The 250830-nt window shown below is 41.1% G+C and overlaps 8 protein-coding genes across 18 annotated transcripts; 5 read left to right on the forward strand and 3 right to left on the reverse strand.

Annotated features, from left to right (window-relative positions):
- Positions 1 to 19006: 19006 nt before the first annotated feature.
- commd7 (COMM domain containing 7) lies at positions 19007 to 25727 on the reverse strand. Of its 2 annotated transcripts, XM_006639623.3 has the most exons (9): positions 25532 to 25723; positions 23567 to 23620; positions 23123 to 23225; positions 22347 to 22403; positions 22215 to 22252; positions 21682 to 21772; positions 20994 to 21043; positions 19976 to 20024; positions 19007 to 19457 (listed from the first exon to the last, which is right to left on the reverse strand). In XM_006639623.3, the coding sequence occupies exons 1-9, from the start codon at positions 25613 to 25615 to the stop codon at positions 19381 to 19383; spliced, it is 603 nt and encodes a 200-aa protein (XP_006639686.1). In that variant the 5' UTR covers positions 25616 to 25723; the 3' UTR covers positions 19007 to 19380. The 2 variants fall into 2 exon arrangements, with proteins under 2 accessions (XP_006639686.1, XP_015220492.1); XM_015365006.2 differs by lacking the exon at positions 23567 to 23620 and having other exon boundaries at positions 25532 to 25727.
- A 2445-nt stretch (positions 25728 to 28172) lies between these two features.
- On the forward strand, positions 28173 to 74237 carry dnmt3bb.1 (DNA (cytosine-5-)-methyltransferase 3 beta, duplicate b.1). Of its 4 annotated transcripts, XM_069179486.1 has the most exons (23): positions 29643 to 29669; positions 30183 to 30311; positions 36279 to 36362; positions 48523 to 48676; positions 49566 to 49660; positions 51315 to 51464; positions 53293 to 53460; positions 54404 to 54562; positions 54737 to 54844; positions 56162 to 56303; positions 58240 to 58356; positions 58591 to 58635; positions 59230 to 59309; positions 61568 to 61680; positions 62283 to 62466; positions 62571 to 62655; positions 63806 to 63951; positions 65610 to 65700; positions 66311 to 66459; positions 67041 to 67126; positions 67625 to 67694; positions 69737 to 69855; positions 71270 to 74237. In XM_069179486.1, exons 1-23 carry the CDS (start codon positions 29667 to 29669, stop codon positions 71409 to 71411), a joined length of 2619 nt encoding a protein of 872 aa, XP_069035587.1. In that variant the 5' UTR covers positions 29643 to 29666; the 3' UTR covers positions 71412 to 74237. The 4 variants fall into 4 exon arrangements, with proteins under 4 accessions (XP_015220486.1, XP_015220488.1, XP_015220487.1 ...); XM_015365000.2 differs by lacking the exons at positions 29643 to 29669; positions 30183 to 30311 and adding an exon at positions 28173 to 28210; XM_015365002.2 differs by lacking the exons at positions 29643 to 29669; positions 30183 to 30311 and adding an exon at positions 29358 to 29593.
- Positions 74238 to 80017: 5780 nt separating this feature from the next.
- Positions 80018 to 108199, forward strand: LOC102682940 (uncharacterized). Its single transcript, XM_069179401.1, has 26 exons — positions 80018 to 80434; positions 84678 to 84808; positions 85078 to 85223; positions 85523 to 85727; positions 86275 to 88037; positions 88913 to 89084; positions 90913 to 90969; positions 93452 to 93522; positions 94568 to 94717; positions 96202 to 96264; positions 96936 to 97085; positions 98313 to 98420; positions 99192 to 99333; positions 99860 to 99976; positions 100076 to 100120; positions 100349 to 100428; positions 100511 to 100623; positions 101068 to 101251; positions 101949 to 102033; positions 102331 to 102476; positions 102955 to 103045; positions 103580 to 103728; positions 103941 to 104026; positions 104383 to 104452; positions 104828 to 104946; positions 105495 to 108199. The coding sequence occupies exons 2-26, from the start codon at positions 84688 to 84690 to the stop codon at positions 105634 to 105636; spliced, it is 4575 nt and encodes a 1524-aa protein (XP_069035502.1). The 5' UTR covers positions 80018 to 80434; positions 84678 to 84687; the 3' UTR covers positions 105637 to 108199.
- A 1817-nt stretch (positions 108200 to 110016) lies between these two features.
- mapre1b (microtubule-associated protein, RP/EB family, member 1b) lies at positions 110017 to 120358 on the forward strand. Of its 2 annotated transcripts, XM_006639622.3 has the most exons (7): positions 110048 to 110246; positions 113368 to 113498; positions 113857 to 114002; positions 114519 to 114726; positions 116086 to 116201; positions 117356 to 117508; positions 117979 to 120358. In XM_006639622.3, the coding sequence occupies exons 2-7, from the start codon at positions 113378 to 113380 to the stop codon at positions 118027 to 118029; spliced, it is 795 nt and encodes a 264-aa protein (XP_006639685.1). In that variant the 5' UTR covers positions 110048 to 110246; positions 113368 to 113377; the 3' UTR covers positions 118030 to 120358. The 2 variants fall into 2 exon arrangements, with proteins under 2 accessions (XP_069035535.1, XP_006639685.1); XM_069179434.1 differs by lacking the exons at positions 116086 to 116201; positions 117356 to 117508; positions 117979 to 120358 and adding an exon at positions 115191 to 115591 and having other exon boundaries at positions 110017 to 110246.
- A 1313-nt stretch (positions 120359 to 121671) lies between these two features.
- On the forward strand, positions 121672 to 143682 carry LOC102682736 (cilia- and flagella-associated protein 337). Of its 2 annotated transcripts, none has more exons than XM_069179522.1 (27): positions 121672 to 122333; positions 122493 to 122535; positions 123388 to 123541; positions 123841 to 123959; positions 125255 to 125358; positions 128150 to 128339; positions 128609 to 128714; positions 129062 to 129146; positions 130442 to 130563; positions 132408 to 132481; positions 132874 to 133004; positions 133138 to 133205; positions 133677 to 133825; positions 134326 to 134463; positions 134843 to 134950; positions 135559 to 135786; positions 136255 to 136325; positions 136795 to 136999; positions 137750 to 137944; positions 138487 to 138657; positions 140215 to 140430; positions 140797 to 140964; positions 141069 to 141237; positions 141707 to 141839; positions 142451 to 142643; positions 142828 to 142923; positions 143337 to 143682. In XM_069179522.1, the coding sequence occupies exons 1-27, from the start codon at positions 122230 to 122232 to the stop codon at positions 143586 to 143588; spliced, it is 3792 nt and encodes a 1263-aa protein (XP_069035623.1). In that variant the 5' UTR covers positions 121672 to 122229; the 3' UTR covers positions 143589 to 143682. The 2 variants fall into 2 exon arrangements, with proteins under 2 accessions (XP_069035623.1, XP_069035622.1); XM_069179521.1 differs by having other exon boundaries at positions 121673 to 122333; positions 123385 to 123541.
- A 3135-nt stretch (positions 143683 to 146817) lies between these two features.
- LOC138223311 (dolichyl-diphosphooligosaccharide--protein glycosyltransferase subunit 4-like) lies at positions 146818 to 149099 on the reverse strand. The gene is made up of 3 exons (XM_069179497.1): positions 149006 to 149099; positions 148287 to 148414; positions 146818 to 146926 (listed from the first exon to the last, which is right to left on the reverse strand). Exons 1-2 carry the CDS (start codon positions 149095 to 149097, stop codon positions 148288 to 148290), a joined length of 219 nt encoding a protein of 72 aa, XP_069035598.1. The 5' UTR covers positions 149098 to 149099; the 3' UTR covers positions 146818 to 146926; position 148287.
- Positions 149100 to 152545: 3446 nt separating this feature from the next.
- acss2 (acyl-CoA synthetase short chain family member 2) lies at positions 152546 to 175402 on the forward strand. Of its 4 annotated transcripts, none has more exons than XM_015365180.2 (19): positions 152547 to 153457; positions 155080 to 155275; positions 161765 to 161856; positions 162953 to 163056; positions 163359 to 163431; positions 164114 to 164189; positions 164652 to 164769; positions 165639 to 165683; positions 167024 to 167161; positions 167699 to 167869; positions 168267 to 168400; positions 168747 to 168879; positions 169084 to 169140; positions 169481 to 169561; positions 170324 to 170432; positions 170761 to 170829; positions 171234 to 171410; positions 171736 to 171810; positions 172449 to 175402. In XM_015365180.2, the coding sequence occupies exons 1-19, from the start codon at positions 153331 to 153333 to the stop codon at positions 172574 to 172576; spliced, it is 2103 nt and encodes a 700-aa protein (XP_015220666.2). In that variant the 5' UTR covers positions 152547 to 153330; the 3' UTR covers positions 172577 to 175402. The 4 variants fall into 4 exon arrangements, with proteins under 4 accessions (XP_015220667.2, XP_015220666.2, XP_015220664.2 ...); XM_015365178.2 differs by having other exon boundaries at positions 152548 to 153457; positions 165636 to 165683; XM_015365181.2 differs by lacking the exon at positions 169481 to 169561 and having other exon boundaries at positions 152546 to 153457; positions 165636 to 165683.
- A 29194-nt stretch (positions 175403 to 204596) lies between these two features.
- mtcl2 (microtubule crosslinking factor 2) lies at positions 204597 to 245729 on the reverse strand. 2 transcript variants are annotated; one of them, XM_069179299.1, is made up of 14 exons: positions 244415 to 245729; positions 241716 to 241940; positions 236929 to 237087; positions 222109 to 222171; positions 219896 to 221161; positions 218271 to 218429; positions 216684 to 216821; positions 215960 to 216190; positions 215455 to 215592; positions 215118 to 215285; positions 212995 to 213246; positions 211496 to 211566; positions 209789 to 211211; positions 204597 to 209526 (listed from the first exon to the last, which is right to left on the reverse strand). In XM_069179299.1, the coding sequence occupies exons 1-14, from the start codon at positions 245330 to 245332 to the stop codon at positions 209380 to 209382; spliced, it is 5358 nt and encodes a 1785-aa protein (XP_069035400.1). In that variant the 5' UTR covers positions 245333 to 245729; the 3' UTR covers positions 204597 to 209379. The 2 variants fall into 2 exon arrangements, with proteins under 2 accessions (XP_069035400.1, XP_069035399.1); XM_069179298.1 differs by having other exon boundaries at positions 218271 to 218432.
- Positions 245730 to 250830: the final 5101 nt, after the last annotated feature.

Below are 250830 nucleotides of genomic sequence, written 5' to 3' on the forward strand. Positions count from 1 at the left end.
GTGGCCCTGGACGGATATTTTTGTCCAAGAGAAGGCAGTCTGAAATACAAATCAAATGTTATGTCACACGTTGTCCCTGGCTTTAATGGCACGTAGCATTACACCTGTGTTGGCAACATATAGTGCAATAATAAGGGTTTCCAGATATCAATCAGAGTCACTAGAGCTGTTGTTTTTCTAGAAGTCACAAAAATACACATGTTTTCAGTTGCTACCAAATTATTCACAGGTTCCTCTTCAGTTGCTCCAGTAAAAATTGCTATTTGCATAAGTAAACATGAGTGTTTCCTATAGATTGCAGAGTTTTTCTTGAAAATATAAACTCCATCGACCAAAATAATAAAGATTAAATTAAGCACAGCCTGTGACTTGGGGAGATGCTGTCAATCCACTCCTTCATTTTCAGAAAGCCGCTTGTTCCTGGCAAGTCCATATCCCGGAAGCACAGGACACAAGATACTCAGGACACCACTTCTTATTAGACTGTTTTATAGGACAAACAGAAGAGATTAACACATTTGTGTGTTTAATGGCGAGGTGGTGAAAACATCATTACCTTTGGAAGGGTAATGACAGAGATCTGAGCATTAAAATAGTCCCTGTTCATCAAATGTTAGAGCCACACCTACTAAAATCACCCAAAGTAACCTCTGAGTGTGCATCATACCACTTAACACTTTCAGCAAAAGTAAACAAAACATCCGCAAGGAGAAATCATTTTTATGGTCATCGAAACCAGAGTTAATATGTCAAGTGGAAAAAAAAGAATTTGAATTTTGGACTTAGGTGGTAGCATTTTCCATACATACAGTAACCTAAAACATCTCAGCATGTCTTTTAAATGATGAAAGAGCTTTTAAGACTGCGGATGGTTGCCAAAGAGGTGCTTTAACTTAATTCATCAGTTGTGCTAATTCTTCTTCTGCTAGTGTTACTCCTGCTACTACTGTTAAAGCATCTGGAGCTGTTATTTAAGCTGAAGTTACTACTGCTGGTACTGTTACTACAATTGCTGTTGATACTACAGCTGCTAAAACTGATACTACGAAGTGTAGTACAACATCTGATCTTACAGCTACAGCTGCTTTTTACTACTAATACTGTTACAAGGACTGTCAGGAATAAAGTAACAAAAAAGAACAGAATGAAATAGATACCTATGACTACCAAAATAGATCTGCTTTCCGCTGATATTCTGTCAGTAAAACTCCTTGTGTTCTTTGTTCAGCTATCTGTTACCTTTTTAGAAAAATTGTCTCCTACATATGAGTTCAAGGTATTATCCAAAAGGAAAAGCGAGCCTTCTACAGAGAAAGAAGCAAGTTTGTATCTAGACCCAGTTTACTGTAGGAAAATGTATGAATGTAGAATATACTCTGTATATTCAAAGGTGCATTGATTAATAGCACATGTTTATGACTTTATTGTTGAGAAGAAGAAACTTTTATATAGCACCTATACTTTTTATAAAGTGCAGTCTGTAACATCTTGTAGAGATCCAGGGCAGTGCGAGCATCACTTCTCCCTTTTTATCTTCCCACTGCCTCGGATCAGATGCCTCGGACACACATGTCCTGTTGGTCTGTGACATCAGAACCTGCATCTCCAGACCCAAGATGGCTGACCCAGGAAAACCTCAGCTCTTTCGGTCAGCTGACACTGATGACAGACCCAGGACTTCAGGATCCTAACCCCTAGCCTTGCAGAAAATGTTCATGATCTGTTAGAGTTAATGCACCACAAGCTCATTGCTGGATGGGGGGGGGGGCAACCACAGGGCCTGGGACCCCAAGAGGTTTCCTTCCTCCCACTTGGGGTTTTTACTTCCCTCTTCTCTGTGCCCACATGGCCCACTGCTGCTATACTGTCACCTGCGGCACAGATCTCTACAGGGCTCTTGGACAAGCTTCTTGCAAAGGGCACTATGGCAAACAAAAGAGTGATGTGATTCAGCCCCTCTCTGCACAAGCACTGGGATCTCAGACACAGTAGGTTATGCATTGAGTTAATGAGGTTTTTGAGATTTCTTCCAAATTCCTTCTGTAAAATAAATTAGGGGTTATGTGCTGCCAAACCTAAAAGATCAGGGTGTATGCAGTGTGGAGGACAAAGCAGAACATGGGGGAGAACAAATACTGGCTGTGAAACATGGATGCAATTCACTGCTCTCATGATTATTGAAAAAAATATTTTTCTTGATCAAAGACCACTAGCTGGAATTTAAGTGACTTATGACATCGTTAGCTGATGATTAAGTGGTGCGGGGTGCAAAAAACATAACATAATTTTGATGATTCTTCAGTTTCACTAGATTATTAAAAATTTTAAACCTGATTTTAATATACCAGTTTCTTACAAAGTCTGTCTGACGCACTTCAGAACTAATAAAACATTAACTGAAGTTTTAGGAACTTCAGTGAGAATCCAGGTTTGTTTAAAGTAGCAGTGTATGGGGACCCTATCTTAGTGTTAATAGAAATACCCTACAGAGACACTCTCCTACAGTGCACAATTTGATCAGTGACATCTTTCAGCTTGCTCCTGCAATCTTGAGAATTTACACAATTCCTTACTTATCTTCCCTGGATTAGTAAATAAGTCTAGGTTGCTCCATGAAATTGGTGTGGACAGGACAAAGGAATGCAAGACAAAGAGAAGAAGTGGCGTTTGGCTTTTCAGAGCAGCAGCCCACAATTGGTTGAGATCTGCTTGGGCAGGGCTGGGATTTGTCAGGCAGGGCTCTCCGTGCTCTCAGAACAACAGTGGCTAGCAGGGAGCCTGCACGCTTGCAATGACATCCATGAGAGACAAGTCACCTTTCCAGTCATCACTGTCCCTCCTGCCTGACACTGTGTGACGCCTGCAGCAGGTCAGATAAGCACCCTGTTCAGGAAGTGGGAGTGTCCATGTGTGTCGTCCACTCTCCGATGGGACCAGCTGCCTTTGCTGGAGAGCAGAATCATCAAACAACTGGAAATTTCAAAGTGGGTGGGCATACCAATTGATGTCACTGTTATTTAAAAATGTTTTTTATCAAATCAGCATGTTTATTTATATGTCCATCCATCCATTTTCTAACCACTTTATCCAATACAGGAACAACGGGGGGAATCAGAGCCTATCCCAATGAGCACAGACACAGACCCACACCAGGCCAATTATCCCAGAATCCAACTGACTGCGGGAGGAAATGGGAGCACCTGGGAGAAATCCACAGAAACACAGGGAGATCATACAAACTCCCCTCCATCCTTATTTACTTATTTATTTGAACTGGGAAAAAGGGCTTTTAAATTCTAATTACTCAAGAGATATTTCCACAGAGGAGCCTCCTTTTCTATTGCAGGGAAGAGGTTATGTAGGGGCTAAAGTCCCAGTAATTGGTAGAGACAGAAAATAATTGCCATAAGTGGGTATGTAAAATCTTGAAAAAAGATGGTAATTAGGGGAATTAATGTCAAACAGGGGTGACAACCTTGTCAAGAATGTTGAAAAGGGAGCTACCACTGACCTCCCCATTGAGTGCTACAGAAAACTCCATCCCTATCAGTCCTTATCCCTAAATCCTGAACTCTCTTTTTATTTGTCTCACTATTAGTGAAGCAAATGACGATACTGGTGAAAAAGAAAGAAGCGCAAGGAAGATAAGTTTTGTGCAACGCCTGGTGATTTGGAGTTGCAGTCTGTGCAAGGGAACATTTTAAATCAGGAGGTGACAATCACAAGCTGGGCTACTGTCACTTTCAAATCACACCTTGCCCATGCTGTCAGCTTTGTTCTTCAGTGACGGTTTGATTGTTGTTCAAACTGTGCTTCATAGTGGGAAATTACTCATGTATTCGGACCCAGCCCTGTTTCCTATTTAAAAAAAACAACAATCAGACACTGTGATTTTCCTGCAGCAAACTGCATTCAGCATTCCCATCAAATTAATTTGCAAATGAGTGGACAGTTTGTCCAGCTGGCCAAGAGACTATCTACCTTCAGCAACAGAATTCACTTTAGAAACCAAATCATAAGTTCTGAATCATCTGCCAACCAGAATTCATGCAAGTTATGAGGCTGCAGTTGTCGGTCCTTTCACTGTTTCTAAAACATTACATGCAGTTAATTCCTGCGATATCAATTTTGTATTTCAAGACTATGCAATATTGATGTGCAAAAAGTTGTATTTTCACAGGGGGAAGCATCATAAAAATATGATGAATTATGAGTTGAAAGCTAGGGGTTTTCACAGAACAGATTGTAACATATAGCATAGAAATGATCTATAATATATTTAAACCTGATGCACTGGGCAGATGGAGGTCAGAGCTATCCCTGACAGAGCCGGAACATAGGATGGACAATACAGAGAGGCAAACAGACATAGCAGCATGTCTCCAGGAGGTGGAAGGAAACCAGAGTAAACCCATACAAATAAGGGGAGGACATTCAATATCGCACAGAAAGCCACCCCTACCCAGAATCAAACCCAGGATCTCACAGCTAGGAGGCAGTAGCACTCAAGCACCACAGCATGAATGTGATTCATGTACATGATGTTATTAATGACACATACTGTATGAACTTCCACTGGCTGTTTGGAGGAAAATAAGAACTGCTTTGCATTTTCTGCAAAAAAAGTATGCCCACCCTGTGATTTTCACTTTCTTACTCACTGACCTTATTACTCAGACTCTTTCCTGCCTGAAATATCACAGCCCCTGCTGAGCTGCTGACGGCTGCAAAAATTGTTTGATGTTGAAATGGCGAGGAGGACATGGACTTGAGGACGGCTGGGGTGGCTGGCAAGATGAGAGACAGTTCAGGAGGGTCACATCTGTGTGGGATTCTTGGAATTCATAAGTTCTCTGCTGCATAACTTAATCAACACCTGTCATGAAAGCAGAGAGGGGACTTGGACAGTTTCTGCATTTGTATTTCTTTGTATGAACAGCTATCAGGAATAAACATATTAAACGCGTACTTATTACTTTGTAAGCTGTCCACTGAACCAGGCTGTGGTATTTGGCATTTACTTTTTTTTTGCACTTGGTGGTGATTAATCAAGTCATTCTGCCGTGCTGTTTAATTGTTTGCTAGTAAAGAGAATGCTGTCATGTATTTCAGAACCCTGGGAATCCATCCACACACACAACACAGTCATCAAATACTGCGGTCTCAGACCTTCGTTTGCTATAGTGTCCTTTGAACAGTTAGTCCCAGAGCTCTGTGCAGATCTGTGTTGCAGGTGACAAGACAGCAACAGAGGGCCAGGTGAGTAGAGCAGAGGAAATGAAAAACCGCCAGTGGGAGAAAAGGAACCTCGTGCAGAGAGGGGCTGAGAGGGACTGAACGACAGTCTTTTGTTTGCTTTAATGCCCTGTGCAGAGCTCTGTAGAGATCTGTGTTGCAGGTGACAGTATAGCAGCAGTGGGCCATGTGGGCACAGAAGAGACAAAAACAAAGAAAACAAAAACCTCCAGTGGGAGGAAGGAAACCTCTGGGGGTCCCGGGCCCTGTGGTTGTACCCCCCATCCAGGCAATGAGTGTCAGGAACCCAGGCTGTGGGAAAATAAAAAGACGGTAAGGTGTGTTACATGGCACAACACTATGGTTTGAAGTAATAAAGTTATGTAACACACTCTGAACATCAGCAGCCCTGTTAGATTACAAAATAAGAAAAAAAGAGACTAAAGAGATGGGTCTTGAGCATTAATTTAAAGACTGGGGCTGTAGGGGCATCTGTTATGTGTTTTTGCACAATGCGAAACAGGAGATGAGACAAAACCTCAATCAATCAGCAAATGAGCACAATGAGAGACTACCCATCCATAGCACAAGAAACAGACTCGTCAATCATGTCCCCTAGCAAACAAATAAATCTCCTCAGCAGCAAATTGACAATTTCAACACCATTTTAAAAGAGTTGATTAATGTTTTGACGGACGAAAACCTTTGTGGAGAAATGATATTCACACCAAAGATATTGCAGCAGATCTCATGGTTTTAAGGGGCATTTTGGTTTCGTGGTTGTTTCTCGTTCTTTGGACCACAAGTGTTGTAACAGGCTTTTTTACGCGAAAAACCTCGGGATGATCCACATAACGACTTTCAAGTATCTGTTTTTTTTTTGTTTTACAGCAGAAATGAAGAGCGCAACGGAGAGGGGCTATCAAAAATAGCACCACGTTATGGGAAGTGAAACTGAGTTACAAAATCCGTCCGAAAAGGCTTTCTTCTACTCAGCCGAGAAAACAACAACTCATTCAAGTGAAAAGTTGTCCGTCATCTGCGGTTAACCCTTGAATTCCTTATTCGGAGAAAACCTGTCATTCTACTGTTGAAATAGCAACCGCTGGTGTTCATGTTAGCCACACAAAGTAGCCAAAGCAATTTGTCCATTGAGTATATGATAGTAATTATTTTTTTTGCCAGCATCTGCCTTAGGCCCTGTTGAAAAATGTTTATTTTTGGCATTTCATCTGAAGTAAACATTACCAAAATATCAAACAGGCATTCCTGGGTTTTAGGTTAACAAAAATCATCTCTTGTGACTACTTTCAGCTTAAATGGCTGGAAAAGCGATTTTATTTTGTGCTTGACTATGAAACAGTCAAAATAATCTGAAGGTTACTCCTCCACAGAAGAATATGAAAAGATGAGAAGCTTAGTTTTGGACAATACCAAACACAAAATAAGCCACTTCTTCTTAAGATGTGCATTAACATTGATTCAACACAATTTTTCCTCTCTGAAATCACAAGAGGCCTCTGCTTGGAGTCCAGATGTAACCAATGAAACTGGTCTTTAAGCTGGAAGTTACATTAAACACAAAAACATAAGGTTGGAACAATTGGAATAGTATCTAGTTCTAGCATATAAAACTTAAGGAGATCTCTGCTACTTACAGTATATACAAAGAGTGTGCCCCTTGAAAACACCCATGTTGCAATATCATTTCCTCTACAATATCACAAGCTACTGGACAGTCACTCACCATGCACAGAAAAACAACTACTGAGAGGACTGAGGCATCATTCCCACAGATAACAAGAGAAGAAGGCAAATATCATTTCACCACCACGTGGCTGTTTAACAACAACAACCTTAACCAAAGGCAACAAAAGCAAAAATCAAACACTGAAAAACGCTCCCCGTTTTCGGTTTTCACAAGCCATAGCCTTTCAGCAGCTAATGCTGTTAGCACATCCAGTAATTGACAGTTATTTGGCCGAAGAAAGGAAAAAAAAAAAGACACTGCTTTAGCCCGCACTGGAGAAGTGCTCCAGTCTTGCTATAATTCTGTTCCCTCGCTAATGTACTACAGCAGGCCCATGCTGGGATGGCAGGTCTATCTGTTGCTATGGCGGCAGTCAGCTGGAAGGGGTTTTGTTGGCGACTAATTATTGGAGGCATCCATCCTGTCTTTCGCAGCTGGGATTGTTCTGGGACACACGATTGCGCTTGGAGGCTGGCATACACACACGCACACACACAAAACTGTATTATATTTAAAGGTCTGACCAAAACAAATTCTACTGAAATTAATGCACCTTACTGTGCATCTCTAAATTCCTATAACTACTGTAGAATAAATGCTAGAGTTCAACAGCGAGCAGTCAGTCATTTGCTAAGTGGTATACAATGGGTTTGGAGACATTCTTTCCTTGTACCGTAAATTGTGGTACGTGGGATAGTGGTACAACAGCGTTTCATACTATCAGTTTTGTTTTTGACTTGCTATCATGTTTAATTTTGTTTTAATAAATTAACTTTTGCTGTGCAGACACACCATTAATCACTGCATCGTATTATCTTAATCCCCTATCACTTTAACAGTAAGAAAACACCTAGACTGTAAGGTGTTTGTTTGGCAGCACGAAAGACCTAAATGAGCACTTGACAGCAGGACCAGAGAATGCACCACGATATACACTAGATTAAGGAAGCAGATCTTACCATCTACAATTAATTTCTTTATGTTTATTGCTTGTTTCATATGCTATTAAAGCTGTGAGATTCTCTTTAGTTGCTTCTCTAGTGACTGACCAAGGCAGAAAAACAATTTTCAGAATAAAGACTCAGGAAGACTCTTTGAGCAAGATGACAGGAAACAAAGTAGGAAAGAGTAAGTGTTGTACTGACAAGAGATCCCATCGTAAGATACAGAACAGGCACTGAATTTGGGCTGTAACTGCAGAAATTGTAACCGCTAGATTTTGCATGATACAGCAGACATGTCCCGAAATCTGAGTGATACAGTACAGGAGTAGCAGGTATATTCCCCAAGAGGAGTGCAGTGTTTTCTGGATTTTCTACCAACAGGGGCCTTATCTACTTCACTGATTACATTTACAGAAGGATTTTGTTTTTACTTCTGTAAAATGGTGGACAACATACCCATAGCATATCCACAACATAAAACATTCAGGGGCAGTCAAAACAAATAATATAATACATAGACAATAAGATTAATAACATCACATGGATATTAATAATGTCTTTCTGTGGTCCATGCATTCTGGGATGATGATCTGATGTCATGTGATGAAGCAAAACCAAGAAACAATATTTCTTCACAGTGCTCAAGGTACATGTCGTAATTTGTAGTTTTGCACCAAACTCAATATATTTCTTTCCTATTGCCAGACAAAAGCTCACCTGCAGACAGCTCCTGATCATTAATTAGTAACAGCTTGTGTTGTTTGCCTGATGGTTTCGTCTCTGTAACCGAGTCTCAAGGTATTTGAGCACTGCAGTAATAAAAAAAGTCACAGAACACTGAGCAATCCATAATATAATATCTAATTATTAGTATGTCTGAAGGCTATACAAGAAACATAATGGGCATTTAATGACGATCAATCCATCTTACACACAGTTTTGAAAACATTCCTTAAGGTGCTAGAATGAAATTTGGGAAGACATTTTTCTCTCGGGGAGTCTGTGTTCATGGAGATATTTTTAGATCAAATCCAATAAAATACACTCATTAATGTCTTAAAATATTATCCTCCTGACATTATACTATGCAGGACGAAAAAGGGTGTGTAATGATTTTTTAAAATTCTACACAGGGTCCATATATCATGTCTAGAGAGAATCATGAAGTGGAGATTAAAGAAACAGTGAAAACTGTTACGTTACTGATACTTTTTTCTACGTGTTCCAGTGCGTTGATTTCTGCCATCAAGGTTAAACGCAGTGGAAGCTGGCAAAGTCGAAACCACCTCCAGGCCACCTGCTCATTGTTTATATAACAGATATATCAAGCCCACAGCTGTATCACCTTAATTTCTTATTTCAGAAAATCTCTGACACCGGACAAGGTTGGGAATGGTCAACAAACAGACCTCCAGGGGACTTCAGGCATGGTGCTGTTTACGTACAGTAGCACAGTCAACCTTAGCAGACAGCAGCCCACCTTCTGATCGCATCCTATTATTGTATTGAAGGCCACAGTGTTGTTGAAAACAGGGAAAACACATCAATCCCAGATGGAATCAACACTGGACAACACTTCCATCTCAACTCGACCACGCGTTCCTCTCAAGATGCATATCCCCCACCTTTCATTGCTGTTTCCACAAGATTTGTTTTAAAAAGATCTTAAAGCTGATTGACTAATTAATTGATTTTTAAACAACCGATTGCATTTGATGATCATGACTTACTAAGGCTTTCCTTGAGTCGATCCAGACAGGAAATGTACTAATCGCCAAAAGAATTGCTCTCAAGGAAAAGGCATTTTAGTTTATGCTTTTAAACTGCTTTTAAAAGGACCTGCTTCTGAAACCACAGAAGGAGGTTATCGTTTCCACTCTGCACAGAAGATGAAGGCTCTCGGTCTTTGTATAACTTGCAGCAGTGGGCAGCTGTTGACCTTGAGAGCCATGGTGCCTTCTAGTTTTCATCCTCAGTGACCTGGAAAGGACGGCACTGAACTAAATATTTCCTTGACTGGTCCGATTCCGCTTTCTTTACGGTCTGAAGCAGCTGCCAATGGAAAAGAACCTACATGGTTGTCCTTGTCTTTTCAGAACAACCTTGCTTTCACGGAGAAGAGGTGTTACCTTCAGAGTCCCTTTGCCCAGAGTAGGGATTTGGTGTGTACTTGAAAGGAAAAATTGCAAAGCTATGTCTGGGCTTGATACTGAGTAAGGGCAAACAGGGAGCTGGGTGAATATTTGGCCTGGAACTTATTCACTCACATTTGCGTGAATTTCTTTTCCCATCACACACTAATGAAACAGCCCCCTGTGCTGTGGCAGCAGTGCATCTGCAGGCCCTTCTGAGGGGATCCTATAGGCTGAGCGAGCGTGTTGACTCAAAAGCCCTTTGACCTGGCTTGACCTCTCCCCCTGCCAGCTCCAACCAGCACATGCTGAAGAGCGAGGCAAAGCTCTTTCACTCTGCTGCCGAATACGGGGCACTGGTCCCCTCTCTCCGACAGTCCCCAGACACTCTCTTTTAATTAACCTTTTCCTCTCAACCTTTTAATTAACCTTTTCCTCCATGCATTTTAAAAAGAGAATGCCTTTGTCACTCCCATGTGTTCTTCGGGGTCTTTATTGTTCTTTATTGTCTTCAGCCTCCGTATGTCACAAAACTGTCAGCCGTTGCTCTTGCTCCAAACCCAAATCCCAGGAATCTTTCTTGAGCCCCTACGTGCCTGTGATGCACTGGGATCTCGTCCAGGATGTGGTCCAGTTTTGCATCTTATGTTTCCTGAAGAGGATCCAGATTGCAACAGTCCTTATAGATTTTTTTATTTTATTTTTGCAAAGTGTAAGGTTTTATAATTACTTTTCTTATCCTTCTCATGCATTGTGCAATGTCTTTTATTTTCCTGTTTTCTTCCACAAATAAGATTGTCCTGCTCGTATCAAAAGCTCTTTCCACTCCGTGAAACTGTGGCCCAGCTATTGATCACGATAGAGCAAACAGGCTCACCTTATCTACTCTGCCACTGCGATTCCCTTCATAAACCTCCCTTAGCTCACCAGTGTGTGTGCTTTAAACAAGGAGTGGACACTCCTAAAAGAAGAGAGAGGTGCATCAGGTGACTGACAGTGGCTCTGTATTTGTGGGAAAAGATGACAATAGATATGGTCAGTCCTCTATAAGAGAGCAAAAAAAAACACCAAAAAGAAAGATTAACAGAATGTGTTTGTTGAAGGTTTCTTGTTTACTCAGTAAAAGGTCTTGGTTATTCTTTTTTTGTGTCTTGGTTGCCCCACAGTCACAGACTGTTGTCCCGCGTGGAGAAGTGGTCTGAGGACCAGTTCATACCTGTGTTCAAACCGACCACGCTGTCTCCCTCAGGCTTTGTGTGATCTATTCTGATTCAAGTGGAGTTACATGACCCTCGAATTCACCTTCACCAGCCTGCTAATATTAAAACAGGAGACCAGCTAGCCTGCACCATTAATATGGTTTTGCTAAAGCCACTCCAGTGTGTTGAGTGCCTTTCAAAACCAGAGCGTCATTCTCCTGGTCAAAGTGCCCTAAGGATACAGCCTTGCACTTGTTATTACAATGCATAAAATTGCATTAATTAGGACCAGTGCTGAAGGGAAGAGCACACAGGTTGCAACAGCACTTTCCAGCACTTTGTAATGCAGGGCAGCAGCAGAATTCTCCCAACCTACTGCATTAATTAATTTTTAACTGAGTGTAATAAAAGGTAAATTATCTCCGGAGACCTTTTATGCAACTGTTATTGTAAAGGCATCAGCCCCCAAGTAAGTTAGCAACACAGATTGAATCATTTTCATTTTGCATGTTTTTTAAAAAGCAGTCTTTTTTTGCTATATTTGCTGCAGGCCCGGCGTGTCTGCCTCGTGCACGGTCTTGAAAAGCGAAACCCCCTTTTTTAAAGTCATTTTAATTGAATTTGTTCTGAAATAGTAATAGTGGTTGGTGTTTTGGCATTTCCAGACAATCAGTAGTGTTAAAATATACACAGAAATACTGTATACAGTGTGGAAGTGAAAAGATATCATACAGTATGTATGTATAATTGCAGAAGCAATTTTTGTACAGAAGGCATGTATAAAAGAATAACTGAGGAGCCTTGTATCCAGCTGTACATTCACAAGGGCTGCAGATTAACACAGTCTATCCATATTTTTATTTTAAATGCTATGTCTTGTGTAGTTTAACTTATTCTTCTGAATAAGGTCATTTTTATTCTCTTTTTTACACCCCAGCACTCCATAACTCATCAGCTGAGTCCAGAGCCTTGTCCACTTCTCTACACCATCTCCCCCAAGCCTTGTGTATATGTTTAAGAAGGAGATGTAATAATTCCACACACTTACATAGTGTCTTTCTGGACTCTCCACTCAAAGCACTTTACAGGTAATGGGGACTCCCCCCCACCACCACCAATGTGCAGCCCCACCTGGATGATGCAACAGCGAAGCAGAGTGCTCCTGTACTCTCACCACACACCAGCTATCAATGGGGAGGAGAGCAGACTGATGAAGCCAATTCACAGATGGGGATTATCAGGAAGCCGTGATTGGTAAAGGCCAGAGGGAAAAAGGGGCAGGACATTGGGGTAATACCCCTACTCTTTTCAAGAAATGGCCTGGGATTTTTAATGACCATGAAGAGTGAGAACCTTGGTTTTAAGTGCCTTTTTTACAGTACAGTGTCCCCGTCACTATACTGGGGCGTTAGGACCCACACAGACCACAGGGAACACCCACTACTGGTCCCACTAACACCTCTTCCAGCAGTAACCTCAGCTTTCCCATGAGGTCTCCCATCCAGGTACTGGGCAGTCATGCGTTGAAGGGCGTTTTAAATCAACGAGTGCTAACAAGTCAAAATCCTGGTCCACCAGTGGTGATTCTGGTATTGTCTAATTATTTCTTTGACATTAAATTCATATTTGACGATGTAAAGGGATACAGTCTAAATCAGCGAGGGAGAGGGAGAAGGGCAAGGTCTCTGGGTCTACTTCCTCTTTAGGATGTATTCCACTTTCACCCGTGTTCCTAGATTTGTGAAGAAGTTGACCAATCAATTTCTGCTTTAACGCACAGTATTTTGTCTTAAAACACAAATAAATAACAGAAAGTAAGCACCAGAGTATGCCTTATAAAAAAACAACTGGAGAATAATTCGCTATTCGGTACTATTTTCTGAACTTGCAAACTTGAACATTTTTAAGGGAACCATGTTTATAATACTTTAAGTCCTGAGAGCGGCCTCATATGGTTTGCTGCTGAAAAACCTGTGGGAAGATTATAAGACGTCACCTCTTGCCTTGTGTACAGTAACGTCATTCGCCCTCAACCCAATGCTCTCCGCACGCTGACCTGTTACCATGAAATTAGATCTCAGGTCAATATCAGTTTATGATGGGAGAGCCTCTTTTTTGTCAACTACTGCCCTCTGCTGGACATCATGAAGAACTGCACACCTGAACTATGTGATTCCAAAGGGTTTTTTATATTCCAAATCTACTTATTTTTCCTCATTAAAATAGAGGGAGATGTCACAATTTGTTAAGAACTCGTGTACAGTAAGGATTAGCACCTTGAAGCTGTGGAGCGCTTTGCAAAGTGTTTTCTTAAAATGTAATTTATATAATACATTATATTAATATATTATCGTATCTCTGTAGCTCATTAATTGTATGTTCCATAGTTCACCATATACAATAAGCTGAAAACTTCAAATTAAAGAAAAAGCACTCCCTTGGTATTTGTAAGGCTGTTAAGGATGGTTTATCGATTGTTTTCCGATAGTCAAAGCCAATTATATAATCACTGAAAAGTGTTATATCCTAGCAACAAGATATAACCTGTTACAAGATACAGGGAGGTTAAGTTTCCCATCTTTTCCATCTCTACACAGTTTAGGAGACCAAGCAATCCAGCCAAATATTCACAAGTAGTGCCTGCAGTTTAAGATTTGTTGGACTTGACCCCAGGAACAGTAACTCCGAGGCAACAGGATAGTTACCAAGGATACATGATCAGCCCACACAACCATGGCAACCAGTAACTAAGTAACATGGTTTAAAATAGAGAACAGATGAAGACTGCCTACCAGACAATCAGTTTTGCTGTCTAAATATTAAAGACCAGTTCCCTGGAAAAAAATCCAACAACATTTGCCTTTCAACCAGTGTGCAGAAGGGGGCGCTCTTTTAAGGGCTAATGGGTACAATGGTGCTCACAATAAAGATCTAAAAAAATCTCTCGTGAAATTATCAAATTTAAACACCATCTTCAGCTAATCTAACCTGTTTATCCTAACTAATAATGTTTTTAAATAAAATTGTAATAAAAATTATTGCAAAAGTATCAACATAAATTGGGATTTGAACAGTCAGATTGTCAGATTTGACAGTGAACAAGTATGTTATTTGTTCCAGCATAATTCATTTGTTTTACTCATAAACTCATTTTTATTTGCTGGATGTCCAAGAAATGAAGTTCTTCCTTCAAGAATTTTTGGTAATCAAGGCTGTCTGTTTTAGTAAAACTGTAAGTTGTAAGGAAAGTTTTAAGTGATGGAAACCGAACAGTGAGTTCTAGATAATTTCAAAATGATAGGACCCACTAATTTCAAAATGATAGGACCTTGTCAGACCTGATATTAACCATTCCAAAAACTACTGCTGAATGCTTTGCCTTCACTGAATTGTGCAGGCCTTTAGAAATTAGCAGTTCTACAACAGAAGAAATTTAGCTGCCAGTTGAGATTGGGATAAAATTAACGAGAACATGTTGGCATAACACAGAATATAAACCTAAACCCTCCACAGCTATGATCCTCCAGAGCCCCAGTCCAGTTACTTTCATGTTCTAGATCACCCATATCTAAGTGAGAACAGTTCATGTTCTAAGCAATTGTGCGATTTAGTCAGTTAAGAGAGTTTCTTTCCTTGAAGGATTGGTTGTGCAATTTTGGTCACACATTATCTCCAAATGTCCTAATTTAGCAAATCATCTGCTTAACTGATTGCAATTCGATTGATCCAAGCCCTTAGAAATTGTTCATGTAACATCTCTAAAAAAGACCTGCTGGACTGGGGCTGTGCAGGGGCAGGGCTGTGGATCCTGCATTCACACGGAGACAGTCTCAGCTCCCAGTAACGAGGCTCAGGAAGCTGGGGAAGAGCACACATTGATCGCAACCAGATCACAGTAAAACGGCTGAAAATAACAATCCAATTTACACCATGACTGTGGCTTGCAGGTGCATTCTGTGATCTGTGTGTCCTTTCAGCAGCTTACAATTGGAGGCCCTTCTGATCTAACAGGTCTGTAGCCCACGAGGGGTAGCCTCAGCTTTCGAAGACTGCAGTGTTTCACCGGCATCAGGGTGGCCCTCAGGATGTAGAACACCTTCCAGATGAAGAATAATAAAGAGGCTTTCTCATGCAGTGCAGGACTGTCTTATACTATGTAATTGGAAATATGGGCCTACTTCTCACTCTTTCCTTGAATAAGCTGAATAAGTATGTGAATGTACTATATACATAATGAGCACTTCTTTCTTCATCCATTCACCCATTTTCTCATCCTTTATTCAATTCAGGGTCCCTGGGGAGTCGTAGTTAGTCCTGGCAAGCAAGGGGCTCAAGGCAGGGCAATCCCTGGAGAAGTCACCAGTCCATCTCAGTTCTTCTTCATTAAGCAATAAAATATGTGCGATCAAAAGGATGATGGGCTTTGGCTCCAGCTGCAGAGCTGTGCCGCAATTCTGCCGCATGACACAGACAAACCCAACAGCTTCCTTTCTCAGAGTCTAGGGAAAGGAAGACTTTTACCCTGGAAGAGTAGGGAAAAGTATTGTGTTTAAGAGGCAGGCCGTCTTAAAGCCTTAGGTGTGAACTGGATGTCAAAGATGACCAGGTCTTCTTGCTCTGCCTCCGGAGAGGTGGGGACTGTTCTGGTGCAAAGCAGCACTTATTTGAGCTCTTGGCCTTGAGGGGCCGAAAGTAAAAATGCAAGGGTGAGTTAAAAAAAAAAACTGAAGGCTTTGTGTAGCAAGGTGTATGCCCTAATGATCTGCATGCAATTGCAAGCAATTAAGTGGATTGAGCGGTGGATGAACCACAAGTCTAGAAATCAAGACTCAGAATCAAGAAGGGAGATAGTGGGACCTGCTATGACCTCCTACACGAAAAAACCAAAAAACACAGCTGCCCGTAGCAGAGTATTAAGATTACAAGAGGAAGATACCAATAAGGCCTGATAACCACCAGCCAGTCTGAAAGCGGAAGAATGCCAGCTGTGCAATCTGTCTTAAGGCCATAAAGTTGCGCAGGGCAGGATAGCCCTGGTGCGCTTTGCATTTCGGAGACAGAAGCTTCAGCTCTGCTCTTGACCACAAGGGCCTACAGTTTGTGTGGTGCAGGCCTTGGTCAGAAGGCTGTTCCCCCAGCTGGGCGGGCGTCTGCCTGTCCTGTCCAGATTACACCACAGCCCTTGCAGCCTAAATAGTTTGAAATATGGCAGGAAGTACCCGGCCCCTTGCCTGCACTGCTGGTCACAGGATGGCGAGTAGGCTTTTCTCAGAACTGGGCAGGAAAGCATTCATAATCCTGGCAGGGAGACAAGCCATGCAGAGAGGGAGGCTCTAACCACATAGCTGAGAGCTGGGGTAGAAAAGCCTTCAAGGTGGGTTATCGCAGGCACCATATGTCCCCAGGGAGGGCTGTTTGAGGCTGTGTAGGGGTCTGTGGGGAAAAAGTGCATGCCCCTAACTGAATGGGAGTCCCGGGTGTTAATCTTCCAGTGTCACTCATGCGGCCAACACATAATGTCTCCAGGGGGAAAAAAAACTGCGCACTCAGGAAATGTGGGAAAGAGTCACTTCCTGTACTGAGTTTGGTAAAACACTTTGCTGAAAAAAAATGGAAATAAGCAATTTTACACTGCCTTCTCTACCTTGGCAATGCTTTGTGAGTGAAAATGTGCTAATATGCCATTTAAGACCTCATTCAGGGTCCGACAGATTGTTGAGATTACTGTTGCCTGATTATACCATGCTGGAAAAATGCTGTGGTTACTAGAATGATCTCCCTATAAAAAAATAATGCGACATACTCACAAATACATTAAATGTGCTTTGCTCACAAAAATGTAGATTGTATGGAGACATACTTCTCAAATGCAATTGCAGATTACAGACACAGATATTAGACTTTCTGGGTTAGAATCAAACTGTAGGAGGGAGGTTTTCAACAAACCTTTACTAATCTGTGCATTTAAAAAAATCTATATATATTATTGCACCACAAATAGGAATGTAAGATTAGTTACATCCTAAAAACCAAACCGGTTTCCTAGATTAGAGGGAAATTAATAAATTCCTAAACTCTTTGCAGATACAAATACAGTGCTACAAAAACTTGTGCTGCACTACTACAGACTTCAGGGAATTGTTAAGGTTTCTGTGCTTTTAGCGTGGTATTCCCAATAACCTGTTCCTGTAAAGCACTGTACAAGCAGCCATTGCCCATTATCTAAAGGTGTGGGTGAAAACAGTGAAATGAGCTCCAACATCATGAAAAAGATGGTCTTATTTCACTATTTCAAACATTGTGTTGGGACCACTTCTCAAACTGGTCAGTCACAAAGAAAAAAATAATTTCACAGCTCTACAGTTAATAAACCAATGAACTGCACTGTTGATGATCAGCTTTGATGCTGATAATATTTCTACACACAACAAAACCCTTTCTCTCTTCTACTTCCTCAAATGACCTGCAGGCTCCAGCTTGCCTGTTGTAATGGTAAATTGCATCCCAAATGCCAAGAATAACTTGGACACATTGACTGCGGGTTATTCCTGCCAAATAAAGTGGCTAAAACTCAGGAATCTTCCTGGACTTTACTTTACTTCCTGGGCAGCCTTTTCTCATTCCAAGCACCAGATGTTACATGTTTCGATGTAACAACCAGCAGGTTTTCCTCTTTTTGGCGTGGTATTCTTTCTATACAAACAGCAACCGGACCCTGTGTGGTTCTCAAGCTTTATCAAACCAATGCACTTAACCTTAGTTTAAGGGAAACTAAAGACACAGGTACAATGGCTTCTTGAGGTCTGAGCCCCAGTTTAGGACACTTGAGGGACCACATGCCTGCCTGGCTGCTGACAGCTGTAACTTAAGATCCAAAATGGATCCCCACACAGAAAACCTGTGCAACACAAGGAAAAGGACAATGCTTTCACAAGAGTCTCCCATTTCTTTAAATCACCTGAGGCGACGTCGCAGCTCAATTAAATTAAGCACACTAACCAAACAGCTGCCACAAGAAATCAAGTATACACCACAGACTTTGTCTTGTGTCTTTTAAATGTCACACCTGGCACATACTGTATATTAAATCTCCCCATTGAGTTCCTGCAGTAAAAAAGAAGCCACACAGGTCTGTCTTTAAGCACCGGCACAGCACTGAATGTACAATAAGGGCTCCAGCAAGCTGTCGATAAAGAGTACAGCCGGGCTTTCCAGCGCAAGGTACACTATCCCCCTCATATCCCATCAGCCAGCTGAGAAAGCAGCACGCCTGGGCCCCCTGCAATGGCAGGCCAGGCAAGTGTAAACACGCGCCACACCTGCAGACAAGAGCGGAGAAAAGGACAATGAAGCCCAGCCGGGAGACTTTTCCTTCGTGGAAACGGCAGCTCTTCTCTTTGTATGCGTTGCCAAATGAGGGCGGGAGGAGGAGGAGAAGGGGGGGTTGGCGGACCTGATCAGACTTGCTTCCTCGACCCGAGCAGGCAGATTCAGCATTGTCTGTCTCAGACTGCGCCACCGAGCCTGACAAGGGCCAGGGGTCATGTCTTTATTGAGGGGAGGGCCAGCCGCTTCCTCCTGCTTAAAAGAAAAACCGTCTTACTGCACAAAACGCCGGAGCGAGAAAAAGGAGCAACACACAAAAAAAAAACGCTGAAAATTCATACCCCCTGCTCCCTGCAGCTTGATAACGAACAAAGAAGGGATACAGATAAAAAAAGGCAACAGTACAAAAACACAAAGCAATGCAAACAAAGGAGCCAATTTTATTATACTTTCATGTATACATGCCTCAGGTGGTAATAACTACACAGCTATGAAGTATTATGTTACACTGCTTTGTTTTTTTTAAGAAGTCATGTCCTTGAATAAAAACTGTAACCATGTATGTGCCTTACCACATGCTTGATACTTCAACACATTTTGTTGAACAGAAGTCAATCAGTTTTTGCTTTGCAAAATGAAATGGAGTACAAGGGTGTTTCAGGTGGAATCCCGGCTGGCACCTGTGGACAGCGCGGAGGCAGCACAGGAAATGACCTCCGCGGTCCCATGCCGGGCTCTTGCTGTCCAGCAGCCCTCTCTCACACACACCTGCAGGATGGGTCCGCGCCGGGGACCTAGCTGAAACAGTCCAGGCTGGCTTTGGCACGCTCCATCTCGTGAAGAAAGCTGTAAAACTGGGGCAGTGTCAACTCTGCAGGAAAAAAAAAAAACACAAATGTGCCAAATCTGTGAGAAGACACAGATTCTGATTTGAGGAGGGCAGCTGGTGTTACAAAGGCGCTTAACGTTTTGGTTTTTTTCCTAAAAGCTCAAGTTTGAATTTTGGCAGTCTATGCATTTTCTACTCTCCATAAACACAATATTCTCATTTTCCATCTCCAGAAATAACAAACTGAATGGAATAAAAGGGTAGCACAGTGGCTAGCATGGCTGCCTCAAGGCACTGAGGTCTTGGGTTCGATTCCCGGGGTGCTATCTGTGTGGAGTTTGTATGCTCACCCCACCACTGCATGGGTTTCCTCTGGGTACTCCGGTTTCCTCCCACAGTCCAAAACCATGCTGGCAGGTAAACTGGTCCTGGTGTGAGAGTGTGTCTGTGTGTGCCCTGTGATGAACTGGTGTCCCATCCAGAGTGTACCCTGCCCTGGGCCCTTTGCTTGGTGGAATAATGTTGTGATGGATGGAATAAGGTTTTGGCATAGTACTCACCCATATAAACATTTTCTAGTGAATTTCCCTTTCTTATGACCAACTTCAGCTGCGAGAAGACAAAGACATAATAGTAACATTATCTCCAAACAATACTATTCCACATTAATCAGTCCAGCACAGGCATTGGCACTGTGGGAAAACACAGAGGAGGCTGAGATCCCACGGGATTATGATGAATTCTCAGCTACAGTGCTGCAGAGTGCACACTGTACAAATCAAGACAAATGCTTTATACTCATATTAGTGAGCCTGAGCAGCCCCTAACTTATTTTGTACATCCCCTGTCCCTGTACAACAACATACACATCTCCAACAGAAAGGAATAAAGCACCCCAAGTAAAACACAAAAGCTAGCCCTTATGCCCTGCAATGCCAATGCAATCCCTTTATTTAATTCACTGGCAGCACTACAATGACTTCCTGCTACCCTAGCAGTGTGATATTTTCACACCTCAATATCCATATGATAACCAGACCACTGAAAAATCACAACTTTCATTTAAACATGGAGCAAAACTTTCAGGGCCACTGTGGCAGACAGTCACAAAGAAGGACCCCAAGCAGTCAGCAATGGGTCAGGGGCTTCATCAGCTCATTGAGAATGCTTCGTTCTGACTGGATGAAATGCAGTCTTTGAGAAGAAATACCCAGATTACTGAAGGGGTTTTGGAAATGAATGAATGAAAGCTCACAAGGATCTTTCAATTGGAAGGTTAAGAGTGTGAAAGGCAAAAAGCAAGCAAGTTCCTGACTAGAGGAAGAACCTGTCAAAAGATCTCTTCAAGAGAGGTCTTATGCAACCTTGGGCTAAAAAAAACTCCCTGTCAGTCCTGAGCATTTCCGAGCTCCACTGAGGTAGCTCCACACCTGAGGCAGCTTGAACACGGGATGCTTAGTACTGGATTAAATTTTCATGCCGCAGAAACAACATTGGCAAGGAACAGCTGAGGCTTCCTTCCACAGTTAAATATCGCCAGTTTATGAAAAGGAGGAATTAAATTAGCAGTAACCTTACTTGTAAAAAGATGCTTCCAACCTTTAGCAGCTCACTGGTTCCAGCCGTTACTGAAAAATAAAATAAGAATTCACGTTGTAATCCCAATTGACTACACTTTTCATCAGAGAAGCTGGACAAGCTGGCAAACAAGAGGACTGCCCTGAGAGATAAATGTGAGGAGTTTCTGCAGCATCTGAAGGCTTAATAAAGTTTACGATACTTCTTGTGACAACACCTGGCAAAATAATCAATTACTCAAACATATTGTTAGATCTGCCCAGCAACGTATTTTCACAAATCATACTCACATTACACCTTGGGGTCTAAAATGTTATGCAGTAAAGACAAGCTCTTTGTTTGAGGACAGCTGTACAGCATACAAAGATCTTGACTTATGAATTAAGGTATGTGTATTAGTTCTTAAAGACAACCTTTCTAGCACAAGAAATGCCTGAGGGGCCTACAATACCATTAAAGGTATATTATCTGGAAAACTAAAACTCTGAGTCATCAGTACAAACACAGAATGGGTATAACAACAAAACATAGTACAATTTATTTATACACATTGTATATAATTTACATGATGTAGTGGGCCTCCCATTACTGCATTGCCATTTCTGTAGTGTACAGCCTTGTGGTAGGACAATACTTTAAAGTTAAGGTGCAAAAAAGAGACTTCATCTCTCAGTCCAGTCCATTTTACCTCCGAATTTCCACTCCATGTCCACGAGCTGATTGACCATCAAGGTCTGTCCAACTGCTAGCCTGGAGATCAACGGGAAGTGAGCCTTCCACTGCAAATGACAAGGAAACATCAGATAAGATTGCAGCAATCACTGTAGAAGGTCTCGGCTGCTCCGTATTGATGCACTTTCACCCTTAATGAACTGTCTAAAGGAGCCAGAGTTTTGCCAAAGTGAGGCAAGGTACTTCACTCTTCATGATCACTATTTTTTACAGCAGCTGTACTAACTATGTACCACTTTCACAAAGCTGACCTGAAATTTTAGTTCCTCTTTGCTTTATGTGCAAATGTGTCTGGAGCAGAGTGAAGGGTGCTGTTTCCTAGACTGCACGTTCATCTGCAGCAGTACAAGAAGGAGTGTTTTGGAGCACAAGTAATTAAAAACATAAATGTAATAATAAACAAAATCATAAGCTGTACTTCATATCCACACAGAACCGAATACAGCCAGATCATCATTCGCTTGTATGTGGTAACGGAGAAGAAAGTACCTGGTTTGAAAAATGATGAGCCTTGTCTTCACTCAGACCTATAAACACAATGCAAACACAGGTATCAGTGTGACTAATTGTGGCAATGAGCCATTTGGGTTTTGACAATTTTATGGATTAAACCCAGCATACCAAGAGTGATCAGATCTGCTTTCACTTGATCTGCATTCAGGTTGTTCTTCAGAGCACCTAACATTAAAAACAAAATACAAATGTCAAGTGTAATAAAAGCAGTGTTCTCCTTCATGGGATATTCAGAGATTAGAGCTGCAATATTCAAATCTCAATAGACTTCCAGAAGACACTTTTCCGGAGTCCGGGCAAAATTGACACGTTGTTCCCCTGCAAGCAGCAGACTGCTCCAAAAAGCTTCTGATTGTTGGGAATAACCACTACAAGCTTCGCATTTCACAAAAAATCTCAATGAATTAAAAACGGATAGTGGGTGGTAATTCATTTCCACTGGTGGAGGCTAATTATCTTTAAGTACATGCTTCTTTAAATGGCTTCATCACTCTGTTCACCTCCATGCTGATAGCTGATGTGTGGTGAGCATACTGGCGCTGGCCAGTCCAGTCAGGGGCAGATTCACATTGGTGGAGGAGGTTCCCCATTGCCTGTATAGCGCTTTTCTGGATACTCCGCTGAAAGCATTATAGAAATGTAAGTAATATATGATGATGATGATGAATATTAGTATTATTCTAATTGATTTCAAACCATTTGCAACATAAATCTCACAACTATAGTTTAATTTTCAGCACCTTCTTGAGCTTTGAAAGTGATTGGTTTGTCATTGAGCGTGCGCATCTTTTTAAAAGACTTTGCTGTGTTCGGTAAGGGGGTGACCACAGCAACGCTGCCACCAAAGAGCAGCACAAAAGCAAACTGCTGATAAGCCTGCTTACCATTGGGTACCAACAGGACACTTTTCACCAGGTTTCGGAGAGGCCCGGGACTCATCCCATTCTCTGTTGCAAAGTCATTTAGCTGCGTCATGAATCTGTCCGTCTGAAGGAAGGAAGAAAGGAAGAAAACAAACACAAGCTGTCTGGACAAGCAGAGCCACAAGCTGCAGAAGATGAATCCTTACAGCAAAGACAGCCTAGCAATCCACATTATGTGCTTTACATCCTGACAAGAAAATACTTGCCTTCCTTTGGCCTGGGCTTTTAGTAAACCCCCTCCTGCCGCTATCAATAAAATCTGTTTGCTTTCAAGACACAATAGTTAGTAACCTTTTGAAACTGCTGTCAGAATTAAAGATGGTTAAAAAACAATAGAAAGAGGAGAGTTGCAGCAACATTCAGTTCAAGTGAAGCAAAAAAGGCATTATTAAAAGACAGTTTTACCTCTTTGGGTTCTATCAAGAAGCGGAAGAGAATGTCTGCCAAACTCACAAATTGCTGGAACATGACAAAGGACAAATAAAGGAAAATTACTCAGCATTCAGCCCAAGAGTGAACAGTGTGAAAACAGAGAGTTCAGGACATATTCCACTTCCCTTGCATGCATCTGTTACACTAGTTTGAAATCTGGCGTGAACATAGATGGGAAACTGATTTTTTGTCAGCCTTGTGGGTCAGCTAACGCTTGAATACTGGATGGACTTGAAACGGGAATGCAATCGCTTTATCCCGGAAGATGTACCTGATTTCAGATTTCCCTCATTAGATTTAATCTTTTTTTAAAATAGTTTGCAGTACCAACTGCACCCGCAGTGCTGAATCTGGAACAAACAAGCTCAGGCTGAGACTCATCACACCTCTGTCTAGTCCAAATGTGCATTTGTATTTCCTGAACGCTACCTGCTGGCAGGTTTCTCCCTGTCCTCCCCACTTCAGGTTAAAGCTGGGTTGACATGTACCCCATTCGCTCAGATTTGCTCAACACGTTAGTTGAAGAATGAACAGATGTCACACTGCTGCTCTACAGGCCTGCATTAAAGGTGCAACTTTCTATTGCATTCACAGCTGAATAAACCTCACGAGCATGACTTTGATGAAAGTCAAAATAACGGAGTAGTGAAACACGCTTTAGCAACAACAGGCTTCAGCTTATAAAAGACTCTGACAATGGTAGAACCCTTTAGTTTTTTCCAAACATAAAAAGTGTTTTGCACCTGGTGCTTGGTTAATTATTCACCTTGCACATGCAGACCAAAAATAATGGATCACCAATCAAGGATTATATCCATAAAACCTGTAATGTAAGAGTAGAGTCTTCACTGTGGTCTGGTAGTTTTCTATTTTTTTAGATTATTCAATTTTTTAAAATGTGTCTGAGTTACATGGAACAGTAATTTGATGACTGCATTCTGGTTACATTTATGACTGTTGAGTAATTTATGGGTCACTAACCCATTGTACGCACCTGTAGGCAAAGCTGTGTAGTTTGGACTGCAGAGTGACAAAAGCTTTGCTGTGTAATATTCCCAATATACTGATCCCTTGCACCATTTAAAACAAGATATCAGACCTTTTCCCCAAAAATTACTATATATTTTATGTGCATTGCTAAATATTTTTTTAAAATATTTATATATTTTTTAAAATATTTATGCTGTTTTTTCTCCTGATTGTTTGGGGACTTTTAAATAATTGGTTCTGCTATTTAAAACAAACTAAACTGCATGCAAGCTTGACTATGCTGATTAACTTCCATAGATACTTAAGCAGATTTGTAGGAATTCATGAAGCAGAGTTTAACAATCAGATATAGACATAGAGATGACTTTTCCCTGTCTTGAGGTTTTGAGGTTTTTCGCAAGTTGATCTCTTTGCTGTGTTCAAGTTAAGCTAACTCCAGTAAAAATCAAGATGAGAATAACGAATTTATTACAGTCTATTGCAAAGGGTGGCTACTGGGGTTCATCAGTTCACAAAGTTCTTGCATAAAGTTACATTTGTAATGTGAGTGAAGCAGTTATATAACAGTACACTCTAGTCGATTTCCGGGCAGAATATGTAGTTGGCTGAAAATCAGTGGAATGCCTTCGATACAGCTGTTGAAATATGACAGTACATCCGTAACTGAGGCTTCAGTGAGTGCTGTCGTGCTGTCATGTGACATCTTTATTTTGAGACGAGACGGGTTTCCGTTCCACGCTGTAAAAACGTTGCATTACTTCACAGATTATTAATCCAGGACAAAAATCGAAATACAAAACGTACACGTTTGATGATCAATCTAAAAAACCCTAACTAAAGTGTCTTTTACATATTAAATTCTTGCAAAAGTCGGATTATGTATAGTATGTGTAAGTACTGCCATCTCTGTTTGCAAGAGCATTTAATATTTCTTCTGATAGACCTTACCTGCTCACTCAGTTTGTTTAGATTTTGGAAGTCCGCACTAACCGAGTCTGGTAAAACGTCTTTAGTAAACTGTAGCTGCAACATTTTGTCCCTTTCCAGCTGTAGCCGTTACTGGTCTGCTGTCACTTCCTACAACAAGCTGATCAGCTGATCAACAACAAACGTGCACCCTTCACTTTCCTGGGAGCACTTTCGCCATTTTTATTTCCCAATAGTACTAGTAGACGACCTACTCTGCTTTCTCTTGTAAGGCATGGTGATTCTGAAAATGAAAATGTACACACTATTAAAAAACAGAAACGAGCCTAATGCACATCAATTAAACATGCTCTTTTTCTATTATACAGTTTCTATATAAAATTGGATCATATTTATTGCCCCAATATGCTTGCGTGGTGATTTACATTAATTACTAGATGTTTTTTTTTTATTTAAAACAACAATATATCACAAAGATTATGCAAAATATGTCAACATCTGTATATGTCTTTGTCACCATATGTTTCCATATAAAATTTGAATGAATGCACAGATTTAGGAAATTTGCACACTGTAAATGTCAGTTTTCCTAAACGGATCTGTTGATTTTAGAAACAGTTTTTGTCTTAAAGCTGGGACAGTGATGCATTCTAGGTAGCACTAACGATAATTAATTATTTATTGCTGTAATAGAATACTACAGTATAAAGTTTACGATCTGTTCCAGATAAGGTCAGTCACAGGAGAGCTGCTCACGAATAGGTAAAACAAGTAGAAAAGGTAAAAGGTTTTCGGTCTCTTCGCGTTATTTTAATACAAAGAAAATGTTAGAAAATATCTAACAAAATCTTCCCGCGTTTTTCTACACGTGGATAAACGATATCTAAGTTTTGTAGGTATGTGATATTTTTTATTCTGAAAGAAACGTAAAGTAAGCAATAATCTAATTGTTCAATTGTAAATTAAATTGCTTTTTATCTCGGTAGAAAGTCAAATGTATCTTGTATGTTAAATGCACGCGTTTACAGGCGTTTATATTAGGAGGGAATGTATTTTTAAATGTATTATTATTATTATTATTATTATTATTATTATTATTATTATTATTATTATTATTATTATTATTATTATTATTATTATTTGGGTTAAATTTGTTTGTGTTAAAAAGACCAAAACATGGTCTGGAATTACCTTCATATCCGTACTTATTGTAAGGGACAGTGGGAGTTCTATCCACCCTATATATGATATGTTTTTAGCACTTGAAATGCACTCACAAAAATCATTTACTTAACAGTACGACCAAGAAGGTCTTTATAACACTTAGAGCATTTCAAAGAATTTCTAGACCTGAAAATGGACTACATGGACTTCTGTACAAAAACAGGTCAATCATACATTTTCTGAATTGTAGACCCGTGGAAATATGTTAATCGTTTTCTTTGTCCATTGCAAGTGCTGTGTTATTGCTGTCCGTCTTGCAATAGCACTTGTAAGTAATTATAAAAAATCATCAGAGAAATCACATGTATTGCTGATTTGCAGCGGTTCCTTATTTTACTTTAGACTGATTGAATCTGACATGCAGTTGGAACGTTTAAATGATAACATTGGCGCATGAAGATTACACGTAGATAACATTTCAGGTATCCATATTTGTATTTATTTACTGTATATTAGCAAAATTCCCCGTCTGTGCAGTTCTAAATCACATGCAATAAGGTGCACAATTCTTATGGGAGATGATTTACCAGGGTAATGACTGTGCTTTAACGTTTGGGTTTATTCTTATAGTAAAACGTTTCACCACAAAACAAATAATGGCATGGATCACAGAAAGATAAGTATTGTATTCTAATTATACTGCCTGTGCCAAGAAAATAAATCTCTTTGAGCAAATGACCTTATGCCTTGACATGGACAAAGCTCCAAATAGTGTACTTTATCAAAATGCACCTGCATCACACCTGGATTAAACACACAAAACCAGGTGTTTCAGTTTGTTTTGTCAACTTTTCTCATGAGAGACCCAGACCATTGAAGTCTGTTGAAACGTGTAATGTTTTTCACTGTGCGTGTTTTATGTACATTTCGAAAGACACAACATAACAAATCAGTATTTCAGATGTTTTTCATTAACAAATTCCTGCTTGTGTGTTGTGGTGAGTTACACATTTTCAATGGAAGAATCTTCCTTACTTCAGTAAACTAAATTATTATTTATTGTTTTTATTTCAATATGGTTACAAGGAAGTCATTATTAGTTATTAGTCATAGTGATGTTGTGTGATTAGCCTAATTGAAAGATGCTTTTATTATTTTACAAGCAAATAGAACTTTATGGTTTGTTGTGGACTTTCTACACACAACCCACAACCAGAAATGAATGAAGATTATTTTCTTCCACTTCATAAATCAATAGCAAACACAGTCTCATTTACAACAACAAACTCATATCAGTTTATTGGAACATTTGCTGAAGCCATTTGAGTGAATTAGAATAACAGCAAAGTCTGGGAACAACAGCAGTTTCTAACCCAGGAATTACAGCCACAACACTCTGAGCCTTGAGTCTACCACTTAACACTACTCAGTACCTTGGGGAGAGAATGCATGAAATATGAAATATTTAAAGAAAAGTGTGCTTTAATTTTGCAGGAATCCCAGTGTCCCACAGTCAGTACCACGCTAATGAAACAGGTAGGAAACAGTGAGTCTTTCTGCTGTATTTCTGAGAGAACGTCTACAACTTGCACATTTGTCAGTACATAACATTTTTAGTTTCAGAAGAGCAATTTTAATAAGCAGTGGGTCTGAGTAAGGAGATACAGTATAGATTCCCCATATGTAGTCTCTCAGCACATTTGTGTTTGCTTTTTACAAACCCTGAAGCTGAAGTTATGCCTAATGCTTTATAAATTAATTTAATTAAGGGAATTGACTATGATACCCCTTTTCCACAGCTTTGGGATGCATCTCTAATAATACTGAAGAAATGAGAAATGAGAAGTTACTTCACCACTTGAACTAAGGGAGAACTTTGCAAAGGGCAGTCTGGCGTTCAGCCAAGAGACTAGGATTAACAATACTACTTTTTGGCAAGTGATTCATGAAAACTTTTAGCAGCTCGTGCCTTAATTTGCCAACACCGAGCACTGGAATTCCTGTGTTTGGTATCCTGTTTTGAGAAAGTATGCATTGGCAGGTATATGAATTTAAAAAAAATATATAGTGTTAAATGCATTGCTTTTCTGTATCTGCAAAACGGTTTATATGGGAGCCTGATACGTGCAAAGTAGATGTCTGCTCAAGAAATTCATACATAACTAGCTTTGCTTAAATGAAATGCCGTGCTTTGTTTTTCGTTGCATCTGCAAAATGTTATACTCCGTAGTGTGCAGAAAAATCATTTCATTTTCACGCAAGGGGAACGCTGTTGTATCGTTTAAAATAGCAATTTTGTATGATTAATCTAGTTAAGTTGGTCAATGAAGATGCACTCCTGGACACTTTTTGAAGTCAAACGAGTTAATTTTACTTTCTACGCTGTTCGGGGCATCTCGCTTTGTGTGACTTGTTCATCGGGTCCCTTGCTCTCACATTTACACATTACACATTTTAACTGTTGCCTGTTCAATATAAAAATACGCGCAAGGATCGTACATTTTAAGATAAACAGCTCTTAGCAATATTAAAGTCTACAGCCAGGAGAAAATGACTAGCGATCAGTGCGTGGAGTCGTGAGGCAGCTCCGACATCGTGAGAAGCACAACTCACACGACACGACAGAGCAACAAAGGGGTTAACCCGTAAGGTAAATGTAGTTTTAATTTAGGCAGGGTGTGATTCGAGACCCGCGAATCGTCACGCCTGAATACTTTGTAACCTAAAAAAAAGCACGGGGGGTGAAATACAGAAGAAAGTTGTAACACTTTAACTTTAGCAACCCCAGGGACTAGAAAGCACAAAGTGTAACATGGATCAAATTTGACACTGACACCTGGGCAACTGCAGAGCTCCAACAAGAGACAGAGAGATCATTCGCCCACTTCACAGCCCTCTGCAAGGCAGCGCCAGCAACAGGTAAATTCCAATCTCAGCATTCCCTTTCGCTCAATGCGGGATCACTCTCAGCTCCGCGCTTCTGACATGCTGCATGGTAACGTAAACGCGATTTCTAAATCCGTGACTTAATTATTCTTTTGCGTGCATTTCCGAAAAAATAAACCCAGCAACACGCGTGCTTTTTTTTTTTTGGTGTGTGTGGAAATTTACACAATAGTATTATGTGGCGCTTAGAAACTTTTTTTAAAGCTCATTCTGGTTCCAGTCTAAACTTGCAAGGTCTTATGTAAGTGTTAAGGCAGGATATGGTTTTAATAACCTTGCTGTAAAGAGTAGAGGCGAGCTCAGGCGAAGAAAACGCGCAATGTCCGTTTTGGTGTTTACTTTGGATTCATGAATGGATTTAACGCCACTGTACAGAGTGTCCTACCGGCACCCAGATGTTTCGATGTTTTTAGTGTTCAGCGAGGAAGCTGGGAAGAAGTGTTTTATGTAGAACTTCTAAGTCAAACGGATAAAATGATCCTTCAGAAACAGGAAAAGTTATGAAAATAATTTTAGTGCGCGCTACATAATTTCAGTGCATTCATACATTATTTTTGGGTAGGGGGGGTATGCGGTCTTCAGTGATCCTACTCGCTCCGTCGACACGACACGTGCGCTGGATTGTTTGAGATCTGAGTTTTTGGTGTGCTGTACTCTTACAAGAGCTGTTACAGTTCTTACCTCGCAGCCAGTAAGTCACAAATTCTCATCTTCCTATGTGTGTGTGTTTCGGGGAGGGGGTGTTTGTGCATACATTCACGTTTATTTGTTTTATTTTACAGTACCCTGATGTTTTTAAACGAAATGTAACTCTCAAAATTAGGTGTGCACAATCTTACTATCAGTCGTGCCGCTGGTATTGGTTACCCTATCTGAAGAATTGAAAAACTGAGAATGCGTGAAATTATTGATTTTTGCTTATCGCGTGGCTCCATAGCGACTCTTGAACCCAAGTGAGATTAGCCGGCTGGAGCAGAAGAGAACAGAAATTAACTTGCCGTGGCATTTCATCTCTGAGGTCAGTTAATCTGATGTATGTATCTAGATATTTTCACCAAAAACGAAAGTCAGATTTTAATCTCTTGAAGTAAGAACATTGATTCTGGGACGATCTTATCAACTTGATCCATGCAGAACGCCCTTCATTAAGATTTAGTTAAAGGTACAGTTTTTGAACATTTTTTTTTAGCTCTGTGCAGTAGCATTAAGAGTCAGTTTTGTGTGACCCAGTAGGCATAGCAAGAGCAGAGCGTGCTTCTGTTTTTCGATATTTCGAGGTACAGTGTCCGCATGTTATCTTTTCCAGACATAGTGTTTTAGACTGCATTCGGTTTGCAAGATGAACATTATGCAAGTAATTTTGGAATTAAGTTGTGATGATAGGAGCAAAGCTTCTACAACAAGCAAGAAAATAATTAATTTTTTTATGTGCCGTCTGCCGCAGTTCTAGGTACAAGCGGGAATTTCTTTCTTAGCCTTTTCGTGTTTGAAGAGGATTAACTAATATGCATTCTAACTGCTATTTCACCTTAAGACGTCCTCCTCTCTGCTAGAAGAGAGGTGTAGAACCGGCTTACTGTGCATTAATATTTTTCTATTTGACTGAAGAGCAGTACTCTGTCTGGGGGATATCGTGGCAGGATTTCAAGATCTTGTTTTTTTTTCAGGTACGACATACAATTGCATGGAGATTGGTGAGGGGATTGTTACCCTTCGACATAGGAGGGGTACCTCTAACGACTTGGGTGGGGTGGGGGGGTACCCTTTAAATCACACCCCCTTGACAAGAGCTCAGCATAGACTTCCCTTTAGAAAGGAAACCGCATTTGAACAACTAAATTACAGGAAATGGGTTAAAAACGTAATATTCTTTCCCCAGCAGCACATCCTGTTAAGGTAATGACATCACAGGGCTGATGTTAAAGCTTACTGACACCATGTGACTTAATTGAACAGCTGATAAGGAATCAATCTTGAAATTAATGTGGTCGTAGTGGATATTAGTCATAGTCAATGAAAAAAAATCTTCAATGAACATCACAAAACAAGTAAAAATTAAAGTATTATGATTAACCTTTAGGAAAATGCTAGAAATGCACTCCCTCTTAGACAACATGACTTTGGTTGCACGGTTATTCCAATGGTCATGCTCAGAGAACGAGCTATGATTATGAATACATTTACGTTTCTTGATTTCCTTTTGAGCAGCATGTTTGCTGTTTTTGGTAACCCCTGTACCAATGTGATGAAGAGGCCAAGTGTATTTCACCGAAACTATCGGCCTAGTTAGCTTTATTGCAAAAGGCCCTGTTGCAGTTTCAGATTAGTCTGTTCTAGCCCCAATCCTTGGCTGTCTTCCTATCTCTGGGAGGTACTTTGATTGCAACACAAGTTCAACAGGTAAAATAAGAGTGCTTATTAATTCTAGAAACAGCTGGTGCAGTTTGTCATTACAGGCTACCATATTTATGACTCATTTCTAAGTCAGAAGATCTTTTAGTTGCGGTTTTCTTTCTAATTGAAAGCTGTGATATTCATTCAGGATTTTTCAAAAAGCTATATTAAAACTAAAGCACGTCTGAGGGGAGAAAAAACCACTCCAAGAGAATGAGAACTGTAGAACGCTGTCCCTATCACTGCAAAGATGACAGGAGGGCCTAGATAGAGTGCATTTAGATTTCTAAGTGCATTTAGCTTCCTTTTAGCTTCCACAATTAGTTTACTTATACCAGCTGCCTAAGACAATTAGGGACTGGCATTATTCAGTACATCTCAGTTTGCTTGAGGTTTAAAATTGAAGATAGTCACTGACCTGGTTTTAATATAAGTTCAAGAGAGAACAAGTACCCGGAATTCATGGTAGAACATAGCAAGCAGCTCAGTGCCGATGTTGAAAGGTTCTTTGGTATGTTATTATGGACGTATGTTTAATATGGTGGTCACAGACCTGAAGACATGCAGGTGATTTCTTATGGAGTTTACTTTGAGTTTAGCCTTAATCTCCGTAATTCTTCACTTCAAGGCTTTGATGTGGGTTCTCATTGTGCAGCTTTCTTCCACATAATAAAGCAAAGCTCTCTGCGCCTTGTCTTTTTTTAATCACAGACAAAAAAAAAAAAGAGGGAGTCAGGAGAAAGACTCCTGCTTTACTGGCTGGCCTATTCAGATGACAGCGGCTCTTGTATGGCGGAGTTTGTGTGCTCTGTTTAAAAGTGCTTGCAGGATGCACCTGGCAGACAGAAGCCCCACATTCACTTTCCGTCTTTCGCTTTCATTTCGGGAGCAAGTTCGCAGGGGCTAGAAAAGGGGGAAATACTTGCTGGGGTTAGTAAGAAGCTGTTTGCTCTGCCGGTGGAGCTACCATGTTAGGGATCTGAATAGTGAGAGTTTTCCCCCTAAAATGTTTTATCCCCCTCCCCCCATACACTCACATTAGGTGGCCTTTGTTTTGCCATGTCAGCTCCTCTGGAGCCACTGTGTTGAACAGCTGTGTTGCGTTCGCACCAGTGTGTTGGCATGGCCTCTGGTGTCCACAGCAGGGGATCTTTCAGACTCTCGCGCACCCCTCCCGCCGGCCGCTGTGTACTGTGTACTGTTTACCCCCGTGTAATTGAGCCAGGCTAAGCTGTTGATTGTTGGGTTATTGTTTGGTCCAGGGGTTGCCGTGCCTGTGCCTCAGGCCCTTTACCTTTGCCCTTTCCTTTGACTTCCCTGTCCTGCAGTAGTCTCCCTCTCTCACAGAGGAATGTGACCTCGCTGATCATTTTCCTAGCTTGGGGAAAGAAGAGGTGTTCGGACACCTTCACTCTTCACGCAGATCGAGCACCCCAGTCTGTAATACGTATGAGTCTCTTACTGGTTCAGTCCCAGTTTTATGTGATTACCCAACCCCCCCCCCAAAGAAAAATTTCTTCAAAATGTGCATTTTCAAGAATGAAACTACATTGCAAAGCATTGGCTTATCCAGCAATGTAAATTCACATGCCTGGAAAATAAATATGTTGCTTGAAAAAATATAAAAATTATCTTTAAAAATTAATATCTTAACGTGATCTGATTTGAGAGGGTTCAGAATTAACACAGGCAGGCTTATAGGGAAGGCTCTTGGCTGATGTTGAATGTAGGCCATTTGAAATAACTAGCGAGGTGAAAGTTATTGTAGTTCTTCAAGATAATGTTTACATTTTTTTGGAGATAGCAGAAATGAGAAACTGTACACAACTCCCTGCCTGATCAAAACGGTTTAAGATTAAAAAGTTAAAAGATTGAATTGAGAATGCATTTGTTGGATCTCCTTTTAAAAAAAAATGCACATGACCTTAGGATGTGCAGATCCTACAAAAATAGCTATACATTTATATTCTATTGTGATAAGGGAAGCCCTAAATCTCCTTGACATACTGTGAGAGCCCTGAGAAATGATGTTCAGCTTCCTAGTTACCAGGGGTGATATCTTACAGTAAATGAAAACAAGCAAAAACATGTGAGGAACATTTTTGACAGAGTCAATGTGGACAAAAAAGGTTCTGTTTTTATAGAGAACTACCGAGAAATACTCAGACACACTCAGGTAAAAACTAGCACGCATGGCTTAATGAAGTGAATGCTAAACTGATATTAAGGAAAATGTTCTTGAAGGACTGGAGCAAAGAGGAAAGCAGGAAAGAAAAATTGAGAAGCTGAAGAAGTTCAGGAAATGAGAACTGAGCTATTTGGTATACAATATGAACAGCTGTCAGGTGCTGTAAAAGTTTTTACAAAGGTTTCACAAAGTTTGAACTTTGTTTCTGCCAACTTTAAGAAAATTGTAGGAGGGATCTTAGTCCATCTGGCTAAAGAAGGAATGCTAAAATTCTAGCAGCTCAGTAGAATGAAGACTACATTGTGGGCTTTCAAGGACTGAAAAGTCTACCTTCATCTTTCTCACGAAGAATTGTAAAAATATGTTGTGACAGATATTCAAAAATCATTTGAAGTGGACCACAGTGCAAGACCAGAACTTTATTTATGGGAAAACATTATCTTGCTGCATATAATGATTTTTTCTTAATGGCTGAAGTTCAGTAGCTTTGCCAACCCTGCAGAAGCATGCTTTGTGGCTGTAAGAAAGCTTAATCTTGGGCCACAATGGAGTAACTTGACTGCTGGCCTTCAGAAGCTTTTGAATTTGATTTTGGGCCGCATAGAGCAGCTTTGCCCACAGCGTCTTAGCTTAGTAAGAACATACAGATTCTTTGAAGATTGCATTGACAGAAGTGAAAGACTCCTTGTCTGTAGAGGCACATTGTTCGGTGGATCTCGCCCAACAAGGTGTGTCTTTTGTGAACTGATAGGGTGGTATATTCCCCTGAGGGGAAACCCCTGTTAAACACATTTGCCATTCAGAATATTCAGAGGGCCACTAATTATTGATCTTCTTGGAACATTGTTGAGGGCCTCCTTCTGGACAACTAGTATACTGCAGCGGTACACCAAATGTGTAGTCTACAAGGGGTTGTCCTTATAGAAAATTAGAAAAAAGATTCATTTCTAAAACCTAACAAAGAGACCAGGAGTGTCACATGATTGTATGATGTGATATGATTTACCTTTGTATACTTCCTGTAGGTAGTCACACATTTAAAGACATAGAAGACCTTACTTGATATGCTTCCAAGAGAAAATGCAGTTAATGTTGGTTTTATGATTTGTGTGTGACTGTAAATTATGTATTTGTTGAAGCAAATTCTTCTCATTATATTGGTGAGGTATGCTATTATCTCAGTGTAAAATGTCACCTCTGGCAATGCCCAGGTGATGAATGTGAGTAATAGCACTGGGATTTTTGTTCTGTGCTGTTCTGTGAGAATGAGCTGAGGCAGGGGCTGGTACCTTTTACGAATTAATACATCTCAGCAGTAATGTGGATTGTACAGTGGGCATTTTCATTTCTATGTGTATGGAAGCAGAATTTTAACAAGGGCGTTAACCTTTTTTAACTAAGCCTATGTCTGTTTAAAGTTAGTAAAGTGCTGCTTTCAGAAATTAAAGTGATTTCCGTGGTAGAACCTACTGTCCCTCCTCTCAGCAGCAATGTTTTGGTTTCGAGTAAACTCCTTGGAAATGTATAGTGGTATCGATTCCCTGGCCCTGGATTGAAGGATTGAAAATCCTCAAAGTCAGCCCGATGGGCCTCAAAATCAGCAGTCTAACACGAACCAAAAGGGTACATGGAAACTAAGGGAAAATAGCTTTAAAACTAAAGCGAGGAGGCACTTCTTCACATGAAAGGTGGTGGGGTTGTAGATCAGGCTACCCAGGCATGTTGCTGAGGCAGATGACCTGGCGTGAAGAAATAACTGAAGTGGATCTTCAGATGAATCAGCTTCTAACAACCAAAACCTGCTGCAAGGGCAGAATGGTCTCCACTCGCTTGCCGATTTTCTTATGTTCTCATGATTGTGGCCATACTGTAGCAACTTCAGGAGGTACGGCTTCAAGTCATTTGTAAAATCGAAGAAGAATTCTTCCTGGCTTTAATAAACGCTGTTCAGATTTTTAGCTTCCGGGTTATAATGTGTTTTTTGTCTTTAAATTGTAGGGTGCCTTAAAAAAAACGACCTCAGCAACAATATAACAAAAGTGCTGCAATGACTTTCAACTTTCTTGTTGGTTACAGGCTAGAGAAAAAATACTGGGACCAGAGATGCCATCTAATAAGTACTCCTCAACCATCATGGCAAGCGACAAGATGACCGCAACAGTAAGTCATCAGGTTTCCAAGTGTCTGGTATTTACTTCTGCAGTTCCAAGCTCTGGATTGTTTTGATGAAATTTAGTGACGGCTTCCGTTCTTTGTGGCAGACTCATTATTATAGATTTGGTTTGGCAATTTTTTCAATGACGTGCAACTCAGTGCTAGGTGGCTTCTGTTTTGGCCATTCTGCTTTAAAATAAATCAGAAGAGCTGTCAGGTTATGTAAAATATGCCACAGGAGTAATAAAATGTGATCTTTGTGGCTTCCACACGACAGAAGAAGAGTTCCATCAGTTTGCAGTACCTGCTATGTGAAAATACTGCAGGACTGAAAACAAGATTTTACAGCTCGATAAAAGTGTCTCCCCTTTCCTCCTCCTCTCTTCACTTGGTACTTCCTGTCCCTCTTACAGTACTTTTTTCTTCTCCTTTCCCTTCCCCCTGCCTGGAGACTTCACCGGCACACTCTTGCTGACTGACACTTGTAGCATGCGGAGTCGAGACCCCTCTTGTCTGATCACTTCGCCTGTGGCATTTCTGTAACTTAGCAGTTTCACCTCCAGTAGGGGCAATCGCAAAGTGTTCGTTTCCGTCTGTCTCGGAACTTGGAAGGGCAGCTGCTGAACTTGGCAGAAAGCAACAGCAATGGCTCTTAAGGTGCACTTGCAGAAATGGAATGTATTCTGGATAAATGTGAACCTGACCCGCCGCATATAATTTAACCCTTGATTTCAAGCCAAATTGTTCTGGGATTAGAACTGCGTGGGATTTTCCTGGTCAGGGTGTGCAAAAGATTCCCTGCTCATTGTGCACAACGTTTGTTATTTACTGTATCTTTGTCTTCTATTATCACTAGATGTTTAAGTAGGGGATCTGAAGATTTGAAAATGACTGTGCGTGGATATTTGAACAGATGAGCAAAAAGCACATTGCGGTGTGTGATGTAAGCCAGCACCCCTCCTCCCCCCCCCACACACACACACACTTTATTTCAAACATACAATAGTCATAAGGAATGTATAGGCTCAAGATCTGCAGTTCTTAAGAACTCCTTTGTTTGTGTGCTGAGTACTTAAGCGCACAAAGCTCCATACATTGACTGCCTCCTGCACTCTGAAATACTGTAAAGGAATCTAGGCCACACAGAAAAAGCCCAAATTCGAATGACAGCAAACACTTTTGGTAAAAAATGCAACCTGTATTAGACACTAGATTTTTTAAAAAGACTTGTGTGAGGAAATGTCAACAATTCAGCTACAGTCCAGATTTCCATGCTGGAATTCTAAAACTTGCAAATGTGAACATGTAGTGTGTGTCAATATACACAGGGGGCTTTCAAAGGGATGGTATAGGAAAGCAAAGGAGGGAGAAATACTCTTTCTAAGTGCAGCCTGATCATTAGCAGCTACTGTACCTGAGGCAGAATTACAGGTCCCATGTTCAGGTTTACAGAAAAAAAAACATTAAATAAACAAGCCAGGGCATGAGAACGAAACACACTAGTTTCATCCTTGTCAATTAATAACATCAACAGCGGATTTTCTTTCTGTCAGCCACGTGAAGTGCTGGACTTAATTCACTGATTCACAGAAGTATTTTAACAGTTCTCGCTACTGTGTGTGAGAAACCACAAAACGTTCTTCAGTGTGACATTTTACAGTTCCTTTGCATTATGTGTACCTACCACTGCAGTCTGTAGGATTCCCTGAGAATGTACAGTTTTGAAATAATGCATTTGATATAATAAATTATATTGGATAGTACTGAAGAAAAACAATGGTGCTAACCTCAGCACTATCTAAGGATGAACCAGCTGAAGGGTGTGTTCCATAAATCCTGTTAGCAAAGTAATTTGTTTACACCCTCAATATCTTTTTTCTTAGTACTTTTGCTGTTGTGTTTGGAATGTCAGGCTGTGCTGATCAGGAATGCATGGTAATGGTAGCAGAGACTCAGTGTTTGTTTCATCAAGAGGTGTACAATTATACTCCTAGGAATTCCTTCGCTTCTCACACTGAAATCTGAGTGAAACAGGACAAGCTTGAAAGACAGTTGCAGAAATCCGGTTGAATCCCCAAATGTGTGAGGCTTGACGAGTTTGGCTTTGTCGCAGATTGCGTAACTTGGGACCGTTCTGATTGTGACCCTTTTTGGAATGTAGCACGAACTGCACTGGGAGGTGTTTTTAAGAGGAACAGTTTGAGCTCTTGCACACCTTAGCACCGTGTTGTACTGGAACGGTGGCGAAGGCTGATCACTTTGCATTGTGAAAATTGTGGGTTTCCTGAAAACCATGCATGGCGCTGGTCTGTACAGAAAAGTATTAGACTTCAAACTTTGCTCACAAAACAAGAAGATAAAATGAATCTGTAATCCACAGATATAGTGATGCAGTCATCCTGTTGAAAGGAATGTATTACTCAGTATAGAGCTTCATTGCTGCTTTGATTGATCTGGAGTGATGAAGATCTTGGGTACATTTTGGGAACAAAAGTGGCTGAAAAGAGTACATTACAGTATGTTCACATAATTTTGACTGTAACATAGTAACATTGCACTGCTTTTAACAAAAGAAGGAAACTGTGCAGGCAAAATTAAGCAGGTTAACTTTTATTGTTAAAAGGATTTTTATTTTTTTGTTCAGTTCAAATTAGATTAGCACTTAAAATGACATACTCTTTGTTTAAACATTGTGTTCGCAAAAACATACCAGGTTCTCAGTGATGTTCCTGGGTTCCCACCTCTAATCAGCATTCTTACAGAAACCACTGAAGTTTCTCCTTTCACTGGTATGCATTTATACAGCATCTTCATTAGAATGATGAAGGTCAGCCATGTTTATCCTTTGTACTGTGGACCCAGTTCTGTGATCTTTCTCATCACAAATTCTTGTGATGAACTAAACACTCTTCAGAACAAACTTAATTTTTTTTCATGTTTGCAATAATTGCAAACTGTTTGTACTGTAGACACAGTCCCATAGGGTAAATGTGGATATGAGCAAATGTTGTCTGAGTGATGCACTGTTGGAGTGCGAGCAGTTCCTATGAAGTTTTAAAGATTCTTTGAAGGTGATGGATAAAGCTTAAGTATGGAAAAACCCCTCAAATACAATGTTGTAGTTTGTGTTGGCCACATACCAGGTGACACCCTGTCTTATTCTTCTGTTAAATATGTCGTTTCACTTGGGTTTGGTCCAATAGTTTTGTCATCTTAGCAAGAATGGATACACAGCTTTCAGAGTCAGCTGTCCTCTCTGGGAAATCAGCACTGCTCCTTTAAAGTCAGTGACACAGAATTGCAATGCCATATTGTGGACATAATTTTATTCACAAGTGGTTCAGAGCTTGCTGTCTGATATCTCAAAACGGGAAGTATAATACAATACAGTCTTTTTGGCATTATTTATTTCTTTATTTCTGTCAAATGAGAGCAGATTCTGTTCTCTTGTTTACAGCGGTGACCTGGTGACCCTTTTACACAGTTGGGTATTTGCTGGAGTAATATGTGTGTCTTGAGGGTATAACAACAGCATCTCACCTGGGACTTGAACCCATCGAAGGCCCAGAGACCTAATTGCTGCCTAGTCTTTACAACACCCTGCAAATTTTGCAGTAGATTAACATACATGCAACTTTCCAAATCATGTATAGTTATCTGGATTTTTTGGCAGGTGTTATTTTCTACCTTTTGTTGTGTCTTTGAGAGCTTGCGATACCTGATCATTATCCACTGGCCTTGTAAAAGGTCTTAAGCTCTCCTGAAAGGAACTACCAAGCATCTTCTTAACTTCTTGAAACAGGATCAAAGACCAGATCTGTAGCCTCTTTTCTAGGCTGTAATCGCTGCTGCAGAAGGTACTGAATAGGCTTAGCCACACGGATGACGTGTGCTTTGGGATCTGACTGCCCTTATTTTCTGCTTCACAAAGACTGCAGCAAGGTCCAGTGGGCCTCTTTGAAAATAAAGCAACACAAAGAGCCCCGAATGAATGACCTCCAACTCCCCCCCAAAAAAACCCAGAATCCCTGCCGGGCTTGAATTGTGAAGTATAGGACATGGGCCCTAAGAAAAAGCATAAAATGGCGGGTTACTTCTGTGTTCTCCTTCGTGCGAGTCAGAAAGAGCCACGGTTCTGCTGGTATCCACCTCATAAAAGAACAATCCAACGGTGTTTTCAGTAAGAGGTTATTAAACACTTTAACGTTTAACGATTGACGTTTTGGGCACTGCTGGAGCTGTCACGATTAAAAGATGAATGGGCAGAAACACATTCATATCCCTGAAAGCAAAAAGACTTGACACCCCTAACTAGGTAGCGGTAAGAATCGTTTTCTTTTTGGAACAGGGAAAGACTTGAGATCGTGTCTGTGGCTGTGTCGCACAACCAGGACTCTTCTAACATTGGCCAAAAATAATCCTGAAATCCAGTGCAACTGTGTAGAATCATGCACATGTGTAATCTCATCGTTATAGGTTGGTTAAGTCCTCTATAAGAAAGTCTATGACACCATCCAACAATTTGTGATATCAAGCAGTCAGCTTCTGCATGTCTTCAGTTTCAGCTTGAGAATTGCAGTCTAATGACCTTTCCCCTGAGGGGCTTTGTGGGGCTGATGTATCCTGATATATCACTGAAACTGGCTTTCGGATCCTGCTGTGAAAGACTCAGGGCTGGGAGCCGGCTGGAATTCCCCTTGATGTGCAGGGTCTCCCTGTTCTCGTCTCTGCTGCCCTGTATTGTAATGCGCTCGGAGCCACAGCAGGGATTGGCGAGCCCCGGCACCACGACCGCCTCAGCTCTCTAATGAGCTGACCTGAGCACCAAGTCACTAGGGGCAGCTGCTGTGCAGCAGAAATGCCCCGTTTCAAGTCCACCCATTAGTCATAATGGATAGATGTCATTCTGAGTCATGAATTCATGCAAATATTCCAGAAATCTGTTCATTCTAGGAAGAGGCAAGACAAGACGCTCTCCTAGCTCTGAGAGTTCATACCAGATAAAGGTGCTCTATAGAAATCGGTGTTAAAAGAGCCAACTAGAGCCTGAGTTCAGTGGGAAAGCTTTCCCTGGAACAGCGTTTTACATTTCTGGGACTTAAAGAGTGTTGTTAATGGTACCAGTACTTATGGGGTATTTGTAATGGTACTACTGATATTTGTACCATGTAATTCAATTAAAAATCCAGTTTTTATAGAAAGGAGATAATTTCTTTAAATTAAGAACAAAGGACATATGTCAAATTGGGCTATGCACTGATACATTCGGTCAGAGCTCGTGGGGAACTGTTGTCTGCCTTCACTCTCCCAGCCAGGCAGCGGTGAGGGAAAATGGGAGTAGCTACATCTGCTGGGGTCACGTTCGGGCTCATATGAGCAAATACAAATGGCCTTGGCCGTAATTCAAGCGTGCATATCATGTGCAATCGCATTGGCCGAGTGCCTATACACTGCATTTTGGCTTAATACATGGTGGGGAGACGGAATGAGGTAGAGGCATCGGGAGTTCCATAATCTGCAGTGCACACAGCTTCTGCCTGTATCTCTGGGACTGAGGAACAATGGGGTAGTGCCCGTTTGGCACATCAAATTTGTTGTGTACGTGTCAGAATTCCTTTGTGGAATGAAGCAAATTGTTCTTTCTTCTTGATCACTGCTAGGAGAGAGGAGATTGACAGGTTGCTGCATATGGATTCTCTAAATGAATATCTGAGCGTAGGGAAATTGTCATAAATTCATGGTTTTCATCTAAGAATGTGATGGATTTTGAATCGGAGCCAGTAACCTTGGCTCCTTTGTCGAGGTTTGTTGAGTGTGCTGCTCTGAGCGCAGGGGATTTTTCTTGAGGAACTTAACGGAAGCTCAGTCTCAGACCACTGGTAACCTATTACCAAAATACAACAAGCTGTCCTTTCTTAGTACTTGATTTTGGATGTCTCCCATTTTTTAAAGGCATCATTCAGCTGACACCCATTGCTTATTTGTGTTGAGAGCTGGTTTTACCTCCTACTGAACAGAAGGGGTAGCTCAGTTAATGAAATAACCCGACTGCACAGGAAATTTACCATGTAATGAGGAACAACTGTCCATGTGCTGGACACAATTACAGCCCCAAATTATACATGTATTATACAGGGAATAAATCACAGCTGAGTCTAATTTGTATCATCTTGTTTTAGTAAATTTCCCTTTTGTATGTTGCACAGCTTTTCCTCGGCAATTTTGATAACCTCTTTTTTATTTTACAAGTTTTCTGCTGGTATGCTTCCAAATCTAGAACAGGGAACCATAATTCAGGTAACTCTAGCTGCGTTCCTTGGGACCTCTCTGACTTAGATGAAAGGAATGCATTATCTCATCTCCAAAGTGATCATACCGTGATGAAGTGCCGGAGGAAAGGCGTAGCCCTTTTAATACCAGGTCTGTTGCAAGGGTAACTGGTAGGAAATAAAGCAAGAGACTCCATCTTACTCTCCTAATCCTTGCACTGTTATAACTCAACAGATGTGTGCAATGTCTTGGGAGATCCCAGACACAGCTTGCTTATGATATGAAGGAGGATCATGATCTCCCGACAAACCAAAGACAGCAACCGCCAGGAAATACAGAGTGTCTTGTATTTTTGCAGCTTAGTACCCAGGATTCAAAAGTAGGTTCATGCTTAATTCTGGATCTGCATTAAAAATAAAAACAGAAGCTAGTTCTTCTTTAATCCAGCAGCATGAAAACAATACTACCGCCTTGTATTTAGATCTCGGAATCTTGGGAAGGCTAGGCCTGATTGGAACTGGGATGAAGTGTAAGGAAAACCAGGCTGCTGCTGTTGGACAAATCAGCTTCCCCATCACAGACAGTCAAGAGTCTGTCTGCAGTCCATGAGAGGAGCACACAGAGATGCTTGGTGTATGTTTCTCAAAGCGATTAAGCTAGAACTGTGCTTTCATATTTTCCTGTTATCTATCATGCTTACATGTGCTTAGCAGATTGATAGCATTCCGTGATCACGCTCATATTCCTCTTCCCAGTTTGCCAGAGAGAACGTCTTTTAACACAATTGGTTACTTAGTCTCGTGGCTTGCGTTCCTATATAAACCCATATAGAGTAACATACTGTAGTATGCTTTGTGCCCAGCATTCTTCCATTCCGGTTCCAACCACTCCTGGATCTCCATCCTATAAAGTACTGCAGCATCAGCAGAAAGATGCATGTACAACCTTTGCAAAAACCCCATCAACAGTGCTGTAAGTGGTTCTGGTTGACCAGTAGGTGGCACTCTTTTCTTCTGGATCAGATTTCCTGAACCACTGCCGCAGTGTGGTGACTGGGGAAACTGGGCTTTGGGCAAGTACTTGTACCATATTTCGGATGAGATGTTCAAATAACTAACTGGCCTCCCGAAAATCGCCTCCTCGATTCAGCTGGTTAAGCAGTTTCTCACTTCACGACCTGATCTGCGGTGGAGCTGCAGGTGCAGAGTGGGTGCCTGGATACCACCGAGCACGGGCTGCATGGAGTGGGTCCCCTGTTATTAGTCAAGCACTTTGGCATCCTTTGGGTTGAAAAGGGCTGGACAACTTATACTTTCCAACTGAGCAGACTGCACTAGCGATTGGAGCTAAATGTAGACATCGGGTAGTAAAATCATTTCTTCTAGATCACACATCAGGATCACAACTGCTGCATCTGCAGTTGCTGGTTGTATCACAAAAATACCAAAATAATTCTTAACTGTTTTTTGGAAGGCATGATACCATATGTGATTAACTGGACTTATCCTCTTCTGGAAAATACACCCACTGGTTATTCTGTGAATTTGTGGTTTTATCTATGTTCTGATCTCTGGGAGACTTTCTTTTTTTTATTATTCTTTGAAAAACCATTGCATTTCCCGGCATTGTAGAGCTGGAGAGACGCTCAAAGGGCTGTCAGTGGGGCCCTCCTAATCCCTCTAATGAGAAAGACCTTTAACTACTCACTCACGCCTGGTGTACCAGGAGCCCTGGGGTGTCCTCTCACTCAGGGATAAATGTAGCCTCCCACAGACTGCCCGACTGCTGCACAGGCTCACAGTGCACTGCCACATGACTAGGAAGAGGGACCCAAATACAGATTTGTGTATATAGTATCCAAATGTAGCAGCGATGTGTTTGGATTTCCGGAAGATCTAGAAAGTTTTATCTGTGCGCAGTTAAATCTATTTCTTTGTGCTGTCCTCTTGTAAAAGTGTGCTGTGGTGCATTGGTGTGGTCGTTTCGGTTTTACCATGATTTCACTGTTCTTTGGCATGGCTGTCACCAGTTTGTATCATCCCTTAACATACATTTCTATTCTTTACCACAATTTCACTGTACATTGCTACAATTTAATGTACTTTTAGCTTGGTAAAATGCAGAATATCTTCACAAAGGTAGGGAAAGTAATTGGTTTAGTGTTGATTTTGTGATTCTCTTAATGTTTACCAGGATCTAGTATGGACAGGGGCTGCATGTATTAGATTTCCTTTCATATAACTAAAAGGAAATATAACTATATATATTAAATATAACTACATAAGGAAATATAACCATATAACTAAAGGAAAAGTGTTTTCTTTCTGCTCCTTTCAGCACGGAATAAATCTTTTACTTTATCCTTTCATAACTGCAAGGTTTTGTTTGAATCCACCTCTGGCTTTAAGGAGAATGGGTTTAGTTGCCTCAACCTGGATCCCATTGAGCACCATTTCACATTGAACGAGAAGATCTTAACTGGGCAAGATTAATTCAGGGGATTACTGTGCTTAGTAGTAATCGCAAGCACTGTACCAAGCTGTAACCTGTGCAGTTTCGTAGAAAACTTCAAGAAGCTTAGGCAGCTAAGAAATGTTCAGTTTTCTGCAGTGTTGCAGTTCTTTTCGTCGTGGCTGTGAGGAAGGTGGGGGTTTGTTGCTGTAATCTCATGGAAGGTATTATATAAAAAAAATCATTCAGCCGGAGATGAAGAAGGATTTCCAGGGTTGGTGAGAAGGTTTCCTCTGCGTGAAACGTGGAGCTCTGGTTTCTTATTCCAGGCTGCTGTGGCCCTTGCTCAGGAAGCCAGAGATGTCTGTTTTTGTGTCAGAACCTTCCTGGTGTCACCATGGTTCAATAGGAAGGGTCCAGGCGAGTCGGACCCCTGTCCAGGTTCCTCTGAGGAGACCCTCGCACATCCAGTGTCGCTATGCTGCATCGGTACTGTAGTTCAGAACTGACAGTCACAGCCAGCTTGTGATTGCAATCATTTTGAAAGCCCCAGGGGCAGGAAACGGAGCATTTCAACACATGCTTTAAATGAGCTGTGGAGAACGTCTCAGAACCTGCCGGTATGTGGGAAATAACTTTTGTACAGGAGAGGTCGCGCAGCCTGTCGTTTGAATTGAAAGTGATGGTACAGATGGAATCACAATTCCCCCCCGAGTTCCTGTGAGGGTTCTCAAGGTGTTACGGTCTCTGCCTTCCTTCCAGAAACATGCTGGCACTGTGTGTCCTGTGAGGGACTGGTGTCCTGTGCAGGGTGTGGCTCCACCATGCATCCTGGGTAGCTGGTTGTCGTGATCCCTTCTAGGAATCAGCAGGTCTCGGATAACGGACGTGTGCATGGATGATCGTTATTGTCACTCTTTCTTCTTCCAGTTGTCGTCAGTGTTTGTTAAGAAATTGGAGAGAATGGACCTGCCAACACAGGTGGGGGGGGTGACCCCTGGCCTTCCTGAGACAGACACAACCCCCCCCGCCTCTCAGCCTGGAAAATAATGAGCTAAGGTCAGGGACACAATGGCCTTGTGTTCTGGAGCCTGCTCCTGGGCCTTTCAGCAGAGCTGTGCTTTCGTGTCACGCATGAGTTCCTCTGAGGTTTCGATCTGGTGCAACTGGTTATTTAATCCAGTTAAATTTGTTCTAAAAAAAGTAAAATAGTTTTAAACCAGGTGAAGTCCTTATTTAAAAAATGCTAATACGGCTATTTGTTCATATTTCTTAATCCGTGTTGGATTTTCTAAATAAATATCAATCGATATCAAAACGCCAATTTAAATATCAATATCTGAGATCGTGGTTGGGTTTGCGCCTCTTTTGAATCTTCAGAATTCTCCTCAAAAGCATTTGTTTCAAATTAGACGGGCCACGTCACAGGAATGGGAGACGAGGGAGCTAACAGCTTACAGCTAGTGACTGAGCGCTGGAGTCCGCTGCCTCTACACACTGAAGTACAATCCCGCTCGTGAGGACCATCGAAAACCCTGCTTTATACAGTTTCCTTTTCAATCCAAGCATGCATTCCTTGCCATCTGTTATTTATATACGTTGGAAATCTGAGACCCTTCTATAAAAGGAGCAGTGAACCATAGAATTCACATCAAGCCGTGTACCTCTAACAGGCCCTCAGTCAAAGGACTTTGGAGGGGGTTTTATCGCTCATATCTGCACTTTGGCTGGGAGAGCTACAAGGGTGTACGAGTCACAATTTTTCAAACAAAATCAACTCGGGTCTGAAACGCTGTCATCATCACAACAACAAAACACCTTCGTTTTCAAGGAAGGTTAAAACACCGGGGCTCTTTGTGAAGTCTGGTCTACATCTCATGAATCAGCTACCTTTCCAAGCCAGTCGCATCCCGAGAGAGCTGTCTGGAGACAGCGGAGTGCGGGAGCTGTTGTCACACTGGGATGCCCTAGGACTGTCTGCAGAAAGCTGTCCCCCTCTCCAGAACTGGAGGAAGACTCAGTGGGCAGTCAGGGGTGGAAGGTGGGGGTTTAGGATAGCAGAGAGGCAGGGCCAGGGAGCGGGAGGGAAAATAACCAGCCGAACACGATCCGTCAGAGAATGCAAGCAAGCGAGAGTGAGTGTGTGCGAGACAGGATAGGCTAGTTTGGATAAGAAATATAAGAAAGTGCCCATTTATCTCCTGGCTTTTCATTTTTATTTCTGTTTTTCTGCTTGTACCAAAACCAAGGACCAAGTGTTATTATAACAATACAGAAATTATAACATACAATCAAAGAAGAAACTATACTTTGTGCAACACAATTGCATATTTTGGCAAGTAAACATACACTCAAATTCTGCATCCAGTAGATGCAAAGCCAGACTGAATTTTCTAAACATTAGAGGGGTTTGTTGATACCTGGATATGTAGTTAAGACTCTTTCTGGACCTGGCCTTCTGTGGCAGAGAAAAAGTAAAAAGGTTCAGCATTATCTGTCTCCTACTGCATCATGATTATCTGATCATCTTGGCTTTCAATGTTTTCAAGTGAAAGATGTTTGGCAATGATGCACTTGTTACTGGTTCTGCATTTTCTATACCGGTTCTGCATTTTCTAAACTGGTCATTTTATTTATTGTTTCATTTTTTTCCAAAACGAGGAGGATGTCAGAAATAAATGCTGCAGTTTGATTTTTAATGGAAAGTTCCGTGTTGTTAGAGTTGTTCACTGAAGCATACTTAAAGAAGGTACATCACAATGAATGGTGGAGATAAAAGGTACAAGGGTTTGTTCATTTTGGCAGCAATTTGTAGAAGACTGATAAAGGCACACATGGAGGCTTTAAAACAGTGTTGGGGTGTAGTTGTTTTTTCTTGTATGCTGTAGCTGGACTATCAATTATAAAAGGTACCTGGTGATTCTCTAGACCAGCAGTTTCCCTTTCAGTTTCCAGATGTTCTGCTTTTAGATGTATTTTTTTCTGCTTCATTATATTTGAAAATCCAACAGAATAACAAATAATCTGCACTCAGGAAACACTGGCAACGTAGACACCTTACATGATATGAAATTGCTGTTCATGCATTGCAGTGTGTGTGCAGATAATGAGGAATTTAACAAGATGGCTGGTTCTTTTTTGCTAGCTTCAAAGACGGGTTTTCAGACTGGAGCGATGACAGCTGTAGCCTTAAATTAGATTCCATGCCGCATTGTTCCCTTCTGCGGAAACCCTGTTGTAGCTCTGTGGAGCACCAGGGGTCTGTGGACTTCAATGTGAGCACCGCTGGTCTAGACCTCAAAAAAGCCTCTTGTGAGAAAGGAGACAAAGAGCCTCCTAATTCATTTCCCAAGGTGGGACAACAGATGGAGCACAGTGAACATCGGTGAAGCTATAGAGGTAAGATGAGTTTCAATACTGCCTGATATTCTGATGCTCTTTCCAGGCTGCGGTGAACAGTGATGTAGCCATGGATGGACTCTCTGAGAAAGACAGTGGCCTGGAACTCACTAATGGCCATCTTGGAAGCAGCCCACTAACAGCCTCAGAGCCCCCTTCTCCTCTGAGCCCCAAGCAGAATGGGGGTTCCATTTCTCCGGGTAAGTTATGTTTAAAGTTACTTTAATTAGATGTCAACTGTCGCTTGAATTTGAGGAGGTAGACATGGATTAGAGAGGCGTGCCAAAGGTGCATACTTTATTGATTTGAACTCCGCCAGCAAGATGCTCTTTAATCAAGAGTTTTAATCAATTTCCATTATAGCTAGGAAGCTGATGTAGCCAGATTTTTGGTGGGGTTCTGTGATAGAAGGCTGTTATCAGCTGTTTGTAAGGCATCTCTGGAAAGTCAGTGTGTGTAATATCTGCATAGTGTTGTGAGTATGGACTAAAAAGTAAAGTAAATAAAAATACTGACAAACCTACACACTTACAGGTGAAGGTGATTTCACTGATACATGATGCCAGCCATGCTTTGATTAATCTCTTATCTTTAGAAGTTTCAAGATAAAAACAGTCAACATGAAAACTAATGAAAAGGTTGGCCTCAGATTTTCAACGTCAATTATATAGCACATTTATTATGTGTTTTTGAAAACTATCAAGTCAAGGATGCTCACCAATCATGAGTTGTGAACATCTGAAATAGGTGAGAGTTGGAATATGGAAACAGGAACATCCATAGATAAGAGTTGTTTGAGGATTGCGGACCACAGTAATACTGTAAACCTGCTATTATGTCAACACGAAATCCAATTTTTTTAATGCAGATGTTGTAAAGGGATAGTTCCAAACAGGATAAAAGAAATACGTTTTTCTGAGTGAAACAGTAAACCCCAAATAATCTTTAATTATAATAAAGAAGTGGTCATCTCTTGCTCTTGAATTGAAATTGCGCATTGTTCATTGTGATGAATTAGGTGCAGGCTGCTCAGGAGTGTGTGTCATTGGCCGCCTTGTTTAACTGGTCTGTGTCATCTGTCCATGACAGAGATCAACATGGACAAGCCATCCAGCTGCAAGAAGAGGCTGAGGAAGAATTCTGAGCTGGAAGACGAAAGTGCATGGGATTCTTCTTACAGTGAGGTACAGCCCTTAACTTACAGTAGAATTGCAGACCTAGTTTTTGTGTTCTTCTTAAAAAGATTCTGAAATCACATTTTTGTTACCCTCAATGAAGTGGGCTTCATTGGCTCACATAGATTCTGCAGCTTTGTAGCTCCTTTTAAGAGAGTTAGCGGAGGATGAGAAGGGTGCGTTGCTTATTGATGACACAGACAGCTCTGGAGTGCCCCGTCAGTCCCTGGTGTCTTGTTACATGACAAACTGAGGTGCCCTGCGTGACCCAAGTCCACAGCTAGTATTCGCCCAGCTTTGTGCCACTGCTTGAGAAGTCCCAGGCTCCCCTCACCAGGCAACATTTTTAAATCTGATTTCTTTTTTTTTTTACAAAATGAATGGTCCAAGTATTATCTGAGAAGGATTACCTGATGTGGGTTGATGGCATGAATTATTGCTCATGTACAAGGAGGAAGTTGCGTCAGCATGCGTAGGCTGCCAAGGAACAAGTGTATTCCATGCTAAAAAGAAAAGAAACACAACGTCTTCTTCACACCCCAAGAAGGCTCCACATCCTAAACGTTGTGTTCCTATTGCACATGCTGTTCTGTTTGTTAATTATTGTACAAGTGACTCTCTTTCAAGCTGAACTGCAGTGCAGATGTTGAAATACAAGGCTGACTGAATAGGCAGATATTCTCATTCTTCCCAACACGGAGTGGGAGATGTTTGACAGCCACAGCATTGCACTACTCTTCTTCATCGAGTTGCCAGGAAGAACTTGAAATTGTCCAGCTGGTGCCAGGCAGTCATAACACACAGCAGGAATTTCATACGCTTGCAGTTGGAATAGTTCTCCGTCTGGTATTCTTCTATATGAAAGATTACATGCCTCGGCATTTACCTGTAGTACTGGTTCTTCTTCCGTGTCAGTCGCTTGGCAGCAGTCCCAAAGTGTTGAACACATCCCTGTTGAAAGTGAAGAACAGTGTGCTGGCTGTAGCCACAACCACCATGTTTTTTCTTTTGTTGTTTAATTTCCAGTTACTGTCCAAAATACTGTCCAGTTTTCCCTGTGCTTTATTATTCTTCCTTCAGTGTTGACAGAACACAAGCTTTGCTAATGTCACTTTTGCTGCTGGGTGTTTTGTCCACCAGCTCGTGTCCTCTGTCCTGATTGATCGGTTGTGAGGCGACAGGAGCTTTGGTCAGTTTCATTACTGACAGCCAGGCCCTCTGATGCACTTCTGGTGCAGCTGTTGTAGGAGAATGTGTTCTGGATATCTATAAAGGAGTAAAAAAAAACTTGGAACAGTTATTCGCATGGTGATATTCGCATTGCTTTGCCTTTGGTAAGGTTCCAAATGATAGCAGATTCAAGACAAAATGGTTATGTTGTAGTTAGCCACTTAGAGACACTGGCCTAAACTGAGTCATTAAAAAAGGCAAATGTTCTGTATTGTTTGGTTTTCTGCTGGCTCAATCATATTGTAAAAAGGCTTCTGACGATGTGTCAGGGCTGGATATCCTGTTGAAAAGTTTAGTACTTTTTTGGAGTGCCATTTTGTGATTCATTTGAGTAGGACATTTCTATTTTTGTAAGCTTGTTTCTCGGCATCCAGCCCCATGTGTTTCTCGCTGTTGGAATTCAAATAAATGGAAGGATTTGATTCATTGATAGGAAAAATCCCGGGGAGTGGCAGGCTGGGAGACCAGTCTGAGACAGAGACCGCCTCCTCGGACGATATTCCAGGCTGGACTCAGCCCCCATGGCAAGCCCAGGAGCAGAGACAGCAGCCTGAAGCCAAAGCAGGATGAGAGCAGCTCTCTGGTAGGTCGTGAAACCCCTCACTCTCAGGCAGGTCATTTCCTAAATCCTTCACTCCTGCTGAGCTCAGAAATAATTCACTAAACCATTAAACTAAGCAATTCTTTGCGCACTTAGAAGGTTTTTAAATGGCGATTCACCTATTTGAAGTTAATCTGATGTGTTTAGTAGGAGGCTTCAAATATACGGCCGTGAAGGAAGCGTATGATTAATTCAGTGAAGTGTACCATTAGGTAAAAGACAGCTCCTCTGGAAGGCAAGCCAACAGAAAAGGGGTCACGAGAGACCAAGATGTCAGAGCTATGCTAAGCCCTCTGTAGACAGCAGACAGATGTTAGTTGTGCAGAGGACCTTTGAGTTTTGTCAGCTGCATCTCCATCTAAACTGTTAACTGCCCAGTTCCACCAGTTTGGGGTTTTTGTTACCTAGTTTAACAGCATTGTCTTGTTCTAAGGATGTCATTATGTGATGTGATTTAAATAGAGCTGTAAAGTGTGGGCAGCAGCCATCCAGAAGCAGAACTGAGCACTCTTGGTTATTTGCTTATCTTTCAGTACATGTTTCATGGGGAGAGCTTAACAAAACTTTTGAGTTTTGAGGAGACCAAAGTAAACAGATTTCCAAGGCTGTAATGTTGTGGTATATGCAAAATATCTGTGTTTGTATTGTCTGCAAGTGTGACTTGTTTTACATAGATCACTCGTTTGTATTCAGAGTTTTACATTTTTAAACTTTAACATTAACATTTTTAACTTCTGCCAACTGTGTCTGATTGGTTAAAGGGTGACTTTGCTGGCTATCAAGATACTCTGTTTTGTACTCTTGAAAAATATGCAATTCAAATAAGGTCAGACAGACCAGATGTAAATCAGATGTGATCACAGCACATCTTGGTGTTACCAAGGCCAGATGAGCCAAACGGAGGCAGCTTGCTCCTGAGCTCTGGCACAGCCATGTGGCTGCATCCAGGCAGGCAGCTGTTTCCAGCTGTTCTCTCAAGTTTTACTTCCTGCATTTTGCTTCTTGGCTGCAGGGTCTGTCGCACATGTATTCGGGATTCAGTGTGAAAGGTGTGGGACCAGATGCTTCGTAATTGAGTCAGCACATATTTTTTTGGTTGTGTTTTTGCTATAATGCCCTATAATATCTTTTGACTGTGCACTTTAACTATAACCCACTTTGAACAATTGTATTTCTTTTTTCTTTAAAAAAACATAGGAATTGGCAATTGTTTTTATCACATTGTCATTCATTCAGTCATGAGAAGACCCTTTGGGGGCACCCCTGTTCTCTGTAAGAGCTAAACCTGCTAAACTAGAGCTAAACCTGCCTTTTGGGTGAGTTCCTTCTACCGTGGAACCCCTGTACAAAATAATCTTTAATTAACAAGAGTGAAGAGATACATCCAAAATAACACATAGTTATACTATCACATAGTTTTGATTTCCATGGGAATTTAACAATTTAACAAGGCCTGCTTGTCGATATATACTTGCAAACCTGCCAATATCAGCTGTTACAAATATAGCCTCGGTAAATGTATTTTTCTTTAGAGATATAGTTCAATATCTGGTACACTTTTGCTTGTGTGCAGTGCTTCTGTGATTTTAAGCGACGTCTTGTAAATGAAAAGCACTTGACTGAGAAAGTGCTGCTCACTCCACAGCAAACTTGTTTACCTTTCATTATTATTCGCACCTTTTGAATGGGGTTAACTCTGAGATGCACAGACCTTCTGCAAGGCCACCGCAGTCTGTGACTCCATTTCCTTTGGCCAGCTGTCGCGAAGCCGCATGCTGGGACTCTTCCATAAGCCCCTCGCCTCTTGCAGAACCAGAACGGCGGCAGTCCCAGCGGCCTACAAGCCCACCTGCCTGAGGCGCCCTCTCTGGAGCTGATGGAGCAGGACTCAAAGGACTCGGCCCAGAGCAGCTCCACCTCCACGTCCCAGGAGACAGCCAGCAGCTCCACGGAGTCCGGCTGCCAGCCGGAGTACAAGGTGACCCCCTGCCTCCTCCCCAGGGCTTCGGCCCTGGTGCTGGAAAGACACTGCTGGTCTTGATTCCTGCTCTCGCCGACTTTACTGCGCCGGTCAAAATGAACGTGTTCCAGATCTAAAGTCAATGATCACATCGAGACTTCTTTAAGTCAAGGTGTCTATTGTCTGGGGCAGAGATCTCTGAGTTCATTTCTCGTATCCTTTCTATGCCATTCAAGGTTTCTGTTTTGCTTATAGTGCGCACACTCGAAAGTGTTTTAATGTTAACAGGGGAATTTAATTCACGCTGCTTCACAATAGCTTAACCTTTGTCTTCACAAGGGTCAGTACACCCTTTCACACGCAGTTTTCATTTTGCACTACACAAACAACACTACACAACACTACATGCACTACACAACAACAGAATTTTTCCAGAACAACCTGATATCTGTATGTGTAATGGTCAATGAAGTTATTTACTTGTTATAAAATAAAACAATGTGTATCATATCTAGCCAGCATCCTTATCCTTCCAGTATTTCATATTAATAATGTACTTCAAAGTCATTTGAATGTTCTTACCTTGTTATAACCAAACACCATGTTACAACCCTTTCTGAATTACATTTCAGTATTACTCCATATAATATAAACCAAGCACTAAAATAATAACAATATAAAAATACTAAATCACTCATCACTGTTAGTATTTTTATTGGATCTATTAGAACATGCACGCAGTCAAAATTATTTATTTTTTTCATTTGTGATATGTTTGCTCTTATTGAATTGAAATTCAGATTAGTATCTTAAAAGTGTCTGGAATGTCTTTCACGATGTTACTGATTTCAGTAGCAGTATCAGTCCCTTGCACACGCACTGTTGAAGTGGCCGGAACGACTGATGAATGAATGAATGAGCAGTTTTGTTCACCCGCTGCCTTTGTCGTCCCCTCCTCTAGGATAATAAAGGCTTCGGGATTGGCGAGCTGGTGTGGGGGAAGATCAAGGGCTTCTCCTGGTGGCCAGGCATTGTTGTCACCTGGCGTGCGACAGGCAAGCGACAGGCGTCACCTGGCATGCGCTGGCTGCAGTGGTTTGGGGATGGCAAGTTCTCTGAGGTGAGTCACGCCAAGCCGGCACAGTGCTGCGTTCGCAAGCCCCTGCGCGTTACCCACCATGAGTCAGTTGTCCACACTTAGCCAGCGCACTTGTCCGACACACCCATTTGTGATGAATTGATGGATGAAAGTTGTGCTCCGCTGTCTGTCACAGTGTGCTTTCCTCTCGTCCAGGTCTCTGCAGACAAACTGGACTCCTTCATGGCTTTCCCCAAGTATTTCAACCAAGCTTCCTACAACAAGCTAGCCTCTTACAGGAGAGCCATCTTTCAGGCTCTTGAGGTAAGCTGACCCTTCGATGCCAGATGAAATCTAGAAGCTTTTTGTTTTCCTGTGTCTGGGTTTGCAGCAGTAAGATTTTTCAAAGAGCAGCTCTGGAAGTTCTGGGATTCACTGCGTTGTAGGCTGGAGTGTGTTAAACTCAGTAATGTGGAGACCATCTGCAAGCAGCTGGTCTCATTAACAAGGGGAACACTGCTTCCTTATCACATCAGGAGTCACTGGGTTTCCTTACAGCAGGCTGCAGGGCTGGAATTTCACCATCAAAAAAGAATTTTGTGCACTTAAAAGCAGAAATAAAAAAAAAGACACGCTCTTATCAGCTTCAGGCCTGTCTTATGTAATTGCACGAAAAGCAAAGATTTTCTGGTTTTGGTTGCAATGCGTGTTTTGGAATATTTTGAAAGGGGGCAGTTTAGTAATTCGATTTACAGCTGTAGCAAATCCCACTGTGCAAACTGCTGCTGCTCAGCAGCTGTCTGCTGCTCCCGCCACATTTCGAGGTGGCATGCTGATCAGCACAGCACACAGGCACAGGCAGCTCCAGTCCTTTAACCATTAACATCCTTCCAGGATGTAGCAAATGCTTTGGTTCTTCAGCTACATTCTCTGTTAATGCACATAGTCCCAAGTTCAGTTCAGGAATGCAGTGTCATCTAGTGGTTAGATAAGAGGATTTAAAGCTTCATTGATTAGCATAGTTTGCCTCTTTTTTTATCTGATCTCGAACCATGTTTATTGTGTAGAGCAAATAGCCAAGACATCAGCCCATGTCAGACAGAAATTACAGTGATAATGTAATCCTTGGTGGATAATGGTCCCTTCTTTATAGAGATTGGGGAACAAGCCGTGATTTTATGGACTGTGTGTGGTAATAGGATGGAATTATATTGCTGGAATATAGCCTAGCATTACTTTAAACACAAAACAGGAGTTTATTGCTTTGCACCATTTAATTATATTGAGGTTTTGTGTTTATCCATCATAAGGACAGTAAATCAAATACATTTGTATAATTGGTCTGCGTTAATTAATATTTTATGTTTTTATTCTTGTATTGTTTATGTATTATGTATTTCATAGTTTTACCCCAGGGTATTTTTTAAATACATGCAATGTTTCTGCATCTTTTTGTTATATCATTTAAAGTTCCTTTCTTAAAATTATCATATGCCATCACAAAGAACTGAACGATCATCGATCAATAGCCTTGGTCAGTCTGTGTGTTATCATGTCCTGGTTGGGGACATGATAGATTCCATATGACAGCCAGGGACTCTGAAAGTGACCGTGCACGTGTGTGTGTTTGTGTCTGTGTAGATGGCCAGCACCCGTTCAGGAAAGACCTTCCCTCTGTGTGAAAATGACAGCCCTGAGGACCAGGTGAAGCCTATGTTGGACTGGGCCAATGGAGGCTTCCAACCCAAGGGCTTGGAGGGGCTCAAGCCCTCCGAGAACACAGGTGAGACCTGCTCTCCGCCCCTGTCCACATGGAACAGTTTGATTTAGCTGTGGGCTGCAAGTGGAAAATGAAAACCTTTCACTTTTACTCCTTTAGCTTCAGATGCGCCTGAAGTTAAATCAGTGTGTAGAGTTCAGTTAGGCATAGCTCCTTGACATTAAAAAAGCAGGCAGTAGACCTGTGGTTTGACTCTGGCCATAACATGTTCAGCTGGCTGAAAGAATTTGTGATATTCTTAGACAGCTGGACATTTAGATGATGATTTCTGTCATTTGTGATTGATATTCCTATATCATGTTGTACCCCTTTTACATTGTCTCTTTAAATATATGTTGTGTTCTTGTTCTTGTTTTGACATCTATTGCAACACAAGAGGATGGTTAAGATTTTCCTTGTATTAAAAAAGCCCTTTGAAAAATAAGGAACAAGTAATAGGTTTATTCCATGCTGAAAAAAAGAAAGAGAACACAACGTTTCGGCCGTGGAGCCTTCTTCAGGTGTGAGAGAGACAGGGCAGTAGGCAAAGGTAAAGTAGCGGGAGAACAAAGGTTGGGAGGGAGGAGGAGTGAGAGGCGGGAGCAGGGGACAGAAAGAGAGGCCAATCAAGAGGTGTGAAGTCAGAATGGGTGCAGAGAGGTGTGAAATGAAACTTCCAATGAATGGAAAAATTTAAAAGAACAGTAGTCTGTCATTAAGGGAAGGGAGAATGTGTGATCCTAGCTGCAGAATAATTTTAGTTTCGGTGGTCTTTCTGATGTATGAGTTCGGAAAACCGTCTTTGAGAACACAGACGGAGAGGTTAGAGTGGTCATGGCAGTCAGAGGTGAAATGAGAAACAATGGGCTTGGAGAGATCTTTAATCTTCACAGCCCTGACATGTTCTCTGAAGTGGTCTCTGAGTTTCCTTCCTGTTTCTCCAATGTACATTGATGTAGATGGCCAGCACATTGATGATTGATACATCAGAAGGACCACCGAAACTAAAATTATTTTACAGCTAGGATCACACATTCTCCCTTCCCTTAAAGACAGACTACTGTTCTTTTAAATTTTTCCATTCATTGGAAGTTTCATTTCACACCTCTCTGCACCCATTCTGACTTCACACCTCTTGATTGGCCTCTCTTTCTGTCCCCTGCTCCCGCCTCTCACTCCTCCTCCCTCCCAACCTTTGTTCTCCCGCTACTTTACCTTTGCCTACTGCCCTGTCTCTCTCACACCTGAAGAAGGCTCCACGGCCGAAATGTTGTGCTCTCTTTCTTCTTTTTTTCACCATGGAATAAACCTATTACTTGTTCCTTTGCAGCCTACGCATGCTGACGCAGCTACCCACCTGAACTACTTTGAAAAATAATACTTTATACACTGAAGCCGACATTGAATTTATTTTACTAACTCATACTTTGATGGCCATTCAAATAAACTTGCTTCAGAACTGCATGGATTTGTGCTGTGACTTCTCACATCCCTGCACGAGCTTATTAACTTAACTCAAGCAATCCTCCAAATGAGGGTGATCAGCACAGGACCTGGAACTGAGGAAGTTGTTGCTAGCTTCTGACCTGCAGTGGACTAGAAGAGCAACAGGCTGAGCAGCTCTGTTCTAGAGCATAAGAAAATGGTTACAAAGGAGAAGAGGCCAGCTGGTTTGGTAGTAAGTAGCTGACTGATCTCAGGATCTCATCCAGCTGTGTCCTGAAGGAAGCCAGTTTTAAATGCATTTCCACATAGTTCCCACCTGTGTCCTCTGGTTTGTGTGTCACTGTGCATTCTGATGAACCCCACTGGGCCTTTGAAGGTTTTGAATACTTGTGTCAGGCATCTAAAACATGTGGTGCACAGCAGTGCAAAGAGGAACAGAATTACAATGGAGCTGGTTTCTGGCTTGGATTGGGAGGTGCTTTATGCTTAACGATGGTTTCTGTGTCTGTGTCAGTGACCGGCTCTTTGAATCACCATGTCCTGGAGGTCAGTCTGCCCGAATACTTCCCCCCGGCCAAGAAACAGAAGCCCTGCAAACCCAAGCTGGGAAGTGAAGAAGACTACAGCAGAGGTGAACACCCAGTTAGGGCTTTCTCTTCAACATGTGCAAGAGGGACTGGCACTGTGGCCTGTTTATGGAAAACCTGTGTAACCTGGTAGCAAAGGCATATCAGGGAATAAACATTTTGGGTTTTATCAGTGTGAACCTCCAGTTTCTATTGAATGTAGAGGACAGCTGCAAAAAGACACAGCCAGTTTGAAGTTTTCTGATACCCCATGTTTTCTCTTTTGTTTTGCTTTTCAGAACAAATGGTCCATGAAGTTTTGAAGAATAACAGAAGTATAGAAGGTAGAGCTGAAACTTTCTGTAAATTTCCTAATAAAACTATTTCTCCTTTCTTGTGTCACTGTGGCGCTGCCCTTACCTCACCTGTGAAAGGCTGCAGTGATACTCTTCTCGAGGTGACTGTAAGCATTAGAAACACCCCCGATATTGTGAACCTTCTTCTTCAAAAAGTTTGTTGCTTTTGCCTAGTGGCAAGCCCAAGCTCTGCAGTGGGATGAATTGTTGATTGATCATGAGCCTGTGGCGGTAGAGATGAGACCCTCCCACCTACTTTCATGCCTTGGCAAGACAGGGGACGTGACATCAGCGTCAGACCAACCCTCTGTGTGTTGGGGTCAACAAGTCTCATCCTGGCTCCCGTCAGGATGGGTCTGGTGAAAAGATGTGTGAGTAAATGTGTCTTGTAACAGCCCTCCCAGTGAACCCATTGTTAAGATAACCCCTCCTGTCCTTGGCGATGAAGATAACTGTCATCACCCTCATCCCTGCAAGGCTTAGTGTACTGTGGAACTGAACTAATCCTTCTGAACAACAACAACAACCTCCGAGATGTGTGCAGTGACTCTTAACTGCTGGCTATTCATCTTTTTTTCACAGAATTTTGTCTCTCTTGTGGGAAAACACGAGCAGCGACTTTTCATCCACTTTTTGAAGGAGGTCTTTGCCAAACCTGCAAGGTGGGTGACACTCAGCAGGGATATTGTGTTTGGGGAAGTTTCTGAAGTTTGCAGTAGGGTTAGGAAATGTTCTCACCAATCTGAGTGCTTGACAGTAAACTTTTGTTGAAGACAATAGAATGATAGAATTAATGTCACTGATTGTTGTTTTAGCCTTCAATAGTGATTAGTATCAGAGCCTCAAAAATGACAGATAAACAGTCTGCACTCAGGTTTACATGAGTAATGTTATAATGTAATAATGTTTACATTATTGCAGTTTTATTAACATGATGTTTCAGTACCTCCTGTGAAAATATAAGTCAAGATACTGTACATTAGTAAGTGAATTATTTGTCATTGTATTGAATACTCAAAAGAGTTTGATGCAGTTGTTCAGAATTGGAACACGTTTTATTTAAATGTTACATATTTGATATAAAGGAACAAGTAATAGGTTTATTCCATACTGAAAAAAGAAGAAAGGAAACACAACGTTTCGGCCATGGAGCCTTCTTGAAGGCACCTGAAGAAGGCTTCATGGCCAAAACGTTGTTTCCTTTCTTCTTTTTTCAGCATGGAATAAACCTATTACTTGTTCCTTTGCAGCCTACTCATGCTGACGCAGCTACATGCCTGAACTACTATTTGATATACATTTCATACGACATATAAGTGTTTATTTGAACTAACATCCATCCACTTTCAGTGACAATCAAGTACAGGGGCACAGGCAGCTGGAAATAACCCAGTAGACAGTGGGTAAAAGTCACAATTTACTCTGCATTGCCAGGCATTCATTTAGAATATTCAGATTATTTTGTTCTGGATGAGTGTTTACTATAAAAACAAGGTCTCAGGTTTCTCAAATGCGATGTTCAGATGTACACCTATTGTTTAACTGTCTTAAGTGAAAACTTTAAAGGGCTGGATGCCCGAGTGTTGAATGTAGAATGATTTTAATTTTAATCATACCAAACCAGCTGTCTTTATTACAGAAACCATTTTATTCCAACCAGTGTGTCTGAATATATTCTGTTCTAATTTCAATAGATTTTTTATAATGAAATACAGTGTTTTACTGCCTTGGTTTTCCTTAAAGAAATATCATCATCTGACTATTTTCTGACTACTTGGAAGTACATTTAGATTTAGAATACAGTTTAATATGCTGCACTTACAATCAAGTCATGAACCCAGCGTGTAATATGAAGAGCTCTGAGTTTGGAATTCATATCCATTACTCTTTCTACAGGCAGTGTGTAATTTTTCCTTCTGAAGAAACTAATAGCTACAGATATTGGGTAATATCGGAATAGTTCAGAAAACAATTTGTTATTTTGATCACTCTACACGAGTCTCAACATGAGCTCCTGAAATTGACTGATACGTCTTCATTGAGTCGGCATGATAACTCCCCTGCTCAATAACAAATATATTGAGTTATTTCCTATAACTGGAAGCTCACGTTACCTGCCAGTACGTGTCATATCCAGTCATATTTACTGCAATGATTTATAGCCTATGCTGAAGAATATAACATCCTATAATTCAATACCTACACAGTATAATATAATGGGAGCATGACATATCACTTGTGTTCATTTCAAAACATTTTAGTTTAATTAGGATTTCTGGTCACTGAAATTGGTGCTAAACAGGGGTTACAAAGCAGGCACAGAAAAGAAACATATAATTGTAATATAATCTATTATACTCAAATCTGTTCTGGCCAGGGTAAGCGATTATGTTTTTTTCCTGTCACATGAATTCCTTGTGCACCCCAGCCTGAGTGTTACAGGCTGAAGCCACAATCCACTGGGACAAGATACTGTAAAAACAGAGATTGGGGAATGGCCTTATATTTTTCTCAAATATACGTTTTCCTTGAAGCGCAGGGTGCAATAACAGCTCATTTCTCCACATTATTCAATGAGCGAGAAGCTCTTTGCTTTGTTAGATTAATTAAAAACATTTCCACAGTATCTAATTCAATGTGTAATGTTCACTACTTGTAATAATCAAATAATATGATAGTATATAGATGTGATTGATCGCAACCCAATGATACACTGGTCTAAATAGATAGTAACTACAAAATAAGACAGTTTCAATAATAGCATGCAATTGATAGTACGCAGACAGTATGATGGTATTGATATCAAAATGATTGAAAGCAAACCAATTGATATGACAGGAGCAGTAGTAGATGTGATTGATTGCAACCAAACACAGCATCATCCTCACTAAGACCCCAGCCATGCCCCCTGTCTCCACAGGATGTGTATTTAGAAATCTCCTACATGTACGATGACGATGGCTACCAGTCGTACTGCACTGTGTGTTGTGGAGGCCGGGAAGTCCTGCTGTGTGGCAATGCCAACTGCTGTAGGTGGGTAATACCCTGTGTTCACCTCCTTCTGGACTCTCCTGGAAGTGCACGTTCTAAGAGCCCCTATGTCAGCTGTAGGCCCAGTCCAGGAGTTTTCTAGGCCACAGTTCAAAGGACAATTTCTAAAGACTTTGGGAACAAATGGCTGAAATAGGTCATTTAGAGATCGTATGGGACCATAATCCCAGTACCCTTCAGCCCACAAAGATCAGCGATTTCTGAATTAAACAGATGAGTTGCTTAATTGATCAGTAACTCGCGGGTCTCCCCCATGGTTAAAAGAGGCGACCCCTGCTCTAGAGGCACCGCTGTCGCTGTGGGAAACGTCTGTTTCCTGTGGGGCATGTGTGCTGCTCAGCCCTTGCCTGTCTCCCAGGCATCCCCCATAGCCCACTCCGTCATCAGATCGCTTGCTCGTGCGGCCGTGAGATCCGTCACAATTGGCTGCAGATGTTGAAACCTCCAGATGTAAACGATAAACCCCCGAGGAGCCGTTGAAGCTGAAATTCCTTGTTGGTGCCTACGTTTTCTGGCTGCATTCTTGTTAAGAAAAAGAGAGTCGTGCCCGTCTGACTCCTCCCCACTCCCATCCCTCCCCCCAGGTGTTTCTGTGTCGACTGTCTGGACATCCTGGTGGGTGCCGGGGCAGCGGAGAGCGCCAAGGTGCTGGACCCCTGGCGCTGCTACATGTGCCAGCCGCCCCAGCAGTACGGCGTGCTGAAGCGCAGGGGGGACTGGAGCGTCAAGCTGCAGGAGTTCTTCGTCAACGACAACGGCCAGGAGTTTGTGAGTGGTGACGGGGGTTTCGGGGCCACGGCGGGCTGCACTCGCCTCTCGTCTCTCGCCACAGTGGGGTGACCAGCTCATCGTGGCACAAACCTCTTTTGCAGGAGAGCCCCAGAACATACCCTGCTGTTCCTGCGGAGCAGAGAAGGCCTATCCGAGTGCTCTCTCTGTTTGACGGCATTGCCACTGGTGAGCAATTTGCGGGTTTGGAGAGGAACTTCTGTGTACAATTTAGCGTCCTTTAATACTTTACTTTAGTACATTAGTACTTTTTGTACTTTCCTTGTGCTTAGTCCAAGCTCAGGGGAAAGGTCAAGTGATTACTCCAAGGGCTGGCCAGCAGAAACTTACTACCAGGGTCTTTTCTCCTAGAATACTCTTCCTTTTCAAGAAGAGGCATTTGTTTCAAACTGAGAGATGTTAAGCCAGTTGAATATCGTATATAGCAACTCCAGAAAACAATGGCACAAGGAATGTAATCTGCAGAATTCTCCCCAATTTCAGCCTTGATGCTGAAAAGCCCTCCCTTCTTCATATTCTGCTTCTGGTATTGCAGGATTTGGTTAATTTAAAATTCATTGAGAAGGATAATATGGAATAATATACGTTTTTTTATTTAAATATATGTATTATTGCTAATATATCTGTATATTACGAATGAGGTAGTAACCGTTTCGTGTGATCTTAGTGATATTGTAGTAACCATGGTTGTAAAGTAATTCAAACTGCAACGTCTATTTATGAAATAGTCATTCCAAATAGATAACGCAAATATTGGCCGTCTCCTTTATTATTTATTCAGGTCCACAAAGGTTTCTGCTTAATAAGCACAGAGTCTGCAAATGTTGTTTCTTTAGCATAATAATGGAACATTAAAAATATAATACGTGATGACATTCCATATCATCCTTTAGATGTAACCATAACAAAAGCTGCCAAAGGCAACACGAGAATTTGGCAAACAGTCGTCAGTGACAATGCTTCTTAATCTATGAAAATGTTGAGATAATGACAACGCATTTATGAAAGCCCTGTTATTAACTGTGAGTGAATGCAAGCTTAATGAAGTGCAGAATGTGATCTGGTTAACAGGTAGGCTCCACCATAATGTATTTATTAATTTTAGATTCTTTTTGTGTAAAATTGTATTTTTAGAGACCTACAGTACCTAAAATAAAATTGCTGTTTTCCATTTAACCTCTTGCTACATGGCAGCTTGTCCTGTCTGCATGTAAGTGAACTGAAAACCTGAATCACATTATTGGCACGTTTGTGTGTTTTATCTTGAGATGTCACTCTTTGGTCTAAAACTATATATGCCTTTGTGCATGTTTTGCAGGGTATTTAGTTTTAAAGGATCTGGGATTCAAGGTTGACCAATATATTGCATCCGAGGTGTGTGAAGACTCTATTTCCGTAGGAGTCGTCCGGCATGAAGGAAAAATTCAATATGTGCACGATGTGAGGAACATCACAAGAAAGAATGTACGTAAAATATTTTTTTTTTAGTTAACTCGCCTGAGACGTAAAACACACCCGACCTGCTTTCATTGCCTTGCTCTCAGAACGCTTGCAAGAGAAGCGGTTTTTATCCCAACTTTTCCTTTGCCAGATGGAACTGACCAGGCTCCAAAGTTTTCTGAATGGAATAAGTGTCCCAGGGGGCTCAAGCAGTCAGAGTGCTCACTTTGAGCACGGGCTGAACACTATGGCTCAGATGTCTCAGGTTCGAGCTCGGGCTACGTCACTAAATGAGGTTGACTGAGTTTCACTGAAGAGGCAGTGCCAGTTTCCAGAATGCTTTTGGGGTTAATTAGTTAGCCTAGTCTCTCTTTTGAAAATCAGCAGCTCCCTGGGACTTGTCAGAGCTTATAGTGACATCATTGAGAGGTACGCTGTACGTCCAGTCATTATTAAGTGTCCTGTCTGGCTCTATGGAGCTTGTACCATGTCAAAGGTGAATGGCCATGCAGTTGGGTATGCTGGAGGAGTATCTCAATGTCTTTTTTTCTTTAAGAATTGTTATAATTGGATACAAGAATCAAACATATCTAAGATAGATAAGATAAGATCACTTTATTGGCCATATACAATTTCTTGCATTAGGAATTTGTCTTTTCGCATACCCCAGCTTGCTCTCCATGAGACACATAGACAGGCAGTGAGAGAAGCTTGGGGTTAGAGCGCAGGGCCTTGGTCAAGAGCCCAAGGGAGTAGGATTCCTCTGCCAGCCACAGGATTTGAACCAGCAGCTTTCCAGCCACAGGCAGAGATCCTTAGCCACAGAGCTCCGCCATATATCTTGTCCAAAGGCTGCAGGCTAAGTAGATTCAACTGTAAATTAAGTACTAAACACTGAGTCGATATCATGACGTCGTGCTCACAGGTTGGGTCTCACGCTTTGCAGAAGAAACGATCAGAAAGCATGACCAGTTTTTCAGGTATCTTTTACAGTGGGCAAAGATAAACATCAATGGGAAAGTACTGAAAAGAACCGGGAAGAATTAAAAAACATGAACTGCACTGTACTGGCTGCAGGTCATGGGAAAGATACAGGTAGTTGCCTCTACATTCCACATTACCTGTGAGGGTTCAGCTGGAGGTGATCTAGATCGCTATGGAGGCACACTGTTCACAATTAACAAGTATGAAAAATATTTTCTTAAGCTTGATCAGTGAAAAAAGCCTAGAGCAGTGCACTCTGATCAGTGAAGAAGCTATATTACATCAATACCTCCAGCCACAACTTGTTTTGCAATGCTGAAATTATGTTTCTGCATGTTTGGATGCAAATGTTTACATTTGAGGATAATTGTTCAGTCTATACCTGCTGGATACACTAATTCTTTTTGCTCCTCAAGACACAAGATTTCACATTGGTCCATTTCGGTTTGCTTTTGGACTTTTTTTAATGTGCCTTGAGGTCAACCCCTCACTAAAGGCACTATATTAATCCTTAACTGTAGTGTATATGATTTAAATCCTGCTTTTTCTTCTTGTTAAATGAACAGGTCCATTGAACTGATTCCCGTTTACTTTAGGTCTGTATTGATGCAGCTGTACTTGTTACTTTATTTAGAGTTACAACTGCTGTATGTAGAATACACCCTGCCCTGATTCATTTTATTTGTTTAATATTGCAGATTGAAGAATGGGGTCCCTTTGATCTGGTTATTGGTGGAAGTCCCTGCAACGACCTATCAATCGTGAACCCGGCCAGGAAGGGCCTGTATGGTAAGAAAGTTAGATGCAAATAAAAGCTTCTTAAATGTTTCACAATCTAAATGTTTACTTACATAATAACTGAATAACCTGCTCACAGAGTAGTTTGCATGTTTTGCATGCGTACCCACAGGGTATGTTTTTGCACTTAAGGCAGGATGTGTGTATCTCCCAGACGCCTTCCCCCTGTATTTCTCCTACAGCATTAATGTGTGGACAGGGCACACCCACTAATAGCCCATCCCCGGTAACTGTGCTGTAGAGTCAAATGGTAAGAAGCAAAGACGTGCTGATGCATAAGAATGCAGCGATGATTAGAAAGGGGAGGGGACAGTACACCCCAATTTGTTAGGTGACGTAATTATCCATCAGGCCGTCTTACAGGGTCCCTCCCACCCACCCAGCTCCCACAGCAGGGTGGGTGCAGGTGTGCTTCCTGGCACCCACAGTGCCCTGCACTGGATCTCCTGCTTCTGCCTTGAGTGCTCCTGCGCTTGATATCTGCTTGGGTTCCATGTGTGTTGAAGAAGTCGCCCCATCCCCAGCCCCCACAAACACACATATACACACACATACACTACTGACCTGTTCTCTTCCTGTTTTTTGGGGGGCGGCTCTCCAGAGGGCACGGGGCGGCTGTTCTTTGAGTTTTACCGCCTGCTGAGCTTTGCAAAGCCCAAGGAAGGGGAGGACCGGCCGTTCTTCTGGATGTTCGAGAACGTGGTGGCCATGGGAGTGAACGACAAGAGGGACATTTCTCGCTTCCTGGAGGTAGGAGTCATTCTCGGAAAAGCAAAGTAAAACTCGCCTTGTAATTAAAATACCCTTGCTCACCTGATATGGCTTTTGCACCAGCCTCAAAAGCAGTATTGCTTCAGTTCTGTCACACCAGTCATGACTCAAGGCGTAGATAATGAGACACATATGGTCCATTTGGTATATATTATTGATTATATCTTATGCCAACATAACAAACAATTTGGGAAAACCCCAGCAATGGAAAGTTTTGTATCAATTAGCTTAATACAGTCATTATGCAGAGGAGTTTTAAATCAACAAGCTTAATACAGTACTGTGTAGAAAGTTACAGGAACAATACAATTCATAAGATAAGATCACTTTATTGGCCATATACAATTTCTTTGAATTAGGAATTTGTCTTTTGGCATACCCCAACCTGCTCTCCATGAGACACACAGACAGGGAAAGAAGCTTGGGGTCAGAGCGCAGGGGCCCAATGGCTGGCTGTGGGATTTGAACCGGCAACCTTCCAGCCACAGGCGCAGATCCTGAGCCACAGAGCCACTGCTCCGCACACTGATAACTATTTGTGTTTGTGTTATGTGCTGCAGTGCAACCCAGTCATGATTGATGCCATAGAGGTATCAGCTGCACACAGAGCCAGATATTTCTGGGGCAATCTTCCTGGAATGAACAGGTAGGTGTGTTTTTGGTGTGCTTAGCTGTCTAATAAGTGCCGCCTGTTGCCAGACCCCCTGAGAGCACGGCTTGTTTTGACACTCTGAAGGTGATATAGGAGTTGCACAAACATGTCGGAGCCTTCAGCATATTCTAATGGGAGTTCCAGGTTGTCTGTTTTCTAGTAATTTATCAATGGTCTATAAACTATTAACACTACCTGTTGGGTGAGCATTCAAAGCATTTTTCACAGTCACTTATTTATATTTAGTAATAAATATGTCAAAAGCATTTTCTCCAGAAATGCCATAAGGACATATATGCAACCTACAACCTTTATTTAACTTTACATGAGTTTAAAGGGTCTACACAGTATAAGTAATATCTTGAGGTGTTTCTTCGTCTACGAACAGTTCGATTAAATCGCAGATTTCAGAATTGGGGTTAATGAACTTGTGTTGTAGTGATTTTTATCTTGAAAGTGGAAAAAAGCTTTAGCATTGTTTTTTATCCTTAGGCCTCTGTGCGCTTCAGGCATGGATAAGCTGGAACTTCAGGACTGCCTGGAGCATGGGCGACTGGCGAAGGTAACGATTTTCGTTCTTAGACATTTCAAAGGCAGGTCTTTATTATAACAGGCGCATAGCTGTTACTATGCAAATATATAAAAATACGCAAGTTAAAATGCTCATCCTAATTTGTTCCCGGACATCTGGTATCACCTCACGAGGATGATCTGTCGGAGTTGCATGTTCTGACACGACATAAGCAGATTAGCCATGTGGGTGATTGTTTCCATTCTGAAACGACAGCCCTGGGTGTTTTGAGTACTGTATGGCCCTGCAGTCAGGAGGTCATTAACGTCCAGGACTGCTACAGAAGCACACCTGCTATTATCAACAGCGAAACCGATATTAATGATTAGCTTGAATGTACAGCTATTCCTGTTTTGTTCTCAGATAATTTGCCTCACGCACGAATAGAATAACATGCTTTACGTTTGTTTTTCTTAATTATGCCTCTGGACCTGATAAAAATGTACAGGCAAATTGCCAACTGTATAGAGGATACGTGTTTGAATGGGCAGATTTCCCAGAAATTTGTCCCCAATGCAGTTTTTTTTGCAAGCTATCATAAACCACTCTGTAGTTCTGGCAGTAGTTCAGAGAAACTGAGGGAAAGAAAGATCGGAAATGATAGTTTTTAACCAAACTACCACTGTGCTTTATTATGTATTATACAAGGAAATAGTTAACAGCCAAAGGGAATCCCCTACATATCACTAGATATATTTAACTTGGAAACACTGTGTTGTGTAAATATTTTATGATTAATATTTATAGTGTTTATTTTTGTCATTTTGCAAATTTCACATTCAGTTGTCTTTTAACTATTCATTCAAAATGTGTTATCCAAAACAAATTTTCCTAATTGACATGCCTTGCTGACGCATTTTTTTTTACGAAAGTAGATTGCTTAAAAAACAGTTAAATTAATTCACACCAAAACAATTGGATTCATTTAAATAATTTGTGTAATTGAAATTATTTTAAAACAGTTACTGTACAAATATCCTAAGGGAATTGTTTTAAAACCAGCACATATAACCCAGAACAGTGATTCCCCACCAGTGGTGCGCACTTATCGTCCAGGGTGTTGTGATGTTAATAGGGATACCCACATTTGAGCCACAGACAACTCCTCTACCACTGAGGTGCACGTGCATGATTGGAATATAGAGTCAGCCTCCAACTATTATTATGGTACTGATTTAAATATTTGTGTCTTCTGTTAACTGCATTGAAAATTCTGTAAGTCTTTGGTAATGCCAATGAAGTTATTTGAATTTGTAAAAAAATTAGTAACATTTGTGACTATTTTTAACTTTGAAATGGAAAATAAATCCTTATAGTTATTTAGGAAAAAACACCTGTTTTGATTAAACAAGTTTATCATGGTAAGAAATAGTAATTCCCATAATTATAGTGGCGGTTCACACATTTGTTCTCAGCACTGTATACAGTAACACGCATAATGCAAACTGGATGAGGAATGCGATTTTGCTTCAGCAGTTTATTGAAAAACTATGTGGTTTCCCCCTTGTTGAGCCAAAGACAAAGAAGCTGAAGAAAAATGTTACTCTGCATGTGACTGTTTTGCTTGGAAGTTATTAAACTAAATTAAAAATGGATCTTTACCAAATGGCACTGTCACTGAGTTGATGATATGGCTGTGGATATCGTCTCTTATGTCACTGAGATACTTAAGGTAGCAAACAAAAATCACCCGTCATCCTGAAAAATTGTATCAATAAGTATCAATTTTTTTACTTTGAAAATTCTGCATTCTGATTCTGAAACAGTTTACAATTTAGTTAAATCCATTCAGTGTTAATCCTGGTTGTATTCTTTTCTGATTGACAATACCATGGAGCTGTCTTATACAGCCTCACATAGATATTTAGCATGATTATGTGATTTTTCTTTCACTGGAGGTGATAAAACCGTCATTGCGACACTGTGAGTGTTGACGACAAGACTTGTGCAAATGTGAGAAAGATAAAAATGAACGTTTTTTTATCAAGTGCCATAGCTGTTTGTCCTTGAAGGTGTTTGTTGTTTTTCTGCAGTTTGGGAAGGTACGCACCATCACCACACGGTCTAACTCCATTAAGCAAGGGAAAGACCAGCACTTTCCTGTGATAATGAACGGCAAGGAGGACATTCTGTGGTGCACAGAGCTGGAGAGGTAAGTGCTTTCACTGTAGGCATTAGTCATCAAGACACAATCAGGGACAGATTTTGTGAGTCTCCTTACTGTGGTAAACTACTGTGTAGCTAAAACCTAAGTTACATGGTGTAGGCATGGACACATTTTAATAACTGAATTTTGAAAATCATTTCAATTTATATTGGAAAAATACAATTTATATTATAGTGTATTTTTACAAGCTTGGTAACTGTTAGTGATAAAATTCTGTTTTGTGTAGTTATTATGTGAAAACTAGACTTTTAATCAAAAAGGGGAATTTTGTATTTAATTCCCAGTATTTTCTGTTATGTGCTTACAACTTCAAATTGTCTAACTTATTTGGAGTGCCGTAACTAGTGGAGTACTGCAGGGATCTGTACTAGGACTACTGTTCTTTTGAATGTATATCAATGTTCTTGATTCTGGTATACAGTATTAGTAAACTAGTCAAGATAGCAGATAATACAAAATTAGGAGGATTGGGAAAGGCTGAGATAAACTTCAAGACTTGGCAAACACCCAACATTTAATGGAGATAAGTGCAGGGTGTTGCATGCAGGTAGCAAAAACAAAAACTAAATACAAAGTGGGAAACACTGAGATACAAGATGCAACATAAAAAAGACTTAGGTGTTTATGTTCACTCATCATTTACGTTTTCTAGACATTGTGAGGAAGTGATTAATTATCCCCCATGGTGTTCTGAATCCAAGCAGTTTTGCAGGATGTTTTATAATAAGTACAGCTCTGGTCACCGTCTATCATTACCAGAAGTGGGTGTTTAGAAGTGATCACTTCATATGCATTAGACACATGGCACAATGGCTGTTTCTGATAAGGTTAACCCTGCCTTTCAGCTACTCCTGAAATGTCACATTCCCAGGCCAGGTCAGGAATGATCTCGGGTCGGGATCTGCACCAGATAGTAAAGCCCTGGTTGATGCTCAACATATGGTGCACATTTGGTGATGGAGAGAACTAAAATGTTTCTTTAAAAATAAGCTTGCATTCTGAAATAATCCTTTTTACAGCTGATAAATCTCTCCAACTCTAGAGCCATTTGTCTAAACACAATACTATAGAGACCTCTAAAGTAGGTACTTGATGGGAGACTAACCGCTCTCTTTTATAGTTATGTCTGATAAACAGGGCCTAATCTATCAGAATTCTTAGGAATTCTTGACTAGTTTGTGTGCTGCCAAGTCAATCTCAGTAATATTCAGCTGACAGCATAGCCTGTCTATGAGCAGGCAAGGTCTGGACCATGAGGCTGGACTTTATAGCGAGCGCCCTTTCTGGCGGAGACACTTTCAGATCGCCTGATTTTGCATGTTTATTCAGTCTGTGGTTTGAACAAAGATAGCCTTTCCAGTCTGAATTCCTAAAGTTGGCGTTGTTCTGTTTTTTTCAGGATTTTCGGGTTCCCAGTGCACTACACTGACGTGTCCAACATGGGTCGGGTCGCCAGACAGAAGCTGCTGGGTCGGTCTTGGAGTGTCCCTGTAATTCGACACCTCTTTGCCCCACTCAAGGACTACTTTGCCTGTGAATAGCTATGAGAGAATTTGTGCGTGTCCCATTCACAGAAATCCACAAAGCTCAGATACCATAGAACCTCTGTATGAGGCTGCAGCTTTCACCACAGGTAAATCGTTACCACTGAGCTCCATCCGGGTGTTAAAGTTAATGGAGAAGTTTTTAGGCTGGATGTATGATATATTACCAGTAGCAGTACTGTAGATCTAACACATCTTGGTCTTAGCACTTTGAATGCTTAAAAAGCTTTAACTTTCAGTTCATTTTTTTCACACAAGATATTGAGAAGGATGAAAAGGCTTTTCAATGCTTTTTTATCAGATATTTTATATTTTGTCCACTCCAAGAAAGTCATTTTAATTTTTATCCACCAACTAAACATTAGGTGAAGAATGTTGTTTTTTTCCTCTCTTTTATGTGAAGCCAGAATATTTTTTATGTGACAAAAATATTACATTAACAGAGTTTTGCATTAAGGCTAAATTTGTGTGAATTGGGTTACAATGAAGCATTTTAAATATATATTAACAGATTACTTTTTAATTTAAAATAATATAATATCTGCAAACAGAAATCACTACCAACTTGGCACATGTGGACTAATTGAGTAGAACATCAGCTGCCTGGTGCTTAGAACTGTTACAAAATTGTTGACTTAAATTCCGATCTTCAATTTAAAAATAAGAAAGTGCAAAAGTTAATGTGTTAAATTCATCTTAAGGAGAAAAAAAGATTTCGCCATTACATTGTTTTTCATTGATCATTTTTAACCTAAAGGTCTATATTTGAGGGGATTACAAATGCATGTGCCCCAGTTGTGAAGAGCACTCATTTTTGTGAGATGTAGCATGGCTAATAGAGAACAAAAAATCACTAACTTTAGGAAGACTGCACCATGTCTGTGATTCAATAATCATGTCATGGTATTTCTTCCCAAAGTCTTTCTTTAATTGTTCTTTGAGAAAATATTTGCATTTAACACTATTGTTTAAAGAATACTGGACCTAAAGAGAAATTGTAAGCATGGGTGTCTGACAAGAAGGACTTGTATACAGTATGTGCAAAGTGTTAACAGCACATTAAAAGTAATCCTGATATTTTCAGGCACCCTTTTTGTTAACATCATCTAAAATATATACAGATGTAAAAAAAAATGTTTTTGCATAGCTCATTGTTAAGGCAATTGTCATAGAATCTGAAAATTCTAAAATGACATCACCTGCCTTTTTGTAAATACAGTGCCTTCCAACATTGATGCACAGAACACCTAATACAGTCATGAAGATAGCTAGCTGGTCCGGGCACAGAATTCTGGTAGGCTGGATGCTTGGAAGCAGTGGAAATTGCGTACTAAGTTTTATTGACTATTCTCCTCAGTAAAACTCCTGTGGAATAGCCACAAAAGGTGGCAACTAACCTGAACATGTACAGTATACCAGTCAAGCCTAGATAAGTGATAGCTGTTATGACAAATAACAAATATAACCAAAAAAGAGCATTATTACCTCCATTTTTCACAGTAAACAGGGAAAGAAACTTTCACTTGTAGCATCTTTAATAAAAACGTAAGAATTCTGCTTTTCGACAAAGCGAAAAACAATTTTTTTCTTCATTCTAATATTACCTTGTTGCCTGTTTTTAAGTTAAGATCTTTCAGTCAGGGGGATATTTTAAAAGAGACGTACTGTATTTTAATTAAAAAAATGTTTACAAATTAAAATTTCCCTCTTAACTAAGAAAAAGATTTTGGGGATACAGTATACAGTCATCTTGAATTACATTGCTCTCTAATGCTTAGAGGCAGGTTATTATTTTTTTAAATTGAAGTAAAGCATATAAAAATTTACCATTTATTTTTTATACTTTACCTGTATTTTCTAACCAACTGTGTCTGTACTGTATATCTATCAATATAAAAGTACTGTATATGTTTTTAGAAAAGAAAAATAAGAGTTGTCCAGTTGTAACTTCTTTAAATGTAAAATATTTGGTTTAAAGATGAGCTATTTTTGAAAATATATATTTACAGTTTCTGGAGTGAACACATAGCAAAAATAAAAAAAAACATTTGGCTGTCAAAAGAAAACAATGTCTTTGAAAGATAAATCAAAAATTTAATGGATGAATCCTTAGTTTTGTGTTTTTCAACAAAATCATATGCAAATTTTGGAAACTGGAATGAATGCTGTACCTAATGGCTTTGTAGAGCAGGCTCTCAATTTAAGTCTGAACTGGATGTCCTCTTAATTTTCTTTCTTCTAAAGGCAATTAGTAGCTTTTCTAATAGGTTTTTGGGTGATTCATTCCTGTTGGTGCTACTTTCTTATATACCCATAATTTTTAGTTCCTCTTTTAAACGTTTTATACATAAACCTGTATTTTATATTGTAGACAACTCAGTTGAATTTATAGTGCTGTTCTTTCTTATGTTAATAGTACATTTTACTATAGCGTAGACTAAACCAGTATTTCTGTTTTTTTATATACAGTATATATAATACTATTTTGTGTATTTTAACCATTTGAAAATCGCAGCTGAATGTATACTACTTTTGTTTAGTTTCAGAAAAAGGATACTTTTCTCCCACTGTCCTGTTTTTGCATTTTAAATACTGGATTTGATATTAACCAGTCTAGTTTTATTCTAAGAATAAAAAAAATACTGAAACACAGGTAAAACCCGTAAGCACATGTGCTCGGGGTTGTTTTATTATTTTTGACTTTTATAAAAGGTTTTTACAAGTTTTCACTTGACGTGGGGTAATTGACACTATGCTCAGGTGCTATGTTTTGTCCGTCATTCCATGCTGCAACAATAAAGCTGATTTTGACTTGATTCATAACTTCTTGTCTCTTGTTTTTATTGGGTTGGTCATGAAGTTTATTGTGCACATTCAAATTTACCTTGGTTTTGCGTTTCCACGTTGCTGTTGACCCAAGATTTTCTTCCCTCTGGACCAGACTTGCTGCTCAGCCTTGAACACTTCTAGTCCAATCCATTGCAAAGTTCCTCTCCAGCCACTTTTGTATTGACAATCAAAAGGATTGATAACCACTTACAGCACTGCTTGGAGCACAAGTGAGTCTCTAGACTTTCTCAAAATAAAAAGGGTAATACAAACGGGGAAACTACACAAAGAGTTGTGGGAGTCTGTAACCACCTACCAAGAAATGTTGGTTGAGATTCTCAGAGCAGCTTTATCAGCTTCTCTCAATTGAAACCTTTCTTCTATCAGCCTGGACTGCTCTGCTGTGTTTTGCTACTATCTGCCCTCTCTGCCTCGCCAAATATCTGAAACTGACTTCTCTCTGCCCATCCATCCTGCGTGCATCCAGTTTAAGGTCCTTGTCTTTACCTACAGCCCTCTGCTGTCTTCAGCCTCAGCCTGTGTCTCTTGCTCAGACCACAGCTGCTCGTTTTGTCTCCTCACTGCACTGCCTTCCCCAGCCATTGCTCGTCTGTGTGACCAGCTATGCACCCTCTTCAGCGCCACCTACCTGTTGAGACTCTTCTTTTTAGATGCTACTGAAATGGTGGCCAGCCTAGCCAACTCCATTGGACAATTGCGCCCTGACCAGCTGTTCAGTTCTACAACTGATAATGAAATAGGATACATATAACAACCAATGTTGCTGGTTACACCAAAGCACAGTGTACTGCGGAATAGTGGGGAAGTGTTCTCCACTTATACCTGGAAGGTTGTTGCTTCAGATGCCAAGAAAGACACTGTTGCACCCTTGAGCGAGGTACTTCACCTGTACTGTTCCAACAAAATAGCCAGTGGAATAAATGAGTACAAATATATGTTGCATTGCATACAAATGGCTGACAAATTAGTCATTAAAAATAATTGCTGGAATAGATTGGAGGGGTTGCATACAGTCCTATCTCGCCTGCTTTGCTTCCATGGTTTCACAGTTGACGTGCAGTTTTAAAAAAATATTTTCCGATTTCATTGTTCACTCTGTGGGTGCCTCAGTAAACAGGGAGATAAAAACAAGATAGGTTAATTAAAAATTAGCTTTCATTTTCCAAATGGTTGGTGTACGGACAGCTGGTTTTAAGGCTCCTTTGTTTTATAGCAATGTAACGTTTTGAAACGTTCTGAATTCTTTAATAAACTGTCATTATCCGTGTGTTTGTATTTACAGGGGTCTTATGCGCAAACATGAAGCGATGATCTTTGTGCCTTGTGTCTTTGTGTTTCCGGCAAGCCCCTGGTGTAGAATACAGCGTGAGGGCACGCCTGCCCTCTGAAGACACAGGTGTGGATGCCTGTGTTAGATCCTCAGGTGAAGTCGAGTCTACTGCAGACTGCAATGTACTGACCCGGACGTTTGCTTGTCCTGCTCCATGAAGTTGCCCACCCGCCATTCGAACACCACAAACGACGAAACGAAGATATAGCGCCTTGTTTTTTTTTTTCGGGTAATCACGTGACTATATACAAGGAAGTTTACAGGTTCCACCAAAGTCGGTACTTGAACTCCTGATTGTGATGAAAACAATGCTGGCAATTTGTTTTCCGAGTCGGTCTGATCGTACAAAACAGCAAAGTCACGACCACCAGCTCTTTCAGTTGTGATCTTTTGATCAGTTGACCCCAGACTTTGCAGCCTTTACACGAAATTACAATGTTAACAGAGAAATTACTATGTTAGTTTACTGGGTTAGGTGTTTTCTGTTAATTTTTAACAATGTTCTCGAAAATGTATTGCCTGTGTATCCCTTTGATTGGTGAAGAGACACCAGTTTCCAAATTACCGCTGGTACAACACGAGAGCCCACATTCACATTTTTAGGTATTAGTTTCAAGATCGATATAATTTAACAATAAAAAAACAAAATTGAAAACACGAGCATAATAATATAATGATCATAGACTTTACATTTCTATTCACTTTTGAAGTACGAAGCAGAAGGTATTTCCCCTACCTTAAATGTACGATTAAAATTGTTCAAATACCATGTATTCATTACAGAAAGTAGCGGAGACAGTTATAATGCAAATAAAAAAATGTATTTATTTTATTTATAAGAGTATAGGACATTGTGAATCAATAAAGCCATTAAAAAAATAAGCCGATGTAGTTATTTTGCAAATAAGAAAACCATTTTAAAAATAGATTCTCATTGATAGTAAACAAGCCGATCCACCTGGCGCTGCTGGCTTGAACAGCTCTCAGCCCCGTGATTGGCTAAACCCTCGAACAGGTCGGGCCGCGATTGGGTGAAGAGTGAGAATCGACACTCTGATTGGGCAAAGCGCCACAGCGGAAGTTCCAGAACATGTAGATACACAGATGATGGATGTTCTTCTTGGTCTAAATACTGTAGCCCCGGTTAACCGTGTGTGCTGTATGAGCATGCTGGATATACAGTAACACATCCATTGGTTTCAAATTACTAATCAAAGAGAAGTCGCACTGAGGTCAAAACTGAATAGCAGACAAAGAATGTCACGGCATCCACATCGCTTTCAGGACTCCGATAGCATGTCACGATAGGAGTGCGCGCATCACGATCCCATTGCGACTGGCGCATCACTCATTGCGCCACTGTCGCGACATTAAGTCCATATATCGCGATATGACATAATCCGCAAAAAAATTGCCCGCCCCATGTCGCGACATGGAGTACCATATATCGCGATATGAAAAAAACCTCACACCCATGTCGCGACATTAAGTCCATATATCGCGATATGACAAAAACTGTCACACCCATGTCGCGACATGGGGTCCATATATCGCGATATGACAAAAACCTGTCACACCCATGTCGCGACATGAAGCCCATATATCGCGATATGACATACCCCCGACAAAATGCCCCGTCCCCATGTCGCGACATGGAGTCCATATGTTGCGATAGGACATACCCTGACAGAATATGCTGACCCCATGTCGTGACATAAAGCCCATATATCGCAACATGTCCTATCTGGGTAAATCATGTCCTGATATAAGACCTTTGTTGCGACAGCGGTGCCAAGGTGGCATGGAAGCAAGGCGCCAGTTGTGATATACAATGCCGCGATGTACATGCAATGTGCATTGGATCCCTATCATGACATGCTGCGGAGGTCTTGTCGCGATGGTATCCCACAGTTACGTGTTTGGCAGGGAAAGGAAAGGAAAAAGTGCCTTCGAAAATAAAAACCATAGATCTGACAATCACGGTGATTTTACATACATTACAACCACAGGTTTATGTCATAGATGGTTAACTTGTTGGCATGCATCATGTCTTAGTATTAATTCACATCTAAGGAGGGTTATATGTTTATGGATATTGATTGTCTTTAAAATGTAAAGGGTACGAGCTAAACTGTAACAGAGCGCTTGAACTCGGCAGACGGGGTCACTGGAGGTCAAAGTTACCGTCATGGTCACGTGATCACCGGAAAAACAAGGCGTTAAATCTCGGAAACGAAAGTAACACAAACGCTGCACTAACGAATAAGGGGGGTTTAATCGTTTGTGCTATCTGTGGGGGGGACTTCACGGAGCTTTTACCTTAACCTTTAAGTATTCAGCGGACTTGAGCAGAACATACCAGAAGAACGTGCACGCACGTGTGGGTTTCAGAGGTTGGAGCAAATGCATCGCCCCAAGGGTAATATCGAGTGAGGCGCCATGAGAATAAAAACCGCGAAGGTATTAACATATTAAGTTCTGAAGATCTTGTTTGATCCTTCATGATGCGATTAAACTTGTATGAAACCCACGAAATTAGTATTCTATTTTCGATGCCAAAAGACACCTAATTTGGAAATTCGTGACTTCCCACAAGACTTAACACTGGATTGTTATAGTCGCAATACAATGCTAACCAATTCATCGTACCTTTAATTGCAAGAATGGTCTGCTAATAAAAGTGTCAAATACAACGCCTCCCCTGTATGACATGAGCTGGAGTATATGTCCCGATTAACATTTTATTCGCAAAGAAATGTGGATAGAAATGCTTCACAACACAACACAGAAGACAGGCTGTTTCTTTAACAATGAGCTGGAGAACCGTTCCCGCTTTCTGATGTCTACCCCAGCCGTGCGCTCGCTACACAGTGACTCTTTCGAGATTTTCAAAGCCTGGTTTGCCCTTTTAGGTCTTCTCTTTTGAAATTATTCTGGAAGCTGTTTTAAAGATCAAACACGATTTTAAGCGCCAGTGTAGTTCATACATCCCTTCTGTTTTAGCGTGATATTACCTGACGACCATGTTACAGTAGGCTATATGACGTTCATGGGTCTTAATAATTAAGGTAAAATAACCGTCTTACATGAAGCATTTCTTTAAAAAGTAAATGCATTGTAAAATCACATCTTAAATAAGTGCTCTTTTTCCATCAAGCTAATTTGTTGAAGAAATACGGTCACTGGTGAAACATTAAAAGACACCTATGTATATTAGTATATCCTGTGAAAAAGGATATACAATCAAAAATGTTGATCTTTAGGCCTATAATTATTGCTACATGTGAAGTTTTGTTTTATCCATCAATTGACACGTACGGTAGGAAGCATCTGGTGTGAATTCAGATGTAAAATTCAGACAGCCTATTCTATTGTGATAAATGCTTAGTGCGGCAGTGGTGATAAGTCGTGCCGAAATTCAAAATATGTAGAATACCCTATCGGGCAATTAAGTAAATGTACATTAAAGGGAGACCCTATACCATTCTTGAGCTGCACGGTCCTGATTTGCATGCAGTCTACATCCGGGTAGCGGCGGCGCTAGTGGAACGAGCCGCCACGTGGCTGACCTCCACGCGTGCGCCTCCTCAAGCCTTGTGCGCGAGACCAGCCCCGCCATGTTCAGAACCCAACTGCCCGCCTGTGTGAAACTGTTCTCTTTTTTATTTTTTTTAAATCTTTTTGATTTCTAAAAATCGTTTTGTTCGAATTATTAGAAAGTCTGAAAGACGGGCGCCTTCGCAAGTTCAAATGTAACACACACAATGCGCGTTCAATCGTTCGTGAACCGAATGAATAAGGTACCGGGCTCACACTGTGACTACACAAAAACTGGACGAAACAAAGTTACACATGTAATGGCGTAAGATGTGCTTCAACACCTGTTTAAGTAAATTATTAGCTAATGTGACATGATACGTAAACGTACTTTCTGTTAATTTTGTTGCAGTGTCCTGGGAACGCTTTTCCAATGTGCGGTTACTATCCAAACACCACTATGGGGTTTCCCAATCATTTCGAGTCCCAGGGCGTTGGTCTGTATTTTGTATTCCTGACAAAATTACTGACGTAACCGTCATGACAGTAGAGAAGAAAATACACTGTGGGACGTAACCGTTGAGCGTATACATACGGCTACCTGGAAAAAGGATGAGAAAACGGAGGTCAAAATTAAGGAAGCACGCAATGCACGAAAATGAAGCATGCGTAGGCTGCAAAGGAACAAGTAATACGTTTATTCCATGCTGAAAAAAAAGAAGAAAGAGAACACAACATTTCGGCCGTGGAGCTTGACCTGAAGAAGGCTCCACGGCCGAAACGTTGTGTTCTCTTTCTTCTTCTTTTTCCAGCATGGAATAAACCTATTACTTGTTCCAATGAAGCGTTTATACGAGCTCATTTCAACTCCTGTTATGGAGATCGTTCGTTGTCTTCGCGGGTAACCGTCGAAGCGGATCGGCGCCACCCCGTTAAGCAACAACGTTGCAGGCCAAGATGAGCAACGAGTGCTCGTTCGTGAAGGGAAGAAAAATGCATTTTTTTTGTTGTCCCGAGAAGGGTTTTTTTCACGCCACGAATCTCTCAACGTCGGCTGCGGTTGCGTCTCGTCTCGTCTCGTCTCTAGGGGGCAGCGTCGACACCTTCAGGGTATCCGTGCGGAAAACGTGGCTTGGCTGAACAACACTGCCCGCCCAGATGCCGTGCAATGTGCGAGCCCCCCATTCTGCCCCCGGTGAAGCACAAAGATCTCGCAACGTAGCGTGACGTCACTCGGGGGGGGTACTATAGCAAACGAGGAATATTTCCTGACAGGGCTGTCGGCGGAGAGCGTAGTGGAGAGGTATGTACGTGACACAAGCTTCATATTTTAAATATAATATAGGTGTGAGCAATGGAAATACCGGGGCGGCTCACCTTCAGATCGCGTTTAAACCAGCGCCTCTCCACCGTGAGATGGCTTTGTGCAAAACAAAGGCACTGAAACAAAGAGCGCCGGTATTGTTCAAGAAAGGCGACAGAAAATGCTGCTGAATGCAAGTTTTTTTTGGGGGGGGAGGGGGTTATATATTTGCTAAATGGTTGCGACACATGGGCTTTTAATTGTGCAAAATACACAGCACCACGGATTAAAAGCAGGGCGCTGCGATGGGGCTAGTAACGTGTGATGTGGCATCTTCAGAATGACTTTCAAATAATAATCGCGAATATAAAAGTTATCTTTTTTTTTTTTTAGTTCTGATCCGCCCGTCGCTGTACGAGTACGGAGTGTTTTACACTTTTTTATGAACGCGGACAGTGAAAACATGCTCCTCAGATGGATGGGTTCATTAAAAAAACCGTTTCTCACCAGACCATAGGCGATCTTATCACCCTTCCCCCCACCCTCAAAGAGTCCAGATGATTTTGCTTTCCCTTATCCTGTATCGATCAATCGTCAGTGCATTTTCTTATTTTTAAAGCAACTTAATGGAAGCGGTGTAATATCACGTGTGTGTGTTTCTAGTCCTGCAGCGTACACTCTCGGGCTGCTCTGTAATCAGATTTCTGCTCTGTGTTACTCGGCTTTCGCGGGTATGGCTGCTAAGGTCTTATCTTCAAATGTAGTTTGGCGGCAAAAATCGAGCATGCGCTTATTTTTTTTTTCCTCCTACAACAAAAAAGAAAAAAAAAACACCGGAGAGGGTGGGCGCTTCTGGTGTTTGACTTGATGAGGGTGACTCGAAAATCGGAGACCCGTCATTAAAAGAAACTGCTTGCGTCTGCGTGTACAGTTGGCTTCAGCGGTTATAACCGGTTGTTGTTGTTGTTGTTGTTGTTTTGTTGTTCAGTGATCTGACAGCCGAGGGACAGAAAAAATTAGGGCAAGGGGTAAGAAACACCACGTTTCTCTTCGGGTGCTGCGGAATGGTTGCTGACAATAGATTCCTTCCGGCTACTTTGAAAAGCAGCCCAAAAGATGCTGGGTCAAACGAGTTCAATTTCGTTTTCATTTTCTTTGAAAGGGTTTATATTATTAGGTGCACAGCAAGTCCGTAAATCTGGTTCCCAGTGTAGTGTGTCATTCTTCATGCTGGTCGTTTGAAGAACAATAGATCACGTCTATCGTCCACATACAGCATCTCCTGGATTTGCCCAGATTAATGCCCGAAGTCTGCAGGCCGGCTCGTTGTCAGGGCAACCGGGACGCTGTTTGGACCGGGCGTCAAATAACGCCTCCCCGCTGGTCGTTTAAAAATGAACATTTCTGAGGGGATAATTATGTTGGAAACCCCCACGTGTTCCTTTTTTTTTGTTTTAATCCTGAGAGAAAGAGAACTACTGAATAGGCGAAGCTATAGAGCATGCTAGGTACAGTTACCTTGGTCTGGCTGTCAATGACGGGGGTGTTTGAGGATAATGTGCTTGCCAGATTGTAACATTTGGGGAATAATAAGTGAAACTAGCAATACATTTGTAATCAAACAGGTTAAACTAGCCGGCGTTTTAAGCCAGGCTGTCCAAAACGGTGAATCGGTCTTGAGCGTTAACGCAAAGGCGCAGGTCCTCCAGGCCGGTAGAGGGAGCTGGAGTGATGCGTTGAAAAAGCGCAGCGCCCTCCCATTGGTCTCCATACTACCGAGTGGGCCAATCACGGCGCACGGAATTCTTCTAAGTACCGTCGTGCGCCGAATGACGTACAGCGTCTCTGAAGACTCTCCCGTCCAGCACAGCGACCCCTGCGGCCTTCCAGGCGTGTGGGGAGCCTGTGCGTGAATGACGCGCCTCTCCTCCAATCAGGGCACGACCGTGTGCTGCGCGGCAACGAATTAAAAGACGAGTGGCTCGAAGGTGGGCGGGACTGTTTATACTGCCTCTTTCTTCTGGGTGGTTCTACCTGCGAGAGGAGTCGTGGAAAAAGTTTTAAAAATTATTAACCTTATTTAGATTATTATATTGCGGATATGTTAAGGAAAACACTGAACGGCAGCGCAGTAACTAAGGAACACCCCTTTTCTTTCAGGAACAATACGTCCTGTTTTTATTTTATTAGGACAAATTGTTACAATACGTTATGTAATATGTCTGCGAACATTAAAATACATATTCAGAGCACATTTTGAAACATTATTTTCAAATTGTTCTTTTCTGGGGTGTCACGTCTTGTAGTATTTTTGCCGCATTTTCTTTGAATTCGGGCCAGACCCATTTTTGGAGATTGTGTAGCGAGTGTTTTTTTGTTTTTCTAAACTTCAATGTACTGTTAAAACTCCAAACATTTGGACTATTCAGATTTTGCAGTTCTTTAATATTGTAAGGTCAGTGAATGATGGAACACGTAATTTCACGCATTTTTTTTCTTTTTTTTGTGGCGGTTTATTGAAGGTTATCCGAGCGTTTACATTGGACAAGTCACTGTAGATTCAATTAGTCTCTAGTTTCTTTGGAAGCTACTTGAGTTACCAACCAACTCCGTGGACTATGGAAGTAACTTGTTGTTCAAGTAGCGATAGGATGTACATGAATGAAAAACTGTTTTGCATATTTTCAAAATGTACCTGAATTGTTGGTTGCTTTTTCTATACAAATACTTTATTTTTCTTAGATGGTGGAAGGATGGAAGGATGAATAAGCCATCCAAGCAAATTCGGCCTACCTTTGGCTATGCATCAATAAGATGTGAAAACCGTATGTATTAGGCACTGTGAAATACCTTGTGATTTATTTTGTTGTTTTCTCATTTAGGTTAATAATTTTGTATGATTTCCTTCTGCTGTTTCTTGCAGTTTTGTAATTAAACCATGGTTTAGACAAATGTGATTTAAACTATTTTTTACCACCTTTTAGAAATCTACAGCAGTGTGACTTTCATTTGTTAGCATCTCCTTAAAGACACTGAATGGTGCCGTTGTTTCTGAACAGGAAACATATTTTTTTTTAGAAGGAGGTGTTAAAAGGCTTGAGATACATTTAGAGCAGCCTCACCCAACATGTGGCCCTCCCCATCCTCTTCACTGCACTGTTTTGATACAGCCAGCTCCTTAATTGCTATATTGATCCTGCTACTAACCAATTACACTATTAAGGAGATGGAGCAAATTATGCAATGAGGGGGATTGAAGGGGGTGCATGCTAAGCTCGGTGAATTAGAGGTCTGAATTCTCATTTGCAGAGTAAATTAACATAGTGTATTGCTCAAAGGATCTTAAAGTGCTGCACATATAGCAGGGCCCCTTTATCTGTCACTGAAAAAAAAACACTGACCTGGGTGATGCAAGTGCAGTTCTGCAAAACCAGCCCCACTACACAAATGAGGTGCAGAAGTGAGGAGTTGCTTCATCAGTTGGAGGGGATAGCTGAATTTCATGGAGCTGAAATTAGCTGTGATGTTTAGTTCAGTTACACGTACCTATGAATGATACCATGACATCTTTACTGACCACATCTAGTCAGGATTTCTGTTTATTTTTATCATCTGAAGGACAGGGTCATTGCATTGTAAATGATGGTCTGGGAAGAAAAGCATCACCTACTGGTCCAGAAACGCCACTTCCAGCAGCTGCCTGGTTTTCTTCAGAGCTCACCCATCCCACTCCTGACCAGATCTAGCCTGTCTAGCTTTTGAGATCTGACAAGATCAGGCTACATGGGGTTAAATCTGCGTTGTGCCTATTATACAAAGCTTGTTTCCATAAAATATATTCTGTAAAATCTTGCATTAAAATGAGCTAAAAGTAGAGAATATACTTTTACCACAAAAAAGTGCCTGCCACGCTCGTCAGCTTTTTAGATGTGGCATGTGAATATGCAGGTTACTTGGGGATGATATCGTAGACTATGTGGTTTCTTTCATGATGCCGTGTCGGGGTAATTCCACAGATCCAGTCCCTGGTCCATCAGAATTAACAATTTGTGCAACATAGGGTTCAGAATATCCCAATTCCACTTTTGTCACCATGTACCAAAAGCCCCCTGGATTCCAGGTTGTAAATAGAATTGAAAGTCCTACAGGTAGCAAGCAGAGCTGTCACTTGGGTGATAAACTGTGTCTGTGGTGGCTGGAGTTTGTCACTTAAAATGCCGCTTTGTGCATGTGTGTTTTAAAGGCTGGGGAAGATGGCAGTGAATGTTCGTCTCACATCTGATGCCGGAGACAAATATGATCGCGTTGAGCTCTTGGCATGGCTCAACGATTCCCTCCAGACAAAATTCACAAAGGTCGAACAGATCTGCTCAGGTAAAGGCGCCACATCATTTCTGATTTTTACATTTGTCCATTTAGTTTCTTATTCACTTTTCAGGGCTGAGGCCAATATTTGATCAAAGTTAACAAACATGCTACCTATTTGTTATCTGTGGAACAAGTCTAATAATATTTTAAGCTAGCGCATGTGCAAATTCCATGAAGCAGTGGTGGTAGAAATGCTTTTAAAATGTATACAGAAAGAAGATTCTTGATTACTATAATCAAATATTATCATATTTTCATATTTTTATGATCTGCAGGTGCTGCCTACTGCCAGCTCATGGACTGGCTTTTTCCAGGCTCTATGGATTTAAACAAAATCAAGTTTCAGGCCCAGGAGGAATTGGAGTTCATCCACAATTACAATCTTCTACAAAAAAGCTTCAGGAAAACTGGTGTGACCAAAGTATGTTGTGTTTTGAGATAGCAAACGATTCTGTGTTTTCTCCGTAATAATTTTAAGGTTTGAAAATGAATATTACATGATATAGGGTGTATAAACATAACAGGATAATCATGGGATATTCTGTTTATCAATAAATTCTGGAGGCTTTGCTCAGTTTTTCTACAAATTCCAACAACATACATATATTTTAGAGTATAATTATTCCTTACACTCTTAATAAGCACCAGTCATTGAAATTTCAAACTAAAGTGTGTAACATGACTGTAATTGTTTTTCTTTTACCCTTATTTTTACCACAGGTAATTCCTGTGGATGAGCTAGTGAAGGGAGCCTTTCAAATCAATTTCCAGTTTTTGAAGTGGTTCAAGAAATTCTTTGATGCCAATTTCTATGGACAAATTTACAACGCGTTAACAGCCCGAGAAGGTCAGATTGTACTGCCAGTGACGGAGAAGCCTGTATCTCCACCAAACACAAAGTCCCCCAACAGTTTCACCCATGCAGGTAAGGGGCTACATTCATCTTGTCCTGCAAAGAGGCAGGACAATTGAATTCTAACGTCTTCACTCTAGTAGTTAATATTAGGTATTGGCACCTTTTATGGAACAAATGTAAGTTGTCCTGATCTCATAAGAACATAAGAAAAGGTAAAACAAGGAAAGACTGTTTGGTTGTTGGTAGCCTATAAGGCTCATTCAGCTGTTCTTCAAAAGATCTCAAGTAAGTAACTCGGTAGTCTGTTGCAGTCATCCTCCACATACAAATAAAGACCTCATGTTTTCATGAGTAAAAAAATCCTTACAATTACTGTCTGTCAGAAGGTCCTAGTTTCTCTTTTAATGCCAGAGTCATCGCAACATGGGCAAACATGAAGAACCCAAGAAGGGACCGGACACGCAGTTGTTACAAGCTGTGTATTTTCAAGATGTGCCTTACATTTTTAGATGGAAAACTTTTCTTTAAGCACCTGGTATTTTATTCTTTTTAAATTCAGATGAACACTGTTGTTGAGGAATTTTGTTACTAATGTTTTTTTTTTTTAATTTGCTAGGTGGAAAAGAAAAAGTTGATTGTGACTTCGATGAGGAGTTACATGATCCAAAAACTAAACGGATAACTTTCCTTACACACTGGCAAGAGACCTTTAGCTGGGTTCGTCAGAGTAAGCTCGGAGATATTTATGCCTATTGTGAAGTCTGTGACCTCAATATCACAATTCACCATAGAGGGCAGGTGGATTTGAAACGGCACCAGAATTCAAAAAGACATTGCGAAAACCTGAAAAAAAGGAAATGCTTGACAAATAAGACGAAAGATAACGAGGACGTGTGCGGAGGGGACTCCACTACCTGTGGCGTCGCAACCCTGAAGTTCATTAAGAAGTACTGCACCAGTCTGAAAAGCTTCACCAAAGTACGTGATGGATCCAGGGTTTCCAATTGTAGAGCAAGATATATCCTGGGACTGAAACATCCAAAAGACATCGCCTCCATTTGTAGCCAGACCCCGTACTGTATTTATCTGCACCGTAACGTAGACGTGGGAGATGGTGAACAGGCGGATGTGGTGCTCGTGGGGTTCTTCGACGAGAAGGCCGGTCAAAACAAGATCAGACTCCTTGACGTCGTGCGGCCCAAAACGGAGACGGTTGCCTCCGTGTCCTCTTGCCTCGTGGAAACGCTGCAGAAATCTGGGCTCCCGGTTCTCAACCTCTCTGGTTTCCACACGGATTGTCCCCCAGAAGAGGGGGCTGCGGTCCTCTCCAGGCTAAAGGAGATGAACCCTAACGTTATTTGCGTTGGGAGCCTCTCCCACCTGGCCAGCCTCGCCTGCAGGGCTGGAGTGGCAGCTTCCTCGAAAGACGTCAGTCAGTTAATTTCCAACATTCACAGCCATTATTCCTCCTGCTCAACAGCCAATGATAACCTGAAGGAACTGTTTGCGAACATCGAGCCTTACCAAGCAGATTTGCCCACATCAACGCAGTGCCTTGCGTTCACTAATATCTTAAAGAAAATAAGTGACATTTGGCCTGACCTCATTTCATATTTTCAGTCCTGTGACCATAAGAGTGAGAAAGTAAAGCTAATCTGTGGACAGCTAGGAGACCACCAGCTGAGGGCGATGTTCCTCTTTCTGAGCCATGCCCTCGAACCCCTGTGTGCTTTCCAGAGCAAACTGGAAAAACAAAATGGTGACCTGGCCCAGCTCCTGAAGGAAGCCAGCGGCCTCCTGAGATCATACGCTGCCAGTCTTCTTCTTCCAGAGGCCGTGGTTAAATTGTTGAAGGGCCATGACTCCAAAGTCTTGGAAAATGAAAAAAACTATCTTCCAGGAACGGAGCTGAACGTCGGCGCAGAGGTGGAGGAGTACTTGACAAAAAACCAGCAGGGCCTGGGGACTGTCTGGGGCGATTTCTTCAAGGATGTCTCTTTGTTCTACGCCTCCGTGACCGCACAGATTATGCGGAATCTCCCCCTGAATGACACGCTACTCAGAAACATTTCCATTCTTTTAAATCCCTCCTGCAAACTGAAGATCACAGGCAAAGTGGTAGCAGATCTTGCCACACACCTGGGCCTCTGTAAAAGACCTGAAGAAACCACTCAGCTGATTGATGAATTTCTGGAGTATCAGCTCTTGGAAAATGATGAAGCCCAGGTGCTGCCTCCATCCCCCCTGCAGCACTGGAGTGCTGTCTTAAAGACAGCCTTATCTGGAACTAATGAGCAGATGTCCATTTTCCGAAAACTAATCTTGACCTTGCTGTCATTACCATACCCCAGCATGGAAGCAACAAAGGCTTTCAGTCAGGTATGAAACAAGTTCGTGGGGTTTCATTATGCAGCTTGGTCTGGTCTTATTATTAACCCGAATTGGCCTTTCATTTAATTTACACACTTGGATTTGCTCTGTGTGCAACAATCATATAACTGAATTCTAACAAATGCAATGCTAGGTTAAAGGATAATACTGATTTTTGAGCAACACTGTAAAAGTTTGCCAACTCTGTGCTGCAAGCCAGTGCAATCAATAAGCAAAGGGCTATCATTTGTCTTAATGAAATGTATAAAGTATAACTTTAGGTCAGGTAAGATTAAAAGCTAATGGTTTTAACACCGAAACAAATGACCGTCAATCTTCTTTCACATAGTCTTATAGTCTTTATTACTGAAAAGACTAAAATAACCTTGTAAACATTCCTTTTCCTGTTAGACATCTTAATTCTGAACCTCAGTTTAAAGCTCGGGTTTAATCATGCAGCTCTTCTGTCAAGCATCTGGACTGTAACATCACAGTAGTCGCAGGTTTCTGAAACCTTCATACCGTGTAAATCAAAGTGGAGCTGGCCGTGCATCTGAGGCTTCTTTTGCAAGAAATTAAGTCTTTCGCAAGATATTGATAATTTTAAACAGATGTCTGATATTTTTCTTCTTTCTTACCTTTTCATGGAAATAATAACATTTTACGTTCCCACAAGGGTAAGCACATAAAACATGTAATTCAGTGGTTTGGCATCCATGCAGGAAGCGTGCCCTTAGAGATGTTTTTGGATTTAGGCATTCTCTGTTCTCCTCCTTGATCTCCATTATACTCTGAAACTTTTCATTTTATTCGCACCTGTTTGTACAATTATTTTGCATTCTGATTCTTATTTCAACTGTGAACCTTCCCCCCTCCCCACTTAGGCGTTTGAGAACGGGGATGTCTCTCTCCTTGATGAGACGGTGACCGAGAATGAGCTGGATGACACCAGGGACTCAGACTTGACCGCAGGGAATGAGGATGTCATCTTAGTGGAAGATGGCCATCTGTCTCCAGAGACCACAAAGCATCCTAAGCACTGCAACAGCTCTGCAGGCAAGCCTTAATTTCAGTTTTCTCAGATTTTTTTCCCTAAGGTCCCATCGGCAATATATAAGTGATCTTGGAAACCATCCCCAAAAAGGTTATAATTTAGTCCAGCCTAGTAAACCCAGACTAGTTGGTTGGGAATAATACATAAACAAATAATTGAAATGTTTCAGTTACATTATCTAGCTGCACAGTGAGTAGTGGGACTTAATTTGTTACTATCCCATCATGCACTTTTTCAAATATGCAAACATGGAGGCTGTCCCCACATAAAATGCCAGGCTTGTCTGCATGAATATCATGACCTGGGAATCCAACACTTTCTCGTTTAAATGCAAGGGTTTCTGGATTGTTTTTTAAAATGGGAATTTAATATGAATACAATCAAAGTGAAGTTAAACCTAATAGAACAAAGTAAAAAAAGTAATTAAAAAATTCTCAGATGTTTAGATGCCGTAGCTCTGTGTATGAGTACTTGCAAAGTCCAGGCTCCACACATAAGTGAGCATTTTGGGATGTCACAGTGTACACAAAAAATACAGGTTTGCATGCATCCGGTTTTCCTGATGTAGACTTGAATACCACTGTGAATGCTCTGTAGTGTGGATGCAAACTGTATTTAGTACTTTTAAGATGGATTAAATGTGTAGATGGAGCCAAGGACATGAGATGACATCTGTCACTTACTGTGGTGAGAAACTGGAGTTGAGGGTTTGCGGAGTTCACAAAGTATTTTTGGTTAAGTGCTGCCTTTACAGCATTTCAGAAGTGACCCCATTAAATTAAACTTTTCTTGGCAGTAGATAAGGAAATGTTAACTTTAAACAGTACCGGAAAAAGATGTTTAGCTTCATTTTACTGCCCCCCCACCCACAAAGTCCAGGTTTTAATGAATTAAAATCATGACTTTTGATCGGAGCCCGAAATTAAAATCCTAACCTGGAATTATTTTCTTCAAACCGCATACATTTTGGTGCTTCTGAGTGGCTCAGCCAAGTAAGCGCCTTTGGGCTGAACTCGAACACTGGCGGGTGGAGCCTGGGTCATGTCACTAGCCGACTGTGACTGGGATTCTCCAAGCAGTGGAGCTCTTTGCCACTGAGGGGAGGTTGGGTTTCATCTCGCAGAGCTCTTCAGGCCTCCTAGCAGTGCCGCAGGGCAGCGACATGCCTCTTCTCCTGCATTGGACTGCGTTGCCTGGGATGTGATCAAAGACAAGTGGCTCAAAGGAGGAAGTTACAGGAATCTGCCTATACATTCCTCATTTCTCCCCGTGCACAGTTACAGGGTTTGTAGTTGAGGCGAAACACCAAATCTGGCGTTGCCAGATCGGGTGACTATGTCACGGGGAAAAAAGAACTTAATGAACTCAAGCAATTTTCTCAGCCCAAAGACGGTAAACAAGACTGTTGATGTAAATTGTTCCTCCCTGTGCACAGTGCACAAAAAGTGTCTGTGTTTTGATTTTAATCTTGCCACGTTTTTATGCATGCAGGAGGACACAGCTGACATCTGCTGAAATGCTGTACAAGGCATAGAAGGTGGTTGGTTTTTCTCTGTGTTGAGTGACTGGTCAGGCAGGGTGAGAACTGATGCTCAGTTCTTGAATCAATTGGCCACTTTCCTTTGCCAACTCCCCTGCCACCGTAGGCTCACTGCATCCAAGGTTATGTTGCACCTAGTGGCTGAATAAGGAAGATGCCTCCTCCAAGATGAAAAAGATGCAAAGTGTGCAGTCAAACAGAACAGAAAGAGACCTAATGGCCACTTGCTAAGTTTGAAGTTAAAAGCATATTAGCCATTGTCTTTTTTCAATTCTGTTTGTGTTTTGCAGATGTGATTGATCTTACCCAGATGAAACCCTGTGCTGTGCTGTTGAAAAAGATCAACTGTAAGGGAGGAATCAGAAATCCCAACATTCATTCTCTAAATTCTTAGTTTACTGCAGTGGCTTGTCTAGAAAGAAAGGTGGAAAGGGCACGTCCCAGATAATCTTCGGATATATTCAAATATATTCGAAAACCTACATAAGGTTTAGTGTAGTATATTTAGTGGTGGAAATGGGCCAGAATGACCCAGAATGCTGTGGTAGGCGTGACAGTTTAAATGGGATTGCATTACATTCATAGAAAAGTTCTACAATCTCTCCTTGGCTCCACCACTGCCTTGGCCAGAATGGCCCCTGTAATCAGCCAGCCAATGGGAGATGGAGATGGTGCAGTCACCTGAACCATAGTAGAGGTTTGTTGTGCACAGTGAGCTGAATTTACCATCAGGGAGGACTAATTATTTTTCAACTGTTAACTGTTATGCATTGAGATGGATGACATCATCTGTTAAAGAAATAATAATACTAACCAGACCTAAGATCAAGACTAAGGCACTGAGGTGAAGCTGCAGGATCCGATTGTGATGGTGATAAACTGATGTTTGTGTGTCCATGCACGACTGCTATAGCGCTCTGCGGTGAACATTCTGGGTTTTCCCATTCAACACTTGCTTCCTTTTTCTGTAAAGAACACAAATGAAAGAGGTCTTTTGCGCATTTCGTGGCTGTAATAACTGTGTTTGCTGCTTTGACTGAGCTCCAAGTGCTGTTTACTGATTTGCGTCCGCACATTATGTTCTCGGAGGCAGGGTTCTTGTAATTGATGACTTTTAAGTACTTCTGTGGTTTCTGCTTAGCGCTTTGTAGAGCGATCTTCCGAAATAAAGGGGCAGTGCGTCCTGGTCAAATGTAGGACTTATCAAAATAATGAGTCCTTTTTATACTCTGGTAATGCTCCATCACACTACACAGTGTTTTGTTTTTACTAGAATTTTAACTTGGGTAGCAAGAAGCGACGATGTTCTCATTTTTATTGGAGAATCTTGGAACTCTGAAACAATCTATGTAGCATTAAGTAAGTTGGCGTGTGCGTCAGAATGAAAGCTGAGTTTTAGTATAGCCCATTCATCCAGACCTGTAATGGTAATTTTAATTTAAACAGCATATACCGCTCTTTGTTGGTGATGGGTATATGAAATAGTCAGTAACTACTGAGTTCTACCTGGTTACGGTCTCAATATTCATACAACTTTAAGTCCAGCAAACCTCTAATATCAAGAAGACATGCAAGCATTTTAGTCCAGTACTCCTAAACATGTTAAGTAGGCCGTAGTACCCCAAATTTAGCTTATAGAGTTTTATTAATATGTATTTATTACAGGAAAAGGAAGCATGTGAAGCATACGTACTGGGGATGCTTTCTCTAAATAAAATTGTGCTGTAGTTACTCTGGTAATTTCTTTTTCATTTCCACCACTGGATATATGTAGGTGGTTTATTTCCTAGTTATCTGTCAGTGGGATGTGCATTATTTCCTGGTTTTGCTTGCTTAAAAGGTGTACAACAACTGTATAGGCAGTGACGCGTTTGAATTTTGCAAAGAATGTTAGTGTTAGTGCATTTTATGTTTTGCACACTGTCTAATTTATGTAATGTTATGTAATTTGTTTTCTGACTGCGTGATCTACAGTTAACTTATAAAGAAGACCTCAATGATCTCTTCCTTTTTATTATTTTCTTCAATATTCGGTATAGATGAATCCATTAAATATTCAATTCTGCTGATTGCTTTTCATTCCACATTCTTTGAACAAAAAGCTGTCTCTCCTTTAATGAAAAAATCCAATATTCCAGAGGCAGTTTGGATTAAAAAATGATTTTGTGTCTTATGTGTCTGAATGATATTAATGGCATCTGCATTAATGTTTGTGAGAAACATTCACATTAATTTAAAATGTTTTTTTTAATTCTTAGATTTAAAATGTTTTTTATATGAACAGACACTAATCATAGACTTGAGACCTTGTGTCTGCTTTTGTGCAAATTCTGCATTCTCTGCTTTCTCTGTAGGTTACCTTCCCTGAATTTCTTTGCACATATTAATAGACCTAAATAGTTTTAAATTTTGGAATCTGGTGGTAATTTCTCTATGACCCTGAAATAGAAGAAGCAGATACAAAATGGATGGGTGGGAGAATGGATGGTTATGTTCACACTCGCTAATTTAGAATCACTTGTTGTGAATCACTTAGGGATGACATTCACTGTGATTCAGGGGCAAATCACACTTTGATCTGCAAGTGTGCTGTTGTCAAAGCCATTTTATTACAGAAGCAAAGGGTTAAATAGAAACACTTTTTAAAGCGCAGTTCATACATAAACCACATGCTTACTTCAAACGCATTTGACATTGATCGGCCCCGTTCAGCATGTGTTCGGTGGTCCATTTACCTAAATGTTTTGTGGAAAAATGGCTTTGAGAATGTGGCTTGTACACTTACACCTAGCTCTGGTGTTCAGCTGATTGGGTTTTGTTCCATTCCAGGTACAAGTGTGGACAACAAGAATGAAGTTTTTATTGAAGATGACATTGTTTGGTCTAGTTCATGTCAAGAGGTAATACCCCATTTGTTAATGTTTTGGTCATGCCTTTCTGTTTTTTTTTTCAAGAAAAAGTGGCAGCAAGAGGTTTATAATCGAAGGCGAGCCAGTGTCTAGCATTGCATCTAAGTCTGCCTATGATGATGCATGAGATCACAACTGAGCAGTCAGTATAATCAGGCAGTTTATTAATGTGAACTTATCTGGCGGTATACAGGACAACTTACAAAGTTTATATCAACCCCGTTTCTTTCTGTAACAATACTGGTATCCATAAATACATCCAGCTTTTCAGGAGTAATTTGCATGAAGTTCCTTATCTAAGGGTGCGGTAGCAGGGATTCTTTTCAGGGATTTGACTGCATTAACTTCAAGTCCGGGGATCAGAACCCTAACCACTGCTCTACACTTTTAATTCGAAGGGCGGAAGTTTTTTTCATTTTTAAATGAAAGAAATGTGAGTTTTATTGTTTATCTTCTTATTAAAAGATGTTGCAAAGAAGACAATTCTGTAATTCCATGAATAGATTTTATGGCCAGTAGTGCCTTACTTGAGCTATAAAATCTATTCCAATTGAGAAGGTGTTTGTTCCTCTGAAACATTTTTTTTGCCCAAAATTAAAACCCATAATGTCGAGGTCAGGGCATAGAAAATACCAGTGTTGTTTCATTCTGAATGCATTCTTGGGTTCAAGTATTTAATGGGAAACGTTTCATCTGTCAATGTGTCTGACATAGATTACAGGTACATTAGGTACCTTGTAGTTTATAAATGTCCCTCACAAGGGGTAATATACTGGATAAAACAGCTGTTTGTTATATCCACAGTGTTAATGACATGGGCTTTTATTCAAATATTTCAAGCTTTAAATATTAATTTAAAAACTAACATCTCTTGCTTTCTTCTGATGGCCTTGTAAGAGTTAACTGAACACCTGACACTTGCCTTCTTGAGTCTTCACAGTTGGGCTGTCTTCCCTCTGCTTCGATTGTCAGTGCAAACAGGCATCAGCTGTGCTGCTTTAAGCAGTGTCTTCAGATTGAGTTTCTGTTTCCGTAGGAGACGACTAGGGGAATTTGTGGCTGGGAGTCCAGTCTGAGGCAGAAACCGCCAGTTCGCAAAATATTTCAGGTGGGAGCGAACTCCTTGGAGAATGTGAAGAAAGAGGACAACAGTGGGAGCACACAAACGAATTCAGGGGCGCCTGGGGTACGTACCTTTAATCTATGAAGTAGGATGCCTGGTATCCTGCAGCAGGCTCATTGAAACTCTCTGAGGCACTTTTCCACTAGTGCACCCTTCTTCAGTATTAGCGGACAAGCATGGTGTGTTCCCAGAGCAGCGGCAGGGTTGTGAAATGTGAGAGCTTGTGTGAGAGAAATTGGTGGAATGTGTGAAAATAATTCCCTGCTAAGGCTACAGTTTTGGCAATGGAATTTTTCGCTCAGTCAAGTCAAGGGCAGGAGCTAAATAATAAAATGTACAGAGCCTTTTAAATTGCACGTTACACCTTGTAATAGAGACAGTCCGTGTCTGTTTAAGTATAAAATAGTCCACTGCTTTGAAACTGCTGTATGTTACCTAGTCGTCGTGTTCACTTGCACATCTGTCCTCTTACAAACTGAAAGACTTTCACTGCTAATAGGTTCCTCAGGTGTTTTCACTTCACAAACACACCATTGTAGGTATGTAAATTACAAGTTTGCTCTTTTGATTTTTTTAGAAATGAGCAACTGAACCCTCCTAACACGCTGCAATGTAATGGTGGCTAGTTAGTGTGGATACTAATTAGCTCTGACCTCTTGTATCAAAATGCTGTACATCATTGCACTGTTAACGACTTCTCATTCCACCTTTTCTGAATTAAAGTACACGTTTATTGCAGAAAAATTTAGACTGCAACATTTCCACATAAATAATCCCTTATAAATGATCACAATAGCACTTTGACCTGTGTCAAACTTTTTCCCAGCATGACAGGAGCATTGATTTCTGAAACCTCTAAATGACTTCTTTAGCTTGTGCACTTCAAATGCTGCCAATAACAGGTGGTATAATATTTAACAATTACAGGGTGTCCAAAAGCTAAGCTAAGCATTTTTTTATTTGTCAAATTTTTGGATACCCAACATGTAATAGGTGTAATAATATATCACCTCTTCCTGTCCTTTAGGAAACATCTTTTAATATAATTTTTAATACAAATTCAGGGAAGAAGAAACATGTATTTGATCAAGTCCAATTTTTGAAGGCAGATGTCTTATAGCAACGTTCCCTGATGTATGGCTGAGAGCCTGTGCATTCAATGATCAGATGCCTCTGGAGGGGCTAAAACATACAAAGAAATGAAAATGAAAAGGCTTGATTTGTGGGGGGAAAAATAGTATTGTTCCAAATTTTCTATGGCACAGTCTCTTAATTATATCAATCATGTTCAAGAAGCTAAAAATGGTCTCTTAGGGGAAACACGACTACAGAGTAGTAACAAAACTAGAATGTTATATCTTTGCATTATGAAGTTTTATGTCTTTAACTTCTCTGTGATATTGAAGTAGTTTTGGTTCCCTCTGAATAATCTTTCTGTTTTCCTGCTTTGCAGCTGTATTCTTTGACAATAGAAACACAGTTTCTTATCAAATGCGAGTTAAGTGGTAAAATGGAATTAAAAACAAGCGTTATGTCTTTTGCTTAAGGTTAAAAGGGGGAATCATACTTCAACGCCTAACAAGCCACCCAAGAAATCTTATCCATACCAGGTACTGCCTTTTTATTCAATTAAAGCTATATTTTCCCATTGGGGAGAGTTGTTTACAGCACACATTGTTGTTGTTTACAATATAACACATTGACAGACAAACTCTTACCACCAAAGAAGTTAATGAAGCAGTGTTTCAGTAAGATAGGGGGAGAAGATAGTTACAAGACATTGTTTGAAACAGATATTGCAGCAGGGATGAAGGATTTCCTGTGTCTATTAGTGTTACACCTGGGGACACAGAGGTGTCTCCCAGACGGGAGAAGTGTAAACTCACAGTGGAGGGGGTGGGAGACGCAGTCCACAATATAAATTGTATTCTTTGCCACCCTCTGTTTGTAGAGGATATTTAGTGATTTGATTTACCCCAATTAAATTGCTGCCTAATTTGACGAGTTTTTCAGTTTTTCCATCCTATTACAATCAACGGTACTGATGTTACCAAACCAGTGAGTGAGGCAGTATGTTAACAAGCTTTCAATAAATGACTTGTAGAAAAGTGTTACGATGGTTCTATCTTACTTTTGTTCTGCCCTGGAACAGACCACACATGATCTGTAGTTGTACCGTATCTGGTTTAACAAACAAAACTTCGGGAGCAGCAGAAAGCAGTCTGGTGATATGGATAAGTCTACGAGAGTCGGTAATGAAGCAGTTTCCATCCTTTGACAGGATGGGAAGGGCTTCTCGGTTGGAGAGCTGGTGTGGGGGAAGGTAAAGGGCTTCTCCTGGTGGCCTGGCCTGGTCGTGGGCTGGAAGAGCAAGCAGATCCCCACCGCCATGCGAAAAGTGGAGTGGTTTGGAGATGGCATGTTCTCTGAGGTGAGGGATGGGGAAGTGTTACATGGAGCTCCAGATGAGCCCTGGGACAAATCCGTTCTCTTGTGTGCAGCAAGACGTACATTGCAGACTCCTGCATCACATGGACTGTAATCTCTGTATGCATAGAAAATAAATCCTTTGTAAAAGCTTTTAACAGCTTTATTATTTATAAACAAACATCATATTTTTACCTTTACAGTGTTGTAGACCTCTTCTCTGCAATACTGAAGCAGTTCTGATTCCCTCTGGATAATCCTGTAGATTTCCTGCTTTGTAATGCCGGCGTCACACTACACGACTTTTCCTAGGATTTTCCGTCGAAGCCTTCATTTGCATAATCGTAAGAAAATCACAGCGAGTTGTAGAGAGTCGCAGTGACACCCCCAGCGCCTCAGTCATAGCGCTCTTAACAGCCCCTACAACTCTCGGCAACTCCCTGCCATAAAATCAAACTGGTCTGGTTTTCTCGTAGCGAGTCGCTAGTCTGCGACAGGCAACAGCCAATGAGCGCTCAACCGGAAGTACCGTGACCAAACAAGTATGGTCTACTCCAAGTTTTCCGGCGTCTACTCCTCTTTTTTTTTTCTCGTTACAAAGGAGAGCACAGGCTACAGCGAAGGCGACAACTACCTGCTTGTTCTCCATGTTGTTCGTTTACTTTTCCTGCGGTGCTCCTTTTTTTCCGGTGTGCTCCACATTCATTGGCTGCCAAAACGAGGTGACCTCTCGGTACTTTCGCGGCCCAATACGAGATTTGGAACTGTGATGAAAAGTTGTGAGGGAATCGGTCAATTAGTCACCCCCTGCGATCCCTAGTCGTATGATTTCACACCCTCCTGGACAGAAAAGGCAGTGAGATTCAGCAACTGCAGTTGTTAAATTTGACATGCTCTCCAACTAGAAGTCGTGTCGAGTCATGTAGTGTGACGCTGGCTTAGCTGCAGTATCATTCCTTGACATTAGAAGTGCAGTTTCTTATCAGGTGTGAATGAAGTAGTGAATTGAAAGTAAAAATGATTGTTATTATGTCTTATTTATTGTTTTATTAGTTTCGTCTTCTTTTAAGCTTAAATAGGAGAACTGTATTTCAACACCTAATAAAACACCCATGAAATCTTATCCATACCAGGATAGGATATTTTACTTTAGAGGAGTTTAAAGCCCTTTTAATCCGTATCTTCCTGTAATTGTCAGTCCTTCCTGAGATCCTGATGTTTTGCTTTTCAGATTTACACAGAGAGGCTACTTCCATTTTCTGCCTTCTCTAAGTGCTTCTGTAACAGCTCATTTGCCACTCTTCCAGCATACAAGGATGCCATTTTCCAGTCACTTGAGGTAAAATAAATAATAATAATAATAATAATAATAATAATAATAATAATTGCTTACACTTACACAGCACTTTTCTGGACACTCCACTCAAAGCAATTTAGAGGTAATGGGGATCCCCTCCACCACCACTAATGTGTAGGTCCGCCTGGATGATGCGACGGCAGTCATAGTGTGCCAAACACTCACCACACATCAGCTATAAGTGGAGAGGAGAACAGACTAATGAAGCCAATTCATAGATGGGGATTATTAGGAGGCCATGATTGGTAAGGGCCAATAGGAATTTTGGCCAGGACACCAGGGTTATACCCCTCCTCTTTTCGAGAAACGCCCTGGGATTTTTAATGACCACAGAGAGTCAGGACCTCAGTTTTACGTCTTATCAGAAGGTTTTTACAGTATAGTGTCCCCATCACTATGCTGGGGCACAAGGACCCACATGGACTGCAGGGTGAGCGCCCCCTGCTGGCTCCATTACTACCTCTTCCAGCAGCAACCTTAGTTTTTCCCAGGAGGTCTCCCATCCAGTTACTGACCAGGCTCACACCTGCCTAGCTTCAGTGGGTTGCCAGTAGTGAGTTGCAAGGTGATATGGCTGGTGGTTGAAGCCTTTGCTACGCATTTGCAGTGCATCTAAACTGCTTTGCATTGTACAGTGCTATAGCCATGTTCGTTGTGAATATATGTGTATTTCCTACACTGCTAGGGAAATGCCTGTTACCAGCGTGGTGTGCTCTTCTGTTCTCTAATGCAAATGTAATGTGACTCTTGTAGATGGTGAGTGAGAGGAGTAAGAAGACATTTGCTGGTTGCAAGACCGAGTCTAAGGACGAGAAACTGAAGCCTATGCTGGAATGGGCCTTTGGAGGGTTTAAACCAAAAGGACCTGATGGATTCAAGCCTCCAGTAACTGATAGTAAGAATGCAACCTTCTGGAAAAACCTTAATTGTGGGGAGCTAAGCTGTGGGCCGAGTCCCATGACATGAGATGGTGGTTTTATTTAAATTATTTTGTGTTTTTTTTTCACAAATTTCACTTTCACGTGTCTTACGTTATGGATATCCTTTCAAAGTTTTGCATTCTTGAGACCACAAGAAAAGTTAGGAATGAGAGAAGGTCATTTCAGCTGCTCGTGCTGTTGATCAGGGGATCGTGCAGCTGTTTCTCGGCCCTTCATCGAGACTCTCGCACACCTTTGCATAGAGACATGTCCCCTGTTCCCAGTTTTACGTAACATTGCCACATTTCCGTTCATTTTTTGTCTTCTTTGCATTAACAATATTCAGTCTCAGCATAACATTTGAATAATTTCATAGTATTTAACAAGCTTTGAGAGCTATAAATGTTTGATATGATAGATATACAGTTGAAGAGCCTGAGAAGACATTCCTAGATATGTTTCGCTTATTTATTTTTATAAACTTCTTCTTTCTTTGCTCAGATCTTGCAGCAAAAGCGGCACTCTTGGACACGCCAGTTCCAGAGTACCAGCCTCCAACCAAAAAACAGAAATATGTTTATAAGAATAAAGGTGGAAACGAGCAGGAGTACTCTAGAGGTAAAGCCAGTCTGCAAGCTCAGCTGTCCCTTTCAGTACATTCAATTTCAAGCTTTGTAAGTCTGTAGCAAAACTGATTTTAATTTTAATTCTTTACAGTGCAAATGGTCCGTGAAGTCCTGCAGAAAGGGAAAAACATTGAGGGTAAGCATGTTTCAAAATGTCTGATTTAAATGCAAGAATATGGAGCTCTCTTGTCATTCAAATAAATAGTCGGGGTCTTTGAGGTGAAACTTCTCCTTTGTGATGAAAGGATGACAAAAACTTACTGCGTGCTGGATGTATCGTTTGGCAGACGGTCTATATAAAGTCTACCATTGTTGAGTGGAACACGTTTAAAGTATCCACTGTTTCCGATTTTGTTTTCCATAGATTTCTGCCTGTCTTGTGGGACACCACAAACTGAGATATTTCACCCCCTGTTTGAAGGAAGCCTGTGCCTGAAGTGCAAGGTAGCTAGCGTATTCGAGTTCTTTTTAAAATACATTTTAGGCTCTTTTAACAAGAGCTGATCCCGTAATCTTTCTTTTGTAGGATAACTTCACTGAGACCTTGTACAGATACGACGAGGATGGCTACCAGTCCTATTGCACAGTGTGCTGTGCCGGTCTGGAAGTTATTCTCTGTGGGAACGCTAGCTGCTGCCGGTGAGTAAGAGAGGGGCAATATAATTCCCAGCAGAAAACTCCCAGGATTTTTAGTGTTGAACTAGGCTAACCTAGGTTTTGCTTTTTTTTCTCCTGATCCTAAACTCCAGTAAGGTAGATGAAAGGTACGGATGACTTTTAGATGGGATTTGTAATAGCGGTATTATTTCTGGGATTAGAAAACTTGTTTTTATTGCAGTGTATTGGGTCTCGTTATCATTTAAAAACACGTTCCTTGTGTTGAATATCATATAAAAACCGGGCCTCATTGTTGCGCAGGGTGCTGTGCTGGTTTGTAAGTTATTCTCTGAGGCTGCCGCTGCGTAAGAGAGGGGAATTAGCAGAACACTCACTGGATCTTTAGTGGGGGGCCTAGGGTTGTCATTGTCAGATGGAATTTGCTCTCTTTATTTTCTGATGACTGATGCTGTTGCCCTGGCCCAGGTGCTTCTGCCTTGACTGCCTGGATATCTTGGTGGGCCCGGGGACCTTCGACAAGCTGAAGGAGGTGGATCCTTGGAGCTGCTACATGTGCCTGCCGTCTCAGCGCTACGGCGTCCTGAAAAGGAGGGAGGACTGGAGTATCCGGGTGCAGGAGTTCTTTGTCAACAACAGCGCTATGGAATTTGTAAGAGACAGACCTGCATCTGATAGAGTGACGTACTCCGTGCCCACGATGCCTTGGCTTCAATAAGTACTTTTTTACTGCATGTTCAAATATTGGTTACGGTTCACTGCATGCATGCTGTGTATCTGGGCATGAAAACCTTTCCACTCATCTGATGGGTGTTTTTTAGATGTTACCTTCATATTACAGTAAACACTTGGTTTACCGGACTTCAGATTTAACGGACGAACTCTGCTACAGTGTAATTTTGTCTGTAAAATAGTAGAAATTAAGTCTTTCCTTGCAATAATGGGGAAATGCACAAATACTAAAACAAGGTCAAAATAAATACGACAGTATTAAAATTCAAGTCAAAAGTTGTTCAGGTGGGTAACTGTGTCAGCATGCGTAGGCTGCAAAGGAACAAGAAATAGTATTTGGCCGTGGAGCCTTTTATCAGGTGTGAGAAAGACAGGGCAGTAAGCGAAGGTAATGTAGCAGGAGAACAAAAGCTGGGAGAGAGGAGGGGCAGGAGGCGGGAGCGGGGGACAGACAGAGTGGCCAGTCAGGATAGGTGAAGAGATGAGTAGAGAGAATTTAGAAGAAAATTAGTCTCTATTAGTCCGTTAAGACAAGAGATTACTGTATTAAAGCATAATCTTTTCTAAAAATCTGTGCTGCAGACCTTATTTTCAAAGCGAATCTTTTTGCCTTACAGGAGCCTCACAGAGTTTACCCTTCAATCCCTGCGAATCAGCGCCGGCCCATCAGGGTCCTGTCGCTGTTCGATGGCATTGCAACAGGTGCGGCTGTTACAGGTTTTATTTGTTAATGGTCTTCCAGATTGTGCACTTAGCTTTTATTAGCCTTTTGTGTGTGAACTGCATGAACTGCAGCACTGCAGGAGAGTTCATTTGACCTTACAGTTTTAGTTCTTTCACTTTGCTTGCAAACAGGACAAAATTTTAGTTAAAAGCATTGGTAATTAAGACCTTAAAAGGAACTTTTGCATTTTTAATGCTTGATTTCAGGCAACAGTTTTTGTTCAACTCCCACAATGATAAGCATAATAAGAGCATATGCTTTCTTTTTCTCCACAGGTTATTTAGTTTTGAAGGATCTTGGCTTTAAAGTTGAACGGTATATTGCCTCTGAAATTTGTGAAGACTCCATTGCAGTTGGAATGATAAAACATGAAGGGAGAATCGAACATGTGCACGACGTGAGAACCATCACAAAGAAACATGTGCGTGAAGCCCCTCAATTCCTGATTTCCGTCTCTTGCCTGACCTAGCAGCATAGCTCACCTCCCACCTCGGTGACACCTTGTAACTTTGATGAGTTGGTGACAGCTTTTGTGTTGTTAATGTTCACCTACAGAGTTAGTTTGGTCGAATCGGACCACTGCATCAGAAGAACTGTATCCTGCAGCAGCTCTGCAGAGATCTGACACGCATGCCTGGATAATGGCAGCAATGTCAGAAATTGGTACAGTGACTCACTATGACACTAATTTATACCACTTGATTGCTGTCAAGCCTAGAGGGTCATTTTGTACACAGCTGAGCAAGTCATTGCTTCACAGTGCGCCATTTTCTTCCTACGGTTGTCTGAATAGGTCATTTGGCTTTATAAACATCTTGTGTTTTCCAGTTTAATTTGGAATTATTCGCCTTTTTTGTACGTCACGTAAATGAAGTTACATGCAGTTTTTTTCATTCTAGATTGCCGAATGGGGTCCCTTTGATCTCTTGATTGGAGGAAGTCCATGCAACGACCTTTCCATTGTGAACCCAGCTCGAAAAGGTCTTTTTGGTATGACCCTGTAATATACCTATCCACGTCTGTAGATTTAAATGAATATACAACATAATTTATGGCTGTGTGTCTACCTCCCTGTTTAATTGCATTTACTCTGCCTGTTTGGGGACAGTATAGAGCAGTGGGTAAGCTTTTGGACTCCTGAGTGGTGGATTGTGCATTGAAGTTCCTACTGTAGACACAAATGTTGCAGCTCTGGGAAAGGTACTTTACCCCAGCAGTGTAAGCACCAGCATTGCTGGGGGTAATTGCTGCGATGGCTTTGACTTCACCTTTACTTCCTTTAAATATATAGAATGTTTCAATTTCTCAATTTCAAGACCATACAAAGCAATAACAGAGGGCACTGTGACACATGTAGGAAATGCTAAAACAAGTATACAACCAACTCATCCCAATTGGCTTCAATACACTTCCAAGGATTTAATGCCTGTATTGTCATTCTATGAAGCTTCTCATTCATTTACATGCTGTAAGGTTTAGTTAGTGTCAGCAGAGGACAATATCAGGTGCATCTTTTCTTTACAGAGGGCACTGGAAGACTTTTCTTTGAATATTACCGTCTCCTCAACATACTGAAACCGAAAGAAGGAGACAACAGGCCGTTCTTCTGGCTGTTTGAAAACGTGGTGGCCATGGGGGTCCGCGATAAGACGGACATTTGTCGGTTTTTGGAGGTAAGGGTTTCGACAACTTGAGAGTAACTTTAGGAAGAGAACCACTTTGCTTGGCCAATTTTCAGTTGCTACTTTAAATTCAGTCATCAAATATTTCTAATAAAGCCCTTTGAGGAAGAAATACAATGTTGTAATGTACAGTATGTGAGGAAAGCCTATTAGCAGAAGAATATAGCATACTGGTTCTCTGATACATTATCTGTGAATTCCAGTGCAACCCAGTGCTGATAGATGCTGTCAAAGTGAGTCCTGCGCACAGAGCAAGGTATTTCTGGGGCAACCTCCCTGGAATGAACAGGTATGGCTATTTTTTTTAATATACCCTAAATGGTAAAAGTCTTTGTGCAGTTGCTGTGTGACTCTGTCTTATGTGGTGTTCAAGACAATCTCATGAGTATTTTGATAGGGTAAAACCCTTTGAGTAGAGAAAACTTCTAATTTTCTTGCGTTTCAAGTCCTGGCCTTTTTGTTTCTTACAGTAAATTGATTTGTCTGTCTTGTAGGTGTTGATGTTTAGTTTAATATACAGTTGTCTTTTATTCTCTGTTTTACTAGGTGGACAGTGTCTCAGTTCAAAACGTCTTAAGCAAACCTTTAACCACGGAACTTGAAAGTTCTGTCAGTATGATATACATGTGATTTGGCTCTCCACAGGCCTCTTGCTTCTTCCCAGAGTGATAAACTGGACCTTCAGGACTGCCTGGAACATGGAAGGCAAGCAAAGGTCAGAACTCAGTTGGGTTCATGGCTTGAGAAATAAGCAAACATCTAGGGAAGTTTGCTTATGTGTGCTTTTGTTGAGACAGCAGCTAGGATTAATCAATAGTAGTTTGAGGAGTTTCCAACTTAAGAAAGATGGCCACCCCACTTGTCTCCTGGTGAATAATATCAGAGTGCTCTAACAAAAGCAGCAGCCCTTTTGAAGAGAAAAGCATTACACTTCCTTTAGGGAATAACATCCTGGAATTCAAAGTATTTCATACTCTCTTCAGTTTTTTTATTGAAATGTCTGCTTCATTAGAAGTAGTTCATGATATGAAATTGAAAGACTTTTTAATTTAATAGTTAATCTCCTTGTCCTTATCTCATTTCTCTTCAGTTCTCTAAAGTGCGTACCATTACAACACGACCAAACTCAATTAAACAGGGCAAGTCGGAGATTCTTCCAGTGGTAATGAATGGAAAAGAAGACAATTTGTGGTGCACAGAACTGGAGAGGTAATGTTTGCCGTGGTTTTTATTTTATTACTTTGCAGTGGGTTTAAAACATTCAATCTGGCGTTATTATAGTATACCAGCATTTCATTTATATAGAACATGGTTTCAAGACTTTTTTTCATGATTAGCGCCCCTCATTTTGAAACATAGAGTAAATGAAGACTCATGATCATTAAAGACACATCTTAAAATGATCAACTGAGGGTGAGCAGACACGCTGTATGCTGTGTTGGCACAGATCTACGAATGATGGCAAAACCGATCACTGTTAAGCGGTGTAAATTTCAATGCTCTGCAAGACTTGAATGAAAAATCTTGATGATGTGATTCTGGGGACCCCTAAGAAACCCTGGAGCTAAAACTGCTGCTTTAAGCCTGTAAATGATTGCTGTATGCACACCTCTGAAGAGAACTGAAGAACCTAGTTACGCCCCATCTTGTACACGTGCTGGTGTGCGAGTGAATCGCTGACCTGGTTGTATTTGTCGGAGATCTTCAGGTAGTGTGTGCCGTTTTTGCACCATTGTGTTTCTCTTCTCTTCCTCCAGGATTTTCGGTTTTCCCAGACACTACACGGATGTGAATAACATGGGGCGTGGGTCCCGCCAGAAGGTCCTCGGGAGGTCGTGGAGTGTTCCCGTAATCCGGCATCTGTTCGCGCCCCTGAAAGACTACTTTGCCTGTGAATAGCTGGGAACAATGCGAGCAGGGACACCTCAAGGACCTTTGGAAGCTGCCCTTCCCTTCCCTGGGTTGGGTAGCTAGGCAACAGCAGCAGAAACAACACTGCAAAGCACAGAGATTGAGCGAGGCGGGGGAGAGCGGTCGCTTTATTAGGTACACTTGCTCGTGAACGCAAATAGCCAAACAGCGAACCAGGTGGCTACAACGCGTCGGACCTTCTACAGCAGCAGAAGACCACGCCGGGTCCCACCGGGTCAGCTAAGAACAGGAAGCTGAGGCTACAGTGGACACGTGATCACCAAAACTGGACGATTGAAGATTGGAAAAATAAAGTGGCCACTGAGTGTATACCCCCACCTTCAGCACACATGCATAACTGCCCCGTACAGTCTAGAAAACAAATCCCCAGCTTCTCACTGATGTCACAGGCAGGCTTACGTTCCATGCTCTTTCTTTTAATTTTCTCCGGATCCCTTTGTTTGAGGTAAAACCAAGGAACCTTCTGTCCAACTGGGGTGTGATTTCCGACGTTATCCAGTTTTATTTATTTAAGCCACACCTGGAATTGCTTTTAAACGTTTTTACTTGTCGGAGTTTATCGGTCACTTACAGCACTGCCACTTTGTTAACTATTTTAAAACAGGACAATTTTATTTAACAGGAACCTAATATTCAGTTTTCTGCCTACCTCAAACCTCTGTGTGAAATCTGCTGTGTGGCGACATTCTCTGTGTACGCTACCGCCCCCTCCAGGGTGTATCCTGCTGTGCACCCGATGCGATATGATGATGGGAGAGTGTGGAACATTTTGGCGTTTCTCATTGGTGATGATGTGAAAGTCTATATTTGATTGATATCCTTGGTTTACTTGGTTTGCGTCACTCTGGGGGCCAAGTATTGATTCACCATAGAACGCTCCCAGATTTAAACAATTGACCAATCTAGGTGTGTGGAAAGCAAATTTGTTTTAAAATTAATAGTATTTAATTCAATTTTGTAACCAGTTCTTATTTGGTCAAATTCGATGGTGAAGCCAAAGTATATGAAGTCTGGAAAAAATTAGGGTGTTAATAATAATTTATAGTGAACTAATAAGCTATTTTGTATTTTTGTTTTTTACCGTCAGAATCGACATTTCATTTGGTTTATTATGATGCTGATATAACATAAGACTTTTGGACAAAATTGCCAGGTGTATCTTGATTATATCCTCATACAGGAACACAAAAACTGTTATTTTTCTTTTATGTCTTCTTGTAGTGATGGTTGATTTTCTGTTGTTTATTCACAGTTGTGGATGATTGGAAATTTCATAGGACAGATAAATCTGTTGCTGGATGAATACATTATAGATTGTAATCTAAGCAAGCACAGCAGAGAAATATGCACATAAGATCATGATTCTGTATCTGAATCTCTGTAAGGCTGACCTTCACATCATGTGGAAGTGGCTTAAATAAATAATCAGGTAGCTTACTGAAAAGGGACACTGTTACAACTATAAGTGCCTGTCATTTTTAAGCAAAAGAAAATCTAATGCACAAGGAAACAATATGTAGCATTTTTGAGTACTGTGAATTACTGCTGTGTGATTCAGAATATCATGATCCAAGCAGCAATTTTAATCTAATGACTTTCCACACCTATGGAACACCTCAGGTGTATTGTTCACTTTCTCAGCCAATCTTGTCCTTTCAGCGCACGCGTAGTTTAAAAAGAAACGGTCATGGCAAAAATCAGTTTTGCCCAGTTCTGTGTACTCCTGCATGTATAAAACGAAGGTAATTTGATTTTCTGTTTTTTTTGTTGTTGTTGTTGGCTGCTACCTTTTGTTATAGCAAGACTGAAACATCATTATGTTCTTATTCATCAGTGCTGTTGTTTATAGATAGCTAGTTTATGGGGAAATTGTACATTAAGAATGTTTGCTTTTATGTGTATTTTATGCTTTGATTTAACCTTTTTTGTAATGGCCATAATTATCTGTTCAGGGTACTACTCACCCTCTTCTCATGACCTGTGCATTGTAGTGTTCTATTTTAAACTGGTTTTATTTTGTAATATTTCAAATCTTTTGTTTGCATTCTTACCTTGGATGTGGCATATCCCAACCACATAACGCATCTGAGGTGAGCTGGATGTGACGGATATTTTTGGTGCTATTTGACATTTTTCCAATCAAAACAAATCAGGTTCTGTTCTTAAAAGCAAAACTTGAACAATTATGCCTATGTGCCATATAGTGGAGGCCTTTTTAGACCTTTTGGTTACTGTTGTCTATGTACTGTTTATTGTCTACGTACAATAATACCTCACAAGAATATGTAAGGTGCTAGGATATTTTAAACTCTTATTGGTGCTATTTTTAAACCTTTAGTATAAGGAATTTTACTGCGTTATGTGTACTGTTTTTTTCCTTGTGTTTTGGTAATTGGGTTACATGTACTGTAATAGTATTCATAATGAAAGTACCACCTGTCCTCAAGTTTTTAATAGAAAGGTTGGACTTGTTTCTCTCAGCTTCATTGTTAATATATGTGTAACTATAGGAAATAAATTAAATTGATTATCCTGTTCTCAGTATGTTCATTATAAACTTACATTGAAACGTTTCTTTTTTGTACGTCTATGAGAATTAAGCATTTTCTATTTCTTATTTAAAAGGATCACATAAAATAAGAGGATTGCAGATATTTTAAGTAGTTTTCTTTTTTTTTTCAGATTGAGCAAAGATGTTTAACATTCAAAACCCATCCCATTGCTCATTTATTTCCCTTTAAAAACCCAAGAAATGATACTGAGGGGAAAAAAACGCTGCACTTCTCTCGAATAAAACACAGATGGAGCTCTGGTATCATAAAGGATGTATTATTTTTCGTTGACTTGAAAGAGCTGGATACTGCTTACTGTAGCTGCCATTAATTCCACCAGGATGGAGTAGGAACAGAAGTTAAGGCTCTGACTGGAGGGTCACAGGGTTGAGATTGCTATTGTAACTGTGTCTCACACATTGTGCTCATATGGCTCCAGACAAATTTCCTGCTGCACAAACTGGGACTCTTAAATCATCATGCCAAGGGGAATTCTTTCCCAGTCGACCTACGTGGTCAAATAAAGCCAAGAACAAATTGATAATGTGCCTCCACTGTGAGCCCCAAGTCCAATGTAAATATCTCTAGATACACAAGGCCGCTGCCTTACTTGACTACATGAACACTGTTTTATTTTGCTGGGTTCTCGATTCAAGTACGTGATCGAGACTTTGCAAAGTCGCCGAGAGTGCTGTATAGTACTGTCGCTGTCAAGGGGGGCGATCACCTACAATCGTGCGCCCTTGGAAAGCAAATCCGACCTTTTTTTTTTTTTTTGGCCGCGGTCTTGTCAGATCAAGCCTATAGGTAATCGTGAATTCCCCACGATCTCCCTTCATAATGAGAAATTAACTTTTCTCAGGTAAAGTACAGCTGCCAGGAATCAACGCCTATAATGGTTTTACGAAGTATGCGGTTTGGTCATCCAGAACTACGGGTTATTTTATTTGGGGAGATTTGTGGACGGGAAGAACATGCCTCTCTCTCTCCAGAAACTCGGGCTGCTGGCAATGATGAGTTTTTTTGGTCAAGCGAACACGGGTTTCGTGCTTTCAGCACTCTAGTTGGGTCAACCATACGGACAGCCCTGGCCAAATGAAAGGACTAAGTTTTTCTGCTTCCAAAGGGTCTCCAAACTTTCAAACACAGGTGGGCCCGCAGTATGCTCCGAGCAAAACAGAAGCCCTTCAGCCTAGTATTAATCGGGTGTGGAGCAGTTGTTAAGGCTCTGTACTTGTAAGTGGAAGGTTGTGAAGTAAAAAAATCAGTATTTGAAGGACAGGACTTTATGGGCGTTTGTCATTTTTTATATCCTGCTACAGAGGATATCACTCAAGCACGATGTTGTGTACCCTTCCCTGGAGCTTGGCAGCACCGAGAGGTATTTCGTTTTTTCCCTACTTATCCTGATGTATCCTTCTATAGCACTTATATATACATAGCATTTGGCAGACGCAGTCTAGCTTTTGTTTACGGGTGGGTTAGTCGCTAAATATTTTAAAAGTATATTTCTTGCGTCTTTGTTTGTTTTGTTGTTGTTTTTTTTTTGCACTCAGAATTGATTTAGAAGTTTCCTCGTTGAATGACCGCGAAAACGTTACATATTTCGTGACTAAACGTCTGCGTCGTGTGCAGTGTCCTTCAGCACCCCTTTATCGTCGGCCTGGCGCTGCTCTTCACCGACCTGCGCCGCTCCAGAAGAGGGAGTTCAGTTTTTTGACTCCCGCCGGCAGGGGGCGCCCTTTCTCCGGCGGGGGAAGGGTTAAGCGCGGCGCCTCGCCCAGGCCGGCTGGGAAGAGGCTCGAGCTCCTGCACGCCGGCGTTCGACCGTTACGTCGTGACGTCTTCCGCAGATTGAACAAACCGAGGGGCACCGAGCGAAAGGAACCGCCGGTAGACGAGCTGGGGGGAAAATAAAAAAAAGAGGGAGAGAGAGAGAGACAGACAGACAGTTTGATTCCCCGAATAAATTATTGTATTGCTTCAGTCTGACCAGTGACCGCCAAATTAGTCGAGTCTTACGAGGTAAGTTGCGAGCTTTCCGGCGAAGTTGTGCTTTTTTTTTCCGAAGGAGAATGAGAATAGGCGACTGGAGGGGATTGAATGGCGGAGATGGTAGGAAGCGTAGGATCTGCGGTGGGAGAGAGGGGGGATTTCGCAAAATAAGAAACGGCGATTCAGTTTTAAGGGGTTCTGAGCTGTCGGGCTTAGAAGGGGCGTAGTTCCCGCCTGGGTTCCCGGGGTCATTTTGTGGAAATGTTTCGGTGCGAGGGAGAAAATAGGCCGGCGAGAGACACCCCTCCTCTCCTTTCTTCAGCCGAAATCCTGCGCAGTGACTCAGGCCAGAACAGGGGAAATGAGCTCTGGCTCCGCAGCTGAGGGAGTGGGATCGCTGTAAATGACAAAGACAAAGGGGGAGATGGCCATTTGTACCGGTGTCACTGTCCTTAATCGGCAGTTTATTTTTTTCCAGCTATTCTCTGAATCCTCCGATCAGCCCCATTCGCGCAAAAGGCCTTACGGGATGGTAATAAACCACCGTCCAGTGTCAGAGCCGCCGTTATTGAAAGTTCGTGATCGAGGGGATTGGCCCATACGCTGGCTGCGACGATGAAACGTCCCTTTTTTTTCCCCCAAATTAAAAAAGAAAGGAACTCGCTTTGAAAACGCGGCTCTGTACGCGGGATGGGCGGTGAGGAAGAGTCGTATCTGGGTTTTCTTCCCCCCCGGAGAGTGACGTTTTCTGAAACGCAGACTAGGTTGAAGATGGCGATCTGAAAGTGCAGAACAGAAACCCTATCGAGAGCCGCAGCTCTCTCCTGCTGCGCCACATAGACGAGTGTGGTATTAAAACCGTCTCTCTGGCGCCCGTATTGTGCTGTGCAATGTGGCTTTGCCTATTCATCGCCCCTTGCTGAAGGTGGACTGGCACAATCCTGTCATCTGTTACACCTGAGGAAAAGCCGGCTAACCTTCTCAGCACAGTACTTAACGGATTACGATCCAAACACCTACATCAACCCGAAAGCATGCATTGAACACTCTTATGGGTCGTCATTTGTTTTATTATTCCTTGTGATTGAAGACTGGTCTTGCTAAAAAAAATTTTAAAAATGAAATCCGTTTGCAAGATTGATTTAGCAGATCCAGCACTGCAGTTAGCAGGCAGTCCGGGCTCCTCCTCAGTGCTTGTTGTCCGAAGCTCAGCCCCATGTTGCCTATTGGCAGTCGAGATCGAAGGGGTTTCGCCCTCTCCACCTGGTCCCGGCCTGCACAGCAGACAGCAGTGCTTCATCTAGGCTGGGAGTGACAGTACGAGGAAATGTTGCCTCCCTTTTCAATGTAGGTTGTGCTTATTTGGTGCGTTACCGTGCACACAAACTTTAATGGAAACGACTTCTTCAGCTTGAGTTTTATCCAGTTTAGTTAGCATTGCCTTTTTTTTTAAGTGTACTTCGTTTATTAAATTTTGTGTTTTGGATCAAGTGTCTCTGGTTTTTGTACACAAGCCTTCTGAATGGCATTGGTGTGCTTGTGAACGTTGCTTACGAAAAAATACTCCCAACACATTTTCTGGACTAAGCTATAGAAGACGTATTTTTTTCCACCTGAAAAAAGACTCAACGCATTGAAGAATTCCTTGCCAGCTCTTCTGTACATTAGAGAAAAAAACACAAGTACAGCTTCCTGTAGAACATTTTAGTGTGCAGTACTTTCCCATTGCTTTTTGTCTTTGCCAGTGTGTGTAGTGTTACCAGTAACAGTCACATGAAGGTTGTGTTCAGTAAATATTCTGAAGTTATTGCCAGCTTAATGACACGACTCTGTCATGTGCTGAGGAGTACATTGTATCAGACCAGTCTTGGTAGAAGCAAGCAGTGTTTGTGGATTGATGCACAGAGTGCATGAAGCAGTCAAATGTTCGAGAAATGTCAGAGGATTTTGTTCTGATCTTTATTTCTCCATGAAGCTTTTTTAAGCACAGGAAACTCAACCATGTGAATAAAGACATGGATGCTTCACATTGTTGCTGTGTTCCAATTGCACTAATGCACCGAGGCGCAACAGCTGTTTTTTCGGCATGTGATCATTGAAGCCAAAAACATTGTCTGGAGTGAAGACGTTTAAACAGCTGTGCCAAGCATTCTCCCTGTCATATAATGGATTGAAGTCTGCTTTTCATTGTGCGCCACAGTCCACTCAAAATAATAGCACTAGGATCAAGTGGGAAAAGTCACTGCAGACACCAGTTGACACTTGTGACCCAAGTATAGAAGAAGCATGGAAGAAAAAGTGGAAAATGCAGATGTCAGCTTTATCTGCTGAGAAGGGGAAGAGCAGAATGTTCTGATTTGTTTGTCAATAGTTAGTATGGGTGACATATTGTAAAAGTGGTTTGTAAAAAAAAAAAGGAAACTTCCGCAAATTAAGAATGAATCGGGAATTCCAAACTTGTTTCTGAGACAATTGGTTAATCCCAACTCAAATGTAAATCAAGCAGGTTGCTCAATGCTGTGTTTCAAATGTGGGGGCTACATGAATTAGTCCCATTTTGCATCTTACGGTATGTGCTGTAAATGGTGTCATGGTTAGCACTGCTGCCTTGCAGCTCTCGGGTCTTGGGTTTGATTCTTGCCTAGGGTGCCTTGGTGGAGTTTGCATGGTCCCCCTTAATTCATGCTGGGTTTGAAGTGCTCTGGTGTCCTCCCACCTGCCAGGTTAGAGGTTAATTGCAGTCTCTGAATTGTCCCTGAACCAGAACAACCAGAACATTCTGCTCTTCCCCTTCTCAGCAGATAAAGCTGACATCTGCATTTTCCACTTTTTCTTCCATGCTTCTTGTGACACAGCTGCACAGCCTTGTGGCCCGTGCTTCTGAAAGAGTCTGAGGGTTTCCTCAACACCATTTTCTACTAATTGATAGATGTGTTCAAGTTAGTATCTTTTGGATGGAAAAATGATTCCTTTTCCATTGAGAGAAAATGGAGTTAATAAGGTCTGGAACTAAATGTGTCCAAATGATAAGTGGCTGCGCTGTTGTTTATGACTTTTATTAGATATCTTAGTATGTCACGTGTAGGCTGTGCTGTTACAAGCACAAACTGGATAGAACAATGTAGCCTAATATTTATTTCTTCTCTTTCAGCTTACAGAAGATGGCTGTGAACGTCTATTCAACTTCAGTAACCAGTGACAATTTAAGTCGACATGACATGCTGGCATGGATAAATGAATCTTTAAAAATAAACCTTACAAAGATTGAACTGCTGTGTTCAGGTAACATAGTGGAAATGAAAATATTTGCATAACTGTAATTTTCCTGTTTGAAGTCCATAAATGAGTTTTGTTATTTAATGTAAAAGAAGAATTAACTGAAAAAGAATTATAAAATGCCTTTTCCCTGTATCCCATGATCATGAAGTTTACAGGAGTTATTTAAAGTTCCATCCATTTAGACGTAGTTCCTATACTTGGAGAAACCCAGTAATTTAAGGCACAATTGAGATTGTTTTTTAATTTGTACTCCATTTAATGAAGGTTTACTGTGTAGAATGATGCATATCAGAAGATCAGTTAATGGAAAGGACTTCCAGTACACATTTTCTTACTGATCTCTTTTTCCTCCTGTTCTCAGGTGGTGCGTACTGCCAATTCATGGACATGCTGTTCCCTGGTTGTGTGCCTTTGAAGAAAGTGAAATTCCAAGCCAAACTAGAACATGAATTCATTCACAATTTTAAGCTGTTACAAGCAAGCTTCAAGAAAATGGGGGTTGACAAAGTTAGTAACCTTTTTTCGTGTTTTTACTATTTGCATCTACTTAAAATTAAACTGTTATTAGCTGATCATTAGTAAATCAGACATGAAATCCCCAGATATAAAGTTCAGCTGTTAATCCAAAGCTGTTCATACTGATGTGGCATTTTTAGTTTGTACCTTGGGCATGTTTAGAGGTGATCTTAGGGTGTGAAGATAAGGTTTTTTTAAGTATTTTGGGACTCTACTAATAGATATGTCAGTACTTTGGGGGCAGTTAATTGTAGGTGGTGTGACAGATGGACAGCTCCTTCTTTACTGTTTGATCATTGTAAATTGCTTGAAGCAGGACATTTCTAGGCTCCATGTTCTTTCACATAGTCTAGAAGAGTGGAACGATCCCAGGGCTGCTAGGTAGAGGTGAGCTTTGTCATTGATTAGAATCAGGCTATTCAGTCGGAGAAGAGCAGAGGCAATCGAATCTTTATCATTCACAATTGTCTTTAATAAAATACCAATATTAATATGTTCTCTTTTCAGATTATTCCTGTTGACAAGTTAATAAAAGGAAAGTTTCAGGACAATTTTGAATTTGTTCAGTGGTTTAAGAAATTCTTTGATGCCAACTACGACGGGAAAGACTATGACCCAGTAGCTGCACGCCAAGGACAGGAGACCATGCCTTTGCCCAACCCCTCCACTCCTGCTCTCAACAAGCCCAAGAAAATCCCCAGCACTGGGAGTGCAGGTAAGACCATGGACACCTTCAGCTTCTCCGCTGCTGTGCTCAGGGCTGTTCTTGACTCACGCTTGCATCTCCCCCTGCTTAGGGCTTCCTCGTTAGACCTAGCTGAAGTGTGTCTTGTTAATTTGTACCAGTTCCGTCTTTCCACATGATACAGTTTAGTTGGCTATTTTTATCCTTTATGCTTCATCTTGGCTTTGATGTTCAGCTGGAAACATTCCATCCGTTTTACGAAACATGCTTTAAAATTTAAAATCTGAAAAGAAAATGTTTTTATGTGCATGTGGAGTGGAGTTCACTTTCAGATCTTAAGTTAAAAATGATAACGTGTTATGTAGCCAAGTCCACTGATTTGTATACCCACATAGGGATGTTTTTGCAGATTTTACAGTTTCCCTTGCATTGTTTCTAAATCTTTATCCCAAAATAACATGAATTCCTGATGTGTCATTCCTTGCTAATTACAGATGACAGCCTCAGTCAGGTATCTAAAGGGAGACCAGCAGCAAGAATTGGTATACTAATTTGTTGGTCAGACCTGGTTCTGTGGCTTTGCACACACTTTCTTACACTGTGGGTTAAAGTTTCAGAAACTAAGTTCTCATTAATATACAACAATTATTTGTTAAAGTTCTTAATATTGGAAAAAATCTTAATATGCACGTTTTGGCCATTAGATTTAATTTTAGAATGTCAAAATCAAGTTTTGTGCAGTTTCCTGTTCTTTTTTTTCCTGTTGTTTTTGGTTGGATGCAATTTAATCATTTTCCGAGTTTCTGCAGGGAATAATACGTTTTGTTTAGTGTTCCTCAGTGAAAAACCTGCTAAACCATTTAATCATCAATTTGAATAATATCCAAACTTTGATGATATAATCAAGTATAATTTAATTTACCATATCGTTAGAAGAAGGATGCTGTGTGTGCGTTTTATTTGATGCAACAACCCCAAAAACTAATGAGAACCTTTTTTCTGGATATTTGTTTAATGCAGTGAGATTTTTTTTTTTTCCTTTCCATGTCCACTGTGTGCTCTTCCATAGTTTTGTATCTACCGAATAGATGTATGGAAAATTTAAGTACTGTTTCAACAATGGGGCAGTGGGCACAATCCAGGGAAGATTTGAATTTGAAATTCAAACAGCCACTCCAGTTCATTTTAGGCTGCCACCTTAAGCTATTTAGCATGCATCTCAGTGACTGTTTTTACGGGTTTGTTCATGGTTATATAAAAAGACCACTTGGCTCAATTTTGCCCTGCAATTACCTACAGAGTTTTATACCTTCCTGATCTCTCACTGCAGTGCAGTGATGTTGCCGGTTGTGCACTTCTTGATTTTTGCTGTTCTGGTGTCACTTGCAGCCCCTCAGAGACCAGCTGCAGTAGCAAAGCCAGCTCCTAAAGTTGCTTCAGTGGGAGCGCGGAGACCTGCCGGCGCAGGAAACGGCGATGAGGAGAAGGCTGAGCTCGTTCAGGAGGTTTGTGTAACTTCCAAGATTGTGGATGTTTATTCCTACAAGTCTAATTTTAAAGTCCCCCTTCTTTCCCCCCAACCAAGAACACGTTCTTGACTGTTAACGAGAGTTTAAGGGTATTTCGGTTAATAAAGAAAAGGAAAGGAAAATTGCATGGCAAGTCTGTGCATGGGGTTCTTTTATCAGGTTGTTTCTAATCTGCTCCTAAAGCATTACACCGTTTTAAAACTGAGTAAAACCAAGTTTTTTTTTTGTTTAAAATGGGAGATGTTGTTCAGGTTCTCAACTGGTTAAGTAAAATCCGCATTTGTGTTCACTGCATTGGTTATTCTGCTTACACAGAATCATTTGCCCTACATCTGTCTTTTTAATATTTAGTACTAGTATCACTGAAAATAAAATAAAACCCTGTTGAGGTTAGATTCAGGTATATGCCAGTGAAGCAGGTATTCAGTTTACATAGGGTTTATGGAAAAATGTGTTGGACTCAGCAATTGCCAAAAAGACATTTTCAAACTAGAGGCTACAATTAATACCATTGCATGTGGTATTTTGCCTACAAATAAATTGGTTAAACCAATTTCAACATTTGGAATAAGCATTGTAGGCCTCAGCCTCTGGGGCTGGTCTTTGGTCCAGAACTTGACTAATTTGTCAAGGAGTTGTGCATGTTGCTAGGTGCTCTGCGATTTGTTGGCTCGTCAAATTAATCTTCCCACAGTGATGCTGTGTTTTGTAAAAGGCACTAAACATGGTATGTACTTAATATGAATAAAGTTGTAGCAATTTAAAAACTCTTTAAATTTAGTCATTTTGTAGGTTTTGTTGTTGTTGTGTATTTTATGTGCTTGGCTTTGTGCTAGCTTTGGTTTGGATCAACTGCTTCACATTCAGTAGGGAGTAGTCTGTGTATTATATAAAGGACTTCTAATTTTTGTGTTCTATTACTTCCATGTAGGAAATGTATGCATAACCTGGATCTTTCTGTATATATTATTATTTGACTTCATGATATCATTTGGAGTCCTTATTAAGCATGATCCTTTGAAATGGGGTTTCCCCTGGCAGAAAATGTTTGTAACCATAACCACTGGTTTAAAGATACAGAAGTGCCTTGTGAGTTAATAACAATGTAATTGTTTTTTTCTTACCTCCAGGTTAACTTATTAAAACTCACAATTGAAGACATGGAGAAAGAGAGGGATTTTTACTTCGGCAAACTGAGGAATATTGAACTGATCTGTCAAGAGAAGGAGGGGGAAAATGACCCAACATTGCAAAGGATTGTTGACATCCTTTATGCCACAGACGTAAGTATTGTGCAAAGGGTTGTGGTAAAGTATGACTTAATAATGAAGCTTAATGATAGTGGCATCAGTCTACTTGTTCTCTGAAAAAGACAAGAGAGGACCTGCCTGTGGAATGTACTGTTCTTTAATGTTTTAAAAAAGTACATTCCTCACCTCTCCAATCTTTAATGTGTTTGTAGTATTGGTTGGTTGTTATGCTTGTTCCTTTATTTAATACCAGGATTGTGCAGGTACTGGCATGATTATACTGATATAAGAAAACCGATATACTGGCATAAAAACATATTCTGCTGCTACAGCTGTGAACATGCATTGCAGCTTTTCCTAAAAAGAGCTCTTTCTGACAGTTACAGAGTTTGAACTTTTTTTGACCAATTATCATAATGTTTACACAACTGTTTATTTATACTGTACTACTAATACAGCATTACTTTTCATAGCAGTCATTTGAAATTGTGTTGCTTTCTCAGGAGGGCTTTGTTATCCCAGATGCGGAATCTCAGGAACAAGAGGAATACTAACATTCCAGGCTGGATGAAACTTCTACAGTACCTGTACTCCCCTACACATCATGTTATGCATTTAGTTGAGAATGAACTATATATGAAAATTTGTCGGCAAAAACTAATTGAAGTACCTCTTTTGACCCTTGACGTGTATAAATGCAGAATTCCAAAAGCAGAACTGTTCGTTTCAGAGTGGAGAAAAAAGCAACGCAGATCCGTCTTCAGACTTGGCTTCCCGTTGTTTTGCTTTTAGGGAAGTTCAGAGGTGTCCAGCGCCTTCCGTGTTTGTCTTCTGTTTTGTTTTTCTGTAAGCTCTGTCACCTTTTCACTGTTGTGGTTTTGTAAAAGTCACTAAAGTTTTCTGATTTTTTTGGATTATTAAATGTTGCTGAAATTTAAGAAGTTTTTTAATTATTCTATTACATATCGGAACAGAATATCACGTTCAGGGGTTTAATGGAAACGAAAGACTGGGCACCAGACACAATTTGAATATGTATCAATATCTGGTGTTCTGTCTTGAAAGGAAAAGTGCGTTTTATTGCAGTTCTGTGATGTGTTTTTCAACACTTGAGTTCTCAGTACTGAGACATGAGGACTACAGTGTATTTGTCTCGGTGTGGTAAATGAGTTGGTCTTTATGAATTGGAAGTCAACAGGGAGTCGTTGGTTGTATACCAGTGACTGAGTGCCATTTGTTTAATTTTTTTATATTCTATACAATACCTACTCTAGCATTGTGGATTAGATATTTTGGCAATTCTGAAAACTGTTACATTATTGCACACACAATGAAATTGACACTGTTTCTATTAATGTTTTTATTTAAATAAGAGTTTAAATAGTTTGTATCCAATGTCTTTTATTAAAGCTCTCACAGGGTCCCTTATCCAGGTTCACTTAAATTCTGCTATTCTGTGTGAGGGAAAAAACGTTAAACTTTAATTGTGAACTGGTTTATTTTCTATTTTTAATACGTTTTTATTCCTGATAAAGGTTCTCAAGATTTTTTTTATAAAATGAATGTTTTTCCTGCAGCACATTTCAGGTATAATGAAGTTCTGCCTCTTTAAATTTTACAACCTTTTAAAGAAATCTGCAGGAAGTCTGGTGTAAGTGATTGGCTTTTTAGATTGTGAAGACGCCTAACAGGAAGTAATGCAAAGTTTCCGCATAAGGTTATGATGGAGAAAAATGTTTCAAATTCTCACACATAAAATTGGCGAGAAAGAAATCCAGTACATTTATGTTTTTGGGTATGTTCTTCTGGGTTGCACCACAAAATCACAGCTTCATTTTAGTTCACCAAGTGTGTGGTTTTATAGTGGCAACAACATCAGTTTCGGAGGCTGTGACCTTCCAGGTAATCTCTAGATTACTTTGATCAATACCTTGGCAGCAGACTGCATGAAATGAGGCCCGTTTGTGTGAAACGGTTAAAAAATGTGCAACGAATCTGTAAGCTTTTACTATGATTGCAGTACATTCTGACATCATCTGCTTTCAGAATAATGGGGTTTCCTAAGAGATCTTGCCTGTTATTCATTCCTGAATTGTCAATTCTTAAAAGTCTGTTTCACAACTTTTTGAAGACTGCACTGTGCAGTTTAATTTCTGATTAAATTTAATATTAATCTGGGGGAGATAATGTGAGGGATTTGTTTCCCCTTTTCTAACACTTTGAATCCATGGATGAATTGTCTAGCTGAAATACCAGTTACTGCTCATCTTCATAAACAAGCGAAGGGATGTGTATGTATTGTTGGTCTACTTATTTTTTGCACTGAGTCAAGAAGCTCACCACTATGATGAAAATCAAGGACTTTTTTTTTAGAAATGGCACCTTCTGAAGACCATGGGGTAAATGATCTTTTCAGCAAGATAATGGTGAAGGAATGTTTTTGTCTTGTTAAGTCCAGAATATAGTAAATGCATTGTCAGAATTATGTAAATATAAATCTGTCACTGGAGTACGTCTCCATTTCTGAATATTTTTCTGTGCCAATGTCTTCGGACTTCTGTTTCAAGTTGGTTATGGTTTCATCGCATCAGTTTTAGACAGTTTTTATTTGGAAGCATGTGTGAAGGTGGAATAAGGAAAGACTGTAAGTAGAACTTTAGAAGTTGCCAAAAACATACAGTAACCAGCCATTGTTGGGATGGGAGTGAATGCAATGGTGCTATTTCTAATTCCTCTTGTGGCCTTTATGGTTTGTTGTCCTAAGATTCTTGTACACTGTGGACCATGTACCACTATTGGTCTGTCTCTGCAGGGCGTTCTTCTTTTACCAATTTGCTGAAGTCGGTTTCTTACGAACAATAAAACTATTTCCACACTGTTGAATTGTCTTTGTAATGTTTTATCAGGGGTATTTGCATGGTTTATATTTTGTATTTGTTTTTTTGCATGGATCTGTCAAAACAGGTGTTCTAAATCCGTTAACTCATGTCCTTGAATCGATTGCTTTTCTTGTTAGTGAAGAAATGCTGTCTGCTTGCATCTTTTTATGAAGCCAGTAATTTTCATGTTCTTTAGATCATAGGTCATCTCCAGTCCTGGAGTTGATCCAATCACTTTGGTTTTATAGGTGTCTCCCCTTAGTGGAGAATCACATTATTCTTGAGCAGTAATATTAGTCCACAATTCAGTTAAGTATAGGGGATGCAGTTAGAAGGTATGGCCCCTATCCTACACATTTTAATTATAAAAATTAAAGATAGATGACAGATTTGTTTTACCCAGTTCTGTTGAATTAAAATGTTTTGGCTTGAGCTGAATCTCAGTAGGCAGCCCCTATCTTGAGATTTTCCCTTTTTCCATCGATTCCATTTTAAGGTTTTTTGGAAATTGGTAAGCAATTCCTTGTTTTAAAAGTGGAGTATTGCAGTCATGTTAAAGCATGTGCCTTTTTAGAACTGTACCTCCCTCATTCTGTCTGCTTTTTTATCTACATAAGCTTCCACCTTCTAGATATGCAGCTTTGGAGCTTATATCCTTTTTAGTGGTGTGCAACAAGCTATAGAGCTGACAGGTCTCTACCGACTGTCATACTAGTGTTTTGTGTAGCAAACCTCTTTCCAAGTTCCGTGTCGTATAGTGTTTGCTTCCTCTTTGTGGCACGAGCCGGAAGTTTACTGTTGTCAGTTTAGTCAGTCCTTTATCTCGGGTTACCCAGGATAGTCAAGCCTGTTCAAGCAGGCTTTTGCTGTGGATGAAATGAGATTTTGCTGAAATGGAGATTCCTGTTAGGTGCTTGTGGATAAGTATATGATTGTTCTTTTCTCACCATGTAATAGAATACGGACGACTCGCATACGTGTTCATTCTCATTTAACCCAGTGCCGGCCCGAGGAGGACAGGCTCCCTCTTTCGAGCCTTGGTTCCTCTCAAGGTTTCTTCCTACTTTAGTCTACTAGGGAGTTTTTCCTTGCCACTGTTGCCTTAGGCTTGATCACTGGAGGTTCAGGCCCTGGAACCTGTAAAGCTGCTTTGTGACCATTGTAAAAAGTGCTATGCAAATAAACCTGGGTTGAATAAGTACATCCAAAATGATAGCATTAACTGCTTTTCTAGAAATGCTCAAACGTGTTAATGGGTGTTGCATGCACCCCCTTGTTGTGTAGAAGAAAGTTTTCATATGAAAATTCAAATAGTTCTTCCCAAAGATGAGAATTCAAGGTAAGGAGGAACTCTGTAAGACAGTGATCTCAAAAGGCAGCATGTGTTTGGACTTATGCAACAGCTGCATATTGACTCAAGATAAGTATTAACTTTCTCAGTGTTATTCTGATGGCTAATAATCCCAACATGACATTGTAAGCACTCAGGCTAAACCTTTGCTTGAACAAAGACATTTGTTACATACTGTGGCAAGCTCAGTCCTTCATATAGAGTGTCACAAAATACTGTGCAGTGCAAAGACATCTTAAATTATTTTTCCCGTGCGATATGCATAAAGCAACATTCATATAAGAAAAGATGTCATACAATATCCACTTAAAAGAAAAAATGTGGTTAAAAATGCAGGTTCCAGTGTTTTGAATTACCCCTTGCCATAAAACAAACATTAAATCCTTTAGTCTAGTCTGTGAGATCATCAGGGAGGATGAATTATGATTAGATGACATCATAATAAAGGAACATTCTATGAAATTACCAGCCCTCTTTCAAGTGGAAAATGTAAGTGCCGAGAGCTCTGAAAGGACACTATAAAAATGAAAAAGAAAGAAACGCAAGAAATCCTGATAAAGGGTAGCACATCTGTGAATGCCAGTAACGCAAATGTGAAGGTAGCTAAGCAGTCCTCTTCAGTAGCATGGTAAGTTTCTTTTGTCATAAGTTATTGTGTTGCCAGTTGTGAGTCTTCATACATGTTAAAAAATATATTTAATTTGTACTGTACAGTATACTGTATGTTTACAATACTCTATATTATACAGTGTATAGAAATGATAAAAAATCATTTTTATATTTGTAGGGCGAACTCGGAGACTGATAAAAACAAGCAGACTGCAACACAGGTATAGTACAGATGGCAAATGCACTGTTTTGCTAAAAAAAAACGTTTTTGTTTAATATAAGCTGGATATGGTTCAAAGTTTCATTTGCTACTTCTAGGTAGCTTCTCAAACGTTTTAGGACAAATGTAATGCAGTCTTGTATATATATTCACTCTAAATAGCTACACTTTTTCTGTTTTGATGTTGTAACTCACTAACTATAACTATGAATAGTAACTGATGAATAGTAAATCAGATATTGATTGTAGTGAACACTTGCAGTTTCTCTTGACGCGGAGAGGGAACAGATCTTCTGAACTAACTTATTTAAAGCATGGAACATTGGAACACTGAATCCAGAATCCTTCCCTCTATCTATGTATTTATAATGTCTTTATCCAGAACAGGGAGTATCCAATCTCAGCAAGCAACAGGCATAAGGCACCCTGGATGGGATGCCAGTCTGTTGTAGAGCAGATACACAGACACCCACCATCAATTTTCCCCAAAAGCCAGTTAACCTACCAGTGTGTCTTTTGACTGTGGAAGGAAACCCACATTTACGTGGGGAGAACATACAAGCTCCACACAGATAGCAGCCCAGTAATTGAACCCAGAGCCCCAGCACTTCAAAGCAGTAATTCTAGCCACAGTGACACTGCACCACCCTACTACAGAATCCTTGTTGGCCCAAACTGTGTTCCTCCAGTATAGAAACACTGATGTGCAACCTGTTAACCATCTCTAATCCGTTCCGCTCTGGAGACAATGACCCTGAGCAAATTCCCTGTTCCTTTCCAGCTGCTTTACGTTCAAAGCCCATTGCTCATTTGCTGTTGACTTGCACCCTGTGCTTCACATTTCCCACAGCAGCCAGCTGGCGCCCCAGCGGAGAAGCCAGCGAAGGAGGGCGAGATGTCGGCAGAGGAGAGGCAGACGCAGGGCCGCGTGGAGGACCAGATCAACAACGAGCACCTCCAGCGCATTGAACGCATGTTCCGCGAGGCTGATACAGACGGGGGCGGAGGCCAGTAACCGAATCGTGGAGATTCTTAAAGGCCTTCTAACATATGGATATGTACTGAAGACCTGGTTAAAAAAAAAAGACGTTTCAAAGCATTCACGAGTTAATAGGGTTAGTCAGCGCAGTTGTACCAATGCTGAATTATAAAAGGTAAATAATAGAACCCCACCCTCCCCAAAGAACATGAGTATCAAGCAAAGGGAAAAGGGAAATGAGGTACAATTCTGTCTTGATCTGTTACGATAATAAAGCATTATAGCTTGCCTTCCTCCTAAAATGTCCTTTTTGATTTAACTTTGCAGGCTTGGACATGGAGGAGTTTCGAGATGCCATGAAGAAGATTATGGGCGAGGTGGATGATGAGGACCTGGACATCATCTTCATGAAAGTGGACACTAACTGTGATGGCAATGTGGACTGGGTGAGCGGGTCACAGAGCTGCCTTTCGAAACATGCCTGAACGGAAATTCATATTTTAGCTATCTCTAGAAAGCAGCCAAAGATCAGCAAGCAAAGCATTGTGGTTCACTGGGAGACCATAAAATCCTGATGAACCGTTCAAGAAAAGCAATTCGATTTGCCTTGAAAAAGATTTTATCGCTCAGCTGCAGACCTTTAAATTTTGGATTGTTAGTTGACCAGGGACTGGATGCCAGCAATTTTTTTATGATCTTTAAAATGCTGTTGATAGTGTCACATAATAGGAGCCACCTGAGCCCTCTGTTAAGTGCAGACTGATCCTTAATAGGCAGGCTGCTTGAAAGTTTGAATAGTTCGAATAGTTTTTAGGATAGAACTGTTTTTGCTCCTTTATATTGAAATTCAAACCTCTCTGTCCATCTCCACTGTGACCCCAAAGATGTTCATGCAGCTTAGTTGAGTATTATTCCTTCACTTTGGGCTTTGAAATAAATTATATCGTATAACATTCAGGCTCTGTGAATCTTACAGCAGTTCATGCACAGACTGTCTCAGCGACAGAGAAGGCTCGTAACTACAGCTGGCACAGAAAGGCCCTTGTACATAATTGATATAAATAACTTCTTCCCAGAAAGGACTTGACCAGAGGGAATACTCATGTTTTGCCGGAGTCAATGGGATGTTGATAAACAGTATGGATGAAGGTCTTTGATAGCGGCAGGCATGGGGCTTAACATTACTTCCTCACATCTCCGGCCTGCACTTTCAGCCTGTGCTCCCTGTCCGTGTGGTGTTTGCATGTTCTTCCTGTGGTTGTGTCTGGATGCCCCATTTTCCTCCTGCCTCCCAAAGACAGGCAAGCTATCTATGACAGGACGCTTGAAATTGTCCCTTCCCAAAGCTTGAACCACAAAATGTGAACCTCTCATCAGAACCCAGACTAGAAAAAAAAAGACAGATTAGAGCTATGATGCAGAAATTGTACCATCCCTTCATTTAAATTAGGTGCTTTGAACAATATAGCCTCACATGAACCTGAAAGAAATATGGGATCAGTTGTAAAGGAGGTGGTGGGTTTTTAACTTGATTTTATGCCTTTTTTCCAGCTTTCCAGGGTGTGAATGTGTGTGGTGCTGTGGATGGGTGTTTTCTAAAGCAGAGTGACTTTTTATAAATTAGTAGGATGGCTCAAGGTTCTCTCCCACCTCCCAGTAGCCCTGCCATCCCCACATCAAGTACAGATTTCACACTGAAGCAGTTTTTCTCACGTCCCTGCTCTTGCACCTGTGTTTCCAGGATGAGTACCTGAACTACATGCTGCTGGAGTACCGGGAGAAGGATTCCCTTCAGCAGCAGACCAGACCCCTGTACTTCCCCAAGCCACTGAAGATCGTCCCTGTGTAAGGCAGCCCTCTCGGCAGTGACAGTGTTATCTCTTCCTGTAAATGTATCCTAAACACCAGGCGAAACTACACTCTCCCTCCCTGGGACGTGTGCTGAAGCAGGAGCAGGGGTTGAAACCAGAAGTGGGGTGCTGGAATGCCAGCTCTCTGGGTGTGTTTCCAGTCTAAAAAAGTGGGAAGCTGTTGATGGAAAAGCGGAAAAGCATTCTGTTTTGCCCAAAAATGCAATCTGTCATTCATTTATGACCCAGTTCTTTCACAGATAGGTCACTGAATTATATTTCCCAAGAAAGACCTCTCAAATGTTTTTTAAAACTCTCTTTGGCTTCTAGATTAATTGGTTTCAAGAGCTGCTGAGTAGCGGTTCTGCTTTAAATCTGCCAAAACAGCAATCCTCTTTGTCTCCTGCACTTTCAGGATTTTAGCTATTGGCTGCTTCGCCCTTATTATTAAATTGTTTAATTATTATAATAATAATGTTATAATAATGTAAAAATTATTCATATTTTGACTGAGACTTTCAAAATACAATTTTTACTGAAAGTTTTGGTTCAGTTCAATACAGTTACGTCTTCAGCTCCAGGATCCCTGCACAGGGTTTGAATGCATGAGTCCAGTGCTAACATCTGCCCCTGTTCCTTATTATTCCGCCTCTGTTTCTGTGGTAATGAAGGGTTAACAGGAACAAAATATGGATGCTGACGTTATTCTGAATTACTTAACCTTGTTAGTACAGACGAAGTAGCGATGGACTGGTTTCATTACCAGAACATCCTCAGAGTGGTTTAGCTCATCCTTCTGATTCTGTTATTCATTAGCAACTAACAAAGTAAATTGATCAATTTGTGCTGGTCTTTGATTCTCAGTCTCTGGCTCTAAGAGAGCTTTGCAGGCTGTGACAGGCCAGTGGATGTTGTAACAGTACAGTATGTGTTACAGTAGGTACAGCTGATGGTGCCACCACCCAGTCAGTTCAGCTCATAACACAGCTTCAGTTTAACATATTTAAATGTTTTATAGTTGTTTCAGATTCTTAAGTTCATTTTACTTTGTATGGTCTGAGCCCTGAGGCTGTGGTAAGTAATCTGGCTTTTGATGTTGGCGTGCATAGCATTTATTTCGTCTTCCTGAATGGGCTAAGTCTGTTTTGACAGCAGTGTAATAGGTGTGTTCCTACACTCTGGCAAAGACTGACTTTTTTTGTTATGGAGTTAAAAGGGTTTCCATGTATCTCTTAAATAATTAAATAGTAAATCTGGTTCTACAGCACAGCCTTTCTGTTCCATCTGTGATAGTGCTGGCAGCTGAGTCCCAAGAAAAGATGTTAACACACTGTAACCCCCAGTTATCTTGCTGAGGAGACACTTATGTTCTGGATAATCTCTTGTGGAATTAAAAGTTATGTACATAGGATTTAATAGATTTATATCCTGCTTTTTAAAAAAATATTATAGAAAGAACAGCCCGGCCCAATTTCATTTTGTAGTCTGGTCAGTTTTGTAATACGAACTGTGTTCTTAGCTATTTCCAGCCTATTGCAGAAGTTCACAGTCCCATATTTATGATACTGGCTGTTATCAAAGCAGAGAAAATGCTATTGTTGTGTAGAACAATTTCATCTACAACATAATCAGCAGTAGAAGCCTGACCTTTGCAATACATTTCCTATGCAAATCCATAATTGGACTAAATGAATCAGGCTGTGGGGGACTTCAGACGTCCGAACAGAAATGCTGCCATTATTTTGCTATTTTTAGCAAATCTTCTAAATGGTGATCAAATCAAGACCATTCAGCAATGCTTTTAATGGGAATATGATTTCACTCCAGTGGGAGGCTCTGTGCTCTCATTGGCTGAGATTTTCCCTTGGGTTGGGGGGGAGGACTGTCTTCTCTCCAGTAGGGATAAGGGTGATTGTGTGTGCATGAGCACAGATAGTGTGGCCTGAATGTCTAATAAACCTCTTTCAATGATGAGTCACTTCTCTGGAAATGCAGCACCCTCCCCCTCCCTCCTCACCCCAGTTTGCAGTGGAGTCGCGATTAATGACTCAGTAAGGAGCATGGCTCATGTAGCTATGCATGCATTATTCAGACAAATTCCAGTGTATCGGCTCAATAAATGAATGAATGTGTTCCACTACAAGCATGATCCAGTACAGAGCTGTATGCCAACTATAACATAATTCCTGTTCGTCCACTACAAGCATCTGTATTTCCGTGTGTGTGTTTGGGTAACTTTGACATTATATGGCTTCTGTCTTTTTCCATCCAGACATTTAGCTCCTCATACCAATGGAAGCCCTGTTAATGTGTTTACCAGTTAAAGGAGCATCTGTACATGTGTTATTCAGGCAGAGGTCCAAGTAAACTAAGCTGAGGCTTAAGAGGCACATGTCCCTAAACAAACAGATTGCGAGATGAAGCCAGAGATGTGTGTCTGCAGCACCACAGGGGTCACATTCTGACTGAACATGTGCTATTATCTCTCTGAATCACTATATGATATAGTATTAAAGTCAGCATTAGTATGGACATATGGGTTGACTCATTACACTCTTGTGCCATAGATTGGTTCCATGTTTTCCATACGTTACCATTTGGATAATGATTGGAGCACTAGAGTCATGGTCAAACTGCCAGTTAAAGAGCTAACGAGAGCTATACTGTTTCCTGGTGAGTTCAAATGACTGGGGTTTGCTGGGAGAGTCATTACTGCTACCTCCTCCCTGTGTGTGAGTGTGTTTGCCTGGCTTGGCCCTGCCTGACACTGGCTCTTGTGTCTTTAGGGCTCATTGTGAGGTGATAGTGCGGCTACAGTTCTATCCTTTCCAGACACCCCAGGCAGACAAGAAGGATTCTGGCGAGCAGAGTGGGCTCCCCAAGGCACGGACCCAGCTGGGCCGCTACCTCTCCATCAGCCGGGATGGAATCCTGTACTACTGGAGCGAGAGATTCAAGCTACTCCGGACTGTCAATGTGAGGCCGCGGGCAGACCCTCACGGGCCCATTGTGTTCCCACACACCACTACTTAAAAACACAACCGGATGATCCTCTAGGGATCCAGAGCTTGAAACCTAAGCTTGGAAATATGTTTTCGGTGTATTTGTAATCCTAATTGAATTTAAGAGCAGAGCCTGTGTGTTGCTGATGTGATTATGTGTGGGGAAGGAGGCTGAAGTGGGGCAGGAAGTGTCTACCCTTGTGAGCGCTGGCCTTGGGCGCTGAAGTGTCTGCTGCGTTTCAGCTGGACACTCTGAGGCGCAGCCATGCCCATCCCATCTGGGTGACCGACATGATCTGCCTGAGCAACTTGAACCTGCTGGCCATCTCCTCCACCGGCCGAGACGTGGGTGTGTATGTCAGTGACCACAGCACTGCACTCCTTCTCTGTGTAATGCATTGTGTGGTGATGTTTTGAACACTTTGTAGGTGCAAGGACAGAGCAGTGAGTTAGAATATCTGTCAGCTGGCAGATCTGTTTCATAAGGTCACCAGACTATATTCGATTTTATTTTTGAGAAACAGCTCAAGATGGTTACAAAACTAATGAATGACTGAGCAAGAACGCTTTGTGATTGAGTGTGGCACGTGTTAAACATTCTTAAGTGTAACCTTGTAAGAGATCATGCACTGGTTAATTTGAAATGTGATGAAAGACAAATGAAGAATGCACTTTATTTATTTTTTTTAACATCAGAATTCTACGACATCAGTGCCAGCAAATGTGACATTGTCTTTTCCCTCACTGGGCTGGACAGCTACATTCTAGTTATGGACTACTGGTAGGTACCAATCTGCATGAGTAAAACAGGGTGTTCTGTTATCTGTGCTACTCATTTCTTACCTGACGTTAAGCATGTCAGATCAAGGATGACTTCATTCTCTCTGTATTCACTGTCTACAGTAGCTCTCATAATGGATTATCCTGGTTGCAGCCAAATACCAAACTATACTCATATATTCCAGAAATTACTCCACGTGATTTTATTTCAGTATTCAAATTTCTGAATTAAGGAAATCATAATGGTTCCAACTGAGAGGAGGCCATTCTGCTTTTATGGTAGGCCATAGCAAATAGATCCAAGGAACTCACTGCACTGATTCCTGAAAGAGCCCAGGGTGTTGACTTCAACAACATACAGTAGCTGGATAGTGTTTCCATACTCCCACAATCCTAAAGGATATAGATCAGCCTCCTGTTATCGATTTTAAATGCATTTCCAGAGCTCCCACGTTCTCTAGTTTGTCTTTCTCTGCTGAGTAGGGTGATATTCATGAACGTATTGGAAATGGTATATAAGATAGGGCTGGGCTGTATTATTTGCTGATGAGCTGCAGTGCAGAATCGTCTGGGCAGACCAGGGTCTGGTGGGCTTGAGCAATCCAGGACAGCTTTGGTTTGCCTTGCATCAGTGCCCGTGAGCTTGCACTACTGATAATGAGAGGTGCATCACTCCTCCTGAAGATTTCAGGAAGGTAGAGCAGCCAGAGGTTTAAATTGGATAATGTGGTATACATTAATGACTCGTGTGAGAAACAATAAAGGAGCTGTGTAAGAAGACAGTCAGAACAAATGTTCTTGACTATCAAAAACATAAGTGAGAGAACCAAGGTCAGAGAAGCTGAAAATCATAGGCAGTATGCCACATCCCCTTATCTACCCTGAGAAACATAACTTCACTTGTATATAAGCTGCTAAAAACATGCATTCTGTAGCTATCTATTCTGTAGCTGCAATGTAAAAGTTTTAGGTTTACAATTCTTCTGGGTCGATCGAAACTTGGGGAGTGAAAGGCAGTTGAACTGTCTTTGAAGCAGCTGCAGGAAATAAACATAGTGTGCAGTTCTGTACTTCTCTTGTCCTGAGCTTTGTCCTTTTTATCACTACAGCTCCATCAGTGTTGAGTCCTCTCTTGGACAAGCGTAAAATGGCAAGTGGCTTGTCTGGGGGGTGTTCTGGAGGAAAACGCACACTGTCCCCAACCTTTTCATCACTGTTCGAGGCTTATAGTAGAGTTGATGAATGATTCAGGATAACAGAAAGGGTGTAAAAGTTTATATTATTTGTTGTTTTTAGGTCTGATGGGAAAAAAGGTGTGTTTTCCATGGGTGATGCAGGAGGCAGTATTTCAGTCTTCATATCTTCAGACGTTATCCGGTATGGACTCTTCAGCACTCTGAACAGCACCTCTAAAACAGGTACAGTCTGTCACGGATGTCCAAAGGGACTAACCGTGGGGAGCAGGAGAGCGGAAAAAGACCCATATGCATAGTGGCGAGACGGGAAAAAGGCCCGGGCTCATTAGTGCAAAGAGTTCAGGAATGCCGTATAGAAACCTATGCCCTCAGGGAGCGGACGTGGGGCGCCCTGGTGCTAGGCGGGTCTCAGGACATCCGAACGTCAATGCTGAGCGAGGACAGAGTGCAAGACCCGGAAATATATAGCCCAAGGGAAAGAGAGGGACAGGAAGGACAGCAGACTGGAAACTAGGGACAGGACAGAGAAGGAGCGCCCTCTGGCTGCAGAGGGCGTGACAAGTCTCTGCCCAGGACAGCTGACCATTCCAAGAAAAATCTAATAATATCGACTGATTTCCCTAGCAGTTTGCATCAATCCTGTGTGATAGTGAGGTGTCTAGGAAAGATATTCGTTGGGTGGGTTTGTTTAATCAATTTAAAGTTAATAAGTAGTTTTTTATCTAATCTATCAAAATTGCACACATACATTTTTGGGGTTTTGTTTAAAATTATTTTGTGGTGGTGTACGTTCTGAATAAGATCCATGGAAGTGGAAATTGCTTGAGGAGTTCCTGGCAAAATAATGTCAGGAACCACATTAGTAAACAAGGCCTATGTTTCTATTCATGTTTTTTCATATTGTACCTCTCTACATTACATGTTTTCTATGTACAGTTTATAAGTAATATTCCACATCATTGGTTTTATTTTCATGTATAGTAAAAGGGCAATATACAGTAGCTCTTCCCTGTGTTTTCTATGCATTTGTGTGAAGAAAAATATTGTTTGGAGGTATAAAAATGTCCTTTGTTTCCCTCCGCTCCAGGGTAGAAATCTTCTCAGAGCAGGGAGTGACTTCAGGTCCTCTGGCTGGAACTATTTATGGCTCCTCTCACACTGAAGTGACTCGATTATGAAAAAGGCTTTCTAGTCTAAGTCACATCAATAGTAATAGAAATCCCATGGTGACTGTGAATGACGAACACCAAACTAAATGTCAGAACTGAAACCCTAAAAACAAATTTCTTTAACCATTTGAGGTTAAGCCTAAGTGTGCCTTCCATCGTCTATACTATTCGTCTGAATTTCTTTTTCCCAGCTGATGTTTTGATCACTACAGAGTTGATTTTGTAGAAATAGCACATATTCTAAGTAATTATTATTGATGAAAGTCTAAAAAAAATAATGAATTCTCTGACATAACGTTTCATTGATATATTGAGCACGTAGGTTGTTGCTTATTATTCAGTGCTCCATACAGGCAACAGAAAAACCACAGACACACATATACTGTATATAATTTAAAGATATCAAATTTAGCTTGTTTGGTTCTGAGTAGATAATTGTTCTGAGGATGTCACCCAGCTGTATCTTGAAAAAAGCCAAGGTATGAGCTTCCAAAAAATGGCTGGGCAGCTTATTCAAGACTCCTGCAGCTCTTTGTGTAAGAAAGTGTCTCACATTCTCAGTTTGTATCTTCCATTTAGTTTTGTGTTCTCTGGCTCACGTTTGATGTTGACTGGTGACAATGCCTTTGTGCATTTTGAAGGATTGGACCAGTCCCCCCATCGTCTTTTTTTTATTCTGGACTTAACAGATATAGTTCAGGACAGTCCTTTCAGCCCTAGAATGTATCTGGTCACTCTTCAACAGACTGGTTAACTTTCCTTCTATGCAGTATGTTCATAACCAGTCCACCTGCTTCTGTCTGGACAGCAAGTGATTTTCAAGTGGAGATTTTCTCTGGAACTAATTAATCATTTGTAGTCTCGGATTCTTATTCTTAACAATTCTTTGTTTTACAGGTGGAAAATGTCGCATCCCTACACCAGCTTTGTTTAAAAATACATCCAGCATTTACTTGTGCTTCAGAGTTTCTGTAAGTAGCGGATCTATATTGCATCAAAGTAGCTGTAATATTCAAGAAATATTTAAAGTTCGGCACCTGCTAGTCGAATGGCTCAGTTGTCTATACACGTGACTGCCTTAGTTATATTCCGAGCCATGATTTAAGATAGTTGTATGAAAGCAGAATGAGTCTGAAATTGGTTCAGCTAGAGATCACCAGATACAAGAGAATAAATAAACTACTGTAGAATAATATCAAAATAAATTTCTATCTACGTTTGATTCTTCTCCTCGATAGTTTTGTCATGTCCCAGATTTCGTCTTGTTTCCCATGAGAGTCTGAGGCATGAATAATAAGTATTTCTGCTCATGAGCGTGGCTCATTCCTTGCTGTTTCACGCTCTTTCGGGGCTTTGTGTGCAGGCTCTCCACAGTGACTGGTGCTACCAGATCAGGTTCATCCCGGAGCTGAACGCTGTCGCCACCTGCTCTGCTACTGACAACAGCGCCATGGTGCTGACCCTGGTGCCCCACTCCCAGAAGAGCCGAATTCAGTACGGCTGCTTCCCACCTCCCTCCCTCGCTCTGCTCCAGCCCTTTGTACACCTCCCGTTTTTCAATGAAATGATCTCAAAGTTTTCCTGACCAATCCTGAATCGGAATACTCCTCTTTTCTGTGATTCACAGTAACTCAGCTTTTCATCTAAGGAAAGGCATTTTATGCTTTGACTATTCCCCAGAGTTTAATATACTTGGTAAGTAGTATGTTGGATCTGATGTATTTTTGTGATTTGTATTAGACATTTTTAACTGGCCAAGCCTTTAGACAGAACAGAATAGAGGTGTTGTAAAGGAGTAAAAATCCATGCTAGGGAGAAATATAACCATGTTTTGATAATACATTTCAAAAACCTCACATAAATGTTCAATAGCTAGTAACTGAAAGAGCAAATTCCTGTGGCTACAGACTATTTCCAAAATATACAGTTCCTTACATAGATTTTGTAAACATATTTCTTCAACATCTTCAACAGCTCAACAGATTGAGATAATGTTGTTAATATGTGGTTACAAAAACAAAAAAACAGAGCAGAAGTGCAAACTGGACCTTAGTGAAGAAGAACCTGTGGGAGGTCAAAGTGTGCAGTTTTAGCAGGAGCAAGACAGGACTGTTGCAGGGGCTGACTCTTGTGGCAATCTTCTCGCTGTGCCTTGCTCTGCTGCAGTGACGGGAGGATTTGACAGGATCGTGAGAATCTGGAACCCCTACGTCACAAACTGCGCCACCTCCCAGATGAAGGGGCACATGTCCGCCATCACCCACATTGTGGTCAACGGGCGCGACAACAAGATCATTAGCATTTCCAAGGACAAGGTGAGTTGCCCAACGACAAGTGGAAGAAGAAAAGAATTCTTGCCCATTGTCTATTTCTTTTGAGATGGACATAGATCTACTTTTTGTTGGACGTTTTAAGCTTTCCTGAAAAAAAAAAACAGTTTGTGTTGCGTTAGATCTTGACAAAGTAAATACTGCAGAATGGGTGGATGTTGGGTCAATGAATAAGCATGGTGAAGACAAAGCAATAAGTGTGTAAAAGGGATTCCCCCAGTCGACTCAATTGGTGAAGTTATAGGAGTTGAGCTCTTTGATCTTTGTGGGTTTGAGCCTGGATCATGTCTCTAGCCTACTGTGACCAGGATTCCTCAAGAGTCGACACCACGATTGGCTGTGCTCCACCAAGGGTGGGGTGGGAATAATAAAATAAGCTCACTTAGTGACACAGCGACCCCTGTGGCCACCCAGGTACTTGCAGGCATGAAATGAGGCTGGCGAGGGATGCGCCGCTCACGCATTTCAATGCTTTTTGTTTTGAGAATGTGCGTGTCTGGGACCTGCAGGACTGCGCTTGCCTCCAGAACATCCACTCTAGAAACATGCCCTTGGGCAAGTTCCCCATCTCAAGCATTCACTACAGCAAGGACACCAACACCCTGGCCCTCTCCACCTTTCAGGTTGGCGGTGCTGGTCTTCCGTCCTTCCGTTTCTTCTTCTCACTTAGCGTTTGCTTCTAAGATTCTTTTATCATAGATTTCTTAAAGCTTCAGAAAATTGGACTGAGCAGGAGTTCTGATTTTTTTAAAACGTATTATTCCAAATCGCATTATTTTTTGTTTGCATGGAAAAAAAAAAAGAAGTTGGCTTCTGCTCAGGGAAAAAACAATCCCAGCTTGTGATGCATAGACTGCTGTGTAGACAATTTTAAGGGAGCAGAAGCTAAAAGCAGGTCAGCTTTTGTCTATATAATATACTCCATGCTGTAGGAAGAAATACTGTTGCCCAGTAATGATGAGAGAATGTCAGACTTTTTCCTTGTGCTCATCATTGCTGTAGATTGGTGTTCTGTATGGTGCAGTGGAAGATGTAGAGGCCAGCAACAAAGCAGCCACCTCCCATGAGCAGTCACTGTGTGCTGCACTCTACAACAGCAACTTCAAACAGGTATGTCAGGTGGTGAGGGCGTTATGGGATTGAATTGGGGTAGTCAGTGTTATAGATACGCTGCTGTGGACTTTAGAAAATGAATAGATGGTCTGTTCTTGAAGGTGATTTTTGTAAGATTATTATAGCTTCTACTCTCTGCCTATCTTGCTGGACTATTAGGATAACACCAGACAGATTTCTCCAAGCGTCATCATTGTAATAGTTGTCATAGTTGGACCCAAACTGGGGCTGTGACAAACTTCTCTGAGTCCCTACTGTTCTGAAAACATTGGCTGCTGTGATCAGCAGAGAACTCTTCTCTTCCAGTGGGCCCTGTTTCTCCTGTGGGGCGCTTGTGTCACTGCAGGTTGGCAGGTTCAAGGAGCACATGTATTTCATCAGTTCCTGAGCTTCTCTGGAGATGCTAGGTCCTAAAGTCAATTGTGGACCCCGAACAGGGTGGGTGTGTAAGAAAAAATGAATGTCCATTCCACATGTGGAAACAGTGGCTCGGGGCTGCGGTGGTCCTGCTGGCTCCTCCTGCATGCTTCTGACCTGCTTTGCTCCTGAGCCTCGGGCCTCCTGCAGCATGGGGTTCTCTTGACTCGGGTGTCCGTCTGTTCTAGGTGGTGAGTGGCTGCCACAGCGGTGTGGTAAGCGTGTGGGACATCCTCACGGGCGAGAAGGTCATGCAGTTCGCGGCCTGTCCGGGGAGAGGGGTGGAGGTCACGGCCATGGCCTTTGACGGACCCAAGAGACGTCTCATCACCGGCTCCAAGGACGGCTCCCTCAGGCTGTGGAACTTCAACAACGGGGCTTGCCTCTTCGAGCTGCCCAAGCTGCATGACTCTGAAGTGCGTACCGCAGCGACGGTGGACACCTTGAGCGCAAGCATTAACACTGTTCTTCCTGAACAGCATTTTTCTCATTTTCCCGAGATTTTACTAAACTTCATCATGCATCTTCTTTGCTACAGTTTCCTGTGTTTAGTGCAAAGCAGTCGTTCTTATCATACATCAGTATACTCTATAAGGCTTTTACGTGCTTTCATTGCACCTTACTACACTTTTCACTGCTTTTACTGTGGTACACCACGGTAGACTTTCAAGATTGTAAACATAATACACAATACAAGGTTTGGGACAAGATTGTAGCGCTATGACACTTTGCTCCTGAATGGCTAAGGTTACAGATACCAGCAAGGACATATTTTGCTTTTCTACTGCATATAATTTCATATACAGTATTATGAATAGCATTTACATATTTCTATACATTGCAATACTTGTGTTTGCTTAGGGGTTTTTGTCATTGACTTTCAGGTGACTGGGATTCTGTATATCAACCAGAGGATTTATGTTTCCAGTTGGAGTAAAAGAGTGATCTGGTACCTGTGAGTAAAAAAAAAAACACCTTCTGATTAATGTCACCAACCGATATAACACTTGTCATCATGGAAGACATAACGTACATCCTCTGGGAAGTTGCTCCCCTTTCCCAAGGCACAGAAACAGAGGGATATTGATTTACTCTACCCAATATTTCTTCTGAAAGAAAAAAGGCACTGAGCACAAGTTCAGACCTGTCCCTCTCTGTCACAATGTTTCATTTAAGCTGAATACTACCGAGGATTTTAGAGTTTGTCAGGGGTTGTAATGCTGTAGCTTGTAAGTCTTACAAATACACATCTGCTGAAGAGAGCAAAAAACACAAAAAGATATACAGGTATACATTTTAAATAACAGACATACTATATGTAAAATGATCAAATCCGTAAGCCATATCCTTGACTTCAGTATTAAGATTCCAGTTATTTGATCATTTGAATCGAAGTTTTAGCTCATCTTTTTGGTGATGGACAGGGATTCGAAAGAGGATGATGAAATGGAGTATCGGCAGTGGAACTGCTATCACTCAGAGGATATCTTCTCCATGGACGCCCACAGCCACAAACTGCTGGTCACCGCTTCCTACAACGGGGACATCATGGTGTGGAACATCGACTCGGGTCAGGCTTTCTGCCGGTTCAACGCCAGCGAGAGCCCCCTGCCCCTCCTGCCCATCAGGGTGAGCGCCAGCCCCCAGAAACAGCCCTCTGCTCTCTAAAGGCTGTAAGGTGATGCCTTCAATTAGATGATGTTACGCTAGCATGGCATAAAGGTAGAGACCATCCCAGAACCACTCTGCCCAGAGCTCATGCTGGTTTCTGCAGTGTTCAGTAGACAAGAGAGTACATGGAGCACACAGGGTAATTACCAAGGTGAATGCAGGGTAAGATGTAGTAAAGTACTGTGATGTCAGAGCGTGATGAGCTATGCTAAAGCACAGCACAGTAAGCTCAATGCCTGATGTAAGCATGCTTTACTGCTGTTGAGAGGAGACATGCTTTATTGTTTGGAATATCGCAATTGGCAATGACTGGCAAATATTTAAGATTCCAGACATATAGAAAAAATTGAAAGCACATCCTCATACATCTTAGAGGTTTATTCCTTCTCAGTCATTTTGCTTGGGTAGTACTTCACCTGATTACCTGCTTGTGCTGCCTAAGATATCTTAGATATCTAAGATATATGGTATTTTCCTAGAGTTTCTCTGGTAAAGCAAGTCATTCGCTACAGACCCCAAATCATACCAGGTTCAGACTTGAGGTTCTGCGTCCTGACCTTTAAGCGTGGCGAAAGTATTTTCTGATGATGTTTCTTGAGGAGAAGGACAACGACAACGCAGAATGGTCTGTGGTCAGCCCTGCTCCTCCACAAGGTGAGAGCTCAGGCCACAGACCTGACGCCCTGTGTACTTGACTTCCGGGGGCAGGTGATTGACCAAGGCAGTGCTCGTCGGGAGGGCAGTCCTTCCGGCTCGGAGGAGTCCCTGAGCAGTGAGGAGGATGTCGGTGATTCCCCGAGGCTGACTCCTGCGGGCACCGAGAAGTCCAGCGTCAGCAAGCAGAGAGCTCCTGCCTTGTCTCCTCCTGCTCCGAAGAGAACCAGCCAAATACGTCTCCAGCAGGCAGGAGGCAGTACAACATCACATTGCCCCCTAGGGCTGAAGCCTCACAGATTTACATTCTCCTTGCCCCCTTTTCAGTGCTTGCTATTTTGGCTGCATGTACTGGTCCAAATTATATACAGAAGAGCTCTTCACAGATGTGTCTACTGACAGCTCAACATCTGGCTCTCAGGCACAAAATACAAATTAAACTGAAGTAAAAGCCATAAAACACCTCAGAGTATAACTTATTAATTTTTATTGTTCTGCTGTAAACCTAAAGAAGTTTCAGAATCTGTAAATCAGATGGAATGACAGGAATTTACAGGAATTCTTAAGGATTTTTTTATATACTTTCTCTAAAGTCTGCATTAATTTATTCTTGGTGTTCGTTCAACCAACCAAGTCTTGTTTATGTTTTTTAGAAGAGTTCACTATACCTTACGGAGACACCATTTAATAGCATTGCCCTGTATACGGATGACATCTAGTCACTGGCTCTTCGATAAGAATGTTTATTTAGCACCAAAACATTCTCTGATCGCCACCTGCTTTTTCTGAAGGAGAAGCGACACAGTTCCCAGGAAGTGAGCCCTGTGTTGAACACAACGGACAGTGATGATGAATGGACAAGTAAGGAGAAGAGACCAGCCACCACCTCCACCATGGAAGATATGGAGAAAGAGATGGATATAGAGGAGAAGCTGGACAGACCTAGGCTGGCTGTGGAGAAGGTACGCTATGTATTAAAACTGTCAAACTGTCATGATTGTCACTAATGAACTGTTTCATGTGGTGCAAAAAGAAAATGTGTTGTGTTACAAGATGAGAATACCTCCGGCAGCCATTTCCAATGGAGATAGAACAAGTATATGTGTCCATCACATCCTGTTCAACATTCACCTCTCTTGGATACAGTAACTTTGCTATACCATAAATGTCTGGTCTAAAAGCTGTATAACAATACTAAAACACAAATTCTATTCTAATGTTAGAAAGCACATTTAAAAGTGTGTTTTAACTGTTTAGATGACAGAAGGGCAGGGCAGTTGTACATAGTGGACTTGGGGAAAAAACAAGATATGGACCAGCTTGCCTACACATTCAGGTAGCCATAGTAACACACCCAGGAGCCACTGGCCATGTCTTTAAATACACAACAAGCTAATGATGTAACTGGAGAATAGGTCCTCAATACAGCAACAACAACATCAGCAGGAAAAATTACTTTTTTCTGCAGTAGCAAGCAGCCTACATGGCGGTTACCGAGTTCATCTAAAATGACCAAAGTCTATACAAAAAAGGAGTTCAGCATTTCTGTTCCTCACCTCCGTCATGGTAGAGCAGTCTAGTGTTAAACCATCTTGTCTCCACATTGTTTCTGGTTCTCGTTTGCTTGCATTTAAAAAATCTCGACACAATTAAGTTTTAAACCCGAGCTTTTTCTCGACGTAGTCATCGGCTGTGTCTAAAAATGGCTGAAGGCCTGCGATGACTGAGCTCAGCTGACACCTTGTGGTGGGGAGAGTGTATTCCTCATGGAAGTAAGGGAGGGTTTGTGTTCTGCTTGAGCTTTTTTGTGGCTTGATCAAACCCTTAACTGAACTTACTAAGGGCTGTATCGTATTTTTTTGAAATGTTGACATTGAGTGAAAACTCATAGGCACTGTGTTCTTAACCGTTTGGAAGCTCTGAGTTAAAAAGCTTGAAATTTCAAAGCACTCCAGCTTATGGTTGGGATATAGACTTCTGCTTTTGTTTGTTTTTTTGTGGCTGCAGAGAATTATTCAGAACAGCCTCGTTTTAATTTAAAAAAAATCTAAACGACAGCTGTTTTACCGCCTGTATTTTTGGACTGTAGCAATCTTCCACACCAGACAACAATGTGTGCATTGTGTAGCCCTCTTCTTTACTCTTCCACTGCAAGCCTGGGGTGCTTATAGAGGAATTGTGGTAGCAGAGAGCTGGGATACGCTGCAGCAACAGGAGCCTCCAAGCCAAGGGATGATAACTGTCCCGTTATCCTCCAGGAGGATTTCACTGGAAGGGGTACTTGCAAAGCACCGTAAACTCCTCTTTTCCTTAAGGGGGTTACTGTAATCGAAATGGACTCAACCCTGATGGCTACTGAATACAGCTGGAGCTCCTGGCTCCTGTCTTTAAGTCTTTATTCATGCCTCTTCTAAAGAGGGGTTACAGCCGCCCTTCTCCGAGACCCCTCGGCGTGTGTTTCTACCAGCTGAGAAACGGAAGTCAAGCACTGCGCGCTCTGTGATCTGCCACCTCTTCAGGTTCTGTTCCTGCGCACCCGGGAGCGCAGCCCCAACACGGCGATTCTCCTGACCAGCGCGGCTGACGGCTACGTATACGCCTGGTCCATCAGCCACCAGGGGGGGATGCTGGGAAAGTTCAAAGCAACGCATGGCAGCGACACCGCTGTCTGCTCCATGTCCACAGACCTGGAAGACCAGATGCTTCTCACAGGAGACACGAAGGGCTACATAATGGTAAAGACCACATTTATAGGAAGACTTGCCTTACAGTAAAAAAACGGGGGGGAGGGGGACCATGAAAGTAAATGTTAAAACCTGAGATTCACATTTCAGAAACTTATTTTTAGAAGAAATACAGTAATGCAAAGAAGTCCAAGACTGGCGATTTTTTCCTGCTATCAATACATTTTAATTGATGTGCGAAATGTATGGGGACTTGATGACATATATTGTATTGCAGAGAGCTCGAGGATGTCCAAAATGGGAAATATAGAAGTTTCAGAGACCACATTTAGTGCGTCTTTGTCAAAGAAGGTGAGAGGTGTCTCTTATTGAGGAAGTCCCAGTATTGGATTGTCCGTCTCTTGTGCCTCCGTGTAGATATGGGACATTGAGAATTACTGCTACTGCATGGGAGATGAACAGGAGTCCTGCTGGAGTGAGGAAGAGGAGAGAGGGGGAGGGAAATGCCTGAGACTAGCTGACCTCATCCCAAAATACTGCAGAGTGCAGGGTCCCAGAAGCCTGGTAGTTGAGGAAGAGAAAGAGGTAATTCAGGCGAATCTGGGTCACAATTTGTACCCATTGAAAGGCAGGACTGCAGGATGATGCCTTTCATTAAGAGACTTACAGTCCGCTTTTATGATTCAAAGGTATGGGGTGGATGGAACATCACCCTCGTCCCCCCAAAGCTGCTCAGCTCTTGGAGGTGCCACCTGAAAGCGGTTACTCACCTGGAGTATGTGGACAGATTTCAGCTCATAGTCACGGCCAGCCTGGACTGTAATGTCCGTCTGTGGAGCATAGCAGGCAAATACATTGGTAGGCAGGAAAGGGAGACATCTGGTGCTGCAAGTTATGCGTTAACTTGTACATCAATAATATTTTAAAAACGCTGAATGATAAGAATTTAATTTAAGAGGTCATGAAGTAATAGAATTTTTTTAATGTCTCGGTGAAACTCTTTTGCACGGACTTGCTGTTGCAAGTCCAGCAGCATGATGTATCAGCAGTTAGCAATGATGCACATGGGTCTGTGTGTGCAGTGTTATTCATAACGTGTGCCCTGGCATTGACAATCCGAAGTTCAGAAAGGACCTTTATCAGTGTACATCATCTGCTGGCCTTGCTCATGTGCCAAGGTCCTCCTTGAGAAACACTAACCCACTGACTGCCTGCCACTCAAAGAAAACAAAGAACATCTACTGTTACAGACAGCAAGAGAATCTACCTGCTCAGGATAAGAGGACCAGGTATGACAAGAACTCTCCTGCAATTCTTTTGTCTCCAGGCACCTTTGGCCAAGCTGTGTGGCGTGTGGGTGTGCCCTCTGTCACCCCTGCGGAGTTGCCTGCAGATCTAAGAAGAGTGGGATCCTGCCAGACCCTGAGGGTGCTCAACGCGGGCTCTCACCCTCACTGGCAGTAAGTCTCCAGGAAACCCCCCCAAACCGGGGAGGCCCCCCTGGTGAGACTCAGGGTTATACAGCAAAGACATCATCTCTTCATTCTGCACATTGGCCTCAAGCTGCGTCATAACTCAAAACATGTTACTTTATTCCTACTTAATGAGGAAGCAGCTCCTTCTGGGTGCACTGGTGGAATCAAGAGCTCAACAGGATGCCAGTTCATCGCAGGGCACACACACACACCCACGAGTACAGAGGGACAGTTTAGAGACACCGGTTATGTTATCTAGTACTGCTGGTTGAATGGGGAACAAAAGCTTCACATCTAAGAGTTGTAATTTACCCTGCCATCCTAGGAGAATTAAAAAAAATCATATTTTATTTGAGCAGGTTCATTGTGTTTCAGTAAATAAAAAAATACAGTTTTCTGAGTTTTATCACTTTCCTGGGACATTAACACCTCCACCCAAGAGCAGAGCTCCGAGCAAGCTAGTTCATAAAGAAAAGGTTAACTCTAACTTGAGTTCTGTCTGTGAAGTTCCCTTGATTCGAAAGTAGAATGTTATGGCAAAGGACGAGTGCCATAAAAATGACCCGTTAAAAGAGTCTGAGGTCGTGCATCTGCAGCTGTGCCAAGAAACTGGTGGAGAGGCTGGTCAAGCAGAGGCGGCAGCAATCAGTGATGATGACCTTCAAGCTGGCCAACAAGGATTACAGCTCCAAACTGCAGGAGCTCCTGCCCGCCGACCCCTGCATCACCGAGTCCAGCCAGGAGCAAATCGAGGAGACGTGGAGAAAGTGGCAGGTCAAGGGGAAACAGGTATGCACTGCCCGACCGCGGTTGTGCAGACCCTGTCACAGCTGGCTGATGGCAACAAACTGGAAGCCCTATCTGTAGTATTTAACATGCAAAGCAACTGAGTGCCTTAACTGATTCGACTGGTAAAAGTGGTTCCATTTCTAAAAGGAAGAAAAACTTTAGCTCTCCCACCATTGTGTTCCAGAGAAGCAGTGTACTGGGCAGAGCTTACAAACAGAAGGTCAGGCACCATCTGCCCAACCTACCCGATGTCAACACATCTTTCAGCAGCAGAGAGCAGGCAAGTCACCTTTTATTATCATATACGATAACATATATATTAATATAAATACTTTTTAATGGGATACATATTATGATCAATTTATGAGTCCCAGTACTTTAAGAAATAAACAGTGCAGTTACCTTCCTGTGGTAGACAACGCAGGAAGACATGGAAAACCATGCATACGATCTTAAATCAGATCCCGGAGAGATTTGCCTTGCACTGCAGCTGATAAAGACCTGAACTGGCTCGTTAATGATTTAATTGGACCAATTAAGATTCTCCCAGCTCATCAGGTGTGGGTATTTTAAATATTTCCCGAAAATCTTCCTATGGGCCCTTTAGGACCATGTGTGGACACCCATGAATCATCTAAACTATTACGTACTGCTCTATGTTACTCTATCTTCTTATGCTTCACTGTGCTCCAGCTGAGGATCTACAAGTCCATGCCCTACTCCTCACTCACCCCAGTCACACAGCCGCCCATCCCAGCAGTATTGAGAGAGCAGCAGCTGAAGACCCAGGAGGGCCTCGAGCCCACAGGCAAGCAGAAGCGCCTCAGCAAACGGCAGACTCACCTGCGCTTCACCCCAGCAAACAAAGTCACCAGAAAGAAATCTCCAGCTGCCAAACCAAACGGGAGCAACAGCGCACCTGCGAAGAAGGCACCGAGTCTGTGAAAGTGCCGCTAATCTGCGCTCTGGCCTTGCTTAATAACTGGAAGAAGTAGCAGAAGTTCTCAAGAATAAGTGAAATACAAATTCCCCTTTGAAATGTTCTGTGTCAGTGTTTTTTTGTGTGAGTTGCTGGAGATCACCACAGGACAAAATTTTACAAGACAGACTGGATTTAAAGTGAATTTTCAGTTGATTTCTCTAAAATACAGTGCATCAATAGGACTGTGTATTTCACAGGTTACAGCAGTAAAATCACAGGCAAATTTGAGCCACTTAAATTTGGAAAACCTGCAATGTGGGCACTAGGATACTATTTTCCTGTGGGAAAATAAATGACAGCACTTCAGCCCAGAAAGCCTGGCTTTCGTTATTTTATACAGAAACATTTATTCTCTTTGCACCATCACAGAGGGCATGAAGACATTACATGAAGCACATCACGTCACAAGCATTCTTCATACCACATGATTTCTCCCTAATTCTCCTTAATTCAACAGGAACCAATGTCCCTTTATAAATAGTAGCTGTTGCTCACGCAATTCATTGAATACTCAGGATACTATGCAATAAATTATTAATCACAATCTGTTAGATCACATCAGCAAAGGAAGTTAAAAAATGAATTCATCTTCTTGTACGATTAAAATATTAATGCTATTTCTACTAGGTGGTAGAACAAGCACAGAAATAGAGTTCAGAAGTTCTCAAGTTGTGCTTTCCATTCACAAAGTGTTAGCTGTTTTATAATTATGGGACTACTATTTTTACAGCTAGGGTTTACAGTATTAACGGGAACACAAAAACCCTGAATAATACACTTTCACTCCCTGTCAATTCAGTGAAGTGCTAAAATAAAGGCCGCAACATGAAATGTTTAGCAAGTTCCCAAACCTCCCACACATTTGAAAAATAAATGAGCAAGAATAAGATGCTAAGATGCATCCCGACAGATTGTCCATCATGAGAACCAGACAGTATTTTTGTGCATCTTCAGCTTTTGCCCTCCCAAGGTTTGGGTCTTCTACTCATTTGAGACACGGTAGGACTTTGTTGGCACGGGCTGATGTTTAGTTTTTGGAGTCCAGGAACCTCTTTGCCACACTGAATGAGCTGAAACACCTCCGCAAACGAAAGCAGGGAGCCCTCTGCGTCCGGACTCCGTGGCTGAGTCGCGCTGGTGGGATCTGAAGCCCATGGGGTTTCCTGCAGGGTCTGGGGGTTCACATCTCTGTGTGGACTGCTGCAGGGCTGCTCCCCGCGATCTGACTGGGGTGTCCGTGCGCTCTGCCACTTCCGGTAACCTTCGAGGTCAATGGGCTGAACAAACCTACCAACACATTTGGACATTTTAAGGGGGCACCTTTTTCCTTTAATCTGGAAATAGGCTGCAAATAGTTTTTAATAGTTCTTCTACGGCTATCATTGCCTTGTCAGCACACAACGTTAACTTTCACAGAACAAAGCTTCATAAAAATTAATAAAGTAGATTATAAGCAAACGAATTACTCTGAAATATCTTCTTGAAGAACAGTGTTCACCCTAGGTGTTACTCGATTTAAGTATCTTACACTTTTCCACAGTAGACAATCCCATAGTAATCCCACTACGTACCTGTTGTAATAGAAAATTTTCATTTTCAAAATATTTTCCTGCGTTTCACCCGTAATGTTAAGAGTCTTCAAGCCTTTTTGAAATCTGGCGTCATTTTCGAAGTCATGAGAACTAAACCCAAGATAAGGCTCCATATCATTCGTATAATCTTCAACACGAACCAAAACGTGAATCTTTTAACACATCACTATACATAAAATAAGTTATTTTCCTGTTGTTGCTAGAATCGATTTAGGGTGCAAATGTACATATAGTGAATTTATATTTGTGTCAGTGATTAAATTGAAATATTCTTCATATGAATTCTGTACTCATTCTATCGATACAAAGCAGCCATATCGAATCGACGACAACGAGTGTCGGAGGTAAGAAAAGAAACAGGCTTCAAAAACGGAATCCAAACTAACATCGCCACCTATTGGACAGCATGTACACTTACACTTCAGAAATGACGAGGTTAGACGAAGACCTAAGGTGAGTTCAGTGACAGAAAACTTGTCTCCGTGGACAGTGCCTCAAAACTGAACAATACCTCTTCAGGTTATACTTTATTAACAGAAATACATTCATTTTACAGATTTTATTTTTTTCTAATTTAAGTTTTAAGGTACAAATCAAACCTACAATTGCTGGAATCCCATGTCTGGTCTTGTCCACAATGTGTCCCAGACTAACACCCGGATATCGATGGATTATTGAAGATAAGAATCCCTACTGTTTTTCATCGTTTATATAGCCTTGAGTATGATCCATAATTAGTATTTATTTAGTAATATTTCTGGGTGAAGATTAATGGGACCTGTCACATAACCAAGCCCTTTAGAAGTTACTTCTCCATGTTAAGATGAAAAGCTCTGCAAAAGGACCCTTCACTGAGGCTGTAGTGAACATTACTTGTGTTTTTCTGATGAAAGATATTGCATGAAGAAACCTTTCAAGGAGCAGTGTGGGGTAGCAGTCAGGGCTCTGCACTTGTAAATGGAAGGCTGTGGACTCAAAGCCTGGGTGTGGTGCTACTGTCCTGCCCCTGAGCAAGGTGTTTCACCTTAGTGTCAGTCAAGTCCCCTTCTGCATGAGTTAGCACTGGATCAGGCCAATAAAGGAACAGCAACAACAGCAATACAACAGTTTTAGTGACTCTGATAGTCTTAAATAGTACTGATACATTTGCAGATCAGAAATCAGACTTTTTAGATGACGTGCATTGTAAAAAAGTGGCAATCCTATGTGCTGTTGTTGTTCAAATGAAGTATTACATGTAGTGAATATGACATAACAAATGGCTAAGTTCAGTGTTATACTATATAACAATCCCTTCTTCGAACAGAATACCCCTGGGACTGAAAGTGATTTAAACGTTTTGTTCAGTATTTATTTATAGGACTAGAGTGTGAACTGAAACTTTGGTCATCCGGGAAGCTCGTCTGAGAGCATTTGCAAGCACTGAATTTCACTACTGAAGATTTTCATAAATGCTCAGTCCTCAGTGAGGGGCTACTTTGCATAAGCATTAGTATTAATCTGATTACAGATAACGTATTTTCTCAGGTAATAAATTGTACTGCAAAAGAAATAATAAATGACCTTTGTGGTAAAACGTTATAATTCATGGGAGGCAGGAAACGGGGAATAACATTTTTATTGAAAAAGAATGTTAAATAAATGTACAAATGATGTTATTCTCCAATGAAAATAATGATGTTAAGACGCCGAGGATGTCATGGCATGTCCTGCAATAAAAAAAGGAAAAAAGGATAATAAATTATGCAGATTACACTATGCAAAAACGAATACATTAACAGAGTCAATGAATCAGAATTTGGCATGTACAGTAGAGTAGACACTCAATCAGTAATAGATTAACTTTAAAAGGAGCTTTTGACATATTAATTCAGGACCTGGTGTTTCTCACTGCAGTGAAGACAATGGCTTACAAATACGACTATTAATATTTTGTCTTCATTTAAGTTAATTGCCATAATAACCAAATGACTTTGAAGTCATTTTTGTTGTTGAGTATTTGAATATTGTATAATGGTCACCTTAGGACCAGGGTAGATATGAGTGATACCTCCCATAGTGGTATGCAGATGCTTTTAAGATTCATGTCACCAGAATCTTAGGTCTGGGCAAACCTGGTTCTGGAGATTCTTTGTGTCTGCAGGACTTCATTCCAACTCAGATCTTAACAAGCTCATCAGCTCATCATCAGTTTCACAGGAGCAGTTTAACAGCTCCTTCCAGCTCTTCAGGTGCAGGTTATGTAAAGAGACCAAGAAAACCTGCAGACACACCGTCTCTCCTGATCAGAATTGGCCACCACCACGCTAGACCATCTGAGGTGATAACTGGAGAGTCTGTAGGCCTTCTAGTATTTTTTTCTTTGTCCCACTTAATGTTCCCCTGCATATTTGTAGTCTGTATTTGGTTATTGTTAATGTTGTTGCTGGTATAGATCTCTCATTACATGAGTTTTCTTTCTCTGATCATTATCTCATTTCTTTTACCCTTATCATTGGCTGTCTCTGTTATTACAGTTTTCTAAAGAATCTTTATGTAACCTGCACGTTTTTGCACCAGTGCCCCAATCAACACATACTTGCTCAGTTACAATTAATAACATTTAGCTCATTTGCATAACTGACACTAGAACTCCAATGCAATCTGAACTCCTTTCATCCAAAAGCACAGGTGCCCTTCCCATCCTGATGATATTCAAAAATCATATGGCATATGGATATGGATATGGCAATATTCAAAAAACAAAACTCTGGCCCTCCTGTATTTGTAAACAGTCTTTTATTGGATTTTCTCAGTGCTGTTGTATTGGTTGCACTCCTGCCACTGTAATGTTTAAGCAGAAATGCTGTGTTGTGATGTTCTGACTGAATTGCTGATTTTTAAACGGTCCACATTCTCATTCTGTGAATCATATTGGGGGTGATTTTCTGCCATGAACCACAGTCTGGAAATATAACAATGGTCATGCAAATGATACCCGAAGAAAGTAAAAAAATTATGGTATACTGTCCTAAAAAAACATTTGTTCAGCTTCAGTTTGTAGGCGATGAAATTATTTTCTTTACTTACCTTAATGTCTATTATGCTTAGGCTTTCTTGGAGCATTAGTGACCACATAATGATAGAGTATAATAAGAAGGAAGACTGTAACTCCCAGCATATTGGCAAATATTGCAAGGTGGAAATCCTCAATCATTCTGAGAAAACAAAGAAACATCTGAGGGTGATTACGGCGTAAATGTCCACACTTAACATGAATACATTACTAGACTGACTGATCATTATAATGATATCTCATCAGACCATTCTGCTTTTACGATCTGTACATACTGTATATACATATTTAATATTAAATTAAAAAACAACACGAGTCTCGGGGTGTTTGTAGAAACTATAATGTCCTCTCATATGAAATTTCAGACTGATATCTGGTTTTTCTGTATTCAACAGCCCACATGGCACGCTGCATGTCAAGTCTTACAGACCGATAAAGCTTCAAGCTCTCCATCAAGCATTCAGGTTGTGTAATTTTGAGCACAGACCCCGTTACATCCTGCGTATGTTATAATTTCAATAAATGTAGAAAGATTAAGAGTATAAATTCTGATAAACCGGTGCCGTATCATTTACAGCTTTCGCCGTAAAAGGTGTGCTTTTTCTCTCGAAACACAGCGTCCGCAATGAATGAAATTGCTGTCCAAACACAATTTCTAACTTGTCTCAATTGCGGCTATTTTATTTAAAACTTAAATCAGTCGAACATAGAAACACATAAATAACAGGTTTACCTTATATATTTTTTTTTTATCGGGGCTTCAATTTTTTGTTTAAAAACGAAAGTTACACTTAACTTCCTTATCGAGAAAGAGATGCGCGTCATAAGGGTTTTTTGACTATGGAAATCAATCCGTCAGCGAGACAGAGGGGAGAAAGTTATATTTCGGGAGCAGGCGGGCTGGTCATTCGGTTAAAACAAATTCTCGACTTCTAGGTGTTCACGACAGCACGGAGTTCAGGACAGGGAGAAATAACTAAATTAAAAAAAAAATCGATAGAGGATTGAAGACTTCAAAGCACCTTTATTAATGGTTCAACTTCTTATCTTTGTTGTCCACCTGATACCCGCCTAGGTATTATCTGCTAAAGGAAACTCCGTTGCGGAGGCATGACTCCGAACATTGACCGTTCACTTTAAACAATGCGTCTACTACATTTGTATAATATTGGTTAGTGATTTTTAAGGCTAGATAAAGCGATTCAACGTTTAAGCTTCTGTGAAATCTGTGTGGCCTACTTAATTAGTGCAGCAAGTATAGACAGGACATTACATTTTTAATCCTGATATCAGCATCAGTTCTCTTGTAAACACAGCTTTAAAACCTGTAAAGTATGAAAAAAGCTAAGACAAATGAAACATTTCCAAACCATTAAGTGCTGTTTTAATGTTCATGCTTGAATGCCAAGCCTTACGGATGACATCTCTTCTCCTCAAGAGTGTTAAAATGAGTAACATTATTTCTGTGACCCCCAGCTGTAGCTGTTCATTTTTTCAATACAATTTGTGAAACCAGCGTCAAGAGAATTGGTATTATTATAAGGTTTCTGTTGTGTCAAGATACACTCACTGAAAGCAAGAGAATGATGTGTTGTACTATTTCCTTCTCAAGGTGATGCTGAAAATGAATGTGCTTTTGCATCAGAATCTGTGCGTAACCTTGTGTGTGTAAATGTGTGTAACATTTACAATACATCGTGACCAAATAGAGGAATAGGAACAGCTTTGGGGTTTTATGTGGATGGATTGAAAGCTGTCAACTAAAGGAAAAAAGACATGTCTATTCAAAAAGTCTGTGGGTGCCATGGCATTTTGAGTGTTTCAGGTTTAATCCCACCCCACTTAACAAGGGGTTACTGTAGAGACACCCTACATGCACAAGGTAGCATGAAATGTGGGACAATTGTCCTTTTTGTCTCCTGATATTAAATTTACCATTTAAAAAATGATTAGATATGAGCAATTCAGTAATGCAGTAAAGTGCTAATTAATTTGTACAATTATCATAGTGTAGAGTGAGAGACTCTTTACTTGTATTGCTGAAGGTATAATATATCTGAAAGATATACTACCAAGAAAATTAAAACACACAATAATGTAACTCCTTGTACAGGCAACGCTTATTATCACCCTAAACAACTGTGTCATCCCTGTGTGTTTCAGAATGTTTTGGAGGAAATATTATGAGTCATGTCAAAACAGTTTATTTCACAGTCATAGTTCATGTTTAAATATAGCATTTGATTCATATTTTGCTCCAAGGTAATTGAATAAAGACTTTGATAATCAGTGAAATCCACTTTAATGAACACACAAGTTTGCATGAACCAAAACATATTAATTTTCTATTTGCATTTTTGTTTATGTTACTATCCTCTTTGTCTTCTTTCTAGAAAATAATTAGTCGTACAGGCAGTTGTAGTCAAGAGAAAGCCCTTTTGCATTAGCCTGCTCTGGAGGCTTGACCTATGTCAGAGTTACATTTCTGGTACTACCACTTCAGACATCAGCTGTCGGCTGTTTGTCAATGTGTCAGAGAGCTCATTCTCATACAGAGCACACGCAGTGCATGTTAGCTTGTGTTTTGACAGAAGTGTTGCTGGATCTTTTTTATCTTACCTGAAGTACAAAGGAAAAGCCTCATAAGCTCTTCTTTCCAAAGGTATTATAAATTTGAATGCACTGCAAGGCACGGTTCTAAATATTAGTCACATTTAAATTGTATCAAGCAGCTTTGAAGGTTCTTCTGCAGGCAAAAGAGCTTCAATCATGTAGTACAGGAAGGCCAGAGTAGTGGTCATCAGGCACAGTTATGGGGAAAGCTGCTTGGCTCTGCTCAGATCACCCTGACAATGCAGTGTGTTCTAGGTTTGCCGGAAAGTTATGCATCAAGCCTGAAAATAAAACTGAACTTGATCGGCCTCATAAACATGTCTTTTTTTTAAATACTAGTTATCATTATTGCATTTTCATAAATGGAACCCATAGAATTTGGCAATTATGTATCAAGCTGATATTTCAACTGATCAAAAATGCAAAGCACAGTACAGCATTTGTGGATTTATTTATCTAAAAAACTTCTCAGCGGATACCTGTTTTGCTGAATATTATTAGTTTTTTAAGAACATGCTGAAACAAAGCGCCACAGTTTTCAAAATTAATTGCAGCCAAATACGCTGCTTTCTTTCATGATTCTCATTGTTTATATCAGCACACAGCGCCACGTGAGGACAGTTCATGCCTGTCTGATAATGAAGGCAGTTATGAGAGGAAGCAGAGGAGAGTGCGAGACAGCTGCTCTTTTCTGAGTCACTGCCAGGCTCCGTGGTGCTTCATAATCTGATTGTGTGATCTTTACAGGAAGCAGAATGAGGGAGCTACTGTACTGTATCTGTTTGCCTCCGCCCAGCAGTACTGGTGCTAACTTGAAGGCCTCCAGGCTCCCCCGAAGCCACCACAAATATTCAGAAACTGAAAAAAGAATATTTTCATTCTGTTTGGTGAAAGCTGTTAAAAGCAGGTGGTTCACTTGTGTTCTGGCAACTCCTGACCTACTGTATATGGATGTGGATGAAGCAGTGCTGTGTTTCAATATTGTCAGTAGTATTCTATGCTAATTGTACTGGAGCAGGAATATTGCATTGTCTTGTACTACTTGTAATCATTGTTGCCACACAATTGCTATATATCATTTAATTTATTATTTTATTAGGGGCAGTTTAAATGGATTAAAAGAGTAATGTAATCACCCTGTGATGAGCTGGTGGTTTGCCATTTCAGGAGAATATTACTCTTGACTGCTATATTAAAATACATTTTATTAAATATTATTTGAATGGTATTACACGTGTTTCAAGTGCAGCTTAATGTTCGGAAGAATATTTTTACATTCATAATGCACCTAATGCTATCTGCCCCATTTATGCTTTTTCATAAAAATAGCATAAAAGAGAGGCTGAAGTAGTTCAAGCAGGGAGCTGCGTCAGGAACAAGCGAAGGTTTATTCCATGCTGAAAAGAAAAGAAACACAACGTTTAGGCTGTGGAGCCTTCTTCGGGTGTGAACAGCCGAAACGTTGTGTTTCTACGTCTTCTCTTTTCAGCATGGGAATAGACTTCGACTTGTTTCATAAAGGAGAGTTGCTAAAATTTGCCCCACGCAAGGCACGCCGTCGACTTAATATGACGATCGCATGTGTCCATATTTGGCACGCCAGCGTGGTTCAGTGTCGTAGCCCCTGCTCGTCCTCCCTGAGCTAAGAAAACCAGATTTCATGGTCACACTTCGCAGGTTTCATGACAGCCGTGCGAGTCCGCCAGCTGAGCCGACGCTCACGGCACGCCTTCACTTCGGCAACGTCGGCCTCGCCGGACCACGCAGCCAGCCCACTGCACCTTTAAGCGAGGTTTTTTTTTAAATTGATTTATTTTTCGTCATCAGCCAGTTCGGGCGTCCGTTGGCTGTGCCGAAGAGCTCCGCCTCGTCATTGAGGGCAAAAGCAAGCGAAGTGACTTTTACACACCGTGCGGGGAGCCGAGGTGGTGGACAGAGGGTGGGAGGAGAAGGGGACGTTTTTTTTTTTATTTCGCAGCCAGCGGTTCGCTTTCCCTTTGCTCCCCCTGGAATGCAATAGTTGATTGAATTTCAGATTTTACTTTTTATTTGTTTGCACGCCAGTTAAATCAACATTTTGTTTGCAATTTCAAAACGAAAACAAGATTCGTATCGCAAACAAATAGGAAGCATGTGGCAGTAAGGCTAAGGTGTGCTTTTACAGGGCTCCAGTTGAAATTGAGGGCTGGGGAAAAAAATATTTTGTGCTGTAAGAACGATTCTATTTATTCGCATTTCGTGAAGCGTGCATGGTGCAAAAGGCACAGGATCGGTGTAAGCTCCGTTTCTGAGCTCGAACAAGGAAGTGTTGTTGTTGCTGCAGCTGGGAGCGTTTGTTTAGTGTGCGAGGAGTTGAGGACAGCGCGCAAAACCAACCCTTTCCAGATCTAGGCAAGCTACATATACTTTAGATACCTAGAAATATAAAAAAAAGGTAAGCCAACAATGATCCCCGATCGAGCCCCGCAAGGAGATGTATATCTTGCTCCGAATGATTTGATAAAAAAAGCTCACGTACCAAATTTTGAAAAATACAAAGAGCTCTACATGAAGTCGATGGAAAGCCCGGAAGGTAAGTCTTTACTTTCTGTGTATTTTTTTTTATCCCAATGCAGCTGAGTGCACTGTCAAGTAGCTGGTAGTTCTTGACCGCCGCTTAGTCTTGACTATCAGATGGATCTGCATGTTGCTAGTTTTGGACAACTGGTAACTGTAACTGTTAACGTCAGTGTCATATAGATTGTAAACTGTCGCCGCCGCTCCGGGGTGAGGTGTATGAAGACCGTCTTGTTAAAACGCCATTGCAAAGGGGGCGGATTTTTAGCTCGTGTGTGCCCACTTGAAAAAATGAAAATATGACTAATATGACACATGTTTTGAAAATTTTGGAGAAGAGGGCCTGTACGACTTTCGCGCTGGGTCCGCACCAGGTAACCCGTGTGTTAAGATAGTGGAGGGGGCGTTACCTCGTTTACCTGAGCAAACTCGTCGGCCAGGCTTGCTTTCATAGCCCTGGTCTTGTCAGGTTGGAAATTTACGGTATAGGGGTCAGCTTCTGAACGGTGCATATAAGTGCATTGCAACTTTTTTTTCCCCCTCATTTGACCTCATCGCTCCTGGTTATTCAGTGCCAGTGTAGGTTCTTCTGGACATTAATCCATTTTAATAGTCAAACCAACGCGCATAGCTTGCTGCTGTTTCTGAGAGCCGGGAATAATAAAAGGTGTGGTTGGGTGGAGGTGTATGATCCAGGTTACAAATTGGTGAAATCTGAATATCCCTATTTACTGAGGGATCGTGTATTATCAGTAAGTCTCTGTCTCTCAAATCTTTTTCCTCTCCCCCAAGTGACAGCCTGTGATATACCGTGTGTTTGGCTGTTATTCTTAAAATAAAGACGGTTCATACCATTACTCATCGGCTTCTTGGCGTGGGACCCAGTTAATTCATAAACCGCAGGATCTGTAGGACAAAAATGAGCTTGGTATAATTTGTTGGTGGAGGATGGGCTAACCATGTAAGTTAAGAACATAAGAAAGGTTACAAATCAGAGGAGGGCATTAGCACATCTGGTTCATTTAGTAGTTAATAGCTGTTAACCAGTTAAGCGGTGATGATGTCTGTTTTTCATATAATACACCTAATTTATTGCAGCAGTGCATAGCGTTTTTTATTTACACAAAGAGGCATTCAGCTCCATATTATATGTATTGTTTAATTATACTGTGTGGGAGCCATAGAGGGAAATGTCATGTCACTATAGACAGCCCGTGGCCAGCAGCATGTCGGATATTTCAGAGGGTTGGAAGATCTTGCATAGTCTTCTCCGAACGGTTGTACACTGTTATCCTCGCAGGGCATTTAATTGCCGAGCTGATCCTGAGTTTAGCTTCATAGGCTGCCAAAAGCCTTCCACTTTCTTTGCTCTGTGTAACAGCAGCAATAGTGGGGACCTGTGGTTAGGGCTCAGGGTCCCTGACTGAGAGGAATCTCAACCTTGGGCAAGATACTTCACTCCGACTGCCCAGCTGTGCACAAATGGGTACGCTCCAGGTCGTCATGATAACTGGATTTATAGGTTGACTCATCTGGTTGAATAAAGGATTAAGTAGATCTTGGCACACAAAACAGTTCCTTGAACTCATGAGCTCTGCCCTTTCCCTGTGTTTCCACGTTTGTTTTTATTTCTTTCAGAGTTTTGGGGGAGCATCGCTGATGAATTTTTCTGGAAGACCAAGCATTCGGGCCGGTTTCTGGATTATAACTTCGATGTAACGAAAGGCAGCATCTACATCAAGTGCATGGAAGGAGCTACAACCAACATTTGCTACAACCTCCTGGATAGGAATGTGAATGAGAAGAAACTGGGCGATAAAATTGCATTCTTTTGGTGAGTGTCGGAGTTTAGCCAGTGGTAGCTGCCTCATTTTAAAGTACTAGCCTGTTCTTATATTCAAGACTGGTGTATCTGTGAGTTATGAAGAAAAGATGGGTCAGTAATTAGATGGCAGAAGATCAAGTTTGAGGAGAGGTGCATCTTCAGTCAGAGATTGACCGAGAAACATTTATTTTCCAAGGCAAGAATAACAAAAAATCCATCTCTTTCTCATAATTGCAAAGAATAGCGATTTAGTGATTTAGACCGTAAAGCCAGGTCTCAGCCCCAGTGCAGGCTGAAATCTGTGATCGCAGGTCCAGGTCTGGATCATGTCACTAGCTGATTGTGACTGGGATTGCCCACCCGATGGCTCACAGTTGGCTAAGCACTGCAGAGAGTAGGGTAGGATTAAGGGGAGAAGGTCTCTCAGCTCTCTGCCTTCTGGGCTCTTGCAGGCTTCCATAGTGTTGGTGAGGGGCTTCTCTTCTAGTCAGTGGTGCACAGGATTGGCTTGGGACTCTGTCTGCGACATGATGTGTCGCAAAAATGAATGTGGAGAATAAATAGGACTGAAAGCACACCTTTCTTATTTTCAATTACTAGTCACAAATCCTGCATGTTATTGAGTTAGTTTGCTAGCCAGCTTCATGTAGGGCATAGTGCCTGCCTGTTTCTGTGATTTAATTAAAGTTTCAGTATTCTTAGCAGATCTGTCCGCGTCAAGTTTTACATTATCCATTCGAAGTATGCTGTTGCCTGATTAAGAAAGTCAAGGTAAAAAAAGTTAGAATAGAATGCATAATATTCTCTCATAACTGCACAAACCATATTGTGCAAAAGATGGATTTCTTTTCAATATACAGTGACCTGACCCTTAGAGACTGCTAATTCAATGTCATGATTAACTCTTTAGGATGTTGAGTATTTAACACTGAGAATTTTTAATGTTTTATCCCTGCTCAGTAAAGAATTATGATGCTAGTGGACCTCTAAACAAACGTTTTTTTTTGCTGTACACGCACAAGACTGGCTTTCTATAGAAATAGGATTGGCTGACAAACTGTTGAATACACTGTATACCTTCAATGTTACAGAAGTGTGCAGAATGTCATGAAGTAACAGACGTTTTCTTGAATGAGCATGGATGAAAAAGGCAATCTTCGTATTGCTTTCTTTTATTTTATTGACGGATTAATTCTTATATCTTACATGTATTTGGAGATCCATGTCACATTAATTTCATTAAGAGTTAGAACAGCACTAGGACTGGAATCGAGTATTGTCCTTTTAGGGTCAAGTGATCATTATGGATTCCTCTGCAGACATAGGCTTTAATTATTGTAAGTGTTCCAAACTATCCATTTATCTTGGCTCAAAGTACTCGGGGGACATACTCTGTTAGATGCATGCCCTTTTTAATCAATTTAGAGCGAAGCATCTTTTTAGCATTTGATTTTAGAGGGCATAATTGATGGCTTGTAGGCACTACAGCATTTCCAAGTCTCTGCTTCTGAAGAGCTACAGTAGCAGTGCAATGTTTCAAGCCACCTTCTGTATTCGGCCTAATGTGCTGCCAGAAGATGTGGTGTCACTGTCTGCCCCTTCTACATGATGGATCACATTGTTCCTTTAACTCTTTACAGCAAACGTTAAAAAAGGTGTTCTGTGTACTGTGTGGCACTTCAAGCTTTGAGTCTTAACTAATCTTCGGTGAAACCTTTTTTGGCATGTTCAGATGTTCAAATAAGTATTTGATTAATCTATGCAATGGCATACTCAGCAGAAGCATATGATTCCTGACGGTGGTAGAAATGCTGTATCGCCTTCAATCTTCCATCTCAGACTCTCAGACTTATGCATCACTGCTCGGAGGAATCCTGGAATCCTGCTGGCATTTGAGTAGCGACATGAGACAGGCTCGAACCCGTGCTCCTGGGAAGATACTTTAATTGTGTGGGGAGAGCTTCTTGACCTGTTGCGGCACCTGCTTTTCAAAAACTCACTCTTGGGTGGGGGAAGAGCCGCGGCTTAAAAAATAATTAATTTACAGCTTTATGAATGCTTTGTAAAATTAAAAGGGGGTCCCTTGTTGACACCCACTCAGCAGAGTCAGTCAGTGTTCCCCCTTTTTATCTGGATCGCCAGACCCCTTGTTGGGAACGACTGCTTTAAACCGAAACCACAGGAGTCAAGGAGTAAGACAGTCAGTGACCACTCCAGCAGATCCAGCAGATGGAATCGGTGTTTGTGACTATTGTTTATTGGGTCTCTGATTTGTTGACACATTTAGTACCATGTCCTTGAGGATACACGTGCTGGGAATACTTCTGCGGCCGAATGTGACAAGTGGCATGACTGTACCTACGAAAATGATGAATGTATTTTGTCCCCAATCACCTCAGGCAGAAGGCAGTCCCCTCCTGTCATTTGTACACGCATGGAGGTGGGGGAATATTAGCAGAGATTGATTTGTGAGGTTTTGGGCTACTATTCCTACTTCTGTCCTATTCCAGACTTCTGTGATCGTTCCCTCCTTCTGTTCTCTACAACATCTGCTTCAGCAGACCAGTGTAACTTCGGACGTTTCGGTATTATTTTGAGAAAAGGTCTGACATTGTTTCTGCCATATATAAGTCATGACATTTTGTTATACAGTCAGATGGTGTCCTTGCTGCTGATTAAATTGAGATGAGATCATATGTTTAATTGAATCCTCTTTATGGGAGGTGGGAAAAGAGAAAGCTGAATCTGAACAAGTTGCCACTGTCCCACTAGAGGTAATGAATCTGTAGTTTTGGTAACTGTCAGTTGTTTTTTTGCAAATTTATATTTAGTTGTCTTTCAAGTCATTTGCTATGAAGGAGCTAAAGTACCTTTAGAGTGAATAAACTTTGCACTTCCTTCTTGGGGCATTTCATATAATTTCTTTGTAATGTTCTTTCCTGGATTTTATGATATTTTGCAATATTCTCTGTGGTCCTGTCCTGGGCAGTAAACCCTGTGAAGAAAGCTTTATCATTTGCTTTATTACAAGTACTGTACAGTTAAGTCACGTATCAAGTGCAGGGAATAAATAACTGATAAAATAAGTAGTTCTTTCAATGGACAGATAACCATGACCTGAGCTTTAACATTTAAGATACACATAGAAATGCATTTAAAATTAAGAAAATTAGGCATGTTTTTCACAAAGTTGTAAGAAACTCGAAGTTGTTTGAAGCCGATACCCTGGCTTCTGTAAAGAAATGGATGGGTGACATCCTTGAAAAAGTTAGTTTTTAGCAGCCTAACAAGTTTGTTGGGCTCAAAAAACTCCTCTTGTCTGTAACCTTTGTGAATCTTTTAACCTGGTATTAAAAAGTGAAATTCTGTTTATTTTTATGTCTTTACCTAATGCTTTTGAAATAGATTTCCTTTTGGGATAACAGATTTTCTGTCCCTGGGCTGTGGTCTTTTAGAGGGTACTGTACTGAGCTGACGGACAGCATGGGAAATTTGCAAGGTGACCTTGACCTTCCTGTTGTGTTTTGCTGCCATGGGCTAAGGAATATTACAGCTGGGCAACATCTGGAAAAGCTTTGTCACAAAGACCACTAAAAAGGGGGACAATTACGTTTTTATTTTGTGTTGATTTGGGTTTGATAGGTGTCATATGAAGTAGGCCACTAATCATAGCAGTTATATTGACCAGTGTATTTATTGTTGATTTTCAGTATGAAGAATTAGACACGATCCTTTACAGCAGAATGCCGGCTCTCATCAATAGCTGCTTTGAACAGTACAGCTGTTCAAAGCTGGACCATATCAGTGTGTAGATTTTTGGTTCTGTAAGGCACATTGCTAATTCTAGACAGAATCAGTTTCTAGTTTGTTTGGAAGTCTGGTTACAATTTAAAAATAGACCCTATCTCTTGTGCTGTGAGGGACCTGTGCAGCTGTGGTGTTTCGCTGGGCCTGCCTCCTCAGTCTCATTTCATGGTACAGGAACCCATTCCACAGGCGGGCTGGGCTGTGTATTTACAAAAGTCTCTTTGATCTCTGACAAAAACATGTTCTCTGCTTTTCGGCCTAATGCAGGGGACTGTAGAATTAATAATTGCTGAAGCAGTATGCCAGCAGTACCTTAACCTATTGCAAAAAGCTATAGGAGAGAGACCATGCACACATTTCTAAAACAAGAACGCCTTTGTTAACTATAAAGGAGATTATGTGTGCATTATGTGGCAGTAATTTCCCTTGTAAGCCTCTCTTTTTTTCATATGGGACTTTTTCTTTGTGGGTGCTATTAGGGTTTCCTGCATTGCACTTAGCTGAACTTGGGAAGAAGATAGATACAGTAAGCATGCATTGCCTTTTAAATAAGTAAGTTAAGAGATAGCAAACTGATGGACAGGAATAACCTCATTTTTTTGCTCTAGGAAAGGAAACGGTTTTGTGTACTTTTTTTGTAGTTCATTCAAGGGTATACTGGTCAGGCCACGAAATTACAATTTTTAATGGAGGTACATAAAAGCAATGCCAATTTTCAGACTCGGGGTGTTTTCTGTACTACTGTCCTTGCTGAAGCACTGATTGTTAATCAGTATAGGTAGAAAATAATGGGTGTAGAATGATGTGGGGTTTTGCAATTTGGCCTTCTACTTACTGACCCTGTATTGGTGGTAAGAAGTGTAACTTTTGCCCAATCCGTGTGGTCTTTACTGCAAAATCGGAGGCCCACAGACACTTCTCCAGGCAGTATGAGACACGGGGGATAAGTGCAGCACTTTAGTGTAGGAAGCCCTGTGACCTCCCCAGGGGATTGTTTTACTCTAAAATACACTGACACATGCTACTGTGCCGCATCTGAGGGAGGTTTTGGTTTTCTGCAGTGCTTGCTGCTATAACTTCAGTTAACCTTGAGATTTACAATAGCTTGTAAACCATGAACCTGGAGCAGCTTTCCCAGAGCTTGTGTGAAGTGGGGCAGGCAGGCAGGCCTCGGTTAGTGCCAAGGCATTGGGGAGCAGGATGAACCAACTTTTACCTTTAAAACACTTCAGGCTCAGAAGTTGTGCCTGGTGGCTATAGCACCTGCTGTGTGAGTGCTCTGCTATTGCTCAATAACTCACATTTTCACTGCCAAGAGTGTTGCAACTGGCTCGGATGCTGACGGCTGAGGCCAAGGCCGAGGCCAAGATGAAGACTTTGGGAGCTCAAAGTTGTGTGAACAGCAAAGTAATCCTGACCTTTTTTCAGTCGAGCATGTTCAGTGGCTCTGTGGCTCAGGATCTGTGCCTGTGGCTGGAAGGTTGCCGGTTCGTATCCTGCGGCGGGCATGAGGAATCCTACTCCGTTGGGCCCCTGAGCAAGGCCCTTAACCCCAGCTGCTCCAGGGGCACCACATAAATGGCTGACCCTGCGCTCTGACCCCCAGCTTCTCTCCCTGTCTGTGTGTCTCATGGAGAGCAGGTTGGGGTATGTGAAAAGACAAATCTCTAATACAAGGAATTGTATATGGCCAATAAAGTGATCTGGTCATGCTTTTTAAAAAAAAAAAGCTGACAAAGCTGCCGAGTAGTAATTTAAACACCCTCTTGGAATACACTGTCTACGTATTACGTATAGTCCAATTAAAGGACTTTCAAGAATAAAAAAAAACGTTAGCTCATTACAGTCTAGGAAGTGAAGGATGGTGATTAATGCCAGTGTCTTAATTTACTACTGGAAATATTCTTTAGCTTTGGAGCTTTTTCAGAAGTCAGTAAGCAGGAAACTGGTAATAGGATTTGTGATTGTTAACATGAGAGAAAAAGAAAAAGTCAAATTGACTTTGATTCCAATGATCTGTCCGTTCTTTCAAGAGAAATATGTTCTGTCTTCCATTACAGTTACTGCGTAGCTTAGCTCTTGTCATTTCTGGTTCCATTTTAAATGGCAGAGCTTATCTTAGTGAAATGAGTAGAACTTCAGAACAGTTTTTTCTGAATACGGCCACAGTGTGGTGCAGTTGTAAGGTACTGGACTCTTACCAGCAAGGTTGTGCGTCCAAATCCCAGGTGAGACACTGCTCACATTTATACACCTGGGTGAAATGTACATTTCTTCAGGTATAAGAGCTTTGGCCATATTAGTAAATTATACTGTACATCTTGAATTAAAGCAGCCAAATGAAGATTAAAGGACAAATGAATATTGATCACGGTCATATCCTGTCTTGTCTCCTTACTGCAGCAACATTAATTTACTGTTTGTATCTGCTTTCCACACAGTAAGAAGAGTCCCAGCAATTCACTTAGTCTGTAGTCATTACAGATTACTGTCAGAATGCCCCTGTAGATCCAGCACAATGTCTGCTGGAAGGTCACCTTGCAAGTTCCTGGTTCAAGTTTTGTGACGGTGTGTGCGAAACTGTAAAATCCAGTCATGGAGTCAAGAACCTTTCTGTTTCAAGTAGCTGTTACTTGTAGGTTTTAATCAGTGGAAACTAAATCATACTTGCTTTTATACCCTGTTATTTAGGGAAGGGAACGAGCCTGGAGATGATCTTAAAGTGACGTACCGTGAATTACTGCAACAGGTCTGCAAATTCGCCAATGTGCTGAGATCGCAAGGTATGGGAGTTTCTGTTAATTCCTATGGGATTGGAGCAGGTGTTGGTCACAGGTGTTGACATAACCTGGCTGTATTGATTGTTGATTGGCTATTGCTTTAAAGAACTTTTGTTTTTCTGTTTTTAATTTAGGAATTTGTTTTTCATTGTTCCAATACATCTGCTCTTTCTGTGGTTTTTATAGGGTTTTAAAAAATACTTTGATTTTTTTTAATTTGTTTGGTTCACATTTTTCAAAAACGACAAAATGTTAAAAGCAAAATGTCCTTTCCTGAAAGCTGCACAGCAGTAATATCTTCTGTGTTTGCTGTCATGTAAATGCCAGGTCCTATTTCTCCACCTTTGCTCTGCAGTAGCATGAACAGTAAAAGCCACATTCCTCCATGAACTTTCCAGCTAATTTAGACCTCTGCAAGTACAGTACAAGTACAGCTACAAACTAATCCCATAACATCTTTTTAAAAGAGAAACATTGTAAAGAATATACTATAGTGCATAATTCTTAAATGTGAGATTTATGTAATGATACTAGTTTCAAAGGTAAAACTATGACTGTAAACTATTATATTTTAAGATTTGAGGTAATGGCTAGATTTTGTATAATCAGTTTCAATATCATAGTCCGCAAAAATGGTCATTTAATTTCTTTGGATATTTTAACAGTTTTCTTTAAATTAAAGCATATTGCACAGGAATGCAGTTTATTATGAATGGATTATTCTTAATTCATAATGGATTACTTTAACAGCAGTAGTCTCCTGTATTTCCCATGTTGGTTTTTGGTCTGTACAGAAAAAACTTAATTGTACAGTGCAATATCTCCCGCATTTCTGATTTAAAAATTGACGGCAGAGGTCCAGTACCTAATTCCAGGCCTGGATTAATCCAGAATGTCAACTCACCTGTCAGTCACAAGTTCCAGGACCAGGAGAGGGTGGTGAGAGTCCATTGGGTTGAAAGTCTCCTGGATAAATGCGCAGTTGGAAGTGTAGGTTGACTGTTTGAACACATTCGGGGCATCCTGTCGGCGAGGGCTGTGTTTTTTAAGTTCCGCCTGCCAGGTGACTGAAGCTTGTTGGTGTGTGCTGCGCTCTCAGGTGTGAAGAAGGGGGATCGGGTGTCCATTTACATGCCCATGATCGTGGAGCTGGTGGTGGCTATGCTGGCCTGCGCTCGCATTGGGGCCGTGCACTCCATTGTGGTGAGAGACACGCGCCGTTTTATACCAAACCCGCTTGAAAACGGTGTTCTTGAGTTTCTTGCGAATGGAGTCACCTCTTGGTGGTTTTGCTTCTTTCTGTGGCTGTTTTTTTTACGTCTCATTCACTGTATCTCAAGCAAGTACTGCTTTTCCAAGCTGCCTACAATTCACTGTTTCTTTTGTAGTTTTACTTTTTAGAATCCATTACTTTCCCGGTGATTTTAAGGTGGGGGAGCGCCGAAAAAGCTTGGTCTCTGTTACAATAAATGATATTTTGAAATAGATTTTCCAATGTGTTCCAGTTTGCAGGATTTTCTGCTGAATCCCTCTGTGAGCGGATCGTGGACTCGCAGTGTTCCCTTCTTATCACGGCCGGTAAAGACGTTTGTTACAGATGTGTTGGATTATCCTGAAGCCTTTTAAATCTGTAGTTAATGAATGGCTGATTAAGCCTTTTTTACATAAACACAAATGTTTTGACATTGTTTTCAGATCCTTTCAGATTCATTTTGAAAAGATCCTGTATTTTCTGTTGTGCTAATGAGAATGCTATGAGCCAAGTATAAGAAAACATTTATCGCTTACTTCTCAAATGAGTATATAATGGGCACCTTCTAGCTAATGAGATACTGCAAGTGCATTATTCAGCTCAGGCAGTATGCCAGTAATTCTGATAAAATGGTTATACAGTACATAGCTGGTGCAGCTGCCACCCTTGTTGTACACAAGATGTATGATTGTAAGACAATGTAAGACTTGATGTTGGCACTGAGGTGAAATAGTATTCAAGCAAGAATGTTACAGGGAGGGGGTAATAGTTTCAGGTTTTCTGGAGTCATTTTATTTCACAGGTCTCTGCTTTTTATCTTGGTGAATTTCCATATTCTGGATTTTAGGTCTAAGTGAATAAAGGTTTTATATTTTTATGTATAAATGTGCTTAGTAAATACTAAGTTGGTAAATACTGCACTCGTTGTCTCATTCCGTTGTTTTAAGCAAGTCAGATCCTGCTAACTGTGGCAGCAGACATCCTTAAAAACTTATTATTTTGTTACAGATGGGTTTTACCGGGGAGACAAGCTCATCAACTTGAAGCTGATTGCTGATGAAGCACTCCACAAATGCAGAGAAAAGTAAGGAGTGTCTCAAAGCAGAAGGGAATTTAACTGAACAATAATGCACATTTGAAAACCCAAATGTGTTATAAACCTATAAATTCATCTAGTTTATTCATCACTTACAGGAGTTTTGATAACTGCAAAGTTGCTAGAAGTAATATGATGTAGTTGAATAAAGGATACAAACTAGAGGAAGCCAGTGGCTTCTTCCTTGTTGGCTTTTGAGTATCTTTACTAAAAGAAGAGGTACCTCTCCTTCTCAGTCTTCAAAACTCTTCACCTTCATTTCCTCTTGGGAGTCCTTAAGCTGTTTCAGGACCTGTGCTGGAGCTGATGGAATCCATTGGGTTGACTTTGTTAGTACTGTATCTCCTCTGCTTGGGATTAAAGCGAACCAGTTCTTTGAACCCCATTGTTCACCTTTGAATGGAATTCATGGTAGAGGCATTGTCGTACCAATGACTTTGTGCATTTCAGGAAATTCCCCTTGAAGCGGTGCATCATGATCAAGCACCTGTCCAAAGATGAGGTCAACTGGGAGCCTGTGGCCAGCTCCCAGTCTCCCCCAGCGAAAAGACCGTGTCCTGACCTGCAGGTGAGACTGGGCTCTTAGGGGAATTGTACATTATAGGCAAGAATATACTCTATTTCAGTGTTGATCAGCTTTGCTTTGTATTTCTTATACTGTAAGATGGCTCAAGTAGCTGGTTTCAGTCTTTGTTATTGTTGATTTAGGAAGAACTTTGTAAAGATCTTCCAAGAGAGTACATCATGTTGCAACTAAGATCGCAGTTTCTGGAGTGGACTAGAATTGAGAATGCAAGCTTTATTAGCCCACCAATTCTGTGACAATAGAAATAACTTCCAGAAGCATAATAATTAGTCTAGGATTCCTGCTTTTTACAGTATCCTAGAGTAGACAAGACAAGTTATAAGCAGAACTGACTTGACTCTTAAATTTGAAGTTAAGATATGTTAGGTACAGTAGCTGTAAGTAATATTATTTGTAAGCTGGCTGTCAAGCACTGCAAAAGGTAACTTCATTTTGAGTTCCTTCTTTGTTGTATTTTCTTTTTTATTTTATCCATATTATATAAGACTCTGCAATCCTGTTTTTCAGTAGTTGTAACAGCTGTACTTAACAAATACCTGTTGTGTAACCACTAATTTTTGTTTGACAATGTTAACTTGTGTGTTACAACTTTAATATTAATTCTAAGAACTGCATTTAACAGTGGCTACATGATTCATCTTTTTTGTGAACAATGTTTCCATTTTCTGAAATCAAAATGGAACAAATCAAGTTTGTTTCTCATTGATTTGTATCCAAAATAGTTTTATTTTCTACAAAATTTTACTTTTGATCGGTGACTTCATTTGGTTTGATCACAACCAGGCACTTAAAATTTCATGGTGAAATTTAATCTCTTTTTTTAAATCATTTTTCAATCAACAATTTAGCAGGAGAGACAGAATGAGAGAGTAAAGAAAATCCGCCCCAAACCCAAGGTACTTTCCTAGCTTTTGCAGACCTTCTTTCATGCACTTTTGCTTTAACCTTAACCTTTGGAAAAATTCCTCATTTCTCAACTTAAAGTTTGCATAATGGCTCTCTAATTGGTGTACAACTTTTTCTGTTGTCCTTCCCTCTAAAGGTTTCTGTGGCATCTTAATCACTAACCTTAATTCTAATCAATGCCTGACCAGTTTTGAATCACTTGACCAATACTAAAGGGTTATGCATAACTTCAATGATACTGAGTGATGTAGTGACAATAGCTGAGAATTGCTATTATCATTTTCACCCTGGAGGTAAGGAACTGTTGCTTGTCTTGTCAGATTTATAATGCACTTAGTAACCAGCTTGCCCTCAGGAACTGATTACTTCCAGCTGGGGAAGTGATTCAGAGTTGCTGCCCTCTGTAACTCTGCGGGTAGGACTATTGGGTATTTCTGCCAGCCTTGCATGATAATCCATTGCAAGTTTAAAGTTGAGAGTTTTTGATTGAGTGTAATGTGAGGTGTGTTTGTGTTACAGGAAATTGGACATTTATAAATTGTTTTCAATAGGTTATGGAGGAACAGTGTTTCTAACATACAGTTGTTCAATGTGCATTGATCTTAATGCTTTTTACATCAACTACTCACTTTTCCTGTACTTTTCTTTCTGTACGTTTCTTGTGTCCATTATATAGATAGAGATGTAATTAATAATCTCTTCTTTTCCTTGGTGTTAATAACTTTTTAAAAACTGTCCTACTTAGAGGAGAGAAATAAAAGTTTGCATAGATTATTTTGCAGAGTGTCACTTTGCAAGCTCATGTGTGTGAAGAAATCTTGCCTCATGTTAAAGTCACTGCCTTACAGACTGAGCGATATAAATTGAGCAGCCTCGGCTGACTGCTAGTGAAAAGAAATGCTATTATTCTTTGTCATTGTGTCTCATTTGGGCTGCAATGACTATTCTAAGCTGAAGAAGCCATCAAGCCTGTATTGAGTGGGGTATCAGCGGGCAGGGAAGCCTGTGGGTTCAAATCCCAGGTGAGACACTGCTATTGTACCCTTAAACAAGGCACCTCACTTGAACTGCTCAATACCTGCCTGTGTAAATCGGTGCAAACGTTGCTTTGTATAAAAGTGTCCGCTGCATAAATTTGTGCAGATGATGGAATTGGCATTGTCTGGTAGCAAACTCTCCATTCACTTCAGTAGTAAACTCTCCTGGAGATTTTCCTGAAAAAAGGCAAAATGCAGGCAGGACGTTTGCAGCCGGAGCTGAAGTTGTGTGTCTCTGGGATCGAAACCTGCTGGTGCTGTGTGGGTGTCACGTCTCGGGATTTCTTCCCCAGGTGCCCTGGAATCCGGATGTGGACCTGTGCTGGCACACGCTGGTGAAGGACGCCGCGGACGACTGCGAGCCGGAGTGGTGCGATGCCGAGGACCCCCTCTTCATCCTCTATACCAGCGGCTCCACTGGCAAACCCAAGGTACCGTGGGAGGTGTGAGGCGTGGAACTCCTGAGCCACCAGCTCTAGCCCGGTGTTTTTCCTTAGGGTATGGTGACGCTAGCCCGGGCACGACCGGCTCTCTGCAAGACGGCAGCACTCGTGACATCTTGGAGTTACTCCGGGACTCCTGCAGCCAGCATTGAACCTCTTCCGTGTCTCTGTTGAGGTTGACGAATGCCAACAGATGCGCGTCTCAGTGGATTGCTGGAGCCTTTCTGCACTTCCTTGTTCCCAGTGATTGGGCAGAGGGGGATTATTGTGATCCCTTGAGTCATAAAGACAATTGGCGATTCCAAATTGGGTGGGTATATTGGGTAAGGCCATTAATAATCCACCACCAATCCATGTGAACCTCAGCCGTTGAAGCCTCCTGCAGTTTGTCGACTCCTCCGACTATCATTTTATGACTATTTTTATGTTACCCTCCCTCTGGCGCTCGCTTTTTGATGGTATCTGAGTTGATCAATCGTTCCCTTTTACTTGTTTCAATGGCAGTGTGCTTGTATTCTCTCAAAGGGTGTGCTGCACACAGTAGGGGGATACCTGATTTACACTGCTGCCACCTTCAAGTATGTGTTTGACTACCAGCCAGAGGATGTGTACTGGTGCACAGCGGATATTGGCTGGATCACGGGACACTCCTACATCACGTATGGGCCTCTGGCCAATGGGGCTTCCAGTGTACTGGTGAGTGCACTTCGTTAGGAGACCACACTAAGAGAGAGTGATGCCAGTGTACTGGAACACTGAAGCCTGGAGGAAAAACTCTCCCTGTGTTGGGAGCTGCTATTTCACTTAGCTTAAGTTCAATTTGCACAAAGGTCTGCACTTCTATTTTCATTGTACACTCACGAGGCAGTTTTTAAATGATTTGATTTCAAGCATTTAAAGTTGTGGGTTTCTATGTATTTGGGTTACCTACCTTAGGCCAATTTAGAACTGACTCGTAAATTCAATTCTAATTCAAGGAAGGAGTACATGTTAGGTCAGATTGGTTGAAAACTACCTGAGCACGTGTCATAAACTTAACAGGTTGTATATGTCTTATGAGAACTCTGAGTGTGTAAATGCTCATTTTATTTAGTTTGAAGGCCTTCCAACCTACCCCGATATGAGCCGCCTGTGGGAGATAGTGGACAAATACCAGGTGACCAAGTTCTACACGGCACCCACGGCCATCCGGTTACTGATGAAGTACGGAAGTGAGCCTGTCCAGAAGTAAGCCCCCGAAGTGACCGAGAATCTTTTACGTTTTTCTTTTCCCTTGCGTTTTGTTGCCTTTTTGGTTGATTATCAAGCTCAGTGCATGTTAGTGATGTTAATTTCAGGATTCATTAACTAACGATGGTTGTGTTTGAAGGTCTTGTGTTCCTCCAAACATATGAAATGTATGGTACAAAAATGTAATTTTGAATGCGAATCACATGGCGTCGGATTGGGATTTTGACAAATGCTTTTGCATGGAAGTTGCTTTGTATTGCCAGCTTTAAAGATATTCATGTGTCTACCCTTTTCCCCAGCTAGGAGAAGTCAGGCTGAAGTTGTCCTCTGCCTTTTGATTCAGGTATAAGCGCGATTCTCTGAAAGTCCTAGGCACTGTCGGGGAGCCCATCAACCCCGAGGCGTGGCAGTGGTACTACACTGTGGTGGGAGAACAGAGGTGCCCTGTGGTCGACACTTTCTGGCAGACCGAAACGGTGAGCCGTGTTTGAGTGGAAACTTGCACATGACTTGCACTGGGGGCAGAGCTTTTGTTTTGTGAGGAGTGCCACCATTCATGTTGTCGGAGCTGTTTTTTTTTTTTTTTTTTTAGAATCGGGCTTTAGTGTAACTGTCCTAGCTGCAGAATGAAGCAACCCTGTCACCTGGCGTCTGACAAAACCTTATCTGTGTGTTTTCAGGGTGGCCATGTGTTAACGCCACTTCCTGCTGCCACGCCCACCAAACCCGGGTCTGCGGTAAGATCCTCCTCATCGCCGTTTCATTCCTCCTACATCCATTCCATTCCCAAGGGTTGGATGCTCGGATCTTGGTATTAAGCAATATCGGACACGGCCGTTTACTTTTACTGCGCAAAAATCATAGTGAGTGAGACGGACTGCACGATTGTGATGATTTGCTCCTCTACCATGGGCAGTTTAGAAGATGTTAAAAGCAAGCCGTTGGTGTTGATGAATATCCTGTCTTAAATTTAATTTAAAGTTGCTTTAGTTGACCTTGCAAGCATAAAGCTCCTGCATTTTGTACGGGTCTTAAATATCTCTGTGTGTAAACCCTGATTGATGGATTTATCCCCAGACATTTCCTTTCTTTGGTGTTGTTCCTGCAATCCTTAACGAGTCTGGGGAGGAGCTGGAGGGACCAAACGAAGGCTATCTGGTAATGCGTTCATCTGGGATCTGGTATAAAGTTCCACGCCTGCAATGACGGTTGGTCACTGTAGGGAATGTGGAGGCTGCTTGCATCTCCCTTCATACCAGTGATTGTTCTTTGTTGCTGTGGGTATAGCCAGAATTGCTTTAATTATAATACTGTGAAGCTCAGAGGTAGGTTCTCATTGTGAATGTAACAGCACCACCTATTGGTAAAGCAATATCACACAATCTAACCTTTTTTGGCAAAAATAATTTTGAAAAGCGCATTAGTAACCGTTTATAGATTTGCAGGGCGTTCATTTTTATCCTTATTTAGTCTTGTGGCATTTTATGTCTGAAGTCATGCTGATTTAAAGCAATAAAGTTTTCCCTTTAAATTTGGAAACCCTTAAACTGTTTTAAGACTACTTTGCTGGTACGATTCCTGAGCCTTCTGGGACTGTATTAACCCTCTGCCATGCTTACCCACAGAGACATTTGTAATTTGATGTGTTGTGAGTCGCAGGAGTCTCTCTGCTGGGAAGACAAAGATCCAATGGCAAAATAATCTTGCCATACTCCTGGCAGCTCTTTTCTAATCCCAATCCAGGCACGAACCAGTGACCTCGTTGGTGTAGAGCTCCACCTGCACCCTGAGCTTGTGTCTTTACTCCTTGATCTGCTCAGGTGCTCCTGCCTGAGGAAGACATGGATCCGATGGTGGAGACTCAGTGGATCTGTAGAGTATAATTCACACAACCTAATCAATCATTTTCACCTGCTACAGGTGTTCAAACAGCCTTGGCCAGGAGTGATGAGGACAGTCTATGGTGACCATCAAAGGTTTGAAACAACGTACTTCAAGAAGTTCCCGGGCTACTACGTTACAGGAGATGGTAAACCCACATTTGTCTCTGGATTTTGAAATCCTACCTGGCATTAATTTAAAGTCAATAGTTTTATGTCCATAATGACCAAGGATGCATGGGTTTGTCTACATACCTGCAAGGGTGTTGGTCAGAATTGGGTTTGCTCTGCACTGAAACGGTTTGTGTATAAGAAATGCATTGCATTCTTGTTCCCAGTAATGAATTACCACTGTTGTCTGATGGATGCGTTTGATATTATCAAGGCAACAGATAGCTTTAAGGTAATCAAAGCTTATGGATGCTTTAAATGTGCCTTTTTACTTTTTTTTAATCCTAGTTTGTGTTTTTCTTTCAGGCTGTCGGAGAGATAAGGATGGTTATTACTGGATCACGGGCAGGATAGATGACATGCTGAATGTGTCTGGTGAGGGCTACAGAGCATTGGTTTTTCAGTGCTGACATCTCTGTCTCTGTTGCGAAACTGGCCTGTAACAGTTCCCAGCAGGCCTGACTATTATGAGTGATCAGTGTTCAGGAATTCCCCCCTCCACAACTTGTGCATTTCGTCCCTGGATCCAAAACCAGGACCCCAAGGAGAGCACGGCCTCCTGTATTTCCGTGTAGTTCCCAGGGCTTTCCAAACCAAAACAAGGAGGCCCTTTCTATCCCCACAGGGCTGAGAGAGTGTGAAACAAGCTGCCCAGCTGTGTAGCCGGAGCCCTGGTTAATTTCGGGGGGGTGGCTGGAGGAGATCCTTGCTCGATGGCCTCCTCTCGTCTGTGACCGATCTCCCGCCGGTGTCGTGCTAACCGGCTGTGTGCTGTCCAGGTCACCTGCTCAGCACGGCGGAGGTGGAGTCGGCCCTGGTGGAGCACGCGGCCGTGGCCGAGGCGGCGGTGGTCAGCCACCCACACCCGGTGAAGGGGGAGTGTCTGTACTGCTTCGTCACTCTCAAGGAGGGCTTCGAGTACAGCAAGGCGATGGAGACGGAGCTCAAACAGCTGGGTGCGTTGGCTTATCTCCCGTTTGAGCGGCCGGAACACGGTCGTGAACAAATTCGGGTCGCTTGTCATCTGTACAACCTGTTCACAGATGGGCCGTTTTTAATTTGTAAACAGTACAAAAATTTACTGATTAGGAATAGGCTAACGTTTGAGTTGTGAAATGCTAAGCTGCCGCCTCAGATTTGTTTTGTTTTCTCTGCGTCTTGGGTGCGGTTTCCCTCAAAACGGACTTCCAGCGAAACCGAGTCCGTCAATGCGTTGGGAGTTTTTTTCTTTCTTGACAGAGGTTGAAATCATAATGGCACAAATATTTTGCTGCTTCACAGTGCGGGAAAAGATTGGAGCTATTGCGACGCCCGACTATATGCAGAGCGCTCCTGGATTGCCCAAAACAAGATCAGGTGAGAGTTTTATATAGGAACCAGGAGAACATTTACCAATGAGGAGGCGGCTCAGCCCATCCAGCGGGTTTAGTAGTTGGCATTTAACTGTTCTGAGGATTGGCTTCAACAGCATGGCCAAATAGCGTGTTCCACGTAGCACTATATTGAGGTTTAAGGCAGATGAGGTCTTGCAAGAAAAACTATGCGCTGAGATTCATCTGCTTGGAAGGTGAGTGGCTTCAGTCGTGGGTTTTTCTTTGGCTGGGCTGAGAAAACGTCAGTCGACGAGGCCCGCAGGCCCTTGACTGAAGGCCTTAACGTGGGTACATTGAGATACGTCGACACAAATCCACCAGCGAGGCCTCGTCTTCCTCAAGCATCCTTAAAATGATGCTGGAGCGCCGCGTCGCCAGGTTAAATGCGACTTGATGGCAGAGCACAACTAGCTGAGTGCCCCCCATGGTGACGTAGGGTGGGAGTAGTTAGCTAGGCCCCACTTGATCCTCTGCGGCCAACGAGAAGCGCGAAGCTGGTTGGGTCAGAACTGTCTGCCTCCACTTCCTTGCCCTTCCCCCTCCCGAGAGGATACGGGGTTTGTAGCTTCTAAAAACAGGCACGAAGGCTTCACCTCCCCCTCCTTGCTCGCTTGCTTGCAGGGAAGATCATGCGCCGGGTGCTGAGAAAGATCGCCCGGAACGACAAGGACCTGGGCGACACGTCCACGCTGGCCGACGTTGCCGTCATCGAGCAGCTCTTCCAGAACCGCTGCAGCACCATCGTGTAAGCACTCACCGCTGCTCGCCCACAAGGGGGCGCCGATGACAGCGCTGTCGGTGCAAACGGACAAGAAGTAAAATCGGGGAAAAAATTTACAAATCATGGACGTAAAATAAGAACAGACTTCTTAGGAATGATTGTATCGTAATGTGTTCTAGATATGATTTGCTTCATATATATATATAAAGTATATATATATATTTTTTTGTTTTAACAAAGATAACTCCCTTTATTTTTTATCTAGAGGTTTTTGTTTAACCTCTCCGTCCTTTTAGTACTCCAAGTGCTGAAAACGGCATATGCCGTTTCGCATTTTCTAGGCTGCTTTTCGCTGCTTCTTTTCCATTTGCCTCCAGTGGTCCACGTGTGACTGGAGTGAAAGGTCTAGGTGCTTAAGACTAAATCCATGCTTTGAACTTGCCAAAAATGTCTTCTGCCGCAGGCTGGGGCTTGTGTGGTCACAAGTGTTTCATGTGAGGGGTGGTTTCAGGAATATAGCTGTGAAGGCAGCTAGGAACGATCCTTTCATTTCCTGCTCTCGGACGTTTTTTGTTTTGTGCCATGTCTCCTTTTTGCCAAGTATCACTACATCCTAAAATTGGTCCATTTTAATTGAGGCTTATTGCACCTTTAGGCCACACTTTTATGCTTCTAAGTCATCGTTTAATTTTATTTGTTAATACACTCTGATGCATGAGTCTTTGTTTTATGAGGGCTTTTGTATGAAATGGTTTTTGAAGTGGGGGTGGAAAAAGCCTGATTTAGTTTCCTTCTTTATTTGTTGGCTGAATTATCTTTGTTGGAATACAGTACCTTAGCAGGAAATCTAGAACTCCTTCTGCAGGTTTAAATAAAATCATTTTAAGCATACACTACCTCCAGAGGGCGCCAGTGATATATATATATATTTTAGATGGAAATACTGGAGACTTGGTTAATAATATCCTTGCTTTTGTTTATCTGCTCAACAGCTCCGGATGTACATTTCCCTTATAAAAATGCAGTGTTTTATCTGTCTTTAATTTGGAAGTTGTTTCCCATGTTATTCAAGAACCTGTTTGTTTGTGTTCCAGCATGAGGATGTTGTGTTTTGGAAGTGTGGGTGTGCCTTAAGAATCTGATGATTTTCGGTGCGAGTTGCATAAGTGTAAAAGTCATGTATTCTTGTTGGCGTTAAAAACATGAATTGCTGTTGAGTAGCCGTGAACCTTTAAGAAGTTTAGCGAGCTCAATATATGTGATTTCTGTGTGTGTCTAATATTGTAACCTGAAGTTCAATGACTGATTTTTACAAAAATGGCAGCCCATCATTGGCACTGCTTTTGAATGGCTACTTTGTGAATATGGTGAATATTACAAATTGTGTTTAAAAATCGCATGTTTTTTGAAGATCTTTAGAGCTCAAGCATTTTAAACGTTCTAATTGTTCTTTGTATTTTTACCACATTTGTTATTCTCCTTTTATTATAGTTTGCTACAGTAGTTAAAGCTGTAAAACTAATTGCGGGGGGGAACTCCAGCGGTTTAAACCTGCAGAACATGGAATGTAGGAAAAGAGAGAAAAATGGGAATTAGAGGCAGATGTTTGGAGTATAAACCTTTCCCTTATTTGTATTGTCTATAAAGAATAGGTTTTGTCACAACAAGGTTGTGTTAAGCAGTGTACATGTTCTTAGTATGGCATGTGTTTCATCAGTTTTAATCATTCAGTAGCCAGACTCATAAAAGTGGGTCTTGATGACATTGTGGGACTCATGCCTTTTACTCACACTCCCTTTTTAAGCACACAACAGCTCAGCAAAGTGTAAGCTGCCGCACAACCCAATGGGAAATCTCCCATTGGAGATTTCCATCTCCAGTACTTCTGAAGCTTGGTTATTTTGTGAGACATGCTCATGACTTTACCAGTAATGGACTGGTGAATAATCTCTAAATTCAGGGGATCACTCTTTTGTTGACATATTATTTTGAGTCTCCCCACAGCCCTGGTCTTGGCTCAAAGCTGGTGTTTATTTTCTGAGAGACTCATACCATAAATTCAGGTTTGGGGCATTTCTGAATGTAATTAAAGCTGGTGACATGCCAGCAACACAAGCTCTTTTTAAAGCCGCTCCATTTTAACCTAAAATAAAGATACTAGTATGTTTTATTTAAGTATACTTTGCAGAAATGATGTTGATTTTGTTAAAAACAATCTTGGTTCAGTTTTTCATTGCATTTTGTCTGTACTCTTAAGAGCTACAGGGACATTAACTTCAATGAAAAGACAACAGGCAAGCTGGTAAAACACTATTGCATCTGTGCTTACTTTTTGGCACTGACTGATTAAACCTTCTTAAAAGCTCCATTTAATGTGAAATAAGACCACGCTTCTGTATTAATTGCTTTATTTTATTTTTACTTTGTGTGGTTGGTGTGAAGGCATTATGTGCTACTTTTTTGAACAACTGGTTTTGTTATGATTCGGTATTATTGTGCTGAAGACTGCGTCTCTTCAGTTATTCCCCCCAAACAATAATTCTGCATTTTAAGCTAATGTGAAGTCACTGAATTTAAAATTTTATTGCATTCTGTTGCTGTTTAGGAATGGTTATGCTTGCGATGGTGTTGCTTAAATGTGAAACTTGAAAGTGCTGTTTTTTTTTAGCATACGTGGCAATTTCTGTTCTGTCTATACACTTAATCACTCCTGTAGTTTTTGTCTTGTGAATGCCGTAGACAAAAATGTCTACTGAAGCTTAAGCTGTGCTCATAACATGTAAAAGAATCTGAACTAAGGGAAAAAATGAATGTTTTTTTTTATTGAAATTGATAAATACATATTGAAAGAAAATGTGTATGCTGTTTTCTTCCATCATCTTTGCAGTGTGTATAATCAATAATTATTCAATCCAAGCTAATGTAGCAGGGGTCAGCCACTGGCCTGAGAGAGCTGAAGACAAATGCTGGGAAGTGCTTCTGTAAGCCATCGTGTTGTGGTGCTGAGAAAGTGTTTTAGTGGTAACTAGAGGCTCAAATCGCAATAAGCCCTGAGGGGAACAGCAGTTTAATCTTTCTGGCATTGATTTTCATTGTTTTGTCAATTATGATGACTTAAATCCTTAATTATTTAGCACTGCGCTTGAATTGGTTTTCCTGTATGTCTTCATTTAATAACGTTTCAAACACTGCAGCTCGTTAACAGGTCTCAATTTTTATGGACTTTAAATCTGCAGCCACAAGATGGCGCTCTCTTTGAAAACCTTTGTATGTTGCTGTGCACAGACGTAGTTTTTAGTGGTTTGGTTTAAGCAGTCAAGATTCCAGGACTGGATTATAGATAGCATCTGACATTGCAATCCACTGTTCCCAGGGTTTCTCTTTATGAGGGCATGAAATCGGTCAGTTTTGTACATCAAGGATGAATTTGTACCACTTTTTATGGTAGGTAGGTACATTTGAAAACAAAACCCTTTGGCCACTTTTACTGCAGAAAGAAGTTCATTATAATTATACAGGAGTACAACTCCAGTCCCTGAGGACAAATTTTAGCGTGTTTTCCAAGTGACTCTAAATTACCAGCTGCTAAAGACCTTATGAAAACGTTAAACTGGACCAGTTAACTGATCTGAGCATCGAGTGGGAATGAAAACCGGGAGATGGCTGCCATCCTGGACTGGAGTTGTGCACCTCGGTTCATTGGCTTCTGCAGGATGAGCTACTGTCTGGCAGCCAGAGTGGGGGGTGGGGAGATTATTTTCCCTGCTTTCTTTTGTCCCAGGAATCCCAGAGGGATTGTGGCTGAATGATGCACAGACCATTCGATATCTTCTGCAGACGGCACCTCTAATCGACATTCCCCTGTACGCTGTGTGTACGTTCCCTTGTGACTTTCCGTGTCTCGGTCAATGGAGGTATATCGTGCTGGGTGGCTTCTTTCCACCTGTCCCTGCTGTATGAATGTATGGCTGGGAGATGAGGCCTTGTAGCACAACCATAACGATTATAATGTATGTGTGCATGTACAGTAGTCAGCTGCTGGCGTTTCAGGTGGTTGCTTCTTTTTCGGGAAATGTAAGGAAAATTTCAATGTCTCTGGATTCCTGAAAGGATGGGTGGGGGGGGGGGAGGTGCCATTTTCCCTAATATTAGGTATCTGAAATTATTAGAATAAACTGGGTGACTATAAGCAAGCGTGTGAAAGGCTGTTGTACTTTTTTATACTTTATTTTAGAATAATTTTCAGACCAATCTTTACCAAGTTTATCTTCTGAGCTTTAGACAAGCGGAACTGATTGCTTTGTTCTGGGTACGTGAGACCGGATTCCCCTTGTGAAGTGAGCTGCCTATTAATTCTTATTCTTCACCAGCACTGATGACCGTTGGCACTGATCTGATGAGTAAGCAAAAGGCCAACAGCAAATGAGTTCAAATCCGTCGGGCACAGAAATGACACTGAACAAACGTTTGAGACTTCTGCATTGTTGCATTGTTGAAAACTGTGTTTAAACATAAATGTGTACTTCAGATCAAAAGAGAATTGTAAAAAAAAAAAAAGTTGACCAGATGAATTGCCTCTTCAGTGCATTTCTTTAGTTTGAATGCTTTAGTTTAAAAGCAGTTATGCCAAATTATAATTATTAGGAATAAGGTCTTGTCTTCTATCAATGAGCACCAATTCCAATAAGCCTTGGAAAGACGTTTCTTATAAAGTTACGGTCTACAACTGTTTCCCTAATGCCTTTTTCAAGGCCAGCGCTGCAGGTGTTTTTGTGATGCTAGCTTGTACCGAGTGTTCCAGTGTATTCAGAGCCGAAGTTTTTGTGTGGGCGTCGATGCAGATCAATCAGTCGGCTGCTGACCTGTGATAACATCCCTGAAAATATTGAGCCCTCACATTGTACTATAACATGAGAGTAACTTCTTGATTTTTTTTTACCAAAAGGTTTTTGAGTATGAAAGCATTTATCCAAACATGAATGATGTTGAATTTGAATAATTTCTGCCTTATTTAAAGTGTAAAATAACATTTCAAGTTTAATAGACTTTTTAATATTTCATATGCTTATGTTTTTCCCTTAAATATTTGGCCAGACGTTTTTTCTTTGTCTTTCACCAACTTGTTTGCTGGCTAGCCAGGTAGATTCCTCACTGAAATGAAGAAACCAAGGTTTTGGCTGCAGAGACGTCTTCAGGTAGGTGGCATGAAATCGGTGTTCGGACCTAAAGCTTTTCACAGGTTGAAGTTTTTCAACTGCTTGAAAGTGAGCTAAAAGGTAACATCCTATCACTTTAGGGACTGTGGTCCCCATCTCCAACCTCTTCTTTGGTTCGTAAACCTGAATGCCATGATGAGACTGTTAACCCTTTGCAAACTTGTGGCAACACCATGGCAGGACGCCAACAGCCATTCTGGCACAAACTTTTTATCAGGTTTGGCGTCGGGACAGCTGTCAGCTGTGCTTGACCCCGGGCGCATATGTTTAGCGTGAGAGAGCAGTGGGAGGGAAGGGGGGGGAGGAAGGGAGATGTTTTGTAGTCACACTACTTGCACCATGTGCTATCAGGCAAATCCCATTAACTTCTTAAGCCTTTGCTTAAGCACATAGCATGTGCACACTGCTTCAAACCTGGGTTTGCACTCAGATGAAAGGGAGGAGAAGGCTGACCTCTTGCTGATCTATAATCTTCCGTTAGTTTGCGCACCTCCAGGATTGCTCGTTCGCAAGCGTTGTGTTAGGTTGGAGGAGGGTCGTGTGCGAGCACGTTGTTTTCAAGTAGGAGCTTTTCCAAGTAGGCTTTCTTCTAAAAAAAAAAAAAAAAAAACTAACAAAGTTCTAACAAAATGAGACATTCCTGTGGCTTGTCCATTGCAAATCCTTTGTTGAAAACCGGATTTCTTAAAGTGTAAGACTTGCGTGGCATTATAATTTGTAACACTTGTCTCCTGGTAGGAGTTTGAAAATCTTTCGTGTCTTCATATTTTTAATTTTAGGAGCACAGAGGTGCTCCATAAGGTAGCAGGTGTTAGTGCTTATTAGTATACAAAATATTCCATTTGAAGTCGAGATGAGACTGGTGAGCTAGAGTAGGGAAGAAAATACCACAAACAACCAGTCATGGTTGTGTAAACAGTCATTTCAAAACTCGCGCACTGCCTGTCCCCAGGACACAGGACAACCCTTGGTGCTGTGATGTGATGATTCTGCAGGTTAGCCATGGCCTTATTTCTTTGGGTGACATGTCTGATTTCTAGGATTACAGGATTAATCCAGGCTAAGGTAGCTGTGCTTTCATGGCTTCCCCATACGCTGTTGTTTTGACATTTTCCCCTTGTGTGGCATCACCGTCAGGCTACCGCTTCCAGTCTGTTTCTGGCTGAGGTTCACAGTGACCACTTGCAGAATAGGAAAAACATCGCAGGGAAAAACATTTTTTGCCTCTCCAGTGGATTCCATCTCCTGGGTGATTCCCCAGCAGTCAGCTTTTATAGATGCAAAAGTGGATGTCAGGCCTTGACCCCAAACTGGTGGGTTGGTCCATTGCAACCAGATTAGTACCTGTGCTGCTGATGTAAAGATGGCAAAAGAAAAAACTTGGCTGAGACAGGCTCCCTGGTCCCTGGATTCACTGCTTTGCATGCAGGAAAAGGGTTTTGTGCCACCAGGTCCCTCCTGACTCACTGCCTCACTGTAACCTACTTTTCTAATGGTGACATTAAAGTATTGCGGCATAGTGAGGATTAGTAGATGAGGAGAGTGTCTGACTAGGCTGCTTAATGGTACATTTGTCATGGTACCTCCGGCTAGTCTGTTACTGGCATTGAGTATTATCCTTCAGCTTAACAGCAGGGTTACTTTTCGGGAGAAAAAACAGTTGCTACAGGTTTATATCTAATAAAGTCTTACGCTAATGACGTTACTGAGTTCCCACAATAATGTATTTTGTAATGTTTTAACAGCTCGTTTACTTAATCACAATCAGATGTAAGAGGGGGGCATACTGCGTAAATGTATCCATGCAGCTTTTAATTATAATCGTAAGAAATGCTCCTTTGTTAAAGAAGTGTAAAACGAGCTGTGTGATGCCATAAGGAAGCTAATAGGAAGACCTCTGTTGTAAAAGTTTGTTTCTGGTCTATCCAAGGCAGTTATCTCTGTATCCACTGAGAGAGACTGTTAAGCAGGAGGAAGTGGGTAGAGCAGAAGTATTAATAAAACCGGGTTCAGTCAAGTCCATAGATCTGATAATTGTGATCACCGGGGACAATTCTTTCCAGTCTGGACACGCTGCAAGTCCTGTGCTGTCCAAGTCCTTCGGTGTTCTCTGCTTGTTGGATATCTCTGAAAAACGCGGCGTGCAGAAGGCTGGGGCTGGCTGGCCCATAAGAAGGCATTCCTGATGCTCTTCAGGCTTTCAGCTTCCGGGGCTGCGATGCAGTCCAGCCTCAGTTATGTTCTCCACCTCCTGAAATGTGCTCGTCAGCACTTTTGTTTGTTGTCGTTATCAGAATTTCAAAGGTAGCCTATTACTCAAAGTTAGGGGGGGGTAAAATGCAGATGCTGAGGTTGTTTTTTTGTCTTGCCACCAATTTCCTGTTTTCCCTGGTGTTAGTGGAGGGGCTTGTGTACTTCTCCGCGCTTCTGTAGTGTGGATTTTCATGATCAGTTCCCATCTCTGCAGTATTTTTTCAATGTTTGTCAGAGAGGAAGTGAAGAATGAATAAGTGGGGGGGGGAAAAGACACCTTAGTTGCTTGTATTTATTTATTCTTCCCTAACCTCACATTTACAGTGTGGATATTAACAGCTCCCGTTTTGGGGTGTTTTTGTTAGGGTTGTTTTGCTGCGGATGTACTCAGAGGTGATTAACGCCTCTGTGAGTCTGAATGTGGGACGCTGCAGTATTAATAAGCTATTCAGGCTCTTTCCTGTTTCTTTTTCCCCTAATTCTTCTGACTGTGCTGTGTCCTCTTGCTGTTTCTCTGACCCCTGGCCTGTCTGGAAAGTGGCAGTGCAGTAACACTGGTATAGATCATTCTGGAGTGGAATGAGGTGGAAACACAGGTAGAAATGAAGGCTATCACTTTATGATTTAGAGACCTGACATTTTTTTTTCCGTTCACATAAGTTGACATTTTGCTTTCCGTTAAAAATACGCACTGGGAGATTCGTACACTGGTCATATGAAAAGTCATGATTTCTCGGTGGGTTTGTGAAATTGCTTCTGAAATGTTTTCAACAAATCAATTTTAAGCACTGGCTAGAGACTCCAGCCAGACTAATGAGGAGATGTACCCAATACCCTTCCTCACAAGGGACCAGGGACTGAACCAGGGGTGGATTAATTTTTAAGCGGTCGATCAGACTTATTCTGTGTGCCATTTGGAGGTGGGAGGAATGTGCAGACAGGTGGCTAAGGCTGCAGACAATCTCACAGCTGTGAGACAGAGGCTCTTGCAAGCCACTCCACTGCACCCCCCCACCTGGTGTGCACTGGCCACCTGAAGAGCACATGAGGGATGGAACTTATTCCAACCACTTCAGATGAGCATTTTCAGTTTCCCTTCAGCTACCTCAGACAACATGAATGCAAAGTAATTAAAAGCAACACCACCATCTGTTTACTGATTTATCTTTACTGATCCATGAATCTCTCATTTCACTCTGTGGCTGCTCTGATGGGCTTGTGAGTGCTTAGTACCTCATCTGTGTGTGTGTCTTCATAATCAGTTCACAACCCACTGAACTCTGGGTGCCTGGAGAAATTAAATAGAACAACTGTGAGTCAGGCCTGCAAATGCTTTCACTAAGCTGGGTGAAGGCAATAGATTGAGGTAAGATAAAAAGCAATTGTAACAGCTGAAAATATGTGTAGAGTATGTTCTAGGAAATCAAGATTGCCTGCATTGTTTTGTGAGGTCACAAGAGACTACAGTTCATAGTTTTGGCAGTTTTGGCCAGTGTAAAATCTATTGCAAGCTAAATAAAATATAAATGTTGCAGCTGAATCCAAGAGTGGGAAATCTTGAACCTAAAGGACCTGTGTGTCTACAATTGTTTAGATCTTTTCAATTCTGCAATGCCGAAGAGCTGATGAGATAAAGAGCTGGGAGACATTGTTAAATTGGTCTTATTAAGCCAACAACAAGCTGATTTACTTTGCTAATAGATGAGTTAGAAAACCCAGCAGAAACATTGGCCCTCCAGGACCACCAGGTATTTTTTAACCCCTGGAGGAAAACGAGAGAAATACAACCTTAACCAGGTGAATAGGTGTAGTGCTGTCAGTATGCAGTTGTTGAGGTCTGTGTACTACGACAATGCATTGTATGTTCTGCACTCTATTGAATTTTGAATCGATACCACACTATTAGTTATCCCAAGTGTTGAGTGGTGTGAATAGTCTGTTGGGTCATAATAGGATAGAAATACTGTGTAAAAAGATCTTTGATGTAGTATGCTCTGCTAACCTCCCTTTGAAGAGGTTCGGGTTGGGTCAGAATCCTAGAGAATTACTGTATGCCCTACCTGTACATTATCATCATCCCATGATTTAAAGAGCCCTTAAGCCATGTGTCCCTCTGGTCTTATGATTCTCACATCTTTGTCTGGTTTCCCCTCAGATGTGTTGACTACTGTCTGAAGAACTGTATTGCTTTAAGCTCCTGGCATTGACTGGGTGCAGAGCTTTGCTAGGTTCTGTATTACAATCACCACTGTGGTACATTTGGTGACTGCTGTGGAGGAGTAATTTAATGTGAGGTAGAAGACTATCTAAATCTGAGGATTTGAAGCAGTCATTAGTGATGTTCACAGCATTGCAGTTGCATCTCAGTGTTTATTATCCTACTGCTGACAACTTTTTCTTTTCTGCATTTTTTACCACTATAGTTTGCAACATTAGCATGGTAATGTAGTATAACTTTTCATGAAAATCTAATTCTATAAATTCAGTCCCGGGATGTTGCTTTGTATTGATGCCATTAGAGAAATTATCTTAATTTTAGAGCACAAAATGGTTTCAGTACTAATTCACTCCAGCTCCTTTCCTCCCTTTTAGTTTCCTCTGGCAGGTAGGGGGCAGTGGAATTCCACAAGCTTCAGAGACAGTCTGTTGTATTTACAAACACTTCACCAGAGAAATGAAAGCAGCTGTCCAAACAGTCAGGTCAGATCTGAGAGTGACAGATGCAGGGGAAATTTGGGGCGGATATAACCGACTTTCAGTGGACTGAAATGTCTGAAAAGAACTGCTGTGTGCATTTTTAACGTCTGTGAGCAGCAATAAGAGGCACTTTGACAATCCTGTCAGCATGAAAGAAAAGGATGAGAATGTCAGAAAGTCAGTAAGGCACTGACCTAACATCTGAAATTAAGCATACTAGGATGAAGAAAGCCCCCCTCTAGCTTTAATCTTCTACCTGAAGCTTCAAAACAGATGTGCCTGTCTCCTGCTTTGCCTTGCCTTGACAGTTACTCTGCATGAATGGGGAAGGCTCCCTTGTTGCCATGGGAACGAACCCTATGTATTTGTGCTGGAAATGGCCTCCACCCTGCTGAGTACAGCATAAAACTCTGAAGCTCGCTGTCAGGTGCCAGGCCATCTTGTCAAGGTTCCCTCTCCCTTTTATACTCCGTTGAGTCCCAGGATAAGACGGCAATATAGTGTTTGTTTGGATCATAACGCTGTGACGCAGCCAATGAGCCGGAATCTTTACATAAAGAAAATAAAATGCTGACAGTGCAATTCTTCTCTTGACGGGCATTATTCTCGACGCCCGACTCAAAACAAATCCCAGTCCAGACCTGGAAGGACACTTAACAATCCTGCACAGTAGAAAATAAAATATAAACATTTTTTTTATATATATAAGGTGCGCTTGAGTCCGTCCTGCACACTGTCTCCATCGTCACCCCCAAAATATTCCAGAGGTTGGGGAAATGCACACCATGTCCTGTCCAGACTGTATGTACACATCACTCAATGTGCATTTCCTAATAGCTAGGCCGGTGAGTGCTGCTGCCTCTTTGTGGTTTTCCCCCCCAATATGCATCTGTCCCTCTTTATACCGAGCCCCTCTGTATCTTATCGCCAGTTTCCGTAACTGTCTTGGCAGTATCTGGGGTGGAGGCTGTATTTATTTTTAACCGCTTTCTGAACATATGTGCGAAACCCAAGCGCCGTTTTCGCCTCCATCTGTGCATCACGTGCTTTTCCTTCAGGACAGCCCTGCTGCGCCTCGTTTGGCCGCGGAGGTGACTCGTTGGGGCGGGCCGCCTCAAGCACGGGGGCGGGGCGTGCTGGCGGTGTCGTGCCCCGCGCTCAGGAGAGCAGGACCCCGAGCGGCAAGGAGGCAGATGGGTTCCGTGTGAAAAGCATGGGTTGCTCCTGGTCTCCCACTGTAATCTCGGCGCTGATTTCCTGACTGAGGTTTCCCAGCAGGGCGGGCAGTAGGAAGGCCTGGGACACCCGGTGGCGGACCATATGGTGATCTTGTTCCGAGGGCTTGGAAGTAGCTTTGTGAATTTCTTTGAAAGATTCATAACTGCTGACGATATACCCTGGATGTCAAACACATTTTTTCATGCGTGAACTCTTTGCCTCATTCTCTTGGTGGGGGGAAAAAAAATAACACAGATAAAAGATTCCCACTTACTACAGCGTGAAAGACAAAAGCTGTTCAAGTTTATTTACAATAAAGCTTTGTAATACTGTGCTTCCAAAAGCATTATCCTGTTACCCTATTCACTGGGTTCAGGAAAAAGATAAAAAGGAGTTTTTTTTAGAGGGTGGTGAGATTTATGTTCCAGTCAGAACAATTCACTGTATGCTTTTTAAATTTACAATTAAAAAGGTTTTTTAATGGATTCCTTAAAAAATGACAGGGTATTTTGGCATCGGATATATACTGTAGGTAGCAACACATTTCACAAAGAGTACAAAAACTAATTAGTGCTGTGAATAATGGAGGCAGGAAGCGATTTTATCTTAACTGGAGTGCAGTAAATGCAGCAGAGACCCAAGGGCTTGTTGCAGCTAAAAAAAGGAAATACAAATGCTGGTCTTTTGAGACCAATGTCATTTTTTTCTCCTTTGCCAGCAATCGTCCACAGTCACAGAAAGGACAAAAAATTTTCAGGCCAGCGGTGACCCTTAATTCTGGATTTTGCCTACTCTTGAAATTTTGCAAAACGTGAGAACTGCACTGCCTACAGCCACCCAGTTATTGGTTACATTGCTTTAAAGGAAAACCTTCACCTCTCCACCCTGTTCCGATGAAAATAAAAATGCTAGACTTCAGGCTAGACAGTACTACTGAGGGTGGGGTTCCTGGTCTGTGATTAAATCGAATCTTGATTTCAGGATCCATTCACACATCAATGTAATTAAAACAATACTGATTGCTTAGTGAAGACAACATAATTGATTGCTTTTCCTTTACTGGTCCACACTGGAGCACGTTAGGACAATTCAAAGACAGGGAGAGAATCCTGCAGCAAGAGTGGTTATATTTCATTTAGTGAAGAGGCTCATTTATACACCTGTGTATATAAAACTAATTCTTTCTGGGTCTCTGTTTTTTCATTGCTTATAGTATAATTAGCTGACATTACCTGTGCTTTGCATAATTAATACAGGATTTGTTTTTTCTACATTATAGGTAGTTAAGCAGATATTGACTTAGTGTCTGTTATACTTTATGCAGTACAGTACATCATACTAGTCCTGCTGTATTTAACACTTGTGGCAATAGCTTCACAAAATGTGGTATCTACGTTGCATGACTACAAGCATACTTGAAGCCTACAGTAACATTTCACTGTTCATTTTACAAACCAAGCTTTGTCATTCTTTATTCCTAAATTTCTAATCTACCAATGGCTGATGTACACGGCCACACAGGTTTGCTGTTGCTGATAACACCCAAGCCCCTGCTGAAAACTGAGCACTCCAAATGTTCACAGATTCTTTGTGCTTGCGCCAGTCTGAGGGCTTTTCATGAATGTAACAAGACCTCTCACGGACAAAACCGAGTTATCCTGGCAGGTTTGAAGGCATAGAGGGATGTAACATGATCATTGTGTTTGTATGAGCTCTCTGGAGGGTGCCACCTGTCTGCTGTAATGTCAAGTATCAGTGTAATGAAGGCTGGCTTTAGTAAAATGTGGCAGAACACCGAGTACTGCTGTCACACCCTGGATAGGTTTTATCTCATGGTTAACTGAATATGTTCACACAAGACTAAGGTACAGTAGTGTGAGCTAACATTAAGTTGCTACATGAAAATGCAGGAAGAGTTTTTAGGGCTTCTATCTGTTTTTGTATGGAGACCAATTTTTTTTTTAAAGTTAATTTTCTTATTTGTGGTTTAAACATTATTCATGATGACCAAACCCCTATATATATAACACGTCAAGTGTTCTAGTTGCATCTGAATCTTTAGGTATACACGTATTACAGATCAGTTCATTGAATAAAAAGAAATAATGTGATTTGTTTGAAAAGCATGCAATATTTATGAACATGCCTTTTGCATTTGTTCTTGGAAGTGTGGGTGGGCATTCTTGCATGTGAAGGAGGAGAGAATATCTTGTTGCAAAAGAACTGAGTCGGTACATTGAGAGAACAAACAGGTTAATTCCACCCTAAAGGTAAAAAGAATGAACACCAATATTTCAGTTCTAGAGCCCTCTTCAGGTGTGCGACACGTCTAGTGTGCTTTTTCTTTTTCTTTTCTGTGTTGAATTGAAGTCTGTTTGTCCCTTTGCATTCATGACCATTGTGACACAACTCCCCACTCTGCCCCTTTAACGGAGAGATCTGCACCTTACATTGTGTTGCATCATAGTGAGCCACTTGCCTGTTTCCTTTTATGGACAGCAAGTGTTCTGCTTTTCCATGGTGAATATAAACTGAATGTCTTGAGTGGCGTCACGATCGTTAATCACTCTGAATCTTTTTGGTCTGTTTCATCGCAAAGGCTGGCTTGACAAAGTCCATGCAAGGTCACCTCTAAAACCATTGAAAATAGCATCTTCTGTGCAGCACACATTAAAACCCCTGAGAGTGTTCTCATGAGTCTGTCCTCCTTTGATCTGATGGCCTTTTGTACAGCAGTATCCTTTTGTATTACAAGAAAAAATTGAACAAGATCCTCAAATTCTGGGGGGCTAATGGACTCAAACCTAAAGTGAGTCAGAATCTTATGGAAATTAAAGAAAGACAAAAAAGCTTCTGGATGCAACAACAGACAACAAATGTGGAAACTATTTGGAAGCGTATAAAAAATTAATGTTTGCAATGGAGGGTCATTGGTCATTTTTAAACCAGTGTACTCTGTTTTTCAGGCTGTCTTTGTATTGAGGCACTATTGTGTCTATGTTCTGTAACGTCACCGCTGGTGGTCTTTGTGTACTCTGAACGTGGTTAGAACAGTCTTCCTTGGTCAGTACTAACAGCTTAAAAGTTATTTTTAAATTTACGGCGCTGCAAAGTCGAAAAGTAAACCAGAAAGGCAAAGCGTAGACTTGGATTGACAGTAATGAACTTACTTGTATTATAATTACTTTTGTGAAGTAATGCCAAGACTTCACTTCAAACCTTTTTTTTTTATTCAAATACTGTAACTGCCATTTCAGAGTACTGTGTTTTGCATTCTGATATGATGCCAAAGCTGTTTGTTCCAGGTCCAGTTTCACACTGTATGAAGCCTTATTTGAGTCAAGAATGGAATAGTAAATACTGTATGAGAAAAAAAATAGGAAGGCCACAAAAAAATAGGAACTTGTACATGCGTGTGTGCCAATTTCGTCTTCATTGTTAACAATTATTTGGAAATGAGTTAATTTGTAATGACAAAACTGCACATTGCCCTGCAGAGTAGATTGGAAAACCTAGCTTGCTGTGCTAGAGTGTTTTTTTTTCAAGATATTTTATATTTTGTATGAATTGAGCTCTTTAAAGAATGACAGGTGCACAAGATGTTCCTGGCTGAGGAAGCCTTCAAATAGATTTGGCTTTTAATTATGTTGACAGGAGTACTACCACCTTTTAGCCTGACCTCCTCAGATCTTGGAAAATAAGCAAAGCTGAGCCTGGGATGGGAAGACTTCCAAGGAAGACCGGATTGCTACTGTAAGTGGTGTTGGTAGACCAGTAGGCGGTGCTCTTTTCTTTGGCCCAGCGTAACCAAAACAATGTCCCAGCATGGTGAGGCAGGGACACTGTGTTTCAGATCAGACATTAAACACAGTAGGGATATAATGCTGGAGTCCACTTTGACCAGCCTGGCTTTACTGAAAGACCCCCTTTATTGAGGTGGTTAAGTAATTTGTCACTTCTCTGCCAGCTCTACTGTGTCATGGGGCTGATGGCACATAACGACTGCCATCTGTCAGTCATATGGGAGCTGCACTTCAGTGGTGGGTGAAGTGAGTCCCCTCCTACAGTACATGTCAATCTCTTTGTGTTGATTGGGAACTCCTCTGTATAGACTGAATTAATTATCATTCATTATTTCCAGGGTTTGGGGGTGCTGTACAAGAATACTTGTCTTTGTTGGCAATAAAAGTGGATTTTACAATTGTTTCCATAACAATATTCTGGCCTACTAAGTCAGGCACAGAGACAAACAGAGCTAACATAACAAGGAGAGATATGTATGCTTTTCAGCTCATTTCACAATCAGTGACGATAAGGAAACCTCTAAAAAATTATAATTCCTTGTTATACAGTGTCTTCAATCCCAAAGTGGATTCTATTCTACAAAGTCCTATTCTGTCATGACTAGTTTTACTTTGTATATATGATTTTACGATTCAAAAAGCTTCTAAAAAGGCAGCTTCTGCTAGCTTCGTGTGATTTCTGGCTTTTTACACTTGTCACTTCATTGAACGTCTCTCTGGAGAATACTTTAATTCAGGAACACTAGCACACAGCATTACAAATACAAGAAGAGCAAATTTCTTTTGAATATTGTGCTGACATTACAGGGAAGATAATTGTGTTTGTATCAACCAAAGAAGGTGATTGTTATCTGTAGTCTGAATTACAGTGTTCTTATTGAACCACCTTTTCTCTGCTAACCCAGATTTATGAATGAATTCAGATAGTGGTGTTCTAACAGCTTCTCTGCTGTGTTAGGTCAATAGCCAATTTAAAAAAGCATGGATCCATGCCACTAGTCGTACATTTTCAGTCAGCAAAGAAACAAATAATAGCTACATTGAATTAATGATGCCTTCTGTGTAAACCAGGGAATGCTTTGACTAGCTCTAGTGTGGTTTACTGCAACGTTTTTCAATTATGTTACAAAAAAAAGACAAGTGGAATTCTTATTAATTTTGCAGAAATTTTAATTAGGTTTTTTGACTGGTATTTATTACTTTGTAAATATTAGGATTATTGTTCAGCAAGTGAAACACAAATTAAACACATAACAGTTTGAAAAGTTAAACATTTTTGCCCAAGTATTTACCTTGTCTTTTCTAATCATGATAAGAACCTAAATTAGCTGTTCAAGAGTAAAGTATGTTGCCTTTTCTACCCTTTTAGTATTCAATATTCAAGATTTGAATTGAGGTCCACAGCTATTTTAAGATATTCCAGTTTCATCCCAGACACTAAAGATTAGACTGAGCCAGTCTGTTTTCATAAAATAATCTGTGTCATGTCCTTTCCCTACTGTACAGCAAATTCGTGCTGTAGCCAAAGAAAACTGCTGATCCACTGGTGACGGCCCACACACAGCAAAGATTATTTCTGTGTATACATATGAGCCTGAAAAGTGCCTCTCCAGTTCCATCTGTGTATTTCTGTTTAATAAACATGAACAAAACTGCTACGTTCACCATCTGTCATGAGAAGTATTAAGGGATGGAATTGACTTCCCAAAAGACAAATGGCAGAATTCAATTATCGACAGATCCAGAGAAGCAGTGTCCATAGGATATGACTCCATAAGCAACTTTCCAACTAAAAAGGTACTTTTTGATTCCAACTCATGGGTGTCCTCTGTAATATAAACCCAAGTAAACATATGCTTTTATGAATGGGTAATTGTAAAACAGAAGCTGTTTATCTGGCCATTTCCTTGGAGCTATAATAAGTCTCAAAACAAAGAAAGAACAAAACCTCTATGGAGACACACTCTCCATCAAGTGTTATCATTCTCCTACAAATGATTGTCTTTGAGGAATCAGAGCTATGATGCTAATGAAAATCCAGTTGCTGTAGACCCGTAGAATGGGGAAGTGCCATTGATCGAAGGTTGAGTGCCTCTGTGACGGAGAACGAAACGCTTACCTCAGCACATCGGTGGCTTGTGCAGCTGATCTGGCATGCCACATTGTGCGGGCTTTTAAAACAGGACAGGTTAAGGGCAGTCAGTTTGTGGTTTGTGAGTGATGTTTACTTAAATGTGGGATTCAGCTGGCAATGAACTTACAACAACCTGGATGTCATGGTCTGTTAATGCACAGCAATGCAAACTGACGGAGCCAGCAGAGGGAGAGCTGGCAGCAAAGGAGTCAGGTCGCTGCTCTTCATGCACAAGCACAAGCATGGTATTTAAAGAGGATTTCATAATGGAGAGTAAGAGACATAAGATTCTCTAAATCTTATGACTATCCAGACTGAGATGGACTGATGTGTTTTCCTTTATAGCAGCCTGTGTTACCTTCAAATATTTGCCAGTATTTCTCAGATTCTGTAAGAATTTAATTCTCGGATGCTATACAGGTAAATATGAAAATGAAGACATGAAACTGAAGAAACCAGTGCTGACTGTCGTTTCAGCTGTTTCACCACAGCTGTTGCAATGTATATAACATGCTTTGGAAGGCAAGACTGGGTTGAATGTCTGCTGAGGTTTGGGACATTAATACTGTCGCCTTTCAGCACGACAACAAAGAACACATACCCCCAGCGATTGGGTGCTTTTCTTTGCCTTGGCAACAGAGAAGCCTATCAGAATAGAGACCTCCTCTCCCTCAATGGAGACAATAAGAATTATAGAGAAATTATAGCGAAGGAGAAGGTAAATGATCTTGTGACATGGCCCATAGTCCATTAACTGTGTCTGCTTGAAAACCTACTCTAAAGAACACTTTGTGTACCACTTATCACAGAAAGTCACCGTTCCTCAGTTCGTTATTTTAAAAGGGTTTACTGCACAGTCTTCCTCCAAACACAGAAGACACATGGCCTTTCCAATCTTGCTCTTGGGTTGGGAGCCAGATAACTGCACTTTGAAACCTTTGTCCTTCTGAAGGAGATTTGAAAGGGGAGAGCAATTTTCTCTGCGGTTTTTATTTTTGGTCCAATGATTAAGAAGCATTCCTGTTTCCTTTTTGGACCTGAATAGCGAGTACTCATTCCCTCTCACACATCTTTCAAACTGGAATTCATTAGAGGAGCTTGCTTATGGCCTGGTGGTACAGAGCCCCATGTCCATCAGGTTTGTTAAATTATGTCATTTAGAAAACATCGGAACAGAAAATGACTGCCCTTAAGGACCAGAGTTCCTTTACTTGAGCAGATGACTTGCTTAATTGATCAATATAACTTACGAGTGTTCTTCATCTTTCAAACTGGTGCTCTCCAGATTCAGGGCTGTAGACCCCCTTCTTTAAGCTGTTGTGGGTTTATATCACATCCTCACCATTGCGACCATAGTGGGAGTTACAACAATGCAGCTGGTACAGCTGGGACTTCACAGCTGCCCTCTCTCCATCATTTGTTCCACACTGCCCCTCAGACATGCAGGGCCCCTAAGCCACCCCAGCTCCTGGAGTCTGACTTGTGAGCACTGCTACTGGCCACTGGGCTATTAGCAGCGTGTGGCTGTCCCCATGGCAACCCAGGCTTTGGTTTCCAATGCGCTGAGAGGTGATAAAACCGAGGAGTCCTGGGTAACTGCAGCAGTTCTGCTCTAGAGAACGTGTCAGAAACTGTTTCCTTGGTAACATGAGAGCTCTGTGTCTGTGTGTGCGTGTGTAACATTTGGATTTAAAGAGCCAGGCCCACTGCATGTTTTGTGACTGTATAACAAAACAACAGCAGGTTTTATACAATCACATTAAGTATTACCATTTATTTGAAAAAAGGCTTCAGGTTATGATACCACTACAGCTATACTTAGAATTGTATACTTATAATGTCTTGGTTTTGCTATATGTGTAAATGTAAGCAGTTGACTTCAGTATTTCAAATATTTAGCTTAAAATTGATAAAACTATTAAAAAAAGAAAAAATAAACGCTGACATTTGACTTTTGAAAATGGGTGTGAAAATTTGTGAGATTTCTGGTCTCTGGAAATGCATTTCCCCCAGAAAGGTGATCTTGTTAATACGTTTTCTTGGAACAAAAATAGTTTTCACTGCTGTTTTTCCACCAGTTCCCTCATTCCCTTTGTTTTTTACTGCCTTGAGCAGCTGATTCACACCTACTATCCAGAGTTTTGCACATCCTAATTAATCATCTGTGAATAGCATTGCAGCAAAAATGGTGTGACTTTTATTTTCAAACACCCAAATGTGAGCGGAGAGCTTGGTGTCTGGGTCTGGCTTGTGCGAGCGGAGCTCTTTGCCTGTGCGCTCAGGCTGTTTGCTGGCACTCTGACAGAACCACCTCTGACGGCACTTGCCCAGAGTGACCTTCTCAAGTGGTTGTCGTCCTTGACGATTGACTCATTGACATGAGTGTGGCACCTAATGGCCTAATGAGGGGCTGCAGTTCCAGCCAATCTGCCACTACAGGCGGCCAATTGTTGTTCTTTTAAATTGACACTTGGGTTGACAGTTTGTTAATTGATTAGATTATTGGTGGAGGGTGTTTATGCACATTCCTACGTGGGTTTAAATAGCATTTGCATGGAGCTTAATGCCATATGTTTTGGTAAAAGCTGCAATAAAGCCACGTGCACTTACTTTGACAGCCTTGTCTGTTTTTGTGTGTGTGGAGATCATTGGGATCACCTAGCTGATGTATAGAGAGGCTTAACTTGTCATTATACTGGTAACATACAAACTTAACTGATTTGGAAGATGCCATCTTTGGAGCTCATCCTTTATCTATAGGAGCCTCTGTGTACCTATGTATATCAAATGAATTCTGAGCTTGTCCACACATAGCTGGAACTCCAGAGGAATAACAAGTGTGAGAAACAGCCTAGACAACCGCACTCAACAGTCCTTAAAGACACTTCATTGTATAGCTTGGCATGTTTCTGTAAATCTGGATTTGATTGTCAAAAATGATAAAATCTCAAAGCTGTCTGTAAGAGCTGGTACATTTTGTGGTATAATGGAATTAATCTCCTAGAAGTTTATTTACACAAATTAGGACATAATGGCAAAGATTCTAGATATACCATTTCCTTGTGTTCAGAAATGCCCAGATGCTCACCTTATTTTTATTTTTTGGCTGAGCAAGCTTCCAATACGGATCTTTGTTTGCTGGAACCTTGGCTGAATAGCCTGTCATCCCTTTTGGGAATGAAATTTCTCGTCTTAGCTCTTGGAGACATGATTGCACAGCCTCTGGAAATTCTGTTCTTAATGCCCTACCTAGAATGACGAGAAAGCATTTGAAAATTCAGCATAAGTACAGCTGTATTTTCTCCCAGGCGAAAAATTGCAGTTAGGCAATTTTTTTCTAAGCTTGTACTGTACATGCCACCACAGCTATCTTGATGAAAATATATTTGGCCAGATGGTTAAGCAGTGAAGAGAGACACAGTGTAGCCTTGCTCTGCTGTTTTGTGTACATAAATGGTATTGTACGCATAGTGAAGCGATCTGAAATAATCAATCAAAGGGAAAATATCAGCACAGTAACAGAGCTGCATGCTTCAGATTTCCCGAAGCTTCCTAGTGTCACATCATCACCTGAGTTCATCTAGGAAAACATTTGGTTTTGAGGAAATGGAAACTGCCAAAATAACCCTGGATTTTCCCATTTTTGTTTCAAGGAGAATGTCTTTTTTTAAATTATCCTTTATCTTGAAATCTTTTTGTTTCCCTTTGCAGTTTGGCAGGAGGTACCGGGAGGTGTTTAATGTAGCATCATTTTTATTCATAGTTAGGAAGAGGCAAGGTGCCAAATCCAAGGTGACTGACGTTCACTATGCTGCTCAAGAATTTTTAACACTACTCATTTTGGTGCTTTAACTAGAGGAAAGTAAGCATGCTGTGTTTGACAAGACAGACTGTAAAGAAATCCAGTTGTTTCTGAACCATTCAAACAGTTAAGGCGACTTATTTTGAACAATGGCGAAACGGAAACCGTAATTATCTTGAAATATAATTAAACTGTGCCTGAAGGCACAACACTTACTGCCTCTTTTCAGCATGCATTCCTATTCTACTTTTATTGGTCTCAAAGCCATTCATGGATGAACCACATTAAGGGAATTGCCATTTGCCAAGCAGCATAAGTATTTGCAGTGGTGTTACTGTATCGGAATACTGATACACTGGAAAAAGTGATGCTTGTGACATTATCCAGTGTGATGGAGAACTGGATGTTTGACACAGACAAAGATAAATATTTGTTTGAATTCCTAATAGCTAAAGCTTTGGAGCGCGGCATTGTGGGTGGTCAAGATAATATTAAATCCGTATCAGTCAGACAGTTAGGTCCTCTGAATAGACTGAGTATGCAACAGTTGTAATTACAGGTAGACTGGAGGAGAGAAGTCTATAACAAAGGCTTCAGCACAGTACCGTAAGTGCACTTGCAAGGGTATCTCAGCCAAAATGAGAAGTGTTTGTAGGTATGCTTGTGATTAGTTAAAGGGGGCAAACAAATAACTGATTTCACTGCTCATTTAATTACCTATTCAGCACTTAATTTTGCTCATTTTCTGATTCCAGTGTTCGTAATTCCAAGCTGTTGCTGTTGATCTATTGAGTTTCATCTCTGTTCTGATCTTTGTTTAAGCGCTTTAATGTCTCATTTTACTTTGCAAAGAATTGTAATACTTGTTTTAACTTTTACTAATGCATGTATTCCCACATGGACAGGAAAGACTGACCAGTAAATGCATTCCACGTATTTATTCTAAAAAGCCATTTTTCTCTCTACCGTGTGAATAGATTGTTTTTTTATTTTGCATTTGCAGTAGTTTTTCTTTTGCATTGCTCAAAGAACACCTCATATATTCTCCAGGGACAACATCGCAGACAGAGGACAATCATCAATCATCATTTAAAAGAAGGCGGGTTTAAATCTGTTTTTCTCTTGCATCTCCATAGGTGGGACAAGTTCAGGCAGGTTTTGTCTGAACCAACTGTGTAGCAGATCTCTGGGTGCAAGGGGCTATTAACCATACCAGCATTAAGAAAATGCATTGTAGAAGCTACCCCTCATTGCCTGGTCAATGGGCCTTGACCATTTCTTCTAAAAGCATCCTGTCCTGTGAAGGCTGGGCAATTTGTTCTTCATGCTTACACAGGTTGGACAGGGGGATGCAAGGCACCACAGCTTTATAAACTAGAACAGTGCCTTGGGAACACTTCCACTGATATTCATATCCACTGAAAGATAAGTTGTGGACTCCTCACTGCAGCTTGTATCCTCCTTAAACACAGTCAAAGGAAAAGGAAACAGCTTAGCTGTCTGAGATGAGCCATACTGAAACTCTAGAAGTGCTTGCAACTAAGAGCTAGTTTTATTTGCTGTCCAGGAACAAGGAAAGACTAATCCACTAACTCTTCTGCCAGTTTTACGTGCAATCAATTGGTTCATGCGATACTATCTCCTTTGCTTTAATTCCTTTCATATATAACTATATAAGTTTCCTTGAAGCAATAACTCACAGATGGTGTAATCCAAATGTTGTGAGGCATGCTGCCACGCACTGATAAGAACCAGCAACAGAATCTGTTTGGAAGGGGTGTGAATAGCCCTGTTATCTGTACCTGCACTCTGTGCAGTCGCAGGCTGCTGTGCTCACTGTTACAATAGGGCGACCCTGAAACTGGACAAGACATGGTGATTGAAGGAGCCTGATATTTTGAAAAGGGCAGATTCTCAAGTTCTGCAGTAGAGGGGGTTCTTTCTTTACAAATAATAGCTGTGGAGAAGCCAAGGATGTGTTGAGAATATGTAGGGAGTCCTTAGATGAGTGTCCCCTGGCCATGCCTTGACACTACTTTCAGGCCTTATCCTCACCCTTGAGTGTAGTGTGCTTTTGAGGAGCTTCATTTTGACTTTTGGTCTTGCAGGATTTTTTCATTGCCATTGTTTCTCAAGAAATGGTCTATAAAAATAGTGTCCATTCAAAATTAATTAGTAGGGAAGAAAACTTCTTATTTAAAATGCTTTTTGGATGCACATTTGTCACGATTGTCTAATAATTGCCTTAATCATACAGAAGCAAATGATGTTGTGATAAACATGATCTGTATTCTCAAACTGCAGCAATAACTGGTTATACATAAGCACTCTGAACACTGAAATCACCTGTAATCAAAGCTCAGTTGGAGATGTATTTTCCATCTGGCTTGAAGCTATAGCCAATGCCACACTATTCGCCTCCTGCTTAGTGCTGCATTTAGGTGTTATGAGGGGCCATTTAAACAGAGGGAGTTATTTACATTATGTGAAGCTGAAAGGCAGGGGCTTGTTTTGGTAACAGTGGTGTTTGACTTTAAAAGCTTGTTGCTGTTACCCCCTGGCACACAGAGTAATGGTGGGTCTGTTGATTTACTGAAGTGCCATTCTGCTTAAAGTGGCACTGTAGATTTGAAAAACCGCACAGGCGCCTAAGCATACTTTAATGGGGCCTGGCCTTCCCTGAAAACTGTTCATGTATCCCTTTGTTCGTAGATGATGAATAGCTGCTGAAGTGTAACATCTGTTGTTTTTTTTTTTTAATCCAGCGTTTGCATGAGCGTCGCTCATACCCGAGCTTAATGCAGCACAAATCGTATTGTAGCAGCCACGGCGCTTATAGTGGTAGAGAGGTGCTTTCTTCAGTTTAATGCACACTGCCCCCCTCCAATAATGCACAGCTGGCTATTCTGAAATATGAATGCCCTCTTACTGGAGTGCAGAGCTGGGGTCCTGATGGGGCTCCCGCCCTCTGTGTGGAGTCAGATGGATGTTTTTTTCTTGTCGCACAGCTGTCTTTGTGAGGGTGTTGATGGGATGGCAACTTCTGTTTCACACTGTAAGCCGGGCCTCTGGTCGGGTCTGCGCCCCTGCAGATCGCAGCTCTGCCGTCGCCCTGTAAGGGAAGCAACGTGTGCTGCTTCCTCGCACCTCTGCCTGCATGCCGCATTCCTGCCATCAGCTGCGTTTGTTAATGGCTAATATTCCCCTCTTGTGGCATCCGAGTCCTTTTGCAGGTTTCATTCTTCTGCCAGTTTTTGTTTCTGCTAAAAAAAGGCATTAGCCAACAAAATTGGATTTTCAAAAATACATTCCCAAAGATGCCCCCTTGAAATTCTTAAGTGGATTTGTATTCATTTTCCTGGAGGATTTATAACGGTGTCCTGAAAAAGGCATAAAAGCTTACTGAAGCACTTGGATCTTCCAGAACATTTGCCATCTTCTGTTATTGCTATTAACTCAGCCCATTATCAATAACTGCCACTTTTGCATCTAAACTGGTAGTTCTGTGCAGGAGTGCTTATATTTATAATTTATTGTCAAGCAGTTTTGTGGTTGTGCAAGTTAATGTCTCTGCGGTAGCACATTTATGAAATGAGATTTGCTACATTTAGGAATTTTTGGAAATTAGATTGTGTTCACTGCGATTTTTCTTTACACTGTTGACAGCACCCATGCCTCCCTTAGAAAAGGTGATGGATGGTAAGTTTTCACCTGAATGACAATTGTAGGATAGGACTGCATTCTGCCTTTAGTGTTCACAGGCAGGTGCTGCAGTTTGTTGTTGTGATTGGTAATGCCAGTGTGGCTGAATGAGCTTTCTGTTTGAAACCATCTGAAACTCTCAGCCAGCAGGAGGCTCTGTAACACTGCAGGAAGAGGTCACATGACCTCAATCTCTGACCAGTCAAACACTGCAAAGTGCTGGAAAATAAGATGGCATATGATTCACTGAAAAAACAGATGCTCACTTTGGTTAAAGCTTCTATAGGTTTTTTAAGAATGGATTTATTTTGGACGTACAGAGCGTAGGAGCTCTATTAATTAGAGTACTATTAATTAATCTGTTATCTTTTTCCCCTTTATATAGTTATTTGCTAAAGTGTTCAGTATCGCACAAGATCTATTTTAAACCTTTGTCCTAATATCAGTATTAATTGTTTGCACTGCATGAAAGCAAAAGATCCTTAATTCACTTCACACACAGGAGGGTATTCACTTCATCTACCACTGCTATGGAACACAAACCTGGGCCACAAGTGGCAGCTATTCTGTAGCAGCAGTCCTGCTACACAGCACATCAGGTAGGGAAGGAAGAAATTGCTTCCTCAGTTGAATTAAGGGGGAAAATTTAAATTGGCCAGATTATTCAAGCTCAGAGTGGGATTTGCCCAAGATGTCTGGTTTAATACTCCTCCTTTTGTTAAGAGGGAGCAATGGGATTTTTAAATACCTTAGGATTCCAGTCCTCTAAAAGATGACACCTGCTACACCACACCTTCCCCAGTCACCATGCTGTAGTGTTTTTCTTTGGAAATTCTAGTTCACAGGGATGTGTGCTGCCTAGTGCTCATGACCCAGCCTTGAACAAGCCACAGCTGGATTATAGCCCACTCTGTTTCCTGCTCTCCGCCCTCAACCCCACCTTCTGACCTTGCTCTGTGGTCTGCTTACATGTGCACCCTCTACAGATGAAGGGTGCGCTTCTGCTCTGTAAGAGCCAGATACACCAGCTACACCTGAGAACCAAGAATAAAGAACACAGAAGCCGGCCAGGCCCTGTTGATGTCCCAGCACACCACATGGTCTGCTGCCTTTCTAAAGTTAGGCTTTTTTAAGGAAAAAAAATCTTTGAGCCACAACACTTTTGGAATCCCACTGATTACAAGGCTAATCAGACGCAAGTACACCCTGTGTGCTCAAACCGGCAGTTAGAGATAACGATGGGTTGAGGAAAAAAGACGAATGGGGATCTATTTCTGGTGCTCGACTGCTCTGCTGCTTGTGCTGCAGCATTGTGCTTGTTAACCCGCTGGGGACTGTGTTGTACCTTAAAGGAATGTTGTTTTTTATCTGTGAGCGACTGCTTCTAAAACTAGTGTTTCTAAACACTGAACTTAAAATCCCATATACCAATATTCTTTTGCTCTTTTTCTCTATGCAAGCACCAGCTAAGATGTGTTAGACTGAAAATGGGATTTGATTTCAAAGAAAATCTACAAAACATGTGCCACTTATAATACTGACCCAGTTTCCTGAGTACACATGCATTTTTAAAGCTCAGTGCAGTCAGAAGGCACTCAGGCAGTGATGTGTGTAGATGTTGTGAAAAAGGATCATTCTAGTGCAAGAGTGAGGGAGTAACACAAGAATTATGAATCACATAGGAAGATTCTATTATCCTCTTTAGCTCTATTTAAGATCATGATGCTGAGTTAGCAATGTATATTCAGAATACAAACCTCATCTTTAGCACAATAAATACAATACTGAATTTATGGTAAAATAAGGAATCCGAGAACATAGATTTGATATGTAACCTCCAAATGTGCTGTTTTCCTGATAACGTCACACAAATATGTAAAAAAAAAGTGTAATTTGTAATATTATGCTATTATATTTAGAAAACTTTGCCATAGGTAAGAACAGTGAAAAGCACTTACATTTTCTCTGTTACTGTTTTCTCACATTTCAAGGTATAGTAGATATGATGCAGACAATAATTGTTGGTTTAATTAACTTAAACTTAAATCTTAAAAGAAAAGCAAAGAAAGATATTGGACCTTATGCCAAATACTCATCTGAACAAAATATTTTTTCCATTCGCTTCAGAGCTTCTTGGAAAACTGTTTTCATTTGTCCTGCTCTACCCAATACCCAAAATCTTCATCTGCTTTCGTCAAAATGCCAAGTTCCTAAAATAGTCTTGAAAGTGGTCCCTTCAGTGGACTTAATGTCAAATGGAATCGCCAGCGGTACTGACCAAATTGGACAAGAATGGTTCTGCAGCAGGGTTATGTAAATGATTTTTATGACATTGTGGGGATTTTCTCATCCTGTTTGTTAACCCACAGTGGGGTGAGCGTTATTTTCGGGGATTAGATGTAAAATTCCTAATCCATAGTACACACGAATTGTGTGAGGTTAGGGTTGTGTGCTTGTGGTACTGCACTCACTCATTCTGCCTGGAATGTTCCTAATTGACCTCATTAGACCTTTCCCTTAAAGAGCTGCTAGCAAACCCTAGCCTGAATGAGCAAGGGAAGTGCCACCCTTTCCTTGGTTAGATTGCTCAGTCAAAAAAGGTTATTAAACAAACACTCTGTAGTTTTGTGATACCGTTCATGGCGTCGAAGTCAGAAAAGATAAGTCGTCACTGCGAGCTTGGGTGCCAGAAGTACTTTTGAGACCTGCTAATTTTATGGCCAGTTGAAGAATGGTACCCGATGCTGCTTGATTTCACTTTTATTCAACAGACGCATGTCTGCATCCTGTTGTTTACAAAGTATGGAGGCCAGCCCAGTGGTGTGCCTGATCCTATCCCTGGGGGTAATGAGATTGACTAGGAGGGACACAAGCAAGTCGTTTCTAATGGGATTGTATTCTCCGAGCGGCTCAGAGACAGATGCATTGATGCAAACATTGCATAACGGTTTTAAAACAAGGTGTGTATGCAGGGGAGGAGAGGGAGAGTTGGTAGCTGGATTATTAAGTTCAAAACCTGGTACCACTTTGGAGCACTCTTTCACGTACACAAAAACAGATTAATCAGTCTTTAATCTCTTTTGGGATCATTGTACTGTATATTGGGATTTAAAAATAATGTTTAGATTAAAAAAATGTGTTATTAAATACATTAATCTAGTGAGACGCCATTGACATATTTGGCCTGTATTTTTTTGTTTATAAAAGATGCTGGGTTGCCTTCCTAGTACCACCATAAATGAAGTGAACTGATGACAGGAGAGCATTTTCATTAAGAAAAATCAATGCAAACTATTTTATATCCAGATGGTTAAACATCTGTTGAGAATGCTGAGGGATATTGATTTTGTTTTAGTGTTGCCTGTAGGGTTGGGTGGTAGGTTGCCCATGTAGACATATCAAATCACTGCTCTCAAACCGAAAGAGCTACAGTATATATTGACCCATATTTCACAGATTTCATTGCTACCAAAGGCTGCTGATTCATCAATAAATGGCAACAATATTCATAAGAGACGGAATGTCACTGGGGACAAAATAGGGCTCCATTAGAAGAGAATGCATGTAAGATGTATTTAGAACTTTGCATAGGATGTTTTCCTGGAAAGACACTGTAAAATAGTTTGATCGTTACTTATTATAATGCAGCAACATGCAAAATGCTCTAAACAAGAAACATAACTGAACTTGATCTTGATTCTTCTGCATCAATATACACTTCAGCTCCATAAACTGTTATGATGCAAAGGATGCCCTGAATTTATAATATCTGATCTAATTTCCACATCTTTGTAATATTTGCTGTTTACACTCACTGGTAAAAGCACTAGGGGTCCAAGTGAAAGGAATAGTGGCATGCACTGTGTGGCTACATGAAGACAGATCCATTTCAAGGTCTCAAGCTATTGAAAAGTGGTTGATCCTTTGGAATGTGCAGTTTAGCTCTGCACACTGTTGCCTTTATCACAGCCTCAGCTGATGATGATCCTGCTGGCAGATGGGGATGGGATTTGGCGGCAAATGTTAAACATCTGTGGAAAAATATCAGGTAATGTTTAAGCTCTTCTTCCTGCTCTCCAGGGTCCTGCATGTTGTTTAATGGGGGTTCTAATATTTTGGCCTGTGGGTTTAAGTAGCAGAGAAAAGTTAAAGGCCTCCTTCCTCTTTATATTTCATTGGGAGTTTGTGTTTAGCCATTCATCAGTTAATTCAATGGGTAGAACCTCATGTTTAAGTCAGATGTGCTTAATGTACACTTGTAAATGTACACAAGTTGTAAAGAATTGCACTGCAAGACGTCTGTTTGAAGCAATTTCTTTGGCAAGTCACAAACCTGCATTTGGTCCTGCTTTTAGAATATTAAATATCTTGAAATAACATTTTCACACGGATGTTCTGGAAGAGGTTTCATTACGAAGCACAGAAGATGATTTATATATCGGATCGGATCGTGCTTAGTTTTGATTTACACTGCATCATGAAACAGTACACTTTAGTGTCTGTCACATGGCACTGCACGATGTATTATTTATACCAAGCTATACAACTAAATGTAATGCTATAAAGCAGCATAAAAACAGTTCTTCTAGCTTGCAGTCTTGGTAAGATGATGCCCGTTTGTGTTCTTTCATGCTTTGTTGGATGATCCATGTAGACCTGCATTGTACGCTGACAAAAGAAGAATTTGTTCTATTTGTGCTTCCTGTTGTTTCTACAGGTTTTGTAAATTGAGCCAATGTGTAGTGGAATGTAGTGCAAGACGTTTTACTGGAACTTCTGGTAACTTTAGATCACTTACAATCTGCATCCATGTTATTTTTAGTGGTAGCTCTACTTCCAAACCTTTTTTATGTACGTTTACTTCACCAAAACTGGAGTTTATCTGTTCTGATCTGGCAGCTTATCAAATCACTGTTTTCAGATGTAGATATGCACCATGAATACATAGCCCGCAAACTGAAACAAATATACTGTAGCATTTGCTGTAGCAACCCACACAGCTGTTGAATATATACAGTATATAAAAACGTTGCTAGTCCACTTCCTGCTGAAAACCAAGGGATGTGTTTAGTTTTAGTAGGAAGTTTTTGTAGTTGCTATGGTGACTTCAAGCCTGAGCTCATTTCCTGTGAGCTGGGACTGGACAAGTCCTTAAATTTAAACTTGTTTTCCTTTAAATGTATGCTCTGTTATTCCCAGATGTTCAGACTACTGTGAGAGGCCAACAGTTTAAATCCTCTTGTGTAATCTGCCACAGTGGCAGTGCTGTGGGGGCAGATGAGCTTTCATGAATAAGCCTAAAGCACAACAGCAACAGAGAGAGTTACAGAGAAGCACAGAGTGACTTTTATAAGAGGAAGCTGTCTGCTGGAGTAGGTTGCCTGGTGTTTCATCATAGTGTATCTCAGTGCAGCATGGGAAAAGAATAAATGTACTGCTGCTGGAATGCAGGGTTGAGTGAAAGAGGCATTGATATTTTTTTTTAAAAAAGCACACATACCATTGAAAGAATATAAAAGAAAGCTGAATCAAGAGACAAAGCATGCAGTATATGTTGTCATCCCCCTACTGTACACGCCTCTGCCTCATTTGCAAAAAATTATAACATGTTATCAAATTATGTAATAAGGATTTTTTAAAGTAGATTAAATTCTATAATCAGCAAACAATTAGGTTCAGAATTTTAGGCAAACTGTAGAGTTCCAACCTTGTCTACCAAATATGCCTCAATCTCGTCTGCTGCTCGTCTTTAGTTCCTACTGTATGTGCTGTAGGATTGGATGCTGGAAACTACTTGACTTACTCAGAGAAGGAAAATAAACAGGTGATGGTGGTCTTCTGATGCAGAAGCAGATTCTGCAAGGATGTACACTGTCCCACTACTCGCTGTCTTTAGTCTTTAAAAACAACCGTTGTTTTCTGAGGTGCCACATCAGGGAAGGATTTGAGTTTGAAGTGTAATTACTGAGTTCTGTGTGTCTGAGGACCAAGAGTGCACTATTGATCTGGGGGGGCCTTGCTTGCACTTCACACTTCGTGACATTTATAGCGTTCGAGCAGTCAGTAAGTCAGCCAGCAGCAGCTGTGAGAAGCTGTAAATTTGAGTGAACATGCAGCGACAGCTAGGATCTATATTTCAGCATCACTGGAGCAGCTCAAACTATGGATTAAAGTTATATACAAGAAAAAAAGAAGGTATACATTATTGAAAAACTTATTCATTTTTCCCCCATTGCTGTATTTACCTTTTTTTCCAGATGCGCCTGTTCATTTTTGGTGTTCTCAGCTTTTTGGATTTTAAGATTGAAATTGAATTTGAACAAAGGATTATACATTCCCAAGAAGCACTCCATTTGGAAAATAATGTGTGTAAGAAAGACATCCTTGCAAAAATATTCTTCAGACATTAATGCATCCTAAACGTGTAATCATTTGAATTTGCAATTACAAAATTGCACACCAGACATAAAAGAGGAACTGTAGGCAAAGTGAGACCTGAAGATGCCATTTAAAACTAAATTTAAATGTGATTTATAATACCTATAGGAAATAGTAATTTCCCAATTGTCATTAAAATAGAGCATCTTTCAAAAGAAAAATAAAATTCTCAATGCATATAAACAAATACATGTATGCACATATATGAATTCCAAACATTCATTATGAGAAAGCCACTAATTTGTGGAAGACTCACAGCAACCCAGAGCTTATGCCTGCAGGCCCATCTCTGGGATGTGGGAAAAAACTGGAGCAGCAAGACAGAACTCATTCAGGGGGAGGACATGCAGAGCAGCTCCAGGTCATAATCAAACCCAGGACCTAAGTGCTAACTAGTGAACTGCTTTTACTACCCCACATGTGGAAAGGCTTCTGCACTCAATTTGGGTAGGTCGTCACTCGTCAAGGCTTACTGCATTTAAAACCTTAATGTCTGCTACAGCCCTGTCACAGTTCCCCAGCAGCTTGACTTTTGTTCCCTATTGTCTTTTAATAACATTCACAGCAGCTAAAACTTCCTGTCCAGTGTGATAAAACAGCAGCTCTGGTAAGTGAAGGAGATCTGGGAATTGTTCTTTTGTCTTCCTTTCCAGTTCAAATTAGAACTTGAGAAATACTTGGTTACTTAATACTTGAACTCCATTGTGACAGTATAGTGTTGACGCATATATTCAGCAGTTAAGGCCCTGTAAACCAACATTTTTTTTTTTTAAATAACACCAACGTACCTTTTCAACAAACGTTTATTTGTGAACAATGACAAACAGTAAGCAATGATATCTGAGCTGACACCTTTCACAGTTCAAAAGATCCTTCCCCAACACAAACCCCATCTTAATTCTATGGCAGATGTTTTCTTATTTACAGAAATGTTCGTGTCTATGAAGAAAAGAGGAGTATGTTTTAATGGAGAACACGGCTCAATATCATCAAAAACATTCAACTTTCTCTACACAAGGATAGAAAGAGTACAAATTGTTCATATATGTGTAAGTTACAACATTATTAAGCTTATTAGAGCCTTTTAATATTAAAAGAAATTTACAGGCATTTGGAAATAATTTAGCAAATATTAACAATTTTAACTGGTTTCTTTCAAATATAGGTACATGGTTAAATTTTTTTATTGGACAAACTGAGCATGGTTTTATGGGAGGTTTTTGTTAATACGTGGTACAGTACATTTATAGAAAACATGCTGGCTGGGAAAAAAAACTGTTGTAAACCTTGCCAAAACAGTCTTTCTAACTCATTGTACTCCTCAAACTGATGTTTTTGAGTCATTATCTTTTTTTTTTAATTAGTCATAAACCACAAAAGTCCAATGAATATGTAATACAGGAACCAAATTTAAAGAAGTCAATGTCAGCTGGTGTGTGAGGACAGAGACAGACATATTTAGTAATGCTTTAACAAGAGGGTCATAATTAAACATTTAATCTTGAGTCCAAGTTAATTAACTCTTTAATTTCAAATTTACCCAATGGTCCTTAAAACCAACCCAATACAGAGTCCTTTCCTAAAATGATTAATCTTACTCATGAAACACATGGAAATTATGTGAAGAAGACATACACTGTCGCCTAATTTAGGCCCTTGTGCAGTGCTTTTCTGAGCACACAATTTCTGTCTCAGTGTGCGAGATTGGAAAGGCTTTCCCATGAAACCAGCTTTGTTGATCTGAGGCATGAAACAAATTGAAAAACAAAACTGCAAATAAAAAAGTTAAAAAAATAACATAAAAAAGGCTGTAACACTGAAGTATTTACAACAAAATTAAAAACAAAATATCCCGGAAGTTTTTATATATTTAAATACATTTTTTTCTTTGTTGCTCGGTTTTTTTTTTATAAATAAAAGAATTAAAAATGTGCGGTTTACAAACCAGATTGGTCATTTACATTTATTCAGAAAATGTCAATTACATCAATGCCTCCTCACCTTTGCTAAACACCAAATGCCCCTGTTCCCATCTCATTTTCAAATTCCATGTGTAGTCAGACCATTAAATTAGGAAGATCCCTCAGGATTTAGTGAACTTTATAATGCCTGTCACTAATCCATTCCCTTCCATAGATTTAGGACTGGCACTATCTCATCATGCCTTTTGCCCTGTTACTCAAGTTGTCAATAATAGGTTCGTGCTTGTGTAAAACTGTCCCTGTTATCTTGTATCTTCTTCACGTATTTCTACTCTAACTCAGTGAATGGCAATCTGACATTCAAGTGAAGCATATGTTACTGGTTATTTCCATTGGTTCATTTCCAGATCACGGAATGAGTTTCCAAATTCCAAATAAATATCAGAATTGTCAAGATGTGGTGTGATATTGGGATTACATGATCTTTTTATGTGGATTGTGTGCCATAAAAGAGTAGTAAAATTCTATACTATGATATTTGAAATGCTCTTTAGGCTAAGTGATTTCTTCAAGGTTTAAATACAGTCCTGAAAAAAGCCTTTGGAAATGAATGTGCTTTAATGTGTGATATGGCACAGGAGAATGTAACTCCAGTGACATAACAGCAAAAATGAGACAATTTCCTACTGTTGCACAAGGGATCAGCAGATGAGATACGGTATTTGCTTAAAGTGCTAAATTGAATTTTACATATGATCTAAAAGGCACACGTGTCCTTCTGAAAATTACTTCCATTTTATTTAGGTAAAAATAAATTCTGAGGGTGGGAGGTAGCCTTGGTAACAACAGCTCAAAGGCAGTACCATGCAGACAAATGTTTGTCTTCCGTGAATTAACACACTCGCAAAGCCAATTAGCACGTTTCCTCACTTCTTGCACTGGTGAAAATGAGTTTTAGCAGCGAGCCTGTTGGGGCATTAAATCTAAAACTAGATTTATTTTTACTTAAAATAATTTTAATCTCGTAATGCTCCATTCCGTGTAAACGTTTACTTGAAGCAAAATACATTGGTTTCCCTTCCTTCTTTAGGACAGTTACCACTTACATTTTCAAGTTCAAGGAAAGCAGAGAATTAGGAACAACTAAAATATTCAAGCACAGGACTTATTACAGTAAAAGTTGCACTGAAGTTCTTCATTGGTCTATGAAAACATTGGCTTGAATTTTTTGTGTAAAAAAGGAGGAAATATTCATATACTGTACGCTACTATTAACATCTGCTCTTTGGGAGATAAACTGCTACACATCCACCTTTAATTTCATGTCATTGCTCACTGAGAATCTTTCCATCCTGCTCTTTGAAGCCTAAATTCAGAGTTCATAGACAGCAGACCATAAAGGGCTTAACAAATGCCATTTAAATGTAGTAAGTACTGTATGTGTTCCAACAGACAAAAATCTGAAAGAATCAATTCAGCTAGTGACACATCATTGAAGTCAAAGATCAAACACAGTGGCAGTTCTGGGCTGGCGATTTAACGGTGATCACTACCAGTCTAAATGAAATAAGGGCTTCAGTAAAGTTATGTCCAGTATTACGCAGGATGTGCCACGTAATTTTGTAATCCATTGACATTGTGTTCACAATTCACAAGTGGATGAAATTTACCTAAGCTGTTGTCCTCTGTCAAAGCACTTTACAAGTAGTTAAACCTACATTGTTTGTCCAGCACCATTGATATTAAAGACATATTTTAAAAAGAATAATTTAAAATCGATATAAATCCCTTGATATCACACAAATATAAATTAAAGTTTACTGTTCTGCTAAAGTAGGATTCAATATATGACTGTTCTGCTGGCTTTATTGTAAAGGTCCTTGGCTCTACATGTTGCTAACCAGTGGTGGGCAACCAAAGACTGTGTATGTGAAGGGCACAGCACACACTGCTGCAACAGAACTAATCAGACATTGCAAAAACACACACATCCTTAATCTAGCCTTTTAAAATACCAAGAATTACTTCTTGTGAGTGTACACCTCTGAAAACGTCTTTAGCGCTAATAAAATCACTTTAGCTCATTTAAAAAATTTAGAATTTCAAGAATTTTGAGAATTTCTGCGGGGGATACTGCTCTTGAGCAGTTGAGACTCAGGTCGTCCACCACTAGAGTATATAGGGACATACGAGCCCTCTGAAAGCCCAGGACCTTTCTTCTCCTGGGCTTCCAGTCACAAAGCATCAATACCTCTGGCTCATTTCTGCTGAACAAGGCAAGACGCAAGCAGAATGAGCAGAAGTTCTATGAATTGTGATGACTGTATATTTTAAGTAGAAAGCACTTACATTTCCCAAGTAAAATTAGACAATAAAAGATTTGCAATTTTTCTACTGCTGGAATTTGTAGACATTGGTCCCTGTGTTTAGTCCTCTGCTATTGTGGGAGGGCTTTTTTATGTTCTTTTGAGGATTACGGAATGAAAAAGTACATCATAAGGACACTCCGTGGAGTAATTATTTAACAAATGTGCACTTTTAAACCTTCAGCACTTGTTACCTTCTGCTAAACGCACTTGTGGAAAGACAAACTTCAGGCTACACTCTGAGGAGGAGCTGAAACTATACTAACAGCAGGTGGTCCAGAAGACCTTTTCAAAGAAAGGGTGCCAGAATTTCCTAGAATGCGATCATATGCAGTAATCGCGAGTTAGGAGAGGCAAGTTGGCAGCACGTTATTTTTAATCTATCAAAGGTCTTTTGTGATTTTCTGAACAAGTGAATATTAATTTCTGTGTTTACATCTATTGCCTCAAAAATGTACATCTTGTGATACGCAGAAAGTCGTGGGAAGGCAAAACTGGATAGATTTAATTTCAAGATCCACACCCTTTATCCAGAAACTCTTTGAAGAGGTCTATCAGATTCAAGATAATTTGAAAAGAATGAGTCCCATTCACATAGTTTAAGTCACATGCGCCCAAAAGTCCAACTTTAAGGATTGAGTTCACAGATGCCTATTAGCCTAGGGCTCACTTACCTCCGTTAACTTTGGGTAATCTAAGTCTAGTGTAAGCCAGGGTCTGTGAAACTACTATTTAAAGTTTTATCGAATTTCCTAAGAGAATTTGAATGTTCATAGGACATTGTATTAAACCAACTGCCTAGGATAGCGTGATGAATATTAAATTTAATTTGTATTCATAACATGCACTTAAAATGAAAATGGAAAGGGAAAGTGGCAAGTCTTTTCAAATATTTGTGGATAGAAATCGAATGAATCGGATTCATCAATGACTGAGAACAGTTCACGTGCTCACTAGGGAACCACTGACTTTCATCTAATGCTGTTTTGCTTCTAATTGTATCAGATTTTGAGATGGCTAATGGCCAGACTTGGATTCACTGAATAACTCAATAATGCACAGTCCAAGATAGTGTGCACCTTTGACCCAGATTTTCAAACCTGAGGATCTTTACTGCAGTAACATGAGAATACAGCACGCAGAGTAATGGAAATCTTAGGAGATGTTCCCTGTGATGTTTTGTTTTTGCTGCTGGTTGATTGTTAGCCTAGTGGTTTGAGTCTGGATTTCTCTTCCCTGGCAGCAGGTCCTCGTTAATACAATCTCCCCCCCCTGCACCCTCACTCCGGGGCGTCTCCTTTCTCCTCCGCGGCGCCGGCTTCCGGCGAGCGCATCTTGCACTGTGCCAGGGAGTGGCGGGCAGCCGACCGGGAGGGACGGGCAAAGCAAGAGGTGAGGGACTGAGAGGTGCAGTCGCAAGCCGCATCCTGCGGAAAGAGAACCAGAAGCACCCTGGATGGTTAATGCACAAAGAAGCATTTCCCTGAACACGTAAATGCATAAACCTAAACCGAGCCCCTTAACTGGTGCCCTTCACCCAGGGCAATCTACTGCAACAATCCCTGACTTTAAAATGGTTTGTTTCACTTTAAATTATTATGCTGGAACAAACAAGGCAATCGTGCTGTTGGATATTCCCTTCCTAGTTTTTTTCTAGACGTGCATCAGGGCTTGTTAATCGAAACTCACCTCTAGCGCACTGGAACTCATGTTGGTGTCTCTTGCAGCCGTGTCTTTGTTACCCTGGGCTTGTTCATCTCGGAGGCTTTGCTTAAGAAACCTTTTGTTGACGATCTTTGAAACGTTGTCCGGTGAGGCGCTTCCCACTGTGGCAGCAGGAGAGTCTGGCTTCTTTGCCCCATCTTCCAGGGTGCCGTCTTTCGGCTGCCTTTCTGCCACGGGCATTGGGGTTTGCACCCTTCCGCAGACGTTGCGGAAGAACTCGTGAACTATCCCATACTTGGGGACCTCTGCCTTGGGTTTGCTCTCCTGGGGTATTCCTTTCCACAGAGACTCTGTGCTGCCATTGTGCTCCACCACGCTGAACAAGCTGGAGAGACCGTCATTGAGGCCACTCAGCACTGGGCTGTCCCTCGTTGTGGTGGACCTGGCCCAGGCTGACCCATTTTGGCCCCGATGGTGTAGGTTCCACAGGCTCCTGTCCTTAGAGGTATCCAACTTGGAGGACGACGTTGACACCTTTCTCTGCAGCTTGGGAGAGCCGTACTTCGGTGAACAGCATGGGCGCTCAATCCTGCTGTGCACTTTTTCTAAAGATGTAGAGATCTGCCTGCTGCGAGCAGACATTAACGAGGAGCTCCTAGGTGACCAACTTTTGGCATGCAGGCCCGTTCTGGGGCCTTCAGTCTGCAGGCCGATGCTAACAAATTGCGCAGTCTGAGTTCCGGTGGAGGTGACCACCACCGTCTGGCTTGCAGTGTCCTTGCACTTTCGCTCCAGAGAGCTGGAACGGATAGCCTGCCTCACACAGTTGGTCATCTCCTTCATATCGTCGCTCAGGTTGCCAGATATCTCCAGGTTATGGAATGGTGACGGTAACCCTGCTGTAGTTGCAGCCTTGGAGTTGTTCTCCAGTAGATCTCTGTGCTGCTTGGAGAAATTGCAGAGCCATCTGTTAAAGGTGTTGTCTGATGGGTTCTCCGATTCCCCACGCTCCCTGGGCTTTGTTGTGGTAAACAGATAGCCTGGTTCAGCCATCGTCTTCTCTTCCTGCTTTTCCTTTGCTAAGCTGCCTTCCATCCTGCGCACCACTGGAGGGCTATAGTAGATCCTAATCCCGGTTTTATCCGGTGCGGTGTAACTTCTCTGTATGCATGACTGGGTCAAGTCGAGGCCAGCAAAGCTGTTGGTCATTGTTGGACAGTCCCAGGTCTTGAAGGGATCAGCTTTTTCATAGAGGGCCATCTCATTTGTCAGGTACTTCCAGTTCTTCTTGTTAAGCTCCCCTAGGTGGGACAGGTTGTTGGAGATAGGCTGTGCGCTGGGCTGTATCCCCCGCCCTTTGCTGGCATCACTGTTGTCCTGGCTAGGGACGAAGGGAGAGGAATCCAAAAGGCTCTCGAATTCCGATATGGAAGAAACTGATTTGGTCCTGGAAAAACACAGATTTGCTTTAATGGATCTAATAAAAGCTGACATTGTGCACCTGAAAGGTGCTGGTATTTTGTTCACCTTGAGCTCACCCAAACTTAGTAATTCCTGTAGTTTTATTACCACATTCTAACAGGTCAACGCTGGGCAGATTCTTTCGAGTTTTCAAATTTCTTCCCAGTTTTGAATATTTGAACACATAATAAAATAACGATCAATTGAAAAGAAAATAAATTGATAAAATGTCTTCAATTCTTTAAAAAATAAAATTCTGCACTGCCTCACCTCTGCAAATTTGTTCCCTGTGCTTCCGCGTCAGGGGAAGTGTCTTTTTCGGACATTTTGTCATGCAATGTCTGCAAGAGAACAGGAAAGGTTTTTAAGGTTGGCTTTTTTGAAAGGTTGATTCACGTTCCTAAAAACAGAGCAAATATAGTTTATGAAGAAAAGGAGTTCTGCTCCTTATGAATATTTTCTGATATTTTTAAAAAGAGGTGTGTAAGCATGACTGCCATAAAGCACAAATCTAGAATGAATGTTAACTTTTGCTATAGTGTAAGAGTGGATGGTAAGTTGTGCTTCTAACTCTCTTTACATGCAGTGTTACCTGCATTAAAATCTGTGTTTTGTGAAGTGTTTAACAGATATTGGAGTTTTAAATCCTGTATGCAAGTTCTTAAATATTTTTGTTCTGAATTTAAATATAAATGCAACAGATGCAGTAGCACATTCTTTGTGCCTTGTTCCAGTGTGAATTGCCTCTTGTGTTGGCTTCAGCTATTGATTTTGCTTTGTGGTTTTTAAAGCTCATTAATCTGAGAGAGGGGAAAATCAAGGCTAGACACGAGGAACATTGCTCCTGGAAATCCAAACTTTCCTGTTTTTCAGGAATGGGCGTCAGTTAGGAACAGGCCAAGCCAGAGCCAAGCAGGCAAAGCCGGCCAAGACTCCACTGCTGGAGAACTGGGCAGGAAAATAGCATTGATTGCTCTGATTACAAAGGAAGAACAGAAGCTCTGTGCCATTTAAAATGGAAAAACAGACATTTGTGTCTTACAGTATGAGCAAATGTTTGCAGGGTTTTACTAATTATTAAAAATGTTTGCATAGATAAAATACTATTAGCCATATTAGCATTTAGGACTATGTGTTATCTGACATAATGTGCATGTGAAATATGAAAGATCAATTTCTTCACGTGGAGAATGCCTCAGTAAACCCAGAATACATATTAAGGTGCCATATAATTCTTTCTCTAATGGAGAAGCAGCAACCGCGTTGTCTGGATTGTGACGAACACAATGTTCTCAACTTACTGAAGCGTTCTGAAGTTACAGGAAGTGCTGCAACTCATAAATTCATAAATGCCTCATCCCCTCCCCCCAGAAAACACAGCTTGATAGCACTCCTGTTCGCTCACTGCCTCGGTGACCTTTTCTGCTGCACATCTGCTGTGAACAGATTCACCTCCTGCACTGAAGCCGACGAGCAAGTTCATCTGCGTTTTTCAAATAACACCGCAGAATCATTTCTCTAGGTTGTCTAAATCGGGACATGTTTTTCTGCATTCCGTCCCCGGTATGCAGTTGGGATCGTCCTCATAAAAGCAGTGTGTGAAGCTAACTATCCTGTCTCACCTGTGGAGGCACATGATCTGTCACGATCACAGCAACGTAGCGCTTAACCCCGTGATGATCTCAGCAGTGACAGAACAGCACGATCACTGAACTCGCACTGCTTCTCTCATGCACATCTGTCTGGGCTGAAATGTAGCAGTATCCCACCTGGCTAATTTTGCTCTGGGCATCCCGCAGGCGTTGTTCCCACTGGCCGCGCTCCTGGTTGAAGCGCTCCAGGAGCTCCACCTTCTCGCGGCTCCAGTTCTTCTCGCTGATCTGCAGCTGCTTGGTGAGGTCCATGACGGCCGCGTAGGAGTCGGCCAGGAGGTGCTGGTGCTCCTCCCTCTCCTTCTTCAGGGCGGCTTTCAGGTCCGGCAGTTCCTTGTCCAGCCCCGGCTTGCCTGCCTTGCACTCCAGCTGCCAGGGGCAGAGCAAGGACAGGTCTCAGACACGGAAGTTCTGGTCTTCCCATTGTGAGCTGACCGCCTACTCCAAAGCAATGAACGAGACGGGCAGCCCGCCCCTGTGAAAACCCAAGCCCCGCTAAAATAACTATCCAGCTCCCCGCTGTAAAAATTCAGCCCCTGCAATAATGACTATCCAGGGCTATGCCTAAGGAATGGTATTTCTGCTCATATCAGTCTGATTACACATAGATATAGTTGCTTACTGTTTTTGTGCAGTCAACTATAATTTCTTAGTTAGTAAAAACCTTTCATGGTGTGCATCTTTGTTCAATGTAGAGGCCTAGGGATAAATAAAGGTATTTAGTATGGTTAAAAAATGCCAGCCATGAGTTGGCTTGTTATAGATTTGCTATTCAATTCTATACTTTTTTTTAGGGCAGTACTATGATATTGCATTATCTTCCTTGATTAAGGAGTACTTTTCAGTGCACACATTAGCCTATTGCAGCGGTTCTCCGTATTTTCTACTTCTACTTCCCACTCCCAAAAACCCAATAAGGGCTTTTGTTCCTTTTCCACATTCCCTATGCCGGTGGAAAGGTCCCCAGCTGGGTTTGCTACTTTGAGAGAAATCCCAGGAGGTCTCTGAGGACAGGGGCAAGAGCTAGAGAGGTTCAAGCTGGGCTGCGCTGACTGTGTCTTACTCACTGAGGCAGGAAGTTGACTTTTTCCATGAAACACAGGGCTAGTCATCACTGGAGACCCAGGCCCGGCAGATGAGTTCCGGATGAGCTACGGGCACGGGGGATGTGTGGGATTTTTTTAGGACTGGTTGTTGAAAGACACTTTCCCACTGGCAATGGAAAGTGTAACAATTGTTTTTTTTCCTTTGGTGGCTCAGGGAATGTTTTGGCATAAGTAATACTTTTGTCTCTGGATGCAGGAAACTGTTAATTGCTTGCACTAGATGCAGACGGCACAATGCCATCTCCTGCAAGCAATTACAACCATCAGCGTTCGTTAAGCTGAGCTACAAAGGAGCTTGTTAAATCATTTTTGCAAGACTGTTGTTTGTTAAATACACAGCTGTCATGAAGATCCTTGCATTACAACAACAGCTTAAAGGAAAAAGGGCACATTCTAAGGTTTTATATCTTCTTTTGATAAGCAGTGGTTCTTCTAGAGTTTTTTCTTTACTTCTTATCTAACCTTTTTACCACTTTGCATTTATAAAAAATCTTCCTTCCACTATCCATCGAAATGCACTGGGCAGTAAGTGCCATAAAAGAATGCTGAAAATACGGCCCACACAGTCTGGAAGTATACATTTCTTTGAAATGATGCATCATCCTGTTAAAGCCATTTATGTGAGGGAAACGTCTTCAGAAGTGTCCTTTTACAAGGCAGCCCTGGCTGTGATGATGGAAATGCAGCATTTCTCTTTAGATTGCCTGCATGATCTCACTTTTGTCAGAAACTAATCCCCTTCAGAGCGGCAATTAAGCCAAAGCCATTAGAGCAAGCACCGGCACATTGAAAATCGACAAGAAGTTTTAGAAAGCAGATACAGAAAACATTGACATACTAAAGCCCCTGATGCAAGCGATGCAGGCACCACTAAAAACTACAGCACTCTGACTCTGGAGAACACATGATTCACAAAGGTCAAAGGGTAGGTCTTGATCTCAGTACACCATGTAAGCCCTTGTAATTGACTGGCCTAGGACAGGGGTGGGCAGTCCTGGTGCTGGAGAGCAGGTGTGGCTGTAGGATTCTTGGCCCGCATCCTAGGAGCTGGGAGAAGCTGTTAAATTGGTCATTAAGAGCCGAGCTGAAATGAAAGCCTGTAGACTCCACACTAAGCCTGTGGTGCAGACTCACCTGTGTGATGTGGCATTTGAGCTCAGATCTCTCCACCTCCCATGCGGCTTTGGCTTTGGCAAACTGCTGGGTGAGTTCCTCCGAGCCACGCCTCTCCTCCTGCAGCTCTGTGCTAAGGTCCCTCAACGCCTCCTTCAGGTCTGCCAAGGCACCGTCCAGCCCACTTGACTGCAAGGACAAGGGCACTTCACCATACATGTTCACACCAATTAACATTCATGAAAGTTGATGAAGGCATGTTATTCTTATGGTTCGGAGGCCACTGATAATAGCCTTGCACAAGGCCACGAATTTAATTCCCAAGAGGCTTCCAGCACAACCACTGCTCTCCTGGTACCTGCTTGTAGTTTTTCTCAGAGAGGTTGTCTGCTCTTGCTGTTGGACTCTGGGATTGATCTTCTGTTTTGTTGTCAAGCTGGTGAGCAGTTAGCCCCTCTTCCTCAATGAGCATGTAAAGATCTTTCACGCTGTTCACCTACAAAAGTCATACAGGACTCCAGTTACTTTCCACGGTACTGAGTAAGACTTAAGACCATGACACTTGTACTGACAGAACACAGAAAAACAGGGTCATGTTCAATCGTTTTTTGTGTTTGCATTAAGATAGATTTGTGTTTTGAGCTTCTCACTGGGCTTCTCAGTCTTTCTTTAGAATTTCATAACTTTTTGCAAGCTAAAATCATAGGCACAGAGCAGTGTTTAATCCAAATTATATACAAAAACATAAAAACATTCAGGTTGATCAATGCTAACTTGAAAATTACATACAGAAAACATGGAAGTGAATGAGGTGAAACTCCACAACAGTAGGAATGAGAGAATGGATCAGTTACGGTTCTCACCTCAAGGATGTCTTTTCCCTCGCTGTCCAGCTTTTTGCCTAGCCTCCACTGTTTGAGGAACCACCTGAGTTTAAGATTGAGAAGAAGTAGGTTCTGCTTCAGCTGCTGAGACTCTTGAATCATGAGGTTTCTCTCCTGGCTCCAGAATTTCTGCTGCAGACGGGTCTGCAGATTCAGGCTCTGTAGCTCAAAATCTCGTCGGATCAAAGCTTTCTGGTGCTCCTCTTTTAGCTGGTTAATGAGGAAGTAGAAGACCATATATGAATTTCAAAACTCATACAACTTCAGGTAAATTTCCATAGAAACGTTTGTGTGCAGCCATATTTTTTCAGCTTAATGTTGCTCCCTGAACATTTAGAGGAGAAGAAACAGTGAATTGATGGCAGTATTTTATTTTGTTCTATACTGCTTAGCTGAGATGAGATGTAAAGAATTGCTTTTCGTTGTGATGTTGAAATAGCTATAAACCGTTTCAGCGCTGCTTTGAAGCACTGGGATTGTGCAAATAGGATCATTCCCAAACCATGCATATCTTCTATTGAGCTATGAACCCAACTATGAACTACGGCCTACAAATTTTACTGGGAAATGGCATTATTATCCCAAAACATTATCTTCATGGGTTTATGTATCCGAAATTCTGAACAGAACAGAAACGAGACTCAGAGGTTTTTTTTCCCCAAGAATGTCTGGTTGGCGGGACTGAGCTGTGCGGCATGCCTACTTGAGCAAGCTTCTGGGAGCAGCTCTCCGTCTCCTGCCTGTGAGCTTCTTGCTCCTGGGACAGCTGTTCCTGGAATCCCCGGATGCCCTCCTTTGCTTCCGAGAGAAGACTCTGAAGCTCCCTGATCTTGGCTGCATGCTGCAGGACAACACGGAGCAAAGCCAGGGAATTCGTTAATTAACAGGCCGCCGCTTCAAAGACACGCTTCTTCCTTGCAGTTTTGATGTACTATTGTAGTCATTCAACCCTATTAGTGTTTGCTCTCCCCTGTGAGATGTCTGTGCATTCTAATGAGCACACCCGCTGTCTGACACATGCGGGGGCTTTCCGTTTTGTAAAAACATATTAAAGCAAATTAAAGGGGGATTTTAAAACTGAAAGTTAGAGAAAGGAGCTGGAGTATCTGGGAAAATCTGCGCATTAATGCCATCATTGGGTACCCTCTTTGAACTTTACCTAGGTTTAAATGCATCACCTAGGGCAGTTGGCTTTATGCACGTTTTCTAGGCAAAATTACAATGTGCTCCATCAACAGTGGCGACAGGGAATTTTTAACTAATTGAGCGGTTCATGCTTCATTGGGAAAAAAAACATCATAAAGCTTTCGATTTTTTTGACCCCCCTGTCCATTAGAGTTACAAATGTGAAACACCGTGCCAGAATGTCTGTACAAGATGTACATATTCCAAAGATCAATTGTTTGAAGGCCACTCGACAGTTAATGTCATCCCCCCACAGTACCAAATTCACCTAAAGCCATGCATTGTCCCTAAAGGCAGAGAGTGTCACACCATTACACTGTCATGACTCAGCTCCAATGGGCTTTTGAAGTAGCTCTTGATTCTCAGCATTATGGAAAGACTTTACAGTAACAATAGCCCAGCTGGGTTCTACGCCACAAAGGGTGAAGCTGAGGTCAGGATAACTATGAAGTGTTTGATGCCTCATCCCACCTACTTCTGGCAAGCTAGCCAGTCTATCTGAAGTAGCACCATTCTGTTCGCAGGGGACTGTTTAGCATTTGCTTTCTAGCCACTAATCACCTTTGCTGCAATTCAAAGCCTGTGCTGCATTGGGAAAGGCAATTAGTTCTTAACTAGAGAAGAGCTAGGATCACCTATTTGGAGTCTATTTTATTTCATTATTTTGAAATGCAGTAGGGTTAATATTTTAGTTGAATTAGTTTGTGTGGATTCTGGAATTGGGAAAATATACTTCCACCTCCTGAATCTGCTGTTTTACTGTGCTTTAATAAGGGTGGCTTTTACAAAAATCTCGTAAGAATCCCCAGATTAACTTGTTTATCAAGGACTTTCTGTATCACAACTGCTTGCTGAAAAATCCGAAAAAAAAAAACAGCTGCAGAGTCTCCCCCATGAACAACTGGAACATCTGTCCTGCAAAAGTCCGACACTTTGGATGGGACCGTATCACTCATGACTCACGAATTCAGCTTTGCCGTTTGAGCTTGTGGTGTCCTGTTTCTGTCTCTTTCGTCATTGCGGTCTACAAAAGCCGCGCATGTTTATAAACCCGGGCCTTAGTTTGTAATGGCACATTGGTGGGTGGAGATTGGGTAGGGAGTACCTTGATGATGTCCGACTCCTTGTCGTCTGGCGTGTAGTTCTCGAGGTCCTTGTTGCTGTCTCTGTTCTCGTTGTCCTCAGCACCGCTCAGGTGCGCCTCTAATAGGTCCCGGCTCTGACCTCCTGCAGGCCATTCCATTTGGTCCCTAAAGTCAGGCGGCTGCTGTATGCATGCATGGGCAAGTTAATGAAAACAAAACAAAGGATAAAGAGAGGGGAGGAAGGACAGGGGGGTGGTTTGTGAAGGGCAGCAGGGGAGGTGGGGCGGGGGGAGGAGAGAAAGGGAGGTTGTTCAGGAGTACAAAGGGTTAAGGGTTGGGGGGAGGGGCAGGGGGGGGGGGCAAAACAGATCAACAAAAAAAAATGGCTTTCGTAAACATCCAAAAACTACAAGACAAAGAAAAGTATGTAAAGAAAAAACAGCTTTATCACAGTGGCGTAAGACAGTGTGGAAAACGAAATCAAAACAACAATGAGATAGAGTATGGGCTGGATTTGGTTCTGGAGTGTGTGTTGGGGGGGAGGGGGAGGGGGAGGAGGGGGTGTGGAGGGGAGAAAAACAAAGAGAGAAGAAAGGGAAAAAAGTGTGCAAACACCAGTCATGGTGCCCATGCAGTGAGGGGGAGAGGGGAGAGCTGGGGACTTCTGACTGTCCCACAGTTGTGCACAGCTAATAGAGCTCTGTTCTAATCAGTCTGTATGTTCAGGGAAGGTAGTCCGGCAACATGAGACTTACGATAAGGTTGTCTATACCTCCTTAACTGGAGGTTTTGGACTGCTGTAATGTGGGTGGTTGGATCTGGGATTTATTTCGCCTTCTCTCAGGCATCTCATAGTCCCAGAACTGCCTAGAAGTAGTAGACTATTGCAAAAGGCTGACCTCTCACCACATGGGAGACGAGAGCCCTCTGGAATTCACAATTGCATCTCTCGCTATGAGATCTGTTCAGCCCAGGAGGTCTACTTCACTTCAAATGGTTAATTCTGCACCATTTTCAAGCACATCATAACCTTTTTTTTCTTTCTTACTTGATGGTCTATATTTTGTTTCAGCATACTCTTCACTGAGTCTTGTGGACATAATTATGATATTCCAACAAACAGTGACAAGTAACCACCAAACATTTCATTACTTATATAGGTCATAATTTGGGTCAGGAAAATGTATGGACCTCGAGAAAACATCCTGTATTTGGTGGGAACAGCAAGGAAAGTTAATTGTAGTCAAAGCTTTTTTTTCTTCCAGTGAGAAATGGAGAGAATTAAAAAAAAAGTACATTGATAAAAAAAAATCTGATTGGATGATAAGATGTACGCGTCCTGAACATGAACAGAATTCTTAATTCTCTTTTGCCATTTCTTTTTTATATACTTCGATATCCAAGATTGGATTGCTTTGCCCTAGTCAAATCGTTTTAATGGACTACCTTCTTCAACATGCACACTCCATTAGGCTAGAGTTCTATATGGAATTCTGTGGGGTCTTAACACCATGCACAGTAGATAATTCTTTGAATTGTTGAGGATTTTAATGTCGGAAGAATATTAGTAAGCTTTAGCATGGTAAATAAAGCAAAGAAAAGAAAATTGTTGCTGGGGGATTGTCAGCAGAAAAGGGATGCTTACCTTTTGGTCAGTACCGATTCCCTTGTTTGGTCCCTCTGTTGTGCAGTCTTGGGAAACAGAAGGCATTGTGGCTAAAAAGCTCCCTGACTCGGAAAGAAGAGGTAACGGCGATGCGCCTTCAATTTGTTCCCTGCTAGAGTAACCAAGATGTTCTACCTTGTCCATGAAGGTGGCTAATTCTCTCTGCAAGGCACTCAGCCTGTTGTTAAGGGCACTGACCAGCTTTAGGTCACTTGAGGCCTCGCTTTTGTCAAGACTCTCATTCAAGGCCTGCTCTGGGGTATCAATGGAAGGACAGATCTTCGGATAGGACGAAAACCCATTGGAGTCCAATATCATAAGGTCAATGGCTTTGCTAACAAGTCCAGCCTGTTCTTTGATCCTAAGTAGAGCATCGTAGTCTTTACTTTTGAAGAACTCTGAGCCGTCATAGTTGTCGATGTGGCTATTGCGCCGTATCAGCTTCTCCTGATCTTCCCTGGAGTCATTCTCCCCTCCAATTGGTCCTTCTCTCCTGATCTGGGACGGGACGCATTCGGCTGAATCCCCTGCTTCAGCATCTGTCTCCATGGAGAGTCGGGTGGACTGGTAGGAGGCCAGGTCGCAGCGCTGGAGGTTGGAGAGCAGGACCCTGTTCTCATACTGGAGTTTTTTTACCTTGCCGCTGAGCTCTCCAATCTGGAGCTTGGCATTCAGCAGCTCCTCCTGCGAGGGCTCGCTCATCACCGAGCAGCTGTCCTCCGACATGGTGGCATCCAGGTCGTGCTCCGATTTGTACTTGTTCAGCTCATTCATCAGCAGCTTGTTCTGCTCCTCCATCTCCAGGAGTGACCTCCTCAGCAGGTCAGCCTCTTCCTCCACAAACTGCAGGTGGCGCTTCAGCTCCACCATGCTTTCCCTGGAGTCCCCGTAACTGCTGGTCGCTGTGACCAGGTGGCCTGGGAGCTCCTGGCTTTTCATCTCATCCATCTCGGCCCTCAAGCCCCGGTTCTCCACCTCCAGCTCCACGATCCTGCGGCTCAGGAGGTTGGCCTCCTCTTCTACCAGCTTGAGGTGGACTTTCAGTTCGGCCTCCCGAGTGTGAGGAGAGTCAGCCACCTCCTCCACCGAGAGCGTGCTGTCCAGGTCTCCGTACAGAGATCTGTACTTCACCAGCTCCTCCTTCATGCTGTCGTTGTCCTTGGCCATCTTGGTCAGCTTCTTGCACATGAGGGCTGATTCCTCCTTTGCAAAGTGAAGCTGGCATTTGAGGTCAGCACTGTCCTCCTGAAATTGAACAACACTAAAGGGTTTGTTCAGGGGAAGACAATTGGGTTTGCTGGCCCTAAGGAAGTCCCACCACAAGTCTACTGTTTGTTGGCTCTTTTTAAATAATTATTTTGTGAAACCAGACAAGTTGCCCTTGTCTTATGATGCATATTGAAATGATTTCATTGTGAAGAAATGACCCAGGAAACCACGGCTGATCATGGAAAAAGCTAACAACAACTGTCCAAACAACTATCACATACAATCCAGTAAACTTACTGGAATGTTTCTTTCTATCTTTGTTTCACATGATCTTAAGTAAATTATCAAACGTGTCTGAAAGTAAGCCTCAAATAAAATAATGAAGTACTTGCTTCTCTGTATAGTGTCAAAGAGAAGTATTTAATGTACTGTATACGTAAAGCCTATATTTTGTTTATAGTAGAAAACAGAGAAGAGTAGTTTAAAGTACATCCAGTAATTTGATTTATTTTCAAGGACTCAAAATTTAAAACTATTTCTAAGTTCCTGTTCTATGTTTTGAGTGAGGAATGTGATTGCAATACGAAGGTACAAGTGATTACAGGTTTGGATACCTGCCTTTAACACATTTCTAATGGTATCTGTAATTTTCTTACGATTCTGTGCTACTAAAGGTGTGTTTACATGAACTAAAGTGAGAGTTTACAGGTTTCTAACTAGCACTGATAACATATTCTTAAACTTCAACTGCACCGTTGCTTGAATTTAATTAAAGAAAATAGGAATTATAAAATCACATGCCTAACTTGTTATTAAAGTAATAACTAGATCGTTCTTGGCAGTGGCATGTTATTTACTCAGTAAAGCTTAAGGACTAACATTAGGGTCTTTGATAACTGATAGATGTGTACAGTATATTTATTTATCATCCTGTACAGCAGGAAGGCTATCAGTACGTTCAAGCATTAGGATAATATTATTACCTGGGGGGATGGTTTCTTGTCGGTTTTGTTGGCCAAACGAGCTCCTCTTTTCTTCAAAGAGTTCTAAAACAAATAAAAAGAATGAATCAATGTATAAAAAACATAACTGTAAGCAGTGCGAATATTGTAAGATATCGTTATGGAGTATATCATTGTAATACAGATATATTCCTGCTAACATAAAAAGCTGGCATCCCATTAGCACTGCTACTCAGACATAAAAATGCATGGACATAATCTTCAGCCTTGCAATAATACATTTATTTATCCAGTAAGGATATAAAACATGTCATTAGGAATGCTCTTTGGGGTACCTGTGACTCATTTTATTTTTTTTATTTTTTTGGTACCGTGAGACAGAATAATTAATATCCACAATAAAACTCTGCAGTGTATGCTAGCACAGTCCTTTCCATGGCAACTAATGCTGTTGAAGTATTAAAAAGACAGCACTCTCTGCTAACACGTGGCATTTAGTCTGTTTAATAAGGGATATAATTTCAGTCCTTACAAAAGTGCTGCTGTTTCTAGAGTGGGGTGAGATCATGTAGCACTGAGTTTAAATCTTGCAGCTGCAGGATGAAATAATGTTGAATGTAATATCTGTAATATTTTCCTTCACAGTTTAACTATTAAACTACTAATTTGCCAGTGCTAGTTCTTCAAAGCTTTACTTTTAAAGACAAAGTTCAACTGCATACAAGCAAACAAAAACAATTAAATAGCCACTGTACTTTTTTTTTTACACAATTCAAAAGACTAGGAAAACGTCATGATAATCTGAAGTGGTATCGTGGAGTCGACTGAAATCCTCTCCTCCTGGGTTTCACAACAGCACATGCAAGCACAGGTCTTTATTTCCACAGATACAGTGCTCCCTCCCTCCTCACATTCATTCCTCAGCTTCCTGCACACAAGCCTCTGAATCCCACTGGCTTTTCTCCGCCTTGCCAAGCTGATGCAATCTGCTGGGTTATTCTGAACAACTGAAGCCGGCAAAAGGCAGAGATCTGGTATACTGGGAAACAGCAGCAGCAGGCTGATTCCAAAGGGGCCGTCGGTCTTGGGAAAACCACATGGCTGCCTCCAGTTTGAGGTTAAACTCTTTTCCTCCTGGAAACAGCAGTCTTAGACTGAATAAAGACAAATCCAGAAATGTATTTATGAAGTGCACAATGCCAAGTAAGACTGCTTCAGCATGGTGTGATCCACTCTCTATACCTACTTTCTAATCCTGACCCAGTTTTGAGACACATAAATGTGATGTCAGCAGATAATCGATAGACAAGGCTCCGTTAATACAGTAACAGCTGGCCCAGGACGAGCACTGCTTTTGCTCTCATTTGTTTTTACCTCTTTATGGGAATTTCATCTTGTTCAGATGGGGGTGTTTCTTGTGCCAGGGCAAGCGTTGGGTGACATAAATTTATATTTTTCTGGTGGGCGGGCTGCCCTTCGCCACCGTCGGGCCAATGTGTTTAAACCCCAGGTTGGTGACTTAGAGCTTGCGGATACATTTGTTCTTACTCAACAAGATTAAAAAGCTGCTTTAGAGTCACTTGTGGGAAGCACTTACTCTTGCACTCAGGTGTACTCGTGTGGTGGTCTGTAAATAATGTCTTTGATCCCTAAATACTCTTCCTTTGCCAGTTGGTAGTTGGTTTGCAATTATTTGTTGTCAAACTCTTTGATCCTGCTGAAAAATTATTCATCCAAAAAGCCCCCGTGAGATCAAGGAAAACAGATGGCACTCCTCTATGGCTTTATTTTCATGGAAAAACAACCATGATTTTGTTCTGAAAGAGAAACGCACGGAGAAAACAACAAATGTTTTCATCTGGCATTTGTGTGTTGGGCTTTGACAGTCAACACCTTTCAACAAAAGGATTACTTTCCATAGAGCCCGGGACAGAATAATGGGCTCAAAAAATGCCAGCGTTGCGTAATCATCCCTTTGAGTACCTCATTAAATAAAATCTGTGGGATTCAGAGATAATTAAGCAGAGTTAAGTTCTCTCTTTGACTGAGACAGCCAGACCATATCAAGATGATATTGTTGCTGGGTAATGGAAAAAAATAATCATAATGATAATAAAGGCCAGCAGATATTATAACATACAATGGCTCTTTTTTTTCATGTTGGTGGATTTTCAGAAGCAATCAGCCAGGCTGTTCCAGAGGCACAGGCAACGAAAATTTGCTGACTTGGCTAGATTGAGAATTTATTGTACAGAGAGCCCTGATCATCCAATATAGAGGGGTCACAACCTGAGAACGGGGAACAAATGAGTCTCACTTTCCTGCTAATGAAACTGTCACGTCCCAACTTGAATACACTGTATTAAGGGTGTAGGCTGGAGCTTTCATGAAGGAAAGAGGATTCAGAGGGAGCTTTTTGAAAGCAAGATGTTTTTATCTGGGCTTAGTCAACCTGCCGTAGAACAGCCTGCTACTTCAGGCTGCACAAACTAAACAAGAAGAAATATAGCAGCACCCCACTTTATCTGGGAGTTGTTTTTAAGTATGACTCAAAAAAGCAGTGAATTTTGTCCAAGGAATTGTAGGGAGCAACTCTGTAAAATGGAGTTAAAACCAATCACAATGCAAAAAAATATATAAATAAGAATAAAAATATGTCGCAGTACCGTCATAAAGCACCTAGTCCACCAAAAAAAAACAGAAATACCCTTAAAATGTAAAACTTGAACATGTTTATATATTTCATATAAACACCATAAAGAACACTAACTCGTTAGTTATGAAGGAAACTATTCTGCAATTTCAATGCTATACGTTACTATTGTTCTTCCAGACACATTCTTTAAGAAGCACTGTTGGTAAGTTTGTTTTCCGAGGGCAGTTGAGTTCAGAGGACGCACAGTGTTTTGGAGACACAAAAGAAATCTCTGCACTGAATAGGCTTATAAACCATTTTGCTCTATAGTAAGGTTCTTTAGGATCCTTAAGAACTGCTAATCAAGGATGTTCAGTGTAAATCCCTGAACCATTTTTATTTCCCAGTCTGATCTCAAAAGAAGACAACAACCGCTCATTATCAGTTCCTGGTGGTGAAAATCTAGAGCCATTGCAGTCAACAAGGAATTTGAAGGTTCTCTGTTCCTAAGAAAACAAACTGTTTTTTCTAACTCAAACAGCAAATAATTGGTCACAACAACTGCCTCTTTAGGTTAGCCCCTTTAGAGTCAATCAGGACAGAGAAATGTTGTGGAAAGGATGAGTGCCGGTCCTTAACAGCCTTAGTGAGGCCTCTCTTCATCCAGCAAATGAAGCTCAAGCCAGAATGGGTTCACGGTGGTTCCCATGGTAACCAATTGTGCTCTCGATTACTCAGTGGTTGTTGTGGAAGCAAACGGAACAAATTGGAAAAAAAGAAGAAAGAAATGAAATGAAATCAATTCCCCTCCCCTCCCTTGAAACCTGACAGCTGTCAATGTAAAAGCCAATGAAAAGCCTTCTAAGATATTCAGCTCCCTTCTGAGGCAAGAAACCTGACAACATGAAACAGTTCTTTCATTCTTGTCAGTTTAATGAATAGATCCATAAATTGTTGTGCTAAACATAATCCATCATTTTTTAGTGACCACCACCATGTTATTAAAATGAAAGTATATGTTAAAAACACTTCTAAAAATCAATTACAAGAAATAACAATATACTGATTGTTTTTGAAAAATTGCCTCCTAAGATCTCATTGAGTCTGACTTGCAAAACATTAGTCTGCTATGTAATATTTTTAAAAATATAGCTTCACGTCCAAAACTTTTTTTTCTGTACAACTTCCAGACCAAAAGCATGAATGAACTGAAGGATTATACGACCCGAGAGCTCAGAGATAAGAAACATTCACCTGCCCCCGTGTCCCAGCCCTGTTTTTTTTCCTGGCCTGCTCGTTTCCATTAATTCTCTTCTGCTAACTTGTTTTTGAAGCTGCCAGTTGTGGCTCTGCTCCATCCCCCTGAGACACCTGAGCTAATGGCCAACTAAGGCTGAGGAGAGCTGGGCTGCGTTAATGAGAACAGGCCTTGGCAGCACCTGTGCTGGGCTCTAGAGACTCCAAGTGGCCTGGCGTTAGGCTCAGCCATCTGCTCTGGCTACAACAGCCAAGAGCTTCTGTGAAACAGCCCCAGGTTCTGAAAAGGGCCCTGTGTTGGGGGAAGTCATGCTCCTCTGACTCTTCACCCCCTCACTGGTTGAAACGAACAGGAATAAAGAAAACAAGTGTTTAACCAACCCCTCTGTCATGGCAGGTCAGAGAAGATTTGCTGCAGTAGGGATCCCCTGTCTAAATACTAATAAGTTCAGGTGGGTAGCTGTGTCAGCATGCGTAGGCTGCAAAGGAACAAGTAATAGGTTTATTCACTGCTGAAAAGAGAAGAAAGAAAACAGAGTTTCGGCTGTGGAGCCGTCTTCGGGTGTAAGAAAGACAGGACAGTCAGCAAAGATAATACAGCCTGGGAAAACAAGAGCTGGGAGAGAGGAGGAGGCGGGAGCAGGGGAGAGGCAGAGAGGCCAATCAAGCGGTGCGAGGTCGAGAGAGGTGAGGAGAGGTGTGAAACGAAACCTACAGGTACAAATAATTTCTCAGGTTCTGGAAGTTACTCCTCTGTCCATCTTTGGAGTCAGTCTCTGTCCTGACTTTTGTCCTCAGTGCTGTCACCTTATTTGCCTGAAATTATACAATATGCTTCTATCTGGGTATCCTATGAGTATATAGCATGTAGATCAGCAGTCAGTGTATACTGTATGTATATAAGAGAACTGAGCACATTTTTATACAGAAGCATTTTATGCTGCGTTTGATTGTTCTGAATGATCAGATGAATCAATTTTGCATGTTATTTGCCGGTTTCTGTTTGGAATCTTTTTGTTTCTTGCAAAGAAAGATGATTATTTTTTAAACAAGGCATACTGATAAGAGACACGATCAAACTTCAGTATGTTTCTTTTTGAATGCATTTTCATAGCATCTGCGTCAATTCACACCTTTTTCTTTGTACTGAATTTATTGTATTCCCTTCTCTGGATAAGTGTGACAAATGACAATGCAGGTGATCTTTGCATATTTATATATTTCCCCTTTATACTTTTTACTTCTCCTTAATGCAAGTTTCAGCGCACACAAAGACTTTTGTGCCACATGTACTAAAACTAAGGGTTAATGCAGAAATGTGTTTTTTGTGATGAACTGTCCACAGCAGTTATCACAAAGTTTTGTGATACGTCGCTCATCTGCCCTTCATTACTGCCAAATTATGATGTAACCTGCCTCGCAAATCAATGGTTCATTGATTAAGGGAGAACATTGTAATGCCTAACCCATGCAGACAGGAAAGAGAGAGGCCACTTCTTTCCCACAAAAGCCCATTGTGTTGAAGTGTATGCTGGCCTTAGAGCTTCTTCCACTAATGACCAGCATGCCCTCAACACCTCAATGTCGGGAGACATTAGCTCTTTGAAACAACCAAGCTTTTAGGAGAAAAAGTAAATGGGGAAAAATATATTTTTTTAAAATGTAATAAGCCTTCTGGTACCAGAAGAAACTGACTACTATGTACAAACCTATCTTTTGCTCTTTTGCCCCCAACCAATAGCAAATGAAAAGAAACAGCACAAGGTGGGTTTGAAAAATTGAAATATTTGATGCTCATTAAGTTTACTGTCAGGAGCAATTAATGCGGGATCTGTCCAGGCAGCCCGAAATACTGCAACTACCTTTTTTTCACTGCTGCTAACAGTTGATTTCCCATCCAAGGCCCCCAAAACATTTTTCTCTCAAATGCACATATTCGTCTTTTCTTAAAGTCCATGCTTCATAGCCATATGATGCCATTGGCCACACAAGCACTTTGACCAGCCTGCTTTTTTTTTGTTAGTGGTATTTTGAACTCATTTCAAGGATCACCGAATTTAACATCATTCCAGTAGCCTCATTAATCTGGGTGCAGGCCATGATCAGTTAAGATACAGGAACATTCAGTGTGTCACCGCAGTGTGTTATACTGTAGATGCTGCAATTATTCTGCTAGTCTTTCTAAATCCTGAAAGTGGCAGGCTGGAATGGAAATTGACTGAGGTGGTGTTTGACATTTCAGTTCTTTCCCTGCAGGATTCCTCTCCAAGTGTGCATGTGTATTCAGCCACTTAACATTTCACATCACACCACCACACAGCTCTTTGAACCAAAGGGTCACACAATCCGATAGGTCTTCATTTCAGCCACTTCCAGCTGGAAATGTGCCTTTTGTAGTTTGTGAGAATATTTACAGACATACAGTGCCTCATAAAATAAACAGTAATACCTCCGGTGGATTATAGAAATGACTGCAAAGCCCTGAATGGAATTCAATGATGTACTGTTGACTGAAATAAGATACCAGATAAATTTATTATGGAAACCTTGGTGCACTGTTTTGTTTTGGAAGTTAGAACAAAAGAAACCTGTATGTACATTTCTGAAAAAGGATCATGCCAAAGCTGCAGATGGTAGGTTCTTTTATCCTCCCTTGTTGGAAACCAGGTTGTCCACATATTTATAAAGTGAAACCACTATTGTTAGCTAAAACCGTATTTATTTGTCAAAGAACCCCATTCTGCATGTACTGAACTGTTCATTTTAACAAGTGAACGCATTCAAGTGATTTAACTAGTTTAAGACAGTAATTATGTACGCAACCAAAGTCCTGTAGTCAGCTCTGTACTTCTGTTCTTCAAGGGAATCATTGTTTAGGAGGAAGTAGGAAGTACTTTAGAAGATGGGCTTAGGGAGGAAGAAAAAAATTCATCTGCAACAAAAAAGGGGCCAATGACAGCATTGCTACTGAATTGCTGCGTCTTGCTGATTTTTAAAAACATTGGCTTTCTCCATCCTCGTGCCAACTCTTAGGGGGAGAATGCAAGGAATTCACCTCCTCCTCTGCTCGTGCTAACTCTATTACACATTCAGCTGAGGCATCCTGCCAATTCTCCTGTTTTTATCCATTGGTGAAATTAGTTAAGAGAGTTCTGCTTCCCTGGAGGGTATGTAACAAGCCCCACAATGTCCTAGAAACGGAGCGCTAAATGCCCCGGTGCTCTTAAACCAAAAAGACAAGTTTTACATTTTTTTTCTCCCCGACAAGAATCCACAATCTCTAAGTGGAAACAATCGAGTGGAAATTGCGGACACGAGGAGCAGTGTTTGTGAAGGCCGATCCTGAGTGGTGATGGGGATTAGTTACGCTGCTCAATTAAATGTCACATCAGTGGGATCAGAAGCCCCCCCTTAACATGTTCTTCCATACGTGGACGTTGAAAATGTAATCTCAGCTTTCTCAGTCAGTTTGAGCTTTTTTCCTCCTTTTGGCAATATCTCCAGTCAAGAGGAGGATTAATCCTGTCCATTTTTCACTCCACTAGAGTTGCACTCGTGATAGCAATCATAACAGCAGATGTGTGCCACTGGAACATGGGCTCAGTGGCGACACAAAAGCCATAGTAATCTTGAACAAAACAGGCCTGAGTCTAATACTAGACAATGGTTTTCTTTGGATGGGTAGCAGAGTACCATTGTGATTAGCACTGCTGCCTCACAGTTCTTGGGACTTGTGTTCGGTTCAGGTCTGGGTTGCCCTCTGTGAGCTGTTTGCATGGCCTTCCTGTGTCTGCATGTTTTTCCAAGCCTAAAGACTAGCTGTTTATATCTGTGTGCACCCTTCGAGGGGCTGGCTTCTTGTCAATGGTATACAGACCCACTTTGTGCTCTGTGCCTGCTAAGTTAGGCTCTTTCTTTCTGTAATGTGAAAGTGATAAATCTTTGAAGGTTAATGCTTTCACTGAAAATAATGGATGTTTAATTTTTAACATTATGACAGTCTGGCTACACTTCATTAATGGATTTTCTTTTTACTCTCAACAGCTTTTTGGCTTTCTCTTGCTTTGTCACAAGCAGTTTCCCAACACTGGTCTGTGCAGGCACAGTGAATGGCAGTCGAAGTCATACTTAAGAAGCTTAATTGTGATCTTATTAATTATGATAGCTCAACCTATTACAAATGTCATTATGCCACGCTTCTGAAGATAATTTTTTTTTGCATTAATCCACTGCCAGACATCTTCTGAGATTGATGCTGTTGTACAGTTTCAGGGCACACGGTCAGGGTTTTACAGTGTATTCACAGCATAACTGACTTTTACGGTGTAAAAGAATGCATCCATTGTTACAATGATTAACTATAACTATACATAAATGTTATAGTGTGTAAAAACATGAGAATTCTTGATGTTTTGAGGTTTAGGGTGTCTTGAGAGACACTGAACAAGTTTTGAAGCTCCATAATAATGTGTATGGGAAAAAACATGGGTTGGAAAGCAGTGTGCTGATTAAGGTATCACGTAAAGGGTTTAATTTATAATAATAATAATAATAATAATAATAATAATAATAATAATAATAATAATAATTACTTATATAGCGCTTTTCTGGACACTCCACTCAAAGCCCTTTACAGGTAATGGGGACTCCCCTCCACCACCACCAATGTGCAGCATCCACCTGGATAATTAATTTACTTATTTTCTAAATTTAGAACAGGGCACAATCCCACAGGATTGACTCTTGCAACACTGGTTGTGCCCTATACTTGAGCACAGAAAGAATTATTAATTACTTTCTCTCTTGTGGACATCTGTTCTCTAATGTGTTTCAAAACTCATCACATATCCCTGCTGATGGCCACAGGGGACTCATAAGAGAAAAATCAGAATACCCCTTAACAGAGTTACCTTAACTGAGTTAGAGCTTTATTGACCAAAGTTTACAGCTGTTTGTAATCTTAAAAAAAACAGTAATTAGGGTTATCTATAAGCCTAACTGGACTGAGGATCTCCAGTTATAGACCCTAAATGGGCTACACAACAAAGGAATTACAACATCAAGCAAGAAAATGTGTTAAACAATGTTTCTTGAGAAGTCAGGCAAGGGAAGTTTTATCATAACCCAATTGGCTGAAGAACAAAGAAGTTCAGCTCCTGACTCTGTGTGGCTGCCCAACCAAGGGCAAGCTGGAAAGATGATGATGGGGTGGGGGAGGGATGCACAAAGACAAATGTGAGAAGGAGAGAATTTACTGTGGCATTTATAGCTTTTCAGGAAGTGACATCACGGAGAATCATGAGTTAGTATTGCAGAAGTGAAGGAAAACTTTGTTTCTGTCATCTTTGTTCCTTAAACACTTCATATACTGTATCTCTGTTTTTTACTTCTAGTTTGGCCTGCTTATCTCAAGGGTCACTTAAAAAGTTCTAAAGATCTATGTGGACTGTGTGCTTCAGTTTATATAACCTTTTATGTAAGTATTTCTCTTTATTAGTGCAAAAAAATACTGCCAGAATGCATTTAACTGTGAGGTTTGTGAAGGACCATTCAGAGTACACACAGAATGCCAGTACAGATGGTTTTGTTCTCCTCTGATACACTGTCTTAAATATATTTCCTCTGCAATGATAGCCAAGCCTTTATCTAGTTTGGGAGATTAGTTTATATCAGCAAACAACTTACATAACAGGAGACATTTGCAGCACAAAACTTTCATTAGATACTGTAGAACCTCTGAAATGAATAAAGCAGATTAGCATTCTCTGGTATTTACAACAGAGCATCCTCTGTCAAAAGTTTTCTCTTCACAATATAAAATTGTAAAATATTTTCCTAGTTGCACCTCTACTGATGTCCTTTTTTTAGTTAGTCTCCCTCAAAACGTTTGCATTTGTGTTCCTATCTGATCCAAATCCAAAGTAACATTAATGTTAGCTGATGTTAAAACATGGAAATTGATTTCAAATATCCACAAATTTACAGTGTGTTCTCATTCATATGGTTTAAGAGTCTAATAGAGGGTTGGGCTGAAAGTAAACTGTATGGGAGAATCTTTCTAGCTATAAAACGGAATAATTGGAAGTTGCTTATTTTTTCAGCAGTGGTAGTGGTGCAGCCTGTCTGCACTGTGTGCTATATGAGTGCCAGTACCGAGGCCACATTTCATAAAGGCAAATCCACAGCCATAAATAGACAAGCAAGCATTTGTGTTCGTCGTCTGAGTCAAGAGGGATACAAGCTAAACTGCTCAGCAATAGAACAACCAATCCATCGAGACCTTTTTATGTTACCTAAATGTTACCTTATATGTGCACCTTATCATGAAAAAGAGGAAAGTGAGCTATATGTGTACATGTACTGTATATCACATGGGGAATGGGAAGGAAATAGTAAAGAAGTTGTAAGTTGGATCAAAGTCAGGGGTTCTGTCAAAATCAAGATAAGTATGTTTTAATTTAGGTAGAGAAAATATCATCAGTATACAACCCTGATGTTTTAAGACTATATATACTGCTCTAAAGTGCAAAGACATTTGTTTAAAAACCCAGCATTGTCAATTTCTTTTACATCATTCTTCTTTAAAAACTTATTAAGAATGTTCTTTCTGAAGAATTGAATTGAAGATTTCCAAAATATTTAACATCATAAATCAGGAGTCTTATGCCCTCTCAAACGACTCCCCTAAATCTGTGATAAAAATACTATATATATATACAGTTACAAAGTGGCTGTTCACCCAACAATTGTATGGATAAACCTACCAGCACATATTCATCCAACTCTGAGTCAATAACTTCCTTTATGGTAGCTTTTCAACTCCAGTATCAAGCCTGTGGAAACGGGGTTAGTGCTCAATACTCCTGTTTCTGTCTGGAGTTTTTCAATATTCTATCTGCAGTCCATTTGGTTCAGGAAAACTGACGTTTTAAACATTAAATCTATAAACCTTAAGTCGGCTTCATGTTTATAGAAGGCGTTTAAGTCTTGAATAAGACTTCAAAAAACAAGATGTCGGTCCTTTCTGCAACAATTAGTTAATTCCTTCAAATCCTAAACATACCACTGCAGGTTGAGCTTTCAGTCGTGGTGGCACAGCTAAAATGATTTCACTGTTAAGCAGAACGATACCAGTGAAACACAGGTGGACAAGGTGCTTGCAAGGGGAAATTACAACATGACAAGGCACCAATGTGGAAGCTACAACACTAGCTGTCAGCACACCCCTCTGTTGGGCCTCTTTCAGTTTTGTATAAAGTAAGAGCTCTCCCTGGGCTGTTGCTTTCCTTCAACAGCACCACAGATGCATAGGAGAATAATGTTGCTCAGTTCAGCACTGGCAGCCTTGAAAAGCACTTCAGTGATCCACTCGAGATCTTAAGTTATTGATAAAAATGATAAGCGGTCAAAACACTGCACTGAAAATGAGGGCTGGGATTTTAGAGGGCGTGGCTGATTTCGTGATCTTCCTGACTGATGTTTGATGTGGCAATAGTGAAATTATGGGTTATCTCTTACCTCATGTGCTGAACCGCTCAGAAGTTCTCACAACTCCTATTTCAGTGCTTTATTTCAGGTCCTGGCATGTATTCATCATTGGTTTAAATCCTTCACCTACCTATTCCAATGAAGTAATCAGGTATTAAAGATTTAAAACATTTCGCTCTGCTGTTTTCACCTATTGTGTTTAACACAAAACCTCCATTCTGATTCCAAGTCAGATTATTGTGGTCTTGATTTTCCTGCCCAAAGCCGTAGATAATTTCAGCATAAGATCCTAAACTCCCAAAGGACTCATTTTTCTGAAGATATCGACCTAGATATTCAGCACGGAGAGCTAACTAGGCTCCTTCATGCTCTTGTTTGTGTCTTAGAGAGCAATTTGCAGGGGCTCCCTCTTTTTCTGCTTGACATTTCTACCTGAAGGGTTTTCCTACATTCAATGTAAGGATAATCAATCCCAGTCTGCAAAACTGTAGTGTATTAATTATCAGCCTCTGGAATACGAAATCATCACCAAGTAAGAGAACAAAGAAATCATATCAAATACTGTAGTTCATACATGTTTATGTTACTTTCAGTCATCTTTAATGATGTCTGAAATTAGATGCTACTAAGAAAACGCAAACTGATTTATTCAAATATCTTCTACCGTCTTCGGGTCATGATCGATATTCTCAGTAGTGAACTTTTCCCTTCAGACATAATCTATCTCAGGTGGGCCAAGTCATTAATCCATTGAATTGCCACCGAACCCCACTGGACTTCAACATCCTGATGAAACCAATTCCATGTCAATGACTCGGACCTGAAAGTAATTGTTAATTTCAGCTAAAGCCCACTTTAATTTTAATTAACTGATCAGCATCGAGCTGAGGTGCCGCTGCGAGGCTATATGGGTTATCGATTAGACTTGTCCGTTAGTGGTGCAGTATGAAAAAAGAGAAAGTTCAGGGCTCTCCTCAGTGGTGCAGGTAAATGGGACATGAAAATGTATAATTTTATTTTCAGTTGAGGATGCATCTTATTATTTATATATAATATATAATATATAATTTCCTATTATATAAAGTCCTTAGGTAAATCACAAAGGGGAACAAAGCAACTTAATATGAACACTGGAATCATTTACAAAACACAATTAATATTTTTTCTGTCTTGAGTACAAACCAACTTCAAAATGAAAACAAAGCTCCTACTGAGAAATACTGTTACATCTTTCAATAGAAAGATTATTATAAGCAAAACAAATACAAAAACAAGAGACACTACTGCCAAGATATTTAAATTGTGTATTGTTGTCTTTAACTGACAAAAGGCAACCTACCACTTGACAGATAATCACCCCTGTGAGCCCACCTACAATCATTTAAGACATCGTTCATGACCTTCGACGTGAACACATGTCATTTTTTCTTTGTCTCCATGGTTTCCAATTACAGATCCTTCATTAAATCCCACAGAGCAGCCTGCATCAGGACCACCCTGCCTCTTTCATTCCTGCTTAGGTGATGCCGGATAACCCTTCTGGTCTAATTCTCTTCAAAGCAGCCTAACAAGCCGAATACTAATGAACGCAAGTCGAAATGAGGGAGGAACATTTCAATTTAACACCCTTTCATCTTCAATTCCTCTGGGCTCCCTCTTGCCATTTCACCGCCACTAAACACAGGCTCCGGGTTATGAGTGCATGGTTAACATTCTCTATAGCTTCATCATTTTTAGGAGAACATAAATTAGGGTATGGTTTTATTTCTAAAAACATAAGAAAGGGTACAAACAAGAGGAGGACAGTTAGCCCATCTATTTGATTTTTCACTTGCAAAGCAAAGCCATATTTTTTGTGTTTTTCATTTTATGCGCACCGAGCTAGAAATCACAAATAGTCATTTTACACCTCTCCATAATGACTCCTGAACTGCAGAAGGAAAACAAGGAAGGGCAGATGCCCAGCTATCCAAGCTGTTCATCTTTGTGACATGCTGCGGGCTTCACAGTTCCCGACAGGACAGTTGGCGCAGACAGAAGCAGCAGTGCATCTCTCGCCAATCTCAGCGCTGGTCTGCAGGACAACCTGCCACGCTAAGAGAGCCCTGAGTGACTAATCCCAGCCACAGCGAGGTGCTGCCTGTTGTTTATTACACCTTGGGAAATCCCACCAGTCGTTTTGCTGCACCCAAAAGCTAAAGCTGCCTCTGCTCCCTCTGCACCTAAATCAGCAGAAGCTAAGGGCACTGGCTGAACCTAAGCGGTCTAGCGTTGCTTGGGATTTGCTTCAGTGTCAGTAGGCTTTGAAGCGAACTCAGCAGTCTTACAAAACAATAATTGCCGTGCAGGTTTTACAAGACTGCTCCCAAAATCTCACAAGACCCACGCAGCTGTTGTGTTCTAATAAGCCACCACCCCTCCCCCCTTCTTTCCCTCAGTACTTGACATTGAGACTCTGACTCTCACACTCTGGGCTACGAGGTCTGAGATGTGCTGTTGTTCTATTTTTGCAGCTGGTTAAAACTTGAGCAGTTGGAATGGACACAGACATTCTTACTGGGCGGGATCTTTTACACAACCCACAGCAGTGGTGCCCATCAGAGCTTCAGCTATTCCAAGTATCCCAGCCATACACTGCTCCACCCTCCAACAAGCAGCAGTGCTCTCTGCCCACTGCAGAGAAACAAAATCCAAGACAACAGTCATCTGCCCCTATAGATCAGAATGTGATAGAGAGAAAGGGCATTCCTCTGTATGTTAGAGCCCTGTCAGCTCACTGGGTGTGCTCTCTTCAAAGCTCTTTGTAATGCAGCCTTTGCAATACAATCCATGATCACAGTGAATGACATGCTGTCAGATGAGCCACAACCAGATCTCTACGCTTGAGGACACATGGAAATACAATCATGATAAAGGCTGCATGGGTAGAAACCTTAAGACATTGCTTTATTTTATGCAGTACCTTTAACAGTAAAGTGCTTTACATACCCAAAAAGCAACTTTCATGCTTAAAGACAATTGCAAAGCCAAAAACAATGATAGATGTTTTGATATCTTGAACGTAAATATAAGGTATTTAACATTGCCTCTAACATGAAATATGGTGCAAGGACTCCAAGACAGGAGTGATGAGTTCACTTGTGTGTGACCTGCGTGGGTTTTCTGAATATATTGCTTGTCATTTAATTTTAGTCACTACTGAAACTAAGGAATTACGGTCATTCTTTGAAAGGAAAAAAACAAACAAACAAACAAACAAACAACCTGCTATATAAGAACTGCAATTGGACAGCACTGAAACATCTATATTGGTATCAGGTTTAACATTTCTAACCATAATTGAAATTATTAAACTTTAGACTGCCTCACTATAATTAGAATACAATACAATTATAACTCCAACCTGACCTCCCGTCCTGGCTCAATTTGTTAAAAACAAGTAGCAACACCACACGGCCTACCTCTTTCACCTTGTCCATCTCCGCTTGCAGGACCTGCTTGGCCACCTCCAGGTCAAGGAGCTTCTGTCTGAGGTCCTCGTTCTCCTGCTCCAGCCTGCTTCTCTTCTTCTCCACCGCATCCAGCTCGTTGTGGAGGCGGATGGACACGTCTTTTGCCACCTGTGAATGGACGCCCAAGACATGCAGCAGTACTGGTAAACAGACAGACTCACCATTACAGCTAACTTCACTAAAACTGAGGGCTTGCTACAAATAAGGCCAGTATGTGTCCAGATACGAAACTAAAGTGAATTGAGGGTAGAAAACCTTATTTACCACATGGTGACTGTTGATTAAATGCAATATTTCTGAGTTATCTTGCATTCAAAACCATTAATTAGGCATGAACATTACCAAATTAATGATATTGTAATTGTATTGGACTGTTCGATGATTCACATGTCTATATACAATATTTACACAGTTTTAAGCTTGATTGAATATTTCAAAAGCAGAGAATTAAATTATGAGAATGCAATTAAAGGAACTAGCATTGAGACCGAATTATGGATTTCATTATGCAGTGGCATTAAATATTGCTTAAGAGGCTCTATGATAATTGCACAGTCATGTGATTTGTAAAATTTTCTTAGTTTAGCTGAGAGTCTTATTACAATGAAGTTTAAGTCTTAAACATTCCAAAGAAAGTTAATGCTGCCTTCTCCAAAACTGCATGTGTATGCAGGCAGACAGCAAACATGTTGGTAAATTAAAGTGAACGAATGGTTGTCTTATTCAGTCAGGAGAACATATGATTATTATGTGCAGTATGATACAATCCCTCAGACACTGGAGATGAAAAGTCTTGTGAAATCATTTTAAATGAAGCATAATGTCAGGTCAGAGCATGTAATCCACCATTTGCCTCTGCTATTATAGTTTATCAAGCAAGTGGTTGTAAAAAAAACTCCTAATACTGCAGATAGCCCTTGTATGGAGGCAGTGAGCTGTTGTGGGAGTTACAGAATCTACAGTGAACTACTGTACAGCTCTGCACTTTCTACATCAGGACACGTAAGGATAACTACAAAAACACCCAATGTTATTTAAAAGACTTTATAGGCTGAGGGCAATGATGTCCCACTACAATCCAATGTGCTTTTTACTTTTCAGGGCATGTCAGAAAATTAATTCTGCACTATTTTAAAACTTAATCTCACAGAAACAGTGGTGGAAGTTCAAAATGTCCCTGGGTCTAGGTTACATAAAAGGTTAATTGAAAAGGCCCATATACTATTGCATTTGTTGTCACTGTGACCTGTGAAGGATCTTCTAGGAACACAGTTTTTAATGTAATTTATAAGTAGAATTTAATTTAAATTAAATTAAATTAAATTTAAATTATAAGTACTATAATATAGTAGTTATTGCATGTATACAAGTTTTAACATTGAAGGGAGAAAAATGAATTTTCAACACAAAGGGAGCATGCAAAAATCTCCAGGTATTTGGGATAGTCTTGTGATCAAATGATTGCTAACTTAAAAACACCTTAACAATTGTTTCAGGTCTTTTAGATCTACCAATGATAAACTAACACGACAATAAAGAAGTGCCTATTCTACATACACCAAAGAACAGAGCTGATATTATTCAGTGGCCACTGAGAAATAGAGTGAGAAAGGCCATACAAAGTACGTTTTTTTTACTGGATATAAGGCAGTGCTCCGCTGCAGAATAAATTCATTACTGCTCACAATGTGCCTCACTGTAATTATCCTGTAAAAACACCACAGGGACACTCTTATATTTCATATCCAAGAGGGTTAACAGGCTCAGTCTTCTTTCACTTCTGTACACAGTAAAAGAAACAGACGGCCTGGATTGTAAAATCGCTGGTCTGTATTTTAATAGGCTGTGACTCTTCCAGAGTGTTAAAAGGGTGCTTTATAGCAGTTGCACACTTTTCCAGTAAGTAAAAGCCTTTTGTCAGGGGAACAAGAATAGACTATTGAGATAAACAGATGAAAAAGAGGTGTTTTTTTTGCTTGCTTCATTTTTCACGAGGTGTGGCTTTGACATGCAAATATATATGTGTGTGTGCTATGAAAACAGTGTGTTTTGCTTGTGGTGCCAGTGCTTTATTACATTTCCGCTGACAAACAGTTGCATTTGAATTTTTGTAGCTATGCTGTGGGTCTTGGAATCGGGATATTGGGAAATTAAATATCTGTGTGGTTTCAGTCTTTAACTGTGGCTAAATACTCTGACAGCAAGCAGAGTCAGAAAGCCATGGGACCCTTTTCATATCTGTGTTACTGACCCATCAGACTCTTCTGCTTCTGTCTAAATTAGCATTACAGCAGCTGTTTGCTACAGCAACACAATTACTTTTCAGTTAATTTTGTAATGAAGAAGGACATTTTGCTGGGACTGCAAAGAAAAACTTGTCGAATAGCTTTCTTTTCTGTTTTTTACAACAGTATTCTTTTTACAATTAAATGGTTCTGATGTATGAAATAATACAGGTTCAGAGTTTATGGGAATAGAAAACTGGCAAGCTCTTCTTGTAAGAAGTCAATAGTGGCTGGCAACATTGACTTAAACGTCTTTTGCTACATGACTTTTCTTGGCAAAATAATAAATCATGCAGGGGCTGAGACACACAGAAGCCACAGAAACCAATTTGCTTTGAATAGTGTTTCTTTCAATGCTCACTGCTGTGTAATGTAACACATGGAGCTATTTCTCGGCATTGCATGGTCCCAGTTACCAGCTGTTGCAATGAAAACGGAGCTCTAACCACACAGATTCAACTATCTCCCGCTACTTCATTCCACGTGGTGAGTAACTGGGATTATCCACTGGACATTACCAGCTAAGAATACTCCCTACAGGAAATACTCCAAACGGGAGTCAGGCAGGATTTTCGATTCTCCTCTCCTTTTCTTAATTAACTGTTGCTCTACTGAATATTATTTTAGAATGTTGCTTATTCATTTATAACAAGAAGTCTTAGTAACACAGAATACTTTTTCATGCATTCTCGAGAACAAATGAAGAAAAGAAAAAAATGCACAAAGGGAAGCACAGACCGACAGAGCATGTCTTTTGTGTAATCAGTGCTTTAAGTAAGTTTACTTCCTCAGAGAATTTCTTTCGAACTTTTCTGCACTTTTGTAATATTTCTTGGAATTCAGAAGTTGATCATTCCGCATTTTCTTTTTATCTGTCACATGTGCGTCCAGATGTTCCTAATGGCTCTCATGAAACACATGAAGGGCAGGAAATGGACGCAGTCTACCACTTTCACTATCCTCTGATTCTTACAAACCTCAAAGGATTTCTGGAGGGCAGTATGGTATTTGATATGGAAACTTCAGAGTGTGTTCCACACTTCCATTCATAGTGTATAAACAATTGTGCTCTGTAATCAGCCAGGTTGAATCCTTCTAAGTTTTGTATCTTTAAATCTGTAATCTTTAAATACAATAATAGCATCTAAAATCTCCAAGGAACTCCATTTTCCAGGGTTGACAGCAGAAAAGCACATTGTCAATTTAGATGATCAGTTTTCTGTTATTTGTTCCTGGTTTCTTATACATATGCAGCTTTGGGATTAATTCATTTCCCCCAAAAAAATTTTTTTTTGGAGAAATGCACGGAGTCGGGTTGTGTGAAGAAACTAATGTCTAGTGTTGCAGAGCCTTTAGGGGTGTTTTAGAGAGCTCACAAACCAAAATTATTTACTGGGTGTTGCCCACGTCAATGGCCCTTTAATGTCTTCCACAGACAAGGCTTCCTTCTGTGATTTGCTCTGGCTGCTGTGTCTCAGTTCACTACTGAGTCAGTTCAGCTAAACAAAGAAGCACAATGTTTGGATAAGTGGATTTTTTTCTTCTCACAACTGCATCATTTAAAATGAGGGACAGTAACAGCAGGCCTAGCCTCTGGGGGATGACATCATCACCAAATTTCTTCCTTTTAGCATTTTAGAATGGCCACATTGTATTGCTACTTGCAGTGCAGCACGTTATAAATAGCTGCCTGCACATACTGTCAGAGAAGTGTTGGAAAACGGAGCATTTCATCTAACCTGTCTGGGCTTCTTGCAAACATTGCATTCTCATAATTCATCTGATACAGCTAACACTGTATTGTTTGGTTACTCTAAGCAGATAGCTAAAACCAATTCATCTTGCTTTAACATTTGTCTTTAACTTTAGCTTGAAGCTATATGCTATGATGAACATTTCCAGATTCTGCGAGGACAGAATCTAAATCCAGGTTTCCGTTTATTCAAAATAAACCAATTCGGTTATGTGTTCAGATTTAATGTATTTTGAGGAAGAATTACATTCTAAGCCACATGATGGAGTTGCAAACAAATGTGTTATCAGATGAAAAAAGGCAGTTGTGTTTAAAAAAGTGATATAGTACGCAGACATAAGATTCTCGCCATAGAAAATAACACTGATATGCTCCTTAGCCCATCATTTAAGGAGCACAGTGCTGTGTCATCCCCTAACATCATGCACTGGATTTGTGATTGTATTTTTTTCTAGTAAACTGAATCTAGAAATAGAAGCATAAATAATTCAAAGTCTAAGCCTAGCCAGAAACCTTTCTGAGAAAAAAAAGACTGTGTTGGTAAAATATTAAACGAAAGCAATGGGTATATGGAGAGAACGGACTAATAACAATCACACTGGCCCTCACAGATAAAACTATTCTGTTTTGGATTGGCACACGAGATCGGCCGAGTCAAAAGACAGCAGGCAGCTCCAGAGAACGTGAAGGAAAAGCACCTTGACGTCCTGTTCCAGGACGCGGATGAGCTCCCCGTCCACCTGGCCAGTCTGGGCCACCCGCAGGCTCCTCCGCTCGGCCTTGCGCAGCCGGTACTGCAGGATGCGGCACGTCTTGTCGGCCTGGTCCAGCTGCTGCCTCAGCTCCTGCAGCTGGTACACGTCCTCCTCCATGTACACGTCCCGCATCTCCAGCATCTCCGAGCGCAGCTCCTCGATCTCATCCTGCACGCGGCACACAGGGTGGGGGCACAGGTTAGGATGGCTGGGCTGGCTGCATAGCCAGAGGGCTGCAGGTTCAAATCCCAGCTGAGCCACTGCTGTTGTACCCTTGAGGAAGGCACTTCACCTGAACTGTCCGAGTAAAACACCTGGCCGTATATATAGGTGCAAATGTAAGCTGCTTTTGGATAAAATCATCAGCCAAAAATAAATTATCCATCAAACTCTTTCTACTCCCTTGTTTATAAAGCCAAGTTATATCCCAGCATGTATCGCAGATTTCTCACTAACTGCAATATTGTCCATTTAAAAAACTTGTTTAACTGGACTTACTGTATAGGGAACAATATCAAATTGAAGATGTAGAAAATTGGAAAAAAAAAAAGAGATCTGCTTTCAAGAAGTGTGCCTTCACTGGATGAGTTCTATTGCCTTTTCTATAGATTTGGTGATCACATGGTTTAAAGTCATTGAATGCTTGAGTTTCAGGGGTTTAAAGTAGTCTCCTGCTCGATACTTCACAAAGGTGCATTTAGGATATATTTCTATATTATATACAACATATAAAGGCTTTTCCTATGAGTACCTTCACTTTCATGATATACACTTAGTAGAATCGCACAGTTTTTGTAAGGGTTGATAAGAATCAATGAGGAAATAGCACTTCTGCAGGACAAAGTAGACTAAACAATTAAATGGGAGTTTTTCTGCAATGTAGCTATTATTGCTAATAACTTCTGTGTGTACCCTGCAGGCAAGCAATTGAGCTCTAAATAGCTGGGCATGTGCCTTGAAGTGAAAGCAATTTCTCAACAAATTGCATCCTTTGAAACTCCCATTGTGGGAGCTACCTTGATGTACAGTACTAGTACCTTCAACCAGAGACAGCTCAAAAACTGACTTCACAGGTTGGATTGAAGACCGTGTGCTTGAATTTCATTGTGTGCTTATGCACGTTTTCAATTCAAAATATTTAACTGATTAAGGGACACATCAAAAGGTTTTACATTAAAATATGTGCTTATTCCTTCTATTCATCATAGTATCGAAAGACATTACTGAGCAGTTGTTGTTTTTTTTTTGTCCACAGAATCTGTTCAGTCATGCTTACGGCCACAGTCTGATGAGCACATACTGTATAATGGTATCTGAATAGGGTTTTCTTACAAACATGAAAGTTTTATTTAATTAAAATGTCAGTTTTTGCATCGTCACAATGGGGATGCAATACAATACAATGTTTGGCTATTGCTTTCCAAACCATTTTGGAAACCATTGCTGATATAAAAATCCATGTAATATGTTTACCTCTTTCTATTGGATAGAGAAAACCACATAAAGCATGCTATATCCAAAACGTGTAGAAATGTTCACCTCGCTGTCTCCCTCTATATATTCCATAATATCAGTTTGTACAATATGGAAGCATTAGTAGAAACCATCCCAGTCCCTGTTACAAATCCGTAGTAATAAGCAAGATAAAGAATTTATAAGGCCGAATGTGTAGTGAATAACCCTTTTATCTCGGGCTACAGTAAGGCTCGCTGTCATACAGTACGAGTGAATGTAGGTCACTGCAGCGCGAGTCACGTGGGCGCCTGATATAAACAATAGTGGTGTTGGCTGCTAGACGCCTTCTACTGCAGCATCTGGAAGAAGGGGATCGGAGTGCACATCTGCATTATTGAAAATAAAAAAAATTAGGCGGTTGCACTTCACACCGCACGAGTTAACTGGAAAGGCCGAGGTTTGGCATAGGATTTCGCCCATTGGGCAGAATGGGCAAATGCCTCCCTCATCCTAACATTCTCTCCTAATAAGAATGGTAATGGAGTGGCTAGACGAATGAATTTAAAGTTGTAACACATTACAACGTGTTGCAGCACTGCCGAAAACAAAGCATAACCTATCCCAAGCAGGCATTTGGTAAGCGTAAGTGTTTTATTTCGGAACCGTGATATGGTTTTTTAATCCCCTTTTAAACTGCACTATTACACACGATATCACACTATTATGCACTTAAATTAGTGATAACTATTTCAAACAAATCCTTGTCTGGATATTCCCTTTTGCCCACGTAACAGTACCGTTATTTTTTTATTTTAAATGAAAACACTTATTATACATATGTTAAAATTTATTGTATAAATAAATCATTTTGAGTCGCCTGAACGCTATTTATATCTGTTCAGATCTATCCACAGTGATACTATTAGATGCCACAATGCAATTACAGGAGCTTTACCGTTGTCGCATAATACGATAAGCCAAGCTTTTAATCCCAGAGTCACACGGTATCTCCGATTGCAAGTGGGGCAATTAATTTTCATTGATTTGCGATGTATAGTCGAGGTACACAGTTTAATGTGATATTCTGGCACAGTGCAAGACAGAGCTTATTAGCATTTCAAGGAGTGTGACTGCACACTATATCAAAACGGCAATGCATGTAGAGAGAGGAGAAAATCACGTCTTACTTTTAAATAATCATTTTCAGATCTTAGTTCTTCGATCTCCCTCACAAATTCCTCTTGCATCCCATCCATAAATTCCTCCGTTAGGTCGGAAAACGCCAGGGAGGTGCTGACATGCAACCGACTGTCGAAGGAGCCAACAGATCGCTCATCTCCCGGAGAAATGCTCTCTTCCCCGGTCTCCACTCCCAGTGAGAGTCGGTCCTTGTCCAAGGGGTTCTTCCCAGTTTGATCTCCCCTGTTAGCCTTGTCAGATATCCCGTTCGCCTGGCCCGTGCCTGGCTTCTCGCCATCGGCACCCCCACCCCTGCTGCTGGTCTCGGTGTCGCTACTCAGAGCGTCGGTGGAAAGTTTGTTTCCTTCGGAGGCACAATCGGAAAGCTCCGAGCTGCTATCAGAGGGAGAGAGCTTCCCAGGGGCGCAGCCAGAATCCTTGCTTAGATCATCAGATGCAGTGCTGGCGTCGGATATCTTTCTCCTCGCAGACTTTGCCGATTTATTCCCCGATTTATGAGACCCAGAGACAGACGGCGTGGATTTTCCAGGCTGTCTGCTTTTCTCCGGTTTCAGCTCTTTCCCACTCCCCGGGCAGCGCCTGGATATCCGACTGCCTAAGTGAATACCACCGGTCTTGACGCTCAGAGTCGGGGTGCCGGAGCCGCTGCCGCTCCTAATTTTAGCTAACGACCATCCAGGGACATCTTTTGGTCTTGCAGGTGAAGGGGCTCTGTTGACTTTCTTCTTTCCGCTGGTTTGAGGCGGTTGGGAAGTCGGTTGCTCCTGAAACGTCGGTGGTGGTGGTTGTGTCTGCTGACAAATGTCATCGTTCCCTTGTCCGCTATCCATTTTTTGCCTCTGCCTTCTTTCTTTGAGCGAGACAAAATGATTCGGCAATGTCGCATCAGCCTTTGTCTTTGTCATTCATTCCCCTCGAAACAAGCAACAGACAGCAGGAAACCAAAGGATATCTTACTCCCCAGGCAGGGTGATCGAGAACTTGCGAGACGAGCGAAACACGGTCAAGGAAGAACTGCTTTGTTAGATCTTCCCGTTTTTTTTTTTCGCTGTTTGTGTCGGATAATTCCCTTCGGACTTTTTTTCTCTCCCCTTTTCTTAACACGCCTTGCTGTTGCGCCTCCCTTTTCCCTGTTCAAAAGGCACCAGTAGCAACAACAGCAGCCGATCGGGGTTTTTCTCCGCCCAGCAATCGTGGTCTGTCTGTGACGATCCAGTCTGGGCTCGGCTTGGGCCCTAGAGCATCATACTAAAGCTGTTCTCCTTAGTGCATTAACACGGCACAAGAGCGACCTCCCTCTAAGGTAACACAGTATAACCAGGAGGTATCATTGACATTTCTAGGAGCAGAACTCCCGAGCAACCAGCTCCTATAAATTATTTACCTAATCCCGGTGTTACATCAGGTGATGCGTAAAATAATGTCAAGCAGCAGTATTCTAATTTTAAACGCATCTGCGTAAAATCTGTTTGGGTGCAAAATAGATATTCCCTCTGCCTTTCGTTAGTAAAGTGGTTCTATATTTGCTACAGCAGATGGCTTTCGATATTGATATGTTTTAAGAGATTAAATTGATTTACAAATAGATTTCTCTTGATCAGCAGTTGAGGAGCTATAGTTAACGCTTACGTCCCCAACAACAAATGGCAGTTACATTTTATTGAAAAGCATACTCCGTGTAAGTTTCGAGGCGTACTATCAACAGCAAAACATCTTTAGCTTATTTTAAAATCCTTAATATTTTTCATGTTTCTGAAATGCAGTCCTTTTGCTTGTACCCTTGTCCGGCAGTAGATTGTTAGATTTCACCGAGAAATAGGCGACTGCAGCTCTGAATGGGAGGGTAAATGTAGTTTCCACCCTCATTTTTTTTTAAACAATTAACTGTCTTATTCTTTTTTTTTCCTCAAATGGCTAGATATGGGTTTTTGGGCATGTTGTAAATATGTCAGATTTGCTGCCGGTGAATCCTGTCTACAGGACGGAGAAGGCAGTGTTGCGGTCTCAGGAGCTACACATCCTGAAATCACATATGAATGCTGAAATACCCCCTGGTATTAGCGTGGAAAAGTAAAGTCGTTTTAATCACCAGGTACTGTGTCCTTTTACACTTGCGTTGCGCCCACGCCTCTCCTGTTCCCTTGTTTCCTCTCCTCAGATTTCCTTTCTTTTTTTTCTTTTTCTTTTCCTTTCACACCTACTCCCCCAGTCCCCTCCCTTCCTAACCCTCCCTGCTCATTTCCATGTTTTACTCGGTCTGCTTGCTAGTGCTTCAGGAAATTTTACTCCCTTTTGTTCAAAGACATACCCCTTGGATTTATATAGGCTATTATTATATATATTTATATATTTTATTACGTTTAGTGAATATAGGGTTCTCATTTACTCTTATACCATTGTGTAGAGCTCCTGTAATCTTGTCTTTTTTGCTTCTCTTTGTGCTCTCTCTCTAACCTTTCCTTTATTTATGCTTCACACCTTCACACGTGAGCCACCAGATATAATTCTCATCAGTTCCACATGAAGCAAACCACCCGTATTATATGTACAGTGTGCGCTATTATCGCACTCTGATTTCCTCTTGCTGTGTCGGAAATAATTCAGGCCTTTTTTAGAAGGGATAGAGAGATATACACTTTTGTGCATGTCAGGATAGGTTCACATTACATTGTATTGATAATAGTGTTATTAAGAAGAGTAGAACAGGGTTGTAATATTGAAATGTTTCACAAGCAAAGTAAAATACATCATTGCAGAGGCATGGTATATGATGTTTACAAAATTCTAACTTTATGACAATGTCATACTGTGTGATTTAAAGATGTGTGGTGCTTAAAAAAGCCTTATTTTGACATGATTTATTGAATGGCAAATTAATGGTTCAATGAACATAAAAGCTATTAAGTAATGGAATCCCTTAATAATTAAACAGTAATTCCCAGGACACATGGTAACTTATATAGGCTCTTCATGATTACAACATAATAGCTGGTTAATTGTGACACATCAGTTATACCGACCTTGTAGAATTGTAAGAATTGTAACATAGGTTATTGTCAAATTCCTCAAGAACATCATGGATAGGTATGACAATATCCCCTTTTTTCTGTACCGAGGTCTCAAAGTGATCACATTTAATGAAATAAAAAAACTAGATTATGGCCAATAAGTGTTGCAAATGGAACTGTGTTGTGTTTAATATTGTTGCTTACAGTAATTGTGTAAATTCCACCTTGGAACAAAACATAAAGGAGACAATTACTGAATGTCAGCTTCTGACACAGGATAAATGCTCACTTTTAACATTCTCATACCAGTCAATTCCTGACAGTGATTGATTAACAAAAGTAAATAATTACATTAAAGGCAAATTAATCAAGAGTTCAGTTGGGATAAACAAATCAGACGTTACAGGAGAACTCCAGGATCACGACTCGGAAGCAAAACCAAAAAAGAAAAGACACAGAAACAAAAACACTGGAGGTAAGAACAAAAAGTTGCCATAAATGTGCTGGGAGTTTCAGCATATTGTACGACCCTGCAAGAGATACAACACAGTCAAGGACCAGCAAGGAAGTGAGCATAAATTAAAGCAACAAGTGAAGGTTTATTCCATGCTGAAAAGAGAAGAAAGGAAACAAAACATTCAGTTCACTAAAGCCACCTTCTTTCTTATACTTTTGCCATCATAACTCAATACTAGGGCTAATATTGTATAGACCAATGAAAATTAGCCAAGAATCGTATACGCAAGAATAAAATGTTTTAACAGGCTAAATGTGTTTTAATATGGCTTTTAAGGAAGAGCTGTACATGGGTGAGTAAAGATAGCAAGAGAAAGAGTACAGTACAGAGATGATTCCATTCAGATTTTAAAAATCCAGGTGTGTTACAATATTTTAAACCCTGTACATTATTTGAGATGTGCATACATAACAAATGAGATTTGTGTACAATAATGGGCTTTGTGTTATACTCATATATATTTCTCTTATTATATCTAAGAACCTGTTTATGATATAGTTATACTGCAGGAGCAATGGTTATTAGCTTTTTGGAAGTATACACTATTGTTAATGGCATAAAAAGGCATCTAGTACTGCCTATCAAGACCTGGTAATATATGCATTGGGGAGTATAATTATGGGGTTCTATTTCATCTCTTCCCTGTGGCTGACTGGAGCCTGTTGGGATCGCGCACTCTGGTGAGCTGATTTAATGGTGTTAGTGGAGATGTCACGGTCCTGATGAATGGCATCCTGCAGTGCAAACATGTGGAGAGAGACACATTAAAAACTGCTTTTGAAATTTGATATCAGCAGCTGTCACCTTGCGCCCTTCTGAGGAACTAGATTTTCTTCGCTATTTCATTTTGTGATTTTACCATTTTGATCTCACATTGTAAGCTTTCAAAAGGAAAAAAAAAGAAAAAAATGAAACAACACATTGGTTTATGAAGATATTAGATTTGATAAAATGTGCATACAGACGTAGTCTTCTTCTGGAAAAAGGAACTCGAACAGATAGCTTCTATTTACCCTATCAGAAATAATTTGCAGTGCACTTTATAGGATTTAAAGCACGTTATATTGTCAGAAAATGTCAAATTAATTTTTGTTATGCTGCACTATATAGAGGATTTCCTTCTTTAATGTCTGACCTACTGGAAAGATACTGATTCTTGCCAACAGTTTCCTTTTGTTGAGAAAGACCAGGTTCTTTAACAGTCATTATAGTCAACAGTACTCTATCGCCATCTAAGGGATATTCTCCAAAGTGTAAACCTTTGGGCTTTGTGGGTGACTCGTTAATGAAAGCAGCGATAAGATACTGTATGCAATCCCAGTGTCTAATGATTTCTGTTGTCTCTTGTCTCTTGTTTTCAAAAAGCATGTGGTCAGGTTCGATATCTGAAGCACTGTCAGTTATACTACGAAGGAACACACCGTGTGAAACTTTGCAAGTTGAAAGTAGGAAAAAGGACTAAAATGACATTATCGTTGTCCCATAGCACTGATTCGTTAGCGGTGTGTGTTTTAATGAGGTGCAGATTATTAGTAACTTTATAGAATTCCAGCATTCAAAAACCACACCGAGATGTGCAATAAATACCATGAAAACTTTACACAGAAAGGCGCTCGCTTCCAAAGCGTTAACCATTGTTTATGTGGTTGCTATGCTTTGTTCAAGGAGATCTGTTAACAATAGATGAAGCTCTCTGTGCTTTCACTGTGAAAAAGTAATAAACGACAGACTCGGCACTGCAATTAATACATTCCTTTCTCACTCCTTTTAGCTTCTGAGGGTGGGAAAGGCTAAACTGGTTTGTCTGTTAAATCTATATGAACAGAGTTCATATAGACTGAACAGATAAGCCTACGAAGCAGAGATGAAGCTTGTGACTGTGGTAGATCTTATGTAATTATGACCAGTGAAAACTTTTAACTCTGGCTTATAATTCTAGTCTTTGTAATTGTGGTTTCATAGACTACACTATTTTACAAAGTTTTTAGTTTTATAATACTGATATCAACACAATATTGCAAGATTATTTATTATGAATATGGCCTTGCTCCATACAGTATACAACAGCTTGTGTTACTTTAACTTATCTCTCTGATCCCCATGTGCTTTTTCAGAACATTAGGGCAGCTGCAGATGAGATTAAATCAATTGGCCCATATCTCTCAAGTCCCATAGCCAATACATGGAACAAACACCTCCTCTCTCAGAGGTAAGAAGTCCTCTTGAAACCTCTTTTGAAAATGCATAGGTTAGAGCAGACAATCAAATCTAACCTGCCTGTCTTTGGGAGGTGGGAAGAAACTAAGGTACATGTCGAAAACCCATGTGAACATGGGGAGAATATTCCAAATACATGCAGGCATGAAATGGCCAAGAGGTCACTCTTAACATATTTCCACTCATAACGAGTCTGTATTCCAGCACAGTGAGCAAGCTATTATTTGAAGTCAAAGAAAGGCAGAATGTTTGAAATGTTTGTATGCTCCCTCCCAAATCAAATACACTTCACTTTGTTGATAAGACTGTAAAAGGTGAAAGCATGTAATCACTTGTGATTCTATTTATTTTTCTAAGGTGGAGATCAAGCAGGAAAAAAAACAGGAAAGAAAGTGAAGAAACCTGATTCAGAACCTCACAAGCCGCACTTGCTTTTTGTTTTACGTTTCTTCTTTTGGAAACACCCAGAGTAGATTTGACATTTTGTGCTCCTTTGTTTATAGGTTCTGCACATGGAAAAAGCTGTAATAAAGTACCTGTCACGTCTTTGGTAAACCATTGATAAGCCGTCAACAATTAAACTGGGCAGAGACATCTCCAAAAAGGTGAGGGACTGTTGTTGTTCTTGAGCAAGGTACGTCACAAGAATTGTTTTAGTAAA

This window comes from Lepisosteus oculatus, chromosome 16 (genome assembly GCF_040954835.1).
Source record: "Lepisosteus oculatus isolate fLepOcu1 chromosome 16, fLepOcu1.hap2, whole genome shotgun sequence".
In the NCBI taxonomy this organism is placed as follows: domain Eukaryota; kingdom Metazoa; phylum Chordata; class Actinopteri; order Semionotiformes; family Lepisosteidae; genus Lepisosteus; species Lepisosteus oculatus.

Excerpts from the sequence above, each read along its gene's own strand:
- commd7 (XM_006639623.3), bottom strand. The coding sequence starts at position 25,615 with ATGTTGCAGCTACAGTTTACTAAAGACGTTTTACCAGACTCGGTTAGT. Across the intron at positions 23,226-23,566 it reads TCTTGATAGAACCCAAAGAG|ACGGACAGATTCATGACGCA; the intron begins GTAAAACTGTCT and ends TCCTTCCTTCAG. Across the intron at positions 21,044-21,681 it reads CATGGAGTGGAAATTCGGAG|TAACGGCTGGAACCAGTGAG; the intron begins GTAAAATGGACT and ends TTTATTTTTCAG.
- dnmt3bb.1 (XM_069179486.1), top strand. Across the intron at positions 63,952-65,609 it reads GGAACATCACAAGAAAGAAT|ATTGAAGAATGGGGTCCCTT; the intron begins GTACGTAAAATA and ends TTAATATTGCAG. Across the intron at positions 69,856-71,269 it reads TGGTGCACAGAGCTGGAGAG|GATTTTCGGGTTCCCAGTGC; the intron begins GTAAGTGCTTTC and ends TGTTTTTTTCAG.
- LOC102682940 (XM_069179401.1), top strand. The coding sequence starts at position 84,688 with ATGGCAGTGAATGTTCGTCTCACATCTGATGCCGGAGACAAATATGAT. Across the intron at positions 93,523-94,567 it reads GGTCTAGTTCATGTCAAGAG|GAGACGACTAGGGGAATTTG; the intron begins GTAATACCCCAT and ends CTGTTTCCGTAG. Across the intron at positions 97,086-98,312 it reads GAGATGGCATGTTCTCTGAG|ATTTACACAGAGAGGCTACT; the intron begins GTGAGGGATGGG and ends TTTGCTTTTCAG.
- mapre1b (XM_069179434.1), top strand. The coding sequence starts at position 113,378 with ATGGCTGTGAACGTCTATTCAACTTCAGTAACCAGTGACAATTTAAGT. Across the intron at positions 113,499-113,856 it reads GATTGAACTGCTGTGTTCAG|GTGGTGCGTACTGCCAATTC; the intron begins GTAACATAGTGG and ends TCCTGTTCTCAG. Across the intron at positions 114,003-114,518 it reads AGAAAATGGGGGTTGACAAA|ATTATTCCTGTTGACAAGTT; the intron begins GTTAGTAACCTT and ends TTCTCTTTTCAG.
- LOC102682736 (XM_069179521.1), top strand. The coding sequence starts at position 122,230 with ATGAAAAAGAAAGAAACGCAAGAAATCCTGATAAAGGGTAGCACATCT. Across the intron at positions 128,340-128,608 it reads AGCTACTCCGGACTGTCAAT|CTGGACACTCTGAGGCGCAG; the intron begins GTGAGGCCGCGG and ends GCTGCGTTTCAG. Across the intron at positions 129,147-130,441 it reads ATTCTAGTTATGGACTACTG|GTCTGATGGGAAAAAAGGTG; the intron begins GTAGGTACCAAT and ends TGTTGTTTTTAG.
- LOC138223311 (XM_069179497.1), bottom strand. The coding sequence starts at position 149,097 with ATGACGCGCATCTCTTTCTCGATAAGGAAGTTAAGTGTAACTTTCGTT. Across the intron at positions 148,415-149,005 it reads ATAAAAAAAAAATATATAAG|AATGATTGAGGATTTCCACC; the intron begins GTAAACCTGTTA and ends TTGTTTTCTCAG.
- acss2 (XM_015365178.2), top strand. The coding sequence starts at position 153,331 with ATGATCCCCGATCGAGCCCCGCAAGGAGATGTATATCTTGCTCCGAAT. Across the intron at positions 163,432-164,113 it reads TTCCCTTCTTATCACGGCCG|ATGGGTTTTACCGGGGAGAC; the intron begins GTAAAGACGTTT and ends ATTTTGTTACAG. Across the intron at positions 167,162-167,698 it reads GCTCCACTGGCAAACCCAAG|GGTGTGCTGCACACAGTAGG; the intron begins GTACCGTGGGAG and ends ATTCTCTCAAAG.
- mtcl2 (XM_069179298.1), bottom strand. The coding sequence starts at position 245,332 with ATGACAAAGACAAAGGCTGATGCGACATTGCCGAATCATTTTGTCTCG. Across the intron at positions 222,172-236,928 it reads AGATGGACAAGGTGAAAGAG|AACTCTTTGAAGAAAAGAGG; the intron begins GTAGGCCGTGTG and ends TATTTGTTTTAG. Across the intron at positions 218,433-219,895 it reads GAATCGGTACTGACCAAAAG|CAGCCGCCTGACTTTAGGGA; the intron begins GTAAGCATCCCT and ends GCATGCATACAG.